Genomic DNA, 267751 nt, shown 5'->3' with positions numbered 1-267751 from the left:
GTTAGTATTCACACTCCATGGCCGGCATCACAACAAAAAGAACGAAGCTACACGCGAACAACTTGTTCTGTGGTTTTACTACATGTACCTCACCGCAAAGTAATGCCCAGGTAGAACAAATCCAAAGCATGCAACACACTGCACACTGAGATTTTAGAACAGCACCAAATAAAGTTGTAGGCCCCTCTCTCTCCTCCCTCCCCTCTCTTTCTCCTCCCCCCACCTCTCCCCCTCTCTCTCCTCCCTCCCCCTTTCTCTCCCCTCCCTCTCCCCCCCCCACCTCTCCCTCTCCCCCCTCTCTCTCCTCCCTCCGCTCTCTTTCTCTCCCCTCTCTCTCCCCCCACCACTCCCCTCTCTCTCCTCCCCTCTTTCTCCTCTCCCTCTCCCCCCACCTCTCCCTCTCCCCCCTCTCTTTCTCCTCCCCCCACCTCTCCCCCTCTCTCTCCTCCCTCCCCTCTCTTTCTCCTCCCTCTCTCCCCCCACCTCTCCCTCTCCCCCCTCTCTCTCCTCCCTCCCCTCTCTTTCTCCTCTCTCTCCCCCCCACCTCACCCTCTCCCCCCTCTCTCTCCTCCCTCCCCTCTCTTTCTCTTCCCTCTCTCCCCCCACCTCTCCCTCTCCCCCCTCTCTCTCCTCCCTCCCCTCTCTTTCTCTCCCCTCTCTTTCCCCCCACCTCTCCCCTCTCTCTCCTCCCTCCCCTCTTTCTCCTCTCTCTCTCCCCCCACCTCTCCCTCTCCCCCCTCTCTCTCCTCCCTCCCCTCTCTTTCTCCTCCCTCTCTCCCCCCCACCTCGGTCCTCCCCCCATCTCTCTCCTCCCTCCCCTCTCTTTCTCTGCCCACTCTCCCCCCTCTCTCTTTCTCACTCTCTCCCTCTTCCCTCTCTCTTTCCCTCCTCCCTCTTTCTCTCTCCCTTTCGCTCTTTTCACTCCTCCCCCTTTTCTCTCTGTCTCTCTCTCTCTCCCCTTCTCTCTCTCTCTCTCTCTCTCTGAACAGGGACATGTTGAAATTCACGTGGCTGTGCTCACTATGCTCAGTGTGCTACGATGACTATCTCTGTCATGCTAATGTGGTGGTGGGGGGAACACGTGGGTCGTGGCTCCCTATATAGTGCACTACCTTTGACCAGGTCACATAGGGATCATGTAAAAAGTAGTGCACTAATTAGGGAATAGGGTGCCATAGGGCTCTGGTCAAAAGTAGTGCACTAATTAGGGAATAGGGTGCCATTTGAGAAGCAGTCATAACCCTCTGGTGTACTGCTGTATGTAAAGTAAGTAGGTGTTATTTTCAGTTAGACAACACCTCTGTCAAAACCACACTGACTGATTGGAAGACCACATCTCTCTACTAGACAGTTTTGAATGTGTCTATAAAAAATACAATGCCTTTATTATCCCTGTGGGGAAATGTTGGTTGTGGCTCTGTGCACACATAAATACACATCATCTAACATATACAAGGACATACAGACGAAAAATACAGGTAGAAAACGTGCAGTCCTGTGTGTGTTTTATTCCAGGACCAGTAGCTATATTGTACATTGACAATAGCCTAATGATTTACAGTGATACCAGCTCAATGACATGCTCATCCATCATGCAAATGTCCCTGATTAGTTCGGCGCCTCATTAACATCGAAATGACACTTTCAAGTCATTTTAAAAAAGACAAATGTAAATGTGTCTATTGTAATGTATTTGTTTTAATGCTTCCTATAGAAAGGGTTAGCTGAGAAAATCAACGGGTCAGAAAGCCGTGTGGTGTTGTAATTCTAAATGGCCAGACAGCTAGCAACAATGACAAGAAAGTGGCATGTGGGGAATCGTAAGTGGCTCGATTCAGCTAGTTTTATCTTGTTCTTCATTTAACATTTATTTAACTAGGCAAGTCAGTTAAGAACAAATTCTTATTTACAATGACAGCCTAGGAACAGTGGGTTAACTGCCTTGTTCAGGGGCAGAACGACAGATTTTTACCTTCTCAGCTCAGGGATTCAATCTAGTAACCTTTCGGTTACTGGCCCAACTCTCTAACCACTAGGCTACCTGCCGCCCCATCTTGTTTTGAGGTGGTTTGATTAATGGCTAAAATTCGCTAGCTAGCTAACCAACAATTGTAACGATGTATTTGAGAGACAACAAGTGCTCATTGTGCAACTTGATTTATGTTTTCAATAAACACAGGAGACTAAATATAGTTGACATGTTGTCAGCAGTCTAAGCCAACCCCGTCTGGTTTGCCCCAAAGTTACACAGGCGGCGGTTTTGTTGCTAAACAACCAACCCTCTATGTGTGGCTGTTTGTATTAGTTGTGTATTTACAGTAGGCCTACGCCTACTCTCAGTACTCGTGTGTGTGTGTGTGTGTGTGTGTGTGTGTGTGTGTGTGTGTGTGTGTGTGTGTGTGTGTGTGTGTGTGTGTGTGTGTGTGTGTGTGTGTGTGTGTGTGTGTGTGTGTGTGTGTGTGTGTGTGCGCGCATATGTTTGTGTGTTTTGAGGGAGTTTCTCCTTGAGGCAGATGGGTTTTTCCTTTAGGCAGATGGGTCTCTCTCTCTCTCTCATTCATCATGGGTAGTAGGCAGGCCCACAGCAGGGGGGGAACCCCCGCTCTGCTTCCCCAATCAGAGAGCACCTTCTGGGGGAAGAAGTCTGTGCTGAGGGCATACTCCCTTCTGGGTCTCTGAGCCACAGCTGCACAACACGAGGGCAACAACAGACCTTTCTTGTGAATTTTCACTACTGTTTTTCATTTCAGAGACAAATCTCTTCAAGGATTTTACGCTTTTCAATTTCAGTTGAGTTTTTAAGCACAGTTTTTTTAAGATATCCTTTTCAATTTCTCAAGGCCTTATATTAAACAACATATTTCGACAATATGCACAAACTCTAATTGTCTATTTAGTTATTTATTTACGGCAAGACTGTTGAACTATCATCTCATCCTGTGTTATTTTCACAATGAAAATAATATCAGTTGCAAAATAGAAAGCAAATCTTCCCTGTGGCTCAGTTGGCAGAGCATGGTGTGTGCAACGCCAGGGTTGTGGGTTTGATTCCCATGGGGGGCCAGTACAAAAAAAATGCATGAAATGAAATGTATGCACTCACTAATGTAAGTCGCTCTGGATAAGAGCGTCTGCTAAATGACTAAAATGCAAATACTTTGGATAAAGCTCAAGACCACTCACGGTAAGGTCTGCCCCCGTCCCTCACGGTAAGGTCTGCCCCCGGCCCTCACGGTAAGGTCTTCACAATCTTTGTGAACAATGACAAGAGGTTCAACACAGAACCACATCTTAAACCAAGCTAGGCTGCCTTATTTATACAAATAAAAGGGTTTAAAACAAGGATGATAAAAAACTGTCAATCGAAACACTCCCACACACAGGGGATAAACTTAACTTAGGCTGGAACTTAACTTAAAAGACTAAATAGCTGGGCTGATATCCAACCGATTGTCCTTTCCGGCTTTTCTGCAGTCATAAGTTCATGCCCGTGGGCTTCCGTCAAATGTCAGGCAAGCTCAGCATCTAGCCAAGAGCTTCTCCTGTGCTGAACTGAAACATCCCCTTATAAGCCCCAGGTGTGTTGCAGAAAAACAAGGCTGAGTGGCTTCAGGTGTGGGGTGTGGCACTGCAACCTAACAAGGCTGAGTGGCTTCAGGTGCGGGGTGTGGCACTGCAACCAAACAGGGCTGAGTGTCTTCAGGTGCGGGGTGTGGCACTGCAACCTAACAAGGCTGAGTGGCTTCAGGTGTGGGGTGTGGCACTGCAACCTAACAAGGCTGAGTGGCTTCAGGTGTGGGGTGTGGCACTGCAACCTAACAAGGCTGAGTGGCTTCAGGTGTGGGGTGTGGCACTGCAGCCAAACAAGGCTGAGTGGCTTCAGGTGTGGGGTGTGGCACTGCAGCCAAACAAGGCTGAGTGGCTTCAGGTGTGGGGTGTGGCACTGCAGCCTAACAAGGCTGAGTGGCTTCAGGTGTGGGGTGTGGCACTGCAACCTAACAAGGCTGAGTGGCTTTTAGGTGTGGGGTGTGGCACTGCAACCTAAAAAGGCTGAGTGGCTTCAGGTGTGGGGTGTGGCACTGCAGCCTGACAAGGCTGAGTGGCTTCAGATGTGGGGTGTGGCACTGCAGCCTAACAAGGCTGAGCGGCTTCAGGTGCGAGGCGTGGCACTGCAGCCTAACAAGGCTGAGTGGCTTCAGGTGCGGGGCGTGGCACTGCAGCCTAGCTTGCTGCAGCCTAAATATGCTGGTTGTGGGCCGTGGCTGACGCCTCAAAGTGTCATTCCCCGTCCGCACCACAGGGGGGCACAACACTAGGTGTTCCTCTAGTCCAGGTGGGAGAGGCAAGTGTACAGTCGTGGCCAAAAGTTTTGAGAATGACACAAATATTAATTTTCACAAAGTCTGCTGCCTCAGTTTGTATGATAGCAATTTGCATATACCGTAAATTCCGGACTATAAGCCGCAACTTTTTTCCCACACTTTGAACCTCGCGGCTTAAACAATGACGCGGCTAATATATGGATTATTCCCGCTTTCAAAAAAAAATTATAAAAAAAAACACATTCTGTGACGTGCTCAGTTTTTTGGCGGCATGAAGCTTTCATTAGACCAATGAAATTGCCGAACGGGTTAAGGTCAAACAGTGACGAGAGCGACAATGAAAACGATCCAATGTCGGATGAAGCAATTCTGAGGCTATTCAACTCCGACACCGAAGGAGATGACTTCAGTGGTTTCAGTGCACAGGAGGAGGAAGATAGTGACCAATGACTTTCTTGGTAGGCTACGGTTTACTGCTAAGTTTTTATTTTTGTTACAAGCCGTGTTTCGTTAAAGCCTATTTATTTTTGTTACAAGCCGTGTTTCGTTAAAGCCTGAGTAAAGTTAATTTGTTTCAATGTACCGGTAGGCACCTGCGGCTTATAGACATGTGCGGCTTATTTATGTTCAAAATAATAAAACAAATTTAATTCAGTGGGTGCGGCCTATATTCAGGTGCGCTCAATACTCCGGAAATTACGGTACTCCAGAATGTTATGAAGAGTGATCAGATGAATTGCAATTAATTGCAAAGTTCCTCTTTGCCATGCAAATGAACTAAATCCCCCCCAAAAAATTCCACTGCATTTCAGTCCTGCCACAAAAGGACCAGCTGACATCATGTCAGTGATTCTCTCGTTAATACAGGTATGAGTGTTGACGAGGACAAGGCTGGAGATCACTCTGTCATGCTGATTGAGTTCGAATAACAGACTGGAAGCTTCAAAAGGAGGGTGGTGCTTGGAATCATTGTTCTTCCTCTGTCAACGATGGTTACCTGCAAGGAAACACGTGCCGTCATCATTGCTTTGCACAAAAAGGATTCACAGGCAAGGATATTGCTTCCGGTAAGATTGCACGTTAATCAACCATTTATCAGATCATCAAGAACTTCAAGGAGAGTGGTTCAATTGTTGTGAAGAAGGCTTCAGGGCGCCCAAGAAAGTCCAGCAAGCGCCAGGACCGTCTCCTAAAGTTGATTCAGCTGCGGGATCGGGGCCCCACCAGTACAGAGCTTGCTCAGGAATGGTAGCAGGCAGTTGTGAGTGCATCTGCATGCACAGTGAGGCGAAGACTTTTGGAGGATGGCCTGGTGTCAAGAAGGGCAGCAAAGAAGCCACTTCTCTCCAGGAAAAACATCAGGGACAGACTGATATTCTGCAAAAGGTACAGGGATTGGACTGCTGAGGACTGGGGTAAAGTCATTTTCTCTGATGAATCTCCTTTCCGATTGTTTGGGGCATCCGGAAAAAAGCTTGTCCGGAGAAGACAAGATGAACGCTACCATCAGTCCTGTGTCATGCCAACAGTAAAGCATCCTGAGACCATTCATATGTGGGGTTGCTTCTCAGCCAAGGGAGTGGGCTAACTCACAATTTTGCCTAAGAACACAGCCATGAATAAAGAATGGTACCAACACATCTTCCGAGAGCAACTTTTCCCAACCATCCAGGAACAATTTGGTGACGAACAATGCCTTTTCCAGCATGATGGAACACCTTGCCATAAGGCAAAAGTGATAACTAAGTGGCTCGGGGAACAAAACATCGATATTTTGGGTCCATGGCCAGGAAACTCCCCAGACCTTAATCCCATTGAGAACTTGTGGTCAATCCTCAAGAGGCGGGTGGACAAACAAAAACCCACAAATTCTGACAAACTCCAAGCATTGATTATGCAAGAATGGGCTGCCATCAGTCAGGATGTGACCCAGAAGTTAATTGACAGCATGCTAGGGCGGATTGCAGAGGTCTTGAAAAAGAAGGGTCAACACTGCAAATATTGACTCTTTGCATCAACTTCATGTAATTGTCAATAAAAGCCTTTGGCACTTATGAAATGCTTGTAATTATACTTCAGTATTCCATAGTAACATCTGACAAAAATATCTAAAGACACTGAAGCAGCAAACTTTGTGGAAATTAATATTTGTGTCATTCTCAAAACTTCTTCCTGGGGTTTATTATGGATCCCCAGTAGTTCCTGCCAAGGCAGCAGCTCCTCTTCCTGGGGTTTATTATGGATCCCCAGTAGTTCCTGCCAAGGCAGCAGCTACTCTTCCTGGGGTTTATTATGGATCCCCAGTAGTTCCTGCCAAGGCAGCAGCTACTCTTCCTGGGGTTTATTATGGATCCCCAGTAGTTCCTGCAAGGCAGCAGCTACACTTCTTGGGATTTATTATGGATCCCCATGAGTTCCTGCCAAGGCAGCTACTCTTCGTGGGGTTTATTAAAGATCCCCATGAGTTCCTGCCAAGGCAGCAGCTACTCTTCCTGGGGCCCAGCAACATTAAGGCAGTTATATACAATAAAAAATATTACATGACATTACATTTCATAACACTTTTCACAACACTTTACTTGTGTCCCACAGGCCACTACTCTACTACCACATATCTACAATACAAAATCCATATGTACGTGTGTGTCTGTGCCTGTGTGTGTATCACTTCTTCCATAAGGTGTATTTTTATCTGTTTTTTAAATCTGATTCTACTGCTTGCATCAGTTACCTGATGTGGAATAGAGTTCCATGTAGTCATGGCTCTATGTATTACTGTGCGCCTCCCATAGTCTGTTCTGGACTTGGGGATTGTGAAGAAACCTCTGGTGGCATGTCTTGTGGGGTATGCATGGGTGTCAGAGCTGCGTGCTAGTAGTTTAAACAGATACCAAGGTGCATTCAGCATGTCAACACTTCATCACAAGTAGTGATGAAGCCAATCTCTCCTCCACTCTGAGCCATGAGAGATTTACATGCATATTATTAATGTTCGCTCTCAGTGTATATTTAGTGGCCAGCCGTGCTGCCCTGTTCTGAGCCAATTGTAATTTTCCGAGGTCCCTCTTTGTGGCACCTGGAGTCCAGGTGCGACCAAACTATGGCTTGTAGGACCTGCCTTGTTGATAGAGTTGTTAAGAAGGCAGAGCAGGGTTTATTATGGACAGACTTCTCCCCATCTTAGCTACTGTTGTATCAACATGTTTTGAACATGACAGTTTACAATCCAGGGTTACTCCAAGCAGTTTAGTCACCTCAACTTGCTCAATTTCCACATGATTTATTACAAGATTTAGTTGAGGTTTAGGGTTTAGTGAATGATTATATATTATACATATACAAGGATTTTAGTTTTTGGAATATTTAGGACTTTTATTCCTTGCCACCCATTCTGAAACTAACTGCAGCTCTTTGTTAAGTAATGCAGTGATTTCACCCGCTGTAGTAGCTGATGTGTATAGTGTTGAGTCATCCGCATACATAGACACACTGACTTTACTTAAAGCCAGTGGCTTGTCATTAGTAAAGATTTTAAAAAGTAAAGGGCCTAGACAGCTGCCCTGGGGAATTCCTGATTTTTCCTGGATTATGTTGGAGAGGCTTCCATTAAGAACACCCTCTGTGTTCTGTTAGATAGGTAACTCTTTATCCACAATATAGCAGGGGATGTAAAGCCATAACACATATGTTTTTCTAGCAGAACAGTATGATCGATAATGTCAAAAGCCACACTGAAGTCTAACAAAACAGCTCCCACAACCTTTTTATTATCAATTTATCTCAGCCAGTCATTTGTGTAAGTGCCTTCCTTTTTTTTTTTTATTATTATTTTTTTTTAATCTTTATTTTAACAGGGAAAACAGACTGAGACCTGGATCTCTTTTACGGCTGTGCCCTGTGTAAACATGTTAACATGTACAGTTTTAGGCATACAGACAAGAACATTTCAAACATACAAAACAAAGACACAATTCAACAGAAAAAATCATAGACAACATCATATTGATCCTCCATAACATTTTTGAAATGGGCAAGGGACACCAGAGTGTCTAACTTAAGTTGGATCTGCAGTTTGTTCCATAAATAAGGCGCAAAGGAACTAAAGGCAGTCCTACCCAACTCTGTGGAGACCGCAGGAGTCTCTAATGTAATCCACATCTGTGATCTGGTTTTAAAATGTGTATATCTAGTGGAAATTAAAGATGATATATATGGAGGTAGTTTTAAAAGAAGCGCTTTATAAATAAACAAGAGAGCATGTTGCTCTCGCCTCACAGATAGAGAGGCCCAACCCACATGTTGATATAGGATACAGTGATGAGTTTTGTAACTATCACCCGTGATAAACCTGAGTGCACAATGGTAAATAGCATCCAGTGGTTTTAATGTGTTTGCCGATGCATGCATATAGATAATATCACCATAATCTAAAACGGACATAAAAGTAGCCTGCACAATTTGTTTTCTATTTACGAAGGACAGACAAGCCCTGTTTCTGTAAAGGAACCCTATCTTGAATTTGAGTTTTTTTCCCAATTCAGTAACATGTTTTTTAAAAGAAAGCCTATCATCTAACCATACCCCTAAATATTTATATGCAGAGACCTGTTTGATTTGAGTACCATCCAAGCTAGTGATTACAAAAGTGTTTCTAACTGAGAGTTTAGACCTAGAAAAAAACATGACATTTGTTTTCTTAGCGTTTAAAATAAGTTTAAGCTGTAAAAGAGACCCCTGTAGTATCCTAAAATCAGACTCCAACTGCATTAAAGCTTAGTCCGCTGTTGGAGCAATAGAGTACATTACTGTGTCATCTGCATATAAATGGAATTTACAATATCAGACATCATCACCAATGTTGTTTATATAAAGTGAGAACAATAGTGGGCCAATTATTGAACCCTGAGGGACCCCTTTAAGTAACTGTAAGGAGTCAGACTTGACCCCGTCGACCATGACGGCCTGAGTTCTATCTTTAAGATAGTCATAAAACCATCGGCAGGCATCAGTGCCCACTCCTATAGATGACAGCTTACTCAAAAGGATAGCATGGTCTACAGTGTCAAAAGCTTTTGACAAATCTACAAACAACGCAGCACAGTGCTTTCTATCATCTAAGGCATTTGCAATATCATTTACAACAAGCATAATGGCCGATGTGGTTCTGTGTTTAGATCTAAAACCAGATTGATTGGTGCTAAGAATACTGTTAGCAGAAAGAAAAGACTGTAACTGTTTGTTGACTATAGATTCTAGGATCTTTGCCAGACAAGGGAGCCTAGAGATGGGTCGATAGTTATCCAAATCACTACCGTCACCTCCCTTATGTAATGGCAGAACAAAAGCTGCTTTCCACACCTTAGGGATATTTCCTGTGCTTAATGTTAGATTAAAAATGTGTGTCACTGAACCAGCAATGATAGGTGCAGCACACTTAAGTAAGAACGGGTCTAAATTGTCAGCGCCTAAGGATTTCTTAGTATCAATGGCACACAGGGCAGCTAGAACCTCTGCTTCAGTTATTTTCTGGAAACTAAAAACAGGGTTACCATTTTTCAGAGTAACGGTTGAAAAGCAAGACGAAAAATCAACTAGCTGGCCAGTACCACAATGGCCACTTTTCCTTTCAAATAAAAAACCAGCAGAGATGAAATGCTTATTAAAAGCATCACAAATATAATTTTTTTTCACTTAGGATACAGGAATCTGAGGTAATTTGCTTAGGAAGAGAAACAGCAGAATTCCCCCGTTTCAGTGAATTAACGGTTTTCCAGAATTTTGCAGGATCTCCTGCAGAATCTGTCATAGCATTAAGGAAGTAATTTGATTTGTTGAATGTCTTTCCCTATAAGAATGCTGAAAGTCTGTTGTCAATTTGTTTACAGTAAAATAGCATTGTATCTGATCAAACACAATTCTTTCCCAAAGTTTACCAAGGGTTGGTAACAGGCTGATTGGTCGGCTATTTGAGCCAGTAAAGGGGGCTTTACTATTCTTTGGTAGCGGAATTACTTTTGCTTCCCTCCAGGCCTGAGGGCACACATTTTCTAGTAGGCTTAGATTGAATATATGGAAAATAGGAGTGGCAATATCGTCCACTATTATCCTCAGTAATTTTCCATTCAAGTTGTCAGACCCCGTGGCTTGTCATTGTTGATAGACAACAATCATTTGTTCACTTCTTCCACACTCACTTTACGGAATTCAAAAGTATAATGCTTGTCTTCCATAATTTGATCAGTTATACTTGGATGTGTAGTGTCAGCGTTTGCTGCTGCCATGTTATGCCTAAGTTTTCTAATCTTGTCAATGAAAAATAATTAAAGTAATTGGCAATATCAGTGGGTTTTGTGATGAATATTTTTTACATCAACAACATAGGAATCACTACAAAACTTATTGTATGACCTCTTATTCACTATATTTGTAAGGATCAACGCTGGAGATGAGAAGAAGGTACAGGGAGTGAACATTTAATGAAACACGGACATGAAACAGAACAGGAACAGCGTCTGGACAGGGGAAAAATAACGACATCAATGCTGACACAGGGAACAAACTGAGGAGCAGACAGAAATAGAGGGGGTAATCAACAAAGTAATGTTGTCAAGGTGAGTCCAATATTGCCAGCTGCGCGTAATGATGGTGACAGGTGTGCGAATTGAAGGGCAGCCTAGCGCCCTCGAGCACCAGAGAGGGAGAATGGGAGCAGGCGTGACAGTACCCCCTCCTCTAGGGGCACCACCCAGCGTCCCACCTGGGCGAGCGTGACGGGCCGGCCAAGGCATGGGCGTGGACAAGCCGGTTGAGGCGTAGAAGCCAGACAAGTCGGCAGAGGCGTGGGAGCCTGGCGGGCCGGCAGAGGCGTGGGAGTCTGGCGGGCCGGCAGAGGCGTGGGAGCCTGACGAGCCGGCTGAGGCGTTGGAGCCTTGATGGGCCGGCTGAAGCATGATGTGGGGTGGGCGCCTGCCGAGCCCACCGAGGCAAGAAGACCTCTCGAGCCAGCTAAGGCGTGGAAGCCCGACGAGCTAGCTGAGGCATCCCCGGTTCCATCGGCGATGGCACCCGGACCCGACGTCACCAACCAAAAACAAAAACTCCCTGATGCTTCCTTCGTGGTGTCAGCATTCTGTAAGGATCGACGCTGGAGACGAGAAGCTGGTACAGGGAGTGAACATTTAATGAAACATAACGACATCAATGCTGACACAGGGAACAAACTGAGGAGCAGACAGTAATAGAGGGGGTAATCAACAAAGTAATGGAGTCCAGGTGAGTCCAATATTGCGCAGCTGCACGTAATGATGGTGACAGGTGTGCGTAATGAAGGGCAGCCTGGCGCCCTCAAGTGCCAGAGAGGGAGAGCGGGGGTGGGCGTGACAGTATTAAGCCCAGCCTTTGGAACTTTGGTTTTCCTAGATATGGCTACTATATTGTGATCACTACATCTGATGGATTTGGATACTGCTTTAAAGCACATTTTTGCAGAATTAGTAAAGATGTGATCAATACATGTTGATGATTTCATTCCTGTGCTGTTTGTAACTACCCTGGTAGGTTGACTGATAACCTGAACCAGGTTGCAGGCACTGGTTACAGTTTGAAGCTTTTTCTTGTGTGCAGCTTGATGAAAGCCAGTCAATATTTAAATCACCCACAAAATATACCTCTCTGTTGATATCACATACATTTTCAAGCATTTCACACATGTTATCCAGATACTGACTGTTAGCACTTGGTGGTCTATAGCATCTTCCCACAAGAATGGGCTTTAGGTGAGCCAGATGAACCTGAAGCCATATTACTTCAACAGTATTGAATAACATGAGATCCTCTCTAAACATTACAGGAATGTGGTCCTGAATAAAAACAGTAACACCTCCACCATTGGTATTTCTGTATTTTCTGTAGATGTTATAACCAGGTATTGCTACCACTGTATCAAAGGTATTCATCTAACTGAGTTTCAGAGATTGTCAAAATATGAATGTCATCTGTTACTAGCAAGTTATTGATTGTGGACAATTTTTTTGCACTTTTCTGGGATGCTTGATTGTTTTCATTGCTTTACTTGGAAGCTTAGCAGAAGTAGACATGCTCATGTTATTTATGTTAGTGCGGAGTGAGCTGCACACAGTGGACTTCCTACTAGGGCACACTGCCTCAGTGCTAACAGTATAACGCTGGTTCATAGGCTCTTGATACTGTATACAATAGCTGTGGGATCAGCAGAGGCATTCAGGGCAGGTAGAGGGACATAATTTAGGTTACATACATTGTGTCTACCAATGCCCCTGGGATAATGTACATTTGCTGAAGCATTATGACAACTCAGCGACACAATGATAGGGAGTAACTGAGCTGGGCTTGGATCATTGATAAGTCATTGTCTCAACGCAGCCTTATAATGTTGTGAAAGGATCCAGGAATCCAAATTATTCGGGTGGATCCCATCCTCCTAAAATGTGTTTTGTTTCCAAAAGGTATCGAAATTGTCAACAAAAGTTACACCAATTAAGCTGCAATAATCACGTAGCCGTGGTGAAGAGAAAGAATCATCCTGCTAAAGCGTTCAATGCGATTCAGAGATGGCACAGGGCCAGATATGATGGGTATTTTATTAGTTTCTAGCAGAGAATCAATCAGCTCTTTAAAATCCAGTTTTAACTGTTCAGAGCTGCCCTTCATAATGTCATTTAAACCCACATGGACTACGATAGAATCGATTTACATGTCCTGGCGTAGAACGTTTGGGAACAGCTTAGTAATGTAATTTACTCGAGCTCCGGGATAGGACAGTGTTTTTGCACCAGGAACAGTGACATTTCTTACCATGGAGCTGCCCAAAATCACGGCTGGTGAGAAGGACAAGAAAATCTGCCCACTCCCACGCTTCACAGGATTCGAAGAACCCTTTAAGGACGGGTGAGCGGCAGGATAGCTTGAGCCCGTATCTCCCAGCGCCTGGTGCAGGCGTCCGACAGATAGAGAAGCCCCACTTAATCCAGAGCAAGGACGGAAGGTTGTCGACGTTGACTTTGAAATCATAGGGGAAGGAGTAGGCACAGCAGCCGCAGACACAGGTACCCCCATCGATGAAGGTGCAGGAAGATCAGGCTCCAGGGCAGCGAAACTATTCGTTGTTTGTATCTGCTCCGGGCTGCTCGTTGGGAGTGTAGCCTGCTTTGTGGGAGGCCGCTGTCTTCGGCTTCCACTGCTCGTGACATGCGACCATCGTTGATTATCATGCTCTTCTTGCTGTGCTCCTTTGACTCCACTATCAGATGAGGGAGGAGAGGCAGGAGATGGCTCCCCTGGCGAATGAACTCTGGGCCACACCGGCCAGTTGGGCAACGACAAACGGCAAGGCGGAGATGCATCCAACAAGTGCGAATGCTGTCCAGCCACTGGTGTAGAAAAGGTAAACATTCCACTCTGCGTTTTCCACAGTTTCTTACGTAGACTGGCGACCTGCTTGATCAAGGAAGCCACTTAAATCCTATAATCCTCGGCAAACAAGCAATTGCAGCGTTGGAACTCAGAGTGATCCAGCTTGTCCCAAAACAAAGCACAGTAGATACAGCTCCTACAGCGTTGGAACTCAGAGTGATCCAGCTTGTCCCAAAACAAAGCACAGTAGATACAGCTCCTACAGCGTTGGAACTCAGAGTGATCCAGCTTGTCCCAAAACAAAGCACAGTAGATACAGCTCCTACAGCGTTGGAACTCAGAGTGATCCAGTTTGTCCCAAAACAAAGCACAGGAGATACAGCACTGGAACCGTTCATTTACTTCTCCAGACAAAAAGGGCTCCATTGCAAAACTCATCTGGGACTAATTTCGTTAGCTTGATGGCTAGCAGCTTAACTAGCGGGGACTCTGTCAAGAAAGCGTCTGTTAAGTGGGATCCCGGGACTGTTAAAAGCTAACCATGTTGCGGAATCCATGCAAAAAAAAATGTTCTGTATTTATATCTTACGAAGTTTGTTTTTATTTTTTTTCAATAACAAGAAAAACAACAAACCTAGTGTTTCCAGCATACCATGTTCAGCTGTGAACTCTGATGACGTGATCTCTGACGTGATCTGTACGTTTGTTTGGTTGAATGAATCTAATAAGACGGGTCGGCGAGACAATGGGCCTCGTCCTGGGTGGACAAGGGTAGACGGAGTGCCAGGACTCAGGTGTGTGTGTGTGTGTGTGTGTGTGTGTGTGTGTGTGTGTGTGTGTGTGTGTGTGTGTGTGTGTGTGTGTGTGTGTGTGTGTGTGTGTGTGTGTGTGTGTGTGTGTGTGTGTGTGTGTGTGTGTGTGTGTGACACTGCATGTTGTTGGTGATTAGCTGACAGACAGAGAGCAGCTGTGTGTGAACCTACCAGCTGCAGCCCAGCCCACCTCACACACACACACACACCGACACCCTTTGTTTGTGTCTGTTTACCCCACGAAAGCCTCTTGGTCACGTTATGGCTTCACAGGAAACCTTGATCCTGGGACATTAAACAGAACCCCAGGGCCTGTATCAGTCTGACAGACATTAGGTTTATACAGTCAATAACTCTGGATCAAGTACTTCCCACATCTCTTCATGAATGCTTTTAAGTCATCTGATATACACACACAATTGTACATCGCTTGCAATGCCAGCATTGTGGGTTTCGATTCCAGCTGGGACCACCCATATCGAAAATATATGCAGGAAAGTCGCTTTGTATAAAAGTGTCATCTAAATGTTATATATTACACAATTAAGCATGCTTAAAAAAAGTTTTTGAAAGGGTTGTTTCCACACAAAATCAGATGTGATTAAATGGAGTGTATTTTGTGTGTTTGCAAATGGGGATTGCTCGGAGAATAAGTAACTATTGTGGCAACATGTGATAACTTGTTATGGAGTTTTTAGCTTCTGGGAAAACCGTCTAACTTTCAGTTTCAGAGAAGTACCCCTGACTACAAGGAAGTGACTCAGACGTTTAGAATGCTGAGGATCCTCTCTTCAGTGGTAAACAGTAAGATTTTATGTTAACATTATAAATCACCTGATTTGACTTTGTTTGAAGAAGTGAGATAGAGTTTCTATTTTTCTTAAATTGTTTAGTAAATGAAACTTGTATTAGGGCTGTTGCAGTGACCATATTAGTCATGAGTCAAGACAGCAGTAAAATTCCACGTCACTGTAATCTCCTGTTATGCACTCTGGACATGCTTTGGTAGAATCCAAATAGCTAACTACCATCAGGTCCTAATGGCCTGGTACACAGGGCTCTATTGTCCCTCCATCAGATCCTAATGGCCTGGTACTCAGGGCTCTATTGTCCCTCCATCAGGTCCTAATGACCTGATGCCCTGTGTCCCTCCATCAGGTCCTAATGGCCTGGTACTCAGGGCTCTATTGTCCCTCCATCAGGTCCTAATGACCTGATGCCCTGTGTCCCTCCATCAGGTCCTAATGGCCTGGTACTCAGGGCTCTATTGTCCCTCCATCAGGTCCTAATGATCTGGTACTCAGGGCTCTATTGTCCCTCCATCAGGTCCTAATGGCCTGGTACACAGGGCTCTATTTTCCCTCCATCAGGTCCTAATGGCCTGGTACTCAGGGCTCTATTGTCCCTCCATCAGGTCCTAATGGCCTGGTACTCAGGGCTCTATTGTCCCTCCATCAGGTCCTAATGACCTGGTACTCAGGGCTCTATTATCCCTGCATCAGGTCCTAATGGCCTGGTACTCAGGGCTCTATTGTCCCTCTATCAGGTCCTAATGGCCTGGTACTCAGGGCTCTATTGTTCCCCTAATCACTCTGACATCAATGCAAATGCATTCTAAAATCACATCAAACACTGATTATCAAAACATCAAAATCATTCTTTTACAACTCACCTCACTGTGATGATCAATTTGAAGAAAGAAGTTCAACAGCAGGTTGCAACTGAGTGTAAAACATGGTCATTGTGGAGGTTGTTTTAAAGCCGAACACAACCAAATGGACAGTGCTTACTAAGATGATGATTCAGTCAGAACACCTCATGCATATGTTACTATCGATGTTCACACTTGGTTTCCCAAATTAAGTGCTTGGTACAGTAGCTGCAGGAAAAGGGTCGGAGAGCCCATGGTACACAGTGTTTGGGCAGAATATCACCTGTCGCGCAGCAAGAACATGCTCCTCAAACAATGGTCCATGTGTGGAGTGTGTTCTTATACTGCGTGGAAAGTGTTCCTATATTTATTTCTTTGCAGATGCTCCGCTATAAAACCAAAGTAGCCTACCCATCATCGAAACACCAACCAGTGGGAAAGCGCAAGGTCTCCGCTTACATATTTTTTATTTAACTAGGCTAGTCAGTTAAGAACAAATTCTTAGTTTCAATGACGGTCTACCGGGGAACAGTCTACTCAGGGGCAGAATGACAGATTTTTTACCTTGTCAGCTCAGGGGATTCGATCTTGCAACCTTTCGTTTACTGGTCCAACGCTCTAACCACTAGGCTACCTGCTGGTTACTGGCCCAACGCTCTAACCACTAGGCTACCTGCTGGTTACTGGCCCAACGCTCTAACCACTAGGCTATCTGCCGGTTACTGGTCCAACGCTCTAACCACTAGGCTACCTGCTGGTTACTGGTCCAACGCTCTAACCACTAGGCTACCTGCTGGTTACTGGTCCAACGCTCTAACCACTAGGCTACCGGCTGGTTACTGGTCCAACGCTCTAACCACTAGGCTACCGGCTGGTTACTGGTCCAACGCTCTAACCACTAGGCTACCGGCTGGTTACTGGTCCAACGCTCTAACCACTAGGCTACCTGCTGGTTACTGGTCCAACGCTCTAACCACTAGGCTACCTGCTGGTTACTGGTCCAACGCTCTAACCACTAGGCTACCTGCTGGTTACTGGTCCAACGCTCTAACCACTAGGCTACCTGCTGGTTACTGGCCCAACGCTCTAACCACTAGGCTACCTGCTGGTTACTGGTCCAACGCTCTAACCACTAGGCTACCTGCTGGTTACTGGCCCAACACTCTAACCACTAGGCTACCTGCCTGTTACTGGCCCAATGCTCTAGCCACTAGGCTACCTGCTGGTTACTGGCCCAACGCTCTAACCACTAGGCTACCTGCTGGTTACTGGTCCAACGCTCTAACCGCTAGGCTACCTGCTGGTTACTGGTCCAATGCTCTAACCACTAGGCTACCTGCTGGTTACTGGCCCAACGCTCTAACCACTAGGCTACCTGCTGGATACTGGCCCAACGCTCTAACCGCTAGGCTACCTGCTGGTTACTGGCCCAACGCTCTAACCACTAGGCTATCTGCCGCATTTGCTGATTGAGGGGATACAGAGGACATGTATTTTCCCCCTGCCCTTGTTCCTCCCCATTTAATAATGGACCATTCTAAATCGAAACTAATTTTACACATTAGTAAAGACAAGATACAGTTGAGATTAGTCTGAAGGGTTAAAATATGACCACCTGATGAGAGAACAGCTGTTGCAGCCTGAGAGGCAAGGAACAGAACACAATCTTTTTGTGTGCTACTTTCTCAAATCATCAACAGACTATATTCACATCATGCAGCCCATATATGTTCTGATTTCTAAGACATTCTAAGGTTTGTATCAGTCACATCTAAAGTTGGCAAATAACTCTAAATCTAGCATGTAGGACCAGTTTCAAATTATCACTTTTACACTAAACATAGACACTTCATATGCACATTTGCTCAAGAACGGAAAAATACAATTTCAATTTTATTCAGGGAAGTTCAATTATATTCTTCTTACTATGAAATCATATAAAATAAAATAATGGCATGGGACTTGAAAGCATATCTTGTCAGCTAAACTAGCCTACAGCCTATGAGATGGAGCATTGCCAGATAACATACAGTAGGCCAACTCATATTCTGTTCTTGGTGTGGGCCCTCAGATTCTCTAAAAGTTCTACAGCTGCACCACTGAGAGCATCTTGAATGGCTGCACCACTGAGAGCATCTTGACTGGCTGCACCACTGAGAGCATCTTGACTGGCTGCACCACTGAGAGCATCTTGACTGGCTGCATCACCGCTTGGTACTGCAACTGCAAGGCAACCGACCCAGAAGGCGCTACAGAGGGTGGTGAGCTCGGGCACCAGTACATCAAACTCTTAACAACTATTACCCCTTCTGAGATGTTGGTCAGATGGCTAGAAGCCGAACTGGTGAAACACATCTCTCTCTCTCTCTCTCTGAAGTGGTTGAATTTGTGTCTCATATGGAACTCAGAGTTCCTGCAGATCCTTTGTTGCCACCGGTAACATCACAAGGTCTCTGAATTCAGCATGAATACTCTGTCACCACGTGTGTGTTTATGGGGTGTGTTTAGAATAGGAATATCCACTCTGCCAGAAGAACAATAAAACTGCTGACCAGATAGGGAATATCCTCCCATAAAATTGGACATCCTTGACAGCCCTTTTTATTTATATCTGTCTGTCTTTGTTTATAGACCATTATTGGTCTGTGTGTGTGAAGGAGACGTACCTCTACCAAGGCGTCAAATCGGGTTATGACCCTAAAGGTCCAGCCATCTACATATCCTCTGTGGTGTGAGCAGGCAGGGTCATTCCTCCCATGATCTCACTGTTACCAGTTTATTGGGGTCTCCTTTGACTAACCGCAGGGGCCACTGAAGTGTTTCGGTTCCAGCTAAGGGTGGACATTCTATCTTGTAATTAGCTTTGTCAAACCATAAAACTGTATATACACTGTATGCCTTTAATGAGTTGCTCTAGCAGGAATCCACCCCTCATCCTGATGTTGTAAGCACCATGCTTTACCAACTGAGCCACACAGTTGGTATCACCCACTGAAAAACCCAGGACTTCTGAGTTGAGAAATAACTGTCATTTAAAATGAATGATTCAAACGTTGTTTCTCAACAGTTTCTCTTACCAGAGTACAGCCAGACATGACGACCACCAGACCAAGGCAGACTTTTTTATTTCTTATGTTTTTTTTTAAATATACATATATATTTTTATTGAACGTTTATTTAGACAGGAGGGTCACCATTGAGACCAGGGCGTCATTCTCAAGGGAGCCCTTTGAACATGAACACACAACTGAATAAAACATAGAAGCACCCTCAACACAATAAACACAACCAGATTCATCAAATCAAACACAACTATCTCCCTCAAAATGTATCTGAACTGTCCAATGGAGACCAGGCTATTCCACGAGCTGGGGATTTTTGAATTGAGTCAAAACCATGTTGAAGGTCATGAATGGGCTGCTGTACTGAGGGGCCACCGTAGTGAATATCCAGCATCCACGTAGAGATGTATGTTACAGGTTTTAACAGATAGACCAATATTATCTACATCAATAGTGAAGAGAACAGCGACCAAAATCCACCCCTGCTGCATACCTTCCCTTATATTGAGGAAAGTACATGTTATACCGTCAGTAAGCACACATTGTGTCCTGTCCGTTAGATAATTGTTGATTCCTGATCTAAGCTTATTTCAAACAACCTTTGAACAAGTAAGAAATGGTCAACTGTATCAAAAGCCTTTTGACAGGTCAATAAATTAGGCAGCACAATGATTTCTATTATCTAAACTTCATAGCACATCGTCTAAGACCAGTGTAGCTGCTGAAACAGTGCTATGTCCAGGTCTAACAACACCAGTCTAACACCAGACACAACACCAGACACAACACCAGACACAACACCAGTCTAACACCAGACACAACATCAGTCTAACACCAGACACAACACCAGTCTAACACCAGTCTAACACCAGACACAACACCAGTCTAACACCAGTCTAACACCAGACACAACTCCAGTCTAACACCAGTCTAACACCAGACACAACACCAGTCTAACACCAGACACAACACCAGACACAACACCAGACACAACACCAGTCTAACACCAGTCTAACACCAGTCTAACACCAGACACAACACCAGACACAACACCAGACACAACACCAGTCTAACACCAGTCTAACACCAGTCTAACACCAGACACAACACCAGACACAACACCAGACTAACACCAGACTAACACCAGACACAACACCAGTCACAACACCAGTCTAACACCAGTCTAACACCAGACACAACACCAGTCTAACACCACCAGTCTAACACCAGACACAACACCAGTCTAACACCAGACACAACACCAGACACAACACCAGTCTAACACCAGTCTAACACCAGACACAACACCAGACACAACACCAGTCTAACACCAGACACAACACCAGACACAACACCAGACACAACACCAGTCTAACACCAGTCTAACACCAGACACAACACCAGTCTAACACCAGACACAACACCAGTCTAACACCAGACACAACACCAGTCACAACACCAGACACAACACCAGTCACAACACCAGACACAACACCAGACACAACACCAGACACAACACCAGACATAACACCAGTCTAACACCAGTCTAACACCAGTCTAATACCAGACACAACACCAGTCTAACACCAGTCTAACACCAGTCTAACACCAGACACAACACCAGTCTAACACCAGACACAACACCAGACACAACACCAGTCTAACACCAGACACAACACCAGACACAACACCAGACACAACACCAGTCTAACACCAGTCTAACACCAGTCTAATACCAGACACAACACCAGTCTTACACCAGAAGTTTAAAAAGTTCTAAACTGACATTTGGCCAGGGACTCTAGAACTTTGGCAAGGCAAGATAACTTGGAAATTGGACGGTATTTATCCAAGTCAGAAGGATCTCCTCCTTTGTGTAAGGGGAGGACTTGTGTCATTTTCCAGATCTTAGTGATAACCCCAGAAACAACTGTCAAGTTACAAATATAGGTCCCTCTAGTGGTGTGGGGGCTGTGCTTTGGTAAAGTGGGTGGGGTTATATCCTGCCTGTTTGACCCTGTCCGGGGGTATTATCGGATGGGGCCACAGTGTCTCCTGACCCCTCCTGTCTCAACCTCCAGTATTTATGCTGCAGTAGTTTATGTGTCGGGGGGCTAGGGTCAGTCTGTTATATCTGGAGTATTTCTCCAGTGTCCTGTGTGAATTTAAGTTCTCTCTCTCTCTCTCTCTCTCCTCTCTCTCTCTCTCTCTCTCTCTCTCTCTCTCTCTCTCTCTCTCTCTCTCTCGCTCTCTCTCTCGCTCTCTCTCGCTCTCTCTCTGGCTTCTCTCTCTCTCTCTCTCTCTCTCTCTCTCTCTGGCTCTCTCTCTCTCTCTCTCTCTCTCTCTCTCTCTCTCTCTCTCTCTCTCTCTCTCTCTCTCTCTCGACCTGAGCCCTAGGACCATGCCTCAGGGCTACCTGGCATGATGACTCCTTGCTGTACCCAGTCCACTTGGCCATGCTGCTGCTCCAGTTTCAACTGTTCTGCCTGCGGCTATGGAACCCTGACCTGTTCACCGGACGTGCTACCTGTCCCAGACCTGCTGTTTTCAACTCTCTAGAGACAGCAGGAGCAGTAGAGATACTCTCAATGATCGGCTATGAAAAGCCAACTGACATTTACTCCTGAGGTGCTGACCTGTTGCACCCTCGACAACTACTGTGATTATTATTTGACCATGCTGGTCATTTATGAACATTTGAACATCTTGGCCATGTTCTGTTATAATCTCCACCCGGCACAGCCAGAAGAGGACTGGCCACCCCTCATAGCCTGGTTCCTCTCTAGGTTTCTTCCTAGGTTTTGGCCTTTCTAGGGAGTTTTTCCTTGCCACCGTGCTTCTACACCTGCATTGCTTGCTGTTTGGGGTTTTAGGCTGGGTTTCTGTACAGCACTTTGTGACATCAGCTGATGTAAGAAGGGCTATATAAATAAATTTGATTTCATTTGGTTAATGATTCTGCAATAAGTGGGGCAGAAAGCTGACCAGCTGGCAAGTGTCTTCACTGACATTTTCAACCTCTCCCTGACCCAGTCTGTAATACCTACATGTTTCAAGCAGACCTCCAAGGTCCCTGTGCCCAAGAACACTGAGGTAACCTGCTTCAATGACTACCAACCCGTAGCACTCACGTCTGTAGCCATGAAGTGCTTTGAAAGGCTGGTCATGGCTCACATCAACACCATTATCCCAGAAACCCTAGAGCCACTCCAATTTGCATACTGCACCAACAGATCCACAGATGATGCAGTCTCTATTGCACGCCACACTGCCCTTTCCCACCTGGACAAAAGGAACACCTATGTGAGAATACTATTCATTAACTACAGCTCAGTGTTCAACACCACAGTGCCCTCAAAGCTCATCACTAAGCTAAGGACCCTGGGACTAAACATAAACCTCTGCAACTGGATCCTGGACTTCCGCCATGCTGATCCTCAACACGGGGGCTTCTCAGGGGTGCATGCTCAGTCCCCTCCTGTACTCCCTGTTCACTCATGACTGCACGGCCAGGCACAACTCCAACACCATCATTAAGTTTGATGATGACACAACAGTGGTAGGCCTGATCACCGACAATGATGAGAGCCAATAGGGAGGAGGTCAGAGACCTGACCGTGTGTGGCAAGTACAACAACCTCCCCCTCAACGTGATCAAGACAAAGGAGATGATTGTGGACTACAGGAAAAGGAGGACCGAGCACACCCCCAATCTCATCTACGGGGCTGTAGTGGAGCAAGTTGAGAGCTTTAAGTTCCTTGGCGTCCACATCACCAACAAACTTACATGGTCCAAGCACACCAAGACAGTCATGAAGAGGGCACAACTAAGTCTATTTCCCCTCAGGAGACTGAAAAGATTTGTCATGGGTCCTCAGATCCTCAAAAGGTTTTACAGCTGCACCATCGAGAGCATCCTGACGGGTTGCATCACTGCCTGGTTTGGCAACTGCTCGGCCTCCGACCGCAAGGCACTACAGAGGGTAGTGCGTACGGCCCAGTACATCACCGGGGCCAAGCCTCTTGCCATCCAGGACCTCTATACCAGGCGGTGTCAGAGGAAGGCCTTAAAAATTGTCAAAGACTCCAGCAACCCCAGTCATAGACTGTTCTCTCTGCTACCGCAAGGCAAGCGGTACCGGAGCGTCAAGTCTAGGTCCAAGAGGCTTCTAAACAGCTTCTACCCCCAAGCCATAAGACTCCTGAACAGCTAATCAAATGGCTACCCAGACTATTTGCATTGCCCCCCCCTCCCACGCAGCTGCTACTCTCTGTTATTATCTATGCATAGCCACTTTAATAACTCTACCTACATGTACATAATTACCTCAATTACCTTGACACCGGTGCCCCCGCACATTGACACATTGACTCTGTACCGGTACCCCCTGTATATAGCCCCACTATTGTTATTTACTGCTGCTCTTTAATTATTTGTTATTCTTATCTCTTACTTTTTTATTAAAACTGCATTGTTGGTTACGGGCTTGTAAGTAAGCATTTCACTGTAAGGTCTACACCTGTTGTATTCGGCTCATGTGACAAATAACATTTGATTTGATGCAACATGACAACACAAGACTGAAGCAACACGACAACACAAGACTGAAGCAACACGACAACACAAGACTGAAGCAACACGGCATCACAAGCCTGAAGCAACACGACATCACAAGACTGTGTCACAAGGAGACAGCGAAGAGGAACCATCGACGGATAGATAGACCCTTAACTCAGAACATTAAAACACTGACAGTTAGTCAGTCACCATGTCTGGCCTATTCATTAACAAGGCTATAAGGAAGTGCTTTGTAACAATGCAATGAACTCTGAATTCCAGGGAAAATAATGCTTTACTCGGACCAAAGTCATCAGAGGGGTGCAGCGTTACGATATGTCACTACTCAGGGTAATGATGCAGGGTGAGAGTTACAGTCTCTTGATTTGGGGGTGTGGACCGCATGGAGACGGCAAAGCATGTTTCAAAACCATTAAAGACAAATTATTTTAACCTAAAACATTTATCAAAGACATTTATAGTAAAATATTATGAGGAATTGGAATGACATGACTTCAGTGCTGGACAGGCTCCTCATGGATGGATGGGGTTGGAGAATAGCTCAACTCTACCACTGAAGACAGGTCAGGCTCATCATGGATGGATGGGGTTGGAGAATAGCTCAACTCTACCACTGAAGACAGGTCAGGCTCATCATGGATGGATGGGGTTGGAGAATAGCTCAACTCTACCACTGAAGACAGGTCAGGCTCCTCATGGATGGATGGGGTTGGAGAATAGCTAAACTCTACCACTGAAGACAGGTCAGGCTCATCATGGATGGGGTTGGAGAATAGCTCAACTCTACCACTGAAGACAGGTCAGGCTCATCATGGATGGATGGGGTTGGAGAATAGCTCAACTCTACCACTGAAGACAGGTCAGGCTCATCATGGATGGGGTTGGAGAATAGCTCAACTCTACCACTGAAGACAGGTCAGGCTCATCATGGATGGATGGGGTTGGAGAATAGCTCAACTCTACCACTGAAGACAGGTCAGGCTCATCATGGATGGATGGGGTTGGAGAATAGCTCAACTCTACCACTGAAGACAGGTCAGGCTCATCATGGATGGATGGGGTTGGAGAATAGCTCAACTCTACCACTGAAGACAGGTCAGGCTCATCATAGATGGGGTTGGAGAATAGCTCAACTCTACCACTGAAGACAGGTCAGGCTCATCATGGATGGATGGGGTTGGAGAATAGCTCAACTCTACCACTGAAGACAGGACAGGCTCATCATGGATGGATGGGGTTGGAGAATAGCTCAACTCTACCACTGAAGACAGGACAGGCTCATCATGGATGGATGGGGTTGGAGAATAGCTCAACTCTACCACTGAAGACAGGTCAGGAGTTGACTGGGAAGACAAAAAACAAGAACACAACACAGTTAGACAAAAGAGCTAAGAATGAGTTAGTCCAAGCAAGGATTAAAATCACATTTATGTGTAATAATGTGATTGTGTTTGCGTACTGTATGATATTGACTCTACAGAGAACATTGACAGGGCTTCTCACAGTTGCTTGGAGAGGAAACATTCAATGTGCCAGTGGATGAGAGGGCACATGAGACGTAGCTTCAGTTCATATCAGGAGAGAGTTGACACTGGTAGTGGATTGGTAATCCCCTCTTAATCAGGGAACAGGAGGGGACTAAGCTGTAAATACAAAATAGCAGATACCTTCAATTACAGCAGTGCCATCGTAGGTTTGGGCAATATGTTTTAAACTCCGACATCTGAGAAATCACAGAGTCAACAACATGTTTTAAACTCCGACATCCCAGAAATCACAGAGTCAACAACATGTTTTAAACTCCGACATCCCAGAAATCACAGAGTCAACAACATGTTTTAAACTCCGACATCCCAGAAATCACAGAGTCAACAACATGTTTTAAACTCCGACATCCCAGAAATCACAGAGTCAACAACATGTTTTAAACTCAGACATCTGAGAAATCACAGAGTCAACAACATGTTTTAAACTCCGACATCCCAGAAATCAGAGTCAACAACATGTTTTAAACTCCGACATCCCAGAAATCACAGAGTCAACAACATGTTTTAAACTCAGACATCTCAGAAATCACAGAGTCAAACACAGATTGTGCATCTCGCCCAATTGACATATCAAAGTTTCCCAAGAAACGCTCCGGAATAAAGCCCTGATCATCGACATACCTGACGATAACCAACAACTGCGAGCGACAGCTGATGTCTGTGGTGTTCATCCATTGGTCCAATGTGAAAGAAGGGGTCTGCATAAACCTCTCTGTTAATCTAATCAACCTCTCTGTTAATCTAACTTTTAATGGATGGTGTGATGGAAGCTATAACTTGATTTCAAACATCCCAGAGAAGACAATAGAGGCGTCCATATGCTCAGCAAGTAACGCATCGTAATGTGCAATTACTCTGCATGCTGCTTGTAGTTACCCTTGGTACTGGAACTTTCCCTCACATTGTGATCCCTTGCTTCGTCCCGCAAAGATCCACTGTTTATTGCAATGTTCCCCCTTAAAAGCCAACTTCTTACATGCCCCAAAAATGCAGAATCCCTGTTTCTTCTGACCTTCTCGTTGTGTTGCGCCGTTTGAATCAGCTTGAACCTTCGTCCATTTACATGATCAATGCGACTTTTTCCCAAAAGCTTGAATCTGATGTGGGCCATGTCTGTCTGCTGTTAGTGTTTCTTGTTCTGTATTATGTTCTGTTTATTTGTTAAATATTCACTCCCTGTACTTGCTTCCCCGACTCTCAGTGCACATTCGTTACATAATCAGGTGAATATATTTAGTTTTACAGTTTTATCTAAAAGTAAACAGCAATAATGATCTAAATCTATCTAAATTACAACGCTTTGAGATTTCTTTACATAATGAATAGCGCTATAAACATTGAAAAAAGTATTTATTATTATTGAAAAATAAAAAAATTGAATTGTTCATTATTTTACATATTTCAGAAATTCTCTGAGTAGAATGGTTCTACCCTTCCTCCTCTGAGGACCCTCCACACACACACACACACACACACACACACACACACACACACACACACACACACACACACACACACACACACACACACACACATCCTCAAGCCTGAGGAAAAGGCCACCATCTAAATATCAGAACATTTGGTTATAGCCCTGATGCAGATGTAAAAAAGTCTGTTGATATTTGCATTGTAAAAGTCGTTTCATATACAGGTTGGATAATCAGTTGCCAGGGAGACAGTGTGTATAGTATAGGGACGCTGTCATACCGAAGTTGAGTAGTAGTTAGGGCGTCAGGGAAGGGGGTGGGGATGAAGTGTGTGTGTGCATGTGTGTGTGTGTGTGTGTGTGTGTGTGTGTGTGTGTGTGTGTGTGGTGTGGAGGGATCCTGTATTGTAGAATGATTGAAAGCTCTCTGTATACTGTAAACTGACCCCTCTCTGGTCGCCAGGTCTCTGCTGTCACACAGGGGTCGCTGGCCTTAACAGAGTCAGGACACAGAGGTCTCTGCTGTCACACAGGGGTCGATGGGCGTAGCATAGTCAGGACACACAGGGCCATTGTGTGTCCATCACCGGATACAGGCAAATGCACCTCAGATCAGGTATCCTGTTATTCAACACCCACACAAGCACGAACACACACACACACACACACACACACACACACACACACACACACACACACACACACACACACCCCCCCCCTACATGGAAAGACACACTCTCTCACACACTCACATGCACACATCCAGGACCTCATACCAGGCGCAATCAGAGGAAGGTTCAAAACATGTTCAAAACCTCCATCCACCAGAGCTACAGACTGTTCTCTCTGCTACCGCATGGCCTGCAGTACCAGTGGACCAAGTCTGGAAGCAACAATATCTATTCAAATGACTACCCAGATGATCTATCCTGTTGTCTAGTCACTTTACCCTACCTACAGTATACTGCTGTTACTGTCTATTATCTATCCTTTACCCCTACCTACAGTATACTGCTGTTACTGTCTATTATCTATCCTTTACCCCTACCTACAGTATACTGCTGTTAGTGTCTATTATCTATCCTTTACCTCTACCTACAGTATACTGCTGTTACTGTCTATTATCTATCCTGTTGCCTAGTCACTTTACCCCTACCTATATGTATATAGCTACCTCAATTACCTCGTACCCCTGCACATCGACTCAGTACTGGTACTTCCTGTATATAGCCATGTTATTACCTGGTACTTCCTGTATATAGCCATGCTATTACCTGGTACTTCCTTTATATAGCCATGTTATTACCTGGTACTTCCTGTGTTTAGCCATGTTATTACCCTCTACTTCCTGTATATAGCCATGTTATTACCTGCTACTTCCTGTATATAGCCATGTTATTACCTGGTACTTCCTGTATATAGACATGTTATTACCTGGTACTTCCTGTATATAGCCATGCTATTACCTGGTACTTCCTTTATATAGCCATGTTATTACCTGGTACTTCCTGTGTTTAGCCATGTTATTACCCTCTACTTCCTGTATATAGCCATGTTATTACCTGCTACTTCCTGTATATAGCCATGTTATTACCTGGTACTTCCTGTATATAGACATGTTATTACCTGGTACTTCCTGTATCTAGCCACATTATTACCTTGTAATTCCTGTATATAGCTATATTATTACCTGCTACTTCCTGTATATAGCCATGTTATTACCTGGTACTTCCTGTTTATAGCCATATTATTACCTTGTACTTCCTGTATATAGCCATGTTATTACCTGGTACTTCTTGTATATAGCCATGTTATTACCTGGTACTTCCTGTATACATCCACGTTATTACCTGGTTCTTCCTGTATATAGCCATGTTATTACCTGGTACTTCTTGTGTATAGCCATGTTATTACCTGGTACTTCCTGTTTATAGCCATATTATTACCTTGTACTTCCTGTATATAACCATGCTATTACCTGGCACTTCCTGTATATAGCCATGGTATTACCTGGTAGTTCTTGTATATAGCCATGTTATTACCTGGTACTTCCTGTATACACCCACATTATTACCTTGTACTTCCTGTATATATCCATGTTATTACCTGGTACTTCCTGTATACATCCACGTTATTACCTGGTACTTCCTGTATATAGCCATGCTAATACCTGGTGCTTTCTGTATACATCCACGTTATTACCTGGTACTTCCTGTATATAGCCATGCTAATACCTGGTACTTCCTGTATACATCCACATTATTACCTGGTACTTCCTGTATATAGCCATGCTAATGCCTGGAACTTCCTGTATACATCCACGTTATTACCTGGTACTTCCTGTATATAGCCATGTTATTATCTGGTACTTCCTGTATATAGCCATGTTATTACCTGGTACTTCCTGTATATAGCCATGTTATTACCTGGTACTTCCTGTATATATCCATGTTATTATTACTTGTTATTCATTATACACCATGTATTTATTCCTTGTGTCACAATTTACATTTTTTTTTAAATCTTTAATCTTTACTCTGCATTGTTGGAAAATAACCCTTCAGTAAACGTTTCACTGTTAGTCTTCATCTGTTGTATAGGAATCATGTGACCAATAACATTAGATTGATTTGACACACACAACAAAAACTGGCAGAGGCAGTCGACTCATTAACTGGCCTGGTCAGGAGGGTTGACCATTACCTAACCTTGAAACACAGTGTGTGTGTGTGTGTGTGTGTGTGTGTGTGTGGTGTGTGTGTGTGTGTGTGTGTGTGTGTGTGTGTGTGTGTGTGTGTGTGTGTGTGTGTGTGTGTGTGTGTGTGTGTGTGGTAGCCCTGGGAGCGGTTTTGTTTCATCAGCTGATCAACTGGTGGACTTGGAGCCAGTGGGAAGATACAGTCAATTAGATGATATCCTACATATGATTATATCACCACCACATCACCTATTCTCTCTCTCTCCTCCTTCCTTTCTCCTGCCCCCTCTACTCTCTCGCTCTCTCTCTCCTGCCCCCTCCTCTTTCTCCCCTCCCTTTCTCCCTGACCCCCTCCTCTCTCTCTCTCTCTCTCCCTTCCTCCCTGCCCCCTCCTCTCTCTCTCTCTCCCTTCCTCCCTGCCCCCTTCTCTCTCTCTCTCTCTCTCTCCCTCTCTCCCCTCTCCTCTCTCTCCCTGCCCCCTCCTCTCTCTCGCTCTCTCCCCCCCTTTCTCCCTGCCCCTCCTCTCTCTCTCTCCCTCTCTCTATCTCTCTCTCTCTCCCTTCCTCCCTGCCCCCTCCTCTCTCTCTCTCTCTCTCTCTCTCCCTTCCTCCCTGCCCTGCCCTGCCCTCTCCTCTCTCTGTCTCCCTTTCTCCCCCCTCCTCTCTCTCCCGGGCCCCTCCTCTCTCTCTCTTCCTCCCTTTCTCCCTACCCCCCTCCTCTCTGTCTATTTTTCAACTTAAGGGCTTTTTTGGCATGGGAAACATATGCTTACATGACCATAGCAAGTGAAATAGATAAACATAAGTTCCAAAACAATAAAACATGAACAGTAAACATTACACTCACAAAAGTTCCAAAAGAATAAAGAAATGTCAAATGTAATATTATGTCTATGTACAGTAACGATGTGCAAATAGTTAAAGTGCAAAAAGGAAAATAAATGAATACAAATATGGGTTATATTTACAATGGTGTTTGTTCTTCACTGGTTGCCCTTTTCTTGTGTCAACAAGTCACACATCTTAATGCTGTGATGGCACACTGTGGTATTTCACCCAATATTTATGGGAGTCAAAATCAAAATTGGATTTGTTTTCAAATTCTTCATGGATCTGTGTAATCTGAGGGAAATATGTGTCTCTAATATGGTTATACATGTGGCAGGAGGTTAGGAAGTGCAGCTCAGTTTCCACCTCATTTTGTTGGTAGTGTGCACATAGCCTGTCTTCTCTTGAGAGCCAGGTCTGCCTACGGTGACCTTTCTCAATAGCAAGGCTATGCTCACTGAGTCTGTACATAGTCAAAGCTTTCCTTAATTTTGGATCAGTCATAGTGGTCAGGTATTCTTTCCAATGTGTGAAGTAATTATATATTTGTTTTTTCATGATTTTGTTGGGTCTAATTGTGTTGCTGTCCTGGGGCTCTGTGGGGTGTGTTTGTGAACAGAGCCCCAGGACCAGCTTGCTAAGGGGACTCTTCTCCAGGTTCATCTTTCTGTAGGGGATGGCTTTGTTATGGAAGGTTTGGGAATCACTTCCTTTTAGGTAGAATTTCTCTCGCTTTCTCTTTCTCGCTCTCTTTCTCTCTTTCATACACATTCTCTCCCTCCTCAGTCTCTCTCTCTCTCTCTCTCTCTCTCTCTCTCTCTCTCTCTCTCTCTCTCTCACACACACACATTCTCTCCCTCCCCACTCTCTCTCTCACTCTCTCACTTTCTCTCCCCCCTCTCTCTAATTAAGATAAGGCTGTCTGTTATTGAGGAAGGAGTCCGCTTTACCATATTACCATTATCTACAATTAGATCAGACAGAAACAACATTGATTTAATGACTGCAAAGACAGAACGTCTCTCTCTTTCTCTCGGTTTCTCCCTTTCTCTGGTCTCTCTCTCTCTCTGTTTCTCCTTTTCTCTGGTCTCTCTCTCTCTGTTTCTCCCTTTCTCTGGTCTCTCTCTCTCTCTGTTGCTCCCTTTCTCTGGTCTCTCTCTCTCAATTCAACTCAAAGAGGCTTTATTGGCATGGGAAATATGTTTTAAATTGCGACAGCAAGTAAAATGAACAATAGCTTAAAGTGAGAAGACAAAACAACATCAACAAAAAACTATTTCAATTAAACAGTAAATATTGCACTGAAAAAGGTTTCAAAAAGATAAAGACATTTCAAGTGTTATATTATCAGCTATGTACAGTTGTTTTAGCAATGTGCAAATAGTTGTAGTTGGAATAGTAGGGGAAGACAAACCGGTAAATATTGGTGGTATTTACAATGTTGTTTGTGTTACGCTGGTTGCAGTTTTCGCAGTATTCGCTATAGTCTCAATTCTGCTCTGCCTGCATTGTTTGGGGTTTTGCGTTGTACACAAAGTACATTTTTGCAGAATTCTGCATAGAGAGTCTCAATTGAGTGTTTGTCCCATTTTGTTAATTTTTGGTTGGTGAGTGGATCCCAGACCTCACAACCATAGAGGGGAATAGATTCTATAACGGTTGAAGTATTTTTAGCCAGATCTTAATTGGGATGTCGAATTTTATGTTCCTTTTGATGGCATAAAAAGCCCTTCTTGCCTTGTCTCTCAATTTGTTCACAGACTTGTGAAAATTACCTGTGGTGTTGATATTTAGGCCGACGTATGTATAGTTTTTTGTGTGCTCTAGGGCAATGTCTAGATATAATTTATATTTGTTGCCCTGGCTTCTGGACCTTTTTTGGAACACCATCATTTCTGTTTTACTGAGATTCACTGTCAGGGCCCAGGTCTGACAGAATCTGTGCAAAATATCTAGGTGCTGCTATAGGCCCTCCTTGGTTGGGGACAGAAGCACCAGATTATCTGTAAACAGTAGACACTTTATTTCTGAGTCCAGTAGGGTGAGGCCAGGTGCTGCAAACTGTTGTAGTGCCCTCGCCAATTTATTGATTTATATGTTGAGGGGGGGGGGGGCTCAAGCTGTATCCCTGTCTCACCTCACGGCCCTTAGGGAATATGTGTGTTTATTTTAACTGCACACTTGTTGTTTGTGTACATTGATTTAAAAAATGTATATGTTTTTTCCCCAACACCACTTTCCATCAATTTCTATATCAGACCCTCATGCCAAAGGTGGTCGCTCTGTTTCTAGCTCTTAAGCAACTTTTTTGTTACTGCACTGTTGGAGATAGGAACAGAACCATTTCGCTACACCCACAATAACATCTGCTAAATATTTGTTTGCGACAAATAACATTTGATTTGATTAGAAATGTGGTCAAATGCTTTTTTTAAGTCCACAAAGCATGAGAAGAATTTGTTTTTGTTTTGTTTATTTGTTTGTTTGTCAATAAGGGTGTGCAGTGTGTATACGTGGTCTGTCGTATGGTATTTTGGTAAGAAGACAATTTGACATATGCTTAGGACATTGTTTTCACTGAGGAAATGTACGAGTCTGCTGTTAATGATAATGCAGAGGATTTTCCCAAAGTTGCTGCTGACGCATATCCCACGGTAGTTATTGGGGTCAAATTTGTCTCCACTTTTGTGGATTGGGGTGATCAATCCTTGGTTCCAAATATTGGGGAAGATGCCAGAGCTAAGGATGATATTAAAGAGTTTTAGTATAGCCAATTGGAATTTGTTTTCTATATGTTGGATTTGCATTGATCTTAGTGTATTTCTGAACTGTTTTAGTGTAACACCATAGTGAAGGAGGAGGCTGAAGTTTTCTGGGTCTCTGTGTTTTAGTTTTTGGTTGGATAGGTTCCTCAATTCCTTTCTTAGGGTTTTGCATTATTTGTCAAACCATTTGTCATTGTTATTAATTTTCTTATGTTGTCTGCTTGAAATGTTTAGATTAGATGGGGAAGCTGAATAGTCAATTACTGCCTTCACAATTCCAGTGAAACATTTTGTCCAGGAAGTTGTCTAAAAGGGATTGGATTTGTTGTTGCCCAACAGTTTTTTGGTAGGTTTCTACACTACTTTCCTGCCATCTCAAATCAAATCAAATCAAATTGTATTAGTGACATGCGCCGAATACAACAGGTGTAGACCTAACAGTGAAATGCTTACTTACGAGCCACTAACCAACAGTGCAGTTTCAAAAAATACTGATAAGAAAAAGTGATGAAAGTAACAAGTAATTAAAGAGCAGCAGTAAAAAATAACAATATATACAGGGGGGTGCCGGTACACAGTCAATGTGCGGGGGCACCGGTTAGTTGAGGAAGCATGTATTGTATGGAGAGTTAATTAAAGTGACTATGCATAGATGACAACAGAGAGTGGCAGTGGTGTGGAGGGCGGGGGGGGGGGGGGGCAATGCAATAGTCTGGTAGCAATTTGATTAGCTGTTCAGGAGTCTTATGGCTTGGGGGTAGAAGCTGTTTAGAAGCCTCATGGACCAAGACTTGGCGCTCTTGTTCCGCATGCCGTGTGGTAGCAGAAAGAACAATCTCTGACTAGGGTGGCTGGAGTCTTTGACAATTTTTAGGGCCTTCATCTGACATTGCCTGGTCTAGAGGTCCTGGATGGCAGGAAGCTTGGCCCCAGTGATGTACTGGGCTGTTCGCACTACCTTCTTTGGTGCCTTGCGGTCGGAGGCTGAGAAGTTGCCAAACCAGGCAGTGATGCAACAAGTCAGGATGCTCTCGATGGTGCAGCTGTAAAACCTTTTGAGGATCTGAGGACCCATGCCAAATCTTTTCAGTCTCCTGAGGGGGAATAGGTTTTGTCGTGCCCGCTTCATGACTGTCTTGGTGTGCTTGGACCATGTTAGTTTGTTGGTGATTTGGACACCAAGGAACTTGAAGCTCTCAACCTGCTCCACTACAGCCCCGTCGATGAGATTGGGGGCGTGCTCGGTCCTCTTTTTCTGTAGTCCACAATTATCTCCTTTGTCTTGATCGTGTTGAGGGAGAGGTTGTTGTCCTGGCACCACATGGCCAGGTCTCTGACCACCTCCCTATAGGCTGTCTCATTGTTGTTGGTGATCAGGCCTACCACTGTTGTGTCATCGGCAAACTTAATGATGGTGTTGGTGTCGTGCCTGGCCGTGCAGTCATGAGTAAACAGGGAGTACAAGAGGGGACTGAGCACGCACCGCAGAGGGGCCCCTGTGTTGAGGATCAGCGTGGCATATGTGTTGTTACCTACCCTTACCACCTGGGTGTCGGTCCGTCAGGAAGTCCAGGATCCAGTTGCAGAGGGAGGTGTTTAGTCCCAGGGTCCTTAACTTATTGATGAGCTTTGAGGGCACTATGGTGTTGAACGCTGAGCTGTAAGTCAATGAACAGCATTCTCACATAGGTGTTCCTTTTGTCCAGGTGGGAAAGGGCAGTGTGGAGTGCAATAGAGAGTGCATCCTCTGTGGATCTGTTGGGGCGGTATGCAAATTGGAGTGGATCTAGTGTTTCTGGGATGATGGTGTTGATGTGAGCCATGACCAGCCTTTCAAAGCACTTCATGGCTACAGATGTGAGAACTGCAGGTCTGTAGTCATTTAGGCAGGTTACCTTAGTGTTCTTGTGCACATGGTGGTCTGCTTAAAACATGTTGGTATTACAGACTCGGACAGGGAGAGGTTGAAAATGTCAGTGAAGACACTTGATAGTTGGTCAGTGCATGCTCGCAGTACTCGTCCTGGTAGTCTGTCAGTGAATGTTGACCTGTCTAAAGGTCTTACTCACATCGGCTGCGGAGAGAGTGATCACACAGTCTTCCGGTATAGCTGCTGCTCTCATGCATGTTTCAGTGTCTATTCGAAGCGAGCATAGACGTAGTATAGCTCATCCGGTAGGCTCGTGTCACTGGGCAGCTCTCGGCTGTGCTTCCCTTTGTAGTCTGCCACATCCGACGAGCATCAGAGCCGGTGTAGTACGACTCGATCTTAGTCCTGTATAGATGCTTTGCCTGTTTGATGGTTCGTCGGAGGGCATAGCGAGATTTCTTAGAAGCTTCCGGGTTAGAGTCCCACTCCTTGAAAGCGGCATCTCTAGCCTTTAGCTCAGTGCATATGCTGCCTGTAATCCATGGCTTCTGGTTGGGATATGTACGTACGGTCACTGTGGGGACGACGTCATCAATGCACTTATTGATGAAGCCAATGACAGATGTGGTGTACTCCTCAATGCCATTGGAGGAATCCCGGAACATATTCCAGTCTGTGCTAGCAAACAGCTTAGCATCTGCTTCGTCTGACCACTTTTTTATTGATCTAGTCACTGGTGCTTCCTGCTTTAATTTTTGCTTGTAAGCAGGAATCAGGAGGATGGAATTATGGTCAGATTTGCCAAATGGAGGGCGAGGGAGAGGTTTGTATGCATCTCTGTGTGTGGAGTATAGGTGGTCCAGAGTTCTTTTCCCTCTGGTTGCACATTTAACATGCTGATAGAAATTTGGTAAAGTGATTTAAGTTTCCCTGCATTAAAGTCGGAGCGCTGCCTCTGTGTGAGCGTTTTCTTGTTTGCTTATGGCGGAATACAGCTCATTCAATGCTGTCTTAGTGCCAGCCTCTGACTGTGGTGGTATGTAAACAGCTACAAAGAATACAGATGAAAACTATCTCGCTAGGTAGTGTGGTCTACAGCTTATCATGAGAAACTCTACCTCAGGCGAGCAATAGCTCAAGAATTCCTTAGATATCGTGCACCAGCTGTTGTTTAAAAAAATACATAGACCGCTGCCCCTTGTCTTACCAGACGCCGCTGTTCTATTCTGCCTGTACATCGTATAACCAGCCAGCTGTATGTTGATATTGTCGTCATTCAGCCACGACTCCGTGAAGCATAAGATGTTACAGTTTTTAATGTCCCGTTGGTAGGTTAATCTTCCCCTTAACTCGTCCATTTTATTGTCCAAAGATTGCATGTTTGCTAGCAGAATTGAGGGAAGTGGGGGTTTATTCGATCGCCTCCAGCTTCTCAGAAGGCAGACCGCTCTCTGACCTCTCTTTCTCTGCATCCTCTTCATGCAGATCACTGGGGTCGGGGCCTGTTCCCAAGGGAGCGTATATCCTCCGCCTCGGGCTCATCAGAGTCGTGAAAGAAGAAAAAGGATTCTGCTAGTCTGTGGTGAGTAATCGCATGTCCTGATGTCTAGAAGTTATTTTCGGTCATAAGAGACTGTAGAGGCAACATTATGTACAAAATGAGTTAAAAAATGATGTCACAAACAATGCATATATACAAACAAAAACACAATCGGTTGGGGGCATGTAAAACGTCTGCCTTCTGCTCCGGCGCCATCTTACATTTATAGCATTTCTTAATAGTATGCAGTTTGTGAGCTATTTTTACACAGACCCCAAAGCAAATCAGGGGGAGAAAAATATATTTATCATAGTTGTTATGCTGGGAAGTAGATGGTAGATGTTCATTCTTCCCTGTCCTTAATGATTCTCCCCAGAACAAAGGGCCAGGATGTAATTTATAACCCAACCCTAGCCTGTGGTTGACCAATTAGAATTCCTTGCAGTAAAATTGGGCCAATGACCAAATAACAAGTATCCCATTTCAGGCTCAATGTATAGACAATTCGGACCAATGAGAACTTGCCACATGTAGCTATGAGTCCCGGACTGAAATTCCCCCCGTGTCTCTGGCGCATTAATCATTAATTCCCTGTTACAGAAAAACAACTATTGCCATTAATCATTCATTCCCTATTACAGAAAAATACTACTTCCATTGATCGTTAATTCCCTCTTGACCTTTAGTCCTCTGCTTTGTGTATTTATTTTAATTTAAAATATACTTACGCTGAGAATATTGGGTTCTTGTCCAGTTCTGGCATTTAGGTCCTCACAGACTAGTACTTGTCCCTGGGCCTGGAAATGATCTCCCCCTCTAGAGAGTTGTCATCATTAAAGTATGTGGATTCTAGTTGGGAGATATACAGTGCATTCGTGAAGTTTTCAGACCCCTTCCCTTTTTCTACATTCTGTTAGGTTACAGCCTTATTTTCTTCATCAATCTACACACAATACAACATAATGACAAAGCGAAAACAGGTTTTTAGATTTCTTTAGCAAGTTTTATAAAAAAAAAAATAGATATACCTTATTTACATAAGTATTCAGACTCTTTCCTATGTGACTCGAAATTGAGCTCAGGTGCATCCTGTTTCCATTGATCATCCTTGAGATGTTTCTACAATGTTATTGGAGTCCACCTGTGGTAAATTCAATTGATTGGAGATGATTTGGAAAGGCACACACCTGTCTAAATAAGGCCCCACAGTTGACCGTGCATGCCAGAGCAAAAACCAAGCCATGAGGTCAAAGGAATTGTCCATAGAGCTCAGAGACAGGATTGTGTCAAGGTACAGATCTGGGGAAGGGTTCCAAAAAATGTCTGTAGCATCGAAGGTCCCCAAGAACACAGTGGCCTCCATCATTCTGAAATGGAAGAAGTTTGGAACCACCAAGACTCTTCCTAGAGCTGGCCGCCCGGCCAAACTGAGCAATCGGGGGATAAGGGCCTTGGTCAGGGAGGTGACCAAGGAGCTGATGGTCACTCTGACAGAGCTCCAGAGTTCCTCTGTGGAGATGGGAGAACCTTCCAGAAGGACAAAAATCTCTGCAGCACTCTACCAATCAGGCCTTTATGGTAGATTTGCCAGACGCAAGCCACTCCTCAGTAAAAGGCACATGACCGCCTGAGTGGAACTTGCCAAAAGGCACCTAAAGACTCTCAGACCATGTGAAACAAGATTCTCTGGTCTGATGAAACCAAGATTGAACTCTTTGGCCAAAATGCTAAGCGTCACATCTGGAGGAAACCTGGCACCATCCCTACGGTGACGCATGGTGGTGGCAGCATCATGCTGTTGGGATGTTTTTTAGTGGCAGAGACTGGGAGACTAGTCAGGATCGAGGGAAAGATGAACAGAGCAAAGTACAGAGAGAACCTTGATGAAAACCTGCTCCAGAAAGCTCAGGATGTCAGACTGGGGCAAAGGTTCACCTTCCAGCAGGACAACGACCCTAAGCACACAGACAAGACAATGTAGGGGTGGCTTCGGGACAAGTCTCTGAATGTCCTTGAGAGGCCCAGCCAGAGCCCGGACTTGAACCCGATCAAACATCTCTGGAGAGACCTGAAAATAGCTGTTCAGCGACAATCCCCATCCAACCTGACAGAGCAGAGAGGATCTGCAGAGAAGAACGGGAGAAACTCCCCAAATACAGGTGTGCCAAGCTTGTCGCGTCATACCCAAGAAGACTCGATGCTGTAATTGCTGCCAAAGGTTCTTCAACAAATTACTAAACACTTATGTAAATTTGATATTTCAATTGTTAAAAAAAAACATTTGCGAAAATTTCTAAAAACCGGTTTTTGCTTTGTCATTATGGGTTATTGTGATGTCATTATGGGTTATTGTGTGCAGATTGATGAGGGGAAAAAACGATTTAATACATTTTAGAATAAGGCTGTAACGTAAAAAGTCAAAGGGTCGGAATATCTTCCGAATGCACTGTACGTATCACACAGGAGGACATTTTTCTCTTGTTGAGTTAATTTCCTTTAGAATTTCTAGACAAATGTAAAATGTTCCTGTTTTGATTAATTTAATGGGGTGGGTTAAGTGTGATCTATTCACAATTAGCATACCCCCTTAGTCTCTTCCCTGTTTCACACCTGGTAGTTTGGTGGATGGGACTACCAGCTCTCTGTAACCTAGAGGGCAACCAGTGGATCCATGTCCTCTATGCCATGTTTCTTGCAGGATGATAATGTCTGTATTCATGATTTCTTTGGTGAAGTCTGGGTTCCTGCTCTTTAGGCCAAAAACAGATGACCTCAGACATTGTAGATTCCAGGATGAGCAGTGGAGGCTGCTGAGGGGAGGACGGCTCATCATAATGGCTGGAATGGAGTCAATGGAATCAAACACATCCATGTGGTTGATACCATGCCATTGACTCCAGTCCAACCATTATTATGAGCCATCCTCCCCTCAGCAGCCTCCACTGAGGACGAGATAGTAAAAGCTTTGTGGTCCATACTGTTATTTGTGTGGTTTCGGTTTGGACCAATAGTTAGTAGAGCATACTGATTATCTGGTACATATGCTCTCTCTCTCTCTCTCTCTCTCTCTCTCTCTCTCTCTCTCTCTCTCTCTCTCTCTCTCTCTCTCTCTCTCTCTCTCTCTCTCTCTCTCTCTCTCTCTCTCTCTCCCTCTCTGTGTCTCTCTGTGTCTCTCTGTGTCTCTCTGTTTTTTTGCTTGGTTGGTTTGTTGGGTGGGTGGGTGGTTGGTTGGTTTGTTAGGCGGGTGGGTGGTTGTTGTGGCTGGGGGTTTCCACCCGTTGAAATACTGAGTAATTGACGTCTTGATCATCTCTCTCCCACACAGGAATATCCAACATTTACTGAAACACTGTTTGATTAAACCCAGTGACATGGTTCTAATCCAACCTTCAGTTTCAACTTCTGTAATTAGTAACATACTGGCGTAACCTCCACCACAACTGATCAGTGGCACCTGCTGAACAATAGAAACTTGAAGAGGACCAAACATCCACCTGCTGAACAATAGAAACTTGTAGAGGACCAAACATCCACCTGCTGAACAATAGAAACTTGAAGAGGACCAAACATCCACCTGCTGAACAATAGAAACTTGAAGAGGACCAAACATCCACCTGCTGAACAATAGAAACTTGAAGAGGACCAAACATCCACCTGCTGAACAATAGAAACTTGAAGAGGACCAAACATCCACCTGCTGAACAATAGAAACTTGAAGAGGACCAAACATCCACCTGCTGAACAATAGAAACTTGAAGAGGACCAAACATCCACCTGCTGAACAATAGAAACTTGAAGAGGACCAAACATCCACCTGCTGAACAATAGAAACTTGAAGAGGACCAAACATCCACCTGCTGAACAATAGAAACTTGAAGAGGACCAAACATCCACCTGCTGAACAATAGAAACTTGAAGAGGACCAAACATCCACCTGCTGAACAATAGAAACTTGAAGAGGACCAAACATCCACCTGCTGAACAATAGAAACTAGAATCCTGTTTCCTCTTCCCAGAGTCAATAGGACAGTTACATCAAGCTAATTGACATGGGGTATTGTGTTGTTAAGAACCCTGTACTCTGTATGTACATTTTACCTCAACCCAGGTCAGGTTGACCTCTTCATGACCTTTACACATACAAGTATGTCTTGTCTTTGTTTGGAATGTGTATATACTATGTACATCCGTTTTTGTATTGCCAATGTTTTTAAATGTGCAGGATAAATTCCTTCTCGAGGACAAATAAAGTTATATTCTATTCTATGCGTTGTTCACTTTGTATAACAATAAAACATATACAGAAACAGGTCAACGTAACGCTGCTCTGATGCAGAACTCAGGCCCAGGACAGAACTGTGACCGGCTGTGGGTGTTCCATGGGTTTCCTGTTCTCACATAAGTGCTGTTGAGGTCACTCACCTGTAAGTCATTGGTGAATTCAAGTCAAGCTCAATTCAATTCAAAGGTGCATATGGAAACATATGCTAACATTGCCAAAGCAGGTGAAATAAGTGTAATCGGTCCGGACCTGTACAGGCCGTCGGTCTATACCCTCAACAAAATAATATATAAAATGGCCTATAAATGAAGATAAAATAGCCCACAGACCAGTTCAATTACTCACACCTTACAGAACTAGCTGGCTCCACTACGGCCCGCTCAGCCAGCTGGCTCCACTACGGCCCGCTCAGCCAGCTGGCTCCACTACGGCCCGCTCAGCCAGCTGGCTCCACTACGGCCCGCTCAGCCAGCTGGCTCCACTACGGCCCGCTCAGCCAGCTGGCTCCACTACGGCCCGCTCAGCCAGCTGGCTCCACTAGGGCCCGCTCAGCCAGCTGGCTCCACTACGGCTCGCTCAGCCAGCTGGCTCCACTACGGCCCGCTCAGCCAGCTGGCTCCACTACGGCCCGCTCAGCCAGCTGGCTCCATTAGGGCCCGCTCAGCCAGCTGGCTCCACTACGGCCCGCTCAGCCAGCTGGCTCCACTACGGCCCGCTCAGCCAGCTGGCTCCACTAGGGCCCGCTCAGCCAGCTGGCTCCACTAGGGCCCGCTCAGCCAGCTGGCTCCACTAGGGCGAACTCAGCCAGCTGGCTCCACTAGGGCACGCTCAGCCAGCTGGCTCTACTACGGCCCGCTCAGGCAGCTGGCTCCACTAGGGCAAACTCAGCCAGCTGGCTCCACTAGGGCCCGCTCAGCCAGCTGGCTCCACTAGGGCAAACTCAGCCAGCTGGCTCCACTAGGGCCCGCTCAGCCAGCTGGCTCCACTAGGGCAAACTCAGCCAGCTGGCTCCACTAGGGCCCGCTCAGCCAGCTGGCTCCACTAGGGCGAACTCAGCCAGCTGGCTCCACTACGGCCCGCTCAGAGCATGTGATGTCACTGTGTGTGTGCAAAAAGTAGACGTAACAAATAGCTAGGGAAATAAATACACATATAAATACAGCCCTCTCTCTCGCTGTCTCTCTGTCTCTCTCTCTCGCTGTCTCTCTGTCTCTCTCTGTCTCTCACTGTCTCTATCTCTCTCTCAATTCAATTTGCTTTATTGGCATGACGTAACATTACAGTATGAAGAAATAACCAAACATTGAACAATAACAATAAGCATACAGTAGAGGACATGTGCAGGTTGATTGGCCTGTCAGACACTGTCCCTCAACTTATGGCAGGCAGCAATGTAGTGCGCTGCCAACCCACAGCTCTCTGCGTCCTCCCCCAACAGGATGGGTAGCCTACTCTCATCAGAGAGGTCTTTGAAACCTTGAATAAGGGTTTCAAATTTGGGGAAATTACACTCTCTAATTGTTTTATATTTTTCACATTTTGTCAGGAAATGCAGCTCCGTCTCAGGTTCTGCTGTTGTGCAGTGGTTGCACAGCCTTTCCTCTACAGGGAGCCAGGTTTTCCTGTGTCTACCCTTCTCAATGGCAAGGCTGTGCTCACTGAGCCTGTACTTTGTCAAGGTTTTTCTAAGGTTTTGATCAGTAACCATGGTCAAATAGTTAGCCACGGTGTACTGTCGATGTAGGGCCAGATAGCTCTGCATTTTGCTTTGTGTTTGTGCTTGTGTTTCCCAATAAGCAATGTAGTTTTGTTTTGACTGTGTTGTAATTTGGTTTATTCTGATTGATTGGATGTTCTGGTCCTGAGGCTTCAATGTGTTAGTAGAACAGGTTAGTGAACTCAGCCCCAGGACCAGCTGGATGAGGGTCCTGAGGTTTCAGTGTGTTAGTAGAACAGGTTAGTGAACTCAGCCCCAGGACCAGCTGGATGAGGGTCCTGAGGTTTCAGTGTGTTAGTAGAACAGGTTAGTGAACTCAGCCCCAGGACCAGCTGGATGAGGGTCCTGAGGTTTCAGTGTGTTAGTAGAACAGGTTAGTGAACTCAGCCCCAGGACCAGCTGGATGAGGGTCCTGAGGTTTCAGTGTGTTAGAAGAACGGGTTAGTGAACTCAGCCCCAGGACCAGCTGGAGGAGGGTCCTGAGGTTTCAGTGTGTTAGTAGAACAGGTTAGTGAACTCAGCCCCAGGACCAGCTGGATGAGGGTCCTGAGGTTTCAGTGTGTTAGTAGAACAGGTTAGTGAACTCAGCCCCAGGACCAGCTGGATGAGGGTCCTGAGGTTTCAGTGTGTTAGTAGAACAGGTTTGTGAACTCGGCCCCAGGACCAGCTGGATGAGGGGACTCTTTTCTTTGCTCAGCTCTTGGCATTGCAGGGCTTGGTAATGATATGAGAGGGGGTCACTGTATTTTAGATGTTTCCAAAACTTAATTGCTCTTTTGAGTTTTTATTATTAGTGGATATTGGCCTAATTCTGCCCTGCATGCATTGTTTGTAGTTTTCCTCTGGACATGTAGGAGAATCTTACAGAACTCTGCATGCAGGGTTTCAATGGAGTGTTTCTCATTTGATGAAATCTTGTTTTGCAAGTGGACCCCACACCTCGCTGCCATAAAGTGCAATTGGTTCAATGACATATTCAATTAGTTTTAGCCAAATTTGAATTTGCTTTTTAATGGCGTAGAACGCCCTGTGTGCTTTCTCTCTGTTCCTTCACTGCCTCATTAAGGTGTCCAGTTCAGCTTATTTTTAAACCTAAGTAATTGTAGTGTGTGCAGTACTCTATCTATTTTGTACCAATTGAGAACTTTGGTCTAATTCCCTGAGATCTGGATCTTCTCTGGAAAATCATTATTTTAGTCTTTTTGGGGTTTACTGCCAGGGCCAAGGTCTGGCAGTACTGCTCTAGCAGGTCCAGGCTCTGCTGCAGGCCATGTGCTGTGGGTGACAGCAGGCATAGGTGATCTGCGAAGAGTAGGAATTTAACCTCTGAATTGTGGAGACTAACACCAGGGGCTGAGGATTTTTCTAGAATAGTTGCCAATTCGTTGATGTAAATATTGAAGAGCTCAGATTGCAACCCTGACGAAGGCCCCGCCCCTGGTTAAAGAATTCTGTTCTTTTCTTGACAATTTTAGTGCTGCACGTATTGCCAGTATACATTGATTGAATTATGTCATGTTTTACCCCCCACACCATTTTCAATAACTTTGTAGAATTGTCAAATGTCAGTTGTGCAGAGGTGAGGACGGAGTCAGGCGCAGGACACAGAACTGAGTAAAATAACGTACTTTACTCAGAAAACTAAATCAGCCAATAAATCCACGCAGGGATAACAAACCCTAACACAAAAGACTAACACAAAAACCAGGAAACAATCACACACAAAACATAATGAGAACCAGAGGGTTAAATAGGGAAAATAATCAAAACATAATGAGAACCAGAGGGTTAAAATAGGGAAAATAATCAAAACGTAATGGGAACCAGGTGTGAACAATAAAGACATAACAAATGGAAAAAGAAACGTGGATCGGTGGTAGCTAGAAAGCTGGTGACAATGACCACCGAACGCCGCCCGAACAAGGAGAGGCACCAACTTCGGTGGAGGTCGTGACAAGAATAGTCCTGTATGCCAAATAGAAACAAATGCTTTTTGGAAGTCGATAAAGCAAGCGTATATTTTGATATTATTTTGGAGGACATGTTTATCTATCAGGGTGTGTAGGGTGTAAATATGATCAGTCGTGCGATGTTTTGGTATAAATCCAATTTGGCTTTTACTCAAGACATTGTGCTTATTAAGGAAGTTTAGAACTCTTACATTTATAATACTACAGAAAACCTTTCCCAGGTTACTGTTCACACAAATGCCTCTGTAATTGGGTCAAATTTGTCTCTGTTCTTAAAGATTGGGGTTATGAGTCCTTGATTCCAGATGTCAGGGAAATAACCTACACTCAGGATCAAATTAAACAGTTTTAATATAGCCAATTGAAATTTTGCGCTAGTGAGTTTGAGCATCTCATTTAGGATGCCATCAGGTCCGCATGCTTTTTTAAATTTGAGAGCCTGAAGTTTCTTATAGAGCTCCTGGTCAGTAATTGAGGAGTCCAATGGATTTTGATTGTCCTTTATAGCTTTTTCTAATCCATTCAACTTCTCATGAATTTGGCGTTGTTCTGCGTTTGTGTCAATTTGAATGGTGTTGTAGAGTGTTTTAAAATTGTTGTCCATATGTCACCATTTTGTATCGCTAATTCCTATTGTTTAGATTTTTTTTGTTTTTTCCAATTTTGCCAAAAGTTGTTTGTGTTTATGGACTCCTCAATTAGTGTCAGCTGCTTGCTGTTGAACTGTGCTTTTTGATTCTGAGTGTACGTTTATAGAGTTTTAAAGTCTCACAGTAATGTCTCTTTCTGTCACTCTCTCGCTGTCTCTCTGTCTTTCTCTGTCTCTCTGCCTCGCTCTCTCTCGCTGTCTCTCTTCTCTGTCTCTCTCTCTCGCTGTCTCTCTGTATCTCTGTCTCTCTCTCTGTCTCTCGCTGTCTCTCTCTCTCTCGCTCTCTCGCTGTCTCTGTCTCTCTCGCTCTTTCTCTCTGTCTCTCGCTCTCTCTTGCTCTCGCTCTCTCTCTCTCTCTCTGTCTCTCTCTCTGTCTCTCTTTCTCTCTGTCTCTCTCTCTCTCGCTCTCTCTTGCTCTCGCTCTCTGTCTCTCTCGCTCTCTGTCTCTCTCGCTCTCTGTCTCTCTCGCTCTCTGTCTCTCTGTCTCTCTCTCTGTCTCTCTCTTTGTCTCTCTGTCTCTCTCTTTGTCTCTCTGTCTCTCTCTTTGTCTCTCTCTCTCTCTTTGTCTCTCTGTCTCTCTCGCTCTCTGTCTCTCTCGCTCTCTGTCTCTCTCTGTCTCTCTCTGTCTCACTCTCTGTCTCTCTCTCTGTCTCTCTCTCTGTCTCTGTCTCTCTGTCTCTTTGTCTCTCTCTGTCTCTCTTTCTCTCTCTCTCTCTTTCTCTCTCGCTCTCTCTTGCTCTCGCTCTCTCTTGCTCTCGCTCTCGCTCTCTGTCTCTCTCGCTCTCTCTCTCTCGCTCTCTGTCTCTCTCTTTGTCTCTCTGTCTCTCTCTTTGTCTCTCTGTCTCTCTCGCTCTCTGTCTCTCTCGCTCTCTGTCTCTCTCGCTCTCTGTCTCTCTTGCTCTCTGTCGCTCTCGCTCTCTCTGTCTCTCTGTCTCTCTCTGTCTCTCTCTCTGTCTCTGTCTCTCTCTGTCTCTCTGTCTCTCTCTGTCTCTCTCTCTGTCTCTTTGTCTTTCTCTCTGTCTCTCTGTATCTCTCTCTCTCTCTGCCTGTCTCTTTCTGAGGGGTTAGCAGCAGCGGAGGGACCTGAAGCTATATAATGTAAAGTAACACATGCTCAGAAGCTAAGGTTGTTTAGCTATTGGAAGAGGAGTCCTGAGATAAGGCTGTCATTGTCTATTCCAATGAACCAAATACAACATGATGATTATTCATCAGCTCCATGGCGGTTATTCATTCTCTCATTGGGGAACAATAAACCACAATATATTATAAAGACACTGGAACTTCTAGATAATAACTGTCATTTAACAGAGGAAGTGTGAGGGGGAAATAGGGTGGATGGTTGAACAGGCCAACCACAGTCAAGTCCCATGGGGACAGATACAGGATGTGACATCACAGAACTGAAACCCACAAGGCACTCATTTCCTCTGAATAGGGAAGGGGTGTGGTTTGTGTGTGTGTGTGTGTGAGAGGGAGAGTGTGTGTGTGTGTGTGTGTGTGTGTGTGTGTGTGTGTGTGTGTGTGAGAGAGTGTGTGTGTGTGTGTGTGTGTGTGTGTGTGTGTGTGTGTGTGTGTGTGTGTGTGTGTGTGTGTGTGTGTGTGTGTGTGTGTGTGTGTGTGTGTAAACATTGTGTTATTGAGATTACAGGCAGAGATCTGAAGAACAAAGAGACTTGGGGATCATCATCAAGGTTACTTTGACCAGAACCAGAACAGCATGAAGACACACAGAGGACGCAGTGACACCCACATACACCCACACCCAATTAGGAGGGTACACACACACACAGAGGACGCAGTGACACCCACATACACCCACACCCAATTAGGAGGGTACACACACACACAGAGGACGCAGTGACACCCACATACACCCACACCCAATTAGAAAGGTACACACACACACAGAGGACGCAGTGACACCCACATACACCCACACCCAATTAGGAGGGTACACACACACACAGAGGACGCAGTGACACCCACATACACCCACACCCAATTAGGAGGGTACACACACACACAGAGGACGTAGTGACACCCACATACACCCACACCCAATTAGGAGGGTACACTCACACACAGAGGACGCAGTGACACCCACATACACCCACACCCAATTAGGAGGGTACACACACACACAGAAGACGCAGTGACACCCACATACACCCACACCCAATTAGGAGGGTACACTCACACACAGAAGACGCAGTGACACCCACATACACCCACACCAAATTAGGAGGGTACACTCACACACAGAGGACGCAGTGACACCCACATACACCCACACCCAATTAGGAGGGTACACTCACACACACAGAAGACGCAGTGACACCCACATACACCCACACCCAATTAGGAGGGTACACTCACACACACAGAAGACGCAGTGACACCCACATACACCCACACCCAATTAGGAGGATACACTCACACACAGAGGACGCATAGACACCCACATACACCCACACCCAATTAGGAGGGTACACACACACACACACACACACAGAGGACGCAGTGACACCCATATACACCCACACCCAATTAGGAGGGTACACACACACAATCATCATCTGTGTAGGTGTGCCTGCCTGAGAGAGAGAGAGAGAGAGAGAGGGAGAGAGAGAGAGATTGAGACTGCATGCAGAATTCTGCAAAAATATCCTCAGTGTACAACGTAAAACACCAAATAATTCATGCAGAGCAGAATTAGGCTGATACACGCGTATTATCAAAATCCAGAAAAGAGACATTAAATTCTACAATCATCTAAAAGGAAGCGATTCTCAAACTTTCCATAACAAAGCCATCACCTACAGAGAGATGAACCTGGAGAAGAGTCCCCTAAGCAAGCTGGTCCTGGGGCTCTGTTGACAAACACACAGAGCCCCAGGACAGCAACACAATTAGACCCAACCAAATCATGAGAAAACAAAAATATAATTACTTGACATATTGGAAAGAATTAACAAAAAAACAGAGCAAACTAGAATGCTATTTGGCCCTAAACAGAGAGTAGACAGTGGCACAATACCTGACCACTGTGACTGACCCAAACTTAAGGAAAGCTTTGACTATGAACAGACTCACTGAGCATAGCCTTGCTATTGAGAAAGGCCTCCATAGGCAGACCTGGCTCTCAAGAGAAGACAGGCTATGTGCACACTGCCAACAAAATGAGGTGGAAACTGAGCTGCACTTCCTAACCTCCTGCCAAATGTATAACCATATTAGAGACACATATTTCCCTCAGATTACACAGATCCACAAAGAATTTGAAAACAAATCCAATTTTGATAAACTCCCATGTCTACTGGGTGAAATACCACAGTGTGCCATCACAGCAGCAAGACTTGTGACCTGTTGACACAAGATAAAGATTAACCAGTGAAGAACAAACACCAATGTAAATATAACCAATATTTATGTTTATTTTTCCTTTTGCACTTTAGTTATTTGCACATTGTTACAACTCTGAATATATACATAATATGACATTTGAAATGTCTCTATTCTTTTGGAACTTCTGTGAGTGTAATGTTTACTGTTAATTTGTATTGTTTATTTCACTTTAGTTTATTATCTACTTCAATTACTTTGGCAATGTTAACATATATTTCTCATGCCGATAAAGTCCTTAACTTGAGATTGAATTGGGAGATAAAGATAGAGATAGAGAGAGAGAGAACATTCTGTGTCCTGTCAATGTGCGCTGTCAGAACCAACCAAGCAAACAAAAATAAACAGACATATATATATATATATATAGAGAGAGAGAGAGATAGTGAGAGAGAGATTACAACACTGTATATAGACGTAATATGTCATGTCCTGTGTCCTGTAAACGTACGCTGCTAGAATTTAAGGGAACACAGTATAGCTACAGAGCACTTGGCTTAGCTTTGGTCTCCTGTCAGAGTAACTAAATAACATCTCTCCCTTTAAAGGATGAGAGAGAATCTTTTAGTCATCAGCTGTTGGATGGCCTGGAATCCAAACTGATTATGCTCCATCTCATGTTTCAGTTTAGATTCCAGGCTTGTTCTTGGATGCTCTTAATGAACTACGGGGGAACATTCGTGGAGTGAGTCTGTTAGAGCACAACGTGGCAGTATGAAACATGGCGTCAGAATGGTTGTACGAAACAACATTGAACCCCATGCTTTGGGGTAATGGAGGCTAACAGCTTGTGGGGGCTGTGGAGTCATAGAAAGTAATGGCAGGCTAACTATAGTTGTAGTTACTCTAGTGATGATATAACTGGAGGAAGGAGTTAGTGATGATATAACTGGAGGAAGGAGTTAGTCATGATATAACTGGAGGAAGGAGTTAGTGATGATCTAACCGGAGGAAGGAGTTAGTGATGATATAACTGGAGGAAGGAGTTAGTGATGATATAACTGGAGGAAGGAGTTAGTGATGATATAACTGGAGGAAGGAGTTAGTGATGATCTAACCGGAGGAAGGAGTGAGTGATGATATAACTGGAGGAAGGAGTTAGTGATGATATAACTGGAGGAAGGAGTTAGTGATGATATAACTGGAGGAAGGAGTTAGTGATGATATAACTGGAGGAAGGAGTTAGTGATGATATAACTGGAGGAAGGAGTTAGTGATGATATAACTGGAGGAAGGAGTTAGTGATGATATAACTAGAGGAAGGAGTTAGTGATGATATAACTGGAGGAAGGAGTTAGTGTTGATATAACTGGAGGAAGGAGTTAGTGATGATCTAACCGGAGGAAGGAGTTAGTGATGATATAACTGGAGGAAGGAGTTAGTGGTGATACAACTACAGGAAGGAGTTAGTGATGATATAACTAGAGGAAGGAGTTAGTGATGATCTAACTGGAGGAAGGAGTTAGTGATGATATAACTAGAGGAAGGAGTTAGTGATGATATAACTAGAGGAAGGAGTTAGTGATGATATAACTGGAGGAAGGAGTTAGTGATGATATAACTGGAGGAAGGAGTTAGTGATGATATAACTGGAGGAAGGAGTTAGTGATGATATAACTGGAGGAAGGAGTTAGTGATGATATAACTGGAGGAAGGACTTAGTATTGATATAACTGGAGGAAGGAGTTAGTGATGATATAACTGGAGGAAGGAGTTAGTGATGATATAACTGGAGGAAGGAGTTAGTGATGATATAACTGGAGGAAGGAGTTAGTGATGATATAACTGGAGGAAGGAGTTAGTGATGATATAACTGGAGGAAGGAGTTAGTGATGATATAAATGGAGGAAGGAGTTAGTGATGATATAACTGGAGGAAGGAGTTAGTGATGATATAACTAGAGGAAGGAGTTAGTGATGATATAACTAGAGGAAGGAGTAGTGATGATATAACTAGAGGAAGGAGTTAGTGATGATATAACTGGAGGAAGGAGTTAGTGATGATATAACTAGAGGAAGGAGTTAGTGATGATATAACTGGAGGAAGGAGTTAGTGATGATATAACTGGAGGAAGGAGTTAGTGATGATCTAACTGGAGGAAGGAGTTAGTGATGATATAACTAGAGGAAGGAGTTAGTGATGATATAACTGGAGGTAGGAGTTAGTGATGATATAACTGGAGGAAGGAGTTAGTTATGATCTAACTGGAGGAAGGAGTTAGTGATGATCTAACTGGAGGAAGGAGTTAGTGATGATATAACTGGAGGAAGGAGTTAGTGATTATATAACTGGAGGAAGGAGTTAGTGGTGATACAACTACAGGAAGGAGTTAGTGATGATATAGCTGGAGGAAGGAGTTAGTGATGATCTAACTAGAGGAAGGAGTTAGTGATGATATAACTAGAGGAAGGAGTTAGTGATGATCTAACTGGAGGAAGGAGTTAGTGATGATCTAACTAGAGGAAGGAGTTAGTGATGATATAACTAGAGGAAGGAGTTAGTGATGATATAACTAGAGGAAGGAGTTAGTGATGATATAACTAGAGGAAGGAGTTAGTGATGATATAACTGGAGGAAGGAGTTAGTGCCTGGCAGACAACAGACAAGCCAAAGGGCAGTTTTGGGCAAATGCCAGATGGGCTGGTCCCTCTTTCGCCCAGTGATAATTGGGGCCTCTAATGAAAAATTGGCCGGTGTGTTAGAAATGCCTTGGGTTGATTTCTGGTCCCAGTCCGCCCCTGTCCTCCCGATATGTAAACAAAGGCTGGGAGGGGGATTGTTGAGCGTTATTGATGACCTGGAGGAAGGAGGTTGCGCCTGGAGCACTGGACTGCATTCCAAATGGCACCGTATACCCTCTATAGTGTGTTACAGTACCATATGAGCCCTGGTCAAAAGTAGTGCACTACATAGGGAATAGGGAGTCATTTGGGACGGATATTTGGCTGCACTTTAAGTGTGTTTAGTTCAGATCTTTAGACATCCAGGCCTTGTGACTATAAAAGGCAAAGGGTCTCTCTCTCTCTTTCACTGTCTCTCTCTCGTACACATAAATCATGGCTCGTTGGAGAGCTACTGTGTAAAGTCATGTATACAACACATACAGGTGAAAGAAAGACAGTGAGTGAAAGAGGCACACAAATACAGTAAAGGACAGTAACAACGAAACAAGGAGGGAGAGAGATGCAGAGAGAGAGCGAGAGAGAGAGAGAGAGAGACAGAGAGAGAGAAACAGAGCGAGAGGGAGACAGAGAGAGAGAGACAGAGAGAGAGACAGAGAGAGAGAGATACATAGAGATCCTCCGTGTACAACGTAGAACACCAAATAATGCATGCAGAGCAGAATTAGGACGATACACGCTAATTATCAAAATCCAGAAAAGAACTGTTCAATTCTACAACCACCTAAAAGGAAGCAATCACCTACATAGAGATGAACCTGGAGATGAGTCCCCTAAGCAAGCTGGTCCTGGGGCTCTGTTCACAAACACAAACACACCCCACAGAGCCCCAGGACAGCAACACAATTAGACCCAACCAAATCATGAGAAAACAAAAATAAAATTATTTGACACATTGGAAAGAATTAACAAAAAAACAGAGCAAACTAGAATGCTATTTGTCCCTAAACAGAGAGTACACAGTGGCAGAGTACCTGACCACTGTGACTGACCCAAACTTAAGGAAAGCTTTGACTATGTACAGACTCACTGAGCATAGCCTTGCTATTGAGAAAGGCCGCCGTAGGCAGACCTGGCTCTCAAGAGAAGACAGGCTATGGGCACACTGCCCACAAAATGAGGTGGAAGCTGAGCTGCACTTCCTAACCTCCTGCCCAAATGTATGACCATATTAGAGACACAGATTTCTTATCGTTGCCTCCGTCCCCAGGGTCCTGTCCCTCTGAGAGATGTGAGGGCACTCGTGTTTAGCAGCTTATCGTTGCCTCCGTCCCCAGGTTCCTGTCCCTCTGTTCTCAATTCAGCTCAGCCCTCCTCCCCTCTGTGTATGAATGTGTGTGTGTGTTTGTGTCTTCACTGGTCAGTTCAGTGGGTTTCTCAGCCCCATAGGAAGAGACTGAGGCTCAGTCCCAAATGACACCCTATTCCCTATATAGTGCACTATGGGCCCTGGTCTATAGTAGTGCACTGTGGGCCCTGGTCTATAGTAGTGTACTGTGGGCCCTGGTCTATAGTAGTGCATTGTGGGCCCTGGTCTATAGTAGTGACCAGGGCCCACTTTTTATAGCTACTGTTTACAGGCCTCCTGGGCTATATGCAGCGTTCCTCACTGAGTTCCCTGAATTCCTATCGGACCTTGTAGTCATCGCAGATAATATTCTAATTTTTGGTGACTTTAACATTCACATGGAAAAGTCCACAGACCCACTCCAAAAGGCTTTTGGAGCCATCATAGACTCAGTGGGTTTTGTCCAACATGTCTCTGGACCTACTCACTGCCACAGTCATACTCTGGACCTAGTTTTGTCCCATGGAATAAATGTTGTGGATCTTAATGTTTTTCCTCATAATCCTGGACTATCGGACCACCATTTTATTACGTTCACAATCGCAACAAATAATCTGCTCAGACCCCAACCAAGAAGCATTAAAAGTCGTGCTATAAATTCTCAGACAACCCAAAGATTCCTTGATGCCCTTCCAGACTCCCTCTGCCTACCCAAGGACGTCAGAGGACAAAAATCAGTTAACCACCTAACCGAGGAATTCAATTTAACCTTGCGCAATACCCTAGATGCAGTTGCACCCCTAAAAACTAAAAACATTTGTCATAAGAAACTAGCTCCCTGGTATACAGAAAATACACGAGCTCTGAAGCAAGCTTCCAGAAAATTGGAACGGAAATGGCGCCACACCAAACTGGAAGTCTTCCGACTTGCTTGGAAAGACAGTACCGTGCAGTATCGAAGAGCCCTCACTGCTGCTCGATCATCCTATTTTTCCAACTTAATTGAGAAAAATAAGAACAATCCGAAATTTATTTTTGATACTGTCGCAAAGTTAACTAAAAAGCAGCATTCCCCAAGAGAGGATGGCTCTCACTTCAGCAGTGATGAATTCATGAACTTCTTTGAGGAAAAGATCATGATCATTAGAAAGCAAATTACGGACTCCTCTTTATATCTGCGTATTCCTCCAAAGCTCCGTTGTCCTGAGTCTGCACAACCCTGCCAGGACCTAGGATCAAGGGAGACACTAAAGTGTTTTAGTACTATATCTCTTGACACAATGATGAAAATAATCATGGCCTCTAAACCTTCAAGCTGCATACTGGACCCTATTCCAACGAAACTACTGAAAGAGCTGCTTTCTGTGCTTGGCCCTCCTATGTTGAACATAATAAACGGCTCTCTATCCACCGTATGTGTACCAAACTCACTAAAAGTGGCAGTAATAAAGCCTCTCTTGAAAAAGCTAAATCTTGACCCAGAAATTATAAGAAACTATCGGCCTATATCGAATCTCCATTCCTCTCAAAAATTTTAGAAAAAGCTGTTGCGCAGCAACTCACTGCCTTCCTGAAGACAAACAATGTATACGAAACGCTTCAGTCTGGTTTTAGACCCCATCATAGCACTGAGACTGCACTTCTGAAGGTCGTAAATGACCTTTTAATGACGTCAGACCGAGGCTCTGCGTCTGTCCTCGTGCTCCTAGATCTTAGTGCTGCTTTTGATACCATCGATCACCACATTCTTTTGGAGAGATTGGAAACCCAAATTGGTCTACATGGACAAGTTCTGGCCTGGTTTAGGTCTTATCTGTCGGAAAGATATCAGTTTGTCTCTGTGAATGGTTTGTCCCCTGACAAATCAACTGTAAATTTCGGTGTTCCTCAAGGTTCCGTTTTAGGACCACTATTGTTTTCACTATATAGTTTACCTCTTGGGGATGTCATTCAAAACATAATGTTAAATTTCACTGCTATGCGGATGACACACAGCTGTACATTTCAATGAAACATGGTGAAGCCCCAAAATTGCCCTCGTTAGAAGCCTGTGTCTCAGACATAAGGAAGTGGATGGCTGCAAACTTTCTACTCTTAAACTTGGACAAAACAGAGATGCTTGTTCTAGGTCCCAAGAAACAAAGAGATCTTCTGTTGAATCTGACAATTAATCTGGATGGTTGTACAGTCGTCTCAAATAAAACTGTGAAGGACCTCGGCGTTGCTCTGGACCCTGATCTCTCTTTTGAAGAACATATCAAGACTGTTTCAAGGACAGCTTTTCTCCATCTACGTAACATTGCAAAAATCAGAAACTTTCTGTCCAAAAATGACGCAGAAAAATGTATCCATGCCTTTGATACTTCTAGGTTGGACTACTGCAATGCTCTACTTTCCGGCTACCCGGATAAAGCACTAAATAAACTTCAGTTAGTGCTCAATACGGCTGCTAGAATCCTGACTAGAACCAAAAGATTTGATCATATTACTCCAGTGCTAGCCTCCCTACACTGGCTTCCTGTTAAGGCAAGGGCTGATTTCAAGGTTTTACTGCTAACCTACAAAGCATTACATGGGCTTGCTCCTACCTATCGTTCCGATTTGGTCCTGCCGTACATACCTACACGTACGCTACGGTCACAAGATGCGGGCCTCCTAATTGTTCCTAGAATTTCTAAGCAAACAGCTGGAGGCAGGGCTTTCTCCTATAGAGCTCCATTTTTATGGAATAGTCTGCCTACCCATGTGAGAGACGCAGACTTAGTCTCAACCTTTAAGTCTTTACTGAAGACACATCTCTTCAGTAGGTCCTATGATTAAGTGTAGTCTGGCCCAGGGGTGTGAAGGTGAATGGAAAGGCTGGAGCAACGAACCGCCCTTGCTGTCTCTGCCTGGCCGGTTTCCCCTCTTTCCACTGGGATTCTCTGCCTCTACCCCTATTGCGGGGGCTGAGTCACTGGCTTCTGGTGTTCTTCCATGCCGTCCCTGGGAGGGGTGCGTCACTTGAGTGGGTTGAGTCACTGACGTGGTCTTCCTGTCTGGGTTGGCGCCCCCTCTTGGGCTGTGCCGTGGCGGAGATCTTTGTGGGCTATACTCGGCCTTGTCCCGGGATGGTAAGTTGGTGGTTGGAGATATCCCTCCAGTGGTGTGGAGGCTGTGCTTTGGCAAAGTGGGTGGGGTTATATCCTACCTGTTTGGCCCTGTCCGGGGGTTTCATCGGATGGGGCCAGAGTGTCTCCTGACCCCTCCTGTCTCAGCCTCCAGTATTTATGCTGCAGTAGTTTATGTGTCGGGGGGCTAGGGTCAGTCTGTCACATCTGGAGTATTTCTCTTGTCTTATCCGGTGTCCTGTGTGAATTTAAATATGCTCTCTCTAATTCTCTCTTTCTCTTTCTTTCTTTCTCTCTCTCGGGAGCCCTAGGACCATGCCTCAGGACTACCTAGCTTGATGACTCCTTGCTGTCCCCAGTTCACCTGGCCGTGTTGCTGCTCCAGTTCCAACTGCTCTGCCTGCAGCTATGGAACCCTGACCTGTTCGCCGGACGTGCTACCTGTCCCAGACCTGCTGTCCCAGACCTGCTGGAACCCTGACCTATTCACCGGATGTGCTGCCTGTCCCAGACCTGCTGTTTTCAACTCTCTAGAGACAGCAGGAGCGGTAGAGATACTCTCAAAGATCGGCTATGAAAAAGCCAACTGACACTTACTCTTGTGTTACTGACTTGTTGCACCCTCGACAACTACTATGATTATTATTATTTGACCATGCTGGTCATTTATGAACATTTGAACATCTAGGCCATGTGCTGTTATAATCTCCACCCGGCACAGCCAGAAGAGGACTGGCCACCCCTCATAGCCTGGTTCCTCTCTAGGTTTCTTCCTAGGTTTTGGCCTTTCTAGGGAGTTTTTCCTAGCCACCGTGCTTCTACACCTGCATTGCTTGCTGTTTGGGGTTTTAGGCTGGGTTTCTGTTCAACACTTTGAGATAACAGCTGACGTAAGAAGGGCTATATAAATACATTTGATTTGATTTGATTTAGTGCACTATGTAGGGAATAGGGCTCCCTTTGAGACGCATCAACAGTCTGAGAGCTGTTGGGGGGGGCAGATATACAGAAACAAATAGTTTCACATGACGACAGAGAGTGTAGAGCAGAGGTTCTCAAATACTTTTTGTGAAGGTCCGGTCACACAAATGTCCTGGTGACAAAGGTCCGGATGGATATAGTCATTTATTGGCATAGTAACAAACCCCCCCACCTCACAGCCCATATGACCCCAAACTGTTCAAACTGTTCACACCCCTCTTGTTGGCACAGAGAAACATGTGCAGTTTTAAAGCTCATTTCCTGCAATTCTACACATTTTCCATGTCTTATGTGTGTTCATTTGATACCAGGAGTCGAATCCAGAACAAATTCCATTTTTTTTATTTTTTTTTTACAACAAAATAAATAAATATCTGGTCGCATTGATCCCGTTCTGGGTCCCGGTCCGGCCCGCGATCTGCTTATTGAGTAAGTCTAGAGCAGGCCTGGGCAACTCCAGTCCTCAGGGGGGGGGGGTAACTCCAGTCCTCAGGGGGGTAACTCCAGTCCTCAGCTGGGGGTAACTCCAGTCCTCAGCTGGGGGTAACTCCAGTCCTCAGGGGGGGGCAACTCCAGTCCTCAGGGGGGGTAACTCCAGTCCTTAGGGGGGGTAACTCCAGTCCTCGGGGGGGGGGCGGTAACTCCAGTCCTTGGGGGGGGGGGGTAACTCCAGTCCTCGGGGGGGATAACTCCAGTCCTCAGGGGGGGTAACTCCAGTCCTCGGGGGGGGGGGGGGGGTAACTCCAGTCCTCAGGGGGGTAACTCCAGTCCTCAGCTGGGGGTAACTCCAGTCCTCAGGGTGGGTAACTCCAGTCCTCAGGGGGGGGCAACTCCAGTCCTCAGGGGGGGCAACTCCAGTCCTCAGGGGGGTAACTCCAGTCCTCAAGGGGGGCAACTCCAGTCCTCAGGGGGGGTAACTCCAGTCCTCGGGGGGGGGGGGGTAACTCCAGTCCTCAGGGGGGGTAACTCCAGTCCTCAGGGGGGGTAACTCCAGTCCTCAGGGGGGGTAACTCCAGTCCTCAGGGGGTGTAACACCAGTCCTCAGGGGGGGTAACTCCAGTCCTTAGGGGGGGTAACTCCAGTCCTCGGGGGGGGTAACTCCAGTCCTCGGGGGGGATAACTCCAGTCCTCAGGGGGGGGTAACTCCAGTCCTCAGGGGGGGGGGGGGGTAACTCCAGTCCTCAGGGGGGGGTAACTCCAGTCCTCAGCTGGGGGTAACTCCAGTCCTCAGGGTGGGTAACTCCAGTCCTCAGGGTGGGTAACTCCAGTCCTCAGGGGGGGGCAACTCCAGTCCTCAGGGGGGGCAACTCCAGTCCTCAGGGGGGGCAACTCCAGTCCTCAGGGGGGGAAACTCCAGTCCTCAGGGGGGGTAACTCCAGTCCTCAGGGGGGGTAACTCCAGTCCTCAGGGGGGGTAACTCCAGTCCTCAGGGGGGGTAACTCCAGTCCTCAGGGGGTGTAACACCAGTCCTCAGGGGCCTGATTGTCATACTTTCCCTCCATCCTAGTAAACACACCTGATTTAAACTAATTGCATTCTAAACTGATCATGATTAGTTGATGATTGGAGTCAGCTGGGACTGGGGAAAAACTGTGACACCAATCAGGCCCCTGAGGACTGGAGTTTCCCAGGCCTGCTTTAGAGCAACAAGAGAAAGGGTAAGTAAGAGAAGCCATCAGTACTGTCATCTCCACATCTGTTACAGGAACTGTGTGCAGTTCAGTTAACCAGTCTCAATTCAAAGAGCAGCAGTCAGAAACGGATGTGGTTTAAGTACAGTCAACTAATGAGTTCACATTGGATGAGTGCAAATGTGGCCGACTAGACTGTTATCCTGTTGAATCTAAACCCATGCAGGACAGTCCCAAGTTATTGTTATCCGGTTGAATCTAAACCCATGCAGGACAGTCCCAAGCTATTGTTATCCTGTTGAATCTAAACCCATGCAGGACAGTCCCAAGCTATTGTTATCCTGTTGAATCTAAACCCATGCAGGACAGTCCCAAGCTATTGTTATCCTGTTGAATCTAAACCCATGTAGGACAGTCCCAAGCCATTGTTATCCTGTTGAATCTAAACCCATGTAGGACAGTCCCAAGCCATTGTTATCCTGTTGAATCTAAACCCACGCAGGACAGTCCCAAGCTATTGTTATCCTGTTGAATCTAAACCCATGCAGGACAGTCCCAAGCTATTGTTATCCTGTTGAATCTAAACCCATGCAGGACAGTCCCAAGCTATTGTTATCCTGTTGAATCTAAACCCATGCAGGACAGTCCCAAGCTATTGTTATCCTGTTGAATCTAAACCCATGCAGGACAGTCCCAAGCTATTGTTATCCTGTTGAATCTAAACCCATGCAGGACAGTCCCAAGCTATTGTTATCCTGTTGAATCTAAACCCATGCAGGACAGTCCCAAGCTATTGTTATCCTGTTGAATCTAAACCCATGCAGGACAGTCCCAAGCTATTGTTATCCTGTTGAATCTAAACCCATGCAGGACAGTCCCAAGCTTTTGCACATATCAGGAGTCAGCCGTATACATGAGTAACGTATAAACATATATTTTTACACAATCTAAATGTAGCCTTGAATTTCAATCGATTTTGCTGTAATGCAGGTGTGTGTTTGCATGCCTTTGTGTGTGTCCATCCGTGTATCCGCATGTGATATGTGTGTGATTAAGATTACCATCTGCTGAGTGAGAGAGGGCTGGTACTGAGATCTGATGGCATGATTACACACAAGCAGACAGGCAGACGGACAGACATGTGTCTGTCTCTGTCTGTCTGCCTGTCTGCTTGCCTGTCTGCCCATCTTTCCGTCTGTCTGCCTGTCTGTCTACCTTCCCTTCTGTTTCTTCGTCCACCTATCTGTCCGTATGGCCATCTGTCTGTCTACCTTCCCTTCTGTCTCTTTGTCCGTCCATCTGTCTGTCTGTCTGTCTGCCTGTTTGCCGTCTGTAAGGCTGCGTTTACACAGGAATCTCAATTCTATATTTTTTCCCCACTAATTGGTCTTTTGACCAATCAGATCAGCCTCTTTTGCCAATAACTGGGCAACAGATCAAAGCTGGGCTGCCTGTGTAAACGCAGCCTGAGCTTCTAAGAAGAGAGGTATTGATCTGAGAAGAGTTGCATGTCGTGTTCTATTTTGTGCTCTGTAAAACACTGCTAGAGTTCTCAGTCAATGACACTTCTCTACCAGAGAAAAACAAGCAAGCTCATTCACGTTCAGGCTGGAGGAGCTGTACATGTATTTTCCCCTTGTGACATTCAGACTGCAGACTGCCTGTTAGTTGTTTACTGTAGTCTGTGTTTGGCTAAAGGCTGTTCCTGTACTAGACTACAGTAGTCTATAGGGCACCAGGCAGGAGCGCCACAAACAAAGACAACCTTTCTGACTCCAGATTTGTGTGTGTGTGTGTGTGTGTGTGTGTGTGTGTGTGTGTGTGTATTTAGGCGTGTGTGTGTGTGTGAACTTGCGTGCGTACATGCGTGTGTGCTTCCGTGTGCGTGTGTGGCTAGTAGTGTCCCATGCTAAGGCCAACAAGTTCTCACAGTCTCACTACAGAATTAGACGTTTTTGCACTTTTCTACAAACTTCAAATATCGAGGTTTCTCCAAACGTCAAATTTCGAAGTCAAGAGTTAAGGTTTTGGATAGGGTCAAAACATTCATTAGTCATTCATTCCAAACAAACGACCATCTGACCCGGGGTCATGGAATTACTCCCATCCACCACCCCGTCTACAATGCCCTAGCAAAACACAAACATACTTGATGGCAATAGCGCTCACTGTTGCCCCCTAGTGGCTGGTTCTGAAGGCATTTCCCCATGTTCTCAGGACATGGACAGACGTCCAATTTCGATGTCAATCTTGAGCGATCAGCCTGGCTTTGGCACACAGGCTTTATTTAGCCTATAATACAATCAGCCTCTCATTTCCACCCAGGCTCCGTCATGGAGCTTGTTTGAGGGAGTTATCAAGTCTGGCTTGTTGATGAGCTACAGGCTGGAATATCCGTATATAACAAACAAACATGTATTACTGGGCTCCCGAGTGGCGCAGCAGTCTAAGGCACTGTATCTCACTACAAACCCTGGTTCAATTCCAGACTGTATCACAACCAGCCCTGATTGGGAGTCCCATAGGGCGGCGCACAATTGGCCCAGCGTCGTCCGGGTTAGGGTTTGGCCAGGGGAAGGCCGTCATTGTGAACAAGGATTTGTTCTTAACTGATTTGCCTAGTTCAATAAAAATGTAATAAAAAAATGACTTCCCCAGGAGGGGAGACACCTTGATCACCTAGGAGATTCAGCCAGGGTGAGGCTCAGCCATTACACTCCAATTCCCCAAATGTGGGAATCTAGACCGCATCATTTGTGGTGAAGGGTGGTAGGTAGCCTAGCTGTCAGTTAGAGTATGGTGCCAGTAGTGAAACGTTGCTAGTTCGAATAGCCTAGCAGACAAATGGAAAATATCTATGTGCCCTTGAGCAAGGCACTTAACCCTAATTATTATGTACTATGTATTTTTAAGCACGTGACCAACTGATGGGACGATCTGAACAGATTGTAACGTATAGAAGTAGTGGTAGATAGTGCTGGGAGAGCATGTGGTGAGTCTGGAGTCTGTTATACCGTAGGGTCCCATTATGCAACATTTTGCACACATACAGGTGTTAACCACTTCTCCAAACTGTGGTAGGTTTAACTATACAGCCTGCCAGCTGCAACCATCCATCAATCAATCGAATGTATTTATAGAGCCCTTTTTTATAACAGCCGTTGTCACAAAGTGCTTATACAGAAACCCGGCCTTAAACCCCAGAGAGCAAGCAATGCAGTTGTAGAAGCACGGTGGCTAGGAAAAACTCCCTGGAAATCAGAAACCTAGGAAGAAACCTAGAGAGCAACCAGGCTCTGAGGGGTGGCCAGTCCTCTCCTGGCTGTACTGGGTAGAGAGGAACCAGGCTCTGAGGGGTGGCCAGTCCTCTCCTGGCTGTACTGGGTAGAGAGGAACCAGGCTCTGAGGGGTGACCAGTCCTCTCCTGGCTGTACTGGGTAGAGAGGAACCAGGCTCTGAGGGATGGCCAGTCCTCTCCTGGCTGTACTGGGTAGAGAGGAACCAGGCTCTGAGGGGTGGCCAGTCCTCTCCTGGCTGTACTGGGTAGAGAGGAACCAGGCTCTGAGGGGTGACCAGTCCTCTCCTGGCTGTACTGGGTAGAGAGGAACCAGGCTCTGAGGGGTGGCCAATCCTCTCCTGGCTGTACTGGGTAGAGAGGAACCAGGCTCTGAGGGGTGGCCAGTCCTCTCCTGGTTGTACTGGGTAGAGAGGAACCAGGCTCTGAGGGGTGACCAGTCCTCTCCTGGCTGTACTGGGTAGAGAGGAACCAGGCTCTGAGGGGTGGCCAATCCTCTCCTGGCTGTACTGGGTAGAGAGGAACCAGGCTCTGAGGGGTGGCCAGTCCTCTCCTGGTTGTACTGGGTAGAGAGGAACCAGGCTCTGAGGGGTGACCAGTCCTCTCCTGGCTGTACTGGGTAGAGAGGAACCAGGCTCTGAGGGGTGGCCAGTCCTCTCCTGGCTGTACTGGGTAGAGAGGAACCAGGCTCTGAGGGGTGGCCAATCCTCTCCTAGCTGTACTGGGTAGAGCGGAAACAGGCTCTGAGGGGTGACCAGTCCTCTCCTGGCTGTACTGGGTAGAGAGGAACCAGGCTCTGAGGGGTAGCCAGTCCTCTTCTGACTGTGCCGGAGATTATAAGAGTATATGGCCATTAAGGCCAGATCGTTCTTCAAGATGTTAAAACGTTCATAGAAGACCAACGGGGTCAAATAATAATCCCAGTGGTTGTAGATGGTGTAAGAGGTCAGCACCTCGAGAGTTAATGTCAGTTGGCTTTACATAGAAGAGCATATCTCCTTAACAGAGACAGAGACTGATAGCACACAGGGGCACATCAAGTATTAATCCTGCCTTCTGACCTGTGTGTGTGTGTGTGTGTGTGTGTGTGTGTGTGTGTGTGTGTGTGTGTGTGTGTGTGTGTGTGTGTGTGTGTGTGTGTGTGTGTGTGAAGGGGGTTTCCTCTTCTTGAGAAACAGACACAAACCTGCTACCTAACGTCTGCACACACACACACACACCTAGATTCCCAGAAGTGGAGGCCAAGCCGAAGGTGATCGTTTGCTCAGTCCGACCCAGATTTACAGTTTTTTTGTCACCTTGGCTCTTTTTTCATATGTAAGTGGTGTACACTGAGTGTACAAAACAATAGGAACACCTTCCTAATATTGAGCGGCCCCCCCTTTTGCCCTCAGAACAGCCTCAACATGGACCAGCATCCCTGTGGAACGCCTTTGATAAAACTCTAAACTGAGAAAACTTGTAATGCTTATGTTGAGAACCATTGAATGAGTCATTCATGTGGAACCAATGTTTTTAGTGAAATACACTAAGAACCATGAGAACCATGAGAACACTAAGAACCATGAGATCACTGAGAACCATGAGAACCATGAGAACGCTGAGAACCATGAGAACGCTGAGAACACTGAGAACCATGAGAACCATGAGAACGCTGAGAACCATGAGAACGCTGAGAACCATGAGAACCATGAGAACACTGAGAACCATGAGAACCATGAGAACCATGAGAACACTGAGAACACTGAGAACACTGAGAACCATGAGAACACTGAGAACCATGAGAACCATGAGAACCATGAGAACCATGAGAACACTGAGAACCATGAGAACCATGAGAACCATGAGAACCATGAGAACCATGAGAACCATGAGAACCATGAGAACCATGAGAACACTGAGAACCATGAGAACACTGAGAACCATGAGAACCATGAGAACCATGAGAACACTGAGAACACTGAGAACACTGAGAAATCAATCCACCACATAATGCTCATTGTTTAGTCATTTTACCATTTAATCCAAAAGTAAACAACACAAGATACCATTTTAAAAATGTATATTTTTGAAGTCCTGGATAGAATGAATAATAAAGCTATGTGCCATTTTTCAGGTTTACGGCAACAACAACAAAGAAGTTTGTATCCAATGTAAAGTTTGGCACACGTTGAGAAAAATGTCATTCATACAGTTTCAGTATCCTTATACACTACATACTGTATGTATAACAAATCATCAGATGTAAGCATTTCACTGTAAGGTCTACACCTGTTGTTTTCGGCGCAAGTGACAAGTAGAATTTGATTTGAGATATAGAGGTATTGTGGCGCGTAATGTAAAGCAGAAGCCTACAGTAAACATGTAGCCTGGTACACGTCTGCTATTTCTGCAGCATGCAACATTGCGCAACGTCTACTTTTCCATGTGACTTGTGACTGTAACTGCCACAGTATCATCACCTTAAAGCACCAGCTTTCAGTGTATCACTGAAATTCAGATCATGAGTGGAATAAAGTGTAATTTACAAAGTATTTTAGCAGTGCAGTGTACTCTGCATCATCATTTCAAACGGTAGCACGCACTGTAGAGTGGCTATTTCCTCTTCTGTCCTATTGAAGCACACTGGCTGATGAACGAGGATGTAGTATTTACAGCCACATCCATGTACTATCTGGTTTTACCTTCCAACCTAAATGTATGTCAATAGATGCGTTTATGACTTGGAAATATAGCATTTAAATTCAAATCAAATAGTTTTTGTCACATTTTGTCACTTACGAGCCCTTAACCAACAATGCAGTTTTAAGAAAAATACCTAAAAAAAATTAAAAATAAAATAAGCAATTAATTAGAGAGCAGCAGTAAAATAACAATAGCGAGGCTATATACATGCGGTACCATTACAGAGTCAATGTGCAGGGGGCACCGGTTAGTCGAGGTAATTGAGGTAATATATACAGATCAAATCAAATTTATTTATATAGCCCTTCTTACATCGGCTGATATATCAAAGTGCTGTACAGAAACCCAGCCTAAAACCCCAAACAGCAAGCAATGCAGGTGTAGAAGCACGGTTGTGGCCAAAAGTTTTGAGAATGACACAAATATTAATTTTCACAAAGTTGCTGCTTCAGTGTCTTTAGATATTTTTGTCAGATGTTACTTTGGAATACTGAAGTATAATTACAAGCATTTCATAAGTGTCAAAGGCTTTTATTGACAATTACATGAAGTTGATGCAAAGAGTAAATATTTGCAGTGTTGACCCTTCTTTTTCAAGACCTCTGCAATCAACCCTGGCATGCTGTCAATTCACTTCTGGGCCACATCCTGACTGATGGCAGCCCATTCTTGCATAACCAATGCTTGGAGTTTGTCAGAATTTGTGGGGTTTTGTTTGTCCACCCGCCTCTTGAGGATTGACCACAAGTTCTCAAGGATTAATGTCTGGGGCGTTTCCTGGCCATGGACCCAAAATATCGATGTTTTGTTCCCCGAACCACTTAGTTATCACTTTTGCCTTATGGCACGGTGTTCCATCATGCTGGAAAAGGCATTGTTCGTCACCAAATTGTTCCTGGATGGTTGGGAGAAGTTGCTCTCAGAGGATGTGTTGGTACCATTCTTTATTCATGGCTGTGTTCTCAGGTAAAATTGTGAGTGAGCCCACTCCCTTGGCTGAGAAGCAACCCCACACATGAATGGTCTGAGGATGCTTTACTGTTGAGAGAACAGTCTATGACTGGGGTGGCTGGGGTCTTTGACAATTTTTAGGGCCTTCCTCTGACACCGCCTGGTGTAGAGGTCCTGGATGGCAGGCAGCTTAGCCCCAGTGATGTACTGGGCCGTACGCACTACCCTTTGTAGTGCCTTGCGGTCAGAGGCCGCGCAATTGCCGTACCAGGCAGTGATGCAACCAGTCAGGATGCTCTCGATGGTGCAGCTGTAGAACCTTTTGAGGATCTCAGGACCCATGCGAAATCCTTTTAGTTTCCTGAGGGGGAATAGGCTTTGTCGTGCCCTCTTCACGACTGTCTTGGTGTGTTTGGACAATTCTAGTTTGTTGTTGATGTGGACACCAAGGAACTTGAAGCTCTCAACCTGCTCCACTACAGCTCCATCAATAAGAATGGGGGCATGCTCGGTCCTCCTTTTCCTGTTGTCCACAATCATCTCCTTAGTCTTGGTTACGTTGAGGGATAGGTTGTTATTCTGCCACCACCCGGCCAGGTCTCTGACCTCCCTATAGGCTGTCTCGTCGTTGTCAGTGATCAAGGAATACACTGTTGTGTCGTCTGCAAACTTAATGATGGTGTTAGAGTCGTGCCTGGCCACGCAGTCGTGGGTGAACAGGGAGTACAGGAGGGGACTGAGCACGCACCCCTGGGGAGCTCCAGTGTTGAGGATCAGCATGGCAGATGAGTTGCTACCTACCCTCACCACCTGGGGGCGGCCCGTCAGGAAGTCCAGGATCCAGTTGCAAAGGGAGGTGTTTAGTCCCAGGATCCTTAGCTTAGCGATGAGCTTTGAGGGTACTACGGAACGATTTGACTAGTGTAGTGTTAGCTAGCTACATAGTTGTCTTTGTCATAGTTTGATAATTGTGTAGTTTAGAGTAATTATCGAGGTTACCTAGCCAGCTACACTTTCAAACAAAGTCAACAACGCAGCCACTGCTAGCTAGCCTACTTCACCAGCCAGCAGTACTGTATCATTTTAGTCATTTTAGTCTAAGGTTTTTGCAACGTAAGCTTAACTTTCGGAACATTTGAGACGTGTAGTCCACTTGTCATTCCAATCTCCTTTGCATTAGCGTAGCCTCTTCTGTAGCCGGTCAACTATGTGTCTGTCTATCCCTGTTCTCTCCCCTCTGCACAGGCCATACAAACGCTTCACACCGCGTGGCCGCTGCCACTCTAACCTGGTGGTCCCAGTGCGCACGACCCACGTGGAGTTCCAGGTCTCCGGCAGCCTCTGGAACTGCAGGTCTGCGGCCAACAAGGCAGAGTTCATCTCAGCCTATGCTACCCTCCAGTCCCTCGACTTCTTGGCGCTGACGGAAACATGGATTACCACAGATAATGCTGCTACTCCTACTGCTCTCTCCTCGTCTGCCCACGTGTTCTCGCATACCCCGAGAGCATCTGGCCAGCGGGGTGGTGGCACTGGAATCCTCATCTCTCCCAAGTGGACTTTCTCTCTTTCTCCCCTGACCCATCTGTCTATCGCCTCCTTTGAATTCCATGCTGTCACAGTTACCAGCTCTTTCAAGCTTAACATCCTTATCATTTATCGCCCTCCAGGTTCCCTTGGAGAGTTCATCAATGAGCTTGATGCCTTGATAAGTTCCTTTCCTGAGGATGGATCACCTCTCACAGTTCTGGGTGACTTTAACCTCCCCACGTCTACCTTTGACTCATTCCTCTCTGCCTCCTTCTTTCCACTCCTCTCCTCTTTTGACCTCACCCTCTCACCTTCCCCCCTTACTCACAAGGCAGGCAATACGCTTGACCTCATCTTTACTAGATGCTGTTCTTCCACTAATCTCACTGCAACTCCCCTCCAAGTCTCCGACCACTACATTGTATCCTTTTCCCTCTCGCTCTCCTCCAACACTTCTCACTCTGCCCCTACTCAGATGGTATTGCGCCGTCGCAACCTTCGCTCTCTCTCTCCCGCTACTCTCTCCTCTTCCATCCTATCATCTCTTCCCTCTGCTCAAACCTGCTCCAACCTTCTCCAACCTATGTCCTGATTCTGCCTCCTCAACCCTCCTCTCCTCCCTTTCTGCATCCTTTGACTCTCTATGTCCCCTATCCTCCAGGCCGGCTCGGTCCTCCCCTCCTGCTCCGTGGCTTGACGACTCATTGCGAGCTCACAGAACAGTGCTCCGGGCAGCCGAGCGGAAATGGAGGAAAACTCGCCTCCCTGCGGACCTGGCATCCTTTCACTCCCTCCTCTCTACATTTTCCTCTTCTGTTTCTGCTGCTAAAGCCACTTTCTACCACTCTAAATTCCAAGCATCTTCCTCTAACCCTAGGAAGCTCTTTGCCACCTTCTCCTCCCTCCTGAATCCTCCTCCCCTTCCCCCCCTCCTCCCTCTCTGTGGATGACTTCGTCAACCATTTTGAAAAGAAGGTCGACGACATCCGATCCTCGTTTGTTAAGTCAAACGACACCGCTGATCCTGCTCAAACTGCCCTACCCTGTGCTTTGACCTCTTTCTCCCCTCTCTCTCCAGATGAAATCTCGCGTCTTGTGACGGCCGGCCGCCCAACAACCTGCCCACTTGACTCTATCCCCTCCTCTTCTCCAGACCATTTCCGGAGACCTTCTCCCTTACCTCACCTCGCTCATCAACTCATCCTTGACCGCTGGCTACGTCCCTTCCGTCTTCAAGAGAGCGAGAGTTGCACCCCTTCTGAAAAAACCTACACTCGATCCCTCCGATGTCAACAACTACAGACCAGTATCCCTTCTTTCTTTTCTCTCAAACTCTTGAACGTGCCGTCCTTGGCCAGCTCTCTTGCTATCTCTCTCAGAATGACCTTCTTGATCCAAATCAGTCAGGTTTCAAGACTGGTCACTCAACTGAGACTGCTCTTCTCTGTGTCACGGAGGCTCTCCGCACTGCTAAAGCTAACTCTCTCTCCTCTGCTCTCATCCTTCTAGACCTATCTGCTGCCTTTGATACTGTGAACCACCAGATCCTCCTCTCCACCCTCTCCGAGTTGGGCATCTACGGCGCGGCCCACGCTTGGATTGCGTCCTACCTGACAGGTCGCTCCTACCAGGTGGCGTGGCGAGAATCTGTCTCCGCACCACGTGCTCTCACCACTGGTGTCCCCCAGGGCTCTGTTCTTGGCCCTCTCCTATTCTCGCTATACACCAAGTCACTTGGCTCTGTCATATCCTCACATGGTCTCTCCTATCATTGCTATGCAGACGACACACAATTAATCTTCTCCTTTCCCCCTTCTGATAACCAGGTGGCGAATCGCATCTCTGCATGTCTGGCAGACATATCAGTGTGGATGACGGATCACCACCTCAAGCTGAACCTCGGCAAGACGGAGCTGTTTTTCCTCCCGGGGAAGGACTGCCCGTTCCATGATCTCGCCATCACGGTTGACAACTCCATTGTGTCCTCCTCCCAGAGTGCTAAGAACCTTGGCGTGACCCTGGACAACACCCTGTCGTTCTCCACTAACATCAAGGCGGTGACCCGATCCTGTAGGTTCATGCTCTACAACATTCGCAGCCCGTCTGGTGTTCAACCTTCCCAAGTTCTCTCACGTCACCCCGCTCCTCCGCTCTCTCCACTGGCTTCCAGTTGAAGCTCGCATCCGCTACAAGACCATGGTGCTTGCCTACGGAGCCGTGAGGGGAACGGCACCTCCGTACCTTCAGGCTCTGATCAGTCCCTACACCCAAACGAGGGCACTGCGCTCATCCACCGCTGGCCTGCTGGCCCCCCTACCTCTGAGGAAGCACAGTTCCCGCTCAGCCCAGTCAAAACTGTTCGCTGCTCTGGCACCCCTATGGTGGAACAAGCTCCCTCACGACGCCAGGACAGCGGAGTCAATCACCACCTTCCGGAGACACCTGAAACCCCACCTCTTTAAGGAATACCTAGGATAGGATAAAGTAATCCTTCTAATCTCCCCCCCCCCCCTAAAAGATTTAGATGCTCTATTGTAAAGTGGTTGTTCCACTGGATATCATAAGGTGAATGCACCAATTTGTAAGTCGCTCTGGATAAGTGCGTCTGCTAAATGACTTAAATGTTAAATGTAAAATGTGTTGAACGCTGAGCTGTAGTCAATGAATAGCATTCTCACATAAGTGTTCCTTTTGTCCAGGTGGGAAAGGGCAGTGTGGAGTGCAATAGAGATTGCATCATCTGTGGATCTGTTTGGGCGGTATGCAAATTGGAGTGGGTCTAGGGATTCTGGGATAATGGAGTTGATGTGAGCCATTACCAACCTTTCAAAGCACTTCATGGCCACAGATGTGAGTGCTACGTAGTCATTTAGGCAGATTGCCTTTGTGTTCTTGGGCACAGGGACTATGGTGGTCTGCTTGAAACATGTTGGTATTACAGACTCAATCAGGGACAGGTTGAAAATGTCAGTGAAGACACCTGCCGGTTGGTCAGCACATGCCGGAGCACACATCCTGGTAATCTGTCTGGCCCCGCAGCCTTGTGTATGTTGACCTGTTTAAAGGTCTTACTCACGTCGGCTACGGAGAGCGTGATCACACAGTCATCCGGAACATCTGATGATCTCATGCATGCCTCAGTGTTGCTTGCCTCGAAGCGAGCATAGAAGTGATTTAGTTCGTCTTGTAGGCTCGTGTCGCTGGGCAGCTCACGGCTGTGTTTCCCTTTGTAGTCTGTAATCGTTTGCAAGCCCTGCCACATAAGACGAGTGTCGGAGCCGGTGTAGTATGGTGTTCATACTCCCTGTTCACCCATGACTGCGTGGCCATGCACGCCTCCAACTCAGTCATCAAGTTTGCAGACGACACTACAGTGGTAGGCTTGATTACCAACAATGATGAGACGGCCTACAGGGAGGAGGTAAGGACCTCACACTCAACATCAACAAAACAAAGGAGATGATCATGGACTTCAGGAAACAGCAGAGGGAGCACGCCTCCAACTCAGTCATCAAGTTTGCAGACGACACTACAGTGGTAGGCTTGATTACCAACAATGATGAGACGGCCTACAGGGAGGAGGTAAGGACCTCACACTCAACATCAACAAAACAAAGGAGATGATCATGGACTTCAGGAAACAGCAGAGGGAGCACCCCCCCATCCACGTCGACAGGACAGTAGTGGAGAAGGTGGAAAGTTTTAAGTTCCTCGGAGTACACATCACGGACAAACTGAAATGGTCCACCCACACAGACAGCGTGGTGAAGAAGGCGCAACAGCGCCTCTTCAACCTCAGGAGGCTGAAGAAATTTGGCTTGTCACCAAAAACACTCACAAACTTTTACAGATGCACAATCGAGAGCATCCTATCGGGCTGTATCACCGCCTGGTACGGCAACTGCTTCGCCCACAACCGCAGGGCTTTCCAGAGGGTAGTGAGGTCTGCACAACGCATCACCGGGGGCAAACTACCTGCCCTCCAGGACACCTACATCACCCGATGTCACAGGAAGGCCAAAAAGATCATCAAGGACAACAACCACCCGAGCCACTGCCTGTTCACCCCGCTATCATCCAGAAGGCGAGGTCAGTACAGGTGCATCAAAGCTGGGATCGAGAGACTGAAAAACAGCTTCTATCTCAAGGCCATCAGACTGTTAAACAGCCATCACTAACATTGAGTGGCGGCTGCCAACATACTGACTCAAATCTCTAGCCACTTTAATAATAAAAAATGTAATGTAATAAATGTATCACTAGTCACTTTAAACTATACCACTTGATATGTTTACATACCCTACATTACTCATCTCATATGTATACACTGTACTCGATACCATTGATGAAACTGTCTATCACTCTGTCATACAGTACAGTCTATCACTCTGTCATACAGTACAGACTGTGTACTGTCTATCACTTTGTCATACAGTACACACTTAAATCTTTTGTTGTTCTACGCTACCTGGCTAAAATGCTTGATTGTTAGCATAACTTCCTTCATGGGCAACATTAGCTAGTTAACATTAGCCTTCTACATCAAGCTACATATCGAACTTCCATCCTCTCAGTCCATGGGCACAATGTATGAATTTATGGTTGGATCAGAATCGCCATTATATAATCACTGGCCAATACGAACAATTAAGTAAAATCACAAGTCAAAATCGCTATCTCCATCCATAGCTAATTTAGGAAAGGGCCAATTTTAACTAGCTAGCCACCGGAGGACAACAACAACACAACAAGAGGCTACAATTCAAATTGTTTCTGGCAATTTTGTATTGCTCTTGATGCGATGTGATAGGCATGAAGCCAAATCCAAATTGGCTACTCTTGACACTTTTTTTTAATCAAGGGAGGCCAAATGCTCGCTGGCTTCCCTTGCATTCAATGAGCTTTATGTATTATGCTACAGGTGGCAACAGTGTCATACTCTTTATGACCAGACAGCATCAGATAGATGGCCTACACATACAGAGACAGAGGGGCGCTGTTTTGCTCACTAGGATGCTGTATCTTGCAAAGTGAAGGAAAATTATAAACACAGAGAGATGAAAGATAACTTACTTATTTTTATTTTTGAAGGACACCTGGCTTCCCTTGGTATCCATGAATACACGCCACTGGGCACACTCACTATATAACGCAATATTTTTTTGTGAGAATCCCTTTTAACTTTTTATTCGATACACAGGAATTTAACAGCATAAGTTATTTTAATGTGCACTATGTCATCACGCACAGCCTTTTATCCACATGTCAATTTAATGGTAAATGCGCATATTGTTTTTATGCAGATTTTTTTCGAATATTCGCATTGAAAATCTGTCGCTAATTAGATGGAAACCTAGCTACTGTCACCATTCATTCATCCCAGCCAAATCTCAGGAGGAACTTTTAGAAACAGACACTGACCCCTACTGATGTGTGAATACCTTTTATTTGTAATTCACACTATAGGCCAAACTGAAATGTACTGGGCTGACTTTAATATTTTCTTTCATATATGTTCCATTTAGAATACACTTCTAACAAAAGCTTTATATAGTCATGAATAAATGTTCTACATTTTATGTATGGGTGGTCCCAAGAATTGCACCCACTATCTTGGTTTTGGAAGTACCATGCTCTACCAACTGAGTCACAGAGCTGTTTTCACATGGTCCTTTTTAGCAAGGTTCCAACCACTGTGTTGGATAACTCAACCTGGTCTCAGAGCATTACGTATTATTCTGTATGGAAATCCAGTGCGCTCCGTTTAGTATGATATGTTACGTTTTGTATGTATTCATTTGTGGACGTCCATTACCCATTTTAAATTATATGCTATGAATTGCAATTCGAACTATATGTTACGAATTTGCTAAACGTATGATATGTTACGAATTCTAGCTAGGTGGCTAATGTAAGGGTTAAGCTGGGCTAGGGGTTAAGTTTAGGAGTTAGGTTAAAGAGTTATGGTTAGGGTTAGTTAAGTAGTTGCAAAGTAGTAAGTAGTTGAAAAGTTGCTAATTAGGTAAAATGCTAAAGTTGTCTGTGATGAGATTCGAACTCGCAACCCTTGGGTTGCTAGACATTCACAATATACACCCACCCACACTTTTTTTTATTATACATACACCCACCCTCCCTCTGTCTTTTTTGACCATACCAAACGTAACATATCATACTAAATGGAGTGTGTCATATTTTCAGATTTATGTACAGAATAATACGAAATGCTCTGAGACCAGGCTGGCTGACTATGCAGCTTGGTTTGAGTCAGCTTGGTTCGTCTCAGTAGTGTGAAAATCCCTCTTTAGTCACTGGTCGACTGTGTCATCGACTGACAGACTGCTATAACATGTGATGTGGTCGGCTGATGGGTATAATACCTATCCAGGTGTAGTAAGATCTGGCATGCGTCAGAAAGGCATCAGCAGAGGAACGTGCCCTCTCTCTCCTCTTTCTATATGACTCAAGGCTCCATACCAAAACCCACTTCCTGCTGAAACTACACTGAACAAAAATATAAACTCAACATGTAAAGTGTTGGTCCCATGTTTCATGAGTTGAAATAACAGATCCTAGAAATGTTCCATAGGCATAAAAAGCGTATTTCTCTTCAACTTTGTGTACAAATGAGTTTACATCCTTGATAGTGAGCATTTCTTCTGTGTCAAGATAATCCATCCACATGACAGGTGTGGCATATCAAGAAGCTGATTAAACGGCATGATCATTACACAGGTGCACCTTGTGCTGGGGGACAATAAAAGGGCACTCTAACATGTGCAGTTTTGTCACACAACACACAGCCACAGATGTCTCAAGTTATGAGGGAGTGTGCAATTGCCATGCTGACTGCAGGAATGTCCACCAGAGCTGTTGCGGGAAAATGTTATGTTAATTTCTCTACCATAAGCCACCTCCAACGTTGACAGGCCTCACAACCGCAGACCATGTGTATGGGGGACAACAGCTGCATATCTGTATTCCCAGTCATTTGAAATCCATTGATTAGTGTCTAATGAATTTTTCTCAATTGACTGATTCCCTCATATGAACTGAAATTGGTGCGTGATGTGTTGATATTTCTGTTCAGTTTAGTTCACTGAGAGTGAAGCAGCTATAGAAGGGGAGAGTTTGGGGCACACACACAGGAGTACTAGTGATCACAGAGCTTTAGTCTAAGAGTTTGATTTATCCTCCTTGTATGTAACATAAAGTCATCATTCAGCCTTATCTTTCTTATGATGATTGATCTTGTTAGCAAGTCTCCTCGTGGAGTCTGCTACATTGTCTGCCAGGTAGTGGAGTGCATGGTGAATGGCACCACCATGTGGCTATTTCTGACATTACAACCCCATCCATTTTTGAATAGCAGAGGCAGATAATACAGAGGCCAGTCAGTATGAGTCTGTCTGGTGAAACAACGTTTCCACCAGGAGTAGCAAATTAAACTGGTGTAACTCTCTCTCTCTCTCTCTCTCTCTCTCTCTTTTGACATATTCCATAAAGCTACGAGACTGGACCCAGATGGACAGAGATGTTGCTGTAAAGAGATTAGTTGTGACACCCATCCGCCTGGTTTACATCCATCAGACTAGTTGAATTACTGTGACTGAGCTGAGTAGCCTTGGCAGGCCCTGGTAACTGAGTAGTCCCCGGTAACTGAGTAACCTTGGAAGGTCCTGTTAACTGAGTAGCCTTGGCAGGTCCTGGTAGCTGAGTAGCCTTGGCAGGTCCTGGTAGCTGAGTAGCCTTGGCAGGTCCTGGTAGCTGAGTAGCCTTGGCAGGTCCTGGTAGCTGAGTAGCCTTGGCAGGTCCTGTTAACTGAGTAACCTTGGCAGGTCCTGGTAGCTGAGTAACCTTGGCAGGTCCTGGTAACTGAGTAGGTCCTGGTAGGTCCTGGTAACTGAGTAACCTTGGCAGGTCCTGGTAACTGAGTAGCCTTGGCAGGTCCTGGTAACTGAGTAACCTTGGCAGGTCCTGGTAACTGAGTAACCTTGGCAGGTCCTGGTAACTGAGTAACCTTGGCAGGTCCTGGTAACTGAGTAACCTTGGCAGGTCCTGGTAACTGAGTAACCTTGGCAGGTCCTGTTAACTGAGTAACCTTGGCAGGTCCTGTTAACTGAGTAACCTTGGCAGGTCCTGTTAACTGAGTAACCTTGGCAGGTCCTGTTAACTGAGTAACCTTGGCAGGTCCTGTTAACTGAGTAGCCTTGGCAGGTCCTGGTAGCTGAGTAGCCTTGGCAGGTCCTGGTAACTGAGTAGGTCCTGGTAACTGAGTAGCCTTGGCAGGTCCTGGTAACTGAGTAGCCTTTGCAGGTCCTGGTAACTGAGTAGCCTTGGCAGGTCCTGGTAACTGAGTAACCTTGGAAGGTCCTGGTAACTGAGTAACCTTGGAAGGTCCTGGTAACTGAGTAACCTTGGCAGGTCCTGGTAACTGAGTAGCCTTGGCAGGTCCTGGTAACTGAGTAACCTTGGCAGGTCCTGGTAACTGAGTAACCTTGGAAGGTCCTGGTAACTGAGTAACCTTGGCAGGCCCTGGTACACTCTTATAAAATAGGGTTCCAAAAGTGTGCTTCGCCTGTCTGTATAGGATAACTCTTTCTGGTTCCAGGTGGAACCCTTTTGGTTTCCATGTAGAACCCTCTGTGGAAAGGGTTGTACCTGGAAACAAAAATACTTATTGAAAGGATTCTCATATGGGGACAGCCGAAGAACACTTTTCCTTCGGTGTAGCTCAGATGTCCCTGGCACTGTCATCAAATCAAAGTTTATTTGTCACGTGCGCCGAATACAACAAGTGTAGAGCTTACAGTGAAATGCTTACTTACAGGCTCTAACCAGCAGCGCAAAAAAGGTGTTAGGTGAACAATTGGTAAGTAAAGAAATAAAAACAACAGTAAAAAGACAGTGAAAAATAACAGTAGCGAGGCTACATACAGACACCGGTTAGTCAGGCTGATTGAGGTAGTATGTACATGTAGATATGGTTAAAGTAACTATGCATATATGATGAACAGAGAGTAGCAGTAGGGGTGAATCAACATACACATAACCTAACCATTCTGCAGGGTTTTGTTCCAGCCCTAAATTGAACTTATGCTTCATGACTGTCTTACTGCCACAACAACAGAACGGAAGGTGTGTCTATATTCTGCCTAGTTGACACCTATCAGCCTGGGGTAATTAGTGTACGGGGAGTAGGCCCTGGCAGCCTTCATGTCGTCTGGGGACAATCAACACACAGGAGGAGAACTATACAGCAGGTTGCCAACAGTGATGGAGGCTAGTGGAGGGTAAACTGGAGCGGCCTCAGGAAAACTCAGGTCAACTCAGGTAAAGCCAAGTCAACTCAGGAAAAGTCAACTCGGGTAAAGTCAGGTCAACTCAGGTAAAGTCAGGTCAACAGGTCAACTCAGGTAAAGTCAGGTCAACTCAGGTAAAGTCAGGTCAACAGGTCAACTCAGGTAAAGTCAGGTCAACTCAGGAAAAGTCAGGTCAACTCGGGTAAAGTCAACTCGGGTAAAGTCAACTCGGGTAAAGTCAGGTCAACTCGGGTAAAGTCAGGTCAACTCAGGAAAAGTCAGGTCAACTCAGGAAAAGTCAACTCGGGTAAAGTCAGGTCAACTCAGGAAAAGTCAACTCGGGTAAAGTCAGGTCATCTCGGGTAAAGTCAGGTCAACTCAGGTCAACTCAGGTAAACTATTTTTATATCACTACATCCCATGCAGGGTTTTGTTCAAGACATACCCTAAAGAATTCTACTAAATCTGCCCGCTAGGACATTGATTGGCTGAATCAGTTGTGTTTGTGTTGGGTAGCTCTGGAATTTCAATTTGGAATTCAATTTGGTCTGTGTCTGACATGACACCTTAGTCCCTATATAGTGCACTACTTTTCACCCAAAGCCATACATAGGTGGAATAGGGTGCCATTTCAGGCAATCTTACATTTTTACATTTACATTTTAGTCATTTAGCAGACTTACAGTAGTGAATGCATACATTTCATTTCATACATTTTTTTTCTGTGCTGGCCCCCCGTGGGAATCGAACCCACAACCCTGGCGTTGCAAACACCATGCTAGGGAAGGCCCTGGCGTTGCAAACACCATGCCAGGGAAGGCCCTGTAGCTCAGTTTACCCTCCACAATCTTGTACTTTTGCTTCCTGACTTACTGTTTGCCACAGCAACAGAGCAGAAGGTGTGACTGCATACTGCCTCCCTCCTAAACCAGATCCAATCAGATCAACACTTCAACTGTAATTAAGTGTGTTTGTTAATCTGCAAATCTGATTGGAAACGTTGACTGTCTGGACACATACAGGCTGGATATCTCACTGGGAATCATGTCTGTAGGCCTTATAGTGCGGTTAAGTCCTGACTCGGCCATATGGAGAACAGCTGGTGAATTACATTCAATCTGTGTGTTCTGTGTCACTCCTGCCACGGTAAAATCATGATTCCTGCATGCAGGCTTTAAGACAGGATCATCCCGTTTTGTGTGTGTGTGTGTGTGTGTGTGTCAGTCAGTGTGCCATTCCTTTGTGAGATCAGCAGCACACTACATAGTGATGTAACCCGGTGGTACGAGACATGCTTTTGGAATAAAATAACTGACATTGAATAATATACGACAACAGCAGGACAAGTAACAGGCTTCGACAGGAGGAACACAGAGATGGCTGTGCTTTACCGTTCACTGCAGAGCAGCGAGCTCCTGGCGCTGAACAGACGAGAAGCGGACCCTTACAGGGGAAGAGACCGGGGCCATGGCTATGAGGTGAGGAGACAACAAGTTGAAACTTGTGGGGAATACTACAAAGCAGGTTGAATGAGTTAGCCAGCTAACTATTCAGAACTACATACAGAGAAAGCCCTCTGTAATTACTGGGACATCGCAGCATGGTTTCTTCTTTTGGCTCCATATTCCAACAGTTTGGATTTGAAATCTTTTACATTTTAGTCATTTTGCAGACGCTCTTATCCAGAGTGACTTACAGTAGTGAGTGCATACATTTCATTTCATGCATTATTTTTTTGTTTGTTTTTGTACTGGCCCCCCGTGGGAATCGAACCCACAACCCTGGCATTGCACACACCATGCTGGCATTGCAAACACCATGCTCTACCAACTGAGCCACAGTAATCAAACAATTACAATGTTAAAGTGCAGACTGTCAGCTTACATTTTTTGGCATTTTCATCCATATCAGGTGAACCATTACGGCACTTTTTGTACATAGTCCCCCCCCTCTCACCATTACAATAACAGGGGAGGTTAGCATTTAATATCATACCCCCAAGACATTCTAATCTCTCGCCATTACAATAACAGGGGAGGTTAGCATTTAATATCATACCCCCAAGAAATGCTAACCTCTCACCATTACAATAACAGGGGAGGTTAGCATTTAATATCATACCCCAAGACATGCTAACCTCTCACCATTACAATAACAGGGGAGGTTAGCATTTTATATCATACCTCCAAGACATGCTAACCTCTCACCATCACAATAACAGGGGAGGTTAGCATTTTTTGGGGGGGTATGATGTATACAGTATCAGTCAAAAGTTTGGACACACCTACTCATTCCAGGGTTTTTCTTAATTTTTACTGTTTTCTACAATGTAGAATAAAATGGAAGACATCAAAACTTTGAAATAACACATATGGAATCATGTAGTAACCAAAAAAAGATTGAAATAAATCATAATATATGTTATATTTGAGTTTCTTCAAAGTAGCCACCCTTTGCCTTGATGACAGCTTTGCACATGCTTGGCATTCTCTCAACCAGCTTCATGAGGTAGTCACCTGGAATGCATTTTAATTAACAGGTGTGCCTTCTTAAAAGTTAATTTGTGGAACTTATTTCCTTCTTAATGCATTTGAGCCAATCAGTTGTGTTGTGACAAGGTATACAGAAGATAGCCCTAAAAGACCAAGTCCATATTATGGCAAGAACAGCTCAAATAAGCAGAGAGAAACGACAGTCCATCATTACTTTAAGACATGAAGGTCAGTCAATACGGAAAATTTCAAGAACTTCAAGTGTAGTCGCAAAAACCATCAAGCGCTATGATGAAGCTGGCTCTCATGAGGACCAGATTTGAGATTTTTGGTTCCAACCGCTGTGTCGTTGTGAGATACTGAGTAGGGGAATGGATGATCTCCGCATGTGTGGTTCCCACCGTGAAGCATGGAGTAGGAGGTGTGATGGTGCTTTGCTGCTGATACTGTCAGTGTTTCATGAGCTGAAATAAAAGATACCAGAAATGTTCCATACGTATGACAAGCTGATTCCTCTCAAATTTGTTTACATGCTTGTTAGTAAGCACGTTTTCTTTGCCAAGATAATCCATCCACTTTACAGGTGTGGCATATCAAGAAGCTGATTAAACAGCATGATCATTACACAGGTGCACCTTGTGCTGGGGGCCACTTTAAAATGTGCAGTTTTGTCACAACACAATGCCACAGATGTCTCAAGTTTTGAAGGAGCATGTAATTGGCATGCTGGCAGCAGGAATGTCCACCAGAGCTTTTGCCAGAGAACTGAATGTTCAATTGAATGTTTCTTCTTTTATTAAAACACTCACAGTGCACTTGTTACAGCTGGAGAAGTGTGCTCTTCACGGTGGGGTTATGGTATGGGCAGGAATAAGCGACGGACAACTAACACAATAGCATTTTATTGATAGCAATTTGAACGCACAGAGATACTGTGATGAGATCCTGAGGCACATTGTCGTTCCATTCATCCGCAGCCATCACCTAATGTTTCGGCATGATAATGCAGAGCCCCTTGTCTCAAGGATATGTACACAATTCCTGGAAGCTGAAAATGCACCAGTTCTTCCATGGCCCGCATACTCACCAGACATGCCCCCCATTGAGCATGTTTGGGATGCTCTGGATTGACATGTACGGCAGCGTGTTCCAGTTTCCCGCAAATATCCAGCAACTTCGCACAGCGATTGAAGAGGAGTGGGACGACATTCCACAGGCCACAATCAATAGCCTGATCAACTCTATGTGAAGGAGATGTGTCACGCTGCATTAGGCAAACGATGGTCACACCAGATACTGACTGGTTCTGATCCACGCCCCTACCTTTTTTTTTAAGGTGTCTGTGATCAGATACATATCTGTATTCCCAGTCATGTGAAATTGTAACAATCGTCATATATACTGGACCAAGGCGCAGCGGGTTGAGTGCTCATTTCATCCTTTATTTAGAACACTTATTTAACAAAACAAGAAAACGCACGAACGAACAGTATTGCAGGCTAACACAGCAGTGCAACAACAACTTCCCACAAAGGGACAGGTGAAACAGGGCTACCTAAGTATGACTCAATCAGCAGCAACGATGTACAGCTGTTCCTGATTGAGAGCCATACCAGGCCAACACAAAGAAATACACAACATAGAAAACCATAGAAATACAAAACAAGAACATTACCCAAAAACTCCGGAACACATAAATCAAACACGCCTCTTACATAAATACACATCCCATTAAACCCCGAACCGCATAAAACAAATACCCCCTGCCACGTCCTGACCAAACTACAATAACCAATAACCCCTTATACTGGTCAGGACGTGACAGTAACCCCCCCAAAGGTGCAGACCCCGGATGCACCTCACATAAAAATAAATACAAAATAAACCCCCCAAACTAAAGGGAGGGAGGCTGCCGTCACCGCTCGGTTCCCGTGCTACCCCCCCCCCCCCCCCCAATCCTCCTACTGTGGAGGTGGCTCAGGCTTTGGCCTTAGTCCACCACCTAACCTGTCCACCCCCGCTGAATACCTTTGGCTGAAGCACTTCGCTGTAGACCTCAGGCTGAAGCACGTCGCTGTAGACCTCAGGCTGAAGGACGATTCTGGGAGCTCCGGACTGTAGGCCGTCTCACTCGGTTCCGGACTGTGGGCCGTCTCTAGACGGGGCACAGTCGCCGGAAGCTCTGGGCGGGGCACAGTCGCCGGAAGCTCTGGGCGGGGCACAGTCGCCGGAAGCTCTGGGCGGGGCACAGTCGCCGGAAGCTCTGGACGGGGCACAGTCGCCGGAAGCTCTGGACGGGGCACAGTCGTCGGAAGCTCTGGACGGGGCACAGTCGTCGGAAGCTCTGGACGGGGCACAGTCGTCGGAAGCTCTGGACGGGGCACAGTCGTCGGAAGCTCTGGACGTGGTACCGCGCACTGAAAGCCTGATGCGTGGGGCTGGTAGTGGAGGTACCAGACTGGAGACACGCACCCCAAGGCTAGTGCGAGGAGCAGGAACAGGACGAGTTGGACTGGGCTGACGCACTGGAGGCCTGGTGCGTGGGGCTGGCTTTGGATGTGCCAGACTGGAAACACGCACCTCAGGGCTAGTGCGAGGAGCAGGAGTAGGACGAGCTGGACTGGGCTGACGCACTGGAGGCCTGGTGCATGGGCCTGGTACTGTCTTCACCAGACGGCTAGCACACACCTCAGGACAAGTATGGAGAGCTGACTCAGGTGACATCAATTTTAGGACACGCTCCGTAGGGTGAATGTCGTGCCTAAAACACCAACACAGCAGCTCTCTCATAGCTTTCTCTTCCAATTTTCCCATCAACTCCTTTACAGTCTCTGCTTCACTCACCTCCAATTTCACCCCGACTGGCTCTGGTTCCATCCTCGGCTCCGCCGATCTGTCCATGTGCCCCCCCAAAACATTTTTTATTGGGGCTGCCTCTCAGGCTTAAATGCCAACCGTGTGTATAGAGCCTCGTACCGGCGCCGCTCCGCCTTGGCTGCCTCTATCTCCTCCGGTGGGCGACGATATTCCCCAGCCTGGTGCCATGGTCCAGCCCCGTCCAGTATCTCCTCCCATGTCCAAGTTTCCTGATAGTCCACATAATTCTTCTGTTGCTCCTTACCCCGCTGCTTGGTCCATTTGTGGTGGGAAGTTCTGTAACGCTCGTCGTATATACTGGACCAAGGCGCAGCGGGTTGAGTGCTCATTTTATCCTTTATTTAGAACACTTATTTAACAAAACAAGAAAACGAACGAACAGCATTGCAGGCTAACACAGCAGTGCAACAACAACTTCCCACAAAGGGACAGGTGAAAACAGGCTACCTAAGTATGACTCTCAATCAGCAACAACAATGTACAGCTGTTCCTGATTGAGAGCCATACCAGGCCAACACAAAGAAATACACAACATAGAAAACCATAGAAATACAAAACAAGAACATTACCCAAAAGCCCCGGAACACATAAATCAAACACCCCTCTTACATAAATACACATCCCATTAAACCCCGAACCACATAAAACAAATACCCCCTGCCACGTCCTGACCAAACTACAATAACCAATAACCCCTTATACTGGTCAGGGCGTGACAGAAATCCATAGATTACGGCCTAGTGAATTTATTTAAATCGACTGATTTCCTTATATGAACTGTAACTCAGTAAAATCTGTGAAATTGTTTCATGTTGCGAATATATATTTTTGATCATTGTATATATATTTTTGAAGAAATGCTTGAAATGGTCTAATTGACTCAACAACCAAAAACACATATTTAGGTTTAGCTTTCTTATTGAATCAGAAAATCTAGCGTTTCTGGCTGTTTATCAAAGTTAGCTATTTTTCCAACACAAATTGTTAGCGGATGTTTGTTCGTGTTACATTTTCACTGTAATGGGTGTTAATTCATGTTAAATCTTCACTGTAATGGGTGTTAATTCATGTTAAATCTTCAATGTAGTGGGTATTAATTCATGTTAAATCTTCACTGTAATGGGTGTTAATTCATGTTTAATCTTCACTGTAATAGGTGTTAATTCATGTTAAATCTTCACTGTAATGGGTGTTAATTCATGTTAAATCTTCACTGTAGTGGGTATTAATTCATGTTAAATCTTCACTGTAATGGGTGTTAATTCATTTAAACCTTCACTGTAATGGGTGTTAATTCATGTTAAATCTTCAATGTAGTGGGTATTAATTCATGTTAAATCTTCACTGTAATGGGTGTTAATTCATTTAAACCTTCACTGTAATGGGTGTTAATTCATGTTAAATCTTCAATGTAGTGGGTATTAATTCATGTTAAATTTTCACTGTAGTGGGTGTTAATTCATGTTCAATCTTCACTAATGGGTGTTAATTCATGTTAAATCTTCACTCTAATGGGTGTTAATTCATGTTAAATCTTCACTGTAATCAAATCAAATCAAATCAAATTTATTTATATAGGCCATCGTACATCAGCTGATATCTCAAAGTGCTGTACAGAAACCCAGCCTAAAACCCCAAACAGCAAGCAATGCATGTGAAAGAAGCACGGTGGCTAGGAAAAACTCCCTAGGAAAAACTCCCTAGAAAGGCCAAAAACCTAGGAAGAAACCTAGAGAGGAACCAGGCTATGAGGGGTGGCCAGTCCTCTTCTGGCTGTGCCGGGTGGATATTATAACAGAACATGGTCAAGATGTTAAAATGTTCATAAATGACCAGCATGGTCAAATAATAATAATCATAGTAGTTGTCGAGGGTGCAACAAGCACATCCGGTGAACAGGTCAGGGTTCCATAGCCGCAAGCAGAACAGTTGAAACTGGAGCAGCAGCACGGCCAGGTGGACTGGGGACAGCAAGGAGTCATCATGCCAGGTAGTCCTGAGGCATGGTCCTAGGGCTCAGGTCCTCCGAGAGAAAGAAAGAAAGAGAGAAAGAGAGAATTAGAGAGAGCATATTTAAATTCACACAGGACACCGGATAAGACAAGAGAAATACTCCAGATGTAACAGACTGACCCTAGCCCCCCGACACATAAACTACTGCAGCATAAATACTGGAGGCTGAGACAGGAGGGATCAGAAGACACTGTGGCCCCATCCGATGATACCCCCGGACAGGGCCAAACAGGCAGGATATAACCCACTTTGCCAAAGCACAGCCCCCACACCACTAGAGGGATGTCTCCAACCACCAACTTACCGTCCTAAGACAAGGCCGAGTATAGCCCACAAAGATCTCCGCCACGGCACAACCCAAGGGGGGGTGGGGGCGCCAACCCAGACAGGAAGACCACGTCAGTGACTCAACCCACTCAATTGACGCACCCCTCCCATGGACGGCATGGAAGAACACCAGTAAGCCAGTGACTCAGCCCCTGTAATAGGGTTAGAGGCAGAGAATCCCAGTGGAGAGAGGGGAACCGGCAAGGCAGAGACAGCAAGGGCGGTTCGTTGCTCCAGCCTTTCCGTTCACCTTCACACTCCTGGGCCAGACTATACTTAATCATAGGACCTACTGAAGAGATGTCTTCAGTAAAGACTTAAAGGTTGAGACTGAGTCTGCGTCTCTCACATGGGTAGGCAGACCATTCCATAAAAATGGAGCTCTATAGGAGAAAGCCCTACCTCCAGCCGTTTGCTTAGAAATTCTAGGGATAATTAGGAGGCCTGCGTCTTGTGACCGTAGCGTACGTGTAGGTATGTACGGCAGGACCAAATTCGGAAAGATAGGTAGGAGCAAGCCCATGTAATGCTTTGTAGGTTAGCAGTAAAACCTTGAAATCAGCCCTTGCCTTAACAGGAAGCCAGTGTAGGGAGGCTAGCACTGGAGTAATATGATCAAATTTTTTGGTTCTAGTCAGGATTCTAGCAGCTGTATTTAGCACTAACTGAAGTTTGTTTTGTGCTTTATCCGGGTAGCCGGAAAGTAGAGCATTGCAGTAGTCCAGCCTAGAAGTAACAAAAGCATGGATTAATTTTTCTGCATCATTTTTGGACAGAAAGTTTCAGATTTTTGCAATGTTACGTAGATGGAAAAAAGCTGTCCTTGAAACAGTCTTGATATGTTCTTCAAAAGAGAGATCAGGGTCCAGAGTAACGCCGAGGTCCTTCACAGTTTTATTTGAGACGACTGTACAACCATCCAGATTAATTGTCAGATTCAACAGAAGATCTCTTTGTTTCTTGGGACCTAGAACAAGCATCTCTGTTTTGTCCGAGTTTAAAAGTAGAAAGTTTGCAGCCATCCACTTCTTTATGTCTGAAACACAGGCTTCTAGCGAGGGCAATTTTGGGGCTTCACCATGTTTCATTGAAATGTACAGCTGTGTGTCGTCCGCATAGCAGTGAAATTTAACATTATGTTTTCGAATGACATCCCCAAGAGGTAAAATATATAGTGAAAACAATAGTGGTCCTAAAACGGAACCTTGAGGAATACCGAAATGTACAATTGATTTGTCAGAGGACAAACCATTCACAGAGACAAACTGATATCTTTCCGACAGATAAGTTCTAAACCAGGCCAGAACTTGTCCATGTGGACCAATTTGGGTTTCCAATCTCTCCAAAAGAATGTGGTGATCGATGGTATCAAAAGCAGCACTAAGATCTAGGAGCACGAGGACAGATGCAGAGCCTCGGTCTGACGTCATTAAAAGGTCATTTACCACCTTCACAAGTGCAGTCTCACTGCTATGATGGGGTCTAAAACCAGACTGAAGCGTTTCATATACATTGTTTGTCTTCAGGAAGGCAGTGAGTTGCTGCGCAACAGCTTTTTCAAAAATTTTTGAGAGGAATGGAAGATTCGATATAGGCCGATAGTTTTTTATAATTTCTGGGTCAAGATTCGGCTTTTTCAAGAGAGGCTTTATTACTGCCACTTTTAGTGAGCTTGGTACACATCCGGTAGATAGAGAGCCGTTTATTATGTTCAACATAGGAGGGCCAAGCACAGGAAGCAGCTCTTTCAGTAGTTTAGTTGGAATAGGGTCCAGTATGCAGCTTGAGGGTTTAGAGGCCATGATTATTTTCATCATTGTGTCAAGAGATATAGTACTAAAACACTTTAGTATCTCCCTTGTTCCTAGGTCCTGGCAGAGTTGTGCAGACTCAGGACAACGGAGCTTTGGAGGAATACGCAGATATAAAGAGGAGTCCGTAATTTTCTTTCTAATGATCATGATCTTTTCCTCAAAGAAGTTCATAAATGTATTACTGCTGAAGTGAAAGCCATCCTCCATTTGCGAATGCTGCTTTTTAGTTAGCTTTGCGACAGTATCAAAAATAAATTTCGGATTGTTCTTATTTTCCTCAATTAAGTTGGAAAAATAGGATGATCGAGCAGCAGTGAGGGCTCTTTGATACTCCACGGTACTGTCTTTCCCAGCTAGTCGGAAGACTTCCAGTTTGGTGTGGCGCCATTTCCGTTCCAATTTTCTGGAAGCTTGCTTCAGAGCTCGTGTATTTTCTGTATACCAGGGAGCTAGTTTCTTATGACAGATGTTTTTAGTTTTTAGGGGTGTAACTGCATCTAGGGTATTGCGCAAGGTTAAATTGAGTTCCTCGGTTAGGTGGCTAACTGATTTTTGTCCTCTGACGTCCTTGGGTAGGTGGAGGGAGTCTGGAAGGGCATCAAGGAATCTTTGGGTTGTCTGAGAGTTTATAGCACGACTTTTAATGCTCCTTGGTTGGGGTCTGAGCAGATTATTTGTTGCAATTGCAAACGCAATAAAATGGTGGTCCGATAATCCAGGATTATGAGGAAAAACATTAAGATCCACAACATTTATTCCATGGGACAAAACTAGGTCCAGAGTATGACTGTGGCAGTGAGTAGGTCCAGAGACATGTTGGACAAAACCCACTGAGTCGATGATGGCTCCGAAAAGCCTTTTGGAGTGGGTCTGTGGACTTTTCCATGTGAATGTTAAAGTCACCAAAAATGTGAATATTATCTGCTATGACTACAAGATCAGATAGGAATTCAGGGAACTCAGTGAGGAACACTGCATATGGCCCAGGAGGTCTGTAAACAGTAGCTATAAAAAGTGATTGAGTAGGCTGCATAGATTTCATGACTAGAAGCTCAAAAGACGAAAACGTCATTGTTTTTTTTTTTGTAAATTGAAATTTGCTATCATAAATGTTAGCAACACCTCCACCTTTGCCGGATGCACGGGGGGTATGGTCACTAGTGTAACCAGGGGGTGAGGCCTCATTTAACACAGTAAATTCATCAGGCTTAAGCCATGTTTCAGTCAGGCCAATCACATCAAGATTATGATCAGTGATTAGTTCATTGACTATAACTGCCTTGGAAGTGAGGGATCTAACATTAAGTAACCCAATTTTGAGATGTGAGGTATCACAATCTCTTTCAATAATGGCAGGAATGGAGGAGGTCTTTATACTAGTGAGATTACTAAAGCGAACACCGCCATCTTTAATTTTGCCCAACCTAGATCGAGGCACAGACACGGTCTCAATGGGGAAAGCTGAGCTGACTACACTGACTGTGCTAGTGGCAGACTCCACTAAGCTGGCAGGCTGGCTAACAGCCTGCTGCCTGGCCTGCACCCTATGTCATTGTGGAGCTAGAGGAGTTAGAGCCCTGTCTATGTTCGTAGATAAGATGAGAGCACCCCTCCAGCTAGGATGGAGTCCGTCACTCCTCAACAGGCCAGGCTTGGTCCTGTTTGTGGGTGAGTCCCAGAAAGAGGGCCAATTATCTACAAATTCTATCTTTTGGGAGGGGCAGAACACAGTTTTCAACCAGCGATTGAGTTGTGAGACTCTGCTGTAGAGCTCATCACTCCCCCTAACTGGGAGGGGGCCAGAGACAATTAATCGATGCCGACATATCTTTCTAGCTGATTTACACGCTGAAGCTATGTTGCGTTTGGTGACCTCTGACTGTTTCATCCTAACATCGTTGGTGCCGACGTGGAGAACAATATCTCTATACTCTCTACACTCGCCAGTTTTAGCTTTACTGGGTATTAATGGGTATTAATTCATGTTAAATCTTCAATGTAGTGGGTATTAATTCATGTTAAATCTTCACTGTAATGGCTGTTAATTCATGTTAAATCTTCACTGTAATGGGTGTTAATTCATGTTAAATTTTCACTGTAGTGGGTGTTAATTCATGTTAAATCTTCACTGTAATGGGTGTTAATTCATGTTAAATCTTCACTGTAATGGGTGTTAATTCATGTTAAATCTTCAATGTAGCGGGTGTTAATTCATGTTAAATCTTCACTGTAGTGGGTGTTAATTCATGTTAAATCTTCACTGTAGTGGGTGTTAATTCATGTTAAATATTCACTGTAGTGGGTATTTATTAATGACTTAGGAGTCTAATACAGAACTAAACTCAGCAAAAAAAGAAACGTCCTCTCACTGTCAACTGCATTTATTTTCAGCAAACTTAACATGTGTAAATATTTGTATGAAAATAAGATTCAACAACTGAGACGTAAACTGAACAAGTTCCACAGACATGTGACTAACAGAAATGGAATAATGTGTCCCTGAACAAAGGGGGGGTCAAAATCAAAAGTAACAGACAGTATCTGGTGTGGCCACCAGCTGCATTAAGTACTGCAGTGCAACTCCTCCTCATGGACTGCACCAGATTTGCCAGTTCTTGCTGTGATATGTTACCCCACTCTTCCACCAAGGCACCTGCAAGTTCCCGGACATTTCTGGGGGGAGTGGCCCTAGCCCTCACCCTCCAATCCAACAGGTCCCAGACGTGCTCAATGGGATTGAGATCCAGGCTCTTTGCTGGCCATGGCAGAACACTGACATTCCTGTCTTGCAGGAAATCACGCAGAGAACGAGCAGTATGGCTGGTGGCATTGTCATGCTGGAGGGTCATGTCAGGATGAGCCTGCAGGAAGGGTACCACATGAGGGAGGAGGATGTCTTCCCTGTAACACACAGTGTTGAGATTGCCTGCAATGACAAGCTCAGTCCGATGATGCTGTGACACACCGCCCCAGACCATGACGGACCCTCCACCTCCAAATCGATCCCGCTCCAGAGTACAGGCCTCGGTGTAACGCTCATTCCTTCGACGATAAACGCAAATCTGACCATCACCCCTGGTGAGAGAAAACTGCGACTCGTCAGTGAAGAGCCCTTTTTGCCAGTCCTGTCTGGTCCAACGATGGTGGGTTTGTGCCCATAGGCGACTTTGTTGCTGGTGATGTCTGGTGAGGACCTGCCTTACAACAGGCCTACAAGCCCTCAGTCCAGCCTCTCTCAGCCTATTGCGGACAGTCTAAGCACTGATGGAGGGATTGTGTGTTCCTGGTGTAACTCGAGCAGTTGTTGTTGCCATCCTGTGTGAAGTTCGGTGTGATGTTCGGATGTACCGATCGGGTGCAGGTGTTGTTACACGTGGTCTGCCACTGCGAGGACAATCAGCTGTCCGTCCTGTCTCCCTGTAGCGCTGTCTTAAGCGTCTCACAGTGTGGACATTGCAATTTATTGCCCTGGTCACATATGCAGTCCTCATGCCTCCTTGCATCATGCCTAAGGCACATTCACGCAGATGAGCAGGGACCCTGGGAATTTTTCTTTTGGTGTTTTTCAGAGTCAGTAGAAAGGCCTCTTTAGTGTCCTAAGTTTTCATAACTGTGACCTTAATTGCCTGTTAGTGTAAGCTGTTAGTGTCTTAACGACCATTCCACAGGTGCATGTTCATTAATTGTTTATGGTTTATGGAACAAGCATGGGAAACAGTGTTTAAACCCTTTACAATGAAGATTTGTGAAGTTATTTGGATTTTTACAAATTATCTTCGAAAGACAAGGTCCTGAAAAAGGGATGTTTTTTTTGTTGCTGAGTTTTTAGGTCTCACTGTGTGTTTATTAATGTTACATCTTCACTGTAGTGGGTGTTTATTAATGACTCAGGAGTCTAATACAGAACTATAAGGTCTTATTGTGTGTGTACTGTACATAATATTCTGAACAAATCTTTCAGGAATATGATGATGTGGATTCAGAGGGCAGCGAGGAGGGGAGAGATGACATGCGGAGCTCTCTCTCTCTGGAGGAAGGATACGGGGTGGAGAGAGGGGAGCGCTCAGGCCTGGGACGCGTCTACTTCTCCAACCAGGTAGCATAGAATAGACACTGCTCCATGCTCTTTGCACCTGTTTCCTTTTTACTATAAATTCATGACCATTCCTTTACTGTTTCTACTGTTCCTCTGTATATGCGTAGGCTTTGCCTGTTAACAACTGATGTTGAACTAAATTGCTGCGATGGGACAGTAGTGCCTTCATGTCAACCCAAACTTTAATGCTCTGGCTGGGCAATTTTTATCTTTACCTGATCCTTTCTAGCACGGTTCCAGCTACTATGGCTTGGCTTGTCTTGGTTTTGTTTAGTTTGGCTTGGTTTGGCTTGGTTTGGTTTGGTTTGGCTTGGTTATTTTGGCTTGGTTTGGCTTGGTTTGGTTTGGTTTGGTTATTTTGGTTTGGTTTGGTTTGGCTTGACTTGGTTTGGTTATTTTGGCTTGGTTTGGCTTGGTTTGGTTTGGTTTGGTTTGGTTTGGTTTGGTTTGGCTTGACTTGGTTTGGTTTGGTTTGGTTTGGCTTGACTTGGTTTGGTTATTTTGGCTTGGTTTGGCTTGGTTTGGTTTGGCTTGGTTTGGTTTGGTTTGGCTTGACTTGGTTTGGTTATTTTGGCTTGGTTTGGCTTGGTTTGGTTTGGCTTGGTTTGGTTTGGTTTGGTTTGGCTTGACTTGGTTTGGTTATTTTGGTTTGGTTTGGCTTGGTTTGGTTATTTTGGCTTGGTTTGGCTTGGTTTGGTTTGGCTTGGTTATTTTGGCTTGGTTTGGTTATTTTGGCTTGGTTTGGCTTGGTTTGGTTTGGCTTGGTAGTGTGAAAAGGGTCAAAAGATTGTCTGAATCAAAAGGTTGGGATTCTATCCAATCAGTGTGCGCTTTGACATAGAAGGTCATTTCAGATTGAGCCAACAAATGCAGAGTTTACCATGAATGTGGTGTCCGGGACCGTGGGGACATTGTCTTTAAAAGGTGCATAACCAGGCGAACGGATTCAATCCTGGTCCTAAATGTGGGTGTTCCTCTTCCCCCACCAGGACTACTACCAGAGGCTGGAGCAGCTGCAGAGAACCCATCTGAGGAACATGGCTGAGCTGGAGAAGATGTATATCTGTAAAAGGTCAAAGGTCAACAAGAAGGACGATGAGGAGCACAAGTGTTTGGAGAGAGAGGGCAGAGACATACAGGATCTCCAGCCCAGGTCTGATATCATGGCTTTTAGTACTGTACCTTTTGAAATGGAATTTAGTTTTTAGTTAAGTAGTTGTAGGCTATGTAACCTTGTGCTACCTTTTTACAAGACAGGGGAAAATGAAGTGTTTATTATACTGAACCAAAATATAAATGCAACATGTAATGTGTTGATTCCATGTTTCATGAGCTGAGGGCTATGCCTTCCCAGGCCCACCCATGGCTGTGCCCCTGCCCAGTCATGTGAAATCCATAGATTAGCGCCTAATGAATTTATTTCACTTGACTGATTTCCTTATATGAACTGTTATTCAGTAAAATCTTTGAAATTGTTGCATTTATATATTTGTCCAGAGTAGTATTTGGGGGAACAAAAACATCAGTGTTTGTTTTGTTGTGCTTTTGAAAACGGTATTTTAGTGTTTCACATCATAAGGAGGGCTTTAACCGTGATGCGCTTGATACTTTTTCCATGGTAGCAACAATGAAAGCTCATCTTAAATGGTACTCAATCTCTCCTATCTCTCAGTGTCGCGTCGGAAAGCCAGAGCTCTGGCTCTATGCCAGTGAGGCGACTGCAGAGAATCCTTTCAGACGAGGAGCTTAATAACTTCCACGAGGAGACGTCCAGTGACGTGTCTGACCAATCAGGAGACGGTGTTGGTGGAGACGGAGGAGAGGAGGATAACCATTATGAACTGCTGCTGGAAGAGAGAGGTCAGTGGGAAAAAGAGCCATAAACAGCATGTCATAAATATGTCCCCTGCTGTAACATAATATGCTAATCTTCTCCTACCGTTGTCAATATTTTTGTAAATAATTCAGCAAAACGTTCACTAAATGGAAATACAGTAAGTTTCTGACTTTATTGTGAAATCCTGGTCACGTTTAAAAAATAAATGTATGTACTGTGTATAAACAGTGCCTTCAGAAAGCATTCAAATCCCTTGACTCATTCCATATTTTGCTGTGTTACAGCCTGAATTCAAAATTGATTAAATAAAAAAAATCTTCACCCATCTACACACAATACCCCATAATGACAAAGTGAAAACATGTTTTTATAATATTTTCTTTTTACATTTATTGGAAATTAAATACAGAAATACAGTATCTCATTTAAATAAGTATTCACACCCCTGAGTCAATACATGTTAGAATCCCCTTTGCCAGCGGTCACACCTGTAAGTCTCTAAGAACTTTCCACACCTGGATTGTATAATGTCTTCTTGGTAAGCAACTCCAGTGTAGATTTGGTGTTGTGTTTTCGGTTATTGTCCTGCTGAAAGGTGAATTCATCTCCCAGTGTCTGGTGGAAAGCAGACTGAACCAGGTTTTCCACTAGGATTTTCCTGCGCTTATCTTCCTGTGCTTATTTCATTTATTTTTTTTTATCCTGAAAAACTTCCAATCCTTAATGATTACAAGCATACCCATAACATAATGCAGTCACCACTAGGCTTGAAAATATGGAGCAAAAAATATATGTGTTGTATTTGCCCCAAACATAAGACTTGTTGCAAACAGGATGCATGTTTTGGAATATTTTTTATTCTGTACAGGCTTCCTTCTTTTCACTCTGTCAATTAGGTTAGTATTGTGGAGTAACTACAATGCTGTTGATCCATCCTCAGTTATCTCCTATTACAGCCATTCATCTCTGTAACTGTTTTAAAGTCACCATTGGCCTCATGGTGAAATCCCTGAGAGGTTTCCATCCTCTCCGGCAACTGAGTTAGGAAGGACGCCTGTATCGTTGTAGTGACTGGGTGTATTGATACAACATCCAAAGTGTTATTAATAACTTCACCATGCTTAAAGGATATTCAATGTCTGGTTTTGAATTTTTACCCATCTACCAATAGGTGCCCTTCTTTGTGAGGCATTGGGAAACTTCTCTGGTCTTTGGTTGAATCTGTGTTTAAAATTCACTGCTCGACTGTGGGACCTTACAGATAACTGTATGTGTGGGGTACAGAGATGATTAGTCATTTAAAAATCGCAGACAGTGAGTCCATGGAACTTATGTGAATTGTTAAGCACTCCTGAACTTATTTATGCATGCCATAACAAAGGGGTTGAATATTTATTGACTCAAGACATTTCTGCTTTTCATTTTAATGAATTAGTAAAAAATGTGAAAAAAACATAATTCCACTTTGACATTATGGGGTATTGTGTGTAGAACAGTGTCAAAAAAAAGCTGAACTCAATTTTAAATTCAGGCTGTTACACAAACAAAATGTGGAATAAGTAAAGGGGCGTGAATACTTTCTGAAGGCATTGTAGGTCTACACAAAATCACTCAATCCATCCATCAAGGTCACATTTTTAATAGTTCACTATTTTGTCTCTTTCTGATTGTAGATGACAGCCACAGCCCCAGGGCCTGGAGCAGGAAGGACAAACCCCTCAGGAACAGTCTCAGGTAAAGAGAGAGAATGTGACTTCCTCTGTGGTACTTTATACATTAAATTGTTTTTAACTGTATGAATTATTTTTTCAAAAATAATCAATGTGCTCAACTCTTATCCTCTTGCGTAAATACATGAAAGGGTGCTTGGAGCCAAAGGTCAATCACATCAAAAAATGAAACAAGGCATCAAAGCATTCACTAGAAGATATACGTTGCAATTGAAGCTTTGTTTTACTATTGTTCCCCCACAGGGACAGTCAGTCCTGCTGTCCAGAGAGTATGACCACCACCACCACCACCGCCCATAAGCAGCCATCCTCTACTTCACCATCTAGGAGCCAGCTCCAGATCCAGCTCCAGCTGAGAGGCTGCTGCCCCAAGAGCCAGGGCAGAAACCAGGGAGGAAACCTGAGCAAGACAGGGAGGAGAACCAGAGGAGAGAGCTATAGGGGGGATAGAGGTCCTGATAACTCCAGGGGGACTGTGACCGTCCCCAAGCCGTTCAGGATGATGATGAGGGAGGAGGAGAAGAAGAGGAGGAAGGTGAGGAGGTTTTGTTTAGTTGTATTGTTCCCTAAAGAGTCTTGAATTAATAATGTAACATAGCATTCCATAGGGAATGTACTGCGTGTCATAAATACACTATATGTATGCCAGACGTGCTGAGCAAATGTCCCTCTGGGTGTTTGGGTTAAAAGTACTATACACAACTAATGTAATATTGATGTATTATTGTTATTAAGGTCAGGACGCGTTCGGAGGTGGAGCTGGAGAACTTGCTGCTGCGCCGGGAGCTGGACGAGCTGAGGGAGTGCGGCATGAAGTTCAGGGCCTCGCCGGCGCCCGCCCACACTCGCCTGCCGCTCTACGATGTCATCAGCTGCCGCCTCAGCCAGCGACCCGGTTACAATCCCGGTAACCACGGAGTTAACTTTAGTAATTATCGGTATGTCTCGGTCAGCGGTGGCAACCAACGGGCCTCCTCCTGCTCACCCCAGAGACCGTTCAGCTTCCTGGAGAGAGAGAGGAGGAAGAGGGAGCAGAGGATTGAAGTGGAACTGGAGAACCTGGTGGCCAAAGAGAGGAGGACATTCAAGGCCAGGCCGGTGCCCAGGTCTGTGTACTACAGCCACAGCGCCACCCACAGGCAGCAGAGCAAAGTGCAACAGCAGCTGACGAGTCAGAAGATGAAACTGAAGAATATGACCCACCAACACAGCACGCAATCTACACCAGGCTTGCGGGCCGAGGGTCCAGGAGAGAAGAGGGGGGACACAGAGGGGGGAGAGGACCAGGGCCTAATGCTTGTGGAGAAAGAGAAGAGTTTTCGCCTAAAAAAGGAGGGACTCCCGTCCTACAACAGCAATAGCTACTGGAGGTCTCAGAGCCGGAGCAGGCGTCCGTCAATCAAGATGGGGACGGGGGGACCTAGGAAGCAGCTTGAGCTCCAGATTGACATGGCGTCGGAGAGGAGGAAGGGGAAGGAGAGAGAGAGGGAGTTGTCTTACATCGACCCACTCTGCACCCCTGGCAGCCCCTACCTCTGTTCGTCTCTCGTCAGTCAGGAGGACCTCCCTATCCCAGCCAGCAAAACAGACTACATCAGCGTGTGTAAAAGCCGTGATCAAGTCGTCGAAAGTGTTCTGTAAAGGGTTCATTCATTTTGGTCAAAGTCAAGACCTGTATCAAGTCTTCTGTAAAGGGTTCATTCACTCTGGTCAAAGTCAAGACCTGTATCAAGTGTTCTGTAAAGGGTTCATTCATTTTGGTCAAAGTCAAGACCTGTATCAAGTGTTCTGTAAAGGGTTCATTCATTTTGGTCAAAGTCAAGACCTGTATCAAGTGTTCTGTAAAGGGTTCATTCATTTTGGTCAAAGTCAAGACCTGTATCAAGTGTTCTGTGAAGGGTTCATTCATTTTGGTCTAAGTTAAGACCTGTATCATCTACCACTAAACATGTTAACTCCTGTCTCTCTGTGGAATAAGTCAAGTGGTATAAATGCCTTCAGAAAGCATTTATACCACTTGACTTATTCCACATTTTGTTGTGTAACATCCTGGATTAAATATGTTTTTCCCCACCCATCTACACACAATACCCCATAATGACAAAGTGGAAACATGTTTTTAGAAATATTTGCACATTTATTGAAAATGAAATATCTAATCTAATTTGTAAAATAAAAACTAAAAAACGAATTCCACTTTGACATGATGAGATATTGTGTGTAGGTCAGTGACAAATCTCAATTGAATCTATTTTAAATTCAGGCTGTAACACAAAATGTGGAAAAACGTAAAGGGGTGCGAATACCTTCTGAAGGCTCTGTCTCTATTAATGTAACAGAGTTGAGTTAATACATGACAGATCATTATATGACAGTGGTTTCATACATAAACTAGATGTTTTGGAGATATGAGACTGTATTTGTGTGTTATAATAATGGTACTAATCATGTTTCGATAAACTGTCTTGAATTTCCATTTTTGAATGAAGCCCTTGTTTTGATTGTGGCAATGTCTTTTTCCACTATTCTCAGGTGTATGACAATGCATCCACGAGAAAACAAACCATTCTAAAACACACAAAAGTAGTCTGTCTGTTGTGGAAAGTAAAACGAATCAATTTAGGGTAACATTGGCACATATTGTAAGGCTATCTCCCTAATTCGACACCAAATGAAGTTGTCGAGTAATGTGACATACACCAGACATTAAATTGGGATGTATGATATATATATTGGTATCTCTATAATGGCAAAATGACTGAGTCCTGCCCAATTCTATCATAAAAGTGACCATGTAGGAAGCAGTATTTAGCTCTATCAATAAAGATGATGATGATGATGATGATCATTAATAGTAACTTTAATAAAGCCCAACTGGGGTTGCAAAATTCTGATAGCTTTCCCAAAACTCACAGCTATTCTGGAAATCCTGGATAAAGGATTCTGGATTTCATGCTTAATCCCTTCTGATTCTGTGAATATTTCAACCAGGATTTCTGAAAAACCTGTGAATTTTGCTAACCTTAGCCCAACACTAGGTTGGTCAGCGAGCTAAGGAAAACAGTTTAATGTAGTAGTTGTAGTAAATGGTTTTAGCCAGGTAACATTTCATTGATCATGTCCTTAGAAGCAGACCTGCAACTGGAAAGTCACTGTTTTCAATCCCAAGTCTGAATGGAACAATTCTGGTAGGCTTTTGGGTATCCTCCTGCTGTTGTGTCCTTGAGCAAGACACAGAACCACTAAACTGCTCCAGGGACGCTTCAGTAACTGTCTGTTTCTCAGGGGTTGAAAAACAAGTTTAAAAAAGGGGCCATTTTATGTTGTTTCTGTCTGTAGAAAGATTGTATTCAATATTTAAATAATAAAATGTTTGATTCTTCCATTCTCTTAATGTTGGAGTATAATTTGACTTGCAGTATTTAAGTAATATCTAATTCAATATAAGTGAGGAAGATAATATTGTCCAACCCATTAGTTATCTAACAGCACCCCGACATTCCATGTCTTGAAATATGCATATTGACAGATTAAAAGTAAACTTACATTGTAAAACTTCTGACAGACAGATTTCTAACTTGGCCCATAACTTCTGAACTTTATAGCACACCCGGAAGGCACCAATTACTGAGTCAAAGAACAATAACATTTTGTTTGGCTAAGGTGTTGGGTTGCCAGTCTCTGGACCTGAGTTTGAGTCCCGGTCAGGGCTGCTGCCCCCTGAATTCCCTGCAGTACTCTGTCTCCGTTTGATTCTGTTATGTACATAGAGTTTAATGCCTAACCAGTTTCTGTGTTTGAGCGCCACAGGTTCTGACTGGAGGCATTTGAGGCAGTCCCTCTTTCCAGGAACTCGGCTACTCTTTCCAGGAACGGCATCATGTGTTTCTCTACTGCTGCTACCTCATCAATGATCCACTTTAATCTCACAGCGTTTCTTCGGGTCGGCTGGGTGCCTGTGCGACGGCTCGGCTGGGCGCCTGTGCGACGGCTCGGCTGGGCGCCTGTGCGACGGCTCGGCTGGGCGCCTGTGCGACGGGTCGGCTGGGCGCCTGTGCGACGGGTCGGCTGGGCGCCTGTGCGACGGGTCGGCTGGGCGCCTGTGCGACGGGTCGGCTGGGCGCCTGTGCGACGGGTCGGCTGGGCGCCTGTGCGACGGGTCGGCTGGGCGCCTGTGCGACGGGTCGGCTGGGCGCCTGTGAGACGGGTCGGCTGGGCACGTGTGCGACGGGTCGGCTGGGCACGTGTGAGACGGGTCGGCTGGGCACGTGTGCGACGGGTCGGCTGGGCACGTGTGCGACGGGTCGGCTGGGCACGTGTGCGACGGGTCGGCTGGCCGGGTGCAACTGCGACAGGGATCGGCTGGGTGCGTGTGCAACGGGTCGGCTGGCCGGGTGCCTGTGTGACAGGGGTTGGCTGGGGACCTGTTGAGAAAAGATTGCAAAAATAACAAAGAAAAGAAAGAATAGGTCAAATAAACATGACCATTTCCAGGCCAATTACCTGTATAAAAAATCCAATATTATTAGGTATATACAAGGTATAACAAACCATCCACTTGGAGAGCTAGCCTGACCTACAAGGTATAACAAACCATCCACTTGGAGAGCTAGCCTGACCTACAAGGTATAACAAACCATCCACTTGGAGAGCTAGCCTGACCTACAAGGTATAACAAACCATCCACTTGGAGAGCTAGCCTGACCTACAAGGTGTAACAAACCATCCACTTGGGGAGCTAGCCTGACCTACAAGGTGTAACAAACCATCCACTTGGAGAGCTAGCCTGACCTACAAGGTGTAACAAACCATCCACTTGGAGAGCTAGCCTGACCTACAAGGTGTAACAAACCATCCACTTGGAGAGCTAGCCTGACCTACAAGGTGTAACAAACCATCCACTTGGAGAGCTAGCCTGACCTACAAGGTGTAACAAACCATCCACTTGGAGAGCTAGCCTGACCTACAAGGTATAACAAACCATCCACTTGGAGAGCTAGCCTGACCTACAAGGTGTAACAAACCATCCACTTGGAGAGCTAGCCTGACCTACAAGGTGTAACAAACCATCCACTTGGAGAGCTAGCCTGACCTACAAGGTGTAACAAACCATCCACTTGGAGAGCTAGCCTGACCTACAAGGTGTAACAAACCATCCACTTGGAGAGCTAGCCTGACCTACAAGGTGTAACAAACCATCCACTTGGAGAGCTAGCCTGACCTACAAGGTGTAACAAACCATCCACTTGGAGAGCTAGCCTGACCTACAAGGTGTAACAAACCATCCACTTGGAGAGCTAGCCTGACCTACAAGGTGTAACAAACCATCCACTTGGAGAGCTAGCCTGACCTACAAGGTGTAACAAACCATCCACTTGGAGAGCTAGCCTGACCTACAAGGTGTAACAAACCATCCACTTGGAGAGCTAGCCTGACCTACAAGGTGTAACAAACCATCCACTTGGAGAGCTAGCCTGACCTACAAGGTGTAACAAACCATCCACTTGGAGAGCTAGCCTGACCTACAAGGTGTAACAAACCATCCACTTGGAGAGCTAGCCTGACCTACAAGGTATAACAAACCATCCACTTGGAGAGCTAGCCTGACCTACAAGGTGTAACAAACCATCCACTTGGAGAGCTAGCCTGACCTACAAGGTGTAACAAACCATCCACTTGGAGAGCTAGCCTGACCTACAAGGTGTAACAAACCATCCACTTGGAGAGCTAGCCTGACCTACAAGGTGTGACATTTGAGTTCATACCACAAACTATCTTCCAAAGACCTGTGCTGACGTAATCGGGTTGAGGACACAACTTAAACGGCATTGCTGACTGAATCCTCATCTTTTGTCCAGGTTTTGGTTCTTCAGCATTGGGGTTCAGAGGGCAGTATCTGACATGCTTCCATAGTGACTTTTGAATGTACAGACCTTGACAGTGCATGCAGTGGGTGTAATCTGGAGTGGATCCTGGCACTTTGGGATGGGAACAGGAGGCCATCTCTCCACTCCCACGTCTTGCTACCGCAACACTATGCACCCTCTGACATATCCTCTTAGCTGGATTATGAGACCCAGAGTCTGTTTGGATGTTCATGTCTTTGTTGCCGTCTGAAGGGCTGATCTCAGTCCCCGGGTTGTTTTCATCACATAAGTTAGACAAATCAGATGGTTCATTCAGCACACCACTAGAATGGCATGTTCTCTTTGCTGGTTTACGTGCCTCAGAGTCTTCTTTAGTGCAGGAGCTACTGTCTGAAGAGTTGCTGTCTGTAACTGAGATGTTTTCGTCACTCCAGTTACAGAAATTAGATGCTTTATTTGATTCCACATTACTAGAATCCTAAGGGGGAAACAAAAAGGAAAGATTAATGTAATATGAAAACTCACGGACAGCAGAGATCCCCGTTTTGGAACTTGGATATGGTCATAGAGTTCAGCATTTTAAACAATGTATATCCTTTATATTTAAATTACTTTACATTTATTCATGTTTATATTTTTCAGTATTCATTTTCTGCTATTGCTTTCAAAATCTCATGTAGTCTCTGGAATTAAATGCTGCTTTTTTTTGTGCTGAGTGCCTTTGAACATGTTTAATAATAAATTAAATATAATCTTACTTGTTCTGAAGAAGTGCTGGGACTCTGATGAACTTTACCATTTTCACTCTGAGCTGCAGAACATTCTGGATTTACTGCAGAGATGAGCTGAGAGTCCCTGGTTGGTTCTGATACTCTGCTGTCAGATTCCAGCTGCTGTTCCTCCTGATTCGTCCAGAGTTCCTCTTGTTTTGTGGGCTCTGGGTCCTCCAGACCCAGCCTGGGGCTTCTCTCCTGCTGCTCTGGGGGAACCTCCTCTTTAGAGACAGGGAGAGAGGGCTGCTGGGAGTCTGGAGAGAAGGGAGGGGGAATGGGTCTCTCCATCCCATCAACATGTTCTTCTATGTTTTCTACCTGGGCTTCAGAACAGTCTGGATTTGCTACAGAGTGTGTTGGTTCTGATAGCCCAATGTGAAGCTGCTCTTCCTCCTGCCTGGTCCTGAATTCCTCCCATTTGTCTTTAACCTTTTTGGGCTCTGGATCCTCCTGCTGCAGACTGGGGCTCCTCTCTTGCTGCTCAGGGGGAACCTCCTCTTCAAAGCCAGGGAGTTCTGGAGGGTAGGAAGGTAGAATGGGTCTCTCCAGCACATCAACGTATTGTTCTGTCTTTTCACTCTGAGCTGCAGAACAGTCTGGATTTGCTACAGACGTTGGTTCTAAAACTCTGCAGAGGCTGGTTGGTTCTAAAACTCTGCAGAGGCTGGTTGGTTCTGATACTCTGCAGAGGCTGGTTGGTTCTAAAACTCTGATTTTAGACTCCAGACCTTGAGGCTGGTCTTCCCCCTGACTGGTCCTGAGGTCCTCCTGTTCCTCTTTAATCTGTGTGGGCTCTGGGTCCTCCTGTCCCAGACTGGGGCTACTCTCCTGCTCACAGTGCTGCTGCTCAGGGGGAACGGCCTCTTCGGAGACAGGAAGAGAGAGCTGCTGGGAGTCTGGAGGGAAGAAAAGGAGAATAAGCATCTCCACTGCCTCATCAACACATACTCTGTTTTCACCCAGAGCTGCAGAACATTCTGGATTTACTGCAGAGATGAGCTGAGAGTCCCTGGTTGGTTCTGATACTCTGCTGTCAGATTCCAGCTGCTGTTCCTCCTGATTCGTCCAGAGTTCCTCTTGTTTTGTGGGCTCTGGGTCCTCCAGACCCAGCCTGGGGCTTCTCTCCTGCTGCTCTGGGGGAACCTCCTCTTTAGAGACAGGGAGAGAGGGCTGCTGGGAGTCTGGAGAGAAGGGAGGGGGAATGGGTCTCTCCATCCCATCAACATGTTCTTCTATGTTTTCTACCTGGGCTTCAGAGAGGAGCTGAGAGTCCCTGGTTGGTTCTGATACTCTGTAGTCCTCTCCATCAGGTTCTGTTTTGATCTGTTCAGTTGTGTTGGTGGGTTGAGAGTCTCTCTCTCTGTTCTCCAAGGTTTGGTCAAGATGTGAGGGCAGAGATGGGTCCTGTTCATAGTCACTTTTCACACAGGCAGGGATCAAGAGGTCTTTGGTATCAGGTTCCAGCCCTTGAGGCTGCTCTTCCTCTTGACTGGTCCTGAGGTCCTCCTGTTCCCCTTTAATCTGTGTGGGCTCTGGGTCCTCCTGCCCCAGACTGGGGCTACTCTCCTCCTCACAGTGCTGCTGCTCAGGGGGAACGGCCTCTTCGGAGACCGGAAGAGAGAGCTGCTGGGAGTCTGGCGGGAGGGGAAAGAAAACCCATAATGATTACATTTGTATAAGTATTTGATCAATAAGTGTTGCCCACAGTAACTATATGATTCGTGCATTTTGAGGTGTCATTATATAATTGCAAACCTTCGCGCTGTAACTTGATTTCGGAGCTGAAAACCAAATCCAACAGGCTCTGTAGACGTTTGTTCTCCTCATTTGAACGGGAGATTTCTTCCTGGTACTCGCCTAAATGTTGTTCAAGTACAACGGATATCTCCATAGCTACCGCTGTTAATCGTTCGGTAAGAAACACATTCAAGAACTGTAATCGTGACATTTTATATTCACGACGTAAACAAACCAAAGCACTAGCCGTTCACGTTCTGCCTCTTCTTCTTCTATATTGTTTTATGGCATTTGGTACACAATTTAAATGGTGTACTATCACCACCTACTGGAAGTAAATATGCCTCCAACTTCAAAACCTTTCTTTCACACGGTGTGACAAATTCGTTTACATTTTATTCCCCAGTATTCGTTAACCTCAGTGGATCGTCCATACGGGGTTGATGGGTTACTGCAGGTAGCTAGCTTTCTACAACATCTAAAAAAGAGCACAGGAAGCGTACTTCTAGTAGGTGACGGAAGTGCAACATTGAAGTTTGGTTCCAAAACACCAAACAATAATAAAAAGAAGAAGCAAAATCATTGGCCACTTTAATAAATAGATCACAAGTCTCTTTAATAATGCCACTTTAATAATGTTTACCTATCTTACATCACTCATCTCATATGTATATACTGTATTTTATACCATCTATTGCATCTTGCCTATGCCGCTCGGTCATCACTCATCCATATATTTATATGTTCTTATTACACCCCTTTACTTAGATTTGTGTGTATAAGGTAGTTGTTGTGGAATTGTTAGATTACTTGTTAGATATTACTGCACTGTCGGAACTAGAAGCACAAGCATTCCTCTACACTCGCAATAACATCTGCGAACCATGTGTATGTGACCAATAACATTTGATTTGATTAAGTGTTGAGGAGGAGCAGTTGAAATTGAAGATCCCCAGTGTCTGTGACGACTGCCGTTTGATGAGACGTAGATCCGGTGGGAAAACGAAGAATGATGTGTCATGCTGAGTTTTGATGCAGAGTCGTCACCAGGAGGGCCGGTCCTTGCCGTTCTGCTGCCATTGGCGAGAACATAAAATGCCGTCTAAAATATGTATTTTGAAGACGTTGAAGTTCAGAATGAAAGGGGAAAATGTATTTTCCAGGACAGTGAAAAGGCATCTTTTCTGGACATTGAAATCAGGCTCATGTTCAAATCAGGCTCATTTTTGGCTATGAATGAAAGTTGAAAATAAGTAATTTATAGACGTCTATGTTTTGGCCAAATCAAGGCTTCTCTAGACCGGACAAAATCTGGACCAAAGAAAGATGTCTATGAATGGTTCAGATTTGTTCCAGACCGGACCAAAAACCAATGTCCGCGGAACTGAAGGCCGGTCCGGGAACAGCACCAAAAAAAGACATCCAGAAGGTGTCGACGTCGGTCCGTGCTTACTGGGGTGTAGCCTACAGTGTTGCCTAAAATGTAATGTTATGAATGCCCATCTATGTGGTAAGCCAATCATTTGTAAAACATCAAAAAGTCCGGACAGGACCAAAAAAAGATGTCCAAAATGTGTCGGTTTGTGCTTACTGGGGTGTAGCCCACCATGACGGCCTGCAATGGAATTTTATGAATGCCCTTCGATGTGGTAGGCCCACCGTTTTGTAAAACAGGCCATTGCGTTGGCTTTATTAGTCCTGTTTCCTGTGGCTAATACATTTGGCTATTTAAACTCTGAATATCAGCTACCCAACTTTATCAGGAGTTTTAGGAGCCTATTGCAATGTGTTTACACAGCGAGAAATGCAGAAGTATTTTATTTTTCGCTATGATCAGCTTGTCAAAAATGTACAGATACAAACTTGAAACCACTGATCATGACAATGGGATGAAACTCCTGGACAACGGTTGTGATTGTCCATTCCATATTGTCCATTTTACATTGACCTGTCCTGTTTTTAGGATATGTTGTTTGTTAACATGACAGTGCATTTTGTATTTGATTGAGCTCTATTTGGGTTAGGCTATTTGATCGGAGAAACCTGTATGATGTGAAAAGTTGTGGGGGTGATCATGGGGCTGGAGATGGGAGATGTCTGGTGAGAGAATGGCAGATTGAGGTTGCCTTAGTTACAGTAGTACAGGAAGTGTCTATGCTGAAGCAGGGAAGAGAGTGGTAGAGGAACATGGGGGGATTCCTGTGAATCGGCAGAGATCAAGAGACCGTGATGGGAAGAAAATTTGCTTGTAAGGTTGGCTTTTTAGCATTTATAGCGGTGGTTGTCAATTGTACTGCAGAAATGAATTGAAAGTCACAGAAAATAGAGATTGTGGTGGCAGTGGTAGAGAAGTACTTGGGATTGCGAGGATGTACTGCAGAACAGCTGCAGGGGGAGAGCTAGGGTTATGTCTTCTCAACACATTGGTTTAGAGTTGGACTAGATAGGGTTCAATAGTGGAATGGGTGGCAATTTCCCTTTTTCCCAATATTGTATTATTGTATCAAAGAATGTAATGTAGGTAGGCCGTGAATGGCGTCACACACCACTACAGTAGATGGCGGTGTATGCACCTTAAAGTTGGATGCAATCCGACAACCAATCCCAAAGAAGAAGAAGAAGACGAAGAAGAACTAAAACAGGAAGTGAATAGCTAGATCGTTGGTTTATTTTCCTCGTTGACATGTGGCTCTACAGACCCTAAAATTCCCAAATTACAGATGGAGTTGAATACGTTTCTTACGCAGCGATTAATAGCGGCTGCTGTGGAGATATCGTCTGTCTTTGAAAAAAAAGATAGTCGAGTACCAGGTAGAAATCTCCCGTTCGAAGGAGGAGAACAAACGTCTACAGAGGCTGTTGGATTTGGTTTTCCACCCGGAAATCAAGTTACATCGAGCAGGTTTGTAATAATAGTTACTGTGGGAAAATAATTATTCTCATTTAGTCATTCACACACACAGTTAGACTGCAGTATATTAACCCGTCTGTCTCCACACCCGGGGGACCCAAACAAGCATGTTTCCTGTAGTAACCTTGCAAAATCACCACTTCCATAAATATAGTTTTTTTTATTTTGGTGTTTTTTTATTCTATTAAATACATTGGAATGGTTAGGGTTCAATGTGAGTGAACCCTGCTGTGAGAGTCTATAGGACTGTATACATCTTTAAAATCTAAAAGCCTTTTATTGACCTGACAGTATCTCTATTCTAGCCACAGTGAGTCTGGGTTCTGTACTAACTCTCCACTCAGTCTCATCTGTTTAACTCAGTATGGAAATTATTTCACATAGTATTTCAACCCAGGTCTGAAGATCACACAGATCACTAGCCAGAGGGAACAACAAGCATCGTGTGTGTGTGTGTGTGTGTGTGTGTGTGTGTGTGTGTGTGTGTGTGTGTGTGTGTGTGTGTGTGTGTGTGTGTGTGTGTGTGTGTGTGTGTGTGTGTGTGTGTCATGTGCCTCAGCAGGGTGATAGAAACATCCTTTTTCCAGGGATACAGTATCTTCAACCTATCACCCCCATTTCTTTTTTTTTATTCTCGTGTATTACATTTTATATGACCAGTATAACTGCATCAGAGGAGGCTGGTGGGAGGAGTTTTAGGAGGATGGGCTTATTGTAATGGCTGGAATGGAATAAATGGAACAGTATTAATCATATAGAATCCACGTTGGACTCAGTTCCGTTGATTGCTCCTATAGCACCTCACACCAGCCTCTGAACTGCATTGTTAAGGAAGAGCTTGCAGTCAGGCGTTTCGCGGTACTGTTTACACCTGCTGTATCCTGCTGTACGTGAATAAACTCTGATTTGATTTGTTTTCCTTTTCTTCCCTCCAGACTCCCAGCAGCTCTCTCTTCCGGTCTCCGAAGAGGCCGTTCCCCCTGAGCAGCAGCACTGTGAGGAGGAGAGTAGCCCCAGTCTGGGGCAGGAGGACCCAGAGCCCACACAGATTAAAGGGGAACAGGAGGACCTCAGGACCAGTCAAGAGGAAGAGCAGCCTCAAGGGCTGGAACCTGATACCAAAGACCTCTTGATCCCTGCCTGTGTGAAAAGTGACTATGAACAGGACCCATCTCTGCCCTCACATCTTGACCAAACCTTGGAGAACAGAGAGAGAGACTCTCAACCCACCAACACAACTGAACAGATCAAAACAGAACCTGATGGAGAGGACTACAGAGTATCAGAACCAACCAGGGACTCTCAGCTCCTCTCTGCAGTAAATCCAGAATGTTCTGCAGCTCAGAGTGAAAATGGTAAAGTTCATCAGAGTCCCAGCACTTCTTCAGAACAAGTAAGATTATATTTAATTTAATGTATTAGTAAACATGTAGAACAGCACAAAAAGGCAGCATTTAATTGTAGAGAAAACAGCCAAGTGATTACATGAGATTTTGAAAGCAATTTCCTTACAGAAAATGAATACAAAAAAAAAAATATGAACATGAATATATACATTTTAAAGTACATTTTAAATATAAAGTATATGGACAATTCCAGCGTTATGGACATTACATTTGCAAGCAAAATCCCAAGCAAAATCTCAACCAAATAGAATGTGTGTCTATAGTACTCCTTGGGTGAACCCAAAACAGCACACTTCTAAATACTGTCAAGTTGGAGAAAGTCATTAAATGTATGTCAAACAAAAATCAATGATTGCAAAGTGAAACAAACCATACAACTCTATGCACAAGGACTACTTTTGTAGATGCAAATTCTGGTATCAGAATGACGGCACCAACGGCACAAACCGTCATTCTGTTACCAAACGTTTTATCTGTACTGGTCTTCCAGTAAATGTGTTTTTGTAAAACATTCTGTGGAAATTGTTCAAGGTTGTCCTTGTGCATACAGTAGTTGTATGGTTTGTTTAACCTTGCAATCATTGTTTTTTGTTTGACATGCACTATATATACAAAGTATGTGGACACCCCTTTAAATTAGTGGCTTCGGCTATTTCAGCTAAACCCGTTGCTGACAGGTGTGTAAAATCGAGCACACTGCCATGCAATCTCCATAGACAAACATTGGCAGTAGAATGGCCTTACTGAAGAGCTTAGTGACTTTCAACGTGGCGCCGTCATAGGATGCCACATTTACAACAAGTCAGTTGGTCAAATTTGTGCCCTGCTACAGCTGCCCGGTCAACTGTAAGTGCTGTTATTGTGAAGTGGAAACGTCAAGGAGTAACAACGGCTCAGCCGCGAAGTGGTAGGCCACACAAGTTCACAGAGCAGGACCGCCAAGTGCTGAAGCGCGTAGAGCTTAAAAATCATCTGTCCTCGGTTGCAACACTCACTACCAAGTTCCAAACTGCCTCTGGAAGCAACGTCAGCACAATTAACTGTTCGTCGGAGCTTCATTTAAATGAGTCTCCACGGCCGAGCAGCTGCACACAAGCCTAAGATCACCATGTGGTGTAAAGTTCGCCACCATTGGACTCTGGAGCAGTGGAAACACGTTCTCTGGAGTGATGAATCACGCCTCACCATCTGGAAGTCCGATGGACAAATCTGGGTTTGACGGATGACCGGAGAACGCTACCTGTCCGAATGCATAGTGCCAACTGTAAAGTTTGCTGAAGGAAGAATAATGGTCTGGGGCTGTTTTTCATGGTTCAGGCTAGGCCCCTTAGTTCCAGAGAAGGGAAATCTTAATGCTACAGCATACATTGACATTCTAGACGATTCTGTGCTTCCAACTTTGTGGAAACAGTTTGGGAAAGGCCCTTTCCTGTTTCAACATGACAATACCCCCGTGCACAAAGCGAAGTCCATACAGAAATGGTTTGTCGAGATTGGCGTGGAAGAACTTGACTGGCCTGCACAGAGCCCTGACCTCAACCCCATCAAACACCTTTTGGATGAAATGGAATGCCGACTGCAAGCCAGGCCTAATCTCCCAATATCAGTGCCCGACCTCACTCATGCTCTTGTGGCTGAATGGAAGCAAGTCCCTGCGGGCAATGTTCCAACATCTAGTGGAAAGCCTTCCCAGAAGAGTGGAGGCTGTTATAGCAGAAAAGGGGGGGACCAACTCCATATTAATGCTCAGGATTTTGGAATGAGATGTTTGACGAGCAGGTGTCCACATACTTCTGGTCATGTAGTGTACATTTTAATGTGAAAAATCTGAGTCTCATTCCCACGGAATGGCCCACGTACAGTGCATTGGTAAAGAATTCATACCCCTTTTTCCACATTTTGTTACGTTACAGCCTTATTCTAAAATGGATTAAATAGTTTTTTCCCCCCTCATCAATCAATACACAATACCCCATAATGACAAAGCAAAAGCAGGTTTTTATAAATTTGCACATTCACATATACACAAGTATTCAGTCCTTTTACGCAGTACTTTGTTGAAGCACCTTTGGCAGCGTTTACAACCTCGAGTCTTCTTGGGGATGATGCTACAAGCTTGGCACACCTGTATTTGGGGAGTTTCTCCCATTCTTCTCTGCAGATCCTCTCAAGCTCTGTCGCATTGGATGGGTAGCGTCGCTGTACAGCTATTTTCAGGTCTGTCCTGAGATGTTCAATTCCGGGCTCTGGCTGGGCAACTCAAGGACATTCAGAGACTTGTCCCGAAGCCACTCCTGCGTTGTTGTCCTGTTGGAAGGTGAACCTTCGTCCCAGTCTGAGGTCCTGAGTGCTCTGGACCAAGTTTTCATCAAGGATCTCTCTGTACTTTGCTCTGTTCATCTTTCCTTCAATCTTGACTAGTCTTCCAGTCCCTGCCACCACCATGCGTCACCGTAGGGATGGTGCCAGGTTTCCTCCAGATGTGACGCTTGGCATTCAGGCTAAAGAGTTCAATCTTGGTTTCATCAGACCAGAAAATGTTGTTTCTCATGGTCTGAGAGTCTAGGTGTCTTTTGGCAAACTCCAAGTGGCTGTCATGTGCTTTTTACTGAGGAGTGGCTTCTGTCTGGCCACTCTACCATAAAGACCTGATTGGTGGAGTGCTGTAGAGATGGTTGTCCTTCTGGAAGGTTCTCCCATCTCCACAGAGGAGCTCTGTCAGAGTGACCATCGGGTTCTTTGTCACCTCCCTGACCAAGGCCCTTCTCCCCCGATTGCTCAGTTTGGCCGGGCGGACAGCTCTAGGAAGAGTCTTAGTGGTTCCAAACTTCTTCCATTTAAGAATGATGGAGGCCACTGTGTTCTTGGGAACCTTCAATGCTGCAGAAATGTTTTGGTACCATTCCCCAGATCTCTGCCTCAACGCAATCCTGTCTCTGAGCTCTACGGACAATTCCTTCGACCTCATGGCTTGGTTTTTGCTCTGACAATTTCGAGTCTCATAGCAAAGGGTCTGAATACTTATGTAAATAAGGTATGTTTCTTTTTTTTTATACATTTGCTAAAATTTCTAAACCTGTTTTTGCTTTGTCATTATGGGGTATTGTGTGTAGATTGATGAGGGGGAAAAAGTATTTTACAAATTTTAGAATAAGGCTGTAATGTTAAAAAAAGGGGAAAAATTCAAGGGGTCAGAATTTATTTATAGATTTTTTTTTTAACCTTTTTTTTAACTAGGCAAGTCAGTTAAGAACAAATTCTTATTTTCAATAACGGCCTAGGAATAGTGGGTTAACTGCCAGAACGACAGATTTGTACCTTGTCAGCGCGGGGATTTGAACTTTCGATTACTAGCCCAACGCTCTAACCACTAGGCTACCCTGCCACCCTCTTTCCGAATGCACTGTACATTGTTTAACATGATAACTCTACGAACATATCTACGTTCCAAAATGGGATCTCTGCTGTCCGTGAGTTTTCATATTACATTAATCTTTCCTTTTTGTTTCCCCCTTAGGATTCTAGTAATGTGGAATCAAATAAAGCATCTAATTTCTGTAACTGGAGTGACGAAAACATCTCAGTTACAGACAGCAACTCTTCAGACAGTAGCTCCTGCACTAAAGAAGACTCTGAGGCACGTAAACCAGCAAAGAGAACATGCCATTCTAGTGGTGTGCTGAATGAACCATCTGATTTGTCTAACTTATGTGATGAAAACAACCCGGGGACTGAGATCAGCCCTTCAGACGGCAACAAAGACATGAACATCCAAACAGACTCTGGGTCTCATAATCCAGCTAAGAGGATATGTCAGAGGGTGCATAGTGTTGCGGTAGCAAGACGTGGGAGTGGAGAGATGGCCTCCTGTTCCCATCCCAAAGTGCCAGGATCCACTCCAGATTACACCCACTGCATGCACTGTCAAGGTCTGTACATTCAAAAGTCACTATGGAAGCATGTCAGATACTGCCCTCTGAACCCCAATGCTGAAGAACCAAAACCTGGACAAAAGATGAGGATTCAGTCAGCAATGCCGTTTAAGTTGTGTCCTCAACCCGATTACGTCAGCACAGGTCTTTGGAAGATAGTTTGTGGTATGAACTCAAATGTCACACCTTGTAGGTCAGGCTAGCTCTCCAAGTGGATGGTTTGTTACACCTTGTAGGTCAGGCTAGCTCTCCAAGTGGATGGTTTGTTACACCTTGTAGGTCAGGCTAGCTCTCCAAGTGGATGGTTTGTTACACCTTGTAGGTCAGGCTAGCTCTCCAAGTGGATGGTTTGTTACACCTTGTAGGTCAGGCTAGCTCTCCAAGTGGATGGTTTGTTACACCTTGTAGGTCAGGCTAGCTCTCCAAGTGGATGGTTTGTTACACCTTGTAGGTCAGGCTAGCTCTCCAAGTGGATGGTTTGTTATACCTTGTAGGTCAGGCTAGCTCTCCAAGTGGATGGTTTGTTATACCTTGTATATACCTAATAATATTGGATTTTTTATACAGGTAATTTGCCTGGAAATGGTCATGTTTATTTAACCTATTCATTTTTTCTGTCTTTCTCTGGTTGTTTCAGCTGCAAAATCGTCAACTCCTGTTGAGCCAAAAAGTGAAATCTAAAGATGTTACAGTAGTGTAAAAGAAGCGATGTGATTTGCATTGTGAAATGATTTTCCATTCTTTGCTGCCGTTTTTGCAATCTTTTAAGCAACCCAAACTTTAATGCTGTGGCCTGGCAATTTTTATCTTTACCTGATCCTTTCTAGCACGGTTCCAGCTACTATGGCTTGGCTTGGCTTGGTTTGGCTTGGTTTGGTTTGGTTTGGCTTGGTTATTTTGGCTTGGTTTGGCTTGGTTTGGTTTGGTTATTTTGGTTTGGCTTGGCTTGGTTTGGTTATTTTGGCTTGGTTTGGCTTGGTTTGGTTTGGTTTGGTTATTTTGGCTTGGTTTGGTTTGGTTATTTTGGCTTGGTTTGGTTTGGCTTGGTTATTTTGGCTTGGTTTGGTTATTTTGGCTTGGTTTGGCTTGGTTTGGTTTGGCTTGGTAGTGTGAAAAGGGTCAAAAGATTGTCTGAATCAAAAGGTTGGGATTCTATCCAATCAGTGTGCGCTTTGACATAGAAGGTCATTTCAGATTGAGCCAACAAATGCAGAGTTTACCATGAATGTGGTGTCCGGGACCGTGGGGACATTGTCTTTAAAAGGTGCATAACCAGGCGAACGGATTCAATCCTGGTCCTAAATGTGGGTGTTCCTCTTCCCCCACCAGGACTACTACCAGAGGCTGGAGCAGCTGCAGAGAACCCATCTGAGGAACATGGCTGAGCTGGAGAAGATGTATATCTGTAAAAGGTCAAAGGTCAACAAGAAGGACGATGAGGAGCACAAGTGTTTGGAGAGAGAGGGCAGAGACATACAGGATCTCCAGCCCAGGTCTGATATCATGGCTTTTAGTACTGTACCTTTTGAAATGGAATTTAGTTTTTAGTTAAGTAGTTGTAGGCTATGTAACCTTGTGCTACCTTTTTACAAGACAGGGGAAAATGAAGTGTTTATTATACTGAACCAAAATATAAATGCAACATGTAATGTGTTGATTCCATGTTTCATGAGCTGAGGGCTATGCCTTCCCAGGCCCACCCATGGCTGTGCCCCTGCCCAGTCATGTGAAATCCATAGATTAGCGCCTAATGAATTTATTTCACTTGACTGATTTCCTTATATGAACTGTTATTCAGTAAAATCTTTGAAATTGTTGCATTTATATTTTTGTCCAGAGTAGTATTTGGGGGAACAAAAACATCAGTGTTTGTTTTGTTGTGCTTTTGAAAACGGTATTTTAGTGTTTCACATCATAAGGAGGGCTTTAACCGTGATGCGCTTGATACTTTTTCCATGGTAGCAACAATGAAAGCTCATCTTAAATGGTACTCAATCTCTCCTATCTCTCAGTGTCGCGTCGGAAAGCCAGAGCTCTGGCTCTATGCCAGTGAGGCGACTGCAGAGAATCCTTTCAGACGAGGAGCTTAATAACTTCCACGAGGAGACGTCCAGTGACGTGTCTGACCAATCAGGAGACGGTGTTGGTGGAGACGGAGGAGAGGAGGATAACCATTATGAACTGCTGCTGGAAGAGAGAGGTCAGTGGGAAAAAGAGCCATAAACAGCATGTCATAAATATGTCCCCTGCTGTAACATAATATGCTAATCTTCTCCTACCGTTGTCAATATTTTTGTAAATAATTCAGCAAAACGTTCACTAAATGGAAATACAGTAAGTTTCTGACTTTATTGTGAAATCCTGGTCACGTTTAAAAAATAAATGTATGTACTGTGTATAAACAGTGCCTTCAGAAAGCATTCAAATCCCTTGACTCATTCCATATTTTGCTGTGTTACAGCCTGAATTCAAAATTGATTAAATAAAAAAAATCTTCACCCATCTACACACAATACCCCATAATGACAAAGTGAAAACATGTTTTTATAATATTTTCTTTTTACATTTATTGGAAATTAAATACAGAAATACAGTATCTCATTTAAATAAGTATTCACACCCCTGAGTCAATACATGTTAGAATCCCCTTTGCCAGCGGTCACACCTGTAAGTCTCTAAGAACTTTGCACACCTGGATTGTATAATGTCTTCTTGGTAAGCAACTCCAGTGTAGATTTGGTGTTGTGTTTTCGGTTATTGTCCTGCTGAAAGGTGAATTCATCTCCCAGTGTCTGGTGGAAAGCAGACTGAACCAGGTTTTCCACTAGGATTTTCCTGCGCTTATCTTCCTGTGCTTATTTCATTTATTTTTTTTTATCCTGAAAAACTTCCAATCCTTAATGATTACAAGCATACCCATAACATAATGCAGTCACCACTAGGCTTGAAAATATGGAGCAAAAAATATATGTGTTGTATTTGCCCCAAACATAAGACTTGTTGCAAACAGGATGCATGTTTTGGAATATTTTTTATTCTGTACAGGCTTCCTTCTTTTCACTCTGTCAATTAGGTTAGTATTGTGGAGTAACTACAATGCTGTTGATCCATCCTCAGTTATCTCCTATTACAGCCATTCATCTCTGTAACTGTTTTAAAGTCACCATTGGCCTCATGGTGAAATCCCTGAGAGGTTTCCATCCTCTCCGGCAACTGAGTTAGGAAGGACACCTGTATCGTTGTAGTGACTGGGTGTATTGATACAACATCCAAAGTGTTATTAATAACTTCACCATGCTTAAAGGATATTCAATGTCTGGTTTTGAATTTTTACCCATCTACCAATAGGTGCCCTTCTTTGTGAGGCATTGGGAAACTTCTCTGGTCTTTGTGGTTGAATCTGTGTTTAAAATTCACTGCTCGACTGTGGGACCTTACAGATAACTGTATGTGTGGGGTACAGAGATGATTAGTACCCCACACATCGCAGACAGTGAGTCCATGGAACTTATGTGAATTGTTAAGCACTCCTGAACTTATTTATGCATGCCATAACAAAGGGGTTGAATATTTATTGACTCAAGACATTTCTGCTTTTCATTTTAATGAATTAGTAAAAAATGTGAAAAAAACATAATTCCACTTTGACATTATGGGGTATTGTGTGTAGAACAGTGTCAAAAAAAAGCTGAACTCAATTTTAAATTCAGGCTGTTACACAAACAAAATGTGGAATAAGTAAAGGGGCGTGAATACTTTCTGAAGGCATTGTAGGTCTACACAAAATCACTCAATCCATCCATCAAGGTCACATTTTTAATAGTTCACTATTTTGTCTCTTTCTGATTGTAGATGACAGCCACAGCCCCAGGGCCTGGAGCAGGAAGGACAAACCCCTCAGGAACAGTCTCAGGTAAAGAGAGAGAATGTGACTTCCTCTGTGGTACTTTATACATTAAATTGTTTTTAACTGTATGAATTATTTTTTCAAAAATAATCAATGTGCTCAACTCTTATCCTCTTGCGTAAATACATGAAAGGGTGCTTGGAGCCAAAGGTCAATCACATCAAAAAATGAAACAAGGCATCAAAGCATTCACTAGAAGATATACGTTGCAATTGAAGCTTTGTTTTACTATTGTTCCCCCACAGGGACAGTCAGTCCTGCTGTCCAGAGAGTATGACCACCACCACCACCACCGCCCATAAGCAGCCATCCTCTACTTCACCATCTAGGAGCCAGCTCCAGATCCAGCTCCAGCTGAGAGGCTGCTGCCCCAAGAGCCAGGGCAGAAACCAGGGAGGAAACCTGAGCAAGACAGGGAGGAGAACCAGAGGAGAGAGCTATAGGGGGGATAGAGGTCCTGATAACTCCAGGGGGACTGTGACCGTCCCCAAGCCGTTCAGGATGATGATGAGGGAGGAGGAGAAGAAGAGGAGGAAGGTGAGGAGGTTTTGTTTAGTTGTATTGTTCCCTAAAGAGTCTTGAATTAATAATGTAACATAGCATTCCATAGGGAATGTACTGCGTGTCATAAATACACTATATGTATGCCAGACGTGCTGAGCAAATGTCCCTCTGGGTGTTTGGGTTAAAAGTACTATACACAACTAATGTAATATTGATGTATTATTGTTATTAAGGTCAGGACGCGTTCGGAGGTGGAGCTGGAGAACTTGCTGCTGCGCCGGGAGCTGGACGAGCTGAGGGAGTGCGGCATGAAGTTCAGGGCCTCGCCGGCGCCCGCCCACACTCGCCTGCCGCTCTACGATGTCATCAGCTGCCGCCTCAGCCAGCGACCCGGTTACAATCCCGGTAACCACGGAGTTAACTTTAGTAATTATCGGTATGTCTCGGTCAGCGGTGGCAACCAACGGGCCTCCTCCTGCTCACCCCAGAGACCGTTCAGCTTCCTGGAGAGAGAGAGGAGGAAGAGGGAGCAGAGGATTGAAGTGGAACTGGAGAACCTGGTGGCCAAAGAGAGGAGGGCATTCAAGGCCAGGCCGGTGCCCAGGTCTGTGTACTACAGCCACAGCGCCACCCACAGGCAGCAGAGCAAAGTGCAACAGCAGCTGACGAGTCAGAAGATGAAACTGAAGAATATGACCCACCAACACAGCACGCAATCTACACCAGGCTTGCGGGCCGAGGGTCCAGGAGAGAAGAGGGGGGACACAGAGGGGGGAGAGGACCAGGGCCTAATGCTTGTGGAGAAAGAGAAGAGTTTTCGCCTAAAAAAGGAGGGACTCCCGTCCTACAACAGCAATAGCTACTGGAGGTCTCAGAGCCGGAGCAGGCGTCCGTCAATCAAGATGGGGACGGGGGGACCTAGGAAGCAGCTTGAGCTCCAGATTGACATGGCGTCGGAGAGGAGGAAGGGGAAGGAGAGAGAGAGGGAGTTGTCTTACATCGACCCACTCTGCACCCCTGGCAGCCCCTACCTCTGTTCGTCTCTCGTCAGTCAGGAGGACCTCCCTATCCCAGCCAGCAAAACAGACTACATCAGCGTGTGTAAAAGCCGTGATCAAGTCGTCGAAAGTGTTCTGTAAAGGGTTCATTCATTTTGGTCAAAGTTAAGACCTGTATCATCTACCACTAAACATGTTAACTCCTGTCTCTCTGTGGAATAAGTCAAGTGGTATAAATGCCTTCAGAAAGCATTTATACCACTTGACTTATTCCACATTTTGTTGTGTAACATCCTGGATTAAATATGTTTTTCCCCACCCATCTACACACAATACCCCATAATGACAAAGTGGAAACATGTTTTTAGAAATATTTGCACATTTATTGAAAATGAAATATCTAATCTAATTTGTAAAATAAAAACTAAAAAACGAATTCCACTTTGACATGATGAGATATTGTGTGTAGGTCAGTGACAAATCTCAATTGAATCTATTTTAAATTCAGGCTGTAACACAAAATGTGGAAAAACGTAAAGGGGTGCGAATACCTTCTGAAGGCTCTGTCTCTATTAATGTAACAGAGTTGAGTTAATACATGACAGATCATTATATGACAGTGGTTTCATACATAAACTAGATGTTTTGGAGATATGAGACTGTATTTGTGTGTTATAATAATGGTACTAATCATGTTTCGATAAACTGTCTTGAATTTCCATTTTTGAATGAAGCCCTTGTTTTGATTGTGGCAATGTCTTTTTCCACTATTCTCAGGTGTATGACAATGCATCCACGAGAAAACAAACCATTCTAAAACACACAAAAGTAGTCTGTCTGTTGTGGAAAGTAAAACGAATCAATTTAGGGTAACATTGGCACATATTGTAAGGCTATCTCCCTAATTCGACACCAAATGAAGTTGTCGAGTAATGTGACATACACCAGACATTAAATTGGGATGTATGATATATATATTGGTATCTCTATAATGGCAAAATGACTGAGTCCTGCCCAATTCTATCATAAAAGTGACCATGTAGGAAGCAGTATTTAGCTCTATCAATAATGATGATGATGATCATTAATAGTAACTTTAATAAAGCCCAACTGGGGTTGCAAAATTCTGATAGCTTTCCCAAAACTCACAGCTATTCTGGAAATCCTGGATAAAGGATTCTGGATTTCATGCTTAATCCCTTCTGATTCTGTGAATATTTCAACCAGGATTTCTGAAAAACCTGTGAATTTTGCTAACCTTAGCCCAACACTAGGTTGGTCAGCGAGCTAAGGAAAACAGTTTAATGTAGTAGTTGTAGTAAATGGTTTTAGCCAGGTAACATTTCATTGATCATGTCCTTAGAAGCAGACCTGCAACTGGAAAGTCACTGTTTTCAATCCCAAGTCTGAATGGAACAATTCTGGTAGGCTTTTGGGTATCCTCCTGCTGTTGTGTCCTTGAGCAAGACACAGAACCACTAAACTGCTCCAGGGACGCTTCAGTAACTGTCTGTTTCTCAGGGGTTGAAAAACAAGTTTAAAAAAGGGGCCATTTTATGTTGTTTCTGTCTGTAGAAAGATTGTATTCAATATTTAAATAATAAAATGTTTGATTCTTCCATTCTCTTAATGTTGGAGTATAATTTGACTTGCAGTATTTAAGTAATATCTAATTCAATATAAGTGAGGAAGATAATATTGTCCAACCCATTAGTTATCTAACAGCACCCCGACATTCCATGTCTTGAAATATGCATATTGACAGATTAAAAGTAAACTTACATTGTAAAACTTCTGACAGACAGATTTCTAACTTGGCCCATAACTTCTGAACTTTATAGCACACCCGGAAGGCACCAATTACTGAGTCAAAGAACAATAACATTTTGTTTGGCTAAGGTGTTGGGTTGCCAGTCTCTGGACCTGAGTTTGAGTCCCGGTCAGGGCTGCTGCCCCCTGAATTCCCTGCAGTACTCTGTCTCCGTTTGATTCTGTTATGTACATAGAGTTTAATGCCTAACCAGTTTCTGTGTTTGAGCGCCACAGGTTCTGACTGGAGGCATTTGAGGCAGTCCCTCTTTCCAGGAACTCGGCTACTCTTTCCAGGAACGGCATCATGTGTTTCTCTACTGCTGCTACCTCATCAATGATCCACTTTAATCTCACAGCGTTTCTTCGGGTCGGCTGGGTGCCTGTGCGACGGCTCGGCTGGGCGCCTGTGCGACGGCTCGGCTGGGCGCCTGTGCGACGGCTCGGCTGGGCGCCTGTGCGACGGGTCGGCTGGGCGCCTGTGCGACGGGTCGGCTGGGCGCCTGTGCGACGGGTCGGCTGGGCGCCTGTGCGACGGGTCGGCTGGGCGCCTGTGCGACGGGTCGGCTGGGCGCCTGTGCGACGGGTCGGCTGGGCGCCTGTGCGACGGCTCGGCTGGGCGCCTGTGCGACGGGTCGGCTGGGCGCCTGTGAGACGGGTCGGCTGGGCACGTGTGCGACGGGTCGGCTGGGCACGTGTGCGACGGGTCGGCTGGGCACGTGTGAGACGGGTCGGCTGGGCACGTGTGCGACGGGTCGGCTGGGCACGTGTGCGACGGGTCGGCTGGCCGGGTGCAACTGCGACAGGGATCGGCTGGGTGCGTGTGCAACGGGTCGGCTGGCCGGGTGCCTGTGTGACAGGGGTTGGCTGGGGACCTGTTGAGAAAAGATTGCAAAAATAACAAAGAAAAGAAAGAATAGGTCAAATAAACATGACCATTTCCAGGCCAATTACCTGTATAAAAAATCCAATATTATTAGGTATATACAAGGTATAACAAACCATCCACTTGGAGAGCTAGCCTGACCTACAAGGTATAACAAACCATCCACTTGGAGAGCTAGCCTGACCTACAAGGTATAACAAACCATCCACTTGGAGAGCTAGCCTGACCTACAAGGTATAACAAACCATCCACTTGGAGAGCTAGCCTGACCTACAAGGTGTAACAAACCATCCACTTGGGGAGCTAGCCTGACCTACAAGGTGTAACAAACCATCCACTTGGAGAGCTAGCCTGACCTACAAGGTGTAACAAACCATCCACTTGGAGAGCTAGCCTGACCTACAAGGTGTAACAAACCATCCACTTGGAGAGCTAGCCTGACCTACAAGGTGTAACAAACCATCCACTTGGAGAGCTAGCCTGACCTACAAGGTGTAACAAACCATCCACTTGGAGAGCTAGCCTGACCTACAAGGTATAACAAACCATCCACTTGGAGAGCTAGCCTGACCTACAAGGTGTAACAAACCATCCACTTGGAGAGCTAGCCTGACCTACAAGGTGTAACAAACCATCCACTTGGAGAGCTAGCCTGACCTACAAGGTGTAACAAACCATCCACTTGGAGAGCTAGCCTGACCTACAAGGTGTAACAAACCATCCACTTGGAGAGCTAGCCTGACCTACAAGGTGTAACAAACCATCCACTTGGAGAGCTAGCCTGACCTACAAGGTGTAACAAACCATCCACTTGGAGAGCTAGCCTGACCTACAAGGTGTAACAAACCATCCACTTGGAGAGCTAGCCTGACCTACAAGGTGTAACAAACCATCCACTTGGAGAGCTAGCCTGACCTACAAGGTGTAACAAACCATCCACTTGGAGAGCTAGCCTGACCTACAAGGTGTAACAAACCATCCACTTGGAGAGCTAGCCTGACCTACAAGGTGTAACAAACCATCCACTTGGAGAGCTAGCCTGACCTACAAGGTGTAACAAACCATCCACTTGGAGAGCTAGCCTGACCTACAAGGTGTAACAAACCATCCACTTGGAGAGCTAGCCTGACCTACAAGGTATAACAAACCATCCACTTGGAGAGCTAGCCTGACCTACAAGGTGTAACAAACCATCCACTTGGAGAGCTAGCCTGACCTACAAGGTGTAACAAACCATCCACTTGGAGAGCTAGCCTGACCTACAAGGTGTAACAAACCATCCACTTGGAGAGCTAGCCTGACCTACAAGGTGTGACATTTGAGTTCATACCACAAACTATCTTCCAAAGACCTGTGCTGACGTAATCGGGTTGAGGACACAACTTAAACGGCATTGCTGACTGAATCCTCATCTTTTGTCCAGGTTTTGGTTCTTCAGCATTGGGGTTCAGAGGGCAGTATCTGACATGCTTCCATAGTGACTTTTGAATGTACAGACCTTGACAGTGCATGCAGTGGGTGTAATCTGGAGTGGATCCTGGCACTTTGGGATGGGAACAGGAGGCCATCTCTCCACTCCCACGTCTTGCTACCGCAACACTATGCACCCTCTGACATATCCTCTTAGCTGGATTATGAGACCCAGAGTCTGTTTGGATGTTCATGTCTTTGTTGCCGTCTGAAGGGCTGATCTCAGTCCCCGGGTTGTTTTCATCACATAAGTTAGACAAATCAGATGGTTCATTCAGCACACCACTAGAATGGCATGTTCTCTTTGCTGGTTTACGTGCCTCAGAGTCTTCTTTAGTGCAGGAGCTACTGTCTGAAGAGTTGCTGTCTGTAACTGAGATGTTTTCGTCACTCCAGTTACAGAAATTAGATGCTTTATTTGATTCCACATTACTAGAATCCTAAGGGGGAAACAAAAAGGAAAGATTAATGTAATATGAAAACTCACGGACAGCAGAGATCCCCGTTTTGGAACTTGGATATGGTCATAGAGTTCAGCATTTTAAACAATGTATATCCTTTATATTTAAATTACTTTACATTTATTCATGTTTATATTTTTCAGTATTCATTTTCTGCTATTGCTTTCAAAATCTCATGTAGTCTCTGGAATTAAATGCTGGTTTTTTTTGTGCTGAGTGCCTTTGAACATGTTTAATAATAAATTAAATATAATCTTACTTGTTCTGAAGAAGTGCTGGGACTCTGATGAACTTTACCATTTTCACTCTGAGCTGCAGAACATTCTGGATTTACTGCAGAGATGAGCTGAGAGTCCCTGGTTGGTTCTGATACTCTGCTGTCAGATTCCAGCTGCTGTTCCTCCTGATTCGTCCAGAGTTCCTCTTGTTTTGTGGGCTCTGGGTCCTCCAGACCCAGCCTGGGGCTTCTCTCCTGCTGCTCTGGGGGAACCTCCTCTTTAGAGACAGGGAGAGAGGGCTGCTGGGAGTCTGGAGAGAAGGGAGGGGGAATGGGTCTCTCCATCCCATCAACATGTTCTTCTATGTTTTCTACCTGGGCTTCAGAACAGTCTGGATTTGCTACAGAGTGTGTTGGTTCTGATAGCCCAATGTGAAGCTGCTCTTCCTCCTGCCTGGTCCTGAATTCCTCCCATTTGTCTTTAACCTTTTTGGGCTCTGGATCCTCCTGCTGCAGACTGGGGCTCCTCTCTTGCTGCTCAGGGGGAACCTCCTCTTCAAAGCCAGGGAGTTCTGGAGGGTAGGAAGGTAGAATGGGTCTCTCCAGCACATCAACGTATTCTTCTGTCTTTTCACTCTGAGCTGCAGAACAGTCTGGATTTGCTACAGACGTTGGTTCTAAAACTCTGCAGAGGCTGGTTGGTTCTAAAACTCTGCAGAGGCTGGTTGGTTCTGATACTCTGCAGAGGCTGGTTGGTTCTGATACTCTGCAGAGGCTGGTTGGTTCTAAAACTCTGCAAAGGCTGATTGGTTCTGATACTCTGCAGAGGCTGGTTGGTTCTAAAACTCTGATTTTAGACTCCAGACCTTGAGGCTGGTCTTCCCCCTGACTGGTCCTGAGGTCCTCCTGTTCCTCTTTAATCTGTGTGGGCTCTGGGTCCTCCTGTCCCAGACTGGGGCTACTCTCCTGCTCACAGTGCTGCTGCTCAGGGGGAACGGCCCCTTCGGAGACAGGAAGAGAGAGCTGCTGGGAGTCTGGAGGGAAGAAAAGGAGAATAAGCATCTCCACTGCCTCATCAACACATACTCTGTTTTCACCCAGAGCTGCAGAACATTCTGGATTTACTGCAGAGATGAGCTGAGAGTCCCTGGTTGGTTCTGATACTCTGCTGTCAGATTCCAGCTGCTGTTCCTCCTGATTCGTCCAGAGTTCCTCTTGTTTTGTGGGCTCTGGGTCCTCCAGACCCAGCCTGGGGCTTCTCTCCTGCTGCTCTGGGGGAACCTCCTCTTTAGAGACAGGGAGAGAGGGCTGCTGGGAGTCTGGAGAGAAGGGAGGGGGAATGGGTCTCTCCATCCCATCAACATGTTCTTCTATGTTTTCTACCTGGGCTTCAGAGAGGAGCTGAGAGTCCCTGGTTGGTTCTGATACTCTGTAGTCCTCTCCATCAGGTTCTGTTTTGATCTGTTCAGTTGTGTTGGTGGGTTGAGAGTCTCTCTCTCTGTTCTCCAAGGTTTGGTCAAGATGTGAGGGCAGAGATGGGTCCTGTTCATAGTCACTTTTCACACAGGCAGGGATCAAGAGGTCTTTGGTATCAGGTTCCAGCCCTTGAGGCTGCTCTTCCTCTTGACTGGTCCTGAGGTCCTCCTGTTCCCCTTTAATCTGTGTGGGCTCTGGGTCCTCCTGCCCCAGACTGGGGCTACTCTCCTCCTCACAGTGCTGCTGCTCAGGGGGAACGGCCTCTTCGGAGACCAGAAGAGAGAGCTGCTGGGAGTCTGGCGGGAGGGGAAAGAAAACCCATAATGATTACATTTGTATAAGTATTTGATCAATAAGTGTTGCCCACAGTAACTATATGATTCGTGCATTTTGAGGTGTCATTATATAATTGCAAACCTTCGCGCTGTAACTTGATTTCGGAGCTGAAAACCAAATCCAACAGGCTCTGTAGACGTTTGTTCTCCTCATTTGAACGGGAGATTTCTTCCTGGTACTCGCCTAAATGTTGTTCAAGTACAACGGATATCTCCATAGCTACCGCTGTTAATCGTTCGGTAAGAAACACATTCAAGAACTGTAATCGTGACATTTTATATTCACGACGTAAACAAACCAAAGCACTAGCCGTTCACGTTCTGCCTCTTCTTCTTCTATATTGTTTTATGGCATTTGGTACACAATTTAAATGGTGTACTATCACCACCTACTGGAAGTAAATATGCCTCCAACTTCAAAACCTTTCTTTCACACGGTGTGACAAATTCGTTTACATTTTATTCCCCAGTATTCGTTAACCTCAGTGGATCGTCCATACGGGGTTGATGGGTTACTGCAGGTAGCTAGCTTTCTACAACATCTAAAAAAGAGCACAGGAAGCGTACTTCTAGTAGGTGACGGAAGTGCAACATTGAAGTTTGGTTCCAAAACACCAAACAATAATAAAAAGAAGAAGCAAAATCATTGGCCACTTTAATAAATAGATCACAAGTCTCTTTAATAATGCCACTTTAATAATGTTTACCTATCTTACATCACTCATCTCATATGTATATACTGTATTTTATACCATCTATTGCATCTTGCCTATGCCGCTCGGTCATCACTCATCCATATATTTATATGTTCTTATTACACCCCTTTACTTAGATTTGTGTGTATAAGGTAGTTGTTGTGGAATTGTTAGATTACTTGTTAGATATTACTGCACTGTCGGAACTAGAAGCACAAGCATTCCTCTACACTCGCAATAACATCTGCGAACCATGTGTATGTGACCAATAACATTTGATTTGATTAAGTGTTGAGGAGGAGCAGTTGAAATTGAAGATCCCCAGTGTCTGTGACGACTGCCGTTTGATGAGACGTAGATCCGGTGGGAAAACGAAGAATGATGTGTCATGCTGAGTTTTGATGCAGAGTCGTCACCAGGAGGGCCGGTCCTTGCCGTTCTGCTGCCATTGGCGAGAACATAAAATGCCGTCTAAAATATGTATTTTGAAGACGTTGAAGTTCAGAATGAAAGGGGAAAATGTATTTTCCAGGACAGTGAAAAGGCATCTTTTCTGGACATTGAAATCAGGCTCATGTTCAAATCAGGCTCATTTTTGGCTATGAATGAAAGTTGAAAATAAGTAATTTATAGACGTCTATGTTTTGGCCAAATCAAGGCTTCTCTAGACCGGACAAAATCTGGACCAAAGAAAGATGTCTATGAATGGTTCAGATTTGTTCCAGACCGGACCAAAAACCAATGTCCGTGGAACTGAAGGCCGGTCCGGGAACAGCACCAAAAAAAGACATCCAGAAGGTGTCGACGTCGGTCCGTGCTTACTGGGGTGTAGCCTACAGTGTTGCCTAAAATGTAATGTTATGAATGCCCATCTATGTGGTAAGCCAATCATTTGTAAAACATCAAAAAGTCCGGACAGGACCAAAAAAAGATGTCCAAAATGTGTCGGTTTGTGCTTACTGGGGTGTAGCCCACCATGACGGCCTGCAATGGAATTTTATGAATGCCCTTCGATGTGGTAGGCCCACCGTTTTGTAAAACAGGCCATTGCGTTGGCTTTATTAGTCCTGTTTCCTGTGGCTAATACATTTGGCTATTTAAACTCTGAATATCAGCTACCCAACTTTATCAGGAGTTTTAGGAGCCTATTGCAATGTGTTTACACAGCGAGAAATGCAGAAGTATTTTATTTTTCGCTATGATCAGCTTGTCAAAAATGTACAGATACAAACTTGAAACCACTGATCATGACAATGGGATGAAACTCCTGGACAACGGTTGTGATTGTCCATTCCATATTGTCCATTTTACATTGACCTGTCCTGTTTTTAGGATATGTTGTTTGTTAACATGACAGTGCATTTTGTATTTGATTGAGCTCTATTTGGGTTAGGCTATTTGATCGGAGAAACCTGTATGATGTGAAAAGTTGTGGGGGTGATCATGGGGCTGGAGATGGGAGATGTCTGGTGAGAGAATGGCAGATTGAGGTTGCCTTAGTTACAGTAGTACAGGAAGTGTCTATGCTGAAGCAGGGAAGAGAGTGGTAGAGGAACATGGGGGGATTCCTGTGAATCGGCAGAGATCAAGAGACCGTGATGGGAAGAAAATTTGCTTGTAAGGTTGGCTTTTTAGCATTTATAGCGGTGGTTGTCAATTGTACTGCAGAAATGAATTGAAAGTCACAGAAAATAGAGATTGTGGTGGCAGTGGTAGAGAAGTACTTGGGATTGCGAGGATGTACTGCAGAACAGCTGCAGGGGGAGAGCTAGGGTTATGTCTTCTCAACACATTGGTTTAGAGTTGGACTAGATAGGGTTCAATAGTGGAATGGGTGGCAATTTCCCTTTTTCCCAATATTGTATTATTGTATCAAAGAATGTAATGTAGGTAGGCCGTGAATGGCGTCACACACCACTACAGTAGATGGCGGTGTATGCACCTTAAAGTTGGATGCAATCCGACAACCAATCCCAAAGAAGAAGAAGAAGACGAAGAAGAACTAAAACAGGAAGTGAATAGCTAGATCGTTGGTTTATTTTCCTCGTTGACATGTGGCTCTACAGACCCTAAAATTCCCAAATTACAGATGGAGTTGAATACGTTTCTTACGCAGCGATTAATAGCGGCTGCTGTGGAGATATCGTCTGTCTTTGAAAAAAAAGATAGTCGAGTACCAGGTAGAAATCTCCCGTTCGAAGGAGGAGAACAAACGTCTACAGAGGCTGTTGGATTTGGTTTTCCACCCGGAAATCAAGTTACATCGAGCAGGTTTGTAATAATAGTTACTGTGGGAAAATAATTATTCTCATTTAGTCATTCACACACACAGTTAGACTGCAGTATATTAACCCGTCTGTCTCCACACCCGGGGGACCCAAACAAGCATGTTTCCTGTAGTAACCTTGCAAAATCACCACTTCCATAAATATAGTTTTTTTTATTTTGGTGTTTTTTTATTCTATTAAATACATTGGAATGGTTAGGGTTCAATGTAAGTGAACCCTGCTGTGAGAGTCTATAGGACTGTATACATCTTTAAAATCTAAAAGCCTTTTATTGACCTGACAGTATCTCTATTCTAGCCACAGTGAGTCTGGGTTCTGTACTAACTCTCCACTCAGTCTCATCTGTTTAACTCAGTATGGAAATTATTTCACATAGTATTTCAACCCAGGTCTGAAGATCACACAGATCACTAGCCAGAGGGAACAACAAGCATCGTGTGTGTGTGTGTGTGTGTGTGTGTGTGTGTGTGTGTGTGTGTGTGTGTGTGTGTGTGTGTGTGTGCATGTGCCTCAGCAGGGTGATAGAAACATCCTTTTTCCAGGGATACAGTATCTTCAACCTATCACCCCCATTTCTTTTTTTTTATTCTCGTGTATTACATTTTATATGACCAGTATAACTGCATCAGAGGAGGCTGGTGGGAGGAGTTTTAGGAGGATGGGCTTATTGTAATGGCTGGAATGGAATAAATGGAACAGTATTAATCATATAGAATCCACGTTGGACTCAGTTCCGTTGATTGCTCCTATAGCACCTCACACCAGCCTCTGAACTGCATTGTTAAGGAAGAGCTTGCAGTCAGGCGTTTCGCGGTACTGTTTACACCTGCTGTATCCTGCTGTACGTGAATAAACTCTGATTTGATTTGTTTTCCTTTTCTTCCCTCCAGACTCCCAGCAGCTCTCTCTTCCGGTCTCCGAAGAGGCCGTTCCCCCTGAGCAGCAGCACTGTGAGGAGGAGAGTAGCCCCAGTCTGGGGCAGGAGGACCCAGAGCCCACACAGATTAAAGGGGAACAGGAGGACCTCAGGACCAGTCAAGAGGAAGAGCAGCCTCAAGGGCTGGAACCTGATACCAAAGACCTCTTGATCCCTGCCTGTGTGAAAAGTGACTATGAACAGGACCCATCTCTGCCCTCACATCTTGACCAAACCTTGGAGAACAGAGAGAGAGACTCTCAACCCACCAACACAACTGAACAGATCAAAACAGAACCTGATGGAGAGGACTACAGAGTATCAGAACCAACCAGGGACTCTCAGCTCCTCTCTGCAGTAAATCCAGAATGTTCTGCAGCTCAGAGTGAAAATGGTAAAGTTCATCAGAGTCCCAGCACTTCTTCAGAACAAGTAAGATTATATTTAATTTAATGTATTAGTAAACATGTAGAACAGCACAAAAAGGCAGCATTTAATTGTAGAGAAAACAGCCAAGTGATTACATGAGATTTTGAAAGCAATTTCCTTACAGAAAATGAATACAAAAAAAAAAATATGAACATGAATATATACATTTTAAAGTACATTTTAAATATAAAGTATATGGACAATTCCAGCGTTATGGACATTACATTTGCAAGCAAAATCCCAAGCAAAATCTCAACCAAATAGAATGTGTGTCTATAGTACTCCTTGGGTGAACCCAAAACAGCACACTTCTAAATACTGTCAAGTTGGAGAAAGTCATTAAATGTATGTCAAACAAAAATCAATGATTGCAAAGTGAAACAAACCATACAACTCTATGCACAAGGACTACTTTTGTAGATGCAAATTCTGGTATCAGAATGACGGCACCAACGGCACAAACCGTCATTCTGTTACCAAACGTTTTATCTGTACTGGTCTTCCAGTAAATGTGTTTTTGTAAAACATTCTGTGGAAATTGTTCAAGGTTGTCCTTGTGCATACAGTAGTTGTATGGTTTGTTTAACCTTGCAATCATTGTTTTTTGTTTGACATGCACTATATATACAAAGTATGTGGACACCCCTTTAAATTAGTGGCTTCGGCTATTTCAGCTAAACCCGTTGCTGACAGGTGTGTAAAATCGAGCACACTGCCATGCAATCTCCATAGACAAACATTGGCAGTAGAATGGCCTTACTGAAGAGCTTAGTGACTTTCAACGTGGCGCCGTCATAGGATGCCACATTTACAACAAGTCAGTTGGTCAAATTTGTGCCCTGCTACAGCTGCCCGGTCAACTGTAAGTGCTGTTATTGTGAAGTGGAAACGTCAAGGAGTAACAACGGCTCAGCCGCGAAGTGGTAGGCCACACAAGTTCACAGAGCAGGACCGCCAAGTGCTGAAGCGCGTAGAGCTTAAAAATCATCTGTCCTCGGTTGCAACACTCACTACCAAGTTCCAAACTGCCTCTGGAAGCAACGTCAGCACAATTAACTGTTCGTCGGAGCTTCATTTAAATGAGTCTCCACGGCCGAGCAGCTGCACACAAGCCTAAGATCACCATGTGGTGTAAAGTTCGCCACCATTGGACTCTGGAGCAGTGGAAACACGTTCTCTGGAGTGATGAATCACGCCTCACCATCTGGAAGTCCGATGGACAAATCTGGGTTTGACGGATGACCGGAGAACGCTACCTGTCCGAATGCATAGTGCCAACTGTAAAGTTTGCTGAAGGAAGAATAATGGTCTGGGGCTGTTTTTCATGGTTCAGGCTAGGCCCCTTAGTTCCAGAGAAGGGAAATCTTAATGCTACAGCATACATTGACATTCTAGACGATTCTGTGCTTCCAACTTTGTGGAAACAGTTTGGGAAAGGCCCTTTCCTGTTTCAACATGACAATACCCCCGTGCACAAAGCGAAGTCCATACAGAAATGGTTTGTCGAGATTGGCGTGGAAGAACTTGACTGGCCTGCACAGAGCCCTGACCTCAACCCCATCAAACACCTTTTGGATGAAATGGAATGCCGACTGCAAGCCAGGCCTAATCTCCCAATATCAGTGCCCGACCTCACTCATGCTCTTGTGGCTGAATGGAAGCAAGTCCCTGCGGGCAATGTTCCAACATCTAGTGGAAAGCCTTCCCAGAAGAGTGGAGGCTGTTATAGCAGAAAAGGGGGGGACCAACTCCATATTAATGCTCAGGATTTTGGAATGAGATGTTTGACGAGCAGGTGTCCACATACTTCTGGTCATGTAGTGTACATTTTAATGTGAAAAATCTGAGTCTCATTCCCACGGAATGGCCCACGTACAGTGCATTGGTAAAGAATTCATACCCCTTTTTCCACATTTTGTTACGTTACAGCCTTATTCTAAAATGGATTAAATAGTTTTTTCCCCCCTCATCAATCAATACACAATACCCCATAATGACAAAGCAAAAGCAGGTTTTTATAAATTTGCACATTCACATATACACAAGTATTCAGTCCTTTTACGCAGTACTTTGTTGAAGCACCTTTGGCAGCGTTTACAACCTCGAGTCTTCTTGGGGATGATGCTACAAGCTTGGCACACCTGTATTTGGGGAGTTTCTCCCATTCTTCTCTGCAGATCCTCTCAAGCTCTGTCGCATTGGATGGGTAGCGTCGCTGTACAGCTATTTTCAGGTCTGTCCTGAGATGTTCAATTCCGGGCTCTGGCTGGGCAACTCAAGGACATTCAGAGACTTGTCCCGAAGCCACTCCTGCGTTGTTGTCCTGTTGGAAGGTGAACCTTCGTCCCAGTCTGAGGTCCTGAGTGCTCTGGACCAAGTTTTCATCAAGGATCTCTCTGTACTTTGCTCTGTTCATCTTTCCTTCAATCTTGACTAGTCTTCCAGTCCCTGCCACCACCATGCGTCACCGTAGGGATGGTGCCAGGTTTCCTCCAGATGTGACGCTTGGCATTCAGGCTAAAGAGTTCAATCTTGGTTTCATCAGACCAGAAAATGTTGTTTCTCATGGTCTGAGAGTCTAGGTGTCTTTTGGCAAACTCCAAGTGGCTGTCATGTGCTTTTTACTGAGGAGTGGCTTCTGTCTGGCCACTCTACCATAAAGACCTGATTGGTGGAGTGCTGTAGAGATGGTTGTCCTTCTGGAAGGTTCTCCCATCTCCACAGAGGAGCTCTGTCAGAGTGACCATCGGGTTCTTTGTCACCTCCCTGACCAAGGCCCTTCTCCCCCGATTGCTCAGTTTGGCCGGGCGGACAGCTCTAGGAAGAGTCTTAGTGGTTCCAAACTTCTTCCATTTAAGAATGATGGAGGCCACTGTGTTCTTGGGAACCTTCAATGCTGCAGAAATGTTTTGGTACCATTCCCCAGATCTCTGCCTCAACGCAATCCTGTCTCTGAGCTCTACGGACAATTCCTTCGACCTCATGGCTTGGTTTTTGCTCTGACAATTTCGAGTCTCATAGCAAAGGGTCTGAATACTTATGTAAATAAGGTATGTTTCTTTTTTTTTATACATTTGCTAAAATTTCTAAACCTGTTTTTGCTTTGTCATTATGGGGTATTGTGTGTAGATTGATGAGGGGGAAAAAGTATTTTACAAATTTTAGAATAAGGCTGTAATGTTAAAAAAAGGGGAAAAATTCAAGGGGTCAGAATTTATTTATAGATTTTTTTTTTAACCTTTTTTTTAACTAGGCAAGTCAGTTAAGAACAAATTCTTATTTTCAATAACGGCCTAGGAATAGTGGGTTAACTGCCAGAACGACAGATTTGTACCTTGTCAGCGCGGGGATTTGAACTTTCGATTACTAGCCCAACGCTCTAACCACTAGGCTACCCTGCCACCCTCTTTCCGAATGCACTGTACATTGTTTAACATGATAACTCTACGAACATATCTACGTTCCAAAATGGGATCTCTGCTGTCCGTGAGTTTTCATATTACATTAATCTTTCCTTTTTGTTTCCCCCTTAGGATTCTAGTAATGTGGAATCAAATAAAGCATCTAATTTCTGTAACTGGAGTGACGAAAACATCTCAGTTACAGACAGCAACTCTTCAGACAGTAGCTCCTGCACTAAAGAAGACTCTGAGGCACGTAAACCAGCAAAGAGAACATGCCATTCTAGTGGTGTGCTGAATGAACCATCTGATTTGTCTAACTTATGTGATGAAAACAACCCGGGGACTGAGATCAGCCCTTCAGACGGCAACAAAGACATGAACATCCAAACAGACTCTGGGTCTCATAATCCAGCTAAGAGGATATGTCAGAGGGTGCATAGTGTTGCGGTAGCAAGACGTGGGAGTGGAGAGATGGCCTCCTGTTCCCATCCCAAAGTGCCAGGATCCACTCCAGATTACACCCACTGCATGCACTGTCAAGGTCTGTACATTCAAAAGTCACTATGGAAGCATGTCAGATACTGCCCTCTGAACCCCAATGCTGAAGAACCAAAACCTGGACAAAAGATGAGGATTCAGTCAGCAATGCCGTTTAAGTTGTGTCCTCAACCCGATTACGTCAGCACAGGTCTTTGGAAGATAGTTTGTGGTATGAACTCAAATGTCACACCTTGTAGGTCAGGCTAGCTCTCCAAGTGGATGGTTTGTTACACCTTGTAGGTCAGGCTAGCTCTCCAAGTGGATGGTTTGTTACACCTTGTAGGTCAGGCTAGCTCTCCAAGTGGATGGTTTGTTACACCTTGTAGGTCAGGCTAGCTCTCCAAGTGGATGGTTTGTTACACCTTGTAGGTCAGGCTAGCTCTCCAAGTGGATGGTTTGTTACACCTTGTAGGTCAGGCTAGCTCTCCAAGTGGATGGTTTGTTACACCTTGTAGGTCAGGCTAGCTCTCCAAGTGGATGGTTTGTTATACCTTGTAGGTCAGGCTAGCTCTCCAAGTGGATGGTTTGTTATACCTTGTATATACCTAATAATATTGGATTTTTTATACAGGTAATTTGCCTGGAAATGGTCATGTTTATTTAACCTATTCATTTTTTCTGTCTTTCTCTGGTTGTTTCAGCTGCAAAATCGTCAACTCCTGTTGAGCCAAAAAGTGAAATCTAAAGATGTTACAGTAGTGTAAAAGAAGCGATGTGATTTGCATTGTGAAATGATTTTCCATTCTTTGCTGCCGTTTTTGCAATCTTTTAAGCAACCCAAACTTTAATGCTGTGGCCTGGCAATTTTTATCTTTACCTGATCCTTTCTAGCACGGTTCCAGCTACTATGGCTTGGCTTGGCTTGGTTTGGCTTGGTTTGGTTTGGTTTGGCTTGGTTATTTTGGCTTGGTTTGGCTTGGTTTGGTTTGGTTATTTTGGTTTGGCTTGGCTTGGTTTGGTTATTTTGGCTTGGTTTGGCTTGGTTTGGTTTGGTTTGGTTATTTTGGCTTGGTTTGGTTTGGTTATTTTGGCTTGGTTTGGTTTGGCTTGGTTATTTTGGCTTGGTTTGGTTATTTTGGCTTGGTTTGGCTTGGTTTGGTTTGGCTTGGTAGTGTGAAAAGGGTCAAAAGATTGTCTGAATCAAAAGGTTGGGATTCTATCCAATCAGTGTGCGCTTTGACATAGAAGGTCATTTCAGATTGAGCCAACAAATGCAGAGTTTACCATGAATGTGGTGTCCGGGACCGTGGGGACATTGTCTTTAAAAGGTGCATAACCAGGCGAACGGATTCAATCCTGGTCCTAAATGTGGGTGTTCCTCTTCCCCCACCAGGACTACTACCAGAGGCTGGAGCAGCTGCAGAGAACCCATCTGAGGAACATGGCTGAGCTGGAGAAGATGTATATCTGTAAAAGGTCAAAGGTCAACAAGAAGGACGATGAGGAGCACAAGTGTTTGGAGAGAGAGGGCAGAGACATACAGGATCTCCAGCCCAGGTCTGATATCATGGCTTTTAGTACTGTACCTTTTGAAATGGAATTTAGTTTTTAGTTAAGTAGTTGTAGGCTATGTAACCTTGTGCTACCTTTTTACAAGACAGGGGAAAATGAAGTGTTTATTATACTGAACCAAAATATAAATGCAACATGTAATGTGTTGATTCCATGTTTCATGAGCTGAGGGCTATGCCTTCCCAGGCCCACCCATGGCTGTGCCCCTGCCCAGTCATGTGAAATCCATAGATTAGCGCCTAATGAATTTATTTCACTTGACTGATTTCCTTATATGAACTGTTATTCAGTAAAATCTTTGAAATTGTTGCATTTATATTTTTGTCCAGAGTAGTATTTGGGGGAACAAAAACATCAGTGTTTGTTTTGTTGTGCTTTTGAAAACGGTATTTTAGTGTTTCACATCATAAGGAGGGCTTTAACCGTGATGCGCTTGATACTTTTTCCATGGTAGCAACAATGAAAGCTCATCTTAAATGGTACTCAATCTCTCCTATCTCTCAGTGTCGCGTCGGAAAGCCAGAGCTCTGGCTCTATGCCAGTGAGGCGACTGCAGAGAATCCTTTCAGACGAGGAGCTTAATAACTTCCACGAGGAGACGTCCAGTGACGTGTCTGACCAATCAGGAGACGGTGTTGGTGGAGACGGAGGAGAGGAGGATAACCATTATGAACTGCTGCTGGAAGAGAGAGGTCAGTGGGAAAAAGAGCCATAAACAGCATGTCATAAATATGTCCCCTGCTGTAACATAATATGCTAATCTTCTCCTACCGTTGTCAATATTTTTGTAAATAATTCAGCAAAACGTTCACTAAATGGAAATACAGTAAGTTTCTGACTTTATTGTGAAATCCTGGTCACGTTTAAAAAATAAATGTATGTACTGTGTATAAACAGTGCCTTCAGAAAGCATTCAAATCCCTTGACTCATTCCATATTTTGCTGTGTTACAGCCTGAATTCAAAATTGATTAAATAAAAAAAATCTTCACCCATCTACACACAATACCCCATAATGACAAAGTGAAAACATGTTTTTATAATATTTTCTTTTTACATTTATTGGAAATTAAATACAGAAATACAGTATCTCATTTAAATAAGTATTCACACCCCTGAGTCAATACATGTTAGAATCCCCTTTGCCAGCGGTCACACCTGTAAGTCTCTAAGAACTTTGCACACCTGGATTGTATAATGTCTTCTTGGTAAGCAACTCCAGTGTAGATTTGGTGTTGTGTTTTCGGTTATTGTCCTGCTGAAAGGTGAATTCATCTCCCAGTGTCTGGTGGAAAGCAGACTGAACCAGGTTTTCCACTAGGATTTTCCTGCGCTTATCTTCCTGTGCTTATTTCATTTATTTTTTTTTATCCTGAAAAACTTCCAATCCTTAATGATTACAAGCATACCCATAACATAATGCAGTCACCACTAGGCTTGAAAATATGGAGCAAAAAATATATGTGTTGTATTTGCCCCAAACATAAGACTTGTTGCAAACAGGATGCATGTTTTGGAATATTTTTTATTCTGTACAGGCTTCCTTCTTTTCACTCTGTCAATTAGGTTAGTATTGTGGAGTAACTACAATGCTGTTGATCCATCCTCAGTTATCTCCTATTACAGCCATTCATCTCTGTAACTGTTTTAAAGTCACCATTGGCCTCATGGTGAAATCCCTGAGAGGTTTCCATCCTCTCCGGCAACTGAGTTAGGAAGGACACCTGTATCGTTGTAGTGACTGGGTGTATTGATACAACATCCAAAGTGTTATTAATAACTTCACCATGCTTAAAGGATATTCAATGTCTGGTTTTGAATTTTTACCCATCTACCAATAGGTGCCCTTCTTTGTGAGGCATTGGGAAACTTCTCTGGTCTTTGTGGTTGAATCTGTGTTTAAAATTCACTGCTCGACTGTGGGACCTTACAGATAACTGTATGTGTGGGGTACAGAGATGATTAGTACCCCACACATCGCAGACAGTGAGTCCATGGAACTTATGTGAATTGTTAAGCACTCCTGAACTTATTTATGCATGCCATAACAAAGGGGTTGAATATTTATTGACTCAAGACATTTCTGCTTTTCATTTTAATGAATTAGTAAAAAATGTGAAAAAAACATAATTCCACTTTGACATTATGGGGTATTGTGTGTAGAACAGTGTCAAAAAAAAGCTGAACTCAATTTTAAATTCAGGCTGTTACACAAACAAAATGTGGAATAAGTAAAGGGGCGTGAATACTTTCTGAAGGCATTGTAGGTCTACACAAAATCACTCAATCCATCCATCAAGGTCACATTTTTAATAGTTCACTATTTTGTCTCTTTCTGATTGTAGATGACAGCCACAGCCCCAGGGCCTGGAGCAGGAAGGACAAACCCCTCAGGAACAGTCTCAGGTAAAGAGAGAGAATGTGACTTCCTCTGTGGTACTTTATACATTAAATTGTTTTTAACTGTATGAATTATTTTTTCAAAAATAATCAATGTGCTCAACTCTTATCCTCTTGCGTAAATACATGAAAGGGTGCTTGGAGCCAAAGGTCAATCACATCAAAAAATGAAACAAGGCATCAAAGCATTCACTAGAAGATATACGTTGCAATTGAAGCTTTGTTTTACTATTGTTCCCCCACAGGGACAGTCAGTCCTGCTGTCCAGAGAGTATGACCACCACCACCACCACCACCGCCCATAAGCAGCCATCCTCTACTTCACCATCTAGGAGCCAGCTCCAGATCCAGCTCCAGCTGAGAGGCTGCTGCCCCAAGAGCCAGGGCAGAAACCAGGGAGGAAACCTGAGCAAGACAGGGAGGAGAGAGCTATAGGGGGGATAGAGGTCCTGATAACTCCAGGGGGACTGTGACCGTCCCCAAGCCGTTCAGGATGATGATGAGGGAGGAGGAGAAGAAGAGGAGGAAGGTGAGGAGGTTTTGTTTAGTTGTATTGTTCCCTAAAGAGTCTTGAATTAATAATGTAACATAGCATTCCATAGGGAATGTACTGCGTGTCATAAATACACTATATGTATGCCAGACGTGCTGAGCAAATGTCCCTCTGGGTGTTTGGGTTAAAAGTACTATATACAACTAATGTAATATTGATGTATTATTGTTATTAAGGTCAGGACGCGTTCGGAGGTGGAGCTGGAGAACTTGCTGCTGCGCCGGGAGCTGGACGAGCTGAGGGAGTGCGGCATGAAGTTCAGGGCCTCGCCGGCGCCCGCCCACACTCGCCTGCCGCTCTACGATGTCATCAGCTGCCGCCTCAGCCAGCGACCCGGTTACAATCCCGGTAACCACGGAGTTAACTTTAGTAATTATCGGTATGTCTCGGTCAGCGGTGGCAACCAACGGGCCTCCTCCTGCTCACCCCAGAGACCGTTCAGCTTCCTGGAGAGAGAGAGGAGGAAGAGGGAGCAGAGGATTGAAGTGGAACTGGAGAACCTGGTGGCCAAAGAGAGGAGGGCATTCAAGGCCAGGCCGGTGCCCAGGTCTGTGTACTACAGCCACAGCGCCACCCACAGGCAGCAGAGCAAAGTGCAACAGCAGCTGACGAGTCAGAAGATGAAACTGAAGAATATGACCCACCAACACAGCACGCAATCTACACCAGGCTTGCGGGCCGAGGGTCCAGGAGAGAAGAGGGGGGACACAGAGGGGGGAGAGGACCAGGGCCTAATGCTTGTGGAGAAAGAGAAGAGTTTTCGCCTAAAAAAGGAGGGACTCCCGTCCTACAACAGCAATAGCTACTGGAGGTCTCAGAGCCGGAGCAGGCGTCCGTCAATCAAGATGGGGACGGGGGGACCTAGGAAGCAGCTTGAGCTCCAGATTGACATGGCGTCGGAGAGGAGGAAGGGGAAGGAGAGAGAGAGGGAGTTGTCTTACATCGACCCACTCTGCACCCCTGGCAGCCCCTACCTCTGTTCGTCTCTCGTCAGTCAGGAGGACCTCCCTATCCCAGCCAGCAAAACAGACTACATCAGCGTGTGTAAAAGCCGTGATCAAGTCGTCGAAAGTGTTCTGTAAAGGGTTCATTCATTTTGGTCAAAGTCAAGACCTGTATCAAGTCTTCTGTAAAGGGTTCATTCACTCTGGTCAAAGTCAAGACCTGTATCAAGTGTTCTGTAAAGGGTTCATTCATTTTGGTCAAAGTCAAGACCTGTATCAAGTGTTCTGTAAAGGGTTCATTCATTTTGGTCAAAGTCAAGACCTGTATCAAGGGTTCATTCATTTTGGTCAAAGTCAAGACCTGTATCAAGTGTTCTGTGAAGGGTTCATTCATTTTGGTCTAAGTTAAGACCTGTATCATCTACCACTAAACATGTTAACTCCTGTCTCTCTGTGGAATAAGTCAAGTGGTATAAATGCCTTCAGAAAGCATTTATACCACTTGACTTATTCCACATTTTGTTGTGTAACATCCTGGATTAAATATGTTTTTCCCCACCCATCTACACACAATACCCCATAATGACAAAGTGGAAACATGTTTTTAGAAATATTTGCACATTTATTGAAAATGAAATATCTAATCTAATTTGTAAAATAAAAACTAAAAAACGAATTCCACTTTGACATGATGAGATATTGTGTGTAGGTCAGTGACAAATCTCAATTGAATCTATTTTAAATTCAGGCTGTAACACAAAATGTGGAAAAACGTAAAGGGGTGCGAATACCTTCTGAAGGCTCTGTCTCTATTAATGTAACAGAGTTGAGTTAATACATGACAGATCATTATATGACAGTGGTTTCATACATAAACTAGATGTTTTGGAGATATGAGACTGTATTTGTGTGTTATAATAATGGTACTAATCATGTTTCGATAAACTGTCTTGAATTTCCATTTTTGAATGAAGCCCTTGTTTTGATTGTGGCAATGTCTTTTTCCACTATTCTCAGGTGTATGACAATGCATCCACGAGAAAACAAACCATTCTAAAACACACAAAAGTAGTCTGTCTGTTGTGGAAAGTAAAACGAATCAATTTAGGGTAACATTGGCACATATTGTAAGGCTATCTCCCTAATTCGACACCAAATGAAGTTGTCGAGTAATGTGACATACACCAGACATTAAATTGGGATGTATGATATATATATTGGTATCTCTATAATGGCAAAATGACTGAGTCCTGCCCAATTCTATCATAAAAGTGACCATGTAGGAAGCAGTATTTAGCTCTATCAATAAAGATGATGATGATCATTAATAGTAACTTTAATAAAGCCCAACTGGGGTTGCAAAATTCTGATAGCTTTCCCAAAACTCACAGCTATTCTGGAAATCCTGGATAAAGGATTCTGGATTTCATGCTTAATCCCTTCTGATTCTGTGAATATTTCAACCAGGATTTCTGAAAAACCTGTGAATTTTGCTAACCTTAGCCCAACACTAGGTTGGTCAGCGAGCTAAGGAAAACAGTTTAATGTAGTAGTTGTAGTAAATGGTTTTAGCCAGGTAACATTTCATTGATCATGTCCTTAGAAGCAGACCTGCAACTGGAAAGTCACTGTTTTCAATCCCAAGTCTGAATGGAACAATTCTGGTAGGCTTTTGGGTATCCTCCTGCTGTTGTGTCCTTGAGCAAGACACAGAACCACTAAACTGCTCCAGGGACGCTTCAGTAACTGTCTGTTTCTCAGGGGTTGAAAAACAAGTTTAAAAAAGGGGCCATTTTATGTTGTTTCTGTCTGTAGAAAGATTGTATTCAATATTTAAATAATAAAATGTTTGATTCTTCCATTCTCTTAATGTTGGAGTATAATTTGACTTGCAGTATTTAAGTAATATCTAATTCAATATAAGTGAGGAAGATAATATTGTCCAACCCATTAGTTATCTAACAGCACCCCGACATTCCATGTCTTGAAATATGCATATTGACAGATTAAAAGTAAACTTACATTGTAAAACTTCTGACAGACAGATTTCTAACTTGGCCCATAACTTCTGAACTTTATAGCACACCCGGAAGGCACCAATTACTGAGTCAAAGAACAATAACATTTTGTTTGGCTAAGGTGTTGGGTTGCCAGTCTCTGGACCTGAGTTTGAGTCCCGGTCAGGGCTGCTGCCCCCTGAATTCCCTGCAGTACTCTGTCTCCGTTTGATTCTGTTATGTACATAGAGTTTAATGCCTAACCAGTTTCTGTGTTTGAGCGCCACAGGTTCTGACTGGAGGCATTTGAGGCAGTCCCTCTTTCCAGGAACTCGGCTACTCTTTCCAGGAACGGCATCATGTGTTTCTCTACTGCTGCTACCTCATCAATGATCCACTTTAATCTCACAGCGTTTCTTCGGGTCGGCTGGGTGCCTGTGCGACGGCTCGGCTGGGCGCCTGTGCGACGGCTCGGCTGGGCGCCTGTGCGACGGCTCGGCTGGGCGCCTGTGCGACGGCTCGGCTGGGCGCCTGTGCGACGGGTCGGCTGGGCGCCTGTGAGACGGGTCGGCTGGGCGCGTGTGCGACGGGTCGGCTGGGCGCGTGTGAGACGGGTCGGCTGGGCACGTGTGAGACGGGTCGGCTGGGCACGTGTGCGACGGGTCGGCTGGCCGGGTGCAACTGCGACAGGGATCGGCTGGGTGCGTGTGCAACGGGTCGGCTGGCCGGGTGCCTGTGTGACAGGGGTTGGCTGGGGACCTGTTGAGAAAAGATTGCAAAAATAACAGAAAGAAAAGAAAGAATAGGTCAAATAAACATGACCATTTCCAGGCCAATTACCTGTATAAAAAATCCAATATTATTAGGTATATACAAGGTATAACAAACCATCCACTTGGAGAGCTAGCCTGACCTACAAGGTGTAACAAACCATCCACTTGGAGAGCTAGCCTGACCTACAAGGTGTAACAAACCATCCACTTGGAGAGCTAGCCTGACCTACAAGGTGTAACAAACCATCCACTTGGAGAGCTAGCCTGACCTACAAGGTGTAACAAACCATCCACTTGGAGAGCTAGCCTGACCTACAAGGTGTAACAAACCATCCACTTGGAGAGCTAGCCTGACCTACAAGGTGTAACAAACCATCCACTTGGAGAGCTAGCCTGACCTACAAGGTGTAACAAACCATCCACTTGGAGAGCTAGCCTGACCTACAAGGTGTAACAAACCATCCACTTGGAGAGCTAGCCTGACCTACAAGGTGTGACATTTGAGTTCATACCACAAACTATCTTCCAAAGACCTGTGCTGACGTAATCGGGTTGAGGACACAACTTAAACGCCATTGCTGACTGAATTCTCATCTTTTGTCCAGGTTTTGGTTCTTCAGCATTGGGGTTCAGAGGGCAGTATCTGACATGCTTCCATAGTGACTTTTGAATGTACAGACCTTGACAGTGCATGCAGTGGGTGTAATCTGGAGTGGATCCTGGCACTTTGGGATGGGAACAGGAGGCCATCTCTCCACTCCCACGTCTTGCTACCGCAACACTATGCACCCTCTGACATATCCTCTTAGCTGGATTATGAGACCCAGAGTCTGTTTGGATGTTCATGTCTTTGTTGCCGTCTGAAGGGCTGATCTCAGTCCCCGGGTTGTTTTCATCACATAAGTTAGACAAATCAGATGGTTCATTCAGCACACCACTAGAATGGCATGTTCTCTTTGCTGGTTTACGTGCCTCAGAGTCTTCTTTAGTGCAGGAGCTACTGTCTGAAGAGTTGCTGTCTGTAACTGAGATGTTTTCGTCACTCCAGTTACAGAAATTAGATGCTTTATTTGATTCCACATTACTAGAATCCTAAGGGGGAAACAAAAAGGAAAGATTAATGTAATATGAAAACTCACGGACAGCAGAGATCCCCGTTTTGGAACTTGGATATGGTCATAGAGTTCAGCATTTTAAACAATGTATATCCTTTATATTTAAATTACTTTACATTTATTCATGTTTATATTTTTCAGTATTCATTTTCTGCTATTGCTTTCAAAATCTCATGTAGTCTCTGGAATTAAATGCTGCTTTTTTTTGTGCTGAGTGCCTTTGAACATGTTTAATAATAAATTAAATATAATCTTACTTGTTCTGAAGAAGTGCTGGGACTCTGATGAACTTTACCATTTTCACTCTGAGCTGCAGAACATTCTGGATTTACTGCAGAGATGAGCTGAGAGTCCCTGGTTGGTTCTGATACTCTGCTGTCAGATTCCAGCTGCTGTTCCTCCTGATTCGTCCAGAGTTCCTCTTGTTTTGTGGGCTCTGGGTCCTCCAGACCCAGCCTGGGGCTTCTCTCCTGCTGCTCTGGGGGAACCTCCTCTTTAGAGACAGGGAGAGAGGGCTGCTGGGAGTCTGGAGAGAAGGGAGGGGGAATGGGTCTCTCCATCCCATCAACATGTTCTTCTATGTTTTCTACCTGGGCTTCAGAGAGGAGCTGAGAGTCCCTGGTTGGTTCTGATACTCTGTAGTCCTCTCCATCAGGTTCTGTTTTGATCTGTTCAGTTGTGTTGGTGGGTTGAGAGTCTCTCTCTCTGTTCTCCAAGGTTTGGTCAAGATGTGAGGGCAGAGATGGGTCCTGTTCATAGTCACTTTTCACACAGGCAGGGATCAAGAGGTCTTTGGTATCAGGTTCCAGCCCTTGAGGCTGCTCTTCCTCTTGACTGGTCCTGAGGTCCTCCTGTTCCTCTTTAATCTGTGTGGGCTCTGGGTCCTCCTGTCCCAGACTGGGGCTACTCTCCTGCTCACAGTGCTGCTGCTCAGGGGGAACGGCCCCTTCGGAGACAGGAAGAGAGAGCTGCTGGGAGTCTGGAGGGAAGAAAAGGAGAATAAGCATCTCCACTGCCTCATCAACACATACTCTGTTTTCACCCAGAGCTGCAGAACATTCTGGATTTACTGCAGAGATGAGCTGAGAGTCCCTGGTTGGTTCTGATACTCTGCTGTCAGATTCCAGCTGCTGTTCCTCCTGATTCGTCCAGAGTTCCTCTTGTTTTGTGGGCTCTGGGTCCTCCAGACCCAGCCTGGGGCTTCTCTCCTGCTGCTCTGGGGGAACCTCCTCTTTAGAGACAGGGAGAGAGGGCTGCTGGGAGTCTGGAGAGAAGGGAGGGGGAATGGGTCTCTCCATCCCATCAACATGTTCTTCTATGTTTTCTACCTGGGCTTCAGAGAGGAGCTGAGAGTCCCTGGTTGGTTCTGATACTCTGTAGTCCTCTCCATCAGGTTCTGTTTTGATCTGTTCAGTTGTGTTGGTGGGTTGAGAGTCTCTCTCTCTGTTCTCCAAGGTTTGGTCAAGATGTGAGGGCAGAGATGGGTCCTGTTCATAGTCACTTTTCACACAGGCAGGGATCAAGAGGTCTTTGGTATCAGGTTCCAGCCCTTGAGGCTGCTCTTCCTCTTGACTGGTCCTGAGGTCCTCCTGTTCCCCTTTAATCTGTGTGGGCTCTGGGTCCTCCTGCCCCAGACTGGGGCTACTCTCCTCCTCACAGTGCTGCTGCTCAGGGGGAACGGCCTCTTCGGAGACCAGAAGAGAGAGCTGCTGGGAGTCTGGCGGGAGGGGAAAGAAAACCCATAATGATTACATTTGTATAAGTATTTGATCAATAAGTGTTGCCCACAGTAACTATATGATTCGTGCATTTTGAGGTGTCATTATATAATTGCAAACCTTCGCGCTGTAACTTGATTTCGGAGCTGAAAACCAAATCCAACAGGCTCTGTAGACGTTTGTTCTCCTCATTTGAACGGGAGATTTCTTCCTGGTACTCGCCTAAATGTTGTTCAAGTACAACGGATATCTCCATAGCTACCGCTGTTAATCGTTCGGTAAGAAACACATTCAAGAACTGTAATCGTGACATTTTATATTCACGACGTAAACAAACCAAAGCACTAGCCGTTCACGTTCTGCCTCTTCTTCTTCTATATTGTTTTATGGCATTTGGTACACAATTTAAATGGTGTACTATCACCACCTACTGGAAGTAAATATGCCTCCAACTTCAAAACCTTTCTTTCACACGGTGTGACAAATTCGTTTACATTTTATTCCCCAGTATTCGTTAACCTCAGTGGATCGTCCATACGGGGTTGATGGGTTACTGCAGGTAGCTAGCTTTCTACAACATCTAAAAAAGAGCACAGGAAGCGTACTTCTAGTAGGTGACGGAAGTGCAACATTGAAGTTTGGTTCCAAAACACCAAACAATAATAAAAAGAAGAAGCAAAATCATTGGCCACTTTAATAAATAGATCACAAGTCTCTTTAATAATGCCACTTTAATAATGTTTACCTATCTTACATCACTCATCTCATATGTATATACTGTATTTTATACCATCTATTGCATCTTGCCTATGCCGCTCGGTCATCACTCATCCATATATTTATATGTTCTTATTACACCCCTTTACTTAGATTTGTGTGTATAAGGTAGTTGTTGTGGAATTGTTAGATTACTTGTTAGATATTACTGCACTGTCGGAACTAGAAGCACAAGCATTCCTCTACACTCGCAATAACATCTGCGAACCATGTGTATGTGACCAATAACATTTGATTTGATTAAGTGTTGAGGAGGAGCAGTTGAAATTGAAGATCCCCAGTGTCTGTGACGACTGCCGTTTGATGAGACGTAGATCCGGTGGGAAAACGAAGAATGATGTGTCATGCTGAGTTTTGATGCAGAGTCGTCACCAGGAGGGCCGGTCCTTGCCGTTCTGCTGCCATTGGCGAGAACATAAAATGCCGTCTAAAATATGTATTTTGAAGACGTTGAAGTTCAGAATGAAAGGGGAAAATGTATTTTCCAGGACAGTGAAAAGGCATCTTTTCTGGACATTGAAATCAGGCTCATGTTCAAATCAGGCTCATTTTTGGCTATGAATGAAAGTTGAAAATAAGTAATTTATAGACGTCTATGTTTTGGCCAAATCAAGGCTTCTCTAGACCGGACAAAATCTGGACCAAAGAAAGATGTCTATGAATGGTTCAGATTTGTTCCAGACCGGACCAAAAACCAATGTCCGTGGAACTGAAGGCCGGTCCGGGAACAGCACCAAAAAAAGACATCCAGAAGGTGTCGACGTCGGTCCGTGCTTACTGGGGTGTAGCCTACAGTGTTGCCTAAAATGTAATGTTATGAATGCCCATCTATGTGGTAAGCCAATCATTTGTAAAACATCAAAAAGTCCGGACAGGACCAAAAAAAGATGTCCAAAATGTGTCGGTTTGTGCTTACTGGGGTGTAGCCCACCATGACGGCCTGCAATGGAATTTTATGAATGCCCTTCGATGTGGTAGGCCCACCGTTTTGTAAAACAGGCCATTGCGTTGGCTTTATTAGTCCTGTTTCCTGTGGCTAATACATTTGGCTATTTAAACTCTGAATATCAGCTACCCAACTTTATCAGGAGTTTTAGGAGCCTATTGCAATGTGTTTACACAGCGAGAAATGCAGAAGTATTTTATTTTTCGCTATGATCAGCTTGTCAAAAATGTACAGATACAAACTTGAAACCACTGATCATGACAATGGGATGAAACTCCTGGACAACGGTTGTGATTGTCCATTCCATATTGTCCATTTTACATTGACCTGTCCTGTTTTTAGGATATGTTGTTTGTTAACATGACAGTGCATTTTGTATTTGATTGAGCTCTATTTGGGTTAGGCTATTTGATCGGAGAAACCTGTATGATGTGAAAAGTTGTGGGGGTGATCATGGGGCTGGAGATGGGAGATGTCTGGTGAGAGAATGGCAGATTGAGGTTGCCTTAGTTACAGTAGTACAGGAAGTGTCTATGCTGAAGCAGGGAAGAGAGTGGTAGAGGAACATGGGGGGATTCCTGTGAATCGGCAGAGATCAAGAGACCGTGATGGGAAGAAAATTTGCTTGTAAGGTTGGCTTTTTAGCATTTATAGCGGTGGTTGTCAATTGTACTGCAGAAATGAATTGAAAGTCACAGAAAATAGAGATTGTGGTGGCAGTGGTAGAGAAGTACTTGGGATTGCGAGGATGTACTGCAGAACAGCTGCAGGGGGAGAGCTAGGGTTATGTCTTCTCAACACATTGGTTTAGAGTTGGACTAGATAGGGTTCAATAGTGGAATGGGTGGCAATTTCCCTTTTTCCCAATATTGTATTATTGTATCAAAGAATGTAATGTAGGTAGGCCGTGAATGGCGTCACACACCACTACAGTAGATGGCGGTGTATGCACCTTAAAGTTGGATGCAATCCGACAACCAATCCCAAAGAAGAAGAAGAAGACGAAGAAGAACTAAAACAGGAAGTGAATAGCTAGATCGTTGGTTTATTTTCCTCGTTGACATGTGGCTCTACAGACCCTAAAATTCCCAAATTACAGATGGAGTTGAATACGTTTCTTACGCAGCGATTAATAGCGGCTGCTGTGGAGATATCGTCTGTCTTTGAAAAAAAAGATAGTCGAGTACCAGGTAGAAATCTCCCGTTCGAAGGAGGAGAACAAACGTCCACAGAGGCTGTTGGATTTGGTTTTCCACCCGGAAATCAAGTTACATCGAGCAGGGAAAATAATTATTCTCATTTAGTCATTCACACACACAGTTAGACTGCAGTATATTAACCCGTCTGTCTCCACACCCGGGGGACCCAAACAAGCATGTTTCCTGTAGTAACCTTGCAAAATCACCACTTCCATAAATATAGTTTTTTTTATTTTGGTGTTTTTTTATTCTATTAAATACATTGGAATGGTTAGGGTTCAATGTGAGTGAACCCTGCTGTGAGAGTCTATAGGACTGTATACATCTTTAAAATCTAAAAGCCTTTTATTGACCTGACAGTATCTCTATTCTAGCCACAGTGAGTCTGGGTTCTGTACTAACTCTCCACTCAGTCTCATCTGTTTAACTCAGTATGGAAATTATTTCACATAGTATTTCAACCCAGGTCTGAAGATCACACAGATCACTAGCCAGAGGGAACAACAAGCATCGTGTGTGTGTGTGTGTGTGTGTGTGTGTGTGTGTGTGTGTGTGTGTGTGTGTGTGTGTGTGTGTGTGTGTGTGTGTGTGTGTGTGTGTGTGTGTGTGTGTGTCATGCGCCTCAGCAGGGTGATAGAAACATCCTTTTTCCAGGGATACAGTATCTTCAACCTATCACCCCCATTTCTTTTTTTTTATTCTCGTGTATTACATTTTATATGACCAGTATAACTGCATCAGAGGAGGCTGGTGGGAGGAGTTTTAGGAGGATGGGCTTATTGTAATGGCTGGAATGGAATAAATGGAACAGTATTAATCATATAGAATCCACGTTGGACTCAGTTCCGTTGATTGCTCCTATAGCACCTCACACCAGCCTCTGAACTGCATTGTTAAGGAAGAGCTTGCAGTCAGGCGTTTCGCGGTACTGTTTACACCTGCTGTATCCTGCTGTACGTGAATAAACTCTGATTTGATTTGTTTTCCTTTTCTTCCCTCCAGACTCCCAGCAGCTCTCTCTTCCGGTCTCCGAAGAGGCCGTTCCCCCTGAGCAGCAGCACTGTGAGGAGGAGAGTAGCCCCAGTCTGGGGCAGGAGGACCCAGAGCCCACACAGATTAAAGGGGAACAGGAGGACCTCAGGACCAGTCAAGAGGAAGAGCAGCCTCAAGGGCTGGAACCTGATACCAAAGACCTCTTGATCCCTGCCTGTGTGAAAAGTGACTATGAACAGGACCCATCTCTGCCCTCACATCTTGACCAAACCTTGGAGAACAGAGAGAGAGACTCTCAACCCACCAACACAACTGAACAGATCAAAACAGAACCTGATGGAGAGGACTACAGAGTATCAGAACCAACCAGGGACTCTCAGCTCCTCTCTGCAGTAAATCCAGAATGTTCTGCAGCTCAGAGTGAAAATGGTAAAGTTCATCAGAGTCCCAGCACTTCTTCAGAACAAGTAAGATTATATTTAATTTAATGTATTAGTAAACATGTAGAACAGCACAAAAAGGCAGCATTTAATTGTAGAGAAAACAGCCAAGTGATTACATGAGATTTTGAAAGCAATTTCCTTACAGAAAATGAATACAAAAAAAAAAATATGAACATGAATATATACATTTTAAAGTACATTTTAAATATAAAGTATATGGACAATTCCAGCGTTATGGACATTACATTTGCAAGCAAAATCCCAAGCAAAATCTCAACCAAATAGAATGTGTGTCTATAGTACTCCTTGGGTGAACCCAAAACAGCACACTTCTAAATACTGTCAAGTTGGAGAAAGTCATTAAATGTATGTCAAACAAAAATCAATGATTGCAAAGTGAAACAAACCATACAACTCTATGCACAAGGACTACTTTTGTAGATGCAAATTCTGGTATCAGAATGACGGCACCAACGGCACAAACCGTCATTCTGTTACCAAACGTTTTATCTGTACTGGTCTTCCAGTAAATGTGTTTTTGTAAAACATTCTGTGGAAATTGTTCAAGGTTGTCCTTGTGCATACAGTAGTTGTATGGTTTGTTTAACCTTGCAATCATTGTTTTTTGTTTGACATGCACTATATATACAAAGTATGTGGACACCCCTTTAAATTAGTGGCTTCGGCTATTTCAGCTAAACCCGTTGCTGACAGGTGTGTAAAATCGAGCACACTGCCATGCAATCTCCATAGACAAACATTGGCAGTAGAATGGCCTTACTGAAGAGCTTAGTGACTTTCAACGTGGCGCCGTCATAGGATGCCACATTTACAACAAGTCAGTTGGTCAAATTTGTGCCCTGCTACAGCTGCCCGGTCAACTGTAAGTGCTGTTATTGTGAAGTGGAAACGTCAAGGAGTAACAACGGCTCAGCCGCGAAGTGGTAGGCCACACAAGTTCACAGAGCAGGACCGCCAAGTGCTGAAGCGCGTAGAGCTTAAAAATCATCTGTCCTCGGTTGCAACACTCACTACCAAGTTCCAAACTGCCTCTGGAAGCAACGTCAGCACAATTAACTGTTCGTCGGAGCTTCATTTAAATGAGTCTCCACGGCCGAGCAGCTGCACACAAGCCTAAGATCACCATGTGGTGTAAAGTTCGCCACCATTGGACTCTGGAGCAGTGGAAACACGTTCTCTGGAGTGATGAATCACGCCTCACCATCTGGAAGTCCGATGGACAAATCTGGGTTTGACGGATGACCGGAGAACGCTACCTGTCCGAATGCATAGTGCCAACTGTAAAGTTTGCTGAAGGAAGAATAATGGTCTGGGGCTGTTTTTCATGGTTCAGGCTAGGCCCCTTAGTTCCAGAGAAGGGAAATCTTAATGCTACAGCATACATTGACATTCTAGACGATTCTGTGCTTCCAACTTTGTGGAAACAGTTTGGGAAAGGCCCTTTCCTGTTTCAACATGACAATACCCCCGTGCACAAAGCGAAGTCCATACAGAAATGGTTTGTCGAGATTGGCGTGGAAGAACTTGACTGGCCTGCACAGAGCCCTGACCTCAACCCCATCAAACACCTTTTGGATGAAATGGAATGCCGACTGCAAGCCAGGCCTAATCTCCCAATATCAGTGCCCGACCTCACTCATGCTCTTGTGGCTGAATGGAAGCAAGTCCCTGCGGGCAATGTTCCAACATCTAGTGGAAAGCCTTCCCAGAAGAGTGGAGGCTGTTATAGCAGAAAAGGGGGGGACCAACTCCATATTAATGCTCAGGATTTTGGAATGAGATGTTTGACGAGCAGGTGTCCACATACTTCTGGTCATGTAGTGTACATTTTAATGTGAAAAATCTGAGTCTCATTCCCACGGAATGGCCCACGTACAGTGCATTGGTAAAGAATTCATACCCCTTTTTCCACATTTTGTTACGTTACAGCCTTATTCTAAAATGGATTAAATAGTTTTTTCCCCCCTCATCAATCAATACACAATACCCCATAATGACAAAGCAAAAGCAGGTTTTTATAAATTTGCACATTCACATATACACAAGTATTCAGTCCTTTTACGCAGTACTTTGTTGAAGCACCTTTGGCAGCGTTTACAACCTCGAGTCTTCTTGGGGATGATGCTACAAGCTTGGCACACCTGTATTTGGGGAGTTTCTCCCATTCTTCTCTGCAGATCCTCTCAAGCTCTGTCGCATTGGATGGGTAGCGTCGCTGTACAGCTATTTTCAGGTCTGTCCTGAGATGTTCAATTCCGGGCTCTGGCTGGGCAACTCAAGGACATTCAGAGACTTGTCCCGAAGCCACTCCTGCGTTGTTGTCCTGTTGGAAGGTGAACCTTCGTCCCAGTCTGAGGTCCTGAGTGCTCTGGACCAAGTTTTCATCAAGGATCTCTCTGTACTTTGCTCTGTTCATCTTTCCTTCAATCTTGACTAGTCTTCCAGTCCCTGCCACCACCATGCGTCACCGTAGGGATGGTGCCAGGTTTCCTCCAGATGTGACGCTTGGCATTCAGGCTAAAGAGTTCAATCTTGGTTTCATCAGACCAGAAAATGTTGTTTCTCATGGTCTGAGAGTCTAGGTGTCTTTTGGCAAACTCCAAGTGGCTGTCATGTGCTTTTTACTGAGGAGTGGCTTCTGTCTGGCCACTCTACCATAAAGACCTGATTGGTGGAGTGCTGTAGAGATGGTTGTCCTTCTGGAAGGTTCTCCCATCTCCACAGAGGAGCTCTGTCAGAGTGACCATCGGGTTCTTTGTCACCTCCCTGACCAAGGCCCTTCTCCCCCGATTGCTCAGTTTGGCCGGGCGGACAGCTCTAGGAAGAGTCTTAGTGGTTCCAAACTTCTTCCATTTAAGAATGATGGAGGCCACTGTGTTCTTGGGAACCTTCAATGCTGCAGAAATGTTTTGGTACCATTCCCCAGATCTCTGCCTCAACGCAATCCTGTCTCTGAGCTCTACGGACAATTCCTTCGACCTCATGGCTTGGTTTTTGCTCTGACAATTTCGAGTCTCATAGCAAAGGGTCTGAATACTTATGTAAATAAGGTATGTTTCTTTTTTTTTATACATTTGCTAAAATTTCTAAACCTGTTTTTGCTTTGTCATTATGGGGTATTGTGTGTAGATTGATGAGGGGGAAAAAGTATTTTACAAATTTTAGAATAAGGCTGTAATGTTAAAAAAAGGGGAAAAATTCAAGGGGTCAGAATTTATTTATAGATTTTTTTTTTAACCTTTTTTTTAACTAGGCAAGTCAGTTAAGAACAAATTCTTATTTTCAATAACGGCCTAGGAATAGTGGGTTAACTGCCAGAACGACAGATTTGTACCTTGTCAGCGCGGGGATTTGAACTTTCGATTACTAGCCCAACGCTCTAACCACTAGGCTACCCTGCCACCCTCTTTCCGAATGCACTGTACATTGTTTAACATGATAACTCTACGAACATATCTACGTTCCAAAATGGGATCTCTGCTGTCCGTGAGTTTTCATATTACATTAATCTTTCCTTTTTGTTTCCCCCTTAGGATTCTAGTAATGTGGAATCAAATAAAGCATCTAATTTCTGTAACTGGAGTGACGAAAACATCTCAGTTACAGACAGCAACTCTTCAGACAGTAGCTCCTGCACTAAAGAAGACTCTGAGGCACGTAAACCAGCAAAGAGAACATGCCATTCTAGTGGTGTGCTGAATGAACCATCTGATTTGTCTAACTTATGTGATGAAAACAACCCGGGGACTGAGATCAGCCCTTCAGACGGCAACAAAGACATGAACATCCAAACAGACTCTGGGTCTCATAATCCAGCTAAGAGGATATGTCAGAGGGTGCATAGTGTTGCGGTAGCAAGACGTGGGAGTGGAGAGATGGCCTCCTGTTCCCATCCCAAAGTGCCAGGATCCACTCCAGATTACACCCACTGCATGCACTGTCAAGGTCTGTACATTCAAAAGTCACTATGGAAGCATGTCAGATACTGCCCTCTGAACCCCAATGCTGAAGAACCAAAACCTGGACAAAAGATGAGGATTCAGTCAGCAATGCCGTTTAAGTTGTGTCCTCAACCCGATTACGTCAGCACAGGTCTTTGGAAGATAGTTTGTGGTATGAACTCAAATGTCACACCTTGTAGGTCAGGCTAGCTCTCCAAGTGGATGGTTTGTTACACCTTGTAGGTCAGGCTAGCTCTCCAAGTGGATGGTTTGTTACACCTTGTAGGTCAGGCTAGCTCTCCAAGTGGATGGTTTGTTACACCTTGTAGGTCAGGCTAGCTCTCCAAGTGGATGGTTTGTTACACCTTGTAGGTCAGGCTAGCTCTCCAAGTGGATGGTTTGTTACACCTTGTAGGTCAGGCTAGCTCTCCAAGTGGATGGTTTGTTACACCTTGTAGGTCAGGCTAGCTCTCCAAGTGGATGGTTTGTTATACCTTGTAGGTCAGGCTAGCTCTCCAAGTGGATGGTTTGTTATACCTTGTATATACCTAATAATATTGGATTTTTTATACAGGTAATTTGCCTGGAAATGGTCATGTTTATTTAACCTATTCATTTTTTCTGTCTTTCTCTGGTTGTTTCAGCTGCAAAATCGTCAACTCCTGTTGAGCCAAAAAGTGAAATCTAAAGATGTTACAGTAGTGTAAAAGAAGCGATGTGATTTGCATTGTGAAATGATTTTCCATTCTTTGCTGCCGTTTTTGCAATCTTTTAAGCAACCCAAACTTTAATGCTGTGGCCTGGCAATTTTTATCTTTACCTGATCCTTTCTAGCACGGTTCCAGCTACTATGGCTTGGCTTGGCTTGGCTTGGTTTGGCTTGGTTTGGCTTGGTTTGGTTTGGCTTGGTTATTTTGGCTTGGTTTGGCTTGGTTTGGTTTGGTTATTTTGGTTTGGCTTGGCTTGGTTTGGTTATTTTGGCTTGGTTTGGCTTGGTTTGGTTTGGTTTGGTTATTTTGGCTTGGTTTGGTTATTTTGGCTTGGTTTGGTTTGGCTTGGTTATTTTGGCTTGGTTTGGTTATTTTGGCTTGGTTTGGCTTGGTTTGGTTTGGCTTGGTAGTGTGAAAAGGGTCAAAAGATTGTCTGAATCAAAAGGTTGGGATTCTATCCAATCAGTGTGCGCTTTGACATAGAAGGTCATTTCAGATTGAGCCAACAAATGCAGAGTTTACCATGAATGTGGTGTCCGGGACCGTGGGGACATTGTCTTTAAAAGGTGCATAACCAGGCGAACGGATTCAATCCTGGTCCTAAATGTGGGTGTTCCTCTTCCCCCACCAGGACTACTACCAGAGGCTGGAGCAGCTGCAGAGAACCCATCTGAGGAACATGGCTGAGCTGGAGAAGATGTATATCTGTAAAAGGTCAAAGGTCAACAAGAAGGACGATGAGGAGCACAAGTGTTTGGAGAGAGAGGGCAGAGACATACAGGATCTCCAGCCCAGGTCTGATATCATGGCTTTTAGTACTGTACCTTTTGAAATGGAATTTAGTTTTTAGTTAAGTAGTTGTAGGCTATGTAACCTTGTGCTACCTTTTTACAAGACAGGGGAAAATGAAGTGTTTATTATACTGAACCAAAATATAAATGCAACATGTAATGTGTTGATTCCATGTTTCATGAGCTGAGGGCTATGCCTTCCCAGGCCCACCCATGGCTGTGCCCCTGCCCAGTCATGTGAAATCCATAGATTAGCGCCTAATGAATTTATTTCACTTGACTGATTTCCTTATATGAACTGTTATTCAGTAAAATCTTTGAAATTGTTGCATTTATATTTTTGTCCAGAGTAGTATTTGGGGGAACAAAAACATCAGTGTTTGTTTTGTTGTGCTTTTGAAAACGGTATTTTAGTGTTTCACATCATAAGGAGGGCTTTAACCGTGATGCGCTTGATACTTTTTCCATGGTAGCAACAATGAAAGCTCATCTTAAATGGTACTCAATCTCTCCTATCTCTCAGTGTCGCGTCGGAAAGCCAGAGCTCTGGCTCTATGCCAGTGAGGCGACTGCAGAGAATCCTTTCAGACGAGGAGCTTAATAACTTCCACGAGGAGACGTCCAGTGACGTGTCTGACCAATCAGGAGACGGTGTTGGTGGAGACGGAGGAGAGGAGGATAACCATTATGAACTGCTGCTGGAAGAGAGAGGTCAGTGGGAAAAAGAGCCATAAACAGCATGTCATAAATATGTCCCCTGCTGTAACATAATATGCTAATCTTCTCCTACCGTTGTCAATATTTTTGTAAATAATTCAGCAAAACGTTCACTAAATGGAAATACAGTAAGTTTCTGACTTTATTGTGAAATCCTGGTCACGTTTAAAAAATAAATGTATGTACTGTGTATAAACAGTGCCTTCAGAAAGCATTCAAATCCCTTGACTCATTCCATATTTTGCTGTGTTACAGCCTGAATTCAAAATTGATTAAATAAAAAAAATCTTCACCCATCTACACACAATACCCCATAATGACAAAGTGAAAACATGTTTTTATAATATTTTCTTTTTACATTTATTGGAAATTAAATACAGAAATACAGTATCTCATTTAAATAAGTATTCACACCCCTGAGTCAATACATGTTAGAATCCCCTTTGCCAGCGGTCACACCTGTAAGTCTCTAAGAACTTTGCACACCTGGATTGTATAATGTCTTCTTGGTAAGCAACTCCAGTGTAGATTTGGTGTTGTGTTTTCGGTTATTGTCCTGCTGAAAGGTGAATTCATCTCCCAGTGTCTGGTGGAAAGCAGACTGAACCAGGTTTTCCACTAGGATTTTCCTGCGCTTATCTTCCTGTGCTTATTTCATTTATTTTTTTTTATCCTGAAAAACTTCCAATCCTTAATGATTACAAGCATACCCATAACATAATGCAGTCACCACTAGGCTTGAAAATATGGAGCAAAAAATATATGTGTTGTATTTGCCCCAAACATAAGACTTGTTGCAAACAGGATGCATGTTTTGGAATATTTTTTATTCTGTACAGGCTTCCTTCTTTTCACTCTGTCAATTAGGTTAGTATTGTGGAGTAACTACAATGCTGTTGATCCATCCTCAGTTATCTCCTATTACAGCCATTCATCTCTGTAACTGTTTTAAAGTCACCATTGGCCTCATGGTGAAATCCCTGAGAGGTTTCCATCCTCTCCGGCAACTGAGTTAGGAAGGACACCTGTATCGTTGTAGTGACTGGGTGTATTGATACAACATCCAAAGTGTTATTAATAACTTCACCATGCTTAAAGGATATTCAATGTCTGGTTTTGAATTTTTACCCATCTACCAATAGGTGCCCTTCTTTGTGAGGCATTGGGAAACTTCTCTGGTCTTTGTGGTTGAATCTGTGTTTAAAATTCACTGCTCGACTGTGGGACCTTACAGATAACTGTATGTGTGGGGTACAGAGATGATTAGTACCCCACACATCGCAGACAGTGAGTCCATGGAACTTATGTGAATTGTTAAGCACTCCTGAACTTATTTATGCATGCCATAACAAAGGGGTTGAATATTTATTGACTCAAGACATTTCTGCTTTTCATTTTAATGAATTAGTAAAAAATGTGAAAAAAACATAATTCCACTTTGACATTATGGGGTATTGTGTGTAGAACAGTGTCAAAAAAAAGCTGAACTCAATTTTAAATTCAGGCTGTTACACAAACAAAATGTGGAATAAGTAAAGGGGCGTGAATACTTTCTGAAGGCATTGTAGGTCTACACAAAATCACTCAATCCATCCATCAAGGTCACATTTTTAATAGTTCACTATTTTGTCTCTTTCTGATTGTAGATGACAGCCACAGCCCCAGGGCCTGGAGCAGGAAGGACAAACCCCTCAGGAACAGTCTCAGGTAAAGAGAGAGAATGTGACTTCCTCTGTGGTACTTTATACATTAAATTGTTTTTAACTGTATGAATTATTTTTTCAAAAATAATCAATGTGCTCAACTCTTATCCTCTTGCGTAAATACATGAAAGGGTGCTTGGAGCCAAAGGTCAATCACATCAAAAAATGAAACAAGGCATCAAAGCATTCACTAGAAGATATACGTTGCAATTGAAGCTTTGTTTTACTATTGTTCCCCCACAGGGACAGTCAGTCCTGCTGTCCAGAGAGTATGACCACCACCACCACCACCACCGCCCATAAGCAGCCATCCTCTACTTCACCATCTAGGAGCCAGCTCCAGATCCAGCTCCAGCTGAGAGGCTGCTGCCCCAAGAGCCAGGGCAGAAACCAGGGAGGAAACCTGAGCAAGACAGGGAGGAGAACCAGAGGAGAGAGCTATAGGGGGGATAGAGGTCCTGATAACTCCAGGGGGACTGTGACCGTCCCCAAGCCGTTCAGGATGATGATGAGGGAGGAGGAGAAGAAGAGGAGGAAGGTGAGGAGGTTTTGTTTAGTTGTATTGTTCCCTAAAGAGTCTTGAATTAATAATGTAACATAGCATTCCATAGGGAATGTACTGCGTGTCATAAATACACTATATGTATGCCAGACGTGCTGAGCAAATGTCCCTCTGGGTGTTTGGGTTAAAAGTACTATATACAACTAATGTAATATTGATGTATTATTGTTATTAAGGTCAGGACGCGTTCGGAGGTGGAGCTGGAGAACTTGCTGCTGCGCCGGGAGCTGGACGAGCTGAGGGAGTGCGGCATGAAGTTCAGGGCCTCGCCGGCGCCCGCCCACACTCGCCTGCCGCTCTACGATGTCATCAGCTGCCGCCTCAGCCAGCGACCCGGTTACAATCCCGGTAACCACGGAGTTAACTTTAGTAATTATCGGTATGTCTCGGTCAGCGGTGGCAACCAACGGGCCTCCTCCTGCTCACCCCAGAGACCGTTCAGCTTCCTGGAGAGAGAGAGGAGGAAGAGGGAGCAGAGGATTGAAGTGGAACTGGAGAACCTGGTGGCCAAAGAGAGGAGGGCATTCAAGGCCAGGCCGGTGCCCAGGTCTGTGTACTACAGCCACAGCGCCACCCACAGGCAGCAGAGCAAAGTGCAACAGCAGCTGACGAGTCAGAAGATGAAACTGAAGAATATGACCCACCAACACAGCACGCAATCTACACCAGGCTTGCGGGCCGAGGGTCCAGGAGAGAAGAGGGGGGACACAGAGGGGGGAGAGGACCAGGGCCTAATGCTTGTGGAGAAAGAGAAGAGTTTTCGCCTAAAAAAGGAGGGACTCCCGTCCTACAACAGCAATAGCTACTGGAGGTCTCAGAGCCGGAGCAGGCGTCCGTCAATCAAGATGGGGACGGGGGGACCTAGGAAGCAGCTTGAGCTCCAGATTGACATGGCGTCGGAGAGGAGGAAGGGGAAGGAGAGAGAGAGGGAGTTGTCTTACATCGACCCACTCTGCACCCCTGGCAGCCCCTACCTCTGTTCGTCTCTCGTCAGTCAGGAGGACCTCCCTATCCCAGCCAGCAAAACAGACTACATCAGCGTGTGTAAAAGCCGTGATCAAGTCGTCGAAAGTGTTCTGTAAAGGGTTCATTCATTTTGGTCAAAGTCAAGACCTGTATCAAGTCTTCTGTAAAGGGTTCATTCACTCTGGTCAAAGTCAAGACCTGTATCAAGTGTTCTGTAAAGGGTTCATTCATTTTGGTCAAAGTCAAGACCTGTATCAAGTGTTCTGTAAAGGGTTCATTCATTTTGGTCAAAGTCAAGACCTGTATCAAGGGTTCATTCATTTTGGTCAAAGTCAAGACCTGTATCAAGTGTTCTGTGAAGGGTTCATTCATTTTGGTCTAAGTTAAGACCTGTATCATCTACCACTAAACATGTTAACTCCTGTCTCTCTGTGGAATAAGTCAAGTGGTATAAATGCCTTCAGAAAGCATTTATACCACTTGACTTATTCCACATTTTGTTGTGTAACATCCTGGATTAAATATGTTTTTCCCCACCCATCTACACACAATACCCCATAATGACAAAGTGGAAACATGTTTTTAGAAATATTTGCACATTTATTGAAAATGAAATATCTAATCTAATTTGTAAAATAAAAACTAAAAAACGAATTCCACTTTGACATGATGAGATATTGTGTGTAGGTCAGTGACAAATCTCAATTGAATCTATTTTAAATTCAGGCTGTAACACAAAATGTGGAAAAACGTAAAGGGGTGCGAATACCTTCTGAAGGCTCTGTCTCTATTAATGTAACAGAGTTGAGTTAATACATGACAGATCATTATATGACAGTGGTTTCATACATAAACTAGATGTTTTGGAGATATGAGACTGTATTTGTGTGTTATAATAATGGTACTAATCATGTTTCGATAAACTGTCTTGAATTTCCATTTTTGAATGAAGCCCTTGTTTTGATTGTGGCAATGTCTTTTTCCACTATTCTCAGGTGTATGACAATGCATCCACGAGAAAACAAACCATTCTAAAACACACAAAAGTAGTCTGTCTGTTGTGGAAAGTAAAACGAATCAATTTAGGGTAACATTGGCACATATTGTAAGGCTATCTCCCTAATTCGACACCAAATGAAGTTGTCGAGTAATGTGACATACACCAGACATTAAATTGGGATGTATGATATATATATTGGTATCTCTATAATGGCAAAATGACTGAGTCCTGCCCAATTCTATCATAAAAGTGACCATGTAGGAAGCAGTATTTAGCTATCAATAAAGATTTCACAATGATGATGATGATCATTAATAGTAACTTTAATAAAGCCCAACTGGGGTTGCAAAATTCTGATAGCTTTCCCAAAACTCACAGCTATTCTGGAAATCCTGGATAAAGGATTCTGGATTTCATGCTTAATCCCTTCTGATTCTGTGAATATTTCAACCAGGATTTCTGAAAAACCTGTGAATTTTGCTAACCTTAGCCCAACACTAGGTTGGTCAGCGAGCTAAGGAAAACAGTTTAATGTAGTAGTTGTAGTAAATGGTTTTAGCCAGGTAACATTTCATTGATCATGTCCTTAGAAGCAGACCTGCAACTGGAAAGTCACTGTTTTCAATCCCAAGTCTGAATGGAACAATTCTGGTAGGCTTTTGGGTATCCTCCTGCTGTTGTGTCCTTGAGCAAGACACAGAACCACTAAACTGCTCCAGGGACGCTTCAGTAACTGTCTGTTTCTCAGGGGTTGAAAAACAAGTTTAAAAAAGGGGCCATTTTATGTTGTTTCTGTCTGTAGAAAGATTGTATTCAATATTTAAATAATAAAATGTTTGATTCTTCCATTCTCTTAATGTTGGAGTATAATTTGACTTGCAGTATTTAAGTAATATCTAATTCAATATAAGTGAGGAAGATAATATTGTCCAACCCATTAGTTATCTAACAGCACCCCGACATTCCATGTCTTGAAATATGCATATTGACAGATTAAAAGTAAACTTACATTGTAAAACTTCTGACAGACAGATTTCTAACTTGGCCCATAACTTCTGAACTTTATAGCACACCCGGAAGGCACCAATTACTGAGTCAAAGAACAATAACATTTTGTTTGGCTAAGGTGTTGGGTTGCCAGTCTCTGGACCTGAGTTTGAGTCCCGGTCAGGGCTGCTGCCCCCTGAATTCCCTGCAGTACTCTGTCTCCGTTTGATTCTGTTATGTACATAGAGTTTAATGCCTAACCAGTTTCTGTGTTTGAGCGCCACAGGTTCTGACTGGAGGCATTTGAGGCAGTCCCTCTTTCCAGGAACTCGGCTACTCTTTCCAGGAACGGCATCATGTGTTTCTCTACTGCTGCTACCTCATCAATGATCCACTTTAATCTCACAGCGTTTCTTCGGGTCGGCTGGGTGCCTGTGCGACGGGTCGGCTGGGTGCCTGTGCGACGGCTCGGCTGGGCGCCTGTGCGACGGCTCGGCTGGGCGCCTGTGCGACGGGTCGGCTGGGCGCCTGTGAGACGGGTCGGCTGGGCGCGTGTGCGACGGGTCGGCTGGGCGCGTGTGAGACGGGTCGGCTGGGCACGTGTGAGACGGGTCGGCTGGGCACGTGTGCGACGGGTCGGCTGGCCGGGTGCAACTGCGACAGGGATCGGCTGGGTGCGTGTGCAACGGGTCGGCTGGCCGGGTGCCTGTGTGACAGGGGTTGGCTGGGGACCTGTTGAGAAAAGATTGCAAAAATAACAGAAAGAAAAGAAAGAATAGGTCAAATAAACATGACCATTTCCAGGCCAATTACCTGTATAAAAAATCCAATATTATTAGGTATATACAAGGTATAACAAACCATCCACTTGGAGAGCTAGCCTGACCTACAAGGTGTAACAAACCATCCACTTGGAGAGCTAGCCTGACCTACAAGGTGTAACAAACCATCCACTTGGAGAGCTAGCCTGACCTACAAGGTGTAACAAACCATCCACTTGGAGAGCTAGCCTGACCTACAAGGTGTAACAAACCATCCACTTGGAGAGCTAGCCTGACCTACAAGGTGTAACAAACCATCCACTTGGAGAGCTAGCCTGACCTACAAGGTGTAACAAACCATCCACTTGGAGAGCTAGCCTGACCTACAAGGTGTAACAAACCATCCACTTGGAGAGCTAGCCTGACCTACAAGGTGTAACAAACCATCCACTTGGAGAGCTAGCCTGACCTACAAGGTGTAACAAACCATCCACTTGGAGAGCTAGCCTGACCTACAAGGTGTGACATTTGAGTTCATACCACAAACTATCTTCCAAAGACCTGTGCTGACGTAATCGGGTTGAGGACACAACTTAAACGCCATTGCTGACTGAATTCTCATCTTTTGTCCAGGTTTTGGTTCTTCAGCATTGGGGTTCAGAGGGCAGTATCTGACATGCTTCCATAGTGACTTTTGAATGTACAGACCTTGACAGTGCATGCAGTGGGTGTAATCTGGAGTGGATCCTGGCACTTTGGGATGGGAACAGGAGGCCATCTCTCCACTCCCACGTCTTGCTACCGCAACACTATGCACCCTCTGACATATCCTCTTAGCTGGATTATGAGACCCAGAGTCTGTTTGGATGTTCATGTCTTTGTTGCCGTCTGAAGGGCTGATCTCAGTCCCCGGGTTGTTTTCATCACATAAGTTAGACAAATCAGATGGTTCATTCAGCACACCACTAGAATGGCATGTTCTCTTTGCTGGTTTACGTGCCTCAGAGTCTTCTTTAGTGCAGGAGCTACTGTCTGAAGAGTTGCTGTCTGTAACTGAGATGTTTTCGTCACTCCAGTTACAGAAATTAGATGCTTTATTTGATTCCACATTACTAGAATCCTAAGGGGGAAACAAAAAGGAAAGATTAATGTAATATGAAAACTCACGGACAGCAGAGATCCCCGTTTTGGAACTTGGATATGGTCATAGAGTTCAGCATTTTAAACAATGTATATCCTTTATATTTAAATTACTTTACATTTATTCATGTTTATATTTTTCAGTATTCATTTTCTGCTATTGCTTTCAAAATCTCATGTAGTCTCTGGAATTAAATGCTGCTTTTTTTTGTGCTGAGTGCCTTTGAACATGTTTAATAATAAATTAAATATAATCTTACTTGTTCTGAAGAAGTGCTGGGACTCTGATGAACTTTACCATTTTCACTCTGAGCTGCAGAACATTCTGGATTTACTGCAGAGATGAGCTGAGAGTCCCTGGTTGGTTCTGATACTCTGCTGTCAGATTCCAGCTGCTGTTCCTCCTGATTCGTCCAGAGTTCCTCTTGTTTTGTGGGCTCTGGGTCCTCCAGACCCAGCCTGGGGCTTCTCTCCTGCTGCTCTGGGGGAACCTCCTCTTTAGAGACAGGGAGAGAGGGCTGCTGGGAGTCTGGAGAGAAGGGAGGGGGAATGGGTCTCTCCATCCCATCAACATGTTCTTCTATGTTTTCTACCTGGGCTTCAGAACAGTCTGGATTTGCTACAGAGTGTGTTGGTTCTGATAGCCCAATGTGAAGCTGCTCTTCCTCCTGCCTGGTCCTGAATTCCTCCCATTTGTCTTTAACCTTTTTGGGCTCTGGATCCTCCTGCTGCAGACTGGGGCTCCTCTCTTGCTGCTCAGGGGGAACCTCCTCTTCAAAGCCAGGGAGTTCTGGAGGGTAGGAAGGTAGAATGGGTCTCTCCAGCACATCAACGTATTCTTCTGTCTTTTCACTCTGAGCTGCAGAACAGTCTGGATTTGCTACAGACGTTGGTTCTAAAACTCTGCAGAGGCTGGTTGGTTCTAAAACTCTGCAGAGGCTGGTTGGTTCTGATACTCTGCAGAGGCTGGTTGGTTCTAAAACTCTGCAAAGGCTGATTGGTTCTGATACTCTGCAGAGGCTGGTTGGTTCTAAAACTCTGATTTTAGACTCCAGACCTTGAGGCTGGTCTTCCCCCTGACTGGTCCTGAGGTCCTCCTGTTCCTCTTTAATCTGTGTGGGCTCTGGGTCCTCCTGTCCCAGACTGGGGCTACTCTCCTGCTCACAGTGCTGCTGCTCAGGGGGAACGGCCCCTTCGGAGACAGGAAGAGAGAGCTGCTGGGAGTCTGGAGGGAAGAAAAGGAGAATAAGCATCTCCACTGCCTCATCAACACATACTCTGTTTTCACCCAGAGCTGCAGAACATTCTGGATTTACTGCAGAGATGAGCTGAGAGTCCCTGGTTGGTTCTGATACTCTGCTGTCAGATTCCAGCTGCTGTTCCTCCTGATTCGTCCAGAGTTCCTCTTGTTTTGTGGGCTCTGGGTCCTCCAGACCCAGCCTGGGGCTTCTCTCCTGCTGCTCTGGGGGAACCTCCTCTTTAGAGACAGGGAGAGAGGGCTGCTGGGAGTCTGGAGAGAAGGGAGGGGGAATGGGTCTCTCCATCCCATCAACATGTTCTTCTATGTTTTCTACCTGGGCTTCAGAGAGGAGCTGAGAGTCCCTGGTTGGTTCTGATACTCTGTAGTCCTCTCCATCAGGTTCTGTTTTGATCTGTTCAGTTGTGTTGGTGGGTTGAGAGTCTCTCTCTCTGTTCTCCAAGGTTTGGTCAAGATGTGAGGGCAGAGATGGGTCCTGTTCATAGTCACTTTTCACACAGGCAGGGATCAAGAGGTCTTTGGTATCAGGTTCCAGCCCTTGAGGCTGCTCTTCCTCTTGACTGGTCCTGAGGTCCTCCTGTTCCCCTTTAATCTGTGTGGGCTCTGGGTCCTCCTGCCCCAGACTGGGGCTACTCTCCTCCTCACAGTGCTGCTGCTCAGGGGGAACGGCCTCTTCGGAGACCAGAAGAGAGAGCTGCTGGGAGTCTGGCGGGAGGGGAAAGAAAACCCATAATGATTACATTTGTATAAGTATTTGATCAATAAGTGTTGCCCACAGTAACTATATGATTCGTGCATTTTGAGGTGTCATTATATAATTGCAAACCTTCGCGCTGTAACTTGATTTCGGAGCTGAAAACCAAATCCAACAGGCTCTGTAGACGTTTGTTCTCCTCATTTGAACGGGAGATTTCTTCCTGGTACTCGCCTAAATGTTGTTCAAGTACAACGGATATCTCCATAGCTACCGCTGTTAATCGTTCGGTAAGAAACACATTCAAGAACTGTAATCGTGACATTTTATATTCACGACGTAAACAAACCAAAGCACTAGCCGTTCACGTTCTGCCTCTTCTTCTTCTATATTGTTTTATGGCATTTGGTACACAATTTAAATGGTGTACTATCACCACCTACTGGAAGTAAATATGCCTCCAACTTCAAAACCTTTCTTTCACACGGTGTGACAAATTCGTTTACATTTTATTCCCCAGTATTCGTTAACCTCAGTGGATCGTCCATACGGGGTTGATGGGTTACTGCAGGTAGCTAGCTTTCTACAACATCTAAAAAAGAGCACAGGAAGCGTACTTCTAGTAGGTGACGGAAGTGCAACATTGAAGTTTGGTTCCAAAACACCAAACAATAATAAAAAGAAGAAGCAAAATCATTGGCCACTTTAATAAATAGATCACAAGTCTCTTTAATAATGCCACTTTAATAATGTTTACCTATCTTACATCACTCATCTCATATGTATATACTGTATTTTATACCATCTATTGCATCTTGCCTATGCCGCTCGGTCATCACTCATCCATATATTTATATGTTCTTATTACACCCCTTTACTTAGATTTGTGTGTATAAGGTAGTTGTTGTGGAATTGTTAGATTACTTGTTAGATATTACTGCACTGTCGGAACTAGAAGCACAAGCATTCCTCTACACTCGCAATAACATCTGCGAACCATGTGTATGTGACCAATAACATTTGATTTGATTAAGTGTTGAGGAGGAGCAGTTGAAATTGAAGATCCCCAGTGTCTGTGACGACTGCCGTTTGATGAGACGTAGATCCGGTGGGAAAACGAAGAATGATGTGTCATGCTGAGTTTTGATGCAGAGTCGTCACCAGGAGGGCCGGTCCTTGCCGTTCTGCTGCCATTGGCGAGAACATAAAATGCCGTCTAAAATATGTATTTTGAAGACGTTGAAGTTCAGAATGAAAGGGGAAAATGTATTTTCCAGGACAGTGAAAAGGCATCTTTTCTGGACATTGAAATCAGGCTCATGTTCAAATCAGGCTCATTTTTGGCTATGAATGAAAGTTGAAAATAAGTAATTTATAGACGTCTATGTTTTGGCCAAATCAAGGCTTCTCTAGACCGGACAAAATCTGGACCAAAGAAAGATGTCTATGAATGGTTCAGATTTGTTCCAGACCGGACCAAAAACCAATGTCCGTGGAACTGAAGGCCGGTCCGGGAACAGCACCAAAAAAAGACATCCAGAAGGTGTCGACGTCGGTCCGTGCTTACTGGGGTGTAGCCTACAGTGTTGCCTAAAATGTAATGTTATGAATGCCCATCTATGTGGTAAGCCAATCATTTGTAAAACATCAAAAAGTCCGGACAGGACCAAAAAAAGATGTCCAAAATGTGTCGGTTTGTGCTTACTGGGGTGTAGCCCACCATGACGGCCTGCAATGGAATTTTATGAATGCCCTTCGATGTGGTAGGCCCACCGTTTTGTAAAACAGGCCATTGCGTTGGCTTTATTAGTCCTGTTTCCTGTGGCTAATACATTTGGCTATTTAAACTCTGAATATCAGCTACCCAACTTTATCAGGAGTTTTAGGAGCCTATTGCAATGTGTTTACACAGCGAGAAATGCAGAAGTATTTTATTTTTCGCTATGATCAGCTTGTCAAAAATGTACAGATACAAACTTGAAACCACTGATCATGACAATGGGATGAAACTCCTGGACAACGGTTGTGATTGTCCATTCCATATTGTCCATTTTACATTGACCTGTCCTGTTTTTAGGATATGTTGTTTGTTAACATGACAGTGCATTTTGTATTTGATTGAGCTCTATTTGGGTTAGGCTATTTGATCGGAGAAACCTGTATGATGTGAAAAGTTGTGGGGGTGATCATGGGGCTGGAGATGGGAGATGTCTGGTGAGAGAATGGCAGATTGAGGTTGCCTTAGTTACAGTAGTACAGGAAGTGTCTATGCTGAAGCAGGGAAGAGAGTGGTAGAGGAACATGGGGGGATTCCTGTGAATCGGCAGAGATCAAGAGACCGTGATGGGAAGAAAATTTGCTTGTAAGGTTGGCTTTTTAGCATTTATAGCGGTGGTTGTCAATTGTACTGCAGAAATGAATTGAAAGTCACAGAAAATAGAGATTGCTGTGGCAGTGGTAGAGAAGTACTTGGGATTGCGAGGATGTACTGCAGAACAGCTGCAGGGGGAGAGCTAGGGTTATGTCTTCTCAACACATTGGTTTAGAGTTGGACTAGATAGGGTTCAATAGTGGAATGGGTGGCAATTTCCCTTTTTCCCAATATTGTATTATTGTATCAAAGAATGTAATGTAGGTAGGCCGTGAATGGCGTCACACACCACTACAGTAGATGGCGGTGTATGCACCTTAAAGTTGGATGCAATCCGACAACCAATCCCAAAGAAGAAGAAGAAGACGAAGAAGAACTAAAACAGGAAGTGAATAGCTAGATCGTTGGTTTATTTTCCTCGTTGACATGTGGCTCTACAGACCCTAAAATTCCCAAATTACAGATGGAGTTGAATACGTTTCTTACGCAGCGATTAATAGCGGCTGCTGTGGAGATATCGTCTGTCTTTGAAAAAAAAGATAGTCGAGTACCAGGTAGAAATCTCCCGTTCGAAGGAGGAGAACAAACGTCTACAGAGGCTGTTGGATTTGGTTTTCCACCCGGAAATCAAGTTACATCGAGCAGGTTTGTAATAATAGTTACTGTGGGAAAATAATTATTCTCATTTAGTCATTCACACACACAGTTAGACTGCAGTATATTAACCCGTCTGTCTCCACACCCGGGGGACCCAAACAAGCATGTTTCCTGTAGTAACCTTGCAAAATCACCACTTCCATAAATATAGTTTTTTTTATTTTGGTGTTTTTTTATTCTATTAAATACATTGGAATGGTTAGGGTTCAATGTGAGTGAACCCTGCTGTGAGAGTCTATAGGACTGTATACATCTTTAAAATCTAAAAGCCTTTTATTGACCTGACAGTATCTCTATTCTAGCCACAGTGAGTCTGGGTTCTGTACTAACTCTCCACTCAGTCTCATCTGTTTAACTCAGTATGGAAATTATTTCACATAGTATTTCAACCCAGGTCTGAAGATCACACAGATCACTAGCCAGAGGGAACAACAAGCATCGTGTGTGTGTGTGTGTGTGTGTGTGTGTGTGTGTGTGTGTGTGTGTGTGTGTGTGTGTGTGTGTGTGTGTGTGTGTGTGTCATGTGCCTCAGCAGGGTGATAGAAACATCCTTTTTCCAGGGATACAGTATCTTCAACCTATCACCCCCATTTCTTTTTTTTTATTCTCGTGTATTACATTTTATATGACCAGTATAACTGCATCAGAGGAGGCTGGTGGGAGGAGTTTTAGGAGGATGGGCTTATTGTAATGGCTGGAATGGAATAAATGGAACAGTATTAATCATATAGAATCCACGTTGGACTCAGTTCCGTTGATTGCTCCTATAGCACCTCACACCAGCCTCTGAACTGCATTGTTAAGGAAGAGCTTGCAGTCAGGCGTTTCGCGGTACTGTTTACACCTGCTGTATCCTGCTGTACGTGAATAAACTCTGATTTGATTTGTTTTCCTTTTCTTCCCTCCAGACTCCCAGCAGCTCTCTCTTCCGGTCTCCGAAGAGGCCGTTCCCCCTGAGCAGCAGCACTGTGAGGAGGAGAGTAGCCCCAGTCTGGGGCAGGAGGACCCAGAGCCCACACAGATTAAAGGGGAACAGGAGGACCTCAGGACCAGTCAAGAGGAAGAGCAGCCTCAAGGGCTGGAACCTGATACCAAAGACCTCTTGATCCCTGCCTGTGTGAAAAGTGACTATGAACAGGACCCATCTCTGCCCTCACATCTTGACCAAACCTTGGAGAACAGAGAGAGAGACTCTCAACCCACCAACACAACTGAACAGATCAAAACAGAACCTGATGGAGAGGACTACAGAGTATCAGAACCAACCAGGGACTCTCAGCTCCTCTCTGCAGTAAATCCAGAATGTTCTGCAGCTCAGAGTGAAAATGGTAAAGTTCATCAGAGTCCCAGCACTTCTTCAGAACAAGTAAGATTATATTTAATTTAATGTATTAGTAAACATGTAGAACAGCACAAAAAGGCAGCATTTAATTGTAGAGAAAACAGCCAAGTGATTACATGAGATTTTGAAAGCAATTTCCTTACAGAAAATGAATACAAAAAAAAAAATATGAACATGAATATATACATTTTAAAGTACATTTTAAATATAAAGTATATGGACAATTCCAGCGTTATGGACATTACATTTGCAAGCAAAATCCCAAGCAAAATCTCAACCAAATAGAATGTGTGTCTATAGTACTCCTTGGGTGAACCCAAAACAGCACACTTCTAAATACTGTCAAGTTGGAGAAAGTCATTAAATGTATGTCAAACAAAAATCAATGATTGCAAAGTGAAACAAACCATACAACTCTATGCACAAGGACTACTTTTGTAGATGCAAATTCTGGTATCAGAATGACGGCACCAACGGCACAAACCGTCATTCTGTTACCAAACGTTTTATCTGTACTGGTCTTCCAGTAAATGTGTTTTTGTAAAACATTCTGTGGAAATTGTTCAAGGTTGTCCTTGTGCATACAGTAGTTGTATGGTTTGTTTAACCTTGCAATCATTGTTTTTTGTTTGACATGCACTATATATACAAAGTATGTGGACACCCCTTTAAATTAGTGGCTTCGGCTATTTCAGCTAAACCCGTTGCTGACAGGTGTGTAAAATCGAGCACACTGCCATGCAATCTCCATAGACAAACATTGGCAGTAGAATGGCCTTACTGAAGAGCTTAGTGACTTTCAACGTGGCGCCGTCATAGGATGCCACATTTACAACAAGTCAGTTGGTCAAATTTGTGCCCTGCTACAGCTGCCCGGTCAACTGTAAGTGCTGTTATTGTGAAGTGGAAACGTCAAGGAGTAACAACGGCTCAGCCGCGAAGTGGTAGGCCACACAAGTTCACAGAGCAGGACCGCCAAGTGCTGAAGCGCGTAGAGCTTAAAAATCATCTGTCCTCGGTTGCAACACTCACTACCAAGTTCCAAACTGCCTCTGGAAGCAACGTCAGCACAATTAACTGTTCGTCGGAGCTTCATTTAAATGAGTCTCCACGGCCGAGCAGCTGCACACAAGCCTAAGATCACCATGTGGTGTAAAGTTCGCCACCATTGGACTCTGGAGCAGTGGAAACACGTTCTCTGGAGTGATGAATCACGCCTCACCATCTGGAAGTCCGATGGACAAATCTGGGTTTGACGGATGACCGGAGAACGCTACCTGTCCGAATGCATAGTGCCAACTGTAAAGTTTGCTGAAGGAAGAATAATGGTCTGGGGCTGTTTTTCATGGTTCAGGCTAGGCCCCTTAGTTCCAGAGAAGGGAAATCTTAATGCTACAGCATACATTGACATTCTAGACGATTCTGTGCTTCCAACTTTGTGGAAACAGTTTGGGAAAGGCCCTTTCCTGTTTCAACATGACAATACCCCCGTGCACAAAGCGAAGTCCATACAGAAATGGTTTGTCGAGATTGGCGTGGAAGAACTTGACTGGCCTGCACAGAGCCCTGACCTCAACCCCATCAAACACCTTTTGGATGAAATGGAATGCCGACTGCAAGCCAGGCCTAATCTCCCAATATCAGTGCCCGACCTCACTCATGCTCTTGTGGCTGAATGGAAGCAAGTCCCTGCGGGCAATGTTCCAACATCTAGTGGAAAGCCTTCCCAGAAGAGTGGAGGCTGTTATAGCAGAAAAGGGGGGGACCAACTCCATATTAATGCTCAGGATTTTGGAATGAGATGTTTGACGAGCAGGTGTCCACATACTTCTGGTCATGTAGTGTACATTTTAATGTGAAAAATCTGAGTCTCATTCCCACGGAATGGCCCACGTACAGTGCATTGGTAAAGAATTCATACCCCTTTTTCCACATTTTGTTACGTTACAGCCTTATTCTAAAATGGATTAAATAGTTTTTTCCCCCCTCATCAATCAATACACAATACCCCATAATGACAAAGCAAAAGCAGGTTTTTATAAATTTGCACATTCACATATACACAAGTATTCAGTCCTTTTACGCAGTACTTTGTTGAAGCACCTTTGGCAGCGTTTACAACCTCGAGTCTTCTTGGGGATGATGCTACAAGCTTGGCACACCTGTATTTGGGGAGTTTCTCCCATTCTTCTCTGCAGATCCTCTCAAGCTCTGTCGCATTGGATGGGTAGCGTCGCTGTACAGCTATTTTCAGGTCTGTCCTGAGATGTTCAATTCCGGGCTCTGGCTGGGCAACTCAAGGACATTCAGAGACTTGTCCCGAAGCCACTCCTGCGTTGTTGTCCTGTTGGAAGGTGAACCTTCGTCCCAGTCTGAGGTCCTGAGTGCTCTGGACCAAGTTTTCATCAAGGATCTCTCTGTACTTTGCTCTGTTCATCTTTCCTTCAATCTTGACTAGTCTTCCAGTCCCTGCCACCACCATGCGTCACCGTAGGGATGGTGCCAGGTTTCCTCCAGATGTGACGCTTGGCATTCAGGCTAAAGAGTTCAATCTTGGTTTCATCAGACCAGAAAATGTTGTTTCTCATGGTCTGAGAGTCTAGGTGTCTTTTGGCAAACTCCAAGTGGCTGTCATGTGCTTTTTACTGAGGAGTGGCTTCTGTCTGGCCACTCTACCATAAAGACCTGATTGGTGGAGTGCTGTAGAGATGGTTGTCCTTCTGGAAGGTTCTCCCATCTCCACAGAGGAGCTCTGTCAGAGTGACCATCGGGTTCTTTGTCACCTCCCTGACCAAGGCCCTTCTCCCCCGATTGCTCAGTTTGGCCGGGCGGACAGCTCTAGGAAGAGTCTTAGTGGTTCCAAACTTCTTCCATTTAAGAATGATGGAGGCCACTGTGTTCTTGGGAACCTTCAATGCTGCAGAAATGTTTTGGTACCATTCCCCAGATCTCTGCCTCAACGCAATCCTGTCTCTGAGCTCTACGGACAATTCCTTCGACCTCATGGCTTGGTTTTTGCTCTGACAATTTCGAGTCTCATAGCAAAGGGTCTGAATACTTATGTAAATAAGGTATGTTTCTTTTTTTTTATACATTTGCTAAAATTTCTAAACCTGTTTTTGCTTTGTCATTATGGGGTATTGTGTGTAGATTGATGAGGGGGAAAAAGTATTTTACAAATTTTAGAATAAGGCTGTAATGTTAAAAAAAGGGGAAAAATTCAAGGGGTCAGAATTTATTTATAGATTTTTTTTTTAACCTTTTTTTTAACTAGGCAAGTCAGTTAAGAACAAATTCTTATTTTCAATAACGGCCTAGGAATAGTGGGTTAACTGCCAGAACGACAGATTTGTACCTTGTCAGCGCGGGGATTTGAACTTTCGATTACTAGCCCAACGCTCTAACCACTAGGCTACCCTGCCACCCTCTTTCCGAATGCACTGTACATTGTTTAACATGATAACTCTACGAACATATCTACGTTCCAAAATGGGATCTCTGCTGTCCGTGAGTTTTCATATTACATTAATCTTTCCTTTTTGTTTCCCCCTTAGGATTCTAGTAATGTGGAATCAAATAAAGCATCTAATTTCTGTAACTGGAGTGACGAAAACATCTCAGTTACAGACAGCAACTCTTCAGACAGTAGCTCCTGCACTAAAGAAGACTCTGAGGCACGTAAACCAGCAAAGAGAACATGCCATTCTAGTGGTGTGCTGAATGAACCATCTGATTTGTCTAACTTATGTGATGAAAACAACCCGGGGACTGAGATCAGCCCTTCAGACGGCAACAAAGACATGAACATCCAAACAGACTCTGGGTCTCATAATCCAGCTAAGAGGATATGTCAGAGGGTGCATAGTGTTGCGGTAGCAAGACGTGGGAGTGGAGAGATGGCCTCCTGTTCCCATCCCAAAGTGCCAGGATCCACTCCAGATTACACCCACTGCATGCACTGTCAAGGTCTGTACATTCAAAAGTCACTATGGAAGCATGTCAGATACTGCCCTCTGAACCCCAATGCTGAAGAACCAAAACCTGGACAAAAGATGAGGATTCAGTCAGCAATGCCGTTTAAGTTGTGTCCTCAACCCGATTACGTCAGCACAGGTCTTTGGAAGATAGTTTGTGGTATGAACTCAAATGTCACACCTTGTAGGTCAGGCTAGCTCTCCAAGTGGATGGTTTGTTACACCTTGTAGGTCAGGCTAGCTCTCCAAGTGGATGGTTTGTTACACCTTGTAGGTCAGGCTAGCTCTCCAAGTGGATGGTTTGTTACACCTTGTAGGTCAGGCTAGCTCTCCAAGTGGATGGTTTGTTACACCTTGTAGGTCAGGCTAGCTCTCCAAGTGGATGGTTTGTTACACCTTGTAGGTCAGGCTAGCTCTCCAAGTGGATGGTTTGTTACACCTTGTAGGTCAGGCTAGCTCTCCAAGTGGATGGTTTGTTATACCTTGTAGGTCAGGCTAGCTCTCCAAGTGGATGGTTTGTTATACCTTGTATATACCTAATAATATTGGATTTTTTATACAGGTAATTTGCCTGGAAATGGTCATGTTTATTTAACCTATTCATTTTTTCTGTCTTTCTCTGGTTGTTTCAGCTGCAAAATCGTCAACTCCTGTTGAGCCAAAAAGTGAAATCTAAAGATGTTACAGTAGTGTAAAAGAAGCGATGTGATTTGCATTGTGAAATGATTTTCCATTCTTTGCTGCCGTTTTTGCAATCTTTTAAGCAACCCAAACTTTAATGCTGTGGCCTGGCAATTTTTATCTTTACCTGATCCTTTCTAGCACGGTTCCAGCTACTATGGCTTGGCTTGGCTTGGTTTGGCTTGGTTTGGCTTGGTTTGGTTTGGCTTGGTTATTTTGGCTTGGTTTGGCTTGGTTTGGTTTGGTTATTTTGGTTTGGCTTGGCTTGGTTTGGTTATTTTGGCTTGGTTTGGTTATTTTGGTTTGGCTTGGTTTGGTTTGGTTATTTTGGTTTGGTTTGGTTTGGTTATTTTGGCTTGGTTTGGTTTGGTTATTTTGGTTTGGTTTGGCTTGGCTTGGTTTGGTTATTTTGGCTTGGTTTGGCTTGGTTTGGTTTGGCTTGGTTATTTTGGCTTGGTTTGGTTATTTTGGCTTGGTTTGGCTTGGTTTGGTTTGGCTTGGTAGTGTGAAAAGGGTCAAAAGATTGTCTGAATCAAAAGGTTGGGATTCTATCCAATCAGTGTGCGCTTTGACATAGAAGGTCATTTCAGATTGAGCCAACAAATGCAGAGTTTACCATGAATGTGGTGTCCGGGACCGTGGGGACATTGTCTTTAAAAGGTGCATAACCAGGCGAACGGATTCAATCCTGGTCCTAAATGTGGGTGTTCCTCTTCCCCCACCAGGACTACTACCAGAGGCTGGAGCAGCTGCAGAGAACCCATCTGAGGAACATGGCTGAGCTGGAGAAGATGTATATCTGTAAAAGGTCAAAGGTCAACAAGAAGGACGATGAGGAGCACAAGTGTTTGGAGAGAGAGGGCAGAGACATACAGGATCTCCAGCCCAGGTCTGATATCATGGCTTTTAGTACTGTACCTTTTGAAATGGAATTTAGTTTTTAGTTAAGTAGTTGTAGGCTATGTAACCTTGTGCTACCTTTTTACAAGACAGGGGAAAATGAAGTGTTTATTATACTGAACCAAAATATAAATGCAACATGTAATGTGTTGATTCCATGTTTCATGAGCTGAGGGCTATGCCTTCCCAGGCCCACCCATGGCTGTGCCCCTGCCCAGTCATGTGAAATCCATAGATTAGCGCCTAATGAATTTATTTCACTTGACTGATTTCCTTATATGAACTGTTATTCAGTAAAATCTTTGAAATTGTTGCATTTATATTTTTGTCCAGAGTAGTATTTGGGGGAACAAAAACATCAGTGTTTGTTTTGTTGTGCTTTTGAAAACGGTATTTTAGTGTTTCACATCATAAGGAGGGCTTTAACCGTGATGCGCTTGATACTTTTTCCATGGTAGCAACAATGAAAGCTCATCTTAAATGGTACTCAATCTCTCCTATCTCTCAGTGTCGCGTCGGAAAGCCAGAGCTCTGGCTCTATGCCAGTGAGGCGACTGCAGAGAATCCTTTCAGACGAGGAGCTTAATAACTTCCACGAGGAGACGTCCAGTGACGTGTCTGACCAATCAGGAGACGGTGTTGGTGGAGACGGAGGAGAGGAGGATAACCATTATGAACTGCTGCTGGAAGAGAGAGGTCAGTGGGAAAAAGAGCCATAAACAGCATGTCATAAATATGTCCCCTGCTGTAACATAATATGCTAATCTTCTCCTACCGTTGTCAATATTTTTGTAAATAATTCAGCAAAACGTTCACTAAATGGAAATACAGTAAGTTTCTGACTTTATTGTGAAATCCTGGTCACGTTTAAAAAATAAATGTATGTACTGTGTATAAACAGTGCCTTCAGAAAGCATTCAAATCCCTTGACTCATTCCATATTTTGCTGTGTTACAGCCTGAATTCAAAATTGATTAAATAAAAAAAATCTTCACCCATCTACACACAATACCCCATAATGACAAAGTGAAAACATGTTTTTATAATATTTTCTTTTTACATTTATTGGAAATTAAATACAGAAATACAGTATCTCATTTAAATAAGTATTCACACCCCTGAGTCAATACATGTTAGAATCCCCTTTGCCAGCGGTCACACCTGTAAGTCTCTAAGAACTTTGCACACCTGGATTGTATAATGTCTTCTTGGTAAGCAACTCCAGTGTAGATTTGGTGTTGTGTTTTCGGTTATTGTCCTGCTGAAAGGTGAATTCATCTCCCAGTGTCTGGTGGAAAGCAGACTGAACCAGGTTTTCCACTAGGATTTTCCTGCGCTTATCTTCCTGTGCTTATTTCATTTATTTTTTTTTATCCTGAAAAACTTCCAATCCTTAATGATTACAAGCATACCCATAACATAATGCAGTCACCACTAGGCTTGAAAATATGGAGCAAAAAATATATGTGTTGTATTTGCCCCAAACATAAGACTTGTTGCAAACAGGATGCATGTTTTGGAATATTTTTTATTCTGTACAGGCTTCCTTCTTTTCACTCTGTCAATTAGGTTAGTATTGTGGAGTAACTACAATGCTGTTGATCCATCCTCAGTTATCTCCTATTACAGCCATTCATCTCTGTAACTGTTTTAAAGTCACCATTGGCCTCATGGTGAAATCCCTGAGAGGTTTCCATCCTCTCCGGCAACTGAGTTAGGAAGGACACCTGTATCGTTGTAGTGACTGGGTGTATTGATACAACATCCAAAGTGTTATTAATAACTTCACCATGCTTAAAGGATATTCAATGTCTGGTTTTGAATTTTTACCCATCTACCAATAGGTGCCCTTCTTTGTGAGGCATTGGGAAACTTCTCTGGTCTTTGTGGTTGAATCTGTGTTTAAAATTCACTGCTCGACTGTGGGACCTTACAGATAACTGTATGTGTGGGGTACAGAGATGATTAGTACCCCACACATCGCAGACAGTGAGTCCATGGAACTTATGTGAATTGTTAAGCACTCCTGAACTTATTTATGCATGCCATAACAAAGGGGTTGAATATTTATTGACTCAAGACATTTCTGCTTTTCATTTTAATGAATTAGTAAAAAATGTGAAAAAAACATAATTCCACTTTGACATTATGGGGTATTGTGTGTAGAACAGTGTCAAAAAAAAGCTGAACTCAATTTTAAATTCAGGCTGTTACACAAACAAAATGTGGAATAAGTAAAGGGGCGTGAATACTTTCTGAAGGCATTGTAGGTCTACACAAAATCACTCAATCCATCCATCAAGGTCACATTTTTAATAGTTCACTATTTTGTCTCTTTCTGATTGTAGATGACAGCCACAGCCCCAGGGCCTGGAGCAGGAAGGACAAACCCCTCAGGAACAGTCTCAGGTAAAGAGAGAGAATGTGACTTCCTCTGTGGTACTTTATACATTAAATTGTTTTTAACTGTATGAATTATTTTTTCAAAAATAATCAATGTGCTCAACTCTTATCCTCTTGCGTAAATACATGAAAGGGTGCTTGGAGCCAAAGGTCAATCACATCAAAAAATGAAACAAGGCATCAAAGCATTCACTAGAAGATATACGTTGCAATTGAAGCTTTGTTTTACTATTGTTCCCCCACAGGGACAGTCAGTCCTGCTGTCCAGAGAGTATGACCACCACCACCACCACCACCGCCCATAAGCAGCCATCCTCTACTTCACCATCTAGGAGCCAGCTCCAGATCCAGCTCCAGCTGAGAGGCTGCTGCCCCAAGAGCCAGGGCAGAAACCAGGGAGGAAACCTGAGCAAGACAGGGAGGAGAACCAGAGGAGAGAGCTATAGGGGGGATAGAGGTCCTGATAACTCCAGGGGGACTGTGACCGTCCCCAAGCCGTTCAGGATGATGATGAGGGAGGAGGAGAAGAAGAGGAGGAAGGTGAGGAGGTTTTGTTTAGTTGTATTGTTCCCTAAAGAGTCTTGAATTAATAATGTAACATAGCATTCCATAGGGAATGTACTGCGTGTCATAAATACACTATATGTATGCCAGACGTGCTGAGCAAATGTCCCTCTGGGTGTTTGGGTTAAAAGTACTATATACAACTAATGTAATATTGATGTATTATTGTTATTAAGGTCAGGACGCGTTCGGAGGTGGAGCTGGAGAACTTGCTGCTGCGCCGGGAGCTGGACGAGCTGAGGGAGTGCGGCATGAAGTTCAGGGCCTCGCCGGCGCCCGCCCACACTCGCCTGCCGCTCTACGATGTCATCAGCTGCCGCCTCAGCCAGCGACCCGGTTACAATCCCGGTAACCACGGAGTTAACTTTAGTAATTATCGGTATGTCTCGGTCAGCGGTGGCAACCAACGGGCCTCCTCCTGCTCACCCCAGAGACCGTTCAGCTTCCTGGAGAGAGAGAGGAGGAAGAGGGAGCAGAGGATTGAAGTGGAACTGGAGAACCTGGTGGCCAAAGAGAGGAGGGCATTCAAGGCCAGGCCGGTGCCCAGGTCTGTGTACTACAGCCACAGCGCCACCCACAGGCAGCAGAGCAAAGTGCAACAGCAGCTGACGAGTCAGAAGATGAAACTGAAGAATATGACCCACCAACACAGCACGCAATCTACACCAGGCTTGCGGGCCGAGGGTCCAGGAGAGAAGAGGGGGGACACAGAGGGGGGAGAGGACCAGGGCCTAATGCTTGTGGAGAAAGAGAAGAGTTTTCGCCTAAAAAAGGAGGGACTCCCGTCCTACAACAGCAATAGCTACTGGAGGTCTCAGAGCCGGAGCAGGCGTCCGTCAATCAAGATGGGGACGGGGGGACCTAGGAAGCAGCTTGAGCTCCAGATTGACATGGCGTCGGAGAGGAGGAAGGGGAAGGAGAGAGAGAGGGAGTTGTCTTACATCGACCCACTCTGCACCCCTGGCAGCCCCTACCTCTGTTCGTCTCTCGTCAGTCAGGAGGACCTCCCTATCCCAGCCAGCAAAACAGACTACATCAGCGTGTGTAAAAGCCGTGATCAAGTCGTCGAAAGTGTTCTGTAAAGGGTTCATTCATTTTGGTCAAAGTCAAGACCTGTATCAAGTCTTCTGTAAAGGGTTCATTCACTCTGGTCAAAGTCAAGACCTGTATCAAGTGTTCTGTAAAGGGTTCATTCATTTTGGTCAAAGTCAAGACCTGTATCAAGTGTTCTGTAAAGGGTTCATTCATTTTGGTCAAAGTCAAGACCTGTATCAAGGGTTCATTCATTTTGGTCAAAGTCAAGACCTGTATCAAGTGTTCTGTGAAGGGTTCATTCATTTTGGTCTAAGTTAAGACCTGTATCATCTACCACTAAACATGTTAACTCCTGTCTCTCTGTGGAATAAGTCAAGTGGTATAAATGCCTTCAGAAAGCATTTATACCACTTGACTTATTCCACATTTTGTTGTGTAACATCCTGGATTAAATATGTTTTTCCCCACCCATCTACACACAATACCCCATAATGACAAAGTGGAAACATGTTTTTAGAAATATTTGCACATTTATTGAAAATGAAATATCTAATCTAATTTGTAAAATAAAAACTAAAAAACGAATTCCACTTTGACATGATGAGATATTGTGTGTAGGTCAGTGACAAATCTCAATTGAATCTATTTTAAATTCAGGCTGTAACACAAAATGTGGAAAAACGTAAAGGGGTGCGAATACCTTCTGAAGGCTCTGTCTCTATTAATGTAACAGAGTTGAGTTAATACATGACAGATCATTATATGACAGTGGTTTCATACATAAACTAGATGTTTTGGAGATATGAGACTGTATTTGTGTGTTATAATAATGGTACTAATCATGTTTCGATAAACTGTCTTGAATTTCCATTTTTGAATGAAGCCCTTGTTTTGATTGTGGCAATGTCTTTTTCCACTATTCTCAGGTGTATGACAATGCATCCACGAGAAAACAAACCATTCTAAAACACACAAAAGTAGTCTGTCTGTTGTGGAAAGTAAAACGAATCAATTTAGGGTAACATTGGCACATATTGTAAGGCTATCTCCCTAATTCGACACCAAATGAAGTTGTCGAGTAATGTGACATACACCAGACATTAAATTGGGATGTATGATATATATATTGGTATCTCTATAATGGCAAAATGACTGAGTCCTGCCCAATTCTATCATAAAAGTGACCATGTAGGAAGCAGTATTTAGCTCTATCAATAAAGATGATGATGATCATTAATAGTAACTTTAATAAAGCCCAACTGGGGTTGCAAAATTCTGATAGCTTTCCCAAAACTCACAGCTATTCTGGAAATCCTGGATAAAGGATTCTGGATTTCATGCTTAATCCCTTCTGATTCTGTGAATATTTCAACCAGGATTTCTGAAAAACCTGTGAATTTTGCTAACCTTAGCCCAACACTAGGTTGGTCAGCGAGCTAAGGAAAACAGTTTAATGTAGTAGTTGTAGTAAATGGTTTTAGCCAGGTAACATTTCATTGATCATGTCCTTAGAAGCAGACCTGCAACTGGAAAGTCACTGTTTTCAATCCCAAGTCTGAATGGAACAATTCTGGTAGGCTTTTGGGTATCCTCCTGCTGTTGTGTCCTTGAGCAAGACACAGAACCACTAAACTGCTCCAGGGACGCTTCAGTAACTGTCTGTTTCTCAGGGGTTGAAAAACAAGTTTAAAAAAGGGGCCATTTTATGTTGTTTCTGTCTGTAGAAAGATTGTATTCAATATTTAAATAATAAAATGTTTGATTCTTCCATTCTCTTAATGTTGGAGTATAATTTGACTTGCAGTATTTAAGTAATATCTAATTCAATATAAGTGAGGAAGATAATATTGTCCAACCCATTAGTTATCTAACAGCACCCCGACATTCCATGTCTTGAAATATGCATATTGACAGATTAAAAGTAAACTTACATTGTAAAACTTCTGACAGACAGATTTCTAACTTGGCCCATAACTTCTGAACTTTATAGCACACCCGGAAGGCACCAATTACTGAGTCAAAGAACAATAACATTTTGTTTGGCTAAGGTGTTGGGTTGCCAGTCTCTGGACCTGAGTTTGAGTCCCGGTCAGGGCTGCTGCCCCCTGAATTCCCTGCAGTACTCTGTCTCCGTTTGATTCTGTTATGTACATAGAGTTTAATGCCTAACCAGTTTCTGTGTTTGAGCGCCACAGGTTCTGACTGGAGGCATTTGAGGCAGTCCCTCTTTCCAGGAACTCGGCTACTCTTTCCAGGAACGGCATCATGTGTTTCTCTACTGCTGCTACCTCATCAATGATCCACTTTAATCTCACAGCGTTTCTTCGGGTCGGCTGGGTGCCTGTGCGACGGCTCGGCTGGGCGCCTGTGCGACGGCTCGGCTGGGCGCCTGTGCGACGGCTCGGCTGGGCGCCTGTGCGACGGGTCGGCTGGGCGCCTGTGCGACGGGTCGGCTGGGCGCCTGTGCGACGGGTCGGCTGGGCGCCTGTGCGACGGGTCGGCTGGGCGCCTGTGCGACGGGTCGGCTGGGCGCCTGTGCGACGGCTCGGCTGGGCGCCTGTGCGACGGGTCGGCTGGGCGCCTGTGAGACGGGTCGGCTGGGCACGTGTGCGACGGGTCGGCTGGGCACGTGTGCGACGGGTCGGCTGGGCACGTGTGAGACGGGTCGGCTGGGCACGTGTGCGACGGGTCGGCTGGGCACGTGTGCGACGGGTCGGCTGGCCGGGTGCAACTGCGACAGGGATCGGCTGGGTGCGTGTGCAACGGGTCGGCTGGCCGGGTGCCTGTGTGACAGGGGTTGGCTGGGGACCTGTTGAGAAAAGATTGCAAAAATAACAGAAGAAAAGAAAGAATAGGTCAAATAAACATGACCATTTCCAGGCCAATTACCTGTATAAAAAATCCAATATTATTAGGTATATACAAGGTATAACAAACCATCCACTTGGAGAGCTAGCCTGACCTACAAGGTGTAACAAACCATCCACTTGGAGAGCTAGCCTGACCTACAAGGTGTAACAAACCATCCACTTGGAGAGCTAGCCTGACCTACAAGGTGTAACAAACCATCCACTTGGAGAGCTAGCCTGACCTACAAGGTGTAACAAACCATCCACTTGGAGAGCTAGCCTGACCTACAAGGTGTAACAAACCATCCACTTGGAGAGCTAGCCTGACCTACAAGGTGTAACAAACCATCCACTTGGAGAGCTAGCCTGACCTACAAGGTGTAACAAACCATCCACTTGGAGAGCTAGCCTGACCTACAAGGTGTAACAAACCATCCACTTGGAGAGCTAGCCTGACCTACAAGGTGTAACAAACCATCCACTTGGAGAGCTAGCCTGACCTACAAGGTGTGACATTTGAGTTCATACCACAAACTATCTTCCAAAGACCTGTGCTGACGTAATCGGGTTGAGGACACAACTTAAACGCCATTGCTGACTGAATTCTCATCTTTTGTCCAGGTTTTGGTTCTTCAGCATTGGGGTTCAGAGGGCAGTATCTGACATGCTTCCATAGTGACTTTTGAATGTACAGACCTTGACAGTGCATGCAGTGGGTGTAATCTGGAGTGGATCCTGGCACTTTGGGATGGGAACAGGAGGCCATCTCTCCACTCCCACGTCTTGCTACCGCAACACTATGCACCCTCTGACATATCCTCTTAGCTGGATTATGAGACCCAGAGTCTGTTTGGATGTTCATGTCTTTGTTGCCGTCTGAAGGGCTGATCTCAGTCCCCGGGTTGTTTTCATCACATAAGTTAGACAAATCAGATGGTTCATTCAGCACACCACTAGAATGGCATGTTCTCTTTGCTGGTTTACGTGCCTCAGAGTCTTCTTTAGTGCAGGAGCTACTGTCTGAAGAGTTGCTGTCTGTAACTGAGATGTTTTCGTCACTCCAGTTACAGAAATTAGATGCTTTATTTGATTCCACATTACTAGAATCCTAAGGGGGAAACAAAAAGGAAAGATTAATGTAATATGAAAACTCACGGACAGCAGAGATCCCCGTTTTGGAACTTGGATATGGTCATAGAGTTCAGCATTTTAAACAATGTATATCCTTTATATTTAAATTACTTTACATTTATTCATGTTTATATTTTTCAGTATTCATTTTCTGCTATTGCTTTCAAAATCTCATGTAGTCTCTGGAATTAAATGCTGCTTTTTTTTGTGCTGAGTGCCTTTGAACATGTTTAATAATAAATTAAATATAATCTTACTTGTTCTGAAGAAGTGCTGGGACTCTGATGAACTTTACCATTTTCACTCTGAGCTGCAGAACATTCTGGATTTACTGCAGAGATGAGCTGAGAGTCCCTGGTTGGTTCTGATACTCTGCTGTCAGATTCCAGCTGCTGTTCCTCCTGATTCGTCCAGAGTTCCTCTTGTTTTGTGGGCTCTGGGTCCTCCAGACCCAGCCTGGGGCTTCTCTCCTGCTGCTCTGGGGGAACCTCCTCTTTAGAGACAGGGAGAGAGGGCTGCTGGGAGTCTGGAGAGAAGGGAGGGGGAATGGGTCTCTCCATCCCATCAACATGTTCTTCTATGTTTTCTACCTGGGCTTCAGAACAGTCTGGATTTGCTACAGAGTGTGTTGGTTCTGATAGCCCAATGTGAAGCTGCTCTTCCTCCTGCCTGGTCCTGAATTCCTCCCATTTGTCTTTAACCTTTTTGGGCTCTGGATCCTCCTGCTGCAGACTGGGGCTCCTCTCTTGCTGCTCAGGGGGAACCTCCTCTTCAAAGCCAGGGAGTTCTGGAGGGTAGGAAGGTAGAATGGGTCTCTCCAGCACATCAACGTATTCTTCTGTCTTTTCACTCTGAGCTGCAGAACAGTCTGGATTTGCTACAGACGTTGGTTCTAAAACTCTGCAGAGGCTGGTTGGTTCTAAAACTCTGCAGAGGCTGGTTGGTTCTGATACTCTGCAGAGGCTGGTTGGTTCTAAAACTCTGCAAAGGCTGATTGGTTCTGATACTCTGCAGAGGCTGGTTGGTTCTAAAACTCTGATTTTAGACTCCAGACCTTGAGGCTGGTCTTCCCCCTGACTGGTCCTGAGGTCCTCCTGTTCCTCTTTAATCTGTGTGGGCTCTGGGTCCTCCTGTCCCAGACTGGGGCTACTCTCCTGCTCACAGTGCTGCTGCTCAGGGGGAACGGCCCCTTCGGAGACAGGAAGAGAGAGCTGCTGGGAGTCTGGAGGGAAGAAAAGGAGAATAAGCATCTCCACTGCCTCATCAACACATACTCTGTTTTCACCCAGAGCTGCAGAACATTCTGGATTTACTGCAGAGATGAGCTGAGAGTCCCTGGTTGGTTCTGATACTCTGCTGTCAGATTCCAGCTGCTGTTCCTCCTGATTCGTCCAGAGTTCCTCTTGTTTTGTGGGCTCTGGGTCCTCCAGACCCAGCCTGGGGCTTCTCTCCTGCTGCTCTGGGGGAACCTCCTCTTTAGAGACAGGGAGAGAGGGCTGCTGGGAGTCTGGAGAGAAGGGAGGGGGAATGGGTCTCTCCATCCCATCAACATGTTCTTCTATGTTTTCTACCTGGGCTTCAGAGAGGAGCTGAGAGTCCCTGGTTGGTTCTGATACTCTGTAGTCCTCTCCATCAGGTTCTGTTTTGATCTGTTCAGTTGTGTTGGTGGGTTGAGAGTCTCTCTCTCTGTTCTCCAAGGTTTGGTCAAGATGTGAGGGCAGAGATGGGTCCTGTTCATAGTCACTTTTCACACAGGCAGGGATCAAGAGGTCTTTGGTATCAGGTTCCAGCCCTTGAGGCTGCTCTTCCTCTTGACTGGTCCTGAGGTCCTCCTGTTCCCCTTTAATCTGTGTGGGCTCTGGGTCCTCCTGCCCCAGACTGGGGCTACTCTCCTCCTCACAGTGCTGCTGCTCAGGGGGAACGGCCTCTTCGGAGACCAGAAGAGAGAGCTGCTGGGAGTCTGGCGGGAGGGGAAAGAAAACCCATAATGATTACATTTGTATAAGTATTTGATCAATAAGTGTTGCCCACAGTAACTATATGATTCGTGCATTTTGAGGTGTCATTATATAATTGCAAACCTTCGCGCTGTAACTTGATTTCGGAGCTGAAAACCAAATCCAACAGGCTCTGTAGACGTTTGTTCTCCTCATTTGAACGGGAGATTTCTTCCTGGTACTCGCCTAAATGTTGTTCAAGTACAACGGATATCTCCATAGCTACCGCTGTTAATCGTTCGGTAAGAAACACATTCAAGAACTGTAATCGTGACATTTTATATTCACGACGTAAACAAACCAAAGCACTAGCCGTTCACGTTCTGCCTCTTCTTCTTCTATATTGTTTTATGGCATTTGGTACACAATTTAAATGGTGTACTATCACCACCTACTGGAAGTAAATATGCCTCCAACTTCAAAACCTTTCTTTCACACGGTGTGACAAATTCGTTTACATTTTATTCCCCAGTATTCGTTAACCTCAGTGGATCGTCCATACGGGGTTGATGGGTTACTGCAGGTAGCTAGCTTTCTACAACATCTAAAAAAGAGCACAGGAAGCGTACTTCTAGTAGGTGACGGAAGTGCAACATTGAAGTTTGGTTCCAAAACACCAAACAATAATAAAAAGAAGAAGCAAAATCATTGGCCACTTTAATAAATAGATCACAAGTCTCTTTAATAATGCCACTTTAATAATGTTTACCTATCTTACATCACTCATCTCATATGTATATACTGTATTTTATACCATCTATTGCATCTTGCCTATGCCGCTCGGTCATCACTCATCCATATATTTATATGTTCTTATTACACCCCTTTACTTAGATTTGTGTGTATAAGGTAGTTGTTGTGGAATTGTTAGATTACTTGTTAGATATTACTGCACTGTCGGAACTAGAAGCACAAGCATTCCTCTACACTCGCAATAACATCTGCGAACCATGTGTATGTGACCAATAACATTTGATTTGATTAAGTGTTGAGGAGGAGCAGTTGAAATTGAAGATCCCCAGTGTCTGTGACGACTGCCGTTTGATGAGACGTAGATCCGGTGGGAAAACGAAGAATGATGTGTCATGCTGAGTTTTGATGCAGAGTCGTCACCAGGAGGGCCGGTCCTTGCCGTTCTGCTGCCATTGGCGAGAACATAAAATGCCGTCTAAAATATGTATTTTGAAGACGTTGAAGTTCAGAATGAAAGGGGAAAATGTATTTTCCAGGACAGTGAAAAGGCATCTTTTCTGGACATTGAAATCAGGCTCATGTTCAAATCAGGCTCATTTTTGGCTATGAATGAAAGTTGAAAATAAGTAATTTATAGACGTCTATGTTTTGGCCAAATCAAGGCTTCTCTAGACCGGACAAAATCTGGACCAAAGAAAGATGTCTATGAATGGTTCAGATTTGGTCCAGACCGGACCAAAAACCAATGTCCGTGGAACTGAAGGCCGGTCCGGGAACAGCACCAAAAAAAGACATCCAGAAGGTGTCGACGTCGGTCCGTGCTTACTGGGGTGTAGCCTACAGTGTTGCCTAAAATGTAATGTTATGAATGCCCATCTATGTGGTAAGCCAATCATTTGTAAAACATCAAAAAGTCCGGACAGGACCAAAAAAAGATGTCCAAAATGTGTCGGTTTGTGCTTACTGGGGTGTAGCCCACCATGACGGCCTGCAATGGAATTTTATGAATGCCCTTCGATGTGGTAGGCCCACCGTTTTGTAAAACAGGCCATTGCGTTGGCTTTATTAGTCCTGTTTCCTGTGACTAATACATTTGGCTATTTAAACTCTGAATATCAGCTACCCAACTTTATCAGGAGTTTTAGGAGCCTATTGCAATGTGTTTACACAGCGAGAAATGCAGAAGTATTTTATTTTTCGCTATGATCAGCTTGTCAAAAATGTACAGATACAAACTTGAAACCACTGATCATGACAATGGGATGAAACTCCTGGACAACGGTTGTGATTGTCCATTCCATATTGTCCATTTTACATTGACCTGTCCTGTTTTTAGGATATGTTGTTTGTTAACATGACAGTGCATTTTGTATTTGATTGAGCTCTATTTGGGTTAGGCTATTTGATCGGAGAAACCTGTATGATGTGAAAAGTTGTGGGGGTGATCATGGGGCTGGAGATGGGAGATGTCTGGTGAGAGAATGGCAGATTGAGGTTGCCTTAGTTACAGTAGTACAGGAAGTGTCTATGCTGAAGCAGGGAAGAGAGTGGTAGAGGAACATGGGGGGATTCCTGTGAATCGGCAGAGATCAAGAGACCGTGATGGGAAGAAAATTTGCTTGTAAGGTTGGCTTTTTAGCATTTATAGCGGTGGTTGTCAATTGTACTGCAGAAATGAATTGAAAGTCACAGAAAATAGAGATTGTGGTGGCAGTGGTAGAGAAGTACTTGGGATTGCGAGGATGTACTGCAGAACAGCTGCAGGGGGAGAGCTAGGGTTATGTCTTCTCAACACATTGGTTTAGAGTTGGACTAGATAGGGTTCAATAGTGGAATGGGTGGCAATTTCCCTTTTTCCCAATATTGTATTATTGTATCAAAGAATGTAATGTAGGTAGGCCGTGAATGGCGTCACACACCACTACAGTAGATGGCGGTGTATGCACCTTAAAGTTGGATGCAATCCGACAACCAATCCCAAAGAAGAAGAAGAAGACGAAGAAGAACTAAAACAGGAAGTGAATAGCTAGATCGTTGGTTTATTTTCCTCGTTGACATGTGGCTCTACAGACCCTAAAATTCCCAAATTACAGATGGAGTTGAATACGTTTCTTACGCAGCGATTAATAGCGGCTGCTGTGGAGATATCGTCTGTCTTTGAAAAAAAAGATAGTCGAGTACCAGGTAGAAATCTCCCGTTCGAAGGAGGAGAACAAACGTCTACAGAGGCTGTTGGATTTGGTTTTCCACCCGGAAATCAAGTTACATCGAGCAGGTTTGTAATAATAGTTACTGTGGGAAAATAATTATTCTCATTTAGTCATTCACACACACAGTTAGACTGCAGTATATTAACCCGTCTGTCTCCACACCCGGGGGACCCAAACAAGCATGTTTCCTGTAGTAACCTTGCAAAATCACCTCTTCCATAAATATAGTTTTTTTTATTTTGGTGTTTTTTTATTCTATTAAATACATTGGAATGGTTAGGGTTCAATGTGAGTGAACCCTGCTGTGAGAGTCTATAGGACTGTATACATCTTTAAAATCTAAAAGCCTTTTATTGACCTGACAGTATCTCTATTCTAGCCACAGTGAGTCTGGGTTCTGTACTAACTCTCCACTCAGTCTCATCTGTTTAACTCAGTATGGAAATTATTTCACATAGTATTTCAACCCAGGTCTGAAGATCACACAGATCACTAGCCAGAGGGAACAACAAGCATCGTGTGTGTGTGTGTGTGTGTGTGTGTGTGTGTGTCATGTGCCTCAGCAGGGTGATAGAAACATCCTTTTTCCAGGGATACAGTATCTTCAACCTATCACCCCCATTTCTTTTTTTTTTATTCTCGTGTATTACATTTTATATGACCAGTATAACTGCATCAGAGGAGGCTGGTGGGAGGAGTTTTAGGAGGATGGGCTTATTGTAATGGCTGGAATGGAATAAATGGAACAGTATTAATCATATAGAATCCACGTTGGACTCAGTTCCGTTGATTGCTCCTATAGCACCTCACACCAGCCTCTGAACTGCATTGTTAAGGAAGAGCTTGCAGTCAGGCGTTTCGCGGTACTGTTTACACCTGCTGTATCCTGCTGTACGTGAATAAACTCTGATTTGATTTGTTTTCCTTTTCTTCCCTCCAGACTCCCAGCAGCTCTCTCTTCCGGTCTCCGAAGAGGCCGTTCCCCCTGAGCAGCAGCACTGTGAGGAGGAGAGTAGCCCCAGTCTGGGGCAGGAGGACCCAGAGCCCACACAGATTAAAGGGGAACAGGAGGACCTCAGGACCAGTCAAGAGGAAGAGCAGCCTCAAGGGCTGGAACCTGATACCAAAGACCTCTTGATCCCTGCCTGTGTGAAAAGTGACTATGAACAGGACCCATCTCTGCCCTCACATCTTGACCAAACCTTGGAGAACAGAGAGAGAGACTCTCAACCCACCAACACAACTGAACAGATCAAAACAGAACCTGATGGAGAGGACTACAGAGTATCAGAACCAACCAGGGACTCTCAGCTCCTCTCTGCAGTAAATCCAGAATGTTCTGCAGCTCAGAGTGAAAATGGTAAAGTTCATCAGAGTCCCAGCACTTCTTCAGAACAAGTAAGATTATATTTAATTTAATGTATTAGTAAACATGTAGAACAGCACAAAAAGGCAGCATTTAATTGTAGAGAAAACAGCCAAGTGATTACATGAGATTTTGAAAGCAATTTCCTTACAGAAAATGAATACAAAAAAAAAAATATGAACATGAATATATACATTTTAAAGTACATTTTAAATATAAAGTATATGGACAATTCCAGCGTTATGGACATTACATTTGCAAGCAAAATCCCAAGCAAAATCTCAACCAAATAGAATGTGTGTCTATAGTACTCCTTGGGTGAACCCAAAACAGCACACTTCTAAATACTGTCAAGTTGGAGAAAGTCATTAAATGTATGTCAAACAAAAATCAATGATTGCAAAGTGAAACAAACCATACAACTCTATGCACAAGGACTACTTTTGTAGATGCAAATTCTGGTATCAGAATGACGGCACCAACGGCACAAACCGTCATTCTGTTACCAAACGTTTTATCTGTACTGGTCTTCCAGTAAATGTGTTTTTGTAAAACATTCTGTGGAAATTGTTCAAGGTTGTCCTTGTGCATACAGTAGTTGTATGGTTTGTTTAACCTTGCAATCATTGTTTTTTGTTTGACATGCACTATATATACAAAGTATGTGGACACCCCTTTAAATTAGTGGCTTCGGCTATTTCAGCTAAACCCGTTGCTGACAGGTGTGTAAAATCGAGCACACTGCCATGCAATCTCCATAGACAAACATTGGCAGTAGAATGGCCTTACTGAAGAGCTTAGTGACTTTCAACGTGGCGCCGTCATAGGATGCCACATTTACAACAAGTCAGTTGGTCAAATTTGTGCCCTGCTACAGCTGCCCGGTCAACTGTAAGTGCTGTTATTGTGAAGTGGAAACGTCAAGGAGTAACAACGGCTCAGCCGCGAAGTGGTAGGCCACACAAGTTCACAGAGCAGGACCGCCAAGTGCTGAAGCGCGTAGAGCTTAAAAATCATCTGTCCTCGGTTGCAACACTCACTACCAAGTTCCAAACTGCCTCTGGAAGCAACGTCAGCACAATTAACTGTTCGTCGGAGCTTCATTTAAATGAGTCTCCACGGCCGAGCAGCTGCACACAAGCCTAAGATCACCATGTGGTGTAAAGTTCGCCACCATTGGACTCTGGAGCAGTGGAAACACGTTCTCTGGAGTGATGAATCACGCCTCACCATCTGGAAGTCCGATGGACAAATCTGGGTTTGACGGATGACCGGAGAACGCTACCTGTCCGAATGCATAGTGCCAACTGTAAAGTTTGCTGAAGGAAGAATAATGGTCTGGGGCTGTTTTTCATGGTTCAGGCTAGGCCCCTTAGTTCCAGAGAAGGGAAATCTTAATGCTACAGCATACATTGACATTCTAGACGATTCTGTGCTTCCAACTTTGTGGAAACAGTTTGGGAAAGGCCCTTTCCTGTTTCAACATGACAATACCCCCGTGCACAAAGCGAAGTCCATACAGAAATGGTTTGTCGAGATTGGCGTGGAAGAACTTGACTGGCCTGCACAGAGCCCTGACCTCAACCCCATCAAACACCTTTTGGATGAAATGGAATGCCGACTGCAAGCCAGGCCTAATCTCCCAATATCAGTGCCCGACCTCACTCATGCTCTTGTGGCTGAATGGAAGCAAGTCCCTGCGGGCAATGTTCCAACATCTAGTGGAAAGCCTTCCCAGAAGAGTGGAGGCTGTTATAGCAGAAAAGGGGGGGACCAACTCCATATTAATGCTCAGGATTTTGGAATGAGATGTTTGACGAGCAGGTGTCCACATACTTCTGGTCATGTAGTGTACATTTTAATGTGAAAAATCTGAGTCTCATTCCCACGGAATGGCCCACGTACAGTGCATTGGTAAAGAATTCATACCCCTTTTTCCACATTTTGTTACGTTACAGCCTTATTCTAAAATGGATTAAATAGTTTTTTCCCCCCTCATCAATCAATACACAATACCCCATAATGACAAAGCAAAAGCAGGTTTTTATAAATTTGCACATTCACATATACACAAGTATTCAGTCCTTTTACGCAGTACTTTGTTGAAGCACCTTTGGCAGCGTTTACAACCTCGAGTCTTCTTGGGGATGATGCTACAAGCTTGGCACACCTGTATTTGGGGAGTTTCTCCCATTCTTCTCTGCAGATCCTCTCAAGCTCTGTCGCATTGGATGGGTAGCGTCGCTGTACAGCTATTTTCAGGTCTGTCCTGAGATGTTCAATTCCGGGCTCTGGCTGGGCAACTCAAGGACATTCAGAGACTTGTCCCGAAGCCACTCCTGCGTTGTTGTCCTGTTGGAAGGTGAACCTTCGTCCCAGTCTGAGGTCCTGAGTGCTCTGGACCAAGTTTTCATCAAGGATCTCTCTGTACTTTGCTCTGTTCATCTTTCCTTCAATCTTGACTAGTCTTCCAGTCCCTGCCACCACCATGCGTCACCGTAGGGATGGTGCCAGGTTTCCTCCAGATGTGACGCTTGGCATTCAGGCTAAAGAGTTCAATCTTGGTTTCATCAGACCAGAAAATGTTGTTTCTCATGGTCTGAGAGTCTAGGTGTCTTTTGGCAAACTCCAAGTGGCTGTCATGTGCTTTTTACTGAGGAGTGGCTTCTGTCTGGCCACTCTACCATAAAGACCTGATTGGTGGAGTGCTGTAGAGATGGTTGTCCTTCTGGAAGGTTCTCCCATCTCCACAGAGGAGCTCTGTCAGAGTGACCATCGGGTTCTTTGTCACCTCCCTGACCAAGGCCCTTCTCCCCCGATTGCTCAGTTTGGCCGGGCGGACAGCTCTAGGAAGAGTCTTAGTGGTTCCAAACTTCTTCCATTTAAGAATGATGGAGGCCACTGTGTTCTTGGGAACCTTCAATGCTGCAGAAATGTTTTGGTACCATTCCCCAGATCTCTGCCTCAACGCAATCCTGTCTCTGAGCTCTACGGACAATTCCTTCGACCTCATGGCTTGGTTTTTGCTCTGACAATTTCGAGTCTCATAGCAAAGGGTCTGAATACTTATGTAAATAAGGTATGTTTCTTTTTTTTTATACATTTGCTAAAATTTCTAAACCTGTTTTTGCTTTGTCATTATGGGGTATTGTGTGTAGATTGATGAGGGGGAAAAAGTATTTTACAAATTTTAGAATAAGGCTGTAATGTTAAAAAAAGGGGGAAAATTCAAGGGGTCAGAATTTATTTATAGATTTTTTTTTTAACCTTTTTTTTTAACTAGGCAAGTCAGTTAAGAACAAATTCTTATTTTCAATAACGGCCTAGGAATAGTGGGTTAACTGCCAGAACGACAGATTTGTACCTTGTCAGCGCGGGGATTTGAACTTTCGATTACTAGCCCAACGCTCTAACCACTAGGCTACCCTGCCACCCTCTTTCCGAATGCACTGTACATTGTTTAACATGATAACTCTACGAACATATCTACGTTCCAAAATGGGATCTCTGCTGTCCGTGAGTTTTCATATTACATTAATCTTTCCTTTTTGTTTCCCCCTTAGGATTCTAGTAATGTGGAATCAAATAAAGCATCTAATTTCTGTAACTGGAGTGACGAAAACATCTCAGTTACAGACAGCAACTCTTCAGACAGTAGCTCCTGCACTAAAGAAGACTCTGAGGCACGTAAACCAGCAAAGAGAACATGCCATTCTAGTGGTGTGCTGAATGAACCATCTGATTTGTCTAACTTATGTGATGAAAACAACCCGGGGACTGAGATCAGCCCTTCAGACGGCAACAAAGACATGAACATCCAAACAGACTCTGGGTCTCATAATCCAGCTAAGAGGATATGTCAGAGGGTGCATAGTGTTGCGGTAGCAAGACGTGGGAGTGGAGAGATGGCCTCCTGTTCCCATCCCAAAGTGCCAGGATCCACTCCAGATTACACCCACTGCATGCACTGTCAAGGTCTGTACATTCAAAAGTCACTATGGAAGCATGTCAGATACTGCCCTCTGAACCCCAATGCTGAAGAACCAAAACCTGGACAAAAGATGAGGATTCAGTCAGCAATGCCGTTTAAGTTGTGTCCTCAACCCGATTACGTCAGCACAGGTCTTTGGAAGATAGTTTGTGGTATGAACTCAAATGTCACACCTTGTAGGTCAGGCTAGCTCTCCAAGTGGATGGTTTGTTACACCTTGTAGGTCAGGCTAGCTCTCCAAGTGGATGGTTTGTTACACCTTGTAGGTCAGGCTAGCTCTCCAAGTGGATGGTTTGTTACACCTTGTAGGTCAGGCTAGCTCTCCAAGTGGATGGTTTGTTACACCTTGTAGGTCAGGCTAGCTCTCCAAGTGGATGGTTTGTTACACCTTGTAGGTCAGGCTAGCTCTCCAAGTGGATGGTTTGTTACACCTTGTAGGTCAGGCTAGCTCTCCAAGTGGATGGTTTGTTATACCTTGTAGGTCAGGCTAGCTCTCCAAGTGGATGGTTTGTTATACCTTGTATATACCTAATAATATTGGATTTTTTATACAGGTAATTTGCCTGGAAATGGTCATGTTTATTTAACCTATTCATTTTTTCTGTCTTTCTCTGGTTGTTTCAGCTGCAAAATCGTCAACTCCTGTTGAGCCAAAAAGTGAAATCTAAAGATGTTACAGTAGTGTAAAAGAAGCGATGTGATTTGCATTGTGAAATGATTTTCCATTCTTTGCTGCCGTTTTTGCAATCTTTTAAGCAACCCAAACTTTAATGCTGTGGCCTGGCAATTTTTATCTTTACCTGATCCTTTCTAGCACGGTTCCAGCTACTATGGCTTGGCTTGGCTTGGTTTGGCTTGGTTTGGTTTGGCTTGGTTATTTTGGCTTGGTTTGGCTTGGTTTGGTTTGGTTATTTTGGTTTGGCTTGGCTTGGTTTGGTTATTTTGGCTTGGTTTGGCTTGGTTTGGTTATTTTGGTTTGGCTTGGTTTGGTTTGGTTATTTTGGTTTGGTTTGGTTATTTTGGCTTGGTTTGGCTTGGTTTGGTTTGGTTATTTTGGTTTGGTTTGGCTTGGCTTGGTTTGGTTATTTTGGCTTGGTTTGGCTTGGTTTGGTTTGGCTTGGTTATTTTGGCTTGGTTTGGTTATTTTGGCTTGGTTTGGCTTGGTTTGGTTTGGCTTGGTAGTGTGAAAAGGGTCAAAAGATTGTCTGAATCAAAAGGTTGGGATTCTATCCAATCAGTGTGCGCTTTGACATAGAAGGTCATTTCAGATTGAGCCAACAAATGCAGAGTTTACCATGAATGTGGTGTCCGGGACCGTGGGGACATTGTCTTTAAAAGGTGCATAACCAGGCGAACGGATTCAATCCTGGTCCTAAATGTGGGTGTTCCTCTTCCCCCACCAGGACTACTACCAGAGGCTGGAGCAGCTGCAGAGAACCCATCTGAGGAACATGGCTGAGCTGGAGAAGATGTATATCTGTAAAAGGTCAAAGGTCAACAAGAAGGACGATGAGGAGCACACGTGTTTGGAGAGAGAGGGCAGAGACATACAGGATCTCCAGCCCAGGTCTGATATCATGGCTTTTAGTACTGTACCTTTTGAAATGGAATTTAGTTTTTAGTTAAGTAGTTGTAGGCTATGTAACCTTGTGCTACCTTTTTACAAGACAGGGGAAAATGAAGTGTTTATTATACTGAACCAAAATATAAATGCAACATGTAATGTGTTGATTCCATGTTTCATGAGCTGAGGGCTATGCCTTCCCAGGCCCACCCATGGCTGTGCCCCTGCCCAGTCATGTGAAATCCATAGATTAGCGCCTAATGAATTTATTTCACTTGACTGATTTCCTTATATGAACTGTTATTCAGTAAAATCTTTGAAATTGTTGCATTTATATTTTTGTCCAGAGTAGTATTTGGGGGAACAAAAACATCAGTGTTTGTTTTGTTGTGCTTTTGAAAACGGTATTTTAGTGTTTCACATCATAAGGAGGGCTTTAACCGTGATGCGCTTGATACTTTTTCCATGGTAGCAACAATGAAAGCTCATCTTAAATGGTACTCAATCTCTCCTATCTCTCAGTGTCGCGTCGGAAAGCCAGAGCTCTGGCTCTATGCCAGTGAGGCGACTGCAGAGAATCCTTTCAGACGAGGAGCTTAATAACTTCCACGAGGAGACGTCCAGTGACGTGTCTGACCAATCAGGAGACGGTGTTGGTGGAGACGGAGGAGAGGAGGATAACCATTATGAACTGCTGCTGGAAGAGAGAGGTCAGTGGGAAAAAGAGCCATAAACAGCATGTCATAAATATGTCCCCTGCTGTAACATAATATGCTAATCTTCTCCTACCGTTGTCAATATTTTTGTAAATAATTCAGCAAAACGTTCACTAAATGGAAATACAGTAAGTTTCTGACTTTATTGTGAAATCCTGGTCACGTTTAAAAAATAAATGTATGTACTGTGTATAAACAGTGCCTTCAGAAAGCATTCAAATCCCTTGACTCATTCCATATTTTGCTGTGTTACAGCCTGAATTCAAAATTGATTAAATAAAAAAAATCTTCACCCATCTACACACAATACCCCATAATGACAAAGTGAAAACATGTTTTTATAATATTTTCTTTTTACATTTATTGGAAATTAAATACAGAAATACAGTATCTCATTTAAATAAGTATTCACACCCCTGAGTCAATACATGTTAGAATCCCCTTTGCCAGCGGTCACACCTGTAAGTCTCTAAGAACTTTGCACACCTGGATTGTATAATGTCTTCTTGGTAAGCAACTCCAGTGTAGATTTGGTGTTGTGTTTTCGGTTATTGTCCTGCTGAAAGGTGAATTCATCTCCCAGTGTCTGGTGGAAAGCAGACTGAACCAGGTTTTCCACTAGGATTTTCCTGCGCTTATCTTCCTGTGCTTATTTCATTTATTTTTTTTTATCCTGAAAAACTTCCAATCCTTAATGATTACAAGCATACCCATAACATAATGCAGTCACCACTAGGCTTGAAAATATGGAGCAAAAAATATATGTGTTGTATTTGCCCCAAACATAAGACTTGTTGCAAACAGGATGCATGTTTTGGAATATTTTTTATTCTGTACAGGCTTCCTTCTTTTCACTCTGTCAATTAGGTTAGTATTGTGGAGTAACTACAATGCTGTTGATCCATCCTCAGTTATCTCCTATTACAGCCATTCATCTCTGTAACTGTTTTAAAGTCACCATTGGCCTCATGGTGAAATCCCTGAGAGGTTTCCATCCTCTCCGGCAACTGAGTTAGGAAGGACACCTGTATCGTTGTAGTGACTGGGTGTATTGATACAACATCCAAAGTGTTATTAATAACTTCACCATGCTTAAAGGATATTCAATGTCTGGTTTTGAATTTTTACCCATCTACCAATAGGTGCCCTTCTTTGTGAGGCATTGGGAAACTTCTCTGGTCTTTGTGGTTGAATCTGTGTTTAAAATTCACTGCTCGACTGTGGGACCTTACAGATAACTGTATGTGTGGGGTACAGAGATGATTAGTACCCCACACATCGCAGACAGTGAGTCCATGGAACTTATGTGAATTGTTAAGCACTCCTGAACTTATTTATGCATGCCATAACAAAGGGGTTGAATATTTATTGACTCAAGACATTTCTGCTTTTCATTTTAATGAATTAGTAAAAAATGTGAAAAAAACATAATTCCACTTTGACATTATGGGGTATTGTGTGTAGAACAGTGTCAAAAAAAAGCTGAACTCAATTTTAAATTCAGGCTGTTACACAAACAAAATGTGGAATAAGTAAAGGGGCGTGAATACTTTCTGAAGGCATTGTAGGTCTACACAAAATCACTCAATCCATCCATCAAGGTCACATTTTTAATAGTTCACTATTTTGTCTCTTTCTGATTGTAGATGACAGCCACAGCCCCAGGGCCTGGAGCAGGAAGGACAAACCCCTCAGGAACAGTCTCAGGTAAAGAGAGAGAATGTGACTTCCTCTGTGGTACTTTATACATTAAATTGTTTTTAACTGTATGAATTATTTTTTCAAAAATAATCAATGTGCTCAACTCTTATCCTCTTGCGTAAATACATGAAAGGGTGCTTGGAGCCAAAGGTCAATCACATCAAAAAATGAAACAAGGCATCAAAGCATTCACTAGAAGATATACGTTGCAATTGAAGCTTTGTTTTACTATTGTTCCCCCACAGGGACAGTCAGTCCTGCTGTCCAGAGAGTATGACCACCACCACCACCACCACCGCCCATAAGCAGCCATCCTCTACTTCACCATCTAGGAGCCAGCTCCAGATCCAGCTCCAGCTGAGAGGCTGCTGCCCCAAGAGCCAGGGCAGAAACCAGGGAGGAAACCTGAGCAAGACAGGGAGGAGAACCAGAGGAGAGAGCTATAGGGGGGATAGAGGTCCTGATAACTCCAGGGGGACTGTGACCGTCCCCAAGCCGTTCAGGATGATGATGAGGGAGGAGGAGAAGAAGAGGAGGAAGGTGAGGAGGTTTTGTTTAGTTGTATTGTTCCCTAAAGAGTCTTGAATTAATAATGTAACATAGCATTCCATAGGGAATGTACTGCGTGTCATAAATACACTATATGTATGCCAGACGTGCTGAGCAAATGTCCCTCTGGGTGTTTGGGTTAAAAGTACTATATACAACTAATGTAATATTGATGTATTATTGTTATTAAGGTCAGGACGCGTTCGGAGGTGGAGCTGGAGAACTTGCTGCTGCGCCGGGAGCTGGACGAGCTGAGGGAGTGCGGCATGAAGTTCAGGGCCTCGCCGGCGCCCGCCCACACTCGCCTGCCGCTCTACGATGTCATCAGCTGCCGCCTCAGCCAGCGACCCGGTTACAATCCCGGTAACCACGGAGTTAACTTTAGTAATTATCGGTATGTCTCGGTCAGCGGTGGCAACCAACGGGCCTCCTCCTGCTCACCCCAGAGACCGTTCAGCTTCCTGGAGAGAGAGAGGAGGAAGAGGGAGCAGAGGATTGAAGTGGAACTGGAGAACCTGGTGGCCAAAGAGAGGAGGGCATTCAAGGCCAGGCCGGTGCCCAGGTCTGTGTACTACAGCCACAGCGCCACCCACAGGCAGCAGAGCAAAGTGCAACAGCAGCTGACGAGTCAGAAGATGAAACTGAAGAATATGACCCACCAACACAGCACGCAATCTACACCAGGCTTGCGGGCCGAGGGTCCAGGAGAGAAGAGGGGGGACACAGAGGGGGGAGAGGACCAGGGCCTAATGCTTGTGGAGAAAGAGAAGAGTTTTCGCCTAAAAAAGGAGGGACTCCCGTCCTACAACAGCAATAGCTACTGGAGGTCTCAGAGCCGGAGCAGGCGTCCGTCAATCAAGATGGGGACGGGGGGACCTAGGAAGCAGCTTGAGCTCCAGATTGACATGGCGTCGGAGAGGAGGAAGGGGAAGGAGAGAGAGAGGGAGTTGTCTTACATCGACCCACTCTGCACCCCTGGCAGCCCCTACCTCTGTTCGTCTCTCGTCAGTCAGGAGGACCTCCCTATCCCAGCCAGCAAAACAGACTACATCAGCGTGTGTAAAAGCCGTGATCAAGTCGTCGAAAGTGTTCTGTAAAGGGTTCATTCATTTTGGTCAAAGTCAAGACCTGTATCAAGTCTTCTGTAAAGGGTTCATTCACTCTGGTCAAAGTCAAGACCTGTATCAAGTGTTCTGTAAAGGGTTCATTCATTTTGGTCAAAGTCAAGACCTGTATCAAGTGTTCTGTAAAGGGTTCATTCATTTTGGTCAAAGTCAAGACCTGTATCAAGGGTTCATTCATTTTGGTCAAAGTCAAGACCTGTATCAAGTGTTCTGTGAAGGGTTCATTCATTTTGGTCTAAGTTAAGACCTGTATCATCTACCACTAAACATGTTAACTCCTGTCTCTCTGTGGAATAAGTCAAGTGGTATAAATGCCTTCAGAAAGCATTTATACCACTTGACTTATTCCACATTTTGTTGTGTAACATCCTGGATTAAATATGTTTTTCCCCACCCATCTACACACAATACCCCATAATGACAAAGTGGAAACATGTTTTTAGAAATATTTGCACATTTATTGAAAATGAAATATCTAATTTGTAAAATAAAAACTAAAAAACGAATTCCACTTTGACATGATGAGATATTGTGTGTAGGTCAGTGACAAATCTCAATTGAATCTATTTTAAATTCAGGCTGTAACACAAAATGTGGAAAAACGTAAAGGGGTGCGAATACCTTCTGAAGGCTCTGTCTCTATTAATGTAACAGAGTTGAGTTAATACATGACAGATCATTATATGACAGTGGTTTCATACATAAACTAGATGTTTTGGAGATATGAGACTGTATTTGTGTGTTATAATAATGGTACTAATCATGTTTCGATAAACTGTCTTGAATTTCCATTTTTGAATGAAGCCCTTGTTTTGATTGTGGCAATGTCTTTTTCCACTATTCTCAGGTGTATGACAATGCATCCACGAGAAAACAAACCATTCTAAAACACACAAAAGTAGTCTGTCTGTTGTGGAAAGTAAAACGAATCAATTTAGGGTAACATTGGCACATATTGTAAGGCTATCTCCCTAATTCGACACCAAATGAAGTTGTCGAGTAATGTGACATACACCAGACATTAAATTGGGATGTATGATATATATATTGGTATCTCTATAATGGCAAAATGACTGAGTCCTGCCCAATTCTATCATAAAAGTGACCATGTAGGAAGCAGTATTTAGCTCTATCAATAAAGATGATGATGATCATTAATAGTAACTTTAATAAAGCCCAACTGGGGTTGCAAAATTCTGATAGCTTTCCCAAAACTCACAGCTATTCTGGAAATCCTGGATAAAGGATTCTGGATTTCATGCTTAATCCCTTCTGATTCTGTGAATATTTCAACCAGGATTTCTGAAAAACCTGTGAATTTTGCTAACCTTAGCCCAACACTAGGTTGGTCAGCGAGCTAAGGAAAACAGTTTAATGTAGTAGTTGTAGTAAATGGTTTTAGCCAGGTAACATTTCATTGATCATGTCCTTAGAAGCAGACCTGCAACTGGAAAGTCACTGTTTTCAATCCCAAGTCTGAATGGAACAATTCTGGTAGGCTTTTGGGTATCCTCCTGCTGTTGTGTCCTTGAGCAAGACACAGAACCACTAAACTGCTCCAGGGACGCTTCAGTAACTGTCTGTTTCTCAGGGGTTGAAAAACAAGTTTAAAAAAGGGGCCATTTTATGTTGTTTCTGTCTGTAGAAAGATTGTATTCAATATTTAAATAATAAAATGTTTGATTCTTCCATTCTCTTAATGTTGGAGTATAATTTGACTTGCAGTATTTAAGTAATATCTAATTCAATATAAGTGAGGAAGATAATATTGTCCAACCCATTAGTTATCTAACAGCACCCCGACATTCCATGTCTTGAAATATGCATATTGACAGATTAAAAGTAAACTTACATTGTAAAACTTCTGACAGACAGATTTCTAACTTGGCCCATAACTTCTGAACTTTATAGCACACCCGGAAGGCACCAATTACTGAGTCAAAGAACAATAACATTTTGTTTGGCTAAGGTGTTGGGTTGCCAGTCTCTGGACCTGAGTTTGAGTCCCGGTCAGGGCTGCTGCCCCCTGAATTCCCTGCAGTACTCTGTCTCCGTTTGATTCTGTTATGTACATAGAGTTTAATGCCTAACCAGTTTCTGTGTTTGAGCGCCACAGGTTCTGACTGGAGGCATTTGAGGCAGTCCCTCTTTCCAGGAACTCGGCTACTCTTTCCAGGAACGGCATCATGTGTTTCTCTACTGCTGCTACCTCATCAATGATCCACTTTAATCTCACAGCGTTTCTTCGGGTCGGCTGGGTGCCTGTGCGACGGCTCGGCTGGGCGCCTGTGCGACGGCTCGGCTGGGCGCCTGTGCGACGGCTCGGCTGGGCGCCTGTGCGACGGCTCGGCTGGGCGCCTGTGAGACGGGTCGGCTGGGCGCGTGTGCGACGGGTCGGCTGGGCGCGTGTGAGACGGGTCGGCTGGGCCCGTGTGAGACGGGTCGGCTGGGCACGTGTGCGACGGGTCGGCTGGCCGGGTGCAACTGCGACAGGGATCGGCTGGGTGCGTGTGCAACGGGTCGGCTGGCCGGGTGCCTGTGTGACAGGGGTTGGCTGGGGACCTGTTGAGAAAAGATTGCAAAAATAACAGAAAGAAAAGAAAGAATAGGTCAAATAAACATGACCATTTCCAGGCCAATTACCTGTATAAAAAATCCAATATTATTAGGTATATACAAGGTATAACAAACCATCCACTTGGAGAGCTAGCCTGACCTACAAGGTGTAACAAACCATCCACTTGGAGAGCTAGCCTGACCTACAAGGTGTAACAAACCATCCACTTGGAGAGCTAGCCTGACCTACAAGGTGTAACAAACCATCCACTTGGAGAGCTAGCCTGACCTACAAGGTGTAACAAACCATCCACTTGGAGAGCTAGCCTGACCTACAAGGTGTAACAAACCATCCACTTGGAGAGCTAGCCTGACCTACAAGGTGTAACAAACCATCCACTTGGAGAGCTAGCCTGACCTACAAGGTGTAACAAACCATCCACTTGGAGAGCTAGCCTGACCTACAAGGTGTAACAAACCATCCACTTGGAGAGCTAGCCTGACCTACAAGGTGTAACAAACCATCCACTTGGAGAGCTAGCCTGACCTACAAGGTGTAACAAACCATCCACTTGGAGAGCTAGCCTGACCTACAAGGTGTGACATTTGAGTTCATACCACAAACTATCTTCCAAAGACCTGTGCTGACGTAATCGGGTTGAGGACACAACTTAAACGCCATTGCTGACTGAATTCTCATCTTTTGTCCAGGTTTTGGTTCTTCAGCATTGGGGTTCAGAGGGCAGTATCTGACATGCTTCCATAGTGACTTTTGAATGTACAGACCTTGACAGTGCATGCAGTGGGTGTAATCTGGAGTGGATCCTGGCACTTTGGGATGGGAACAGGAGGCCATCTCTCCACTCCCACGTCTTGCTACCGCAACACTATGCACCCTCTGACATATCCTCTTAGCTGGATTATGAGACCCAGAGTCTGTTTGGATGTTCATGTCTTTGTTGCCGTCTGAAGGGCTGATCTCAGTCCCCGGGTTGTTTTCATCACATAAGTTAGACAAATCAGATGGTTCATTCAGCACACCACTAGAATGGCATGTTCTCTTTGCTGGTTTACGTGCCTCAGAGTCTTCTTTAGTGCAGGAGCTACTGTCTGAAGAGTTGCTGTCTGTAACTGAGATGTTTTCGTCACTCCAGTTACAGAAATTAGATGCTTTATTTGATTCCACATTACTAGAATCCTAAGGGGGAAACAAAAAGGAAAGATTAATGTAATATGAAAACTCACGGACAGCAGAGATCCCCGTTTTGGAACTTGGATATGGTCATAGAGTTCAGCATTTTAAACAATGTATATCCTTTATATTTAAATTACTTTACATTTATTCATGTTTATATTTTTCAGTATTCATTTTCTGCTATTGCTTTCAAAATCTCATGTAGTCTCTGGAATTAAATGCTGCTTTTTTTTGTGCTGAGTGCCTTTGAACATGTTTAATAATAAATTAAATATAATCTTACTTGTTCTGAAGAAGTGCTGGGACTCTGATGAACTTTACCATTTTCACTCTGAGCTGCAGAACATTCTGGATTTACTGCAGAGATGAGCTGAGAGTCCCTGGTTGGTTCTGATACTCTGCTGTCAGATTCCAGCTGCTGTTCCTCCTGATTCGTCCAGAGTTCCTCTTGTTTTGTGGGCTCTGGGTCCTCCAGACCCAGCCTGGGGCTTCTCTCCTGCTGCTCTGGGGGAACCTCCTCTTTAGAGACAGGGAGAGAGGGCTGCTGGGAGTCTGGAGAGAAGGGAGGGGGAATGGGTCTCTCCATCCCATCAACATGTTCTTCTATGTTTTCTACCTGGGCTTCAGAACAGTCTGGATTTGCTACAGAGTGTGTTGGTTCTGATAGCCCAATGTGAAGCTGCTCTTCCTCCTGCCTGGTCCTGAATTCCTCCCATTTGTCTTTAACCTTTTTGGGCTCTGGATCCTCCTGCTGCAGACTGGGGCTCCTCTCTTGCTGCTCAGGGGGAACCTCCTCTTCAAAGCCAGGGAGTTCTGGAGGGTAGGAAGGTAGAATGGGTCTCTCCAGCACATCAACGTATTCTTCTGTCTTTTCACTCTGAGCTGCAGAACAGTCTGGATTTGCTACAGACGTTGGTTCTAAAACTCTGCAGAGGCTGGTTGGTTCTAAAACTCTGCAGAGGCTGGTTGGTTCTGATACTCTGCAGAGGCTGGTTGGTTCTAAAACTCTGCAAAGGCTGATTGGTTCTGATACTCTGCAGAGGCTGGTTGGTTCTAAAACTCTGATTTTAGACTCCAGACCTTGAGGCTGGTCTTCCCCCTGACTGGTCCTGAGGTCCTCCTGTTCCTCTTTAATCTGTGTGGGCTCTGGGTCCTCCTGTCCCAGACTGGGGCTACTCTCCTGCTCACAGTGCTGCTGCTCAGGGGGAACGGCCCCTTCGGAGACAGGAAGAGAGAGCTGCTGGGAGTCTGGAGGGAAGAAAAGGAGAATAAGCATCTCCACTGCCTCATCAACACATACTCTGTTTTCACCCAGAGCTGCAGAACATTCTGGATTTACTGCAGAGATGAGCTGAGAGTCCCTGGTTGGTTCTGATACTCTGCTGTCAGATTCCAGCTGCTGTTCCTCCTGATTCGTCCAGAGTTCCTCTTGTTTTGTGGGCTCTGGGTCCTCCAGACCCAGCCTGGGGCTTCTCTCCTGCTGCTCTGGGGGAACCTCCTCTTTAGAGACAGGGAGAGAGGGCTGCTGGGAGTCTGGAGAGAAGGGAGGGGGAATGGGTCTCTCCATCCCATCAACATGTTCTTCTATGTTTTCTACCTGGGCTTCAGAGAGGAGCTGAGAGTCCCTGGTTGGTTCTGATACTCTGTAGTCCTCTCCATCAGGTTCTGTTTTGATCTGTTCAGTTGTGTTGGTGGGTTGAGAGTCTCTCTCTCTGTTCTCCAAGGTTTGGTCAAGATGTGAGGGCAGAGATGGGTCCTGTTCATAGTCACTTTTCACACAGGCAGGGATCAAGAGGTCTTTGGTATCAGGTTCCAGCCCTTGAGGCTGCTCTTCCTCTTGACTGGTCCTGAGGTCCTCCTGTTCCCCTTTAATCTGTGTGGGCTCTGGGTCCTCCTGCCCCAGACTGGGGCTACTCTCCTCCTCACAGTGCTGCTGCTCAGGGGGAACGGCCTCTTCGGAGACCAGAAGAGAGAGCTGCTGGGAGTCTGGCGGGAGGGGAAAGAAAACCCATAATGATTACATTTGTATAAGTATTTGATCAATAAGTGTTGCCCACAGTAACTATATGATTCGTGCATTTTGAGGTGTCATTATATAATTGCAAACCTTCGCGCTGTAACTTGATTTCGGAGCTGAAAACCAAATCCAACAGGCTCTGTAGACGTTTGTTCTCCTCATTTGAACGGGAGATTTCTTCCTGGTACTCGCCTAAATGTTGTTCAAGTACAACGGATATCTCCATAGCTACCGCTGTTAATCGTTCGGTAAGAAACACATTCAAGAACTGTAATCGTGACATTTTATATTCACGACGTAAACAAACCAAAGCACTAGCCGTTCACGTTCTGCCTCTTCTTCTTCTATATTGTTTTATGGCATTTGGTACACAATTTAAATGGTGTACTATCACCACCTACTGGAAGTAAATATGCCTCCAACTTCAAAACCTTTCTTTCACACGGTGTGACAAATTCGTTTACATTTTATTCCCCAGTATTCGTTAACCTCAGTGGATCGTCCATACGGGGTTGATGGGTTACTGCAGGTAGCTAGCTTTCTACAACATCTAAAAAAGAGCACAGGAAGCGTACTTCTAGTAGGTGACGGAAGTGCAACATTGAAGTTTGGTTCCAAAACACCAAACAATAATAAAAAGAAGAAGCAAAATCATTGGCCACTTTAATAAATAGATCACAAGTCTCTTTAATAATGCCACTTTAATAATGTTTACCTATCTTACATCACTCATCTCATATGTATATACTGTATTTTATACCATCTATTGCATCTTGCCTATGCCGCTCGGTCATCACTCATCCATATATTTATATGTTCTTATTACACCCCTTTACTTAGATTTGTGTGTATAAGGTAGTTGTTGTGGAATTGTTAGATTACTTGTTAGATATTACTGCACTGTCGGAACTAGAAGCACAAGCATTCCTCTACACTCGCAATAACATCTGCGAACCATGTGTATGTGACCAATAACATTTGATTTGATTAAGTGTTGAGGAGGAGCAGTTGAAATTGAAGATCCCCAGTGTCTGTGACGACTGCCGTTTGATGAGACGTAGATCCGGTGGGAAAACGAAGAATGATGTGTCATGCTGAGTTTTGATGCAGAGTCGTCACCAGGAGGGCCGGTCCTTGCCGTTCTGCTGCCATTGGCGAGAACATAAAATGCCGTCTAAAATATGTATTTTGAAGACGTTGAAGTTCAGAATGAAAGGGGAAAATGTATTTTCCAGGACAGTGAAAAGGCATCTTTTCTGGACATTGAAATCAGGCTCATGTTCAAATCAGGCTCATTTTTGGCTATGAATGAAAGTTGAAAATAAGTAATTTATAGACGTCTATGTTTTGGCCAAATCAAGGCTTCTCTAGACCGGACAAAATCTGGACCAAAGAAAGATGTCTATGAATGGTTCAGATTTGTTCCAGACCGGACCAAAAACCAATGTCCGTGGAACTGAAGGCCGGTCCGGGAACAGCACCAAAAAAAGACATCCAGAAGGTGTCGACGTCGGTCCGTGCTTACTGGGGTGTAGCCTACAGTGTTGCCTAAAATGTAATGTTATGAATGCCCATCTATGTGGTAAGCCAATCATTTGTAAAACATCAAAAAGTCCGGACAGGACCAAAAAAAGATGTCCAAAATGTGTCGGTTTGTGCTTACTGGGGTGTAGCCCACCATGACGGCCTGCAATGGAATTTTATGAATGCCCTTCGATGTGGTAGGCCCACCGTTTTGTAAAACAGGCCATTGCGTTGGCTTTATTAGTCCTGTTTCCTGTGACTAATACATTTGGCTATTTAAACTCTGAATATCAGCTACCCAACTTTATCAGGAGTTTTAGGAGCCTATTGCAATGTGTTTACACAGCGAGAAATGCAGAAGTATTTTATTTTTCGCTATGATCAGCTTGTCAAAAATGTACAGATACAAACTTGAAACCACTGATCATGACAATGGGATGAAACTCCTGGACAACGGTTGTGATTGTCCATTCCATATTGTCCATTTTACATTGACCTGTCCTGTTTTTAGGATATGTTGTTTGTTAACATGACAGTGCATTTTGTATTTGATTGAGCTCTATTTGGGTTAGGCTATTTGATCGGAGAAACCTGTATGATGTGAAAAGTTGTGGGGGTGATCATGGGGCTGGAGATGGGAGATGTCTGGTGAGAGAATGGCAGATTGAGGTTGCCTTAGTTACAGTAGTACAGGAAGTGTCTATGCTGAAGCAGGGAAGAGAGTGGTAGAGGAACATGGGGGGATTCCTGTGAATCGGCAGAGATCAAGAGACCGTGATGGGAAGAAAATTTGCTTGTAAGGTTGGCTTTTTAGCATTTATAGCGGTGGTTGTCAATTGTACTGCAGAAATGAATTGAAAGTCACAGAAAATAGAGATTGTGGTGGCAGTGGTAGAGAAGTACTTGGGATTGCGAGGATGTACTGCAGAACAGCTGCAGGGGGAGAGCTAGGGTTATGTCTTCTCAACACATTGGTTTAGAGTTGGACTAGATAGGGTTCAATAGTGGAATGGGTGGCAATTTCCCTTTTTCCCAATATTGTATTATTGTATCAAAGAATGTAATGTAGGTAGGCCGTGAATGGCGTCACACACCACTACAGTAGATGGCGGTGTATGCACCTTAAAGTTGGATGCAATCCGACAACCAATCCCAAAGAAGAAGAAGAAGACGAAGAAGAACTAAAACAGGAAGTGAATAGCTAGATCGTTGGTTTATTTTCCTCGTTGACATGTGGCTCTACAGACCCTAAAATTCCCAAATTACAGATGGAGTTGAATACGTTTCTTACGCAGCGATTAATAGCGGCTGCTGTGGAGATATCGTCTGTCTTTGGAAAAAAAGATAGTCGAGTACCAGGTAGAAATCTCCCGTTCGAAGGAGGAGAACAAACGTCCACAGAGGCTGTTGGATTTGGTTTTCCACCCGGAAATCAAGTTACATCGAGCAGGGAAAATAATTATTCTCATTTAGTCATTCACACACACAGTTAGACTGCAGTATATTAACCCGTCTGTCTCCACACCCGGGGGACCCAAACAAGCATGTTTCCTGTAGTAACCTTGCAAAATCACCACTTCCATAAATATAGTTTTTTTTATTTTGGTGTTTTTTTATTCTATTAAATACATTGGAATGGTTAGGGTTCAATGTGAGTGAACCCTGCTGTGAGAGTCTATAGGACTGTATACATCTTTAAAATCTAAAAGCCTTTTATTGACCTGACAGTATCTCTATTCTAGCCACAGTGAGTCTGGGTTCTGTACTAACTCTCCACTCAGTCTCATCTGTTTAACTCAGTATGGAAATTATTTCACATAGTATTTCAACCCAGGTCTGAAGATCACACAGATCACTAGCCAGAGGGAACAACAAGCATCGTGTGTGTGTGTGTGTGTGTGTGTGTGTGTGTGTGTGTGTGTGTGGTGTGTGTCATGCGCCTCAGCAGGGTGATAGAAACATCCTTTTTCCAGGGATACAGTATCTTCAACCTATCACCCCCATTTCTTTTTTTTTATTCTCGTGTATTACATTTTATATGACCAGTATAACTGCATCAGAGGAGGCTGGTGGGAGGAGTTTTAGGAGGATGGGCTTATTGTAATGGCTGGAATGGAATAAATGGAACAGTATTAATCATATAGAATCCACGTTGGACTCAGTTCCGTTGATTGCTCCTATAGCACCTCACACCAGCCTCTGAACTGCATTGTTAAGGAAGAGCTTGCAGTCAGGCGTTTCGCGGTACTGTTTACACCTGCTGTATCCTGCTGTACGTGAATAAACTCTGATTTGATTTGTTTTCCTTTTCTTCCCTCCAGACTCCCAGCAGCTCTCTCTTCCGGTCTCCGAAGAGGCCGTTCCCCCTGAGCAGCAGCACTGTGAGGAGGAGAGTAGCCCCAGTCTGGGGCAGGAGGACCCAGAGCCCACACAGATTAAAGGGGAACAGGAGGACCTCAGGACCAGTCAAGAGGAAGAGCAGCCTCAAGGGCTGGAACCTGATACCAAAGACCTCTTGATCCCTGCCTGTGTGAAAAGTGACTATGAACAGGACCCATCTCTGCCCTCACATCTTGACCAAACCTTGGAGAACAGAGAGAGAGACTCTCAACCCACCAACACAACTGAACAGATCAAAACAGAACCTGATGGAGAGGACTACAGAGTATCAGAACCAACCAGGGACTCTCAGCTCCTCTCTGCAGTAAATCCAGAATGTTCTGCAGCTCAGAGTGAAAATGGTAAAGTTCATCAGAGTCCCAGCACTTCTTCAGAACAAGTAAGATTATATTTAATTTAATGTATTAGTAAACATGTAGAACAGCACAAAAAGGCAGCATTTAATTGTAGAGAAAACAGCCAAGTGATTACATGAGATTTTGAAAGCAATTTCCTTACAGAAAATGAATACAAAAAAAAAAATATGAACATGAATATATACATTTTAAAGTACATTTTAAATATAAAGTATATGGACAATTCCAGCGTTATGGACATTACATTTGCAAGCAAAATCCCAAGCAAAATCTCAACCAAATAGAATGTGTGTCTATAGTACTCCTTGGGTGAACCCAAAACAGCACACTTCTAAATACTGTCAAGTTGGAGAAAGTCATTAAATGTATGTCAAACAAAAATCAATGATTGCAAAGTGAAACAAACCATACAACTCTATGCACAAGGACTACTTTTGTAGATGCAAATTCTGGTATCAGAATGACGGCACCAACGGCACAAACCGTCATTCTGTTACCAAACGTTTTATCTGTACTGGTCTTCCAGTAAATGTGTTTTTGTAAAACATTCTGTGGAAATTGTTCAAGGTTGTCCTTGTGCATACAGTAGTTGTATGGTTTGTTTAACCTTGCAATCATTGTTTTTTGTTTGACATGCACTATATATACAAAGTATGTGGACACCCCTTTAAATTAGTGGCTTCGGCTATTTCAGCTAAACCCGTTGCTGACAGGTGTGTAAAATCGAGCACACTGCCATGCAATCTCCATAGACAAACATTGGCAGTAGAATGGCCTTACTGAAGAGCTTAGTGACTTTCAACGTGGCGCCGTCATAGGATGCCACATTTACAACAAGTCAGTTGGTCAAATTTGTGCCCTGCTACAGCTGCCCGGTCAACTGTAAGTGCTGTTATTGTGAAGTGGAAACGTCAAGGAGTAACAACGGCTCAGCCGCGAAGTGGTAGGCCACACAAGTTCACAGAGCAGGACCGCCAAGTGCTGAAGCGCGTAGAGCTTAAAAATCATCTGTCCTCGGTTGCAACACTCACTACCAAGTTCCAAACTGCCTCTGGAAGCAACGTCAGCACAATTAACTGTTCGTCGGAGCTTCATTTAAATGAGTCTCCACGGCCGAGCAGCTGCACACAAGCCTAAGATCACCATGTGGTGTAAAGTTCGCCACCATTGGACTCTGGAGCAGTGGAAACACGTTCTCTGGAGTGATGAATCACGCCTCACCATCTGGAAGTCCGATGGACAAATCTGGGTTTGACGGATGACCGGAGAACGCTACCTGTCCGAATGCATAGTGCCAACTGTAAAGTTTGCTGAAGGAAGAATAATGGTCTGGGGCTGTTTTTCATGGTTCAGGCTAGGCCCCTTAGTTCCAGAGAAGGGAAATCTTAATGCTACAGCATACATTGACATTCTAGACGATTCTGTGCTTCCAACTTTGTGGAAACAGTTTGGGAAAGGCCCTTTCCTGTTTCAACATGACAATACCCCCGTGCACAAAGCGAAGTCCATACAGAAATGGTTTGTCGAGATTGGCGTGGAAGAACTTGACTGGCCTGCACAGAGCCCTGACCTCAACCCCATCAAACACCTTTTGGATGAAATGGAATGCCGACTGCAAGCCAGGCCTAATCTCCCAATATCAGTGCCCGACCTCACTCATGCTCTTGTGGCTGAATGGAAGCAAGTCCCTGCGGGCAATGTTCCAACATCTAGTGGAAAGCCTTCCCAGAAGAGTGGAGGCTGTTATAGCAGAAAAGGGGGGGACCAACTCCATATTAATGCTCAGGATTTTGGAATGAGATGTTTGACGAGCAGGTGTCCACATACTTCTGGTCATGTAGTGTACATTTTAATGTGAAAAATCTGAGTCTCATTCCCACGGAATGGCCCACGTACAGTGCATTGGTAAAGAATTCATACCCCTTTTTCCACATTTTGTTACGTTACAGCCTTATTCTAAAATGGATTAAATAGTTTTTTCCCCCCTCATCAATCAATACACAATACCCCATAATGACAAAGCAAAAGCAGGTTTTTATAAATTTGCACATTCACATATACACAAGTATTCAGTCCTTTTACGCAGTACTTTGTTGAAGCACCTTTGGCAGCGTTTACAACCTCGAGTCTTCTTGGGGATGATGCTACAAGCTTGGCACACCTGTATTTGGGGAGTTTCTCCCATTCTTCTCTGCAGATCCTCTCAAGCTCTGTCGCATTGGATGGGTAGCGTCGCTGTACAGCTATTTTCAGGTCTGTCCTGAGATGTTCAATTCCGGGCTCTGGCTGTGCAACTCAAGGACATTCAGAGACTTGTCCCGAAGCCACTCCTGCGTTGTTGTCCTGTTGGAAGGTGAACCTTCGTCCCAGTCTGAGGTCCTGAGTGCTCTGGACCAAGTTTTCATCAAGGATCTCTCTGTACTTTGCTCTGTTCATCTTTCCTTCAATCTTGACTAGTCTTCCAGTCCCTGCCACCACCATGCGTCACCGTAGGGATGGTGCCAGGTTTCCTCCAGATGTGACGCTTGGCATTCAGGCTAAAGAGTTCAATCTTGGTTTCATCAGACCAGAAAATGTTGTTTCTCATGGTCTGAGAGTCTAGGTGTCTTTTGGCAAACTCCAAGTGGCTGTCATGTGCTTTTTACTGAGGAGTGGCTTCTGTCTGGCCACTCTACCATAAAGACCTGATTGGTGGAGTGCTGTAGAGATGGTTGTCCTTCTGGAAGGTTCTCCCATCTCCACAGAGGAGCTCTGTCAGAGTGACCATCGGGTTCTTTGTCACCTCCCTGACCAAGGCCCTTCTCCCCCGATTGCTCAGTTTGGCCGGGCGGACAGCTCTAGGAAGAGTCTTAGTGGTTCCAAACTTCTTCCATTTAAGAATGATGGAGGCCACTGTGTTCTTGGGAACCTTCAATGCTGCAGAAATGTTTTGGTACCATTCCCCAGATCTCTGCCTCAACGCAATCCTGTCTCTGAGCTCTACGGACAATTCCTTCGACCTCATGGCTTGGTTTTTGCTCTGACAATTTCGAGTCTCATAGCAAAGGGTCTGAATACTTATGTAAATAAGGTATGTTTCTTTTTTTTTATACATTTGCTAAAATTTCTAAACCTGTTTTTGCTTTGTCATTATGGGGTATTGTGTGTAGATTGATGAGGGGGAAAAAGTATTTTACAAATTTTAGAATAAGGCTGTAATGTTAAAAAAAGGGGAAAAATTCAAGGGGTCAGAATTTATTTATAGATTTTTTTTTTTACCTTTTTTTTAACTAGGCAAGTCAGTTAAGAACAAATTCTTATTTTCAATAACGGCCTAGGAATAGTGGGTTAACTGCCAGAACGACAGATTTGTACCTTGTCAGCGCGGGGATTTGAACTTTCGATTACTAGCCCAACGCTCTAACCACTAGGCTACCCTGCCACCCTCTTTCCGAATGCACTGTACATTGTTTAACATGATAACTCTACGAACATATCTACGTTCCAAAATGGGATCTCTGCTGTCCGTGAGTTTTCATATTACATTAATCTTTCCTTTTTGTTTCCCCCTTAGGATTCTAGTAATGTGGAATCAAATAAAGCATCTAATTTCTGTAACTGGAGTGACGAAAACATCTCAGTTACAGACAGCAACTCTTCAGACAGTAGCTCCTGCACTAAAGAAGACTCTGAGGCACGTAAACCAGCAAAGAGAACATGCCATTCTAGTGGTGTGCTGAATGAACCATCTGATTTGTCTAACTTATGTGATGAAAACAACCCGGGGACTGAGATCAGCCCTTCAGACGGCAACAAAGACATGAACATCCAAACAGACTCTGGGTCTCATAATCCAGCTAAGAGGATATGTCAGAGGGTGCATAGTGTTGCGGTAGCAAGACGTGGGAGTGGAGAGATGGCCTCCTGTTCCCATCCCAAAGTGCCAGGATCCACTCCAGATTACACCCACTGCATGCACTGTCAAGGTCTGTACATTCAAAAGTCACTATGGAAGCATGTCAGATACTGCCCTCTGAACCCCAATGCTGAAGAACCAAAACCTGGACAAAAGATGAGGATTCAGTCAGCAATGCCGTTTAAGTTGTGTCCTCAACCCGATTACGTCAGCACAGGTCTTTGGAAGATAGTTTGTGGTATGAACTCAAATGTCACACCTTGTAGGTCAGGCTAGCTCTCCAAGTGGATGGTTTGTTACACCTTGTAGGTCAGGCTAGCTCTCCAAGTGGATGGTTTGTTACACCTTGTAGGTCAGGCTAGCTCTCCAAGTGGATGGTTTGTTACACCTTGTAGGTCAGGCTAGCTCTCCAAGTGGATGGTTTGTTACACCTTGTAGGTCAGGCTAGCTCTCCAAGTGGATGGTTTGTTACACCTTGTAGGTCAGGCTAGCTCTCCAAGTGGATGGTTTGTTACACCTTGTAGGTCAGGCTAGCTCTCCAAGTGGATGGTTTGTTATACCTTGTAGGTCAGGCTAGCTCTCCAAGTGGATGGTTTGTTATACCTTGTATATACCTAATAATATTGGATTTTTTATACAGGTAATTTGCCTGGAAATGGTCATGTTTATTTAACCTATTCATTTTTTCTGTCTTTCTCTGGTTGTTTCAGCTGCAAAATCGTCAACTCCTGTTGAGCCAAAAAGTGAAATCTAAAGATGTTACAGTAGTGTAAAAGAAGCGATGTGATTTGCATTGTGAAATGATTTTCCATTCTTTGCTGCCGTTTTTGCAATCTTTTAAGCAACCCAAACTTTAATGCTGTGGCCTGGCAATTTTTATCTTTACCTGATCCTTTCTAGCACGGTTCCAGCTACTATGGCTTGGCTTGGCTTGGCTTGGTTTGGCTTGGTTTGGCTTGGTTTGGTTTGGCTTGGTTTGGTTTGGCTTGGTTATTTTGGCTTGGTTTGGCTTGGTTTGGTTTGGTTATTTTGGTTTGGCTTGGCTTGGTTTGGTTATTTTGGCTTGGTTTGGCTTGGTTTGGTTTGGTTTGGTTATTTTGGCTTGGTTTGGTTTGGTTATTTTGGCTTGGTTTGGTTTGGCTTGGTTATTTTGGCTTGGTTTGGTTATTTTGGCTTGGTTTGGCTTGGTTTGGTTTGGCTTGGTAGTGTGAAAAGGGTCAAAAGATTGTCTGAATCAAAAGGTTGGGATTCTATCCAATCAGTGTGCGCTTTGACATAGAAGGTCATTTCAGATTGAGCCAACAAATGCAGAGTTTACCATGAATGTGGTGTCCGGGACCGTGGGGACATTGTCTTTAAAAGGTGCATAACCAGGCGAACGGATTCAATCCTGGTCCTAAATGTGGGTGTTCCTCTTCCCCCACCAGGACTACTACCAGAGGCTGGAGCAGCTGCAGAGAACCCATCTGAGGAACATGGCTGAGCTGGAGAAGATGTATATCTGTAAAAGGTCAAAGGTCAACAAGAAGGACGATGAGGAGCACAAGTGTTTGGAGAGAGAGGGCAGAGACATACAGGATCTCCAGCCCAGGTCTGATATCATGGCTTTTAGTACTGTACCTTTTGAAATGGAATTTAGTTTTTAGTTAAGTAGTTGTAGGCTATGTAACCTTGTGCTACCTTTTTACAAGACAGGGGAAAATGAAGTGTTTATTATACTGAACCAAAATATAAATGCAACATGTAATGTGTTGATTCCATGTTTCATGAGCTGAGGGCTATGCCTTCCCAGGCCCACCCATGGCTGTGCCCCTGCCCAGTCATGTGAAATCCATAGATTAGCGCCTAATGAATTTATTTCACTTGACTGATTTCCTTATATGAACTGTTATTCAGTAAAATCTTTGAAATTGTTGCATTTATATTTTTGTCCAGAGTAGTATTTGGGGGAACAAAAACATCAGTGTTTGTTTTGTTGTGCTTTTGAAAACGGTATTTTAGTGTTTCACATCATAAGGAGGGCTTTAACCGTGATGCGCTTGATACTTTTTCCATGGTAGCAACAATGAAAGCTCATCTTAAATGGTACTCAATCTCTCCTATCTCTCAGTGTCGCGTCGGAAAGCCAGAGCTCTGGCTCTATGCCAGTGAGGCGACTGCAGAGAATCCTTTCAGACGAGGAGCTTAATAACTTCCACGAGGAGACGTCCAGTGACGTGTCTGACCAATCAGGAGACGGTGTTGGTGGAGACGGAGGAGAGGAGGATAACCATTATGAACTGCTGCTGGAAGAGAGAGGTCAGTGGGAAAAAGAGCCATAAACAGCATGTCATAAATATGTCCCCTGCTGTAACATAATATGCTAATCTTCTCCTACCGTTGTCAATATTTTTGTAAATAATTCAGCAAAACGTTCACTAAATGGAAATACAGTAAGTTTCTGACTTTATTGTGAAATCCTGGTCACGTTTAAAAAATAAATGTATGTACTGTGTATAAACAGTGCCTTCAGAAAGCATTCAAATCCCTTGACTCATTCCATATTTTGCTGTGTTACAGCCTGAATTCAAAATTGATTAAATAAAAAAAATCTTCACCCATCTACACACAATACCCCATAATGACAAAGTGAAAACATGTTTTTATAATATTTTCTTTTTACATTTATTGGAAATTAAATACAGAAATACAGTATCTCATTTAAATAAGTATTCACACCCCTGAGTCAATACATGTTAGAATCCCCTTTGCCAGCGGTCACACCTGTAAGTCTCTAAGAACTTTGCACACCTGGATTGTATAATGTCTTCTTGGTAAGCAACTCCAGTGTAGATTTGGTGTTGTGTTTTCGGTTATTGTCCTGCTGAAAGGTGAATTCATCTCCCAGTGTCTGGTGGAAAGCAGACTGAACCAGGTTTTCCACTAGGATTTTCCTGCGCTTATCTTCCTGTGCTTATTTCATTTATTTTTTTTTATCCTGAAAAACTTCCAATCCTTAATGATTACAAGCATACCCATAACATAATGCAGTCACCACTAGGCTTGAAAATATGGAGCAAAAAATATATGTGTTGTATTTGCCCCAAACATAAGACTTGTTGCAAACAGGATGCATGTTTTGGAATATTTTTTATTCTGTACAGGCTTCCTTCTTTTCACTCTGTCAATTAGGTTAGTATTGTGGAGTAACTACAATGCTGTTGATCCATCCTCAGTTATCTCCTATTACAGCCATTCATCTCTGTAACTGTTTTAAAGTCACCATTGGCCTCATGGTGAAATCCCTGAGAGGTTTCCATCCTCTCCGGCAACTGAGTTAGGAAGGACACCTGTATCGTTGTAGTGACTGGGTGTATTGATACAACATCCAAAGTGTTATTAATAACTTCACCATGCTTAAAGGATATTCAATGTCTGGTTTTGAATTTTTACCCATCTACCAATAGGTGCCCTTCTTTGTGAGGCATTGGGAAACTTCTCTGGTCTTTGTGGTTGAATCTGTGTTTAAAATTCACTGCTCGACTGTGGGACCTTACAGATAACTGTATGTGTGGGGTACAGAGATGATTAGTACCCCACACATCGCAGACAGTGAGTCCATGGAACTTATGTGAATTGTTAAGCACTCCTGAACTTATTTATGCATGCCATAACAAAGGGGTTGAATATTTATTGACTCAAGACATTTCTGCTTTTCATTTTAATGAATTAGTAAAAAATGTGAAAAAAACATAATTCCACTTTGACATTATGGGGTATTGTGTGTAGAACAGTGTCAAAAAAAAGCTGAACTCAATTTTAAATTCAGGCTGTTACACAAACAAAATGTGGAATAAGTAAAGGGGCGTGAATACTTTCTGAAGGCATTGTAGGTCTACACAAAATCACTCAATCCATCCATCAAGGTCACATTTTTAATAGTTCACTATTTTGTCTCTTTCTGATTGTAGATGACAGCCACAGCCCCAGGGCCTGGAGCAGGAAGGACAAACCCCTCAGGAACAGTCTCAGGTAAAGAGAGAGAATGTGACTTCCTCTGTGGTACTTTATACATTAAATTGTTTTTAACTGTATGAATTATTTTTTCAAAAATAATCAATGTGCTCAACTCTTATCCTCTTGCGTAAATACATGAAAGGGTGCTTGGAGCCAAAGGTCAATCACATCAAAAAATGAAACAAGGCATCAAAGCATTCACTAGAAGATATACGTTGCAATTGAAGCTTTGTTTTACTATTGTTCCCCCACAGGGACAGTCAGTCCTGCTGTCCAGAGAGTATGACCACCACCACCACCACCACCGCCCATAAGCAGCCATCCTCTACTTCACCATCTAGGAGCCAGCTCCAGATCCAGCTCCAGCTGAGAGGCTGCTGCCCCAAGAGCCAGGGCAGAAACCAGGGAGGAAACCTGAGCAAGACAGGGAGGAGAACCAGAGGAGAGAGCTATAGGGGGGATAGAGGTCCTGATAACTCCAGGGGGACTGTGACCGTCCCCAAGCCGTTCAGGATGATGATGAGGGAGGAGGAGAAGAAGAGGAGGAAGGTGAGGAGGTTTTGTTTAGTTGTATTGTTCCCTAAAGAGTCTTGAATTAATAATGTAACATAGCATTCCATAGGGAATGTACTGCGTGTCATAAATACACTATATGTATGCCAGACGTGCTGAGCAAATGTCCCTCTGGGTGTTTGGGTTAAAAGTACTATATACAACTAATGTAATATTGATGTATTATTGTTATTAAGGTCAGGACGCGTTCGGAGGTGGAGCTGGAGAACTTGCTGCTGCGCCGGGAGCTGGACGAGCTGAGGGAGTGCGGCATGAAGTTCAGGGCCTCGCCGGCGCCCGCCCACACTCGCCTGCCGCTCTACGATGTCATCAGCTGCCGCCTCAGCCAGCGACCCGGTTACAATCCCGGTAACCACGGAGTTAACTTTAGTAATTATCGGTATGTCTCGGTCAGCGGTGGCAACCAACGGGCCTCCTCCTGCTCACCCCAGAGACCGTTCAGCTTCCTGGAGAGAGAGAGGAGGAAGAGGGAGCAGAGGATTGAAGTGGAACTGGAGAACCTGGTGGCCAAAGAGAGGAGGGCATTCAAGGCCAGGCCGGTGCCCAGGTCTGTGTACTACAGCCACAGCGCCACCCACAGGCAGCAGAGCAAAGTGCAACAGCAGCTGACGAGTCAGAAGATGAAACTGAAGAATATGACCCACCAACACAGCACGCAATCTACACCAGGCTTGCGGGCCGAGGGTCCAGGAGAGAAGAGGGGGGACACAGAGGGGGGAGAGGACCAGGGCCTAATGCTTGTGGAGAAAGAGAAGAGTTTTCGCCTAAAAAAGGAGGGACTCCCGTCCTACAACAGCAATAGCTACTGGAGGTCTCAGAGCCGGAGCAGGCGTCCGTCAATCAAGATGGGGACGGGGGGACCTAGGAAGCAGCTTGAGCTCCAGATTGACATGGCGTCGGAGAGGAGGAAGGGGAAGGAGAGAGAGAGGGAGTTGTCTTACATCGACCCACTCTGCACCCCTGGCAGCCCCTACCTCTGTTCGTCTCTCGTCAGTCAGGAGGACCTCCCTATCCCAGCCAGCAAAACAGACTACATCAGCGTGTGTAAAAGCCGTGATCAAGTCGTCGAAAGTGTTCTGTAAAGGGTTCATTCACTCTGGTCAAAGTCAAGACCTGTATCAAGTGTTCTGTAAAGGGTTCATTCATTTTGGTCAAAGTCAAGACCTGTATCAAGTGTTCTGTGAAGGGTTCATTCATTTTGGTCTAAGTTAAGACCTGTATCATCTACCACTAAACATGTTAACTCCTGTCTCTCTGTGGAATAAGTCAAGTGGTATAAATGCCTTCAGAAAGCATTTATACCACTTGACTTATTCCACATTTTGTTGTGTAACATCCTGGATTAAATGTTTTTCCCCACCCATCTACACACAATACCCCATAATGACAAAGTGGAAACATGTTTTTAGAAATATTTGCACATTTATTGAAAATGAAATATCTAATCTAATTTGTAAAATAAAAACTAAAAAACGAATTCCACTTTGACATGATGAGATATTGTGTGTAGGTCAGTGACAAATCTCAATTGAATCTATTTTAAATTCAGGCTGTAACACAAAATGTGGAAAAACGTAAAGGGGTGCGAATACCTTCTGAAGGCTCTGTCTCTATTAATGTAACAGAGTTGAGTTAATACATGACAGATCATTATATGACAGTGGTTTCATACATAAACTAGATGTTTTGGAGATATGAGACTGTATTTGTGTGTTATAATAATGGTACTAATCATGTTTCGATAAACTGTCTTGAATTTCCATTTTTGAATGAAGCCCTTGTTTTGATTGTGGCAATGTCTTTTTCCACTATTCTCAGGTGTATGACAATGCATCCACGAGAAAACAAACCATTCTAAAACACACAAAAGTAGTCTGTCTGTTGTGGAAAGTAAAACGAATCAATTTAGGGTAACATTGGCACATATTGTAAGGCTATCTCCCTAATTCGACACCAAATGAAGTTGTCGAGTAATGTGACATACACCAGACATTAAATTGGGATGTATGATATATATATTGGTATCTCTATAATGGCAAAATGACTGAGTCCTGCCCAATTCTATCATAAAAGTGACCATGTAGGAAGCAGTATTTAGCTATCAATAAAGATTTCACAATGATGATGATGATCATTAATAGTAACTTTAATAAAGCCCAACTGGGGTTGCAAAATTCTGATAGCTTTCCCAAAACTCACAGCTATTCTGGAAATCCTGGATAAAGGATTCTGGATTTCATGCTTAATCCCTTCTGATTCTGTGAATATTTCAACCAGGATTTCTGAAAAACCTGTGAATTTTGCTAACCTTAGCCCAACACTAGGTTGGTCAGCGAGCTAAGGAAAACAGTTTAATGTAGTAGTTGTAGTAAATGGTTTTAGCCAGGTAACATTTCATTGATCATGTCCTTAGAAGCAGACCTGCAACTGGAAAGTCACTGTTTTCAATCCCAAGTCTGAATGGAACAATTCTGGTAGGCTTTTGGGTATCCTCCTGCTGTTGTGTCCTTGAGCAAGACACAGAACCACTAAACTGCTCCAGGGACGCTTCAGTAACTGTCTGTTTCTCAGGGGTTGAAAAACAAGTTTAAAAAAGGGGCCATTTTATGTTGTTTCTGTCTGTAGAAAGATTGTATTCAATATTTAAATAATAAAATGTTTGATTCTTCCATTCTCTTAATGTTGGAGTATAATTTGACTTGCAGTATTTAAGTAATATCTAATTCAATATAAGTGAGGAAGATAATATTGTCCAACCCATTAGTTATCTAACAGCACCCCGACATTCCATGTCTTGAAATATGCATATTGACATTAAAAGTAAACTTACATTGTAAAACTTCTGACAGACAGATTTCTAACTTGGCCCATAACTTCTGAACTTTATAGCACACCCGGAAGGCACCAATTACTGAGTCAAAGAACAATAACATTTTGTTTGGCTAAGGTGTTGGGTTGCCAGTCTCTGGACCTGAGTTTGAGTCCCGGTCAGGGCTGCTGCCCCCTGAATTCCCTGCAGTACTCTGTCTCCGTTTGATTCTGTTATGTACATAGAGTTTAATGCCTAACCGGTTTCTGTGTTTGAGCGCCACAGGTTCTGACTGGAGGCATTTGAGGCAGTCCCTCTTTCCAGGAACTCGGCTACTCTTTCCAGGAACGGCATCATGTGTTTCTCTACTGCTGCTACCTCATCAATGATCCACTTTAATCTCACAGCGTTTCTTCGGGTCGGCTGGGTGCCTGTGCGACGGCTCGGCTGGGTGCCTGTGCGACGGCTCGGCTGGGCGCCTGTGCGACGGCTCGGCTGGGCGCCTGTGCGACGGCTCGGCTGGGCGCCTGTGCGACGGCTCGGCTGGGCGCCTGTGCGACGGGTCGGCTGGGCGCCTGTGCGACGGGTCGGCTGGGCGCCTGTGCGACGGGTCGGCTGGGCGCCTGTGCGACGGGTCGGCTGGGCGCCTGTGCGACGGGTCGGCTGGGCGCCTGTGCGACGGGTCGGCTGGGCGCCTGTGAGACGGGTCGGCTGGGCGCGTGTGCGACGGGTCGGCTGGGCGCGTGTGAGACGGGTCGGCTGGGCACGTGTGCGACGGGTCGGCTGGCCGGGTGCAACTGCGACAGGGATCGGCTGGGTGCGTGTGCAACGGGTCGGCTGGCCGGGTGCCTGTGTGACAGGGGTTGGCTGGGGACCTGTTGAGAAAAGATTGCAAAAATAACAGAAAGAAAAGAAAGAATAGGTCAAATAAACATGACCATTTCCAGGCCAATTACCTGTATAAAAAATCCAATATTATTAGGTATATACAAGGTATAACAAACCATCCACTTGGAGAGCTAGCCTGACCTACAAGGTGTAACAAACCATCCACTTGGAGAGCTAGCCTGACCTACAAGGTGTAACAAACCATCCACTTGGAGAGCTAGCCTGACCTACAAGGTGTAACAAACCATCCACTTGGAGAGCTAGCCTGACCTACAAGGTGTAACAAACCATCCACTTGGAGAGCTAGCCTGACCTACAAGGTGTAACAAACCATCCACTTGGAGAGCTAGCCTGACCTACAAGGTGTAACAAACCATCCACTTGGAGAGCTAGCCTGACCTACAAGGTGTAACAAACCATCCACTTGGAGAGCTAGCCTGACCTACAAGGTGTAACAAACCATCCACTTGGAGAGCTAGCCTGACCTACAAGGTGTAACAAACCATCCACTTGGAGAGCTAGCCTGACCTACAAGGTGTAACAAACCATCCACTTGGAGAGCTAGCCTGACCTACAAGGTATAACAAACCATCCACTTGGAGAGCTAGCCTGACCTACAAGGTGTAACAAACCATCCACTTGGAGAGCTAGCCTGACCTACAAGGTGTAACAAACCATCCACTTGGAGAGCTAGCCTGACCTACAAGGTGTAACAAACCATCCACTTGGAGAGCTAGCCTGACCTACAAGGTGTAACAAACCATCCACTTGGAGAGCTAGCCTGACCTACAAGGTGTAACAAACCATCCACTTGGAGAGCTAGCCTGACCTACAAGGTGTAACAAACCATCCACTTGGAGAGCTAGCCTGACCTACAAGGTGTAACAAACCATCCACTTGGAGAGCTAGCCTGACCTACAAGGTGTAACAAACCATCCACTTGGAGAGCTAGCCTGACCTACAAGGTGTAACAAACCATCCACTTGGAGAGCTAGCCTGACCTACAAGGTGTAACAAACCATCCACTTGGAGAGCTAGCCTGACCTACAAGGTGTGACATTTGAGTTCATACCACAAACTATCTTCCAAAGACCTGTGCTGACGTAATCGGGTTGAGGACACAACTTAAACGCCATTGCTGACTGAATTCTCATCTTTTGTCCAGGTTTTGGTTCTTCAGCATTGGGGTTCAGAGGGCAGTATCTGACATGCTTCCATAGTGACTTTTGAATGTACAGACCTTGACAGTGCATGCAGTGGGTGTAATCTGGAGTGGATCCTGGCACTTTGGGATGGGAACAGGAGGCCATCTCTCCACTCCCACGTCTTGCTACCGCAACACTATGCACCCTCTGACATATCCTCTTAGCTGGATTATGAGACCCAGAGTCTGTTTGGATGTTCATGTCTTTGTTGCCGTCTGAAGGGCTGATCTCAGTCCCCGGGTTGTTTTCATCACATAAGTTAGACAAATCAGATGGTTCATTCAGCACACCACTAGAATGGCATGTTCTCTTTGCTGGTTTACGTGCCTCAGAGTCTTCTTTAGTGCAGGAGCTACTGTCTGAAGAGTTGCTGTCTGTAACTGAGATGTTTTCGTCACTCCAGTTACAGAAATTAGATGCTTTATTTGATTCCACATTACTAGAATCCTAAGGGGGAAACAAAAAGGAAAGATTAATGTAATATGAAAACTCACGGACAGCAGAGATCCCCGTTTTGGAACTTGGATATGGTCATAGAGTTCAGCATTTTAAACAATGTATATCCTTTATATTTAAATTACTTTACATTTATTCATGTTTATATTTTTCAGTATTCATTTTCTGCTATTGCTTTCAAAATCTCATGTAGTCTCTGGAATTAAATGCTGCTTTTTTTTGTGCTGAGTGCCTTTGAACATGTTTAATAATAAATTAAATATAATCTTACTTGTTCTGAAGAAGTGCTGGGACTCTGATGAACTTTACCATTTTCACTCTGAGCTGCAGAACATTCTGGATTTACTGCAGAGATGAGCTGAGAGTCCCTGGTTGGTTCTGATACTCTGCTGTCAGATTCCAGCTGCTGTTCCTCCTGATTCGTCCAGAGTTCCTCTTGTTTTGTGGGCTCTGGGTCCTCCAGACCCAGCCTGGGGCTTCTCTCCTGCTGCTCTGGGGGAACCTCCTCTTTAGAGACAGGGAGAGAGGGCTGCTGGGAGTCTGGAGAGAAGGGAGGGGGAATGGGTCTCTCCATCCCATCAACATGTTCTTCTATGTTTTCTACCTGGGCTTCAGAACAGTCTGGATTTGCTACAGAGTGTGTTGGTTCTGATAGCCCAATGTGAAGCTGCTCTTCCTCCTGCCTGGTCCTGAATTCCTCCCATTTGTCTTTAACCTTTTTGGGCTCTGGATCCTCCTGCTGCAGACTGGGGCTCCTCTCTTGCTGCTCAGGGGGAACCTCCTCTTCAAAGCCAGGGAGTTCTGGAGGGTAGGAAGGTAGAATGGGTCTCTCCAGCACATCAACGTATTCTTCTGTCTTTTCACTCTGAGCTGCAGAACAGTCTGGATTTGCTACAGACGTTGGTTCTAAAACTCTGCAGAGGCTGGTTGGTTCTAAAACTCTGCAGAGGCTGGTTGGTTCTGATACTCTGCAGAGGCTGGTTGGTTCTAAAACTCTGCAAAGGCTGGTTGGTTCTAAAACTCTGCAAAGGCTGATTGGTTCTGATACTCTGCAGAGGCTGGTTGGTTCTAAAACTCTGATTTTAGACTCCAGACCTTGAGGCTGGTCTTCCCCCTGACTGGTCCTGAGGTCCTCCTGTTCCTCTTTAATCTGTGTGGGCTCTGGGTCCTCCTGTCCCAGACTGGGGCTACTCTCCTGCTCACAGTGCTGCTGCTCAGGGGGAACGGCCCCTTCGGAGACAGGAAGAGAGAGCTGCTGGGAGTCTGGAGGGAAGAAAAGGAGAATAAGCATCTCCACTGCCTCATCAACACATACTCTGTTTTCACCCAGAGCTGCAGAACATTCTGGATTTACTGCAGAGATGAGCTGAGAGTCCCTGGTTGGTTCTGATACTCTGCTGTCAGATTCCAGCTGCTGTTCCTCCTGATTCGTCCAGAGTTCCTCTTGTTTTGTGGGCTCTGGGTCCTCCAGACCCAGCCTGGGGCTTCTCTCCTGCTGCTCTGGGGGAACCTCCTCTTTAGAGACAGGGAGAGAGGGCTGCTGGGAGTCTGGAGAGAAGGGAGGGGGAATGGGTCTCTCCATCCCATCAACATGTTCTTCTATGTTTTCTACCTGGGCTTCAGAGAGGAGCTGAGAGTCCCTGGTTGGTTCTGATACTCTGTAGTCCTCTCCATCAGGTTCTGTTTTGATCTGTTCAGTTGTGTTGGTGGGTTGAGAGTCTCTCTCTCTGTTCTCCAAGGTTTGGTCAAGATGTGAGGGCAGAGATGGGTCCTGTTCATAGTCACTTTTCACACAGGCAGGGATCAAGAGGTCTTTGGTATCAGGTTCCAGCCCTTGAGGCTGCTCTTCCTCTTGACTGGTCCTGAGGTCCTCCTGTTCCCCTTTAATCTGTGTGGGCTCTGGGTCCTCCTGCCCCAGACTGGGGCTACTCTCCTCCTCACAGTGCTGCTGCTCAGGGGGAACGGCCTCTTCGGAGACCAGAAGAGAGAGCTGCTGGGAGTCTGGCGGGAGGGGAAAGAAAACCCATAATGATTACATTTGTATAAGTATTTGATCAATAAGTGTTGCCCACAGTAACTATATGATTCGTGCATTTTGAGGTGTCATTATATAATTGCAAACCTTCGCGCTGTAACTTGATTTCGGAGCTGAAAACCAAATCCAACAGGCTCTGTAGACGTTTGTTCTCCTCATTTGAACGGGAGATTTCTTCCTGGTACTCGCCTAAATGTTGTTCAAGTACAACGGATATCTCCATAGCTACCGCTGTTAATCGTTCGGTAAGAAACACATTCAAGAACTGTAATCGTGACATTTTATATTCACGACGTAAACAAACCAAAGCACTAGCCGTTCACGTTCTGCCTCTTCTTCTTCTATATTGTTTTATGGCATTTGGTACACAATTTAAATGGTGTACTATCACCACCTACTGGAAGTAAATATGCCTCCAACTTCAAAACCTTTCTTTCACACGGTGTGACAAATTCGTTTACATTTTATTCCCCAGTATTCGTTAACCTCAGTGGATCGTCCATACGGGGTTGATGGGTTACTGCAGGTAGCTAGCTTTCTACAACATCTAAAAAAGAGCACAGGAAGCGTACTTCTAGTAGGTGACGGAAGTGCAACATTGAAGTTTGGTTCCAAAACACCAAACAATAATAAAAAGAAGAAGCAAAATCATTGGCCACTTTAATAAATAGATCACAAGTCTCTTTAATAATGCCACTTTAATAATGTTTACCTATCTTACATCACTCATCTCATATGTATATACTGTATTTTATACCATCTATTGCATCTTGCCTATGCCGCTCGGTCATCACTCATCCATATATTTATATGTTCTTATTACACCCCTTTACTTAGATTTGTGTGTATAAGGTAGTTGTTGTGGAATTGTTAGATTACTTGTTAGATATTACTGCACTGTCGGAACTAGAAGCACAAGCATTCCTCTACACTCGCAATAACATCTGCGAACCATGTGTATGTGACCAATAACATTTGATTTGATTAAGTGTTGAGGAGGAGCAGTTGAAATTGAAGATCCCCAGTGTCTGTGACGACTGCCGTTTGATGAGACGTAGATCCGGTGGGAAAACGAAGAATGATGTGTCATGCTGAGTTTTGATGCAGAGTCGTCACCAGGAGGGCCGGTCCTTGCCGTTCTGCTGCCATTGGCGAGAACATAAAATGCCGTCTAAAATATGTATTTTGAAGACGTTGAAGTTCAGAATGAAAGGGGAAAATGTATTTTCCAGGACAGTGAAAAGGCATCTTTTCTGGACATTGAAATCAGGCTCATGTTCAAATCAGGCTCATTTTTGGCTATGAATGAAAGTTGAAAATAAGTAATTTATAGACGTCTATGTTTTGGCCAAATCAAGGCTTCTCTAGACCGGACAAAATCTGGACCAAAGAAAGATGTCTATGAATGGTTCAGATTTGTTCCAGACCGGACCAAAAACCAATGTCCGTGGAACTGAAGGCCGGTCCGGGAACAGCACCAAAAAAAGACATCCAGAAGGTGTCGACGTCGGTCCGTGCTTACTGGGGTGTAGCCTACAGTGTTGCCTAAAATGTAATGTTATGAATGCCCATCTATGTGGTAAGCCAATCATTTGTAAAACATCAAAAAGTCCGGACAGGACCAAAAAAAGATGTCCAAAATGTGTCGGTTTGTGCTTACTGGGGTGTAGCCCACCATGACGGCCTGCAATGGAATTTTATGAATGCCCTTCGATGTGGTAGGCCCACCGTTTTGTAAAACAGGCCATTGCGTTGGCTTTATTAGTCCTGTTTCCTGTGACTAATACATTTGGCTATTTAAACTCTGAATATCAGCTACCCAACTTTATCAGGAGTTTTAGGAGCCTATTGCAATGTGTTTACACAGCGAGAAATGCAGAAGTATTTTATTTTTCGCTATGATCAGCTTGTCAAAAATGTACAGATACAAACTTGAAACCACTGATCATGACAATGGGATGAAACTCCTGGACAACGGTTGTGATTGTCCATTCCATATTGTCCATTTTACATTGACCTGTCCTGTTTTTAGGATATGTTGTTTGTTAACATGACAGTGCATTTTGTATTTGATTGAGCTCTATTTGGGTTAGGCTATTTGATCGGAGAAACCTGTATGATGTGAAAAGTTGTGGGGGTGATCATGGGGCTGGAGATGGGAGATGTCTGGTGAGAGAATGGCAGATTGAGGTTGCCTTAGTTACAGTAGTACAGGAAGTGTCTATGCTGAAGCAGGGAAGAGAGTGGTAGAGGAACATGGGGGGATTCCTGTGAATCGGCAGAGATCAAGAGACCGTGATGGGAAGAAAATTTGCTTGTAAGGTTGGCTTTTTAGCATTTATAGCGGTGGTTGTCAATTGTACTGCAGAAATGAATTGAAAGTCACAGAAAATAGAGATTGTGGTGGCAGTGGTAGAGAAGTACTTGGGATTGCGAGGATGTACTGCAGAACAGCTGCAGGGGGAGAGCTAGGGTTATGTCTTCTCAACACATTGGTTTAGAGTTGGACTAGATAGGGTTCAATAGTGGAATGGGTGGCAATTTCCCTTTTTCCCAATATTGTATTATTGTATCAAAGAATGTAATGTAGGTAGGCCGTGAATGGCGTCACACACCACTACAGTAGATGGCGGTGTATGCACCTTAAAGTTGGATGCAATCCGACAACCAATCCCAAAGAAGAAGAAGAAGACGAAGAAGAACTAAAACAGGAAGTGAATAGCTAGATCGTTGGTTTATTTTCCTCGTTGACATGTGGCTCTACAGACCCTAAAATTCCCAAATTACAGATGGAGTTGAATACGTTTCTTACGCAGCGATTAATAGCGGCTGCTGTGGAGATATCGTCTGTCTTTGGAAAAAAAGATAGTCGAGTACCAGGTAGAAATCTCCCGTTCGAAGGAGGAGAACAAACGTCCACAGAGGCTGTTGGATTTGGTTTTCCACCCGGAAATCAAGTTACATCGAGCAGGGAAAATAATTATTCTCATTTAGTCATTCACACACACAGTTAGACTGCAGTATATTAACCCGTCTGTCTCCACACCCGGGGGACCCAAACAAGCATGTTTCCTGTAGTAACCTTGCAAAATCACCACTTCCATAAATATAGTTTTTTTTATTTTGGTGTTTTTTTATTCTATTAAATACATTGGAATGGTTAGGGTTCAATGTGAGTGAACCCTGCTGTGAGAGTCTATAGGACTGTATACATCTTTAAAATCTAAAAGCCTTTTATTGACCTGACAGTATCTCTATTCTAGCCACAGTGAGTCTGGGTTCTGTACTAACTCTCCACTCAGTCTCATCTGTTTAACTCAGTATGGAAATTATTTCACATAGTATTTCAACCCAGGTCTGAAGATCACACAGATCACTAGCCAGAGGGAACAACAAGCATCGTGTGTGTGTGTGTGTGTGTGTGTGTGTGTGTGTGTGTGTGTGTGTGTGTGTGTGTCATGCGCCTCAGCAGGGTGATAGAAACATCCTTTTTCCAGGGATACAGTATCTTCAACCTATCACCCCCATTTCTTTTTTTTTATTCTCGTGTATTACATTTTATATGACCAGTATAACTGCATCAGAGGAGGCTGGTGGGAGGAGTTTTAGGAGGATGGGCTTATTGTAATGGCTGGAATGGAATAAATGGAACAGTATTAATCATATAGAATCCACGTTGGACTCAGTTCCGTTGATTGCTCCTATAGCACCTCACACCAGCCTCTGAACTGCATTGTTAAGGAAGAGCTTGCAGTCAGGCGTTTCGCGGTACTGTTTACACCTGCTGTATCCTGCTGTACGTGAATAAACTCTGATTTGATTTGTTTTCCTTTTCTTCCCTCCAGACTCCCAGCAGCTCTCTCTTCCGGTCTCCGAAGAGGCCGTTCCCCCTGAGCAGCAGCACTGTGAGGAGGAGAGTAGCCCCAGTCTGGGGCAGGAGGACCCAGAGCCCACACAGATTAAAGGGGAACAGGAGGACCTCAGGACCAGTCAAGAGGAAGAGCAGCCTCAAGGGCTGGAACCTGATACCAAAGACCTCTTGATCCCTGCCTGTGTGAAAAGTGACTATGAACAGGACCCATCTCTGCCCTCACATCTTGACCAAACCTTGGAGAACAGAGAGAGAGACTCTCAACCCACCAACACAACTGAACAGATCAAAACAGAACCTGATGGAGAGGACTACAGAGTATCAGAACCAACCAGGGACTCTCAGCTCCTCTCTGCAGTAAATCCAGAATGTTCTGCAGCTCAGAGTGAAAATGGTAAAGTTCATCAGAGTCCCAGCACTTCTTCAGAACAAGTAAGATTATATTTAATTTAATGTATTAGTAAACATGTAGAACAGCACAAAAAGGCAGCATTTAATTGTAGAGAAAACAGCCAAGTGATTACATGAGATTTTGAAAGCAATTTCCTTACAGAAAATGAATACAAAAAAAAAAATATGAACATGAATATATACATTTTAAAGTACATTTTAAATATAAAGTATATGGACAATTCCAGCGTTATGGACATTACATTTGCAAGCAAAATCCCAAGCAAAATCTCAACCAAATAGAATGTGTGTCTATAGTACTCCTTGGGTGAACCCAAAACAGCACACTTCTAAATACTGTCAAGTTGGAGAAAGTCATTAAATGTATGTCAAACAAAAATCAATGATTGCAAAGTGAAACAAACCATACAACTCTATGCACAAGGACTACTTTTGTAGATGCAAATTCTGGTATCAGAATGACGGCACCAACGGCACAAACCGTCATTCTGTTACCAAACGTTTTATCTGTACTGGTCTTCCAGTAAATGTGTTTTTGTAAAACATTCTGTGGAAATTGTTCAAGGTTGTCCTTGTGCATACAGTAGTTGTATGGTTTGTTTAACCTTGCAATCATTGTTTTTTGTTTGACATGCACTATATATACAAAGTATGTGGACACCCCTTTAAATTAGTGGCTTCGGCTATTTCAGCTAAACCCGTTGCTGACAGGTGTGTAAAATCGAGCACACTGCCATGCAATCTCCATAGACAAACATTGGCAGTAGAATGGCCTTACTGAAGAGCTTAGTGACTTTCAACGTGGCGCCGTCATAGGATGCCACATTTACAACAAGTCAGTTGGTCAAATTTGTGCCCTGCTACAGCTGCCCGGTCAACTGTAAGTGCTGTTATTGTGAAGTGGAAACGTCAAGGAGTAACAACGGCTCAGCCGCGAAGTGGTAGGCCACACAAGTTCACAGAGCAGGACCGCCAAGTGCTGAAGCGCGTAGAGCTTAAAAATCATCTGTCCTCGGTTGCAACACTCACTACCAAGTTCCAAACTGCCTCTGGAAGCAACGTCAGCACAATTAACTGTTCGTCGGAGCTTCATTTAAATGAGTCTCCACGGCCGAGCAGCTGCACACAAGCCTAAGATCACCATGTGGTGTAAAGTTCGCCACCATTGGACTCTGGAGCAGTGGAAACACGTTCTCTGGAGTGATGAATCACGCCTCACCATCTGGAAGTCCGATGGACAAATCTGGGTTTGACGGATGACCGGAGAACGCTACCTGTCCGAATGCATAGTGCCAACTGTAAAGTTTGCTGAAGGAAGAATAATGGTCTGGGGCTGTTTTTCATGGTTCAGGCTAGGCCCCTTAGTTCCAGAGAAGGGAAATCTTAATGCTACAGCATACATTGACATTCTAGACGATTCTGTGCTTCCAACTTTGTGGAAACAGTTTGGGAAAGGCCCTTTCCTGTTTCAACATGACAATACCCCCGTGCACAAAGCGAAGTCCATACAGAAATGGTTTGTCGAGATTGGCGTGGAAGAACTTGACTGGCCTGCACAGAGCCCTGACCTCAACCCCATCAAACACCTTTTGGATGAAATGGAATGCCGACTGCAAGCCAGGCCTAATCTCCCAATATCAGTGCCCGACCTCACTCATGCTCTTGTGGCTGAATGGAAGCAAGTCCCTGCGGGCAATGTTCCAACATCTAGTGGAAAGCCTTCCCAGAAGAGTGGAGGCTGTTATAGCAGAAAAGGGGGGGACCAACTCCATATTAATGCTCAGGATTTTGGAATGAGATGTTTGACGAGCAGGTGTCCACATACTTCTGGTCATGTAGTGTACATTTTAATGTGAAAAATCTGAGTCTCATTCCCACGGAATGGCCCACGTACAGTGCATTGGTAAAGAATTCATACCCCTTTTTCCACATTTTGTTACGTTACAGCCTTATTCTAAAATGGATTAAATAGTTTTTTCCCCCCTCATCAATCAATACACAATACCCCATAATGACAAAGCAAAAGCAGGTTTTTATAAATTTGCACATTCACATATACACAAGTATTCAGTCCTTTTACGCAGTACTTTGTTGAAGCACCTTTGGCAGCGTTTACAACCTCGAGTCTTCTTGGGGATGATGCTACAAGCTTGGCACACCTGTATTTGGGGAGTTTCTCCCATTCTTCTCTGCAGATCCTCTCAAGCTCTGTCGCATTGGATGGGTAGCGTCGCTGTACAGCTATTTTCAGGTCTGTCCTGAGATGTTCAATTCCGGGCTCTGGCTGGGCAACTCAAGGACATTCAGAGACTTGTCCCGAAGCCACTCCTGCGTTGTTGTCCTGTTGGAAGGTGAACCTTCGTCCCAGTCTGAGGTCCTGAGTGCTCTGGACCAAGTTTTCATCAAGGATCTCTCTGTACTTTGCTCTGTTCATCTTTCCTTCAATCTTGACTAGTCTTCCAGTCCCTGCCACCACCATGCGTCACCGTAGGGATGGTGCCAGGTTTCCTCCAGATGTGACGCTTGGCATTCAGGCTAAAGAGTTCAATCTTGGTTTCATCAGACCAGAAAATGTTGTTTCTCATGGTCTGAGAGTCTAGGTGTCTTTTGGCAAACTCCAAGTGGCTGTCATGTGCTTTTTACTGAGGAGTGGCTTCTGTCTGGCCACTCTACCATAAAGACCTGATTGGTGGAGTGCTGTAGAGATGGTTGTCCTTCTGGAAGGTTCTCCCATCTCCACAGAGGAGCTCTGTCAGAGTGACCATCGGGTTCTTTGTCACCTCCCTGACCAAGGCCCTTCTCCCCCGATTGCTCAGTTTGGCCGGGCGGACAGCTCTAGGAAGAGTCTTAGTGGTTCCAAACTTCTTCCATTTAAGAATGATGGAGGCCACTGTGTTCTTGGGAACCTTCAATGCTGCAGAAATGTTTTGGTACCATTCCCCAGATCTCTGCCTCAACGCAATCCTGTCTCTGAGCTCTACGGACAATTCCTTCGACCTCATGGCTTGGTTTTTGCTCTGACAATTTCGAGTCTCATAGCAAAGGGTCTGAATACTTATGTAAATAAGGTATGTTTCTTTTTTTTTATACATTTGCTAAAATTTCTAAACCTGTTTTTGCTTTGTCATTATGGGGTATTGTGTGTAGATTGATGAGGGGGAAAAAGTATTTTACAAATTTTAGAATAAGGCTGTAATGTTAAAAAAAGGGGGAAAATTCAAGGGGTCAGAATTTATTTATAGATTTTTTTTTTAACCTTTTTTTTTAACTAGGCAAGTCAGTTAAGAACAAATTCTTATTTTCAATAACGGCCTAGGAATAGTGGGTTAACTGCCAGAACGACAGATTTGTACCTTGTCAGCGCGGGGATTTGAACTTTCGATTACTAGCCCAACGCTCTAACCACTAGGCTACCCTGCCACCCTCTTTCCGAATGCACTGTACATTGTTTAACATGATAACTCTACGAACATATCTACGTTCCAAAATGGGATCTCTGCTGTCCGTGAGTTTTCATATTACATTAATCTTTCCTTTTTGTTTCCCCCTTAGGATTCTAGTAATGTGGAATCAAATAAAGCATCTAATTTCTGTAACTGGAGTGACGAAAACATCTCAGTTACAGACAGCAACTCTTCAGACAGTAGCTCCTGCACTAAAGAAGACTCTGAGGCACGTAAACCAGCAAAGAGAACATGCCATTCTAGTGGTGTGCTGAATGAACCATCTGATTTGTCTAACTTATGTGATGAAAACAACCCGGGGACTGAGATCAGCCCTTCAGACGGCAACAAAGACATGAACATCCAAACAGACTCTGGGTCTCATAATCCAGCTAAGAGGATATGTCAGAGGGTGCATAGTGTTGCGGTAGCAAGACGTGGGAGTGGAGAGATGGCCTCCTGTTCCCATCCCAAAGTGCCAGGATCCACTCCAGATTACACCCACTGCATGCACTGTCAAGGTCTGTACATTCAAAAGTCACTATGGAAGCATGTCAGATACTGCCCTCTGAACCCCAATGCTGAAGAACCAAAACCTGGACAAAAGATGAGGATTCAGTCAGCAATGCCGTTTAAGTTGTGTCCTCAACCCGATTACGTCAGCACAGGTCTTTGGAAGATAGTTTGTGGTATGAACTCAAATGTCACACCTTGTAGGTCAGGCTAGCTCTCCAAGTGGATGGTTTGTTACACCTTGTAGGTCAGGCTAGCTCTCCAAGTGGATGGTTTGTTACACCTTGTAGGTCAGGCTAGCTCTCCAAGTGGATGGTTTGTTACACCTTGTAGGTCAGGCTAGCTCTCCAAGTGGATGGTTTGTTACACCTTGTAGGTCAGGCTAGCTCTCCAAGTGGATGGTTTGTTACACCTTGTAGGTCAGGCTAGCTCTCCAAGTGGATGGTTTGTTACACCTTGTAGGTCAGGCTAGCTCTCCAAGTGGATGGTTTGTTATACCTTGTAGGTCAGGCTAGCTCTCCAAGTGGATGGTTTGTTATACCTTGTATATACCTAATAATATTGGATTTTTTATACAGGTAATTTGCCTGGAAATGGTCATGTTTATTTAACCTATTCATTTTTTCTGTCTTTCTCTGGTTGTTTCAGCTGCAAAATCGTCAACTCCTGTTGAGCCAAAAAGTGAAATCTAAAGATGTTACAGTAGTGTAAAAGAAGCGATGTGATTTGCATTGTGAAATGATTTTCCATTCTTTGCTGCCGTTTTTGCAATCTTTTAAGCAACCCAAACTTTAATGCTGTGGCCTGGCAATTTTTATCTTTACCTGATCCTTTCTAGCACGGTTCCAGCTACTATGGCTTGGCTTGGCTTGGTTTGGCTTGGTTTGGCTTGGTTTGGTTTGGCTTGGTTATTTTGGCTTGGTTTGGCTTGGTTTGGTTTGGTTATTTTGGTTTGGCTTGGCTTGGTTTGGTTATTTTGGCTTGGTTTGGCTTGGTTTGGTTATTTTGGTTTGGCTTGGTTTGGTTTGGTTATTTTGGTTTGGTTTGGTTTGGTTATTTTGGCTTGGTTTGGCTTGGTTTGGTTTGGTTATTTTGGTTTGGTTTGGCTTGGCTTGGTTTGGTTATTTTGGCTTGGTTTGGCTTGGTTTGGTTTGGCTTGGTTATTTTGGCTTGGTTTGGTTATTTTGGCTTGGTTTGGCTTGGTTTGGTTTGGCTTGGTAGTGTGAAAAGGGTCAAAAGATTGTCTGAATCAAAAGGTTGGGATTCTATCCAATCAGTGTGCGCTTTGACATAGAAGGTCATTTCAGATTGAGCCAACAAATGCAGAGTTTACCATGAATGTGGTGTCCGGGACCGTGGGGACATTGTCTTTAAAAGGTGCATAACCAGGCGAACGGATTCAATCCTGGTCCTAAATGTGGGTGTTCCTCTTCCCCCACCAGGACTACTACCAGAGGCTGGAGCAGCTGCAGAGAACCCATCTGAGGAACATGGCTGAGCTGGAGAAGATGTATATCTGTAAAAGGTCAAAGGTCAACAAGAAGGACGATGAGGAGCACAAGTGTTTGGAGAGAGAGGGCAGAGACATACAGGATCTCCAGCCCAGGTCTGATATCATGGCTTTTAGTACTGTACCTTTTGAAATGGAATTTAGTTTTTAGTTAAGTAGTTGTAGGCTATGTAACCTTGTGCTACCTTTTTACAAGACAGGGGAAAATGAAGTGTTTATTATACTGAACCAAAATATAAATGCAACATGTAATGTGTTGATTCCATGTTTCATGAGCTGAGGGCTATGCCTTCCCAGGCCCACCCATGGCTGTGCCCCTGCCCAGTCATGTGAAATCCATAGATTAGCGCCTAATGAATTTATTTCACTTGACTGATTTCCTTATATGAACTGTTATTCAGTAAAATCTTTGAAATTGTTGCATTTATATTTTTGTCCAGAGTAGTATTTGGGGGAACAAAAACATCAGTGTTTGTTTTGTTGTGCTTTTGAAAACGGTATTTTAGTGTTTCACATCATAAGGAGGGCTTTAACCGTGATGCGCTTGATACTTTTTCCATGGTAGCAACAATGAAAGCTCATCTTAAATGGTACTCAATCTCTCCTATCTCTCAGTGTCGCGTCGGAAAGCCAGAGCTCTGGCTCTATGCCAGTGAGGCGACTGCAGAGAATCCTTTCAGACGAGGAGCTTAATAACTTCCACGAGGAGACGTCCAGTGACGTGTCTGACCAATCAGGAGACGGTGTTGGTGGAGACGGAGGAGAGGAGGATAACCATTATGAACTGCTGCTGGAAGAGAGAGGTCAGTGGGAAAAAGAGCCATAAACAGCATGTCATAAATATGTCCCCTGCTGTAACATAATATGCTAATCTTCTCCTACCGTTGTCAATATTTTTGTAAATAATTCAGCAAAACGTTCACTAAATGGAAATACAGTAAGTTTCTGACTTTATTGTGAAATCCTGGTCACGTTTAAAAAATAAATGTATGTACTGTGTATAAACAGTGCCTTCAGAAAGCATTCAAATCCCTTGACTCATTCCATATTTTGCTGTGTTACAGCCTGAATTCAAAATTGATTAAATAAAAAAAATCTTCACCCATCTACACACAATACCCCATAATGACAAAGTGAAAACATGTTTTTATAATATTTTCTTTTTACATTTATTGGAAATTAAATACAGAAATACAGTATCTCATTTAAATAAGTATTCACACCCCTGAGTCAATACATGTTAGAATCCCCTTTGCCAGCGGTCACACCTGTAAGTCTCTAAGAACTTTGCACACCTGGATTGTATAATGTCTTCTTGGTAAGCAACTCCAGTGTAGATTTGGTGTTGTGTTTTCGGTTATTGTCCTGCTGAAAGGTGAATTCATCTCCCAGTGTCTGGTGGAAAGCAGACTGAACCAGGTTTTCCACTAGGATTTTCCTGCGCTTATCTTCCTGTGCTTATTTCATTTATTTTTTTTTATCCTGAAAAACTTCCAATCCTTAATGATTACAAGCATACCCATAACATAATGCAGTCACCACTAGGCTTGAAAATATGGAGCAAAAAATATATGTGTTGTATTTGCCCCAAACATAAGACTTGTTGCAAACAGGATGCATGTTTTGGAATATTTTTTATTCTGTACAGGCTTCCTTCTTTTCACTCTGTCAATTAGGTTAGTATTGTGGAGTAACTACAATGCTGTTGATCCATCCTCAGTTATCTCCTATTACAGCCATTCATCTCTGTAACTGTTTTAAAGTCACCATTGGCCTCATGGTGAAATCCCTGAGAGGTTTCCATCCTCTCCGGCAACTGAGTTAGGAAGGACACCTGTATCGTTGTAGTGACTGGGTGTATTGATACAACATCCAAAGTGTTATTAATAACTTCACCATGCTTAAAGGATATTCAATGTCTGGTTTTGAATTTTTACCCATCTACCAATAGGTGCCCTTCTTTGTGAGGCATTGGGAAACTTCTCTGGTCTTTGTGGTTGAATCTGTGTTTAAAATTCACTGCTCGACTGTGGGACCTTACAGATAACTGTATGTGTGGGGTACAGAGATGATTAGTACCCCACACATCGCAGACAGTGAGTCCATGGAACTTATGTGAATTGTTAAGCACTCCTGAACTTATTTATGCATGCCATAACAAAGGGGTTGAATATTTATTGACTCAAGACATTTCTGCTTTTCATTTTAATGAATTAGTAAAAAATGTGAAAAAAACATAATTCCACTTTGACATTATGGGGTATTGTGTGTAGAACAGTGTCAAAAAAAAGCTGAACTCAATTTTAAATTCAGGCTGTTACACAAACAAAATGTGGAATAAGTAAAGGGGCGTGAATACTTTCTGAAGGCATTGTAGGTCTACACAAAATCACTCAATCCATCCATCAAGGTCACATTTTTAATAGTTCACTATTTTGTCTCTTTCTGATTGTAGATGACAGCCACAGCCCCAGGGCCTGGAGCAGGAAGGACAAACCCCTCAGGAACAGTCTCAGGTAAAGAGAGAGAATGTGACTTCCTCTGTGGTACTTTATACATTAAATTGTTTTTAACTGTATGAATTATTTTTTCAAAAATAATCAATGTGCTCAACTCTTATCCTCTTGCGTAAATACATGAAAGGGTGCTTGGAGCCAAAGGTCAATCACATCAAAAAATGAAACAAGGCATCAAAGCATTCACTAGAAGATATACGTTGCAATTGAAGCTTTGTTTTACTATTGTTCCCCCACAGGGACAGTCAGTCCTGCTGTCCAGAGAGTATGACCACCACCACCACCACCACCGCCCATAAGCAGCCATCCTCTACTTCACCATCTAGGAGCCAGCTCCAGATCCAGCTCCAGCTGAGAGGCTGCTGCCCCAAGAGCCAGGGCAGAAACCAGGGAGGAAACCTGAGCAAGACAGGGAGGAGAACCAGAGGAGAGAGCTATAGGGGGGATAGAGGTCCTGATAACTCCAGGGGGACTGTGACCGTCCCCAAGCCGTTCAGGATGATGATGAGGGAGGAGGAGAAGAAGAGGAGGAAGGTGAGGAGGTTTTGTTTAGTTGTATTGTTCCCTAAAGAGTCTTGAATTAATAATGTAACATAGCATTCCATAGGGAATGTACTGCGTGTCATAAATACACTATATGTATGCCAGACGTGCTGAGCAAATGTCCCTCTGGGTGTTTGGGTTAAAAGTACTATATACAACTAATGTAATATTGATGTATTATTGTTATTAAGGTCAGGACGCGTTCGGAGGTGGAGCTGGAGAACTTGCTGCTGCGCCGGGAGCTGGACGAGCTGAGGGAGTGCGGCATGAAGTTCAGGGCCTCGCCGGCGCCCGCCCACACTCGCCTGCCGCTCTACGATGTCATCAGCTGCCGCCTCAGCCAGCGACCCGGTTACAATCCCGGTAACCACGGAGTTAACTTTAGTAATTATCGGTATGTCTCGGTCAGCGGTGGCAACCAACGGGCCTCCTCCTGCTCACCCCAGAGACCGTTCAGCTTCCTGGAGAGAGAGAGGAGGAAGAGGGAGCAGAGGATTGAAGTGGAACTGGAGAACCTGGTGGCCAAAGAGAGGAGGGCATTCAAGGCCAGGCCGGTGCCCAGGTCTGTGTACTACAGCCACAGCGCCACCCACAGGCAGCAGAGCAAAGTGCAACAGCAGCTGACGAGTCAGAAGATGAAACTGAAGAATATGACCCACCAACACAGCACGCAATCTACACCAGGCTTGCGGGCCGAGGGTCCAGGAGAGAAGAGGGGGGACACAGAGGGGGGAGAGGACCAGGGCCTAATGCTTGTGGAGAAAGAGAAGAGTTTTCGCCTAAAAAAGGAGGGACTCCCGTCCTACAACAGCAATAGCTACTGGAGGTCTCAGAGCCGGAGCAGGCGTCCGTCAATCAAGATGGGGACGGGGGGACCTAGGAAGCAGCTTGAGCTCCAGATTGACATGGCGTCGGAGAGGAGGAAGGGGAAGGAGAGAGAGAGGGAGTTGTCTTACATCGACCCACTCTGCACCCCTGGCAGCCCCTACCTCTGTTCGTCTCTCGTCAGTCAGGAGGACCTCCCTATCCCAGCCAGCAAAACAGACTACATCAGCGTGTGTAAAAGCCGTGATCAAGTCGTCGAAAGTGTTCTGTAAAGGGTTCATTCATTTTGGTCAAAGTCAAGACCTGTATCAAGTCTTCTGTAAAGGGTTCATTCACTCTGGTCAAAGTCAAGACCTGTATCAAGTGTTCTGTAAAGGGTTCATTCATTTTGGTCAAAGTCAAGACCTGTATCAAGTGTTCTGTAAAGGGTTCATTCATTTTGGTCAAAGTCAAGACCTGTATCAAGTGTTCTGTGAAGGGTTCATTCATTTTGGTCTAAGTTAAGACCTGTATCATCTACCACTAAACATGTTAACTCCTGTCTCTCTGTGGAATAAGTCAAGTGGTATAAATGCCTTCAGAAAGCATTTATACCACTTGACTTATTCCACATTTTGTTGTGTAACATCCTGGATTAAATGTTTTTCCCCACCCATCTACACACAATACCCCATAATGACAAAGTGGAAACATGTTTTTAGAAATATTTGCACATTTATTGAAAATGAAATATCTAATCTAATTTGTAAAATAAAAACTAAAAAACGAATTCCACTTTGACATGATGAGATATTGTTTGTAGGTCAGTGACAAATCTCAATTGAATCTATTTTAAATTCAGGCTGTAACACAAAATGTGGAAAAACGTAAAGGGGTGCGAATACCTTCTGAAGGCTCTGTCTCTAATGTAACAGAGTTGAGTTAATACATGACAGATCATTATATGACAGTGGTTTCATACATAAACTAGATGTTTTGGAGATATGAGACTGTATTTGTGTGTTATAATAATGGTACTAATCATGTTTCGATAAACTGTCTTGAATTTCCATTTTTGAATGAAGCCCTTGTTTTGATTGTGGCAATGTCTTTTTCCACTATTCTCAGGTGTATGACAATGCATCCACGAGAAAACAAACCATTCTAAAACACACAAAAGTAGTCTGTCTGTTGTGGAAAGTAAAACGAATCAATTTAGGGTAACATTGGCACATATTGTAAGGCTATCTCCCTAATTCGACACCAAATGAAGTTGTCGAGTAATGTGACATACACCAGACATTAAATTGGGATGTATGATATATATATTGGTATCTCTATAATGGCAAAATGACTGAGTCCTGCCCAATTCTATCATAAAAGTGACCATGTAGGAAGCAGTATTTAGCTCTATCAATAAAGATGATGATGATCATTAATAGTAACTTTAATAAAGCCCAACTGGGGTTGCAAAATTCTGATAGCTTTCCCAAAACTCACAGCTATTCTGTAAATCCTGGATAAAGGATTCTGGATTTCATGCTTAATCCCTTCTGATTCTGTGAATATTTCAACCAGGATTTCTGAAAAACCTGTGAATTTTGCTAACCTTAGCCCAACACTAGGTTGGTCAGCGAGCTAAGGAAAACAGTTTAATGTAGTAGTTGTAGTAAATGGTTTTAGCCAGGTAACATTTCATTGATCATGTCCTTAGAAGCAGACCTGCAACTGGAAAGTCACTGTTTTCAATCCCAAGTCTGAATGGAACAATTCTGGTAGGCTTTTGGGTATCCTCCTGCTGTTGTGTCCTTGAGCAAGACACAGAACCACTAAACTGCTCCAGGGACGCTTCAGTAACTGTCTGTTTCTCAGGGGTTGAAAAACAAGTTTAAAAAAGGGGCCATTTTATGTTGTTTCTGTCTGTAGAAAGATTGTATTCAATATTTAAATAATAAAATGTTTGATTCTTCCATTCTCTTAATGTTGGAGTATAATTTGACTTGCAGTATTTAAGTAATATCTAATTCAATATAAGTGAGGAAGATAATATTGTCCAACCCATTAGTTATCTAACAGCACCCCGACATTCCATGTCTTGAAATATGCATATTGACAGATTAAAAGTAAACTTACATTGTAAAACTTCTGACAGACAGATTTCTAACTTGGCCCATAACTTCTGAACTTTATAGCACACCCGGAAGGCACCAATTACTGAGTCAAAGAACAATAACATTTTGTTTGGCTAAGGTGTTGGGTTGCCAGTCTCTGGACCTGAGTTTGAGTCCCGGTCAGGGCTGCTGCCCCCTGAATTCCCTGCAGTACTCTGTCTCCGTTTGATTCTGTTATGTACATAGAGTTTAATGCCTAACCAGTTTCTGTGTTTGAGCGCCACAGGTTCTGACTGGAGGCATTTGAGGCAGTCCCTCTTTCCAGGAACTCGGCTACTCTTTCCAGGAACGGCATCATGCGTTTCTCTACTGCTGCTACCTCATCAATGATCCACTTTAATCTCACAGCGTTTCTTCGGGTCGGCTGGGTGCCTGTGCGACGGGTCGGCTGGGTGCCTGTGCGACGGCTCGGCTGGGCGCCTGTGCGACGGCTCGGCTGGGCGCCTGTGCGACGGCTCGGCTGGGCGCCTGTGCGACGGCTCGGCTGGGCGCCTGTGCGACGGCTCGGCTGGGCGCCTGTGCGACGGCTCGGCTGGGCGCCTGTGCGACGGGTCGGCTGGGCGCCTGTGCGACGGGTCGGCTGGGCGCCTGTGCGACGGGTCGGCTGGGCGCCTGTGCGACGGGTCGGCTGGGCGCCTGTGAGACGGGTCGGCTGGGCGCGTGTGCGACGGGTCGGCTGGGCGCGTGTGCGACGGGTCGGCTGGGCGCGTGTGAGACGGGTCGGCTGGGCACGTGTGCGACGGGTCGGCTGGCCGGGTGCAACTGCGACAGGGATCGGCTGGGTGCGTGTGCAACGGGTCGGCTGGCCGGGTGCCTGTGTGACAGGGGTTGGCTGGGGACCTGTTGAGAAAAGATTGCAAAAATAACAGAAAGAAAAGAAAGAATAGGTCAAATAAACATGACCATTTCCAGGCCAATTACCTGTATAAAAAATCCAATATTATTAGGTATATACAAGGTATAACAAACCATCCACTTGGAGAGCTAGCCTGACCTACAAGGTGTAACAAACCATCCACTTGGAGAGCTAGCCTGACCTACAAGGTGTAACAAACCATCCACTTGGAGAGCTAGCCTGACCTACAAGGTATAACAAACCATCCACTTGGAGAGCTAGCCTGACCTACAAGGTGTAACAAACCATCCACTTGGAGAGCTAGCCTGACCTACAAGGTGTAACAAACCATCCACTTGGAGAGCTAGCCTGACCTACAAGGTGTAACAAACCATCCACTTGGAGAGCTAGCCTGACCTACAAGGTGTAACAAACCATCCACTTGGAGAGCTAGCCTGACCTACAAGGTGTAACAAACCATCCACTTGGAGAGCTAGCCTGACCTACAAGGTGTAACAAACCATCCACTTGGAGAGCTAGCCTGACCTACAAGGTGTAACAAACCATCCACTTGGAGAGCTAGCCTGACCTACAAGGTGTAACAAACCATCCACTTGGAGAGCTAGCCTGACCTACAAGGTGTAACAAACCATCCACTTGGAGAGCTAGCCTGACCTACAAGGTGTAACAAACCATCCACTTGGAGAGCTAGCCTGACCTACAAGGTGTGACATTTGAGTTCATACCACAAACTATCTTCCAAAGACCTGTGCTGACGTAATCGGGTTGAGGACACAACTTAAACGCCATTGCTGACTGAATTCTCATCTTTTGTCCAGGTTTTGGTTCTTCAGCATTGGGGTTCAGAGGGCAGTATCTGACATGCTTCCATAGTGACTTTTGAATGTACAGACCTTGACAGTGCATGCAGTGGGTGTAATCTGGAGTGGATCCTGGCACTTTGGGATGGGAACAGGAGGCCATCTCTCCACTCCCACGTCTTGCTACCGCAACACTATGCACCCTCTGACATATCCTCTTAGCTGGATTATGAGACCCAGAGTCTGTTTGGATGTTCATGTCTTTGTTGCCGTCTGAAGGGCTGATCTCAGTCCCCGGGTTGTTTTCATCACATAAGTTAGACAAATCAGATGGTTCATTCAGCACACCACTAGAATGGCATGTTCTCTTTGCTGGTTTACGTGCCTCAGAGTCTTCTTTAGTGCAGGAGCTACTGTCTGAAGAGTTGCTGTCTGTAACTGAGATGTTTTCGTCACTCCAGTTACAGAAATTAGATGCTTTATTTGATTCCACATTACTAGAATCCTAAGGGGGAAACAAAAAGGAAAGATTAATGTAATATGAAAACTCACGGACAGCAGAGATCCCCGTTTTGGAACTTGGATATGGTCATAGAGTTCAGCATTTTAAACAATGTATATCCTTTATATTTAAATTACTTTACATTTATTCATGTTTATATTTTTCAGTATTCATTTTCTGCTATTGCTTTCAAAATCTCATGTAGTCTCTGGAATTAAATGCTGCTTTTTTTTGTGCTGAGTGCCTTTGAACATGTTTAATAATAAATTAAATATAATCTTACTTGTTCTGAAGAAGTGCTGGGACTCTGATGAACTTTACCATTTTCACTCTGAGCTGCAGAACATTCTGGATTTACTGCAGAGATGAGCTGAGAGTCCCTGGTTGGTTCTGATACTCTGCTGTCAGATTCCAGCTGCTGTTCCTCCTGATTCGTCCAGAGTTCCTCTTGTTTTGTGGGCTCTGGGTCCTCCAGACCCAGCCTGGGGCTTCTCTCCTGCTGCTCTGGGGGAACCTCCTCTTTAGAGACAGGGAGAGAGGGCTGCTGGGAGTCTGGAGAGAAGGGAGGGGGAATGGGTCTCTCCATCCCATCAACATGTTCTTCTATGTTTTCTACCTGGGCTTCAGAACAGTCTGGATTTGCTACAGAGTGTGTTGGTTCTGATAGCCCAATGTGAAGCTGCTCTTCCTCCTGCCTGGTCCTGAATTCCTCCCATTTGTCTTTAACCTTTTTGGGCTCTGGATCCTCCTGCTGCAGACTGGGGCTCCTCTCTTGCTGCTCAGGGGGAACCTCCTCTTCAAAGCCAGGGAGTTCTGGAGGGTAGGAAGGTAGAATGGGTCTCTCCAGCACATCAACGTATTCTTCTGTCTTTTCACTCTGAGCTGCAGAACAGTCTGGATTTGCTACAGACGTTGGTTCTAAAACTCTGCAGAGGCTGGTTGGTTCTAAAACTCTGCAGAGGCTGGTTGGTTCTGATACTCTGCAGAGGCTGGTTGGTTCTAAAACTCTGCAAAGGCTGATTGGTTCTGATACTCTGCAGAGGCTGGTTGGTTCTAAAACTCTGATTTTAGACTCCAGACCTTGAGGCTGGTCTTCCCCCTGACTGGTCCTGAGGTCCTCCTGTTCCTCTTTAATCTGTGTGGGCTCTGGGTCCTCCTGTCCCAGACTGGGGCTACTCTCCTGCTCACAGTGCTGCTGCTCAGGGGGAACGGCCCCTTCGGAGACAGGAAGAGAGAGCTGCTGGGAGTCTGGAGGGAAGAAAAGGAGAATAAGCATCTCCACTGCCTCATCAACACATACTCTGTTTTCACCCAGAGCTGCAGAACATTCTGGATTTACTGCAGAGATGAGCTGAGAGTCCCTGGTTGGTTCTGATACTCTGCTGTCAGATTCCAGCTGCTGTTCCTCCTGATTCGTCCAGAGTTCCTCTTGTTTTGTGGGCTCTGGGTCCTCCAGACCCAGCCTGGGGCTTCTCTCCTGCTGCTCTGGGGGAACCTCCTCTTTAGAGATAGGGAGAGAGGGCTGCTGGGAGTCTGGAGAGAAGGGAGGGGGAATGGGTCTCTCCATCCCATCAACATGTTCTTCTATGTTTTCTACCTGGGCTTCAGAGAGGAGCTGAGAGTCCCTGGTTGGTTCTGATACTCTGTAGTCCTCTCCATCAGGTTCTGTTTTGATCTGTTCAGTTGTGTTGGTGGGTTGAGAGTCTCTCTCTCTGTTCTCCAAGGTTTGGTCAAGATGTGAGGGCAGAGATGGGTCCTGTTCATAGTCACTTTTCACACAGGCAGGGATCAAGAGGTCTTTGGTATCAGGTTCCAGCCCTTGAGGCTGCTCTTCCTCTTGACTGGTCCTGAGGTCCTCCTGTTCCCCTTTAATCTGTGTGGGCTCTGGGTCCTCCTGCCCCAGACTGGGGCTACTCTCCTCCTCACAGTGCTGCTGCTCAGGGGGAACGGCCTCTTCGGAGACCAGAAGAGAGAGCTGCTGGGAGTCTGGCGGGAGGGGAAAGAAAACCCATAATGATTACATTTGTATAAGTATTTGATCAATAAGTGTTGCCCACAGTAACTATATGATTCGTGCATTTTGAGGTGTCATTATATAATTGCAAACCTTCGCGCTGTAACTTGATTTCGGAGCTGAAAACCAAATCCAACAGGCTCTGTAGACGTTTGTTCTCCTCATTTGAACGGGAGATTTCTTCCTGGTACTCGCCTAAATGTTGTTCAAGTACAACGGATATCTCCATAGCTACCGCTGTTAATCGTTCGGTAAGAAACACATTCAAGAACTGTAATCGTGACATTTTATATTCACGACGTAAACAAACCAAAGCACTAGCCGTTCACGTTCTGCCTCTTCTTCTTCTATATTGTTTTATGGCATTTGGTACACAATTTAAATGGTGTACTATCACCACCTACTGGAAGTAAATATGCCTCCAACTTCAAAACCTTTCTTTCACACGGTGTGACAAATTCGTTTACATTTTATTCCCCAGTATTCGTTAACCTCAGTGGATCGTCCATACGGGGTTGATGGGTTACTGCAGGTAGCTAGCTTTCTACAACATCTAAAAAAGAGCACAGGAAGCGTACTTCTAGTAGGTGACGGAAGTGCAACATTGAAGTTTGGTTCCAAAACACCAAACAATAATAAAAAGAAGAAGCAAAATCATTGGCCACTTTAATAAATAGATCACAAGTCTCTTTAATAATGCCACTTTAATAATGTTTACCTATCTTACATCACTCATCTCATATGTATATACTGTATTTTATACCATCTATTGCATCTTGCCTATGCCGCTCGGTCATCACTCATCCATATATTTATATGTTCTTATTACACCCCTTTACTTAGATTTGTGTGTATAAGGTAGTTGTTGTGGAATTGTTAGATTACTTGTTAGATATTACTGCACTGTCGGAACTAGAAGCACAAGCATTCCTCTACACTCGCAATAACATCTGCGAACCATGTGTATGTGACCAATAACATTTGATTTGATTAAGTGTTGAGGAGGAGCAGTTGAAATTGAAGATCCCCAGTGTCTGTGACGACTGCCGTTTGATGAGACGTAGATCCGGTGGGAAAACGAAGAATGATGTGTCATGCTGAGTTTTGATGCAGAGTCGTCACCAGGAGGGCCGGTCCTTGCCGTTCTGCTGCCATTGGCGAGAACATAAAATGCCGTCTAAAATATGTATTTTGAAGACGTTGAAGTTCAGAATGAAAGGGGAAAATGTATTTTCCAGGACAGTGAAAAGGCATCTTTTCTGGACATTGAAATCAGGCTCATGTTCAAATCAGGCTCATTTTTGGCTATGAATGAAAGTTGAAAATAAGTAATTTATAGACGTCTATGTTTTGGCCAAATCAAGGCTTCTCTAGACCGGACAAAATCTGGACCAAAGAAAGATGTCTATGAATGGTTCAGATTTGTTCCAGACCGGACCAAAAACCAATGTCCGTGGAACTGAAGGCCGGTCCGGGAACAGCACCAAAAAAAGACATCCAGAAGGTGTCGACGTCGGTCCGTGCTTACTGGGGTGTAGCCTACAGTGTTGCCTAAAATGTAATGTTATGAATGCCCATCTATGTGGTAAGCCAATCATTTGTAAAACATCAAAAAGTCCGGACAGGACCAAAAAAAGATGTCCAAAATGTGTCGGTTTGTGCTTACTGGGGTGTAGCCCACCATGACGGCCTGCAATGGAATTTTATGAATGCCCTTCGATGTGGTAGGCCCACCGTTTTGTAAAACAGGCCATTGCGTTGGCTTTATTAGTCCTGTTTCCTGTGACTAATACATTTGGCTATTTAAACTCTGAATATCAGCTACCCAACTTTATCAGGAGTTTTAGGAGCCTATTGCAATGTGTTTACACAGCGAGAAATGCAGAAGTATTTTATTTTTCGCTATGATCAGCTTGTCAAAAATGTACAGATACAAACTTGAAACCACTGATCATGACAATGGGATGAAACTCCTGGACAACGGTTGTGATTGTCCATTCCATATTGTCCATTTTACATTGACCTGTCCTGTTTTTAGGATATGTTGTTTGTTAACATGACAGTGCATTTTGTATTTGATTGAGCTCTATTTGGGTTAGGCTATTTGATCGGAGAAACCTGTATGATGTGAAAAGTTGTGGGGGTGATCATGGGGCTGGAGATGGGAGATGTCTGGTGAGAGAATGGCAGATTGAGGTTGCCTTAGTTACAGTAGTACAGGAAGTGTCTATGCTGAAGCAGGGAAGAGAGTGGTAGAGGAACATGGGGGGATTCCTGTGAATCGGCAGAGATCAAGAGACCGTGATGGGAAGAAAATTTGCTTGTAAGGTTGGCTTTTTAGCATTTATAGCGGTGGTTGTCAATTGTACTACAGAAATGAATTGAAAGTCACAGAAAATAGAGATTGTGGTGGCAGTGGTAGAGAAGTACTTGGGATTGCGAGGATGTACTGCAGAACAGCTGCAGGGGGAGAGCTAGGGTTATGTCTTCTCAACACATTGGTTTAGAGTTGGACTAGATAGGGTTCAATAGTGGAATGGGTGGCAATTTCCCTTTTTCCCAATATTGTATTATTGTATCAAAGAATGTAATGTAGGTAGGCCGTGAATGGCGTCACACACCACTACAGTAGATGGCGGTGTATGCACCTTAAAGTTGGATGCAATCCGACAACCAATCCCAAAGAAGAAGAAGAAGACGAAGAAGAACTAAAACAGGAAGTGAATAGCTAGATCGTTGGTTTATTTTCCTCGTTGACATGTGGCTCTACAGACCCTAAAATTCCCAAATTACAGATGGAGTTGAATACGTTTCTTACGCAGCGATTAATAGCGGCTGCTGTGGAGATATCGTCTGTCTTTGAAAAAAAAGATAGTCGAGTACCAGGTAGAAATCTCCCGTTCGAAGGAGGAGAACAAACGTCTACAGAGGCTGTTGGATTTGGTTTTCCACCCGGAAATCAAGTTACATCGAGCAGGTTTGTAATAATAGTTACTGTGGGAAAATAATTATTCTCATTTAGTCATTCACACACACAGTTAGACTGCAGTATATTAACCCGTCTGTCTCCACACCCGGGGGACCCAAACAAGCATGTTTCCTGTAGTAACCTTGCAAAATCACCACTTCCATAAATATAGTTTTTTTTATTTTGGTGTTTTTTTATTCTATTAAATACATTGGAATGGTTAGGGTTCAATGTGAGTGAACCCTGCTGTGAGAGTCTATAGGACTGTATACATCTTTAAAATCTAAAAGCCTTTTATTGACCTGACAGTATCTCTATTCTAGCCACAGTGAGTCTGGGTTCTGTACTAACTCTCCACTCAGTCTCATCTGTTTAACTCAGTATGGAAATTATTTCACATAGTATTTCAACCCAGGTCTGAAGATCACACAGATCACTAGCCAGAGGGAACAACAAGCATCGTGTGTGTGTGTGTGTGTGTGTGTGTGTGTGTGTGTGTGTGTGTGTGTGTGTGTGTGTGTGTGTGTGTGTGTGTGTGTGTGTGTGTGTGTGTGTGTGTGTGCATGCGCCTCAGCAGGGTGATAGAAACATCCTTTTTCCAGGGATACAGTATCTTCAACCTATCACCCCCATTTCTTTTTTTTTATTCTCGTGTATTACATTTTATATGACCAGTATAACTGCATCAGAGGAGGCTGGTGGGAGGAGTTTTAGGAGGATGGGCTTATTGTAATGGCTGGAATGGAATAAATGGAACAGTATTAATCATATAGAATCCACGTTGGACTCAGTTCCGTTGATTGCTCCTATAGCACCTCACACCAGCCTCTGAACTGCATTGTTAAGGAAGAGCTTGCAGTCAGGCGTTTCGCGGTACTGTTTACACCTGCTGTATCCTGCTGTACGTGAATAAACTCTGATTTGATTTGTTTTCCTTTTCTTCCCTCCAGACTCCCAGCAGCTCTCTCTTCCGGTCTCCGAAGAGGCCGTTCCCCCTGAGCAGCAGCACTGTGAGGAGGAGAGTAGCCCCAGTCTGGGGCAGGAGGACCCAGAGCCCACACAGATTAAAGGGGAACAGGAGGACCTCAGGACCAGTCAAGAGGAAGAGCAGCCTCAAGGGCTGGAACCTGATACCAAAGACCTCTTGATCCCTGCCTGTGTGAAAAGTGACTATGAACAGGACCCATCTCTGCCCTCACATCTTGACCAAACCTTGGAGAACAGAGAGAGAGACTCTCAACCCACCAACACAACTGAACAGATCAAAACAGAACCTGATGGAGAGGACTACAGAGTATCAGAACCAACCAGGGACTCTCAGCTCCTCTCTGCAGTAAATCCAGAATGTTCTGCAGCTCAGAGTGAAAATGGTAAAGTTCATCAGAGTCCCAGCACTTCTTCAGAACAAGTAAGATTATATTTAATTTAATGTATTAGTAAACATGTAGAACAGCACAAAAAGGCAGCATTTAATTGTAGAGAAAACAGCCAAGTGATTACATGAGATTTTGAAAGCAATTTCCTTACAGAAAATGAATACAAAAAAAAAAATATGAACATGAATATATACATTTTAAAGTACATTTTAAATATAAAGTATATGGACAATTCCAGCGTTATGGACATTACATTTGCAAGCAAAATCCCAAGCAAAATCTCAACCAAATAGAATGTGTGTCTATAGTACTCCTTGGGTGAACCCAAAACAGCACACTTCTAAATACTGTCAAGTTGGAGAAAGTCATTAAATGTATGTCAAACAAAAATCAATGATTGCAAAGTGAAACAAACCATACAACTCTATGCACAAGGACTACTTTTGTAGATGCAAATTCTGGTATCAGAATGACGGCACCAACGGCACAAACCGTCATTCTGTTACCAAACGTTTTATCTGTACTGGTCTTCCAGTAAATGTGTTTTTGTAAAACATTCTGTGGAAATTGTTCAAGGTTGTCCTTGTGCATACAGTAGTTGTATGGTTTGTTTAACCTTGCAATCATTGTTTTTTGTTTGACATGCACTATATATACAAAGTATGTGGACACCCCTTTAAATTAGTGGCTTCGGCTATTTCAGCTAAACCCGTTGCTGACAGGTGTGTAAAATCGAGCACACTGCCATGCAATCTCCATAGACAAACATTGGCAGTAGAATGGCCTTACTGAAGAGCTTAGTGACTTTCAACGTGGCGCCGTCATAGGATGCCACATTTACAACAAGTCAGTTGGTCAAATTTGTGCCCTGCTACAGCTGCCCGGTCAACTGTAAGTGCTGTTATTGTGAAGTGGAAACGTCAAGGAGTAACAACGGCTCAGCCGCGAAGTGGTAGGCCACACAAGTTCACAGAGCAGGACCGCCAAGTGCTGAAGCGCGTAGAGCTTAAAAATCATCTGTCCTCGGTTGCAACACTCACTACCAAGTTCCAAACTGCCTCTGGAAGCAACGTCAGCACAATTAACTGTTCGTCGGAGCTTCATTTAAATGAGTCTCCACGGCCGAGCAGCTGCACACAAGCCTAAGATCACCATGTGGTGTAAAGTTCGCCACCATTGGACTCTGGAGCAGTGGAAACACGTTCTCTGGAGTGATGAATCACGCCTCACCATCTGGAAGTCCGATGGACAAATCTGGGTTTGACGGATGACCGGAGAACGCTACCTGTCCGAATGCATAGTGCCAACTGTAAAGTTTGCTGAAGGAAGAATAATGGTCTGGGGCTGTTTTTCATGGTTCAGGCTAGGCCCCTTAGTTCCAGAGAAGGGAAATCTTAATGCTACAGCATACATTGACATTCTAGACGATTCTGTGCTTCCAACTTTGTGGAAACAGTTTGGGAAAGGCCCTTTCCTGTTTCAACATGACAATACCCCCGTGCACAAAGCGAAGTCCATACAGAAATGGTTTGTCGAGATTGGCGTGGAAGAACTTGACTGGCCTGCACAGAGCCCTGACCTCAACCCCATCAAACACCTTTTGGATGAAATGGAATGCCGACTGCAAGCCAGGCCTAATCTCCCAATATCAGTGCCCGACCTCACTCATGCTCTTGTGGCTGAATGGAAGCAAGTCCCTGCGGGCAATGTTCCAACATCTAGTGGAAAGCCTTCCCAGAAGAGTGGAGGCTGTTATAGCAGAAAAGGGGGGGACCAACTCCATATTAATGCTCAGGATTTTGGAATGAGATGTTTGACGAGCAGGTGTCCACATACTTCTGGTCATGTAGTGTACATTTTAATGTGAAAAATCTGAGTCTCATTCCCACGGAATGGCCCACGTACAGTGCATTGGTAAAGAATTCATACCCCTTTTTCCACATTTTGTTACGTTACAGCCTTATTCTAAAATGGATTAAATAGTTTTTTCCCCCCTCATCAATCAATACACAATACCCCATAATGACAAAGCAAAAGCAGGTTTTTATAAATTTGCACATTCACATATACACAAGTATTCAGTCCTTTTACGCAGTACTTTGTTGAAGCACCTTTGGCAGCGTTTACAACCTCGAGTCTTCTTGGGGATGATGCTACAAGCTTGGCACACCTGTATTTGGGGAGTTTCTCCCATTCTTCTCTGCAGATCCTCTCAAGCTCTGTCGCATTGGATGGGTAGCGTCGCTGTACAGCTATTTTCAGGTCTGTCCTGAGATGTTCAATTCCGGGCTCTGGCTGGGCAACTCAAGGACATTCAGAGACTTGTCCCGAAGCCACTCCTGCGTTGTTGTCCTGTTGGAAGGTGAACCTTCGTCCCAGTCTGAGGTCCTGAGTGCTCTGGACCAAGTTTTCATCAAGGATCTCTCTGTACTTTGCTCTGTTCATCTTTCCTTCAATCTTGACTAGTCTTCCAGTCCCTGCCACCACCATGCGTCACCGTAGGGATGGTGCCAGGTTTCCTCCAGATGTGACGCTTGGCATTCAGGCTAAAGAGTTCAATCTTGGTTTCATCAGACCAGAAAATGTTGTTTCTCATGGTCTGAGAGTCTAGGTGTCTTTTGGCAAACTCCAAGTGGCTGTCATGTGCTTTTTACTGAGGAGTGGCTTCTGTCTGGCCACTCTACCATAAAGACCTGATTGGTGGAGTGCTGTAGAGATGGTTGTCCTTCTGGAAGGTTCTCCCATCTCCACAGAGGAGCTCTGTCAGAGTGACCATCGGGTTCTTTGTCACCTCCCTGACCAAGGCCCTTCTCCCCCGATTGCTCAGTTTGGCCGGGCGGACAGCTCTAGGAAGAGTCTTAGTGGTTCCAAACTTCTTCCATTTAAGAATGATGGAGGCCACTGTGTTCTTGGGAACCTTCAATGCTGCAGAAATGTTTTGGTACCATTCCCCAGATCTCTGCCTCAACGCAATCCTGTCTCTGAGCTCTACGGACAATTCCTTCGACCTCATGGCTTGGTTTTTGCTCTGACAATTTCGAGTCTCATAGCAAAGGGTCTGAATACTTATGTAAATAAGGTATGTTTCTTTTTTTTTATACATTTGCTAAAATTTCTAAACCTGTTTTTGCTTTGTCATTATGGGGTATTGTGTGTAGATTGATGAGGGGGAAAAAGTATTTTACAAATTTTAGAATAAGGCTGTAATGTTAAAAAAAGGGGGAAAATTCAAGGGGTCAGAATTTATTTATAGATTTTTTTTTTAACCTTTTTTTTTAACTAGGCAAGTCAGTTAAGAACAAATTCTTATTTTCAATAACGGCCTAGGAATAGTGGGTTAACTGCCAGAACGACAGATTTGTACCTTGTCAGCGCGGGGATTTGAACTTTCGATTACTAGCCCAACGCTCTAACCACTAGGCTACCCTGCCACCCTCTTTCCGAATGCACTGTACATTGTTTAACATGATAACTCTACGAACATATCTACGTTCCAAAATGGGATCTCTGCTGTCCGTGAGTTTTCATATTACATTAATCTTTCCTTTTTGTTTCCCCCTTAGGATTCTAGTAATGTGGAATCAAATAAAGCATCTAATTTCTGTAACTGGAGTGACGAAAACATCTCAGTTACAGACAGCAACTCTTCAGACAGTAGCTCCTGCACTAAAGAAGACTCTGAGGCACGTAAACCAGCAAAGAGAACATGCCATTCTAGTGGTGTGCTGAATGAACCATCTGATTTGTCTAACTTATGTGATGAAAACAACCCGGGGACTGAGATCAGCCCTTCAGACGGCAACAAAGACATGAACATCCAAACAGACTCTGGGTCTCATAATCCAGCTAAGAGGATATGTCAGAGGGTGCATAGTGTTGCGGTAGCAAGACGTGGGAGTGGAGAGATGGCCTCCTGTTCCCATCCCAAAGTGCCAGGATCCACTCCAGATTACACCCACTGCATGCACTGTCAAGGTCTGTACATTCAAAAGTCACTATGGAAGCATGTCAGATACTGCCCTCTGAACCCCAATGCTGAAGAACCAAAACCTGGACAAAAGATGAGGATTCAGTCAGCAATGCCGTTTAAGTTGTGTCCTCAACCCGATTACGTCAGCACAGGTCTTTGGAAGATAGTTTGTGGTATGAACTCAAATGTCACACCTTGTAGGTCAGGCTAGCTCTCCAAGTGGATGGTTTGTTACACCTTGTAGGTCAGGCTAGCTCTCCAAGTGGATGGTTTGTTACACCTTGTAGGTCAGGCTAGCTCTCCAAGTGGATGGTTTGTTACACCTTGTAGGTCAGGCTAGCTCTCCAAGTGGATGGTTTGTTACACCTTGTAGGTCAGGCTAGCTCTCCAAGTGGATGGTTTGTTACACCTTGTAGGTCAGGCTAGCTCTCCAAGTGGATGGTTTGTTACACCTTGTAGGTCAGGCTAGCTCTCCAAGTGGATGGTTTGTTATACCTTGTAGGTCAGGCTAGCTCTCCAAGTGGATGGTTTGTTATACCTTGTATATACCTAATAATATTGGATTTTTTATACAGGTAATTTGCCTGGAAATGGTCATGTTTATTTAACCTATTCATTTTTTCTGTCTTTCTCTGGTTGTTTCAGCTGCAAAATCGTCAACTCCTGTTGAGCCAAAAAGTGAAATCTAAAGATGTTACAGTAGTGTAAAAGAAGCGATGTGATTTGCATTGTGAAATGATTTTCCATTCTTTGCTGCCGTTTTTGCAATCTTTTAAGCAACCCAAACTTTAATGCTGTGGCCTGGCAATTTTTATCTTTACCTGATCCTTTCTAGCACGGTTCCAGCTACTATGGCTTGGCTTGGCTTGGTTTGGCTTGGTTTGGCTTGGTTTGGTTTGGCTTGGTTATTTTGGCTTGGTTTGGCTTGGTTTGGTTTGGTTATTTTGGTTTGGCTTGGCTTGGTTTGGTTATTTTGGCTTGGTTTGGCTTGGTTTGGTTATTTTGGTTTGGCTTGGTTTGGTTTGGTTATTTTGGTTTGGTTTGGTTTGGTTATTTTGGCTTGGTTTGGCTTGGTTTGGTTATTTTGGTTTGGTTTGGCTTGGCTTGGTTTGGTTATTTTGGCTTGGTTTGGCTTGGTTTGGTTTGGCTTGGTTATTTTGGCTTGGTTTGGTTATTTTGGCTTGGTTTGGCTTGGTTTGGTTTGGCTTGGTAGTGTGAAAAGGGTCAAAAGATTGTCTGAATCAAAAGGTTGGGATTCTATCCAATCAGTGTGCGCTTTGACATAGAAGGTCATTTCAGATTGAGCCAACAAATGCAGAGTTTACCATGAATGTGGTGTCCGGGACCGTGGGGACATTGTCTTTAAAAGGTGCATAACCAGGCGAACGGATTCAATCCTGGTCCTAAATGTGGGTGTTCCTCTTCCCCCACCAGGACTACTACCAGAGGCTGGAGCAGCTGCAGAGAACCCATCTGAGGAACATGGCTGAGCTGGAGAAGATGTATATCTGTAAAAGGTCAAAGGTCAACAAGAAGGACGATGAGGAGCACAAGTGTTTGGAGAGAGAGGGCAGAGACATACAGGATCTCCAGCCCAGGTCTGATATCATGGCTTTTAGTACTGTACCTTTTGAAATGGAATTTAGTTTTTAGTTAAGTAGTTGTAGGCTATGTAACCTTGTGCTACCTTTTTACAAGACAGGGGAAAATGAAGTGTTTATTATACTGAACCAAAATATAAATGCAACATGTAATGTGTTGATTCCATGTTTCATGAGCTGAGGGCTATGCCTTCCCAGGCCCACCCATGGCTGTGCCCCTGCCCAGTCATGTGAAATCCATAGATTAGCGCCTAATGAATTTATTTCACTTGACTGATTTCCTTATATGAACTGTTATTCAGTAAAATCTTTGAAATTGTTGCATTTATATTTTTGTCCAGAGTAGTATTTGGGGGAACAAAAACATCAGTGTTTGTTTTGTTGTGCTTTTGAAAACGGTATTTTAGTGTTTCACATCATAAGGAGGGCTTTAACCGTGATGCGCTTGATACTTTTTCCATGGTAGCAACAATGAAAGCTCATCTTAAATGGTACTCAATCTCTCCTATCTCTCAGTGTCGCGTCGGAAAGCCAGAGCTCTGGCTCTATGCCAGTGAGGCGACTGCAGAGAATCCTTTCAGACGAGGAGCTTAATAACTTCCACGAGGAGACGTCCAGTGACGTGTCTGACCAATCAGGAGACGGTGTTGGTGGAGACGGAGGAGAGGAGGATAACCATTATGAACTGCTGCTGGAAGAGAGAGGTCAGTGGGAAAAAGAGCCATAAACAGCATGTCATAAATATGTCCCCTGCTGTAACATAATATGCTAATCTTCTCCTACCGTTGTCAATATTTTTGTAAATAATTCAGCAAAACGTTCACTAAATGGAAATACAGTAAGTTTCTGACTTTATTGTGAAATCCTGGTCACGTTTAAAAAATAAATGTATGTACTGTGTATAAACAGTGCCTTCAGAAAGCATTCAAATCCCTTGACTCATTCCATATTTTGCTGTGTTACAGCCTGAATTCAAAATTGATTAAATAAAAAAAATCTTCACCCATCTACACACAATACCCCATAATGACAAAGTGAAAACATGTTTTTATAATATTTTCTTTTTACATTTATTGGAAATTAAATACAGAAATACAGTATCTCATTTAAATAAGTATTCACACCCCTGAGTCAATACATGTTAGAATCCCCTTTGCCAGCGGTCACACCTGTAAGTCTCTAAGAACTTTGCACACCTGGATTGTATAATGTCTTCTTGGTAAGCAACTCCAGTGTAGATTTGGTGTTGTGTTTTCGGTTATTGTCCTGCTGAAAGGTGAATTCATCTCCCAGTGTCTGGTGGAAAGCAGACTGAACCAGGTTTTCCACTAGGATTTTCCTGCGCTTATCTTCCTGTGCTTATTTCATTTATTTTTTTTTATCCTGAAAAACTTCCAATCCTTAATGATTACAAGCATACCCATAACATAATGCAGTCACCACTAGGCTTGAAAATATGGAGCAAAAAATATATGTGTTGTATTTGCCCCAAACATAAGACTTGTTGCAAACAGGATGCATGTTTTGGAATATTTTTTATTCTGTACAGGCTTCCTTCTTTTCACTCTGTCAATTAGGTTAGTATTGTGGAGTAACTACAATGCTGTTGATCCATCCTCAGTTATCTCCTATTACAGCCATTCATCTCTGTAACTGTTTTAAAGTCACCATTGGCCTCATGGTGAAATCCCTGAGAGGTTTCCATCCTCTCCGGCAACTGAGTTAGGAAGGACACCTGTATCGTTGTAGTGACTGGGTGTATTGATACAACATCCAAAGTGTTATTAATAACTTCACCATGCTTAAAGGATATTCAATGTCTGGTTTTGAATTTTTACCCATCTACCAATAGGTGCCCTTCTTTGTGAGGCATTGGGAAACTTCTCTGGTCTTTGTGGTTGAATCTGTGTTTAAAATTCACTGCTCGACTGTGGGACCTTACAGATAACTGTATGTGTGGGGTACAGAGATGATTAGTACCCCACACATCGCAGACAGTGAGTCCATGGAACTTATGTGAATTGTTAAGCACTCCTGAACTTATTTATGCATGCCATAACAAAGGGGTTGAATATTTATTGACTCAAGACATTTCTGCTTTTCATTTTAATGAATTAGTAAAAAATGTGAAAAAAACATAATTCCACTTTGACATTATGGGGTATTGTGTGTAGAACAGTGTCAAAAAAAAGCTGAACTCAATTTTAAATTCAGGCTGTTACACAAACAAAATGTGGAATAAGTAAAGGGGCGTGAATACTTTCTGAAGGCATTGTAGGTCTACACAAAATCACTCAATCCATCCATCAAGGTCACATTTTTAATAGTTCACTATTTTGTCTCTTTCTGATTGTAGATGACAGCCACAGCCCCAGGGCCTGGAGCAGGAAGGACAAACCCCTCAGGAACAGTCTCAGGTAAAGAGAGAGAATGTGACTTCCTCTGTGGTACTTTATACATTAAATTGTTTTTAACTGTATGAATTATTTTTTCAAAAATAATCAATGTGCTCAACTCTTATCCTCTTGCGTAAATACATGAAAGGGTGCTTGGAGCCAAAGGTCAATCACATCAAAAAATGAAACAAGGCATCAAAGCATTCACTAGAAGATATACGTTGCAATTGAAGCTTTGTTTTACTATTGTTCCCCCACAGGGACAGTCAGTCCTGCTGTCCAGAGAGTATGACCACCACCACCACCACCACCGCCCATAAGCAGCCATCCTCTACTTCACCATCTAGGAGCCAGCTCCAGATCCAGCTCCAGCTGAGAGGCTGCTGCCCCAAGAGCCAGGGCAGAAACCAGGGAGGAAACCTGAGCAAGACAGGGAGGAGAACCAGAGGAGAGAGCTATAGGGGGGATAGAGGTCCTGATAACTCCAGGGGGACTGTGACCGTCCCCAAGCCGTTCAGGATGATGATGAGGGAGGAGGAGAAGAAGAGGAGGAAGGTGAGGAGGTTTTGTTTAGTTGTATTGTTCCCTAAAGAGTCTTGAATTAATAATGTAACATAGCATTCCATAGGGAATGTACTGCGTGTCATAAATACACTATATGTATGCCAGACGTGCTGAGCAAATGTCCCTCTGGGTGTTTGGGTTAAAAGTACTATATACAACTAATGTAATATTGATGTATTATTGTTATTAAGGTCAGGACGCGTTCGGAGGTGGAGCTGGAGAACTTGCTGCTGCGCCGGGAGCTGGACGAGCTGAGGGAGTGCGGCATGAAGTTCAGGGCCTCGCCGGCGCCCGCCCACACTCGCCTGCCGCTCTACGATGTCATCAGCTGCCGCCTCAGCCAGCGACCCGGTTACAATCCCGGTAACCACGGAGTTAACTTTAGTAATTATCGGTATGTCTCGGTCAGCGGTGGCAACCAACGGGCCTCCTCCTGCTCACCCCAGAGACCGTTCAGCTTCCTGGAGAGAGAGAGGAGGAAGAGGGAGCAGAGGATTGAAGTGGAACTGGAGAACCTGGTGGCCAAAGAGAGGAGGGCATTCAAGGCCAGGCCGGTGCCCAGGTCTGTGTACTACAGCCACAGCGCCACCCACAGGCAGCAGAGCAAAGTGCAACAGCAGCTGACGAGTCAGAAGATGAAACTGAAGAATATGACCCACCAACACAGCACGCAATCTACACCAGGCTTGCGGGCCGAGGGTCCAGGAGAGAAGAGGGGGGACACAGAGGGGGGAGAGGACCAGGGCCTAATGCTTGTGGAGAAAGAGAAGAGTTTTCGCCTAAAAAAGGAGGGACTCCCGTCCTACAACAGCAATAGCTACTGGAGGTCTCAGAGCCGGAGCAGGCGTCCGTCAATCAAGATGGGGACGGGGGGACCTAGGAAGCAGCTTGAGCTCCAGATTGACATGGCGTCGGAGAGGAGGAAGGGGAAGGAGAGAGAGAGGGAGTTGTCTTACATCGACCCACTCTGCACCCCTGGCAGCCCCTACCTCTGTTCGTCTCTCGTCAGTCAGGAGGACCTCCCTATCCCAGCCAGCAAAACAGACTACATCAGCGTGTGTAAAAGCCGTGATCAAGTCGTCGAAAGTGTTCTGTAAAGGGTTCATTCACTCTGGTCAAAGTCAAGACCTGTATCAAGTGTTCTGTAAAGGGTTCATTCATTTTGGTCAAAGTCAAGACCTGTATCAAGTGTTCTGTGAAGGGTTCATTCATTTTGGTCTAAGTTAAGACCTGTATCATCTACCACTAAACATGTTAACTCCTGTCTCTCTGTGGAATAAGTCAAGTGGTATAAATGCCTTCAGAAAGCATTTATACCACTTGACTTATTCCACATTTTGTTGTGTAACATCCTGGATTAAATGTTTTTCCCCACCCATCTACACACAATACCCCATAATGACAAAGTGGAAACATGTTTTTAGAAATATTTGCACATTTATTGAAAATGAAATATCTAATCTAATTTGTAAAATAAAAACTAAAAAACGAATTCCACTTTGACATGATGAGATATTGTGTGTAGGTCAGTGACAAATCTCAATTGAATCTATTTTAAATTCAGGCTGTAACACAAAATGTGGAAAAACGTAAAGGGGTGCGAATACCTTCTGAAGGCTCTGTCTCTATTAATGTAACAGAGTTGAGTTAATACATGACAGATCATTATATGACAGTGGTTTCATACATAAACTAGATGTTTTGGAGATATGAGACTGTATTTGTGTGTTATAATAATGGTACTAATCATGTTTCGATAAACTGTCTTGAATTTCCATTTTTGAATGAAGCCCTTGTTTTGATTGTGGCAATGTCTTTTTCCACTATTCTCAGGTGTATGACAATGCATCCACGAGAAAACAAACCATTCTAAAACACACAAAAGTAGTCTGTCTGTTGTGGAAAGTAAAACGAATCAATTTAGGGTAACATTGGCACATATTGTAAGGCTATCTCCCTAATTCGACACCAAATGAAGTTGTCGAGTAATGTGACATACACCAGACATTAAATTGGGATGTATGATATATATATTGGTATCTCTATAATGGCAAAATGACTGAGTCCTGCCCAATTCTATCATAAAAGTGACCATGTAGGAAGCAGTATTTAGCTATCAATAAAGATTTCACAATGATGATGATGATCATTAATAGTAACTTTAATAAAGCCCAACTGGGGTTGCAAAATTCTGATAGCTTTCCCAAAACTCACAGCTATTCTGGAAATCCTGGATAAAGGATTCTGGATTTCATGCTTAATCCCTTCTGATTCTGTGAATATTTCAACCAGGATTTCTGAAAAACCTGTGAATTTTGCTAACCTTAGCCCAACACTAGGTTGGTCAGCGAGCTAAGGAAAACAGTTTAATGTAGTAGTTGTAGTAAATGGTTTTAGCCAGGTAACATTTCATTGATCATGTCCTTAGAAGCAGACCTGCAACTGGAAAGTCACTGTTTTCAATCCCAAGTCTGAATGGAACAATTCTGGTAGGCTTTTGGGTATCCTCCTGCTGTTGTGTCCTTGAGCAAGACACAGAACCACTAAACTGCTCCAGGGACGCTTCAGTAACTGTCTGTTTCTCAGGGGTTGAAAAACAAGTTTAAAAAAGGGGCCATTTTATGTTGTTTCTGTCTGTAGAAAGATTGTATTCAATATTTAAATAATAAAATGTTTGATTCTTCCATTCTCTTAATGTTGGAGTATAATTTGACTTGCAGTATTTAAGTAATATCTAATTCAATATAAGTGAGGAAGATAATATTGTCCAACCCATTAGTTATCTAACAGCACCCCGACATTCCATGTCTTGAAATATGCATATTGACATTAAAAGTAAACTTACATTGTAAAACTTCTGACAGACAGATTTCTAACTTGGCCCATAACTTCTGAACTTTATAGCACACCCGGAAGGCACCAATTACTGAGTCAAAGAACAATAACATTTTGTTTGGCTAAGGTGTTGGGTTGCCAGTCTCTGGACCTGAGTTTGAGTCCCGGTCAGGGCTGCTGCCCCCTGAATTCCCTGCAGTACTCTGTCTCCGTTTGATTCTGTTATGTACATAGAGTTTAATGCCTAACCGGTTTCTGTGTTTGAGCGCCACAGGTTCTGACTGGAGGCATTTGAGGCAGTCCCTCTTTCCAGGAACTCGGCTACTCTTTCCAGGAACGGCATCATGTGTTTCTCTACTGCTGCTACCTCATCAATGATCCACTTTAATCTCACAGCGTTTCTTCGGGTCGGCTGGGTGCCTGTGCGACGGCTCGGCTGGGTGCCTGTGCGACGGCTCGGCTGGGCGCCTGTGCGACGGCTCGGCTGGGCGCCTGTGCGACGGCTCGGCTGGGCGCCTGTGCGACGGCTCGGCTGGGCGCCTGTGCGACGGGTCGGCTGGGCGCCTGTGCGACGGGTCGGCTGGGCGCCTGTGCGACGGGTCGGCTGGGCGCCTGTGCGACGGGTCGGCTGGGCGCCTGTGCGACGGGTCGGCTGGGCGCCTGTGCGACGGGTCGGCTGGGCGCCTGTGAGACGGGTCGGCTGGGCGCGTGTGCGACGGGTCGGCTGGGCGCGTGTGAGACGGGTCGGCTGGGCGCGTGTGAGACGGGTCGGCTGGGCACGTGTGCGACGGGTCGGCTGGCCGGGTGCAACTGCGACAGGGATCGGCTGGGTGCGTGTGCAACGGGTCGGCTGGCCGGGTGCCTGTGTGACAGGGGTTGGCTGGGGACCTGTTGAGAAAAGATTGCAAAAATAACAGAAAGAAAAGAAAGAATAGGTCAAATAAACATGACCATTTCCAGGCCAATTACCTGTATAAAAAATCCAATATTATTAGGTATATACAAGGTATAACAAACCATCCACTTGGAGAGCTAGCCTGACCTACAAGGTATAACAAACCATCCACTTGGAGAGCTAGCCTGACCTACAAGGTATAACAAACCATCCACTTGGAGAGCTAGCCTGACCTACAAGGTATAACAAACCATCCACTTGGAGAGCTAGCCTGACCTACAAGGTGTAACAAACCATCCACTTGGGGAGCTAGCCTGACCTACAAGGTGTAACAAACCATCCACTTGGAGAGCTAGCCTGACCTACAAGGTGTAACAAACCATCCACTTGGAGAGCTAGCCTGACCTACAAGGTGTAACAAACCATCCACTTGGAGAGCTAGCCTGACCTACAAGGTGTAACAAACCATCCACTTGGAGAGCTAGCCTGACCTACAAGGTGTAACAAACCATCCACTTGGAGAGCTAGCCTGACCTACAAGGTGTGACATTTGAGTTCATACCACAAACTATCTTCCAAAGACCTGTGCTGACGTAATCGGGTTGAGGACACAACTTAAACGGCATTGCTGACTGAATCCTCATCTTTTGTCCAGGTTTTGGTTCTTCAGCATTGGGGTTCAGAGGGCAGTATCTGACATGCTTCCATAGTGACTTTTGAATGTACAGACCTTGACAGTGCATGCAGTGGGTGTAATCTGGAGTGGATCCTGGCACTTTGGGATGGGAACAGGAGGCCATCTCTCCACTCCCACGTCTTGCTACCGCAACACTATGCACCCTCTGACATATCCTCTTAGCTGGATTATGAGACCCAGAGTCTGTTTGGATGTTCATGTCTTTGTTGCCGTCTGAAGGGCTGATCTCAGTCCCCGGGTTGTTTTCATCACATAAGTTAGACAAATCAGATGGTTCATTCAGCACACCACTAGAATGGCATGTTCTCTTTGCTGGTTTACGTGCCTCAGAGTCTTCTTTAGTGCAGGAGCTACTGTCTGAAGAGTTGCTGTCTGTAACTGAGATGTTTTCGTCACTCCAGTTACAGAAATTAGATGCTTTATTTGATTCCACATTACTAGAATCCTAAGGGGGAAACAAAAAGGAAAGATTAATGTAATATGAAAACTCACGGACAGCAGAGATCCCCGTTTTGGAACTTGGATATGGTCATAGAGTTCAGCATTTTAAACAATGTATATCCTTTATATTTAAATTACTTTACATTTATTCATGTTTATATTTTTCAGTATTCATTTTCTGCTATTGCTTTCAAAATCTCATGTAGTCTCTGGAATTAAATGCTGCTTTTTTTTGTGCTGAGTGCCTTTGAACATGTTTAATAATAAATTAAATATAATCTTACTTGTTCTGAAGAAGTGCTGGGACTCTGATGAACTTTACCATTTTCACTCTGAGCTGCAGAACATTCTGGATTTACTGCAGAGATGAGCTGAGAGTCCCTGGTTGGTTCTGATACTCTGCTGTCAGATTCCAGCTGCTGTTCCTCCTGATTCGTCCAGAGTTCCTCTTGTTTTGTGGGCTCTGGGTCCTCCAGACCCAGCCTGGGGCTTCTCTCCTGCTGCTCTGGGGGAACCTCCTCTTTAGAGACAGGGAGAGAGGGCTGCTGGGAGTCTGGAGAGAAGGGAGGGGGAATGGGTCTCTCCATCCCATCAACATGTTCTTCTATGTTTTCTACCTGGGCTTCAGAACAGTCTGGATTTGCTACAGAGTGTGTTGGTTCTGATAGCCCAATGTGAAGCTGCTCTTCCTCCTGCCTGGTCCTGAATTCCTCCCATTTGTCTTTAACCTTTTTGGGCTCTGGATCCTCCTGCTGCAGACTGGGGCTCCTCTCTTGCTGCTCAGGGGGAACCTCCTCTTCAAAGCCAGGGAGTTCTGGAGGGTAGGAAGGTAGAATGGGTCTCTCCAGCACATCAACGTATTCTTCTGTCTTTTCACTCTGAGCTGCAGAACAGTCTGGATTTGCTACAGACGTTGGTTCTAAAACTCTGCAGAGGCTGGTTGGTTCTAAAACTCTGCAGAGGCTGGTTGGTTCTGATACTCTGCAGAGGCTGGTTGGTTCTAAAACTCTGCAAAGGCTGGTTGGTTCTAAAACTCTGCAAAGGCTGATTGGTTCTGATACTCTGCAGAGGCTGGTTGGTTCTAAAACTCTGATTTTAGACTCCAGACCTTGAGGCTGGTCTTCCCCCTGACTGGTCCTGAGGTCCTCCTGTTCCTCTTTAATCTGTGTGGGCTCTGGGTCCTCCTGTCCCAGACTGGGGCTACTCTCCTGCTCACAGTGCTGCTGCTCAGGGGGAACGGCCCCTTCGGAGACAGGAAGAGAGAGCTGCTGGGAGTCTGGAGGGAAGAAAAGGAGAATAAGCATCTCCACTGCCTCATCAACACATACTCTGTTTTCACCCAGAGCTGCAGAACATTCTGGATTTACTGCAGAGATGAGCTGAGAGTCCCTGGTTGGTTCTGATACTCTGCTGTCAGATTCCAGCTGCTGTTCCTCCTGATTCGTCCAGAGTTCCTCTTGTTTTGTGGGCTCTGGGTCCTCCAGACCCAGCCTGGGGCTTCTCTCCTGCTGCTCTGGGGGAACCTCCTCTTTAGAGACAGGGAGAGAGGGCTGCTGGGAGTCTGGAGAGAAGGGAGGGGGAATGGGTCTCTCCATCCCATCAACATGTTCTTCTATGTTTTCTACCTGGGCTTCAGAGAGGAGCTGAGAGTCCCTGGTTGGTTCTGATACTCTGTAGTCCTCTCCATCAGGTTCTGTTTTGATCTGTTCAGTTGTGTTGGTGGGTTGAGAGTCTCTCTCTCTGTTCTCCAAGGTTTGGTCAAGATGTGAGGGCAGAGATGGGTCCTGTTCATAGTCACTTTTCACACAGGCAGGGATCAAGAGGTCTTTGGTATCAGGTTCCAGCCCTTGAGGCTGCTCTTCCTCTTGACTGGTCCTGAGGTCCTCCTGTTCCCCTTTAATCTGTGTGGGCTCTGGGTCCTCCTGCCCCAGACTGGGGCTACTCTCCTCCTCACAGTGCTGCTGCTCAGGGGGAACGGCCTCTTCGGAGACCAGAAGAGAGAGCTGCTGGGAGTCTGGCGGGAGGGGAAAGAAAACCCATAATGATTACATTTGTATAAGTATTTGATCAATAAGTGTTGCCCACAGTAACTATATGATTCGTGCATTTTGAGGTGTCATTATATAATTGCAAACCTTCGCGCTGTAACTTGATTTCGGAGCTGAAAACCAAATCCAACAGGCTCTGTAGACGTTTGTTCTCCTCATTTGAACGGGAGATTTCTTCCTGGTACTCGCCTAAATGTTGTTCAAGTACAACGGATATCTCCATAGCTACCGCTGTTAATCGTTCGGTAAGAAACACATTCAAGAACTGTAATCGTGACATTTTATATTCACGACGTAAACAAACCAAAGCACTAGCCGTTCACGTTCTGCCTCTTCTTCTTCTATATTGTTTTATGGCATTTGGTACACAATTTAAATGGTGTACTATCACCACCTACTGGAAGTAAATATGCCTCCAACTTCAAAACCTTTCTTTCACACGGTGTGACAAATTCGTTTACATTTTATTCCCCAGTATTCGTTAACCTCAGTGGATCGTCCATACGGGGTTGATGGGTTACTGCAGGTAGCTAGCTTTCTACAACATCTAAAAAAGAGCACAGGAAGCGTACTTCTAGTAGGTGACGGAAGTGCAACATTGAAGTTTGGTTCCAAAACACCAAACAATAATAAAAAGAAGAAGCAAAATCATTGGCCACTTTAATAAATAGATCACAAGTCTCTTTAATAATGCCACTTTAATAATGTTTACCTATCTTACATCACTCATCTCATATGTATATACTGTATTTTATACCATCTATTGCATCTTGCCTATGCCGCTCGGTCATCACTCATCCATATATTTATATGTTCTTATTACACCCCTTTACTTAGATTTGTGTGTATAAGGTAGTTGTTGTGGAATTGTTAGATTACTTGTTAGATATTACTGCACTGTCGGAACTAGAAGCACAAGCATTCCTCTACACTCGCAATAACATCTGCGAACCATGTGTATGTGACCAATAACATTTGATTTGATTAAGTGTTGAGGAGGAGCAGTTGAAATTGAAGATCCCCAGTGTCTGTGACGACTGCCGTTTGATGAGACGTAGATCCGGTGGGAAAACGAAGAATGATGTGTCATGCTGAGTTTTGATGCAGAGTCGTCACCAGGAGGGCCGGTCCTTGCCGTTCTGCTGCCATTGGCGAGAACATAAAATGCCGTCTAAAATATGTATTTTGAAGACGTTGAAGTTCAGAATGAAAGGGGAAAATGTATTTTCCAGGACAGTGAAAAGGCATCTTTTCTGGACATTGAAATCAGGCTCATGTTCAAATCAGGCTCATTTTTGGCTATGAATGAAAGTTGAAAATAAGTAATTTATAGACGTCTATGTTTTGGCCAAATCAAGGCTTCTCTAGACCGGACAAAATCTGGACCAAAGAAAGATGTCTATGAATGGTTCAGATTTGTTCCAGACCGGACCAAAAACCAATGTCCGTGGAACTGAAGGCCGGTCCGGGAACAGCACCAAAAAAAGACATCCAGAAGGTGTCGACGTCGGTCCGTGCTTACTGGGGTGTAGCCTACAGTGTTGCCTAAAATGTAATGTTATGAATGCCCATCTATGTGGTAAGCCAATCATTTGTAAAACATCAAAAAGTCCGGACAGGACCAAAAAAAGATGTCCAAAATGTGTCGGTTTGTGCTTACTGGGGTGTAGCCCACCATGACGGCCTGCAATGGAATTTTATGAATGCCCTTCGATGTGGTAGGCCCACCGTTTTGTAAAACAGGCCATTGCGTTGGCTTTATTAGTCCTGTTTCCTGTGACTAATACATTTGGCTATTTAAACTCTGAATATCAGCTACCCAACTTTATCAGGAGTTTTAGGAGCCTATTGCAATGTGTTTACACAGCGAGAAATGCAGAAGTATTTTATTTTTCGCTATGATCAGCTTGTCAAAAATGTACAGATACAAACTTGAAACCACTGATCATGACAATGGGATGAAACTCCTGGACAACGGTTGTGATTGTCCATTCCATATTGTCCATTTTACATTGACCTGTCCTGTTTTTAGGATATGTTGTTTGTTAACATGACAGTGCATTTTGTATTTGATTGAGCTCTATTTGGGTTAGGCTATTTGATCGGAGAAACCTGTATGATGTGAAAAGTTGTGGGGGTGATCATGGGGCTGGAGATGGGAGATGTCTGGTGAGAGAATGGCAGATTGAGGTTGCCTTAGTTACAGTAGTACAGGAAGTGTCTATGCTGAAGCAGGGAAGAGAGTGGTAGAGGAACATGGGGGGATTCCTGTGAATCGGCAGAGATCAAGAGACCGTGATGGGAAGAAAATTTGCTTGTAAGGTTGGCTTTTTAGCATTTATAGCGGTGGTTGTCAATTGTACTGCAGAAATGAATTGAAAGTCACAGAAAATAGAGATTGCTGTGGCAGTGGTAGAGAAGTACTTGGGATTGCGAGGATGTACTGCAGAACAGCTGCAGGGGGAGAGCTAGGGTTATGTCTTCTCAACACATTGGTTTAGAGTTGGACTAGATAGGGTTCAATAGTGGAATGGGTGGCAATTTCCCTTTTTCCCAATATTGTATTATTGTATCAAAGAATGTAATGTAGGTAGGCCGTGAATGGCGTCACACACCACTACAGTAGATGGCGGTGTATGCACCTTAAAGTTGGATGCAATCCGACAACCAATCCCAAAGAAGAAGAAGAAGACGAAGAAGAACTAAAACAGGAAGTGAATAGCTAGATCGTTGGTTTATTTTCCTCGTTGACATGTGGCTCTACAGACCCTAAAATTCCCAAATTACAGATGGAGTTGAATACGTTTCTTACGCAGCGATTAATAGCGGCTGCTGTGGAGATATCGTCTGTCTTTGAAAAAAAAGATAGTCGAGTACCAGGTAGAAATCTCCCGTTCGAAGGAGGAGAACAAACGTCTACAGAGGCTGTTGGATTTGGTTTTCCACCCGGAAATCAAGTTACATCGAGCAGGTTTGTAATAATAGTTACTGTGGGAAAATAATTATTCTCATTTAGTCATTCACACACACAGTTAGACTGCAGTATATTAACCCGTCTGTCTCCACACCCGGGGGACCCAAACAAGCATGTTTCCTGTAGTAACCTTGCAAAATCACCACTTCCATAAATATAGTTTTTTTTATTTTGGTGTTTTTTTATTCTATTAAATACATTGGAATGGTTAGGGTTCAATGTGAGTGAACCCTGCTGTGAGAGTCTATAGGACTGTATACATCTTTAAAATCTAAAAGCCTTTTATTGACCTGACAGTATCTCTATTCTAGCCACAGTGAGTCTGGGTTCTGTACTAACTCTCCACTCAGTCTCATCTGTTTAACTCAGTATGGAAATTATTTCACATAGTATTTCAACCCAGGTCTGAAGATCACACAGATCACTAGCCAGAGGGAACAACAAGCATCGTGTGTGTGTGTGTGTGTGTGTGTGTGTGTGTGTGTGTGTGTGTGTGTGTGTGTGTGTCATGTGCCTCAGCAGGGTGATAGAAACATCCTTTTTCCAGGGATACAGTATCTTCAACCTATCACCCCCATTTCTTTTTTTTTATTCTCGTGTATTACATTTTATATGACCAGTATAACTGCATCAGAGGAGGCTGGTGGGAGGAGTTTTAGGAGGATGGGCTTATTGTAATGGCTGGAATGGAATAAATGGAACAGTATTAATCATATAGAATCCACGTTGGACTCAGTTCCGTTGATTGCTCCTATAGCACCTCACACCAGCCTCTGAACTGCATTGTTAAGGAAGAGCTTGCAGTCAGGCGTTTCGCGGTACTGTTTACACCTGCTGTATCCTGCTGTACGTGAATAAACTCTGATTTGATTTGTTTTCCTTTTCTTCCCTCCAGACTCCCAGCAGCTCTCTCTTCCGGTCTCCGAAGAGGCCGTTCCCACTGAGCAGCAGCACTGTGAGGAGGAGAGTAGCCCCAGTCTGGGGCAGGAGGACCCAGAGCCCACACAGATTAAAGGGGAACAGGAGGACCTCAGGACCAGTCAAGAGGAAGAGCAGCCTCAAGGGCTGGAACCTGATACCAAAGACCTCTTGATCCCTGCCTGTGTGAAAAGTGACTATGAACAGGACCCATCTCTGCCCTCACATCTTGACCAAACCTTGGAGAACAGAGAGAGAGACTCTCAACCCACCAACACAACTGAACAGATCAAAACAGAACCTGATGGAGAGGACTACAGAGTATCAGAACCAACCAGGGACTCTCAGCTCCTCTCTGCAGTAAATCCAGAATGTTCTGCAGCTCAGAGTGAAAATGGTAAAGTTCATCAGAGTCCCAGCACTTCTTCAGAACAAGTAAGATTATATTTAATTTAATGTATTAGTAAACATGTAGAACAGCACAAAAAGGCAGCATTTAATTGTAGAGAAAACAGCCAAGTGATTACATGAGATTTTGAAAGCAATTTCCTTACAGAAAATGAATACAAAAAAAAAAATATGAACATGAATATATACATTTTAAAGTACATTTTAAATATAAAGTATATGGACAATTCCAGCGTTATGGACATTACATTTGCAAGCAAAATCCCAAGCAAAATCTCAACCAAATAGAATGTGTGTCTATAGTACTCCTTGGGTGAACCCAAAACAGCACACTTCTAAATACTGTCAAGTTGGAGAAAGTCATTAAATGTATGTCAAACAAAAATCAATGATTGCAAAGTGAAACAAACCATACAACTCTATGCACAAGGACTACTTTTGTAGATGCAAATTCTGGTATCAGAATGACGGCACCAACGGCACAAACCGTCATTCTGTTACCAAACGTTTTATCTGTACTGGTCTTCCAGTAAATGTGTTTTTGTAAAACATTCTGTGGAAATTGTTCAAGGTTGTCCTTGTGCATACAGTAGTTGTATGGTTTGTTTAACCTTGCAATCATTGTTTTTTGTTTGACATGCACTATATATACAAAGTATGTGGACACCCCTTTAAATTAGTGGCTTCGGCTATTTCAGCTAAACCCGTTGCTGACAGGTGTGTAAAATCGAGCACACTGCCATGCAATCTCCATAGACAAACATTGGCAGTAGAATGGCCTTACTGAAGAGCTTAGTGACTTTCAACGTGGCGCCGTCATAGGATGCCACATTTACAACAAGTCAGTTGGTCAAATTTGTGCCCTGCTACAGCTGCCCGGTCAACTGTAAGTGCTGTTATTGTGAAGTGGAAACGTCAAGGAGTAACAACGGCTCAGCCGCGAAGTGGTAGGCCACACAAGTTCACAGAGCAGGACCGCCAAGTGCTGAAGCGCGTAGAGCTTAAAAATCATCTGTCCTCGGTTGCAACACTCACTACCAAGTTCCAAACTGCCTCTGGAAGCAACGTCAGCACAATTAACTGTTCGTCGGAGCTTCATTTAAATGAGTCTCCACGGCCGAGCAGCTGCACACAAGCCTAAGATCACCATGTGGTGTAAAGTTCGCCACCATTGGACTCTGGAGCAGTGGAAACACGTTCTCTGGAGTGATGAATCACGCCTCACCATCTGGAAGTCCGATGGACAAATCTGGGTTTGACGGATGACCGGAGAACGCTACCTGTCCGAATGCATAGTGCCAACTGTAAAGTTTGCTGAAGGAAGAATAATGGTCTGGGGCTGTTTTTCATGGTTCAGGCTAGGCCCCTTAGTTCCAGAGAAGGGAAATCTTAATGCTACAGCATACATTGACATTCTAGACGATTCTGTGCTTCCAACTTTGTGGAAACAGTTTGGGAAAGGCCCTTTCCTGTTTCAACATGACAATACCCCCGTGCACAAAGCGAAGTCCATACAGAAATGGTTTGTCGAGATTGGCGTGGAAGAACTTGACTGGCCTGCACAGAGCCCTGACCTCAACCCCATCAAACACCTTTTGGATGAAATGGAATGCCGACTGCAAGCCAGGCCTAATCTCCCAATATCAGTGCCCGACCTCACTCATGCTCTTGTGGCTGAATGGAAGCAAGTCCCTGCGGGCAATGTTCCAACATCTAGTGGAAAGCCTTCCCAGAAGAGTGGAGGCTGTTATAGCAGAAAAGGGGGGGACCAACTCCATATTAATGCTCAGGATTTTGGAATGAGATGTTTGACGAGCAGGTGTCCACATACTTCTGGTCATGTAGTGTACATTTTAATGTGAAAAATCTGAGTCTCATTCCCACGGAATGGCCCACGTACAGTGCATTGGTAAAGAATTCATACCCCTTTTTCCACATTTTGTTACGTTACAGCCTTATTCTAAAATGGATTAAATAGTTTTTTCCCCCCTCATCAATCAATACACAATACCCCATAATGACAAAGCAAAAGCAGGTTTTTATAAATTTGCACATTCACATATACACAAGTATTCAGTCCTTTTACGCAGTACTTTGTTGAAGCACCTTTGGCAGCGTTTACAACCTCGAGTCTTCTTGGGGATGATGCTACAAGCTTGGCACACCTGTATTTGGGGAGTTTCTCCCATTCTTCTCTGCAGATCCTCTCAAGCTCTGTCGCATTGGATGGGTAGCGTCGCTGTACAGCTATTTTCAGGTCTGTCCTGAGATGTTCAATTCCGGGCTCTGGCTGGGCAACTCAAGGACATTCAGAGACTTGTCCCGAAGCCACTCCTGCGTTGTTGTCCTGTTGGAAGGTGAACCTTCGTCCCAGTCTGAGGTCCTGAGTGCTCTGGACCAAGTTTTCATCAAGGATCTCTCTGTACTTTGCTCTGTTCATCTTTCCTTCAATCTTGACTAGTCTTCCAGTCCCTGCCACCACCATGCGTCACCGTAGGGATGGTGCCAGGTTTCCTCCAGATGTGACGCTTGGCATTCAGGCTAAAGAGTTCAATCTTGGTTTCATCAGACCAGAAAATGTTGTTTCTCATGGTCTGAGAGTCTAGGTGTCTTTTGGCAAACTCCAAGTGGCTGTCATGTGCTTTTTACTGAGGAGTGGCTTCTGTCTGGCCACTCTACCATAAAGACCTGATTGGTGGAGTGCTGTAGAGATGGTTGTCCTTCTGGAAGGTTCTCCCATCTCCACAGAGGAGCTCTGTCAGAGTGACCATCGGGTTCTTTGTCACCTCCCTGACCAAGGCCCTTCTCCCCCGATTGCTCAGTTTGGCCGGGCGGACAGCTCTAGGAAGAGTCTTAGTGGTTCCAAACTTCTTCCATTTAAGAATGATGGAGGCCACTGTGTTCTTGGGAACCTTCAATGCTGCAGAAATGTTTTGGTACCATTCCCCAGATCTCTGCCTCAACGCAATCCTGTCTCTGAGCTCTACGGACAATTCCTTCGACCTCATGGCTTGGTTTTTGCTCTGACAATTTCGAGTCTCATAGCAAAGGGTCTGAATACTTATGTAAATAAGGTATGTTTCTTTTTTTTTATACATTTGCTAAAATTTCTAAACCTGTTTTTGCTTTGTCATTATGGGGTATTGTGTGTAGATTGATGAGGGGGAAAAAGTATTTTACAAATTTTAGAATAAGGCTGTAATGTTAAAAAAAGGGGGAAAATTCAAGGGGTCAGAATTTATTTATAGAT

At 44.4% G+C, this 267751-nt stretch overlaps 18 protein-coding genes and 1 long non-coding RNA gene across 25 annotated transcripts in view; 10 read left to right on the top strand and 9 right to left on the bottom strand.

Annotated features, from left to right (window-relative positions):
• The first annotated feature begins 90245 nt into the window (after nucleotides 1-90245).
• On the top strand, nucleotides 90246-96540 carry LOC145877051 (uncharacterized). The gene is made up of 5 exons (XM_082972353.1): nucleotides 90246-90738; nucleotides 91258-91445; nucleotides 93096-93156; nucleotides 93396-93687; nucleotides 93888-96540. Exons 1-5 carry the CDS (start codon nucleotides 90548-90550, stop codon nucleotides 94791-94793), a joined length of 1638 nt encoding a protein of 545 aa, XP_082828479.1. The 5' UTR covers nucleotides 90246-90547; the 3' UTR covers nucleotides 94794-96540.
• LOC106577293 (uncharacterized) lies at nucleotides 95997-102025 on the bottom strand. Its single transcript, XM_082972352.1, has 4 exons — nucleotides 101548-102025; nucleotides 99778-101426; nucleotides 99086-99497; nucleotides 95997-97576 (listed from the first exon to the last, which is right to left on the bottom strand). The coding sequence occupies exons 1-4, from the start codon at nucleotides 101738-101740 to the stop codon at nucleotides 96933-96935; spliced, it is 2898 nt and encodes a 965-aa protein (XP_082828478.1). The 5' UTR covers nucleotides 101741-102025; the 3' UTR covers nucleotides 95997-96932.
• An 876-nt stretch (nucleotides 102026-102901) lies between these two features.
• Nucleotides 102902-116811, top strand: LOC106577331 (uncharacterized). Its single transcript, XM_082972329.1, has 8 exons — nucleotides 102902-102970; nucleotides 104287-104431; nucleotides 105376-105833; nucleotides 111108-111271; nucleotides 111791-111978; nucleotides 113631-113691; nucleotides 113931-114222; nucleotides 114423-116811. The coding sequence occupies exons 1-8, from the start codon at nucleotides 102902-102904 to the stop codon at nucleotides 115326-115328; spliced, it is 2283 nt and encodes a 760-aa protein (XP_082828455.1). The 3' UTR covers nucleotides 115329-116811.
• Nucleotides 116812-118958: 2147 nt separating this feature from the next.
• On the bottom strand, nucleotides 118959-122394 carry LOC145877043 (uncharacterized). Its single transcript, XM_082972336.1, has 3 exons — nucleotides 121924-122394; nucleotides 120073-121802; nucleotides 118959-119792 (listed from the first exon to the last, which is right to left on the bottom strand). The coding sequence occupies exons 1-3, from the start codon at nucleotides 122114-122116 to the stop codon at nucleotides 119175-119177; spliced, it is 2541 nt and encodes an 846-aa protein (XP_082828462.1). The 5' UTR covers nucleotides 122117-122394; the 3' UTR covers nucleotides 118959-119174.
• Nucleotides 122395-123277: 883 nt separating this feature from the next.
• Nucleotides 123278-134459, top strand: LOC145877038 (uncharacterized). The gene is made up of 7 exons (XM_082972328.1): nucleotides 123278-123346; nucleotides 124663-124807; nucleotides 125715-126172; nucleotides 131447-131610; nucleotides 132130-132317; nucleotides 133970-134030; nucleotides 134270-134459. Exons 1-7 carry the CDS (start codon nucleotides 123278-123280, stop codon nucleotides 134457-134459), a joined length of 1275 nt encoding a protein of 424 aa, XP_082828454.1.
• A 2382-nt stretch (nucleotides 134460-136841) lies between these two features.
• LOC145877042 (uncharacterized) lies at nucleotides 136842-141714 on the bottom strand. The gene is made up of 4 exons (XM_082972335.1): nucleotides 141245-141714; nucleotides 139664-141123; nucleotides 138972-139383; nucleotides 136842-138277 (listed from the first exon to the last, which is right to left on the bottom strand). Exons 1-4 carry the CDS (start codon nucleotides 141435-141437, stop codon nucleotides 137778-137780), a joined length of 2565 nt encoding a protein of 854 aa, XP_082828461.1. The 5' UTR covers nucleotides 141438-141714; the 3' UTR covers nucleotides 136842-137777.
• Nucleotides 141715-144634: 2920 nt separating this feature from the next.
• LOC145877044 (uncharacterized) lies at nucleotides 144635-156744 on the top strand. 3 transcript variants are annotated; one of them, XM_082972337.1, is made up of 7 exons: nucleotides 144635-145506; nucleotides 149037-149448; nucleotides 150089-150949; nucleotides 151469-151656; nucleotides 153309-153369; nucleotides 153609-153903; nucleotides 154104-156744. In XM_082972337.1, exons 3-7 carry the CDS (start codon nucleotides 150759-150761, stop codon nucleotides 155007-155009), a joined length of 1641 nt encoding a protein of 546 aa, XP_082828463.1. In that variant the 5' UTR covers nucleotides 144635-145506; nucleotides 149037-149448; nucleotides 150089-150758; the 3' UTR covers nucleotides 155010-156744. The 3 variants fall into 3 exon arrangements, with proteins under 3 accessions (XP_082828463.1, XP_082828465.1, XP_082828464.1); XM_082972338.1 differs by having other exon boundaries at nucleotides 144637-145506; nucleotides 150786-150949; XM_082972339.1 differs by lacking the exon at nucleotides 149037-149448 and having other exon boundaries at nucleotides 144636-145506; nucleotides 150786-150949.
• Nucleotides 156201-161336, bottom strand: LOC145877041 (uncharacterized). The gene is made up of 4 exons (XM_082972334.1): nucleotides 160866-161336; nucleotides 159042-160744; nucleotides 158350-158761; nucleotides 156201-157612 (listed from the first exon to the last, which is right to left on the bottom strand). Exons 1-4 carry the CDS (start codon nucleotides 161056-161058, stop codon nucleotides 157137-157139), a joined length of 2784 nt encoding a protein of 927 aa, XP_082828460.1. The 5' UTR covers nucleotides 161059-161336; the 3' UTR covers nucleotides 156201-157136.
• Nucleotides 161337-162219: 883 nt separating this feature from the next.
• Nucleotides 162220-176433, top strand: LOC145877037 (uncharacterized). Its single transcript, XM_082972327.1, has 8 exons — nucleotides 162220-162288; nucleotides 163605-163749; nucleotides 164670-165127; nucleotides 170484-170647; nucleotides 171167-171354; nucleotides 173007-173067; nucleotides 173307-173601; nucleotides 173802-176433. Exons 1-8 carry the CDS (start codon nucleotides 162220-162222, stop codon nucleotides 174705-174707), a joined length of 2286 nt encoding a protein of 761 aa, XP_082828453.1. The 3' UTR covers nucleotides 174708-176433.
• Nucleotides 175890-181193, bottom strand: LOC145877040 (uncharacterized). Its single transcript, XM_082972333.1, has 4 exons — nucleotides 180722-181193; nucleotides 178898-180600; nucleotides 178206-178617; nucleotides 175890-177469 (listed from the first exon to the last, which is right to left on the bottom strand). Exons 1-4 carry the CDS (start codon nucleotides 180912-180914, stop codon nucleotides 176826-176828), a joined length of 2952 nt encoding a protein of 983 aa, XP_082828459.1. The 5' UTR covers nucleotides 180915-181193; the 3' UTR covers nucleotides 175890-176825.
• An 882-nt stretch (nucleotides 181194-182075) lies between these two features.
• LOC145877036 (uncharacterized) lies at nucleotides 182076-196245 on the top strand. Its single transcript, XM_082972326.1, has 8 exons — nucleotides 182076-182144; nucleotides 183461-183605; nucleotides 184481-184938; nucleotides 190301-190464; nucleotides 190984-191171; nucleotides 192824-192884; nucleotides 193124-193418; nucleotides 193619-196245. The coding sequence occupies exons 1-8, from the start codon at nucleotides 182076-182078 to the stop codon at nucleotides 194522-194524; spliced, it is 2286 nt and encodes a 761-aa protein (XP_082828452.1). The 3' UTR covers nucleotides 194525-196245.
• LOC145877049 (uncharacterized) lies at nucleotides 195702-200880 on the bottom strand. Its single transcript, XM_082972347.1, has 4 exons — nucleotides 200410-200880; nucleotides 198586-200288; nucleotides 197894-198305; nucleotides 195702-197113 (listed from the first exon to the last, which is right to left on the bottom strand). Exons 1-4 carry the CDS (start codon nucleotides 200600-200602, stop codon nucleotides 196638-196640), a joined length of 2784 nt encoding a protein of 927 aa, XP_082828473.1. The 5' UTR covers nucleotides 200603-200880; the 3' UTR covers nucleotides 195702-196637.
• Nucleotides 200881-203833: 2953 nt separating this feature from the next.
• Nucleotides 203834-215737, top strand: LOC145877050 (uncharacterized). 3 transcript variants are annotated; one of them, XM_082972350.1, is made up of 7 exons: nucleotides 203835-204622; nucleotides 208153-208564; nucleotides 209922-210085; nucleotides 210605-210792; nucleotides 212445-212505; nucleotides 212745-213039; nucleotides 213240-215737. In XM_082972350.1, the coding sequence occupies exons 3-7, from the start codon at nucleotides 209970-209972 to the stop codon at nucleotides 214143-214145; spliced, it is 1566 nt and encodes a 521-aa protein (XP_082828476.1). In that variant the 5' UTR covers nucleotides 203835-204622; nucleotides 208153-208564; nucleotides 209922-209969; the 3' UTR covers nucleotides 214146-215737. The 3 variants fall into 3 exon arrangements, with proteins under 3 accessions (XP_082828477.1, XP_082828476.1, XP_082828475.1); XM_082972351.1 differs by lacking the exon at nucleotides 208153-208564 and having other exon boundaries at nucleotides 203834-204622; XM_082972349.1 differs by lacking the exons at nucleotides 203835-204622; nucleotides 208153-208564 and having other exon boundaries at nucleotides 209477-210085.
• A 1986-nt stretch (nucleotides 215738-217723) lies between these two features.
• LOC145877047 (uncharacterized) lies at nucleotides 217724-221015 on the bottom strand. Its single transcript, XM_082972343.1, has 3 exons — nucleotides 220544-221015; nucleotides 218693-220422; nucleotides 217724-218412 (listed from the first exon to the last, which is right to left on the bottom strand). Exons 1-3 carry the CDS (start codon nucleotides 220734-220736, stop codon nucleotides 217795-217797), a joined length of 2541 nt encoding a protein of 846 aa, XP_082828469.1. The 5' UTR covers nucleotides 220737-221015; the 3' UTR covers nucleotides 217724-217794.
• Nucleotides 221016-223906: 2891 nt separating this feature from the next.
• LOC145877048 (uncharacterized) lies at nucleotides 223907-236042 on the top strand. 3 transcript variants are annotated; one of them, XM_082972344.1, is made up of 7 exons: nucleotides 223907-224759; nucleotides 228291-228702; nucleotides 229343-230300; nucleotides 230820-231007; nucleotides 232660-232720; nucleotides 232960-233254; nucleotides 233455-236042. In XM_082972344.1, exons 3-7 carry the CDS (start codon nucleotides 230110-230112, stop codon nucleotides 234358-234360), a joined length of 1641 nt encoding a protein of 546 aa, XP_082828470.1. In that variant the 5' UTR covers nucleotides 223907-224759; nucleotides 228291-228702; nucleotides 229343-230109; the 3' UTR covers nucleotides 234361-236042. The 3 variants fall into 3 exon arrangements, with proteins under 3 accessions (XP_082828470.1, XP_082828472.1, XP_082828471.1); XM_082972345.1 differs by having other exon boundaries at nucleotides 223910-224759; nucleotides 230137-230300; XM_082972346.1 differs by lacking the exon at nucleotides 228291-228702 and having other exon boundaries at nucleotides 223908-224759; nucleotides 230137-230300.
• On the bottom strand, nucleotides 232395-240978 carry LOC145877046 (uncharacterized). The gene is made up of 4 exons (XM_082972342.1): nucleotides 240504-240978; nucleotides 238680-240382; nucleotides 237988-238399; nucleotides 232395-237078 (listed from the first exon to the last, which is right to left on the bottom strand). The coding sequence occupies exons 1-4, from the start codon at nucleotides 240694-240696 to the stop codon at nucleotides 236435-236437; spliced, it is 2952 nt and encodes a 983-aa protein (XP_082828468.1). The 5' UTR covers nucleotides 240697-240978; the 3' UTR covers nucleotides 232395-236434.
• Nucleotides 240979-241857: 879 nt separating this feature from the next.
• Nucleotides 241858-255974, top strand: LOC145850432 (uncharacterized). The gene is made up of 8 exons (XM_082972324.1): nucleotides 241858-241926; nucleotides 243243-243387; nucleotides 244329-244786; nucleotides 250159-250322; nucleotides 250842-251029; nucleotides 252682-252742; nucleotides 252982-253276; nucleotides 253477-255974. The coding sequence occupies exons 1-8, from the start codon at nucleotides 241858-241860 to the stop codon at nucleotides 254380-254382; spliced, it is 2286 nt and encodes a 761-aa protein (XP_082828450.1). The 3' UTR covers nucleotides 254383-255974.
• On the bottom strand, nucleotides 255431-260761 carry LOC145877045 (uncharacterized). The gene is made up of 4 exons (XM_082972341.1): nucleotides 260289-260761; nucleotides 258438-260167; nucleotides 257746-258157; nucleotides 255431-257008 (listed from the first exon to the last, which is right to left on the bottom strand). The coding sequence occupies exons 1-4, from the start codon at nucleotides 260479-260481 to the stop codon at nucleotides 256365-256367; spliced, it is 2979 nt and encodes a 992-aa protein (XP_082828467.1). The 5' UTR covers nucleotides 260482-260761; the 3' UTR covers nucleotides 255431-256364.
• A 2123-nt stretch (nucleotides 260762-262884) lies between these two features.
• LOC106577334 (uncharacterized) overlaps nucleotides 262885-267751 on the top strand; it is a 7864-nt gene continuing 2997 nt past the window's right edge. The window contains exons 1-2 of the long non-coding RNA XR_014391564.1: nucleotides 262885-263172; nucleotides 264071-264528. This is a non-coding gene — a long non-coding RNA (uncharacterized LOC106577334). The remainder of the gene's footprint in view (nucleotides 263173-264070; nucleotides 264529-267751) is intronic.

Source organism: Salmo salar, unplaced genomic scaffold (genome assembly GCF_965601325.2).
Source record: "Salmo salar unplaced genomic scaffold, fSalSal1 ptg000648l, whole genome shotgun sequence".
Lineage (NCBI taxonomy): Eukaryota > Metazoa > Chordata > Actinopteri > Salmoniformes > Salmonidae > Salmo > Salmo salar.
This window is presented reverse-complemented; position numbering and strand designations above follow the sequence as displayed.

Coding starts and splice junctions, on each gene's coding strand:
- LOC145877051 (XM_082972353.1), top strand. CDS start 90,548: ATGTGGGTGTTCCTCTTCCCCCACCAGGACTACTACCAGAGGCTGGAG. Junction 93,157..93,395: donor CCCCTCAGGAACAGTCTCAG/GTAAAGAGAGAG, acceptor GTTCCCCCACAG/GGACAGTCAGTCCTGCTGTC. Junction 93,688..93,887: donor AGGAGAAGAAGAGGAGGAAG/GTGAGGAGGTTT, acceptor ATTGTTATTAAG/GTCAGGACGCGTTCGGAGGT.
- LOC106577293 (XM_082972352.1), bottom strand. CDS start 101,740: ATGTCACGATTACAGTTCTTGAATGTGTTTCTTACCGAACGATTAACA. Junction 101,427..101,547: donor AATCAAGTTACAGCGCGAAG/GTTTGCAATTAT, acceptor CCCTCCCGCCAG/ACTCCCAGCAGCTCTCTCTT. Junction 99,498..99,777: donor CCAGCACTTCTTCAGAACAA/GTAAGATTATAT, acceptor TTTCCCCCTTAG/GATTCTAGTAATGTGGAATC.
- LOC106577331 (XM_082972329.1), top strand. CDS start 102,902: ATGTCCGCGGAACTGAAGGCCGGTCCGGGAACAGCACCAAAAAAAGAC. Junction 111,272..111,790: donor ATACAGGATCTCCAGCCCAG/GTCTGATATCAT, acceptor CCTATCTCTCAG/TGTCGCGTCGGAAAGCCAGA. Junction 113,692..113,930: donor CCCCTCAGGAACAGTCTCAG/GTAAAGAGAGAG, acceptor GTTCCCCCACAG/GGACAGTCAGTCCTGCTGTC.
- LOC145877043 (XM_082972336.1), bottom strand. CDS start 122,116: ATGTCACGATTACAGTTCTTGAATGTGTTTCTTACCGAACGATTAACA. Junction 121,803..121,923: donor AATCAAGTTACAGCGCGAAG/GTTTGCAATTAT, acceptor CCCTCCCGCCAG/ACTCCCAGCAGCTCTCTCTT. Junction 119,793..120,072: donor CCAGCACTTCTTCAGAACAA/GTAAGATTATAT, acceptor TTTCCCCCTTAG/GATTCTAGTAATGTGGAATC.
- LOC145877038 (XM_082972328.1), top strand. CDS start 123,278: ATGTCCGTGGAACTGAAGGCCGGTCCGGGAACAGCACCAAAAAAAGAC. Junction 124,808..125,714: donor AATCAAGTTACATCGAGCAG/GTTTGTAATAAT, acceptor TCTTCCCTCCAG/ACTCCCAGCAGCTCTCTCTT. Junction 126,173..131,446: donor CCAGCACTTCTTCAGAACAA/GTAAGATTATAT, acceptor TTCCCCCACCAG/GACTACTACCAGAGGCTGGA.
- LOC145877042 (XM_082972335.1), bottom strand. CDS start 141,437: ATGTCACGATTACAGTTCTTGAATGTGTTTCTTACCGAACGATTAACA. Junction 141,124..141,244: donor AATCAAGTTACAGCGCGAAG/GTTTGCAATTAT, acceptor CCCTCCCGCCAG/ACTCCCAGCAGCTCTCTCTT. Junction 139,384..139,663: donor CCAGCACTTCTTCAGAACAA/GTAAGATTATAT, acceptor TTTCCCCCTTAG/GATTCTAGTAATGTGGAATC.
- LOC145877044 (XM_082972337.1), top strand. CDS start 150,759: ATGTGGGTGTTCCTCTTCCCCCACCAGGACTACTACCAGAGGCTGGAG. Junction 151,657..153,308: donor ACTGCTGCTGGAAGAGAGAG/GTCAGTGGGAAA, acceptor TTCTGATTGTAG/ATGACAGCCACAGCCCCAGG. Junction 153,904..154,103: donor AGGAGAAGAAGAGGAGGAAG/GTGAGGAGGTTT, acceptor ATTGTTATTAAG/GTCAGGACGCGTTCGGAGGT.
- LOC145877041 (XM_082972334.1), bottom strand. CDS start 161,058: ATGTCACGATTACAGTTCTTGAATGTGTTTCTTACCGAACGATTAACA. Junction 158,762..159,041: donor CCAGCACTTCTTCAGAACAA/GTAAGATTATAT, acceptor TTTCCCCCTTAG/GATTCTAGTAATGTGGAATC. Junction 157,613..158,349: donor CCACTGCATGCACTGTCAAG/GTCTGTACATTC, acceptor TTTTCTCAACAG/GTCCCCAGCCAACCCCTGTC.
- LOC145877037 (XM_082972327.1), top strand. CDS start 162,220: ATGTCCGTGGAACTGAAGGCCGGTCCGGGAACAGCACCAAAAAAAGAC. Junction 165,128..170,483: donor CCAGCACTTCTTCAGAACAA/GTAAGATTATAT, acceptor TTCCCCCACCAG/GACTACTACCAGAGGCTGGA. Junction 173,068..173,306: donor CCCCTCAGGAACAGTCTCAG/GTAAAGAGAGAG, acceptor GTTCCCCCACAG/GGACAGTCAGTCCTGCTGTC.
- LOC145877040 (XM_082972333.1), bottom strand. CDS start 180,914: ATGTCACGATTACAGTTCTTGAATGTGTTTCTTACCGAACGATTAACA. Junction 178,618..178,897: donor CCAGCACTTCTTCAGAACAA/GTAAGATTATAT, acceptor TTTCCCCCTTAG/GATTCTAGTAATGTGGAATC. Junction 177,470..178,205: donor CCACTGCATGCACTGTCAAG/GTCTGTACATTC, acceptor TTTTCTCAACAG/GTCCCCAGCCAACCCCTGTC.
- LOC145877036 (XM_082972326.1), top strand. CDS start 182,076: ATGTCCGTGGAACTGAAGGCCGGTCCGGGAACAGCACCAAAAAAAGAC. Junction 191,172..192,823: donor ACTGCTGCTGGAAGAGAGAG/GTCAGTGGGAAA, acceptor TTCTGATTGTAG/ATGACAGCCACAGCCCCAGG. Junction 192,885..193,123: donor CCCCTCAGGAACAGTCTCAG/GTAAAGAGAGAG, acceptor GTTCCCCCACAG/GGACAGTCAGTCCTGCTGTC.
- LOC145877049 (XM_082972347.1), bottom strand. CDS start 200,602: ATGTCACGATTACAGTTCTTGAATGTGTTTCTTACCGAACGATTAACA. Junction 200,289..200,409: donor AATCAAGTTACAGCGCGAAG/GTTTGCAATTAT, acceptor CCCTCCCGCCAG/ACTCCCAGCAGCTCTCTCTT. Junction 197,114..197,893: donor CCACTGCATGCACTGTCAAG/GTCTGTACATTC, acceptor TTTTCTCAACAG/GTCCCCAGCCAACCCCTGTC.
- LOC145877050 (XM_082972349.1), top strand. CDS start 209,895: ATGTGGGTGTTCCTCTTCCCCCACCAGGACTACTACCAGAGGCTGGAG. Junction 210,086..210,604: donor ATACAGGATCTCCAGCCCAG/GTCTGATATCAT, acceptor CCTATCTCTCAG/TGTCGCGTCGGAAAGCCAGA. Junction 212,506..212,744: donor CCCCTCAGGAACAGTCTCAG/GTAAAGAGAGAG, acceptor GTTCCCCCACAG/GGACAGTCAGTCCTGCTGTC.
- LOC145877047 (XM_082972343.1), bottom strand. CDS start 220,736: ATGTCACGATTACAGTTCTTGAATGTGTTTCTTACCGAACGATTAACA. Junction 220,423..220,543: donor AATCAAGTTACAGCGCGAAG/GTTTGCAATTAT, acceptor CCCTCCCGCCAG/ACTCCCAGCAGCTCTCTCTT. Junction 218,413..218,692: donor CCAGCACTTCTTCAGAACAA/GTAAGATTATAT, acceptor TTTCCCCCTTAG/GATTCTAGTAATGTGGAATC.
- LOC145877048 (XM_082972344.1), top strand. CDS start 230,110: ATGTGGGTGTTCCTCTTCCCCCACCAGGACTACTACCAGAGGCTGGAG. Junction 230,301..230,819: donor ATACAGGATCTCCAGCCCAG/GTCTGATATCAT, acceptor CCTATCTCTCAG/TGTCGCGTCGGAAAGCCAGA. Junction 233,255..233,454: donor AGGAGAAGAAGAGGAGGAAG/GTGAGGAGGTTT, acceptor ATTGTTATTAAG/GTCAGGACGCGTTCGGAGGT.
- LOC145877046 (XM_082972342.1), bottom strand. CDS start 240,696: ATGTCACGATTACAGTTCTTGAATGTGTTTCTTACCGAACGATTAACA. Junction 240,383..240,503: donor AATCAAGTTACAGCGCGAAG/GTTTGCAATTAT, acceptor CCCTCCCGCCAG/ACTCCCAGCAGCTCTCTCTT. Junction 238,400..238,679: donor CCAGCACTTCTTCAGAACAA/GTAAGATTATAT, acceptor TTTCCCCCTTAG/GATTCTAGTAATGTGGAATC.
- LOC145850432 (XM_082972324.1), top strand. CDS start 241,858: ATGTCCGTGGAACTGAAGGCCGGTCCGGGAACAGCACCAAAAAAAGAC. Junction 243,388..244,328: donor AATCAAGTTACATCGAGCAG/GTTTGTAATAAT, acceptor TCTTCCCTCCAG/ACTCCCAGCAGCTCTCTCTT. Junction 253,277..253,476: donor AGGAGAAGAAGAGGAGGAAG/GTGAGGAGGTTT, acceptor ATTGTTATTAAG/GTCAGGACGCGTTCGGAGGT.
- LOC145877045 (XM_082972341.1), bottom strand. CDS start 260,481: ATGTCACGATTACAGTTCTTGAATGTGTTTCTTACCGAACGATTAACA. Junction 260,168..260,288: donor AATCAAGTTACAGCGCGAAG/GTTTGCAATTAT, acceptor CCCTCCCGCCAG/ACTCCCAGCAGCTCTCTCTT. Junction 257,009..257,745: donor CCACTGCATGCACTGTCAAG/GTCTGTACATTC, acceptor TTTTCTCAACAG/GTCCCCAGCCAACCCCTGTC.